Source organism: Megalobrama amblycephala, linkage group LG12, assembly GCF_018812025.1.
Source record: "Megalobrama amblycephala isolate DHTTF-2021 linkage group LG12, ASM1881202v1, whole genome shotgun sequence".
Taxonomy (NCBI): Eukaryota; Metazoa; Chordata; class Actinopteri; order Cypriniformes; family Xenocyprididae; genus Megalobrama; species Megalobrama amblycephala.
In genome coordinates, this window is record NC_063055.1 from 31,399,327 (window position 1) to 31,685,584 (window position 286,258).

Sequence of the window (286,258 nt, forward strand, 5' to 3'; positions counted from 1 at the left end):
AAACAACTGAAGCTGCCTCTACTCTCAACAGTTTTTCAGACTCACTGAGATGACGCAGATTGACTGGCAGACCATAAGGTCTGTCTGAGGTCTGGCCGATTTAATTTCACATTTGATTTACTATCACAGATGAGAGCAGAATTCCTCAAAGGCAGTAGCAGAGACACTGTGCCAAAAAAACGTCTTGGCTGCTAATGTTATGTCATGGTCTGTGGGGTTCTGGACACTTTACAGAAGTCTCACAGAACTCCAGTCTGCTGGTCCACTGAGGGATGACGTAAAAGCTGAACATTTTGAAGAACACTGTGTCCTCTTTCAGTGGATGTTCTATAATCTGCATTCAACCCACACTGACACCTGAACCTTTTCCTTTGTTGTTTTAGAAACTCAGATGAAGTTTCTGCAGCCACTAAATCAATGTTTCTCCAAGTTTCTGGTCCTGGAAGTCCAAAAGGAACATATTTTGAGAAATATCTCATTGGGGTTTTTTTTTCCAGCGTAACCAAAACTGTTTGGTCGGCAACATATCTTCTTTTGAGATCCACCGAAGAAAGAAAGTCGTACATGTTTTCATTTTTGGTTTACTATCCCTTTAAGTTTATTAGAATTATACACCATTATGTTATTGTCTGTCTGAATACTTGATTCTGATTGGCTGAAAGGTTTATTGCTCAGGCATTGCAGCACATCCACACATATATGATATCTGGCTCACACAGAGAAAAAAAAATCGCCACTGCTTTCATTTAGCTGAGACACATCCCATTTAATATTTTGTTGTCTGGGAAATTTGGAATAATGCCTGTAGATGAGCTGGTTTATCCTGTGATTGGGCAGAAGAGTAGGTTTGGCTTTAGCAGCTCAGATTTGTCAGATCTGAGTGACCACCTGAGGCAAATTCCCAAGGTTTCAGTGTACCTCAAATAAACCAAATTAACCAGCTACATGCAATATTTCATTAAGCCCCAAAGCTCCATTATGGGATTCTGGAATTGATTGACTCTTGAGTTGTAATTACAGTGAATTTGATAGAGGGCTACATTTCTCCAATGTTTATCTTTTGAGATGAACATCTAGCAGAGTTTTATATTAAACTGTTGTCTCTGATTAAGGTTAATATTAAATTTCAAGATGCAATACAATAACTCACTGCACCTTTGAAATAACTAAAGCAGTGCAAGTTCATTCAAGTGTGCAGCGCTGTCATCGAGATTCTAGATATAGCATGGCTATTTAAAAGTAGATAAAAGATCGTTTTGATTTTATATTGGAGAAACACAACACAAACACATTTACTGGTAAACATTTTTATGTTAATTTTGGATAGTATTTTTTAATATTAATGTTTAGAAAAACTATCTAGGTTTGATCTTCATACTAATAATAATAAAAAAAAAAAAAAAATAGTCATGTCATATTATAATTTTCCACCATACTCAGCCAGACAATAGTGTTTTAATATCGGCATGAAACAGAAATTCTGAGTCTTTTCTTCCCTATTGTGACGTATACAAATGAAACGGCTTCTCGAACAAGAAAAAATGTAGGGCGGGACTTGATTTTGTCCATCGGGAATTAATTAGATCATTGGATCATTGTGGTTTGCTATTGCTGTGATCGGAGAAGAGATGTCACTGCAAGAGGGAGGGGAAGTTATTTTGATTAAAGATTATGAGGGAACATGAATTAAAATATATATTAAGATGTGCATGGATAAATTGTTTATAATACTGCAATATTCCATAAAACAAAAACAAACAAAAACAAAAACTAGAATTGTCTGTTTTGATTTCATGGTGACTTTAAAAATATAGCTCACCAAAAAATGAAAATGCTGTCATATATTCAGCCTCATGTGATTCCAAACCCATATGACTTACTTTCTTCTTTCATTTTTCTGCAGAAGATTGTATTTTTTGATATCATGTTGGTAACCAAACAGCTTTGGTGACCAATGATTTCCATATTATGGATTTTTTATATATATATATATATATATATATATATATATATATATATATATTTTATTATATATTATATATATTAATAATATAATAATGGAATAATATATATATTATTCCACAGAAGAAAGTCAGTCATATGGGTTTGGAACCACATGGGGGTCATTAAATGACAGAATTTCCATTTTTTGGTGAACTATCCGTTCAATACTTACAAAAACATCCTTATTCAATGAACACAAACTACCAGCTCCCTCTAGAGGTGTTCAGGATATCCAACAACACATCATATCATCATGAATACAAAGACAAAACTCATTTTACACAGTGTTGTGAAAGTCTTTTAATCGTAGAAGATTTTAGAAAAATCAATTCTTGATTATGAAAAGTTATAAATTCAATGTTTTAGAAAGCTAAACAGCTCGAGTAGACTCTCCAGAAGAAAAAAAAAAAAAACAAACAAAAAAAAAAAAAACATTTTTTTGGTTGTCTTTTGTTGCTTAAAAGTGAAGAACCAGAATGAAAAATGAACCAATAGCTCACAACACAATGTCTGTCTTGAAAAGATGAAGACAGTGAAAATTTTCCTTGACTTGACGACCAAACAGCTGAAGAAACCTTTCTATCCTTACAAAAACAAAGAGAAAGACGGTCAAATAACTTTAAAAAAACCCCCAGAATCTTCAAAACTGGTTTTCAAGAGTCAAGAACTCATCTAGAGAGGGTGACGGATGTTACAGGTTTTCACTTATCAATATACCACTGTACATAAAGCTGAGAGCTGGTCTGAAGTTTGCTTTTGCCATTACGAGACTGAAAATGCTGTCCAACTGTGAAATCTAACTTCATACATTAAGTGGCCCTCAGTGACAGGACTGTCTCAGGCCCACAGCAGTTCAATTGGGAAGGAGTACGGATGCATTGGGGTTCCAGATGAAGCAGGGTCAGTGGGTGGCAGGGGTCCGAGCCAAAGCGATGGGCTGGATCACCGGTGCATGGGCCTCAGGAGCTCCGTGGCTGTGGCAGCGTCTGGAAACAGGTTATGGTATGTAGGGAGGGGCACGTAGGCAGCTGTGATCATTTTACCTGTAAAAAGGAAATAGATTGCGATTAATGTCACGCATAGCCCATGCAAGGCAGTCTATTAAAGAGAAAAACTTTGAAGACGGGAGAAAATGGGACAGGTTTACCTGCAAACCACCGCCCGTGCAGAGCGCTGACAACAGCCATTGCTACTGGGATGGTTGGACATTTTACATAAACATTTCCCTGCCAAACAAGAGAAAGAGTGAGGATTTGTCATATTGGGGAAAATAAGAAAGGCTTGGATGATCTTAGGCCCTAAAATGTAAGAGTGAGTCTCACAAAAACATAAAAAAAAAATGCATATATGTGAGACTTGCCCTTACATGTTTATGTATGTATGTATACACTGATGAGCCACAACATTATGACCGGTCATAGGTGAAGTAACAAGACCGCATATTAACCCACCTAATGCATTTAAAAAAAAAAAAAAAAAAAAAACTTTGCCTACACCTGTTTGGATCCAACATAAGCTTTAGTCATAACTTAATATTTTTCAAGTAAAACCATATTGTTTATCTGATCAGTTACTTCTCATTAATAAGTGAAAGTGCAAAAAAAAATTAAAGGTGCAGTGTGTACATTTTTAGCAGCATCTAGCAGTGAGGTTGCGAATTGCAATACAGAGAAGCTGCGGTGGCCAACACAGGACAAATATGCCATCGTCTGAGACAGAAGATTAGCTAGTCAATCAAACGCGCTCTGTAGAGCAGTTTGTCCATTTAGGGCTACTGTAGAAACATGTCTGCGCAAAATGGTGACTTAACATTTAAGTAGACCCAACAGTGTATGGAGGTAATAAAAACAACGGTTCATTATAAAAGGTCTTTATACACCGCTGAAAACATAGTTATGTTTATTATATTGCATTTCTGTCAATAGATCCTCAAAAATTGACACATTGCACCTTTATGTTTTGAATGTTATGTTTTTACCATGCTATTACTTAATTTACTTCTTTTTATTAAAGGGGCTCTATGTAAGATTTTTACTTTAATAAACCATAAAAATACCCTAATATGTTTGCAGATATTTAGGAAACATGCTAAGTTCACCTACTTGTTTCTCAGAAAAACAATGCTACAGCCAGATATTCTACTTTGAAAATGTGCGTTCCGTGTGTTGGTCTCTGTGAAACTGTGTGCTGCGGTTTATCCAATAGTATTTCAACACCACAGGTTGCCAGTTGGCGGAAAACGCCGCATATTGCAGCCATGGAAACCAGCAAACAAACTGGGTAAGAGAATCAGGCAATAACGTCAGCTGCGCATTCTTGCTCTCTTCACTGTCACGGTGAAGTGACACACACCCACGTGGGCGCCTCCTCTCTCTCACTCGTCTCATTCGCTCCGGTTAAGTAGAATTGGCCAAGAAAATTGCAATCGGTGCATCTCTACTAAAAAGCCTCTAAATCCATCTAAATATCTCTATGAACAACAGCATATCAAAACAGATAAATCAACTCATCAGCTTACAGTGTTTAAGTCTCCTCAGCTTTCATTGTCAATTGCGCTCCCTATTGTTGCTGGCAACCATATGCTGTAAAAGCTGGCAACCCCCGTCTTTGAACGAGGGGGCGGGCCAAACAATACTTTGAATTTGGACTGCAGTACCTATTTTGAACACTGGGTGTCATTCCTACATAGAGCCCCTTTAAAAAAAATGAAATTCTTTGAAAATTAAAATGTTACAAACAAAAATTGTCTGATGAAAGAAAATACATATTTTATCAATAATTATGAGGAAATGTATTTCAATATATATATTATTTTATGAAATTTATAAAGTACATATGAGAATTACCAGTATAAACTCCATTGACTTAAATGGATTTAATTAAATTCCTTTGAACTTAAAACAAATGTCTAAATTTATGAACACTATACATTCTTTTTCTAACAAAACAGTAAAACAACATCAATAAAATTATTGAAATTACTGAATTATTGACACTGAATTACTGAAATATTGAAAATATATTCATTTTACTTGCATAAAGTAATCTGAGACAAATCAAACTAATAGATGTAAAAAAAAATAAATAAATAAAATAAATATAATTACACATGTAAAGCCATAGTTCACTTTCAGGTCAAAACAGACCCAATGCAAAAGATAGGTAGCAATTTATTTTAGTTTAAATTGTTATATCTCTTTTATATCATCGTTTATATCTCATTTTTTCTTTTAAAATTCTGAAAATAAAATAAAAAAAAAGTCTTAAAAGATCCAAAGTTTCATTTTTGTACTAAAAATTATGGATTTTTATGTACCTCTTCTGGGTCAAAATGAACCCAAATGCATTAGGAGGGTTATCAGTTTTTATATTTTAAAAAGCTGCAATTTTGACCGACTTTTCATTTTGTAGACTTTTATAGCTTACTTACTTGAGCAGAGTTCTTGTCAACGTATATGTGAACAACTCCTCCGTGTTTTTTGCACTCCTCGATGACATCATCCCGTATCTCCATGTCCCAGCCAGGTTCGTTTTCCCTACAAAGCAATGTATCAAGAAGTTTCTTTTAACCAAGACACATCTTATTTGACATCACATACACCATGTCAACAAAGAAAGTTTTAATAATTAGTGCAACTCACGTCTGTGGACTGAACATGTTGGAGAGCTGTAAACAGTGTGTGGCCAGAGGCTGGGTTGGAAGGTTCATAGCTTGGTTCATCCCCGGATTGGGAATAAGAGGAGGTGCGGCTGAGGCTGTAAGCGGCACAAACACACAAAAAACTGTTACTACCACAGGTGCGCAAAGAATGACTGTCGCTAGTCAAAAAAAAATTGCTATAAGCCTTCTGAAGAACAAATAAATGGCGGCAACAGAACAGCAGGTCAACAAGCTCTGTTTGGATTTGTCGAATCTCCTCCAGAGGCAAATTCTCAAGGCCTCAGTGTACTTCAAATTAATCACATCAGCCGTGTAGGCTACGTTCAGACTGCAGGCAAAGGTGGCTCAAATCAGATTTTTTTGCTTACTTGTGACTCAGATCTGATTTTTTTTTTTGAACAGTGTGAACAGGTCAAACCACATGGAATCTAATCTTTTTGATTCTGATTTGGGCCACTTCCATATGTGGTCCTTAATCAGATACAGGTCTGATATTTTGCAATAAGACTTCGGTATGAACAGTCATATTGGAGTTCATGTGACAGTTTACTTCCGTATGACAGTGTGCTGCATGCCGTCTTTGTTTTTGTTACTTTTGCGCATGTGAGTCAGTTCAGGATCATGACCTGTTCACACTCAAAACTGTTTTACTGTATTTAAAAAATAATGTGACCAGTCAAAAAAACCCCCAGATCTTAGCAATAAATCAGAATTGAGTACTATGGCTTGCAGTGTGAACGTATCCATATGCAACATTTTAAGTCGCAAAGCCTCATTATGGGTTTCTAGAAATCGATCGAGTCGATCGAAATCGATTAGATGAATGAGATATAAGTACAATGAGGTTGATGAAGATCTGTTTATCTGTTTTCTCAGATGAAGGTTTATATTAAAGCAAAAGATGCAATATGACATGGTTACTCTCTGTATCTGCCATATAGACCAGATTCTGCTTTTTGTTTAGATAAAGGCATTTAGATGAAGATACACAGCCCATTCAACTCAATGGATTCTAAGATAGGAATATAAAAATGACTCAAAGACACACCATTTGCCAGATTTCCAAACGCCACAGAACCACTCATCTGTAAAGCCTGCTTGGCAGCGGCAGGAATCTGCAGTCCTGTGCCTAAAAACATCCCAGAGACACATTTCAATGAGTACAAAACAATGCAATGTCATTTGAAATAAGCAATACACAAGTAGTTTGAATCAGTCATTGGCACATTTGAGAGACAGTAACACGCAGGGTTCAATCTGTACCTTCTGCGAGTCTTGCCATCAGCTGAAGGCGACCCGTCGTGCCCAAGTCAATGCCAGTTCTCTCCAGCTCATCGTTGTCCAAGAAGGAGCTGGCCGATGAGGCATCCGAACGCTCGGTAACATGACCCACCTTCATTGGCCGCCCTGCAAGCTCAAAACCATTTAGCTGCTCCAGGGCTTTTTTAGCACATTCTGCATCTGCAAACTGCACAAACAGATATCCAATCAGCATGAGAATGGTGAAATAGAACTGTCCTTGTCTTTTTTAAATGAAAGTCAGAACATTTATATATATATAAAAAAGCTGGAAAAATTCAAATAATCACAATAATGACCTCATAACTAGGGCTGAATGAATAACTAAATATTTGTACAATTATTAAATCACAAAGGTAAATCACAAAGATTATTATTATTATGGTAACACTTTACAATAAGTTTCATTAGTTAACAACATTTGTTAACATGAGCTAATGATGAACTGCACTTCTACAGCATTTATTAATCTTTGTTAATGTTAATTACAACATTTACTTGTACATCAAATGTTGTATTTAACATTAGTTAATGCACTGCAAACTAACATGAACAAACTATGAACAACTGTATTTTATTAACTAACTTTAACAAAGATTAACAAATACAGTAACAAATGTATTGCTCATGGTTAGTTGTTAGTTAATACATTAACTAATGTTAACAAATGAACCTTATTGTAAAGTGTTACCATTATTAATATGTAGTCATATAAATATATAAATAGACAAACTGTTTATATATTTATATATTTGGCCAAACTGTGCAGTTCACAAACAAGCACAGCAAACCTGGATATTTTAAAATATATATTGCTTTTTACACTGCAGTGCAATCACATTTTTTTTATTAGAAAAACTGCAATTATATTCTTTCCTCAAATTGTGCAGACCTACTCACAAACACGAAGGACCAATAAGGAAGGATCAGAATTTTTGACTAGTCATCCACTGTCATATATATATTTACAGTATATGAACTCACTGATATGAAGCCGTATCCTTTCGACCTGCCCGTCTCACTGTCCATCATTAGCTGGATGCCCTCAATCTGAAACGACAAAAATAACATTCACTCCATGTTAGTTTTATCCTGGTTTAACTGCTTATGCATGCAAAACCAATTCAAATGCCAAACACACCTTTCCAAATGGCTCAAAAATGCCCCTGAGCATGTCCTCAGTTATATTGAAGTGCAGGGAGCCAACGTACAGCCGCATGGGCCCTGCACCACCTCTCTGAAGCATGCTGGCCATGGCTGCAGCCCTGTTCTTCTCAGCCTGAAATATACAAACAATTCAACAAAATGATTCAAATGCATTGGATTAGTAAACAGACAGCGGATTTTCATCGTGTTAATGCTCTGACCTGCGAGGCCTGGACTATGATAGGTACTCCCAGAACTCTCTGCCCCGTCAGGCCGATTGCCAGCGGTACTGATGTGGCCTCCACAAACTCAATGTAGGCAATGCCCTTTGACCTCCGAGAGTTTCTATCTGAGATCATCCTCACGTCACGGACCTTAAAAGATGGATATAAAAGCTCTCATGTGTTGTATTTGTCATTTAACATCGGTAAATGGGGAGAAAAAGGGATCACAACCAAGTGTGCTTTAATCTGGGGCATCATACTTTTCCCACTGCAGAGAAGAATTCTTCCAGATCTCTGGGTCTAATTCTGGCAGCGAGCTGCATGCAGAACACTGTACGGGCGTCTCTCTCTTCTGGGCTTAGATTATCTATCGGTTGCCTGTTTGAAGAAACACACAGGTCATCAATCACTGAAACACAAGTCGTTCCCTATGGAAATAAAGGCAAATTAATCTCTGATGGACATTCCCACAACATAAGCCATTCTGTAATCATAAATAAAGATCATAGCCATTTGATAAAGATTTTCATGTACAATATAAACTACTAGGTTTGAATTCATATCCCTTCGCTAAAATATATTGCAATGACAATAAAAATCATGTTCTGAGTTCTGTATAATCCAATACACAGTTAATCTTAATCTTATTTTTGTAATGTCTCTCAACCATCTCTCTTTCTACAGTCTCTTCGAATCTCCCTTTTGCTCACTCTCTCTCCTTGCCCATTATGAGTGGACAATGCTGATTGGCTACATGTGTGTTGTGGCGCTTGGTCTGATCCACTTTTAACAGCATCTCTCAGAAATCGCTAACAATAATAAATTATATTATACTTTTTTCATATCAGGCCAAATGGACCTTAACATTCTCTATTAAAATAATACATTGTGTATTTTTGTACTTTTTGACTATTGTGAACAACATTAATAATTATATCAATGACATCTGTAGATCCAGATAGCCCTTAATTTTGATAATCAACTCAGATTTTGTAGTAAATCTGATACTAATAATTGAGATCAACTGTTTGGGAGTGAATCAGGATTAGTTCACTTTCAAATGAAAATTAGCCCAAGCTTTACTCACCCTTAAGCCATCCTAGGTGTATATGACTTTCTTGTTTCTGACGAAGACAATCAGAGAAATATTAATAAATATCCTGACAAGTTATGAAGTAAAATATCCAGCTTCCACCAGACTGCCTCCGGAGCCATGTGGAATATGTTTTTGATGGATGGATGTGGATGGAGACACTGACTTTCTTCAGCTCATACTCGTTTGGTAGTGCATTACTGCCATTATAAAGCTCGGATGCGTCAGGATATTTATTAATATTTCTCTGATTGTCTTCATCAGAAAGAAGAAAGTCATATAGACCTAGGATGGCTTGAGGCTGAGTAAAGCTTGGGGCAATTTTCATTTGAAAGTGAACTAACCCTTTAATAAATTTAACATATAATATACAATAACAATTTATTTTTTACTGTCTATGATTTTGAATAGGACAAAAACTTTTTAAAATGTTTTCATGTCAGGCCAAATGAACTGTAATATACTCTATTAAAATGACATTTTTAAGTATGTGTTCTTTTTATTGATTATTTTGAACAACAATTCATTTAAACAATAACACATTAAATGAAGTTTATATCAAGTTCACCAAGAGCTGTAGACTTGAGGTACAGTATTACTGTGAGACAGAAGGTGAACAGTTAACACCTTTTAAAAATAACTGCATCCACCACTTTCAGTTCCTATTCTTATTTTAAGTGCACCATGGTGGCAGATTTCGCTCTGCCTTATCTAGTGTCATTTAAAATAAAATGGCTTATGGAATAACTTGTGGAAATACTTCAGTACTACAGCAGAGTGTGATGAGTGTCTCACCTGACGGGGCTTTTGTCCTTCTTAAACGGGCTTTTGCTCCGAGAGCGCCTGCGACTAGAATCAAAATATGTCATCAGTCTGTGTTTATTACTCATCCGTGTATGATTACTCAAGACAAACACACACATTCAGCTCAAAACAGGCAGCAAGAGTCACAGATGAGATCACCTGTGTTTGGTGAAATGTTGTGGGCCGGTCTTCCCTCCGGGACCACCATTTAATTTCGGCCCCATACTATGACATATAAAACAAGGGTTTGTCTCAGTGTTAAACCAGTCAACTTTCAGCCACTGTGGCCATGCGAGGGCTACTACATACTGGTGCAAGGGGGCAAGTATCCAGTGAAAACCAAATGTAGTTTTAAAAAATAATAATATAACTCTTATTATAAATAAATAATAATAACCCAAATCAGACCTAACATGAGCTGTAACGTTGTGTGATTATATTGGCTTTGGTAGAAGACAAGTGTGATTTTAGATTCTTTAGAAATCAAAACAAATAGCCGAATTCAGGTGGAGAACTACACTACCCATAATCCTGAATGGAGATCCTCCTTAAATCTACCAATCAGAGATGACATTGCTGTTACCATGAAAACAAGAATCATGGTATAAGAGCTGAGCAATCAATAAAATTATATTATATTAATCAATATTTTATATATACACATATATATATATATATATTTGTTAATATTATTATATTACCCCCATATATTCTAGAAAATGTATGGGAAAAAAATACTTCAGGAACCATGGTCACTGAAGAAGTGGGCAATCACTGTTTGCTCTGTAAGAACATTATGATATGATATATGATATGATATGATATTATATTATAAAAAAACTTCTGGAACCATGGTCAATAAGGGTGCTTTCACTTTTTCAAATGCTTGGTCCGAACCAGAGCTCGATTGCTCCCCTGCCCCCATCCCCCGCTGTTCTCTGTTCACATTATTTTATTTGGGTCCAAACCACGGTACACTTGCGTCATCAAGCTGCAGCCGCGTACCCATGTTACTAAGTAACGGCTATTGAGGAGAAGGTGCCAAAATGGATAGAGTTGCCTGTATCACTTTTGTTGTTCATTTTTAACCTTTGGTTCTATCTGCATGAATGTACTGCATATGTTCTCAAGAACGCGGGAGACCGTTTCTGCTGAAGAGGGGCAGAAATTAGATATACATTCTCTCTGCTTGGAGTGCATCAGTGAGGACACACACACTCCTCCAAACGAACCGAATTCTGAAGTGCTAGTGTGAAAGCACCCTGAAAAAATTTGACTCCAATGACTCCAATTGGCCAGTAAACTTGTGGTTAAGGTGGCCCCCATGAACCAGAACACAGTAGGCCTGGATAGACGTCGCCTCCCGGTTTTCTATTTTCAGAATTCCTCAAAATAAATAAAAAAATAAAAAAAATGCATCTCCAAAAATACAGCAAAATTCTCACAGCAATGTGCCATAAAGCAATGCAAGATTAAAGTACTTCTGCATTCTTAGCAAAGCACATGCACATTAAGCAAGACACTGGCCACATTTTAGTTACAACAAACTATGATGTGCTTTCCAAATACACAACATGTAGCAATAAATTCAAATTGGGGATAGTTCACCCACAAATTAAAATTCTGTTATCATTTACTCACCCTCCATACCTGTATGACTTCTAATCATCTTTGCTTGACACGAGAACCAATGAGATTTGAGCTTCTGTTTACCATATTTTATGAGCTCTATGTATCTGTTTATATTTGAGTAAAAATATAGCTTAGAGCTTTCAGTGAAGGGACAGACACGATGAGAGAGAATATTAAAATATCTTCATATGTGTACCGAAAGTCTTATGGGTTCAAAACAACGTGAGGGTAAGTAAATGACAGAATTTTCATTTTTGGGTTTTTACAACCCTGAATTCAAAAGAGATAGCCGAACATTTGACATTAGATGTTGAACAGGACATTTGCTTTGTCCTGTTCTTACAGTCAACCATTTTAAATCCACCAAACTTGAACTCTACAAAGACAAAGCTGCACTTAGAAAAATAAGATATATCCTCTTAATTGAGTGATCAGGGGTTAAACTCACAAGGGGCTTTTGCGTCCACGATAACGTCCACCACGATCCTTGCTGCGGGATCTTGAACGTTTGCGCTCTTTGCTTCGTGAACGTCTTCGCTCACGGCTGCGGCTCTTGCGTCGTTCTCGGCTCTTCTTGCGCCCTCCACTTCTACTCCTCCGGCGGCCTGGACTCGGACTACGACTGTTGCTGCGTCTTTTCCTACCGGGAAAATGACCCACAATTTCATTTACACACAAAAAAAAAAAAACTTAAAAGTAAGATGAACGAACAGAATACAGAGAGTTTTTGCTTACTTTTTGCTGCGTTCCTCATTATGACCATTGGCGCTAGAAGACTTGCTTTCACCCTGAACAGGATTGACAAAAGAACAACATGAGGATGGAGAGGAAACACTGGAATTGGAGAGGGGAGGGGGATAAGAGAGAAGACAGAAATGCTACTATTGTTGGCTCCTTCATGATAATTGCTTGGTTGTCCTCATTTTATCACTTTGGAGAAAAGCGTGTGCAAATTGAATATAATCAAATGGTCTGTTCTTCACAAGATGTTGGCTGGGATAGTCTTCATCGTTTGAAAACTATCAGTATCAGTATAGGTACCCTGCTATTTTAAGCCTAAGTCTTGCTGTTGTCATGCTATAGAGATGCTAAAGGGCATTCCAGAGTCGAGGATGTCAGTCCATGTGATCTTCTCCAGTTAGCGCTGTTGGACTGTGAGAGCTCGATGCCATCTCTGTCTCACAGCTTGTCCTGAAGCAGACAGGGATTTACACGGCTTAGTCATATCGCCTCCCAAAAGACACCGCATCAAAGTCAGCCAAAAAAAAGATACAACTTAAAGCCTCATCAAAAGATTTTCAGGGTTTTTTTCCTGCATTTGCCTCATTTTTACAACTAAGAGTGGCACTTATTTGTTGTTAATTAGAAAAGCATAAAAATTCTATTTATATTTAATGATAGAAATGATTATTGGGTGATTCAGTTTTAAAGGGGTCATGAATTGAGAAATCTAATTTCCCTTGATCTTTTAACATGCAAAAGGTCATTTAAGAAGTTTCAGAACTCAAAACGTCTTTGTTAGTCCAAAAACAGCTTTTATTGAAACCAAGCTCTGAAAACAAGTCATTTCGGATTTTTTTTTAATAGTGCGACGAAAGACCATCTCTGCAGAATCAGACGCCTACATCTACATCATCACATCTTTGGCCCTGCCGACTGGCGCATTAGTGAGATGAGAAGGAGAGAAGATACAGGATCACTGGACTAAAAATAACATTACCATCCAAAGAATACTAAAAAGTGCTTATTTATTTTCAACTATGTAAATGTCTTATCGGAACATTGTTTGTTTGGTACATTTTGGATTCTTAGGTAAATTAGTCACAATTTCGGCGCAGCTTTGCAAACAATATGCAAGTAACCGTGTTAATTCAATGCCTAATCTGTGATCAGTGATTTCTGATATGCAATGATTCATGTACAGTCACAACGTTCTTTGTCTCAAAACTGTTTATTGCTGTTTATGCGTCAGTAAATCAAGCCAGTGACTAAACAGTCAACTTGACATTGTTTCCCTTAGTAGCATGAAAGCAATCTATTATTTAATTTGTGATTAAATTATATACACAGAAAGCGATCAAAGAACGCTGCCTTTATAATCGCTGGAGCTGTCAATCACACAGTGCGATGCGAGTTTATCCGAGTTCTGGACTCTCGCCAAAACTCCCACTATGATCGATGACGCTGTCTACACTGCACAATGAATCTCTTTTTTACATAATGTTTGCACTGTTAGTCATGATAAAAGCATTTGTGAGAGTGCAGAAATCGAGTTGCAATGACGAGATCACTGCATTAATGCGCTGAACGGACATGTCTGTCATATGCTACAATGCTCATCGCTGCAAGCTTTCATGCCACGACAGTACATCCAAATATAATGCTTTAATCAGCACTTTTCACAATTAGTTAATCTCGACAACTGTAATAGTAAAAACGTGGTAAAGGTTTTCGACAGAGTGCCACATGTAATACTTGTTTCATATGCAACAATGTTGGCTAATCATAGCAGTAGGCATTTACACTGAAGTCTCACAGCAGACAAGCCCCTTCCAAAAGAGCGTCCAAATCTAGAGTAGAAAATGGCCTTTTATTTCTAAATTATGACCATTTTTGATGTAAAAATCATATTAACATTATACGTGCACCTCAGGAAACATTATAAAAAAAATGCAGTTCATGACCCCTTTAAGATAAAGAGATATTACTAAAAAGGGCATGCACAAACCAACGATTTTAGAGACCATCACAAGACTGGGTAGAGAGACAGTATTCATATTCATAAACTTAAAATTAATTTAAAGGAGAATTGAGGTCAGTAAGTTTTTTTTTGTTTGTTTTTTAAGAAATTAGTTCTTTTATTCTGCAAGGATCTATTAAAATGTTCAAAAGTGACAGTAAAGACATTTATAATGTTACAAAACATTTCTATTTAAAAAAATCATTAAAGTATTAAAGCTTCCTCAAAAATTAAGCAGCACAGCTGTTTTTAAAATTGATAAAATTTGTATATTTCAATGATTTCTTAAAGGGTTAGTTCACCCAAAAATGAAAATTCTGTCATTTACTACTTACCCTCATGCCGTTCCATACCTGTAAGACCTTCGTTAATCTTCGGAACACAAATTAAGATATTTTAGTTGAAATCCGATGACTCAGTGAGGCCTCCATAGGGAGCAATGACATTTCCTTTCTCAAGATCCATAAAAGGTACTAAAAACATATTTAAATCGGTTCATGTGAGTACAGTGGTTCAATATTTATATTATAAAGCGACGAGAATATTTTTGGTGTGCCAACAAAAAAACAACAAAATAACGACTTATAAAGTGATGGCCGATTTCAAAATACTGCTTCAGGAAGATTCGGAGCACAAATGAATCAGTGTGTCGAATCATGATTCAGATCGAGTGTCAAACTGCCAACGGCTGAAATCACGTGACTTTGGCGCTCCGAACAGCAGATTCGATACACTGATTCATTATGCTCCGATGCTTCCTGAAGCAGTGTTTTGAAATCGGCCATCACTTTATAAGTCGTTATTTTGTTTTTTTTTTGGCGCACCAAAAATATTCTCGTCGCTTTATAATATTAATATTGAACCACTGTACTCACATGAATTTAAATATGTTTTTAGTACCTTTATGGATCTTGAGAGAGGAAGTGTCATTGCTCCCTATGAAGGCCTCACAGAGCCATCGGATTTCAACTAAAATATCTTAATTTGTCTTCCGAAGATTAATGAAGGTCTTACGGGTGTGGAACGGCATGAGGGTGAGTTATAAATGACATTATTTTCATTTTTGGGTGAACTAACCCTTTAAGGATCATGTGACACTGAAAAGTAGAGTAACAGGTGCTGTTAGCTTTAAGCTTTGCCATCACAGCAATAAATTACACTTTAAAATATATTAAAACATCAAAGTTATTTTGAATTGTAATAATGTTTCACAATATTAATGTTTTTACCATATTTTTTAATCTAATAAATGCACCCTTAGTGAATATAAGACACTTCTTTCAAAAATATATATTTTTAAAAATTAGCGACCCCAAACTTTTGAAAGGTAGTGTACATATTTATGCCACTCCAATAGTTTCACCTTCAACAGATTTTCACTCATGGTGACATCAGTGAAAGGTGAATACTGTCTCTGCTCCATGTCACATTATGTTTCATCTATTGCCATTCACTCGCCGTTCTGAAATCGAATAGATTTGGTGGTGTAAGGTGGCGGTCTATTTGTTTTTTTACCTAAGGGATCAAAGTACATTAATACATTGCGCAATTACTACCTTACTTTTTTTCACAGTTCACACTGGAATCAAAGATGTATTCAGGGGAGTAGAGGTGAGATATCATTAGGCAAGTCTATAAAGAGAGATAGACGGGCATTTATTTGTAATTCAAGATATGACACTATACAACATAACTCTTTCTCATATACATTTCTCATTCAGTCAGGCACAGACAACAAATGCAGGGTTTCTAAGTAGCCATATGTCAACACAAGGAGTTCAGTTCACACATGTCACATACAAATTTAAATTCTGTCATCCACCCATGTTGTTCCAAACCTGACTTACTTTCTTTCTTCTGAGAAACATAAAAGAAGAAACTCTGAATTTCTGCAATTAAAATGAATTGAGCACTGGGACTTATGAGCTAAAAAAAAAAAAAAAAAAAAATAATAATAATAATAATAATAATAATAATAATGCAAAATCAACATAAAAGTAACATAAGTTGTTAATAAAACTAGCAAAGGGTGAATTATAACATTACAAACTTTGTAATGAGGCTAAGAACTACAATCCCATTAAGCATATGTGATGGAGATATATATAAAACTGATGTTGACGTATATATATATTTTAAGTTTATTGTAAAATATGAATATATAGACAACTATTTAAGTAGTTACAGGCAGTGCTTCATGCTCTTTTTGGCGTGATTCTATGATTGGAGGAGATTTTTTGCAGAATCATGGGTAATGTAGTTTTTCAACAAGAATTCCACTTTTCATGATTACTTAAAAAATAATGCAGGCTGATGGCTTTAACAAAAGCATATACCACTGAATGACAAACTCATAGCAGGTCTGTTTTTAAAAAAAATCAATGGAAAAAAAATAAATGGGAATTTTACTTACGGAACCCGACTGTTGGGCCTGTTTACACCTGGTCACTTCATGCGTTTTCTCTGGTCGGACAGCTATCAGATTGTAAAAAGACCAGGTATAAATGCAGAACAATCCGAAACAATTTCGAGACTTTCGATTTAAATCCAATCACTTCAGGAGGTGGTTTGAGACGCATTCCAAACTGGACAAGTGTAAATGCATTTGGCTGTTGGAGCCACATGTGTAAATTTTACTCCTCCCAAAACGTAAAAAAATAAAATAAACGTGCGACAGTATGTTATAGCCACATATGACACGCTACTGCACAATAGATGAGTAGCTGAGTATCTCTTCAGAGAGCTGACGTGCAAACTGCCGCAAATGAAACTGAAAGTAAGTCGCAGATGCTTAAAACACAATCATCTTCATTAAAAGTAGTGAAACTAAATTATCTTACCAGTGCTGATGCCTCTGTCTTTCTCCAATTGCGGTTTTGATCTTGAAATTAGCAGACGAAAAATGAAATGCAGCTCATATCTGTTGCTTTCGTTGATGTGAACTTGTTAAATTTGCATATGGCGTGGGAATTGAAGATGGGATTTATATCCGTTTTGCGGAGACACGTTTGTGGCCAAGTGTAATGGAAAAGTTTTAACAGATCAGATAGCTATCCGATCAGTGAAAACACATGAAGTGACCAGGTGTAAACAAGCCTTATATGTATACTTATTTTTATGGTGCTTTTCACCCTTTTTGAAGCTTGAAAGCTCAGTCCTCTTTTGTAGCTCTTAAAGGTATAGTTCACCCAAAAATGAAAATTCTGTCATCATTTACTCGCCCTCAAGCTGTTACAAACCTATATAAATTTCTTTCTTCTGCTGAACACAAAAGAAATGATTTTTGTGGGGAAAAATACAACGGTAGTCAATGGGGCCCTGGGGCTGTTCGGTTACCCATATTCTTCAAAATATCTTTTTTTTTGTGTTCAGCAGAAGAAAGAAATTCATACAGGTTTGGAACAACTTGAGGGACATTTTTGGGTGAACTAGCCCTTTAAAGGATTAGTTCACTTTTAAATTAAAATTTCCTAATAATTTACTCACCCCCATGTCATCCAAGATGTCCATGTCCTTCTTTCTTCAATCGAAAAGAAATTAAGGTTTGTTGATGAAAACATTCTAGGATTTTTCTCCATATAGTGGACTTCAATGGCCTCCAAACTGTTGAAGGTCAAAATTACAGTTTCAGTGCAGCTTCAAAGGGCTTAAAAAGATAACAGACGAGGAATAGGGCTCTTATCTAGCAAAACAATCGCTCATTTTCTAAAAAAAAAAAAAAAAAAAAAAAAAAAAAATTGTATACGTTTTAACCATAAATGCTCATCTTGAACTAGCTCTCTTCTTCCTCTCTATTAGAATTCCACCAGTGTAGACACTGCTAAGTGTATTACTGCCCTCCACAGGTTAAAGTTTGAACTAATTGTTATAATACTTACACTAGCATATTGTATATGACAATTTAGTTCAAACTTTGACCTGTGGAGGGCAGTAATACAGTTAGATGCATATACACTGCTGGAATTCAAATAGAGAAGAAGAAGAGTAGAGCTAGTTCAAGATGAGCATTTATGGATAAAATAGATGGTTTCTCTAGATAAAACCCTTATTCCTCGTCTGGGATCGCGTAGATCGCTTTGAAGCTGCACTGAAACTGTAATTTTGACCTTCATACATTTGGGGTCCATTGAAGTCCACTATATGGAGAAAAAATCCTGGAATGTTTTCATCAAAAACCTTCATTTCTTTTCGACTGAAGAAAGAAAGAAGGACATGGACATCTTGGATGACATGGAGGTGAGTAAATTATCAGGAAATTTTAATTTGAAAATGAACTAAACCTTTAAGAGTGGGACAGAGTAATCTTCAGAATTTGTCATTTCGTGCTCCTCATAAGAATGAAATTCACATGGATTGGAACAACGTGAGGGTGAGTAAACAGTTTTTCATTTTGGGTAAATTAATTATTTAAAGCCTACAAAAAAATTGAGATCCGGCAACTTCCGGTCGTCCACCAACCCACCTTCTTATAAGGAGCTTCCAGCATGGCCTCAACATCGAAGTCATCCGCCATTCTGACCTGCTGTAAATGGAAAAAAGCAACAAGCGGTTTACAAACATATCCAACCTTATAAAACATATCGTCCACGCTTCTATTTTAGTACTTCCAACATCGATGAAACAAACCATCTTACAGTCGAGCTGCGGTGCTGCTGATCTTTAAATAACACGCTTGATTCTGCAGCAAACGCTCTCGATGCATAACAACAGCATTACATAAGCAGCTAATTTATACGCCACACTCATATCCTGACTGACAGCATACTGTAAATTATGTAATATTTACATTTAAATCTGAACCAACCTCGTAATTAGACCAAGAACTGCTTTTGGCAAATATTACCTGGTTTTATTTAGGACTCCGGTTGTCGTCGCGACCTCTGCTACGCGCGCGTGAAGTTTGACACTCAACACAACTGCAAAATAAACGGTCAGATCCGCCTATAAACGAGCAACAAATACACCCAACAATCATTCAAACAAAAAGATATCACGATGTATATATCAGTGGATATTTAAGAAGCTCAGTTATGTTTGTCATGAGGTTTCCCCCCACAAGACAACTTCCTGCTTTCCCCAAAATGGACGCTGATAGGGGGCAGGGTTTCCTATCGCTTCGTGATGTAGATAAAAGTCAAGGAGCATTTTGAGTGTTTTTTCGAGTGTAGTGCTTTTGTTTCTGTGAAAACCCTCGTTGATAAACCTCTGTTATTGCATAATTCCCACATGAATTACAGAAACTAGCGTTTTGTAAACACGGGTGGAGTCATTTCATAGCATGTAAATATCAAATATAATATATAAATTAATGTCATACATCATGTGTAATATATACCTTAATATTAATGTAAAATAAATGTAATATTAATATAATATATAAAATTAATGTAATATTAATTTAATATTATATAAATGTAATATATAGGCTATAGTTTTTCTTATGTTGCTTCCTTATTATCTCTGTTTTTCTAAAGCAAAATTAAATGATAAATATTTTAAATCAGTTAAATCCTTATTATTAAAATATACTGGCCAGTTGAAGTCAATATCAAATAAGTAATCTAATCTAATGTACCTGTTTGTTGTTGTTGTTGTTGTTTTAAAAGCTGCTTTTGTGTTTCAGATTCTATTGGACGAACAGCCTGTCACTCTTCAATATGACGTCACTGTTCACGCTGCCAATCACCTTGCAACATTCCAGTATAAATACCCGTAATTTACAGCCCTGTCGACAGACAGACAGATTTTTGTGTGTGTGTTTCGTTGTTGGTGTGCTCGTATACACCCCCTTTTTAGCTTGTGTTTGTGTTTTTGATTATTGCAGTTGCTGGAGTTAATGTATATGTGTGTACTCGACCGAAATGTGTTAGTATTGTGGATGTAGAGTGTATAGTTTTAAAACACCTGCGTTTGTTCTGTCTCTCCTCTCAAGTCTGGCTGGGAAGGAGGCAGCAGGTAAGTAAGTCGAGCGACATACACTGATGGCACCAGATAGGAACGTCCAACTAGACACACTAGGTTTAGGAGAGAGTGCCACACCCTCTGTTTTGTTTATTTTGATAGAGTAGTTTAGTTAGGGTGTTTTTTATGCTAAAGACTTTAATACATTTTCTTTTGATAGTTTAGTTTTATTTATTCACTCCCACCTTAGTTTGTTGTTGTATTGTTCTTATTCGTCTCTTAGTAAATATTTTTCACCTTTTCATTTTGTACTTGGAAAAATACATCTTTTCAAATTGAATCATCTATATAGCCTTCCCTCTTCTTTTACAGGCATGCCTCCACCACTCTTGTATTTAATATTAGGCTATATCCCCATTTACCCCTAAGTAATATTTCCCAACATCTACGGCACATAACCGTTTTAAAGATAAGGCCATGATAAGGTGTTGTACATTAGCTACTAGTTAAAGTGTTTGTGTCTCTCATTCACATTCAGTGTAGACCATCAACATGTATATAAAATGGAATTCAATGGAAGATATCCAAAACAACCGGGGGGAAAAAATCACTTTCACAGCTCCTCTCCTCTCCATTTTTTTTTTTAATAATCCATGTATAACTGACCTGTTTTGAGAAAGTGTCATCAATCAGCATCTGAATTCTGATTTTCCATATCACGATTTTTTTTACTGCATGCACTTATATCCTATCTTAATATACTCAATGTATGTGTGTGTGTCTCTGTCTAAAACTGATAGAAGAGACATGACCCCAAGAAATATAATCAACCTGTTAATTTATAACTTTTCATCAAGATAACATTATCACTTGAAAAGTAATGTACATCATAGTTTAGATTTTGAACTGTTAACTGTTTAACTTTAATATTGCTTTATCTTTTGTTCAATGAGGGAGGTGTTGCTGCCGTTACTCAATGAGAAATACAGATAGTTGTGCTCAAAATACAAAAAAATTGCTTGCAGATAATATAATATTAATAAAATAAAAGGCCATTTTAATGAACTTAGAGTATACTTTCATGACAAGACCCTTAAGTACAAAACTTGTAATAAAAATGTCAAATTAAATGTTTTACATTATAATACATTTTAAATCATTGTTTTAATAATGTTTTGTCATGCTTTAAAGTACACTTATTCTGACTAACATACAAAGCACATGTAAAGGAAATATTTTTACATGTACCATCTTGCAATTTGCAAATTACAAATGTCTAAATACATGACATACAATTTTCAATGGAAATTACATTAAAGTACACTTTTAGTGTAGTAGAAGTAATTATATAATTACACAAAGGTGTGGGTCAAAAAGCACTCTAAAGTTCAGCTAACTTCATTTAATATTTAAACTATAATACATTTTCATTTAATTGCATATAACATGCAATTCATTTTCCAAAAACATTACATTTAGTTTGCAGTATTTTCTTTTAAAGTATATTATTTTCATAAGGGTAATCTAAAATAAAATTTATAAATGGAAAATTAACTGTTGTATATAGAAATATTTGATTCATAAAAAAAAAAAAATCTTACAAATACATAATTTTATCAAAATCAAGCATACACTTTATATATTTCAATACAAAAACCAGTATATGAATCTTATCCCATGCATCAAATATTAAAATAAACCATTTTTGGGTAAATATAATCACCATTTAGCAAGTTACACAGTACTCAATTCTAAAGTCCATAATATTTTATGGTCTAGTCCAACATTGAGATTTATTCCTCCCTCCTATTTAATGCTCTTGTCAAACATCAGTCTTTTTCAAGTGCAGCTTTTTTTCAGTCAGCATCAGTTTTGTTTGTGTCTCTGAGAACGTAAGACCATACATCCTGTGGCCCGTTGACGCAGTTGTAATCTGGAGGAACGTCAAAGAAAAGCTCATCATCAAAGCATTTCTCATCACTGGGGGAAGCCAGATACGGTAGCTTGAGAACTACTCCAGTCAGCAAACCGCCCACTCCCGCCACAGCAATGGTCCCGAACACGGCTGCCACCTGAAAGAGCGCCTGTTCCCGTGCGCTCCGACCCAAGCCCGCTTCCAGGTCTGGGATTAATACCTGCAACTTTGCTAGCAGAGGGTCTCCTTCTGGAGGTGCTCGATGAGAGAAGGTCTGGTAGAGACTGGGGCCATACGTTTCCTCAGTCGCCAACAGGATGGCGCAGATTCCTGCTAGGCTGGAAATGAGTCCCGTTAGGCCATGCAGGTTGTGTATGCCACACTGATCCTGCAATCGCAGCCGACGCGCCAGGAACGGGCTTAGGTATTTGTACCCCAGCATGCACGCAATGCATCCCAGGATCCCTAGTATAAAAGCAACGGCTGGTGAAATCATCATGTCCACTGAGGCCCCAACAGTTACACCACCGGCCAATGTTACGTTCTGCACATCGGCCATGCTGATCTTGCCATTCTTGCTGAGCATGCTGGACAGGGCAAAGGCAGTGATCGTAGAGGCACTGAGACCTATGAATGTGTGAAGGATGGCTCGGTGTTGGTCGTCACCCTTGAAGGTCAGAGCTGAGTTGAAAGATGGCCAAAACACCCAGAGGAACAGTGTTCCCATCACGGATAGCAGATCCGACTGGTAACTTGTTGTCTCTTTTGGGTGTCCTTCGTTTAGGCTGGGTCTGTAGAGGACAAAGGTGACACCCAGTCCAAAGTAGCAGGCAAAAATGTGGATGAGGATCGAGCCACCAGCATCGTTGATCTTCAGGTATTTCAGGACGGCCCATTCTGTGACGCCAAACATAGGAATCTCGAGCAAGGCCATCACCTATAAACAATACACAAATGTAGTATGAGGATGTGCAAATTTACATTTATTCATTTAGCAGATGCTTTTATCCAAAGCGACTTACAAATAGGGAGTACAATTCATCAAATTCATCTATTCATCTTGTTGACATAAATGTACTAACAAAAGTGTGACACAATTGAGCCATCCCAAAACCTGGTATGCTGCCTACATAGGCAGCATTTTAAAGTCCCCCTGAAATCAAAATTTACGTTTTTTAGCTTTTAGTATTGATATGTTAGCCTTAAAGGGTTAGTTCACCCAAAAATGAAAATTCTGTCATTTATTACTTGCCCTCATGCCGTTCCACACCCGTAAGACCTTTGTTAATCTTCGGAACACAAATTAAGATATTTTAGTTGAAATCTGATGGCTCCTTGAGGCCTCTATAGGGAGCAATGGACACTTCCTCTCTCAAGATCCATAAAGGTACTAAAAACATATTTAAATCGGTTCATGTGAGTACAGTGGTTCAATATTAATATTATAGAGCGACGAGAATATTTTTGGAGCGCCAAAAAAAACCAAAATAACGACTTATTTAGTGATGGCCGATTTCAAAACACTGCTTCAGGAAGCATCGGAGCACAAATTAATCAGTTTGTCGAATCAGCTGTTCGGAGCGCCAAAGTCACGTGATTTCAGCCGTTGGCAGTTTGACACGTGATCTGAATCATGATTCGATACGCTGATTCATAATGGTTCAAATCTTCATGAAGCAGTGTTTTGAAATCGGCCATCACTAAATAAGTCGTTATTTTGTTTTTTTTGGCACACCAAAAATATTCTTGTCACTTTATAATATTAATATTGAACCACTGTACTCACATGAACTGATTTAAATATGTTTTTAGTACATTAATGGATCTTGAGAGAGGAAATGTCATTGCTCCCTATGAAGGCCTCACTGAGCCATCGGATTTCAACAAAAATATCTTAATTTGTGTTCCGAAGATTGATGAAGGTCTTACGGCTGTGGAACAGCATGAGGGTGAGTAATAAATTACAGAATTTTCATTTTTGGGTGAACTAACCCTTTAAGGTTATGAATAAGCTGGTGTGTTCCAAAACAATGACAAAATTCACATTTAGGAGCTATAAGCATTCAAATCTTACAGTCTCTTACATCGGCTAAAATGGATCACGGATTTTCATTACATCACATCGCACTTCAGTTTCTCGTCAAATCTTCGGTCCAATCAAATGCTCTCTAGAATCTGAAGTCCCGCCTCCTCCTACACTCTGTTTACAGAGTCAGACGCTGAAGCCTCGGCTGAAATCGGTCATTTTTTCACACATTTACAAGTTTCTACATGGTGAATGGCACATAGTACACTATATAGAGAATAGGGAACGGTCTTAATATGCTTTCCTTTTGACGCGAATGAAGTCCGTTTCGCGTTAGTGTCACATGAACCGCCGCAACGCGAGCACAGTCTGGTCTCTGGTCCAGGGACACGAGAGCACAGAGCGGATCATATGTGCGAGTCGGCACAGACCACAAAAGGTATTGGACCCATTGAAAGCTGTGTGTAAGCGATATAAAGGACATTATGAGGAGAAACGGTTAGAGATTAGAAGGAAACCGAGGTTTTACAGGGTCTAATGGCTCTGGCGAGCTGTGACATAAACGAAATGCTATTGGCCATTTTTAAAAAGGGGCGGGGCTGCCCTGTCTTCCTGTTTCCAGTTAAAATTATGTCAACACATTGAATACACATTGAATTTTGTTTTGTTTTTGCACACAAAAATAATTCTCATCGCTTCATAACATTAAGGTTGAACCACTGATGTCACATAGTTTAACTTCCATTTTAATGTCTTTAATACCTTTCTGGACTTTAATGATGGTAATTGCGTTTCTTTCGACAGAAAAAAAACCTCGGATTTAATCAAAAATATCTTAATTTGTGTTCCAATGATGAAAGGGGTTTTGAACGACACAAGGGTGGGACAGAAATGTAATTTTTGGGTGAACTAAACTGTTAAAAGTATATTTAAAAACAATAACAACTGTAATTGCAGTTAATAAAATTATAAGGCCACTTAAGTGTATTTAAAGAATACACTTTCATAACTGTTTCTTAACTAACTTAAGCACGTTTTAAAAAGTGCAGTTTTTAAAAATGTTAAAATTAAATGTTTTTAAAGTGCATCATGTTTTTAAATCTTTTGTTGTGCTTTAAAGTACACTTACTTTGATGTGTTAACAATATTTCAAAGACAACAGAAGTAAATATAAAATTAATTTCCCCCTGGTTTCACAAAAGCTTAAGCTAGTCCCAGACTAAAATGCTTAATGTTTGAGCTGTTTTAAGCAACTTACACTGACATATCTTAATATGTCACTGCCATTGTTTTGTCTCAAGATAGTAATGTTCTTTTCTAAGGCACATTTATAAAATCTATTTAAATGTCCTAATTGAACTAAGGTCTAATCCTGGCTTAATCTAAGCCCTGTTTGTGAAACCAGGCCAGATGTACTTAAAGGGATAGTTCACCCAAAAATGAAAATTAAGTAATAATTTGAAGAGTTTCGTTGCAAAACGAGATAACTCCGTTTTTAACATTTTTGTCAAAACATGTTTATTATTATGTTATCATGTTATTATTTTGTTTTATGGTGCTACTTAGCTGTATTTTTTTAAGTTATGAAGGTTTAAATCAAAACAAACCAACTGCAGTTGAATTGATATTAATTGGAATGCACAACCAAAAAACAAGATTTTTGAAAAATTAAAAAAACGGAGTTATCTCGTTTTGCAACGAAACTCTTCATTTAGTCCCTCTCAAGTTGTTACAAACCTGTATAAATTTCTTTGTTCTGCTGAACACAAAAGGAGATGTTTGTAACCAAGCAGATCTCGCCCCCCATTGATTACCATAGCAGGAAGAAGAAGAAAAAAAATACCATGACAGCCAATGGGGGGTGAGATCTGCTTGGTTACAAACATTCTTACAAATATCTTCTTTTGTGTTGGCACAACTTGAGGGGGAGTAAATTATGACTTAATTTTCATTTTTGGGTGAACTATCCCTTTAAGTCTTACTTAAGTGGGTCAAAAACACTCACATTTAATATGAATTTAAACTATAATACACCTTTATTTAATTGCAATTAACATTCAATCAAGTAGATGAATACAATACATTCAATTTATATATCTTTTAAAGTATATTATTTAAGTATGTTTTAATAAAGTATTAGTGTACTTCTTTTTTGCAAGTTTAGCAACAAATTAACAGTTTATCTCACACAGAGATGCTTCCATAGGGAACTCCCAATAATGGTTGGGATGCTGCTTTAGAAGGAAGATGATTTTGGCAATAAGCAGTGGACTTTTGTTTTTGATGCATGTTTATCACATACATAAAACAGGTGAATATCTGCTTTTTGTGAATACAATATAATGCTGCAATCTCTAATATCAAACCACCTGCTGCAAAAAATGATAAACTTACCAGGAGTTGCACAGGGCTCGTCTTTCCCAGCACTGCTCCAAAAGAGATCAGCACAACGGCACAGGCAAACTCTGCATTGATCAGATTCAGCACACCAAGATGAATCTTTCCATCATAGTAAAACTGAAAGAAGCCCTGGACCAGAATGGCCCACTGAATGGTAAATGTGGCAACTAGGAAGTTAAACACCATTCCACCAAAACCATAGCGGCGGAAAAAGGCCAGAAGGCAGCCGAATCCAAGAAATATCATCACCTGAATGTCAGCAAAAAATGGATAGTTCTGATACAATGAATTCTCCATGGGCCGTGTCTTGTTGTTCTGTAGAAGTGCATTTGCATGATCATCGTACGTCACAAAGACAACATAGAGGACCACAATCATGACCTCCAATGCAAAAATTAGTGCAGGGAGCCGCACACGCAAATTTGTAGAATTGCTCTTCATTTTGACTGTAACTGAGCACAGAGCCAGCACTCCTGCCTCCTTTCTCTTCCAGTGACACTTATTTATTTTATCTACTGTAACTTGATAAGCAGAAAGCTGTCCATTGGCTTAAACATGAAGTTACATCATCCACATGCTGCTTAAGCAAAGGGGAAGCCAGCTGCACTTTGCCCTTAGTAATAACCATTCCCAGGATTTAATTACTCAGCAGTTTTTTAAACTTCAACAAAGGCTGTGGTATAGACCCAGTTTAAATAATCATATCACAAAAGAGTGAGAGATAGGGTGAGGAAGACATAAAGAAACTCATTAACCTGTTTATTGCAAAGATCAATGGCACAATCAGTGACAATCATGATAGAAGCTCACTGCTGAGTTCAGACTCAGAGCAATGCACTTTCAACAGGGTTTCACATTATTGTTTCCTAATAGTGCTGATAACACAGAACAAAATGACCTGCTCATATGCATTTAAATATGCAAACGTTTCTAATTTGGAAAGCCAGTGAGGTTTCAATTGAACGTTGTTAATGATGAAGTATTGAGAGTAAATGGAAAATGTAATCCGTGTATAAGTGTTTATTTTTAAATCTTTTTGAGCTTCAAGGAACGTATTGTAGAAGCTTAAAGGTGTTAAAGAGGATGTTTTGTTTTATACATTTTTGCAATATTACTTGAAACTGTCTTTACTAACTGATAAAAGACTATTAGGTGCACTGAAAGGAATAATATTAATATACATCATCTGTGCACGAGGTAGGGCCTTAAAAATCGGCCAATCGGTTACGCGATCATTGTGTAAACGATTGGCCCTCTGGCTTGTCAATCACTGCCATGACGTTCCTTGTGAGAGACGTGCGCGGCTGCGCGCTCCAGTAACTTTCCACACTTCACAGGCGCCGCATGCAATGTTTTTGTCAGGAGACAGGAGTAACAACTGCAGATTATGAGTTACCTGCGGTGAGTCCGACATAATGAATCCACTAACACGACACAGCAAATGCCGGTGGTAAACAAACGCTTGTGTTCCAATACTCATGCATGAGTTTTGGGAGGCGTTCCCTCGAAGTGAGCTGTGAAGGAGGGGGGTTGTTCTTACGCATGCTCTCATTTCAAAAACTCACTAACAAGTCTTTGGTTTCTCAGTCGACGAAAAGATCCTCTTTAGCACCTTTAATCAATGCATAATTATTCAAAGTGTACTTTTGCCCTTATAGATAGAGACATGAGAGACAGATAGATACATAGATAGAATTTTTTGCTGTTGCTCACTGACATTTTCTTCTGCTGTTATTTTGTGCAGAATATGAACTGCTGTTCAAGCTGACCTCTATTAGGACAAACAGCACCTCTATGTCTGGATTATTCAGATTATATGTAGATGCAAGAAGTCCTTGAGACTATTTATGGGATACATTGTTCTAAACATCTTGATCCTTGATGGGCCCTTTTCACAGACTGTGATGTGTTTCCATAGTAATTAAAATCATGAATATATACCGTTTTTTTTTTTTTTTTAATATATCTTTTTGTTTCTTTTCTTTTTCTTTTTTTTTTAAATAATGTACATTCATAACACTGTACTTTGTTTTCTTACCTTGGCATTAGATCACAGAAAACTGGTTAAAGCTGCTCCAAGGGTGTTTCTAATAAAGGAAGTGACGGAAAATTGAACATTTTTCCTTCATCTGACCAAAGAAATCAGTCTGTCTATATTTTTTTTCCCTCTTTTGTAAAGTCATAGAAACACCATTGTGGGTTCTTTCTTTTGCTATCGAGGCAAATGGGAACACAAAAATTGTGTCCATTCACCACTATAAAAGTTTACCCTATAATGATTTCTGCTTCTGAAACCCATAATTGTAAAAACGGTCCATTTTGACAGATCCCTTTTTCAAAAACAACTTGGATTGCATTCTAGGTATATTACTTTCTTTCTTAGAAATTAGTTCATCCATTCCCTGGGAACTGAACCAGTGACCTTGGCTAATGCCATGCTCCAATGTTTGAGCTCAGGAACACTGAAAATTAAATGAAAGAACTAAAGAATTGCAAACACCACAACTGATAAATCTGAATACACTATCTAGAAAAGTATGTTTTTTATTATAGACGTGCTGACATGTTTAAGGAAAAATATGTGTGAAACTGTGCATACCTGCCTTTGTTGTTTCAGGCAAACATATTAAATGTTTTTATCTTGACTTTTTTTTCTTTTTTTTCCTCAACAACATTGTAAAATGTCAACTGAACAAGCACATTACCGGTACATTTGTTTAAACAACTTTGTTTTCAGGCAGTATCTGTTTACACTGAGTGCAAATAGCCAACCCTGTTGGCAAAGGCTAGTTTCACTATTTCCGCCCACCATTGATCAGATATTTTAACTTTTAACACAAACAGCATATTACTTGTATTTACATTTTGTTGTTCACCTATCACTATAAAGTAGATAGCAGCCACAGGCTGGAATACAGTCATTTTACCCTCAAATGGCATTAGCCTTAAAGGATTAGTTCACTTTCAAAAAAAAATTTCCTGATAATTTACTCACCCCCATGTCATCCAAGATGTTCATGTCTTTCTTTCTTCAGTCAAAAAAAGAAATTAAGGTTTTTGATGAAAACATTCCAGGATTATTCTCCTTATAGTGGACTTCGATGGACTCCAAACGGTTGGAGGTCAAAATGACAGTTTCAGTGCAGCATCAAAGTGCTTTAAACGATCCCAGACAAGGAATAAGGGTCTTATCTAACGAAAAGATCGGTCATTTTCGAAAAAAAAAAAAGTAAATGTATATGCTTTATATAAACAAATGATCGCCTTTGCATGTGCTTCCGCCAAAACCGCACTTCCGTATTCTTCAAAAAGCTTACGTTTTATGTCCTACGCCTTCCCTAAGCTTTTTGAAGAATACGGAAGTGCGGTAATTACTCACCCTCATGTCGTTCCAAACCTGTAAGACATTCATTCATCTTCGGAACACAAATGAAGATGTTTTTTGATGAAATCAGAGAGATTTCTGTCCTTCCATTGACAGCTACTCAACTACCACTTTGACACTTTAAAAAGTTCATAAAGAGATTGTAAAAATAATCCATATGAATCGAGCGATCCAAATTTTCTGAAGAGACACGATCGCTTTATATGATGAACAGATTGAATTTAGCCTTTTATTCACATATAAACATTGTCTTCTTTAAAGATAAAAGAGGCTGTCAAATTCATGTAATTCAAAAACATGGAGTTCTTCAGATAGTAGTGAAAATTCTCTTTAAATGTCATGACAATGCTGCAGTATCATTTATTATTCCACAAAATACAACAGCATCGCACACTGAAATGAGATGATAGGAAAAGGGCCAGTTATTTATATCAGTTCAGTGTGCCATCGTCATGTTTTTTTATTCGACTAAGAAACAGAATAAAGCAGATATTAAAAAATGGGTCTGAGGAACATACATCATGTGAAATTTGATTATTTATTTAGTTTTAAGTTGAGGACAGTCCCTCTGTTATCCTGAATTAAATATGTTTTAATAAAAACATTACATTTCTGAGAAGAAAACTCTCACTCAAGACTCCACATCATAATGTACATTAGAATAAACAACCAATGATTTCTTTCGCTTATAAATGAAAACACAAAAATAGTTGTAATAAATGACTTGAACTTTATTGCATTTTGTGCAGACAAGTCTATAAAATGGTCCAGAGAAACCATTATTCATAGAACATAGAAGCTTTTGACAAGATAAAACAATAATTTAAGATATCTAGTTTAAATATATTTTCATATAACACAATTGAGACACAATGTTCTATTTATTTTTAAAATATTAAACTTGCATGGACACACAAATTAAACAGCTAGGCTAAGATAACTATAATGTGTCATATATTTACAAAAGCAACTGCCACGGTTTAACCTCTCTTTTTCCAATAGTGATATGTCACAGAGTCATATACGTAAAGAAACAGAAACACTCCACCTTTTTCCCCGTTACAGTCACGCTCACAAACACGCGCCTCTTTGACTCCTTGTGAGAACCGAAGCAGAAAACATAAAGCACATCACTAATCAAGATCACTGTCTTTGGATCTACACTGACTACCATACAAAAAAGTGTCAAACTGCCCTCCTATGGAGAAAGTAGAAATGTCAGCTGTGTAGAAACGTTCTTGCACACACTGTTGGGAAAGTTTCAGAAGCATCAGAAGATGTACGCTGCCATTAGAAAATCAGAATCAGTGCTTAAAAATTGAAGGTAAGGGCTGGAAATTTTCGGTTAAAACACCAACATGCTGAAACGTGTATCAGGAGCACTGAATGAATGATGAATAACTTCTGCCATTCTAAAGTAACTGCAAAGCCCCTTCTGTCTGGTATATACCAAATACACAGGATAAATCAACTGTGGCAACTTCTCTTCCCATTGATTAACTTCATCAAGTCTGGCTAAACAGTCAGCATTCTCAATATTGCATTTGAACACATTTTCATACACGCCGCTTCAGCAATCACTCTGAAATAATCATTAGCACATTCTGAAACACCTGCAATTTCAAATTCAGTTCGCTGGTTATTTTATAAGCCCTGTTAGTCGACTAGTAAACTGCGTTATACCAGTATAGAGCGCAACATCTGCCGCCACTTTTTCAGCGCCGTTGGTTCCTGAAGTATTTTTTCCATTCATTTTTCCCCATTGGGATTTCAAAAAAAGTTTTTGTTAAAGCATTATGAGCCAAGCCAACCAGCTACGAGGTGAATCGTAACATTACAAGCTTTGGTTGGAAGCAAAAAAGTATTTGAAAATCGGATAAAAATACAAAAGGTACAAGACTTTAGTGAGGAAAAGAACTACAATCCCAATAATCAAATTAAAAACAATGGAGAAATATTTAAATCTGTAATATATTTAATATATATTGAAATATTTGAATATTTTGAAAGTATAGGGAGACTGACTTGATTCTATCATGCGCAGTGCTTAATGGGAGTGGGTGGGGTTGTTTCGACTCTCTGATTGGTGGGATTTTCTGTACAGCATCATGGGTAATGTAGTTTTTCACCACAAATTCCACTGTTAAACATGATTATTTTAAAATGAACTAGTTCAATTAACAACCTCATAAATCACAGTACACTGTCTTTAAAGGATTACAAGTTATCGTTAAAAATCAATTTCCCTATGGAGAAAATGAATTTTACTTCTGGAACTAGATTGTTGCAATCTATACGATTGTTGCAGGATAGTTACATGCCAACGTTGCATAAAAAACATTATGATTCATCTATATGCATTCTAACGCTGCATTCATACGGGGCGACGGCGTCAACGCTTCTCTTTTACTTGAATTACTGAATTGTCGCTTCACTCGTGGCAGAATTTGAAAATTTCCCAACTTTTCAAGCACCAACGCAGGCATCAGCCAATCAGATTGCCATATGCAAATACCCTAGAGCAGTCTCTAGCCAACTGCGTTCATGCAACACCGGAAAGTAATGTGATTGGCTGTTGTCACTATGATGTCGCGTCAGCACCAAGCTTCAGACACGCCCTCCGCCAAGCGTTGATGGCGACTCCCCTTGTGAATACAGCATAAGGGCACATTCACACAGAACGCATCTCTACTTTTCCATTATTTTTCAATGTAAACACATACTAGACAAACGTCTTTAACCGTTGCGCTTGCGTCTCGCATCTTTTGCAACGTCTTGCGCATGACGCGGCATTCTAAATACGCGGCGCTCAAATTAAAATAAGTTAAAATGCGTCTTTAGACCTTACGCTTTTTTTTATTCTACTGTCCCGCGTCTTGTGTTTTTAACAGCAAAAACACATTCTGTGTAAACCGACCCTAAGGGGCCATTCACACAGAATGCATTTTTCCATTTCACCGTGCTACTTTTCCATTGTTTTTATATGTAAACATGCTCTAGATGGATGCGTTTGACGGTGTCACTCGTGTCTTTTGCAGAATCTCATGCATGTCGCAGCGTCTTAAAAAAATTTAAATAAGTTATTCTCACTAGACCTTTTTTCTGCTCAACTGACCTGCATCTCCACTGACCATGCGCGTTCTGTGTGAACCGGCCCTAAAGGTGTTTACTTCAGGTTCCCTACAACAGTGCTCCACAGCGAGGACGTGAAATAAGAGTAAAAATACCAACAAATGTGATTGAATGTAAATATGTGAGAAAGAAACTTTGAATTTTCACAGTGCTTATTTCTAGTTATGCTTTGGCCAATTTGGGGTGACTTTGAGTTTACCGCCCCTTTCACGGGAAGATAAGGAACGACATGCTATACAACACAAGGTTTATGACACTTCTTTATGTCTTCAGCCTTGGGGAGGATAAGACGAATCTGATAAAATGATATCGAAAAGCCCTTTGCATCAATGTGAATTCAATTCAGATATTCTAGACTTCATGATGAACGGGACTTCGGACATCATTGTCATCTGCAGAGTGAAACCTCTGTTATCCAACAGCCAATATGGCTTAATCGCGACATTGTCCCAAGCATGTTTTTCTTTGCATGATTTTAAATAATGTGGAAAGTTCTCCTAAAACTGCAAGTCACCCTGGCAGATACGGAAGCTCTGATTTCAATACCTATACCACTATAAACAATTCAGTAGAAAGTAATTTTAGATCCTCAAAGAACTTGCTAAACTGTAATTGCATAGGACTCCAAAGAAGCCAAACTCGTCTTTTGTGTTGTAAATTCTAACATATACGGTACAGCAATGCAAAAGTTCCTTCAGATAAGATTACCATTTTAGTACATAAGCAATAAACTTGGAAGAATTATGATAGTTAGCACTTATTACATACTTTGCAATTTTTGTTTTGGATAAAAAAGATAAGTTGAGCATAACTAGAATACTGATAGATCACTTCTATGAACTTATAGACCACAACCTTTACACACTACCTTTCTACTACAAGTGTGAACTTTGACATGACCACATATGAGGAAAGATGAGGTATGCTTGAATAGTATAAGGACAGACTGGCGGTCTGAGTCGTTTTGCCTGTCTTTGAGTTGTAGTACTCAAAACCCTGTAAAACATTTGTGAAAATTATTCACAACTCATTTGGGCGTCTGAATGTAAATACACTTTCGATTTAAATGCAAAAAACATCTATAAATATTGAATTTTTTTCTTTCGTTTTTTTTTTTTTTTTAGTCATGTTTTGGGGGAGTGCAATATATATTTACATTTTCATGAAGGTAGCAGCAACCTCAGCACAAGTCGATTTTAAAGTTTAAAACATACATTTAGTTATTTTCCTTTTTAAGTCTCACAGTTACACAAGACGATATTTTACTAGTCTATTTAGTAATCTAATATATTCCTTTTTTTTTTTCATCGTTGCAATTTTACAAAAAAATAAAATAGTTCTTTAGATAAATGTTTTTAATATCTTCTATTTCTACCACACGTGAACTAAATAATATGCTCGTGCTCGTGAATTGAACAGTCCGCATCAGTCGCTCACAGATGCTGCTTAAATGTAGCAAATTAGTGTCGTCTTTACAAATGTAAAAATAAACGAAGATGTCAGACATTCATGACAAACATTAGACAAATGCTATGCAGTTAAAATATGCTTTTGTTCACTCATTTGATTTAGGTGAAAAAGGATGATTTCATTAGAATAAAACTGCATCTGCAACTGGTAATATCAGACACATGATATGTTTTGATGCCGTGACCCAGCACTGTCCTTTTCTATATGAAAATGCAAAGATTGGTTCGGTTTTTTAAAAATGTTTTTCCTCTCATATGGCACGATTTATATTTTGTGATTTGGCAAGAGATGTACTTAAATACCATGTTTTTCCATGATTACAATCAATCGAAAATTGCTGAATGAATAAATAATCTTCTTTGTAAATAAATATTTGAAATATAAATACTAATTCTTTTCTATTTACATTCCCTTAAGATATATATATGTAATTCTACTATTAAATGAGATTATTCAGGATTATATCTTTATGGAATATTTGAACTGTATATGGGTTTTCAATTATACAGCAGTTCTGTTTAGACTCTCCACAGTATGTACACGTGTGTGACTGAGCAATATAATTCATGTCTGCTGATGATATTTTTCCATTTTATGGATCAAGTGAACATATTTGTGAAAGAAACATATCCATCAACCCTTCCAATATTATAAAACCCCTTTAAATCTACTCCAGTACAAACACACACACACACACACGCACGCACGCACGCACACAAGCGGTCCAGCCCTCTCAAATCGTACAGTATATGACTCTTAAAAGGCTGATGTAGTCAGAGGACATGCAGATGGTCAAGGGCAAAGCTGATAGTCATTGATCCAGCAGTGCTTACATTAAACACTGGCTCACATTAAACCCTGGTCAATTCTGTCCTTGGTGTAAAAACACACCTCAGACAATTACATGGTACACTGGAAGACTTGTTTTCAACAAAGAAAGATTCCGCTCTATTTACCCTATGGTGAACAGTAACACAATGGAGTGACAGTATAGGAACAAAATATAAAGCCTAAAGGGGCAGTCACGCTAGATTTTGAGTTTCATTCACTTATTGTACATTCATATGTAAGCGAACACGGAAGAACGCAAACGTGTGTGTATACTTCCTTCGACGAATTCTAATAGTTTGAGCTGCCTGTTTAAAAATAGCAATAAAATGGTTTGATTTAAATGTCATATTCATATTAAAACGGGAATTTTTCATCATCCGTATACAGTAAGTTCAAAAGTTCAAAAGTTTGGGGTCGGTAAGGCTTTTTTAAAAAGAAATGAATACTTTTATTTAGGGAGGACACATTAAATTAAACAAAAGTGACTTTTACATGTATTGCATGCATTTTTAAATGTATCACGGTTTCCACGAATACTGTTTTCAACATTGATGATAAGCAGTAAATCAGCATTTTAAAATGATTTCTGAAGGATCATGTGACACTGAAGACTGGAGTAATGGCTTCTGAAAATTCAGCTTTGCCAACACAAGAATAAATTACATTTTAAAATATATTCAAATAGAAAACAGCCATTTTAAATTGTAATAATATTTCACTGTTTTTATTGTATACACTATGCAGCATTAGAGACTCAAAAACATTAAAAAACCTTATCGACCCCAAACTTCTGAAGTTTACATACAAATTTAATGTTTGTAATGCTCACTGAAAACCTTTCAACATTTAAAATGGACTGTTTTTGAGGTTCACACAAAATAAATAAATATGAAATTGTTGCTTCGCATGCTTAAAATCTAGTGGGACTGCCCCTTAAAAGTATTTTGTTAAGATATATATAATATTAGATAAAGTTTAGATGGATCAGAGTATTTGGTCAGGTGTCACTGGAGAACATGTGGTTTTGGAAATTAGTCAGAATGTCGTAATAAAAACCAACTTGATCATTTACTGATCTGTGTGTGATGTAAGCTGTTGAGTTTTTGAGGTGAGAATGAGGCCAATAAGAGGAATATAGATTGAATGATTGAAGGATTAAACTTAATAATAATGTGGAAGAAGTGACATCTACTAAGCTGGTGTCTTTTTAGACTATGTAGTGCAAAGTCATCTGATATGTGCTGGGGCGTTATTGCTCATGGTGTAGGTAGGGGTTACTGGGACGTTCCGTTTATGCAGTGAGGGACAAGAGGTGAGGAATATTTGGTGGTTGAGCTGAGCCCCTCAAGAGTAGATGGTAATGACCTCACGTCCACCTCCACGCACGAGCAGGACCCTGTTGAGACCTTCAGTCAGGACCTCGAGGAACTCCATGTCTGTGTGTCTGAAGTTAAGAGGCAAACTTTTGTATGACATTGTGTATGAAATTTACATGAAATGTCATACACAAGCAGGATCTAACTTCACAAGTCAGATAGACAGATGATTTTATTTTAGAAGAAAAAAGGATACAGTTCTCTTCTCCAGTGCGGTTCCTAGGAGGTCCAGGCATGTTTAGCAGGACTAGTTTCGCTTCTTGTGACTTCTTCACGATGACCTCGTTGAGCTTCTGCGCATGGTGCATGCGCCTGACATTCGACTGATTCCTGTACAAAACATCATACGAAGAGCACTGCAAAGACTTTTTGTGAATGTGAGGTTTCTTTATATGACTACATTTTTAGCATATTTCCGCTTATCAGAGAGATATGAAGTGTACATTCATATGTGATAATCAAGTGTGCCATGTTTTTAAAATAATCTGAAGGAAGTAACATTAGTGTTATCTTGAAAGTGTACTCACAGGTTCTCCCATTCCCTGAGGCATGAGCAAAGGAAAATAATGGTGAACAACCCAGTGAACAGAGAAATACAGGAACAGCACAAATTCAACCGCATTTTAAAATGAACATAATTAAAAAACAACCTCAGTTACTTTTTTTAACCATAACTACAAAAGTAAGGATGTGCCATTTCATTTATCGGGTGATTATTGATAAAAAAAAAAAACATCGGCATATATGTATTTATAATAATAAAAAAAAAAAAAAAAAAAAAATTATATATATATATATATATATATATATATATATATATGTATACACACACACACACACACACACACACACACACTACTGGTCAAAAGTTTGGAAACATTACTATTTGTAATGTTTTTGAACAAACTCTCTTATGCTCATTAAGGCAGCATTTATTTCATAATAAATACAGAAAAAACAGTAATATTGTGAAATATTATTACAATTTAAAATTATGGTTTTCTATTTTAATATACTTTAAAATGTAATTTATTTCTGTGATGCAAATCTGAATTGTCAGTATCATTACTCCAGTCTTCAGTGTCACATGATCCTTCAGAAATCATTCCAATATGCTGACTTGATATTCACTTATTATCAATGTTGAAAACAGTTGTGTTGCTTATTTTTTTGGAACCTGTGATACTTTTTTCAGGATTCATTGATGAATAAAAGGTTTAAAAGAACAGCATTTATTCAAAATATAAATATTTTCTAACAATATAAATCTTTACTATTACTTTTTATCAATTTAACACATCCGTGCTGAATAAAAGTATTAATTTCTTCCAAAAAAAGAAAGAAAAAAAGACTGGAGTAATGATGCTGACAATTCAGCTTTGCATCAATAAATTACATTTTAAAGTATATTAAAATAGAAAACCATAATTTTAAATTGTAGTATTATTTCACAATATTATTGTTTTTTTCTCTATTTATTATGAAATAAATGCAGCCTTAATGAACATAAGAGACTTCGTTCAAAAACATTAAAAATAGTATTGTTTCCAAACTTTTGACCGGTAGTGTATATATATATATATATACACTACCGGTAATAATTTAAAATGTAAATATAATAATAAAATTTAAAAATTTAAATTAAAATTGATTTACATTTTTAAATTTTATTATTATATTTACATTTTAAATTATTTAAATGATTTATTATTATTTATTATTAATATTTCTTTCATTATGTCTTCATTATGTACTTCAGTATGTCATTATGTTCTATTGTAGGCTTGTTATACATCCAACTAACAAGACTGACGAACAAAATGATTCAGAAATAATTTAATATTATTGACCTTGAAAATAGCTTTTGTAATTCTATGTGAATGTGTAATTGAGTTTTGTTAATTAAAGTGTCAAAACAATGATCTGGTGCTCCATGGACAAATGTTCCATAAGAAAAAAAAAATTCTTAATACGCATTGGTCTATAGTTTTATTATGATTATTATTATTAATGAAATCAGTGTCAGTATCACAAATACCAAATCTCTATGCAAAGGTTTCACTAACATCTCACTCTCAACTAATAAAATTATTCAATGATGATGACTGAATATCTCATTTTTGATTGACTCATTATAGCTGACACAATATATATGTTTTACACAGCAAAATCCCCAGAGTTAAATCAACTCTGCTCAGATTACATATGGTCCCTCTCTATATAGTGTTAAAGTAACACTGAAGCAGAGTTAAAGTTAATGAGATAATTAAGTGATTAAGTTATGATTGAGCATTAGTGATGAACACCTGCTGTTAACAAGCATAATCACTTCCAGCCACAGCCTTAGATGAAATAAACTTAAAATAAAAGACATTAAATCTCTCAAGATCTGATTAAACAACTACACAAACAGCATATTATCTCATAAACTTTAACTCTGCTTCAGGGTTATTTTAACTCTATGTAGAGAAGGACCATATGTTTTCTGAGAAGAGTTGATTTAACTCTGGGGATTTTGCTGTGTAGAGACCGTCATTATCTTGACTCACGGTTTCATGTTGAACATATCCTTTATGTTTTCAGGGTTGGCCACAGCTGGGTTATTGGTCTTCTCTGTTTCGTCTGTCCAGGTCATCTGCACCTCCTCTCCGGGGCTCATGGCCGCTGGTGTGGGAGCAGTAGGGGAGGTGGGGCTAGTGGGGGTGGGGGTGGCATTTTTTCCCTGAATGAGTTGAACCTGTCGAGGACGGGAGAGACGGACAGACTAAGAGAAAGGTAAAAAGAGTGTGAGGGTAGAGAGGGATAAAAAAAATAAGAAGTGAGAATTGTCGATTTTCTGGTAACCTTGTTTTCAGAAGGATAAAGAAAAAACAGAGGAAGCAAGGGAGAGAGAAACACTGCCAGGGTGTTAACAGAAGAGAACGATTTTCTTGTAGATAATGATTGAGAGAAGAGAGAGAATGGCAAAAATAGAAAGTGATAAAGAGATGCTATCTTTATGGTTGATAGGTCCATGTTATCATCTAATCGGCCAGAAGGAAGGGCGTGATTAGCTCAAATGGAAAACAAGCACTAAGTCACACGCTTGATGGATAAATGCATAGAGAAAAAAAAAAGTGTGAAAGAGCAGCTACCTCCTCTTCGGGTTTCTCTTCGCCACTTCCCGTCACGGACTCTTCAGCGATACTCCTCTGGGGGTGCAGGTTTGAAGGGTTCTTTCGCCGAATAGAGCCACGGGACACATCTGTGATGCTCTGAATCTGAAGAAACAACATCAGCGCTGTTAGACTGATTCAAACGGCTAGATTTACCTACTATGTATCTAATTAAATATTGATGTCTGTTAGAATAAACCTTGTGAAAATGAAGTGTGCTTAAAGGGTTAGTTCACCCAAAAATGAAAATTCTGTCATGAATTACTCACCCACATGTCGTTCCAAAGCCGAAAGTCTTTCGTTCATCTTCGGAACACAAAGATCTTTTTGATGAAATCTGAGAGCTTTCTGTCCCTCCATAGGCAGCTACGTGACTGACACTTTGACGCTTGAAAAATTTCATAAAGAGATCATAAAACTAATCCAGCGGTTTAGTCCAAAGAATTTTATATATTTTATATATATATATAAGAGACTCGATCACTTTATATGATGAACAGATTCTTTTAGAATTTAGGCTTATATTCACATATAAACATTGATCAGCAAACATAAACAGAAGCTCAGTCAAACCTGTGTAACATGAGAATGAACCTCATTGGCTCTCACACGTGAAGCAAACATGCTTGAGCTTCTGTTTACCATAACTGATGTGTGTTGATGAATGTTTATACAGTATGTGAATAAAAGCCTAAATTCAATCTGTTCATCATATAAAGTTATCGTGTCTCCACAGAAAATTTGGACTAAACCACTCAATTCACATGATCATTTGACGATCTGTTTATGAACTTCTTGAAGCGTAATAGTGGTTGTCACGTAGCTGTCTATGGAGGGACAGAAAACTCTTGTTTTCCAAAGATGAATGAAAGTCTTACGGGTTTGGAACGACATGAAGATGAGTAATTAATGACAGAATTTTCATTTTTGGGTGAACTATCACTTTAATTGTATTGCATGTGCACTTGTAGTTTATTTCAAAGTATATTTTAATTTGCAGATATTAAATGAAATAAAGGTAACTTAAGTGCACTTAAAAAGAGTATACTTTTAGGACTATTTAACACAGTTAAGCACACTTTTAAAAAGTGCAATGCAATACATTTCAAATGTAATTATATCAAATTAAAAGTTTTACTTTAAAGTACATTTTAAATCATTATGTTTTAATAATCTTTTGTCATGCTTTACAGTACACATATTTTGATCTGTTGACTAACAAACTAAAGCACATGTAAAGTCGTAAAAAAATGTAACCATAGTCACTTTTAAAAAAGAAGAGTGCGCTTCAAATCTTAAAAGTATATACGATGAAATAAAAGGCCATTTAAGTGTACTTAAAGAGAGTACCCTTTAAAGGCTGTATATATACACTTAACTATACTTTTAAAATGTGCATTTTACTTGAAATTTAAATCATTATGTTTTAATAATATTTTGTCATGCTTTAAAGAAGTACACTTATTTTTATGTGTTGACTGACACGTTAAAGCACATGTAATGTACATGATTATAATTTGAACTGTAGTGTTTTTTGATATTACATCAATAAATTTTAAATGTACTAAATTGCAACTTCATCATTACAGATATGAAATTACAAATTTATTTAAATACATTAAATTACATTTAAGTTTCAATAGAAATTACATTAAATATATTTTACCACAAATGCTTGCCAGTACATTCGGCAGTACACTTTAACCATATTTCAAAGACAATAGAATTGTGAAATTAAAAATAAATATATACTTAAAGGGTTAGTTCACCCAAAAATGAAAATTCTGTCATTTATTACTTACCCTCATGCCGTTCCACACCCGTGAAACCTTCGTTAATCTTCGGAACACAAATTAAGATATTTTAGTTGAAATCCGATGGCTCCGTGAGGCCTCCATAGGGAGCAATGGACACTTCCTCTCTCAAGATTCATAAAGGTACTAAAAACATATATAAAGCGATGAGAATATTTTTGGTACGCCAAAAAACAAAAAAACTAAATAACGACTTATTTAGTGATGGCCGATTTCAAAACACTGCTTCAGGAAGATTCAGAGCACAAATGAATCAGTTTATTGAATCTGCTGTTCGGAGCGGCAAAGTCACGTGATTTCAGCCGTTGGCAGTTTGACATGCAATCTGAATCATGATTCGACACACTGATTCATTTATGCTCCGAATCTTCCTGAAGCAGTGTTTTGAAATCGGCCATCACTAAATAAGTCGTTATTTTGGTTTTTTTGGCGCTCCAAAAATATTCTCTTCGCTTTATAATATTAATATTGAACCACTGTACGCACATGAACCGATTTAAATATGTTTTTAGTACCTTTATGGATCTTGAGAGAGGAAACGTCATTGCTCCCTATGGAGGCCTCACGGAGCCATCGGATTTCAACTAAAATATCTTAATTTGTGTTCCGAAGATTAACGAAGGTCTTACGGGTGTGGAACGGCATGAGGGTGAGTAATAAATGACAGAATTTTCATTTTTGGTTGAACTAACCCTTTAAGTGGGTCAAAAAGCATTCTGAAGTTCAGCTAATTGCACTTAATATCAGTTTAAACTATAACGCATTTTCATTTAATTGCATTACCATGCAATTAAGTGTCAAAAAACATATAGTATATAGTATATAACACATAGCATATTCTCTTAAAATATATTATCATAATAAGTGCTCTTTTAAAAAAAAAAAAAAAGCTAAAATGTACTTCTTTTTCACAAGGGAAGACTATTCTGTGATTTGTCTGGATCTGTGGGAGCATCACTACCTCTCTCTCACGCTCATTCTTGGTAAGGTGCATCTCCTTGAGGATTTTCGATCGCTGCTCCATCACCAGGGTCTTTTCGTAAGTGTAGGCCGAGATGTCGCTGTCATGCTTGAATTAAATGAACGAACATGTTAGAACGATGGTCGCCAGTATCACCTCGTGTGTGAAGGAAGTGTGTTTGTTCCTCACCATTTCAACCACCTCAACCTCAGCATCGAAGCGCAGGTGATAGAGGAACGTCATCAGGTCTTTCTTCATCTGAATGCTGTTGTCGTCCATCTGAGCCACAGTGAAGATACGCATCTTGCACTTCCTCCACACCTACAGTTGAAGCACAGTTATTGATTGCCCAGTATATTAATGGAGTTAGTATATCATTCAAAGACATGAAATGAATGCGGTCTCTGTTTCGATCCCTAGTGTGTGGCCTTACTAGGCAGCAACTGATTTAAGGCACTGAAATGAAACCTTAATAGCAACACTTTACATAATAAATTCTGTTTGACGTTAACATGTTGCTACGCTAACAGAAACTCACAGATAACAGATAAGCACAACAACAACTACACAGCACACACAAATATTGGGTGAAATAGAGTTATGTCTTATTACTATTTTTATCTTTTTTTTTTGTTTTGTATTAAATATATAGTATAACATACTTAAATATGTAAATTGGAATGTTCCTCAATGGCCATCTCTGAACAAGAAATGTATGGTCCTTTTGGCTAACTTCAATAACTCTGCCCACCATTGCTCAGACTGTAATTGCTGTAATTGTGTATGTGTGTGTGTGTGTACCTTGTGCTGGCGCAGAAGAAAGGGAAGGAGCATGAGCATGCCTCCATCATGGACAATCCACCACACGTCAATGTAGCCTTCAGTGAAACGCTCTCCATTTGACGGATATGCAGAGATGTTCTTCGGCACCATCAAAGCCAACTGAGCTGCGGTGGTCTCCCTAACAATCTCTGTGGGGAAAAAAAAACATAACAATATTGTTATGACCCTGAGTGTTCTCCTTACCTGTTGGTGGCAGATTGTGGTCACTCCCCATGTTTATTGATAACTAGAGGAGTAGAGTATATAAGGGCTCTGGGTTTTCATTTGGGTTAGCACTCTCTGTGGGATAGTTCTCTCAGGAGCGGCTCTTAACCAGAATGTAACATCCCATTGATTTTTTATATCATGTAGCTTTTTTGTTTTTCCTTTGTTTCTTTGTTTTCCCTAGACTAATGTTCATTATTTGTGGTTATGGTTATATTTGTGACAGAGAATAAAACAATTTGTATTCATTAAACACCCGTGTATGATCCCTTTATGTTGCCACCTGTGCAATAAGTCCATTCATGAAATTTCCTCACTACTAAATATTCCACGGTCAACTGTTAGTGGTATCATAAAGTGGGGGTCACAGAGTGGGGTCAGCATTTGCTGAGGCGCACAGTGTGCAGAAGTCGCCAACTTTCTGCAGAGTCAATAACTACAGACCTCCAAACTTCGTGTGGCCTTCAGATTAGCTCAAGAACAGTGCGTAGAGAGCTTCATGGAATGGGTTTCCATGGCCGAGCAGCTGCATCCAAACCTTACATCACCAAGTGTAATGCAAAGCGTTAATTGCAGTGGTGTAAAACAGTTGCCACTGGACTCTAGAGCAGTAGAGACGTGTTCTCTGGAGTGATGAATCATTATGGTGTGGGGTTGTTTTTCAGGGGTTGAACTTGGCCCGTTAGTTCCAGTGAAAGGAACTCTTAATGCTTCAGCATACCAAGACATTTTGGACAATTTCATGCTCCCAACTTTGTGGGAACAGTTTGGGGATGGCCCTGTTCCAACATGACTGCGCACCAGTGCACAAAGCAAGGTCCATAAAGACACGGATGAGCGAGTTTGGTGTGGAGGAACTTGACTGGCCTGCACAGAGTCCTGACCTCAACCCGATAGAACACCTTTGGGATGAATTAGAGCGGAGACTGTGAGCCAGGCCTTCTCACCAACATCACTGCCTGACCTCACAAATGCGCTTCTAGAAGAATGGTCAAAAATTCCCATAAACACACTCCTAAACCTTGTGGAAAGTCTTCCCAGAAGAGTTGAAGCTGTTATAGCTGCAAAGGGTGGGCCAACTCCATATTAAACCCTACGGATTAAGAATGGGATGTCATTAAAGTTCATGTGCCCGTTAAGGCAGGCGTCCCAAAACTTTTGGCAACATAGTGTATTTACTGAGATAAATGACAGACTTTGTGATTTGATAAATCACACAAAGCCATATTGCAAATTAAATTTTATTTAAATTTTTATGACTAGGGCTGCATGATTTTAAGTAATCATGCAGCCCTAGTCATTCACATGCATGCAGTTAATATTCATCTATGAAGATATCTATGTATCCTTTATCATTGTTTATCATTGCTCGTAACAGGCAGAACCTGTGTTATCATAAGCAGTAAATCAACGCTGACACCAAAGTCATGAAAACATGGGTAAAAAGGTCATCAACCAGATATGAGAGAGCTTTGCCACACTGTCTAAATTAACCCACCATATATGAAAATCCATGTCTAGTCTTTTGTCTTACCAATGAAGTTTCTGCAACGGTGGTGCTCCTCAGCTTGTTTCCAGTTCTTGGGGAAGCTGACCAGAACCGCATTGTGGCGGAGGCCACCTAAACCTCCAGCTTGTATCAGATGTGAGGTGGCGTCCCGCAGGTTAGAAGAGATCACTACCTGACTGAATCCCTTCACCTTCTCAATCTCCATCAGCTTCCTTAGGGACTGAGAGAGATGGAGGTTATTAGTGTCTCATGGATCATTGCCTCTTTTTGGCTTGAGTTGTGTGTGTGTGCATACTTGGTCTGCTTTCTGTGCCTGTGGTTGGTTGTTTAAGTAGGTGCCCTCCACACACGCTCCCACGATGGTAAGGCCTTTGCCTGCTTTCAGCTGATTGGTCAGCGACAGCAGTCGAGGTTGCTCTACATTCTGCTCTCCATCCAAGCCCATAAGAACCAGAATCTGGGGCCTGGAATATTTTTAACATTTTGAATTATGATGAACATTTTAATTCATTCTCAATATTTTGGAAGAATGTAGTTTGACATGTGACAACCATATACTTGTTCACAGGAACAACTTGTTTGTTGTGTTCACAGGCATATTAGTGATCCATCACTAACCTCCAGTTTTTAGTGTGAGGAGGACCTTCCTCCAGCCTCATCAGAGCATAGCGGGCGGCACTCAGAGAGATGCCACGTATCCCATCGCCCCACTCTTTCTCTGCCCTAAAAAGACGGAACACACAACCATATTGGATTTTGTGATGGGGCTTAAAAATTTTATTGATCAATTCCAAATTTTTAGTTTAGTTTGTGTGGATCAGGCAGTTTCAAACTAGTGTTGTAAATTATAACTTTACAAGATTATATATTACATATTTAACATGATAATTTGGTGATATTACTGTTGTATTTAGTGTTTTAAAGAAACAAAATGTCAGAAAAGATGAGATTACAATTTTTTATTCTTTTGATATCACTAGTTTCTAAAAGAAATAAAAAATAAAGGTGTATACATTTAATATTATTAAATAGATATTGCTGTCAACCTAATCAAATTATAGTACTGTTCAAAAGTTTGGGTCTATATATATATATATATATATATATATATATATATATATATATATATATATATATATATATATATATATATATATACATACACACATTTTATAATATAGATATTTTTTAAAGTAATCAATACTTTCATTTAGCAAGGACATTAAATTTATCAAAAGTGACTGTAAAGACATGTTACAAATTTCTGTTACAAAAAAATGCTGTTTTTTAAACTTTTTATTCATCAATTGATCCTAAAATATATATTTTACAAAGATATTAAGCTGATATCAACATTGATAGTAATTAGAAATGTTTCTTGAGCAGCAAATCAGCATATTAGAATGGTTTCTGAAGGATCATGTGACACTGAAGACTGGAGTAATGCTGAAAAAAATTACATTTTAAAATATATTCAAATAGAAAACATTAATAATTGTAATAATATTTCAAAATATTACTGTTTTTACTGTTTAAAAAAAACTTTGTTGAGCATTAAAAAAAAAAAAAATCTTACCAACCCCAAACTTTCAAACATTATTGTAAATACTCTGCAGATAATATTTTAATCATTTACTTTAGCTTTAGTACATCATAAAAGAGAATATAAAATCAAATATTTGAATTCTGGAAACATGCTATCTTTATAATAGTTAATATTTATCTCAAATTGTACAAAAGAGTCTTTATACAGCATATCAACATAAAATTCTACCATTATATTTTAGGAAGAGAGTCTTTTGTAAGTGGATCATCTTATTCGGGAGGCCAAGGGTTAAAACCCTCTGGATTAGGTAAGAATCATTAATCCGTGTCTTCCACTAATAATTTTCTAAAACTATCTATATACATTTACTGTGAATAATTACTTGGCCACATTCGTCAAGTCTTTAAATAAATCCTCTAGCAAAAAAACAAAAAACTGTACAGACAAAAATGCCTTTTCTGCCAAGAGTGAGATTGATCTAGGTTGTGTGAAAATCATTAGGTTTTTTCCTTTTTTTGTTGAGTCGCTTCCCCCTGAGGCTCATTTAGGTTCGCTTACCCGCAGAATTCGATGTACTTGTAGATGCAGCCGGCGATCCCCATGGCAACAATGGCGTAGTACCAGGAGCACAGGAACATCAGGGTGAGACACAAGCTCATGCCCAAGAGTGACAAAGCCCTGGAGAAAGATCATAGTCTGTCTCATGCTCATTTGTCCAGTTAGCAATTGCTCACAGTTACATAATTTTGGTGTCAGGCAGCTGTGTTTATTCTAATTATGATAACCGCCACAGGTGAGTGTATTCTTAGTGGTGGAAGAAAGATTTAATTATGTGGTGTGATGTCTGTAGCCTTCACTTTAACATTAAAGGTTACAAAAGACTACACTTTTAACTTTCATCCACTCAAACCAAAGATACTTTCCATCACTGACGCAAACCTAAGGGAGCAGGAGTATGTGTGTGTGTGTGTTTGTGCATGTGTAATTATGTACCAGTGGTAGAACTTAAAGCGTGGCCTCCAGTTCGGGGTCCTGAGGAGAGTCTGCAGTGCACAGGCCAGGTTTACAAACATGTAGCACATGAGAAAGAACCTGTGGGAGGAAACAGAGCCAGACTTTATCAGTATATGTAATATTGAGGAAATACTTCCCCTTGGAAGTTTTTATGCTTTGTTTTGCAGCAATGAACCACTATTTATTTACTTATTTACATACAATATATTTTATGTCAAACTGAAAACAAATGAGCTTTTATTAGAGTTACTGAACACAAATGAATAATTTGCATAAGTATTAAGTATTTAGTCAGCATTAGATTTTTTACATTTTAAACAATATTTATATTATTATTTTAAAATAATAATATAATTAAAGAAAATATTATTATTATAAATAATATTTTTTACCATATTTTATTGATATTCAGAAGAGGAAAAAAAGAAAAGAAAAAGGAACAAGAACAAGAACAGAAGAGAAGAAAAAAAAATGAAAGCACAAACAGGGTACAATATAGTATGCACTGTACAGGCACCACACTAGTAACACAAAAAGCCATAAAAATGGTACAATGTTACAATGCATATGCACTGACATTAATTGACAATCACTAATTAGCCCATTTTTAACAAACATAAATAAGTTTAACCAAGCTGGAGGCCACCCAAGGGAATCCAAGAGAATGTGGAAAAACCTTGTCATAAAGGTGCAGTAAGCGATTTCTGAGAAACGCTGTGGAAATGGATCAGTCTAAAGCCCGGAACACACCAAGCTGGCGGTCGGCCGTCAAGCAGTTTTTGTTCGTCGGCCGACTAAGTTTTCTCAGTGTGTTCCGCACCATTGACTGAAGTTGGTCCTCGTCGTTTTTTTTTAGCCGATTCTACATGTTGAATCGCCGTCGGAGCTTGTCGATTAGTCTGATCAATCTGATTGGCTGTTCAGCTATTGCCACCTACTGGTACGGAAAGGCATTACTTCTTATACAGGCACAGAACCGACGTGCTACTTGGTTGTCGGGTGATGAATGTTGGTTTGGTGTGTCAGGACAACTTTGGACCCTGACGCTGCCGATGTGAGCCAACCCCGCAGTCTGCTTTAGTTGCCACTAGTTCGCCGGCTTGGTGTGTTCCGGGCTTAAAGGGTTAGTTCACCCAAAAATGAAAATTCTGTCATTTATTACTCACCCTCATGCCGTTCCACACCTGTAAGACCTTTGTTAATCTTTGGAACACAAATTAAGATATTTTAGTTGAAATCTGATGGCTCTGTGAGGCCTCCATAGGGAGCAATGACATTTCCTCTCTCAAGATCCATAAAGGTACTAAAAACATATTTAAATCGGTTCATGTGAGTACAGTGGTTCAATATTAATATTATAAAGCGACAAGAATATTTTTGGAGTGCCAAAAAAACAAAACAAAATAACGACTTATTTAGTGATGGCCGATTTCAAAACACTGCTTCAGGAAGCATCGGAGCACAAATGAATCAGTGTATCGAATCATGATTCGGATCGCGTGTCAAACTGCCAACGGCTGAAATCACGTGACTTTGGCGCTCCGAACAGCAGATTCGATACACTGATTCATTTGTGCTCTGAATCTTCCTGAAGCAGTGTTTTGAAATCGGCCATCACTAAATAAGTTGTTATTTTGTTTTTTTGGCGCTCCAAAAATATTCTCGTTGCTTTATAATATTAATATTGAACCACTATACTCACATGAACCGATATAAATATGTTTTAGTACCTTTATGGATCTTGAGAGAGGAAGTGTCATTGCTTCCTATGGAGGCCTCACGGAGCCATCGGATTTCAACTAAAATATCTTAATTTGTGTTCTGAAGATTAACTAAGGTCTTACGGGTGTGGAACGGCATGAGGGTGAGTAATAAATGACAGAATTTTCATTTTTGGGTGAACTAACCCTTTAAGCACCACAACACACTTGTAGCTAATCAGCAGTAGAGGGTCTCTCTCGATATTTATACAGGTTTGGAACTACTTGAAGGTGAGTAAATGATGACAGAATTTTCATTTTTGGGTGAACTATCCCTTTAACATTAGAAAAACTTTCCAGCACTGGAGAGACCTGAAAATGGGAAGGCCTGAAAATAGATGCTGAGGCTGGGTTGTTTCTTTTCCGTATGTGAGTAACATTGATTTTGCTGTTTCACAGAACCAAGATATGCTGTTGTTGTAATGTTAGTTATAGTAACAGGACAGTTTTAACTAAGTATCATTGTTTGTCTGGAGTTGGTGTGCTGCTGGTGACTAACAACAAATTCTTGATTGTATATACTCTTGTGTAGTGTATATTCACTTTATGTTATTCCTTTTCGTTCGTTCTTCATCTTCGCTTTTTTTGTTAAAAAAAATGTTTTTTTTAAAACATTATTTTTCTTTGCTTCAGCTATGATAAAGAGACATCCACTCCTGCATCGTGCATTGTGGGGGCGGAGCAATGAAGGGAGGGGTGTGTTTGTTTGGGATGATTTCAAATATCAACAGTGCTTCTCAGAAATCACATACTGCACCTTTAAGGAAACTGTTAGCTGGGACTGCTAGTGAGATCTCTCACTACTCATTATGAGAGAGCTCAGTCGTTCCATGGATATAATTTTAACATTTTCCCTGTACAAATGACTCACAGTAGGAGGCTTGGTCTTGATCCACTCAAGTAAAACACATCTTCTTGCAACTAAAAGAAGCTTATGTAATAGTTTTTGGTATGTATTTGTTAGTGGAGTTCCATCTGAGATATTCAATAAAACAAATCCAGCACCATTTTTATCTCCCCATTAAAAATCTTACATAACTCTTTTGTTATTTTCCCCCAAAATGTATATTAAGGGACATTGCCACACACAATGAGAGTAAGATTCCACCTTTTTACATTTGACACATCGACATTGTATAGTTTATATTATTTAGAAACTGAGGTATACATTGAAGCCTGTGAAGAATCCTGTATTGAAGTTTTGTGAGTCTTTTTTTTCCCCAGAGACTCAATTTTCCAATTTAAAAATATTTTTAAAAATATTTTAAAATAATATATATTATTTTAAAATATTATTATATAAAATATTTATTTATTATATTAAATTAAAATATATATTAACATTTATTTATATAAAATAATCTAATTACAGAAAATAATATTTTTAAATAATATATAATAAAACAAGTAAAATAAGGTCTGTGGTAAACCAACGCTATCTCACGAGGTCTACGTATTTTACAAGGTGGCTAATTCGTACAAATTCGTACGATTTGTCTAAACCCCAGTGACGGGTAGGTTTAGGGGCAGGGATAAGGGTAGGTAATTTGTACGAATTCATACGAATTTGACAACTCATAAAATATGTAGGATTTAGCTAAAAACGTATGAATTCGTAAGAGCGAGGTTGTGCGAATTTATACGAATTAGGCACCTCGTAAAATATGTACGAATTGCTGTGAGATCGGGTTGGTTAAACATAACTTGATGATACTTGAACATTTTGCTCTACAACATTAACTGCACACAACGTCAAGTTATGTTGACCACATAAAAACCCATTCGAAAATCTCGAGAGAACCACTGGAGAATTATTCTTCTGGGTTTTGGTGACTTCCCTGTAGCACTCTATTGAAGACCAAGCTTTTGGAAAATAGGCTATTCAGCATAATGAAGAAGTTTTATTATAGCAATAGTGAGTGGAAACTGGTTATAGCTGTTCTTTCTCTGGGAATCATAAAGAATAATGTGCGCTGTGTGCATTTGGGTAGTTGCTTACATAGACAGAATGGGTGCGACTGCATCCAGGGAGGCGATGAGGATGCCAATCTCACAGATGCAGGCCGTCAGGAGGAGAGCCCATGTAGGTTCACCGTTAGCTTTGCCATGACCAAACACCTGTAAAATGAAGAAATACCACTTAGTATGATCAAGTATCGAAGCATCAACAGAGAGATAATCAGAGGGCAAACATATACATGTACCCTGAGGAAGGGAATGATGCCATCACGGGAGATAGCTTGAAGGAGGCGGGGCGCTCCTGTCAAACTCTGAAGCCCCGCCCCACAGGTGGAGAAGAAGGAGCCAAACACAATGACCCAGGGCGAGGGCCATGCCAGGGTGCCAATAACCAAGTTACCGTTGACGCCTTCTCCAAATCTGTGTTTTGAACAGTGTTGAATAGTGTTAAACTGAAATAAGGCTGAAATAAAATATAACAATTTAATATAATTTTTAAATATTTATAAATATAAAATGAATAAATATAAATTTAGATATAAAAGTTAAGCTTAAAAAACTTAAAAGAAAATTAGAAATTAACAGAAATAAAATAAAGTTTGTTGAAATACTAAAATTACTAAAACTAAAGAACACATTATAGCTAAACAGAAATATTTAAAGACTAATAAACATGACAAAAGTACATAAATAACTTCAACTAAAATTAAATTTAAAATATTTTACTTTTAAAAAAAGTATTTATGTGGAAATTATTTTAATAAATTAAAATAAAAGCTTATTTAAAATATTAATAAATACTATAGCAGTATATAAATAATACTAAACACTGGTTTAAAAATAAATAAATAAAAAATATTTTTTAATGTGGAATTATTTTAATTAATTAAATTGAGCTGAATTGTAATGATTATTTTGAAATTGGAGGCTATACTGAATCCAACATAAACCAAAAGTAGAACTAGTATTATTATGGTTAAAAGTATTAACAAAAACTATAATACTACTATATCAGTCATGCTAAAATAACCCTAAGTAGAACAACAGACTCACTTGTCCCTCAAAACGACTCCATCCACACAGGCTCCGAACAGAACCACACTGGACATGTCTGCGAGAGCAAAAATTTAGGAGAATGACACAAAGCTCCTATTTCAGCTATTTTACCACAGATGAAAAACATCAAGTCTTATCATTTTATCATTGTTGTTGGATATCCAATTACACTGTATCTTGCATATTTCAAGATGTGCAGTTCTACACTGTATGAAAGTCATGGGTCATTTATTTAAGCAAAGCCGTAAAGGATACAGATAAAGGAGGTGGTTGTGATGGCCAGGATGGTACCAATAGGGATGGACTTCTGAGCATCCTGCAGGTCACCAGAGCGGTTGGAACCAGCCATGATACCTGCGACACATACACACATATTATATCTGGAAGCTCTGGTCAGTTATTGCTCAGATTGAAGGTAACAAATGTCATAAGAACAAAAAACATCAAACTTTATAGAAAATAGAAGAAAAAAATCATTTGAATTGGATTATATAACAATCTTGTTTTTAATTGTTAGTCATTTAATTTTAATTTTATTTTTTCTTTATCCAATGAAAACGATTTTTAAGTAATAATTAAAAACAAAAATATTGATTCATAAGTCCGATTCAAATTAATGTGACTATACATGTAAAATATGGCAATAATAAAGTATACACACAGACAAAAAAGTAAACTAGACATTTCTATTAATAATTTCCCTAGTAGGTAGTTATTGAACTGTTGTACTGACCTGTGACAGAAGGGAAGTAGATCCCAACCAGCAGGGTGAAGAAGCTGGTGATGTCAGCCAGGACATATCGGTTAGCGTTGGTTAGTGGGGCCTCGGGGTCGAGTGCTGCCGATATACCTCGTTTCTCTATGAAAGAATTTTTCTCCGCAAACATGCTGAAAAGGTTTTCTGTGAAGAAGAAAAAAGATTCACAATTCTCCATGTATTTTCAAAACAAAATTACATCAAATACAGAATCAGTACATTTTTTGAATATCAAAGCTAAGCAATAACATTATTGGTATACTCAAGCATTTCAAATATTGCAATGAGTTTCGAAATTTGTAAAATAGTACAGCCATTTTTTCAACATCAATCACATAACATTTCAAATAATGTGAATCTGTGTTGAAACAAGTTTGATTAAACCATCAAAATATGAGAAAAATATTTTAAATATCAGGGAAGAACAAAACACTAGACATAGTGAAGGGGTGGATTCTGGAATCCACTGCCGCTTCAATATATATCTTTTAAGTTATTAATCAACATTTATATTTCTGTTAAAATATTTGAATGACTTCTTCAATGTATGTTAAAGCGTCTATTTTCCTCTGTACCTCTCACTAAGAGAAAAGAACATGTTATCAGTATGTTTTGGGGAAAGTTTGCTGCTCAGAGCAGAGCTCAGATCAACTTCAGCCTTGAAGAAGCTGTGAATCATGTGTATCTGTGTATGTGCGCTAAGAGTTTTGTGCAGGTCCCTTTGTACTGGACAACTGGCATTCTGCTTGAGACCAGCAGACGCCACATCATGACCCCAAAAGGACATCCGGTACCTAAATCCAGGGTCCCCCTCGTCATCACCGCGACGAAGGGAGATATGCTTCTTACTATCTGTCCATGTGTGGAAAATTTCTAATCTTGTCTATTTTTCTTAGCCAATCAGAATCATTCAACCTGAAGTAATGACGTAGTTAGTTGATTCTGTTAGAGTATAATTGTTGTGGAAATGTGAATGTACGCAGAGCGGCCTACGAACTCCTTGTGAGACATGAAGCTGGCTTCTGCTGATGAAACTACAAACTATTCTTCATTAAATTTTTCTTCAATTTATTATTTTTTTTAAACTTTGACTCCGGGTCTTTATTCAACATATCTGGTAACAAGGGTCCCTAACAATAGTTAAGGTATTTATATGACAAAATTATTTGGCAAAAAAGGCACTATCCAAAAATACTATACAAAAATACACTATCGTTCAAAAGTTTGGAGTCATTACGCTTTTTTTTTTTTGTGTGTGTGTGTGTGTTTTTGAAAAAAAATTCTTATGCTAACCAAGGCTGCAATTATTTGATCAAAAATACTGTCATTAGAGTACAGCAAATAATAGATAGTTCACCCAAAAAATTAAAATTCTGTCATGAATTACTCACCTTCATGTCGTTCCAAACACATAAGACTTTTATTCATCTTTGGAACACAAATGAAGTTCTTTTTGATGAAATCTGAGAGCTTTCTGTCCGTCTATGCAACTGACACTTTGATGCTTCAAAAAGTTCATAAAGAGATTGTAAAACTAATCCATATGAATTGAGTGGTTTAGTCCAAATTGTCTGAAGAGACTTGATCACTTTATATGATGAACATATGGGGCCCTATTTTAACGATCTAAACGCAAAGTGTAAAGCACACGGCGCAGGTGCACTCAGGGCGTGTCCAAATCCACTTTTGCTATTTTAACGACGGAAAAACGGTCCGTGCGCCGGGGCGCATTTTTGAAATGGGTTGTCCCTATTCTCTTAATGAGTAATGGGCGTAACGTTCAATAAACCAATCAGAGAGTCATCTCCCATTCCCTTTAAGAGCGAGATGCGGATTGCTATTTACATGGTGTACACGCGATGAGTCAGTTAATATATATGTGTGTGTATTGGCACGATTGTTCAATTAATTAGCCAATTTCGTTCATCGTTATAAGTAGTAATAGGCTGAATTGAAAATAGGTAGCCTAATTCTAATACACGCAATGACTATTCATCATTATATTTTTATATTTATGTAGCCTACACAATAATATTCTTTTACACTGTAATCCTTTTGTTTTAATATTTGGCATGTTTGTGTGATGCGCATCCCTGTGTGTAATAAGCAAAGTCAACACGCACTGTGGACGCGCCCAGAAGCGCAGTTTCTACCAACGCGCTCTAACAACAAAATATTGCGCCATTGACTTTAGACTTTAGACTAGGTTTGAGTTGGTCTATGGCGCAGTCTATTTTCAGCTCCTTAAAATAGCAGTGCGCCAGCAATGCGCCTGAACACACCTCTTTTTTAGACCAGCACGCCCATGGGCGCACTAACTGGCGCAAATGCATTTACTAATTTAAGGACGTGGCGCTGAACGGGAAAACGCGAACGGCGCCGGACGCAAACTAGCAAACACACTTGCGCTGCGCCTTGCGTCGCATTGCGCCGGGTGTATTATAGGGCCCATTGAATTTAGGCTTATATTCACATATAAACATTCATCAACTCACACATCAGTCGTGGTAAACGGAAGCTCAAGCATGTTTGCTTGATGTGCGAGAACCAATGAGGTTCATTCTCGTGTGTTACACAGCACGTTTGAGCTTCCAGAAGAGGTTTGCTCTTGTGCCTCAAGCAGGTTCTGTTGAGCTTCTGTTTATGTTCACTGATATGTGAATAAAAGCCAAAATTTAATCTGTTTATCATATAAAGCGATCGAAAGCGCAAGAAAATTTGGACTAAACTGCTCGATTCATATGGATTCGTTTTATGATCTCTTTATGAACTTTTTGAAGCGTCAAAGTGTCAGTTGTGTAGTTTACTATGAAGGGAAAGAAAGCTCTCAGATTTCATCAAAAATATCTTCAATTGTGCTCCAAATATTAACAGTTTTACAGATTTGGAACGGCATGAGGGTGAGTAATTAATGACAGAATTTTTATTTTTGGGTGAACTAACCCTTTAAATTATTATTTATTTGAAATAATATTAAAGTATCAATGTCTGTAAGTCTTGAGGGTTTCTAACCTGCCAGGATGCCACTGGTGACTCCAGGGATTCCCTGGATCTGACTAACATTGTTGTTGTTGAAGTAATCATCGCAGGTAGCGTTCAGGAACTCAGAGTCACAGAAGGATCTCCAGAGCCTGGTGGTGACAGTGACATTTCCCTGCTCTATGGTCTTGGCACAAATGTCAAACCCCTTTGACAGAAGAGTTCGGTTCCCGAGCACACACACCCTAAACAGGATAAGGTCTGTATGAATATGGGCGCTCCTGAAATGTATTCTGTACCCTAAAGGAACATTCTGAATTCAAAAGCTTCTACTTACGGAAATTCAGGTGGATCAAAAGATGTCTTGATGACCCCAGCGTAGACGGCGAGAATGGAGAGGATGACGCAGGCGAGGAACACAAGGGCCAACTTATTGACGTACTTCACACCGACAAAAACAACTAAAGACATCAAGGAGAGCACGATGGTACCGTACACACGCATGTTATTCAACAACGCTGCCTCGGCCTCTGATCCCTCCAGACCCTCCATCTTAAATATGGCAGCTGGTGGAACAATGTAGATCTACAAAGAAGAGAAAGAAGAAAAAAAAATAGTCAAGAAAGATTCCACTGGTTTATATTGTGTAAAAATGCACGAGTTCTGAATATAATCATATTCATATTTAAAATTAATTCAAAACCTACAGTTCTGTTCATAAGTTTACATACCCCTTTCAGAATATGCAATATTAATTTTAACAAAATTAGAGGGATCACAAAAATTGGATGTTCATTTTTTTAATACTGTCCTGGATAAGCAGTTTCACGGCTGGTGTAAACTTTTGAACAGGATGATAATATGCAAATTTTTCTTATTTTGTTTAAAGATTTTTTTTCATTTAGCACTGCCCTTCAGAAGCTAAATGTGATATTTACATGTTTCACAGATGACAAAATAAGTACAATTCACTCCGATCATCCAGTTTCCAAAAGTTTACACCCCCCGGCCGTATTAATAAATGTGACTTGACCTGACGTATGAGCAAAACTGTATTCAGACTATAAATTAAAAAAGAAAAAAAAAAATGTAAAAAAGAGATGCTAAATAATGTAAATGTGTAATAAAAAATTTGGGTTTGATTGGTTAAATTAATGTCAGATTAAGCGAAAACCAATGAAAATGTACCAGCAGGATTTCGATGCAGCCCAGGATGTACATGGCCCCGGCGAAAGTGGTGCCCAGGTAGAAACATATACCAACGGCCCCGCCAAACTCCGGCCCCAGTGAACGAGAAATCATGTAGTATGAACCTCCAGCTATAAGGACACAAACAAAATTTGTCATTAATCATGTACATCTAAAAAGTTAAATAGAAAAGCATTTTACACCATCATCATACTTTTCTCCTGGTGAAATGTCAATTCGACACAAGTGACACATCTACAGGCTATTGGTATTTTAAATAAACACAGAGACAGACATGCATCCACATAAGGGAAACACACAGTTATGAGTCCGAAGCTGATCTCAGCACAGTTGGGAGCTGTACTGCGCACTGCAGCTAACTGCCCATGAAGAACAACAGGACAGCCGTCCTCTGGGCATCTGCACACATACACAAACACCGGGAATTCAGCTCACCTGGCACAACTCCATTGGTGGCAATAGCACTCATTGAGATGGCAGTCAGCATAGTCTGTAAATAGAGTAAATAAAGATCAATACAGAGGGGACAGTGAGTGACAAAGACAAGAGGCCTCCAGTGAGTCGTGAAAGAAAAATGTATTTATTAGAAAATAAACAATGAGCACTTTAAGAAGCTATGCAGTTGAGGGGGATTTTTGACTGGTTTAGTCGATTCATCAGTTGTAGGGGGGAAATAATTTAGTCCCTTGCCCCATGAATTGAAGTGACGGCCTTGCATAAAGAATTACAGAACTGCATTCTGTAATTATGTTGCACCATTAACGGTGATGTGTCATTTTTTGGATGCTAATTAAAAGCTTTACAATGAGGTTTCATTTGTTAACATTAGTTAACTTCATTATTTAACATGAACTAACAATGAACAATTCTTGTACAGCATTTAATAACCTTTGTTCTAGAGTGGTGCCAGGATGATGTCAAAATCCAGGAGACTAATTCGCCAGTGTGTAGCAAATTAGCTATAACTTATAATTATAAATATTTGAGTTAATCGAATTAACTTGATGTAGCTGAATTAATATTACATTCAATTAATCTGTTCGGCCAGTGAACACTTAGTATTGATCGTCTATCAACTCTCCAGAAAAGATATTTTCCATGGCCACAGAAAAATAACGCTTGCTTAGCATGTAGCTGTGATAGTAATTGTTATCACTGACATTGGTTTATAGGCAGAATTTATAGGCAGGCAGAAGTTTTATTTAACTAAACCAAGAACACATCCCTAGACTAAACACACACAGACATACAAATCATGCATACACAGGAAATGAGAGAGTGGAAATGAAATTAAACCGTAGCATAACAGGGGAATGAAGCTACGAAAAGAGTAATTTAACGACCTGGAAGAACCATCAGTTTCTCAATATAAAGCACCTTTGTTAACCAAGGGGTTAACAACTTCAAATATATGATACTTGCAAATGCCTTAGCTGTTGAGGAGCGTCCGGATATGTAGTCTCGGGAGAAATTCTTGATGGTTTGATCTGATGGTGTTGAAGTTATAATCAATATATTCTGCATTGAACTAAGAAATGATGATGAACTTGATCTGTTAATGTGACCCTGTTGTCGAGGAAGTTGCGTATAGCCTGAAGGTGAGTTGACCAGCAATCAGTAGAATCAGCAAGAACAATGAATTAGTGGCCAGGTTTTCCATTTCTATGGACCGAATGTATGATTATTGTGGCCTGTACATTTCTGATCAGGCACTATCTCCAAAGTGTCTTTGAAATGTATGTGGGCAGCAAATGGTGGTAGTTCTCAGTGGGGGGGCCAGACATTACGGTGTCTGCATGTTGTGAATATTGATTTTACAATCGTCTATTACACACAAAACGTAAGTATCAACAACTTAAGTTTACCACAGAATTATTTCACTCAGAAATTGAAAAAACCCATTATAAAAACCCATAGGAAAATCTTGAGGGAACCACTGGTGAATTAGTCTTCCAGGTTTTGACATCATCCCTGCTGCACTCTATTACATGGCTCTCTGAAATGCTTGATTCTGATTGGTCAGCACCATTGTCAGTAGAAATGCTATATTGATGACCGCTTATCCAGTTATTTTAGGTCAGTACTTCTTTCGTGTCTCTTGTTTCACACCGCAGACGCACTCTGTCTCGTTTCATTCAGACATTCAATAAAAACAGAAGACTATTAATAGTAGGCCTATAATAATGTTGGCAAAGTGTTTGTCTTGCTGCTAGAACAATATGTACACTTTAATAGATTATAAGATAAAAGATAAAAACAGCTAATTCTCAAATCAATATTTAATGCCCTCGTCATTATTTATGGGGTGGAAAGCTGTGTAATAAGTAATATGACTGTACATTATATCTTTAAATGCCATCTTGTTTGAACTTGTTCGTTCTTTGAAATAGAAAACTTTTGTAACAATGTAAATATAGTTCCTGTCACTTTTGATCAATTTAATGCATCCTTGCTGAATAAAAGCATTCATTTCTTTCAAACTTTTAAACGGAAGTATACTTGAGCACATTTGACACTCATGTGACTTGTATAATATTCGATGGACTCAAATTCTAAAATAGGAAGCTAGAAAATGATTAATTTGAAACTATTTACTGCCAACGTAGCCAAGACTGAAACAAACCTTGTGAATATGACTAGTGAGTGTGGGTTGACAGAATTATTCTGCGAGTGTGAGCGTATCTGCTGGGGTTTGGCAGGGTCAAAAGGGCATGATAGGGGATTTATGGTTGTAGAATCTAAAGGGACAGCTTTCAGCTTTTTTATATCAAACAATATTAAAACAGATATGACAGGAGGGGAGAGAGCTCAGAGAGGGACAGCACTGCACATTCACTTACATAATACTGCTCAAACTCTCTATGAAACAGAATAGCGCAGCAAATATTCACTAATGTGTGACACGATCACACACAAAATGCATGCAAACACGCAAGCCACCAGAATCACCAGCAGCAGAGCGGCTTGTCCTTAACTGGCAGCTCTGAAATCAAACACCTCACGTAAGCATTTACATTTACATTCTTGGCGGAAATTCCGTCTGGCATGCTCACATACCGATTTACCAAAGTGACTTACAACAAAGCGATTGTATAACTGTAAGCAATCTTCAGTTAAAGGTGCAGAGGGGTAAAAGGAAACCTTAAGCTCTCAAGAGGGAGTCTCTGGGGGTCTTGCTGCATAATGGTAATAAAACATTCTTCTTTCGAGGTCTGAAGAGATTTTTCTGTTGGTGTAGATGCTATTAAGTGCATTCAGATATGAAGGATAGAGAGGCTATCTGTGGAGTATTAACGTTTGAGCTTGGTGTAACGGAGTCTTGCAGCGTCTGTGCATGTGAAGACTGACCGTGGAGCAACACATGAATACGATGGCGAAGGTTCCCAGGACGCCTCCAACGCCCACCAGCCAGGTCATCCTGAGGAAAAGGATCACCCCCAGGATGTTCTGCATACATGGCAGGTACACGCCCATTATCGTGCCCATACGTGGAGCCTGTCAATCAAACAATCAACCAATCAATAATCAGGACACAATGTAAATCTATTGACTGGTACATGCTGCTCAATATAATTCACAGACGGCATAATTAAAAGGCCATTTTGTGTGCTTGTCAATCAACATCCACCCAATAATTAGGTACATCCATTAACATACACGTGACTGAAGTTCATGAAATTTTTATACCATGATTATTTGCCAGCACTGACTAGTTAAAGCTGTAATTGATGTTTGCAGTGCAATATTTGACCTGAAGGGTAAAAATTATGGACATTTTCATCAGTTACAGCTTGTTAAATCTAGAATTCTGCCTGTTTTAAATCAGACGCAGAGATAAAGTGTGGTAAGATTACATTTGCATGAATTATAGCACTTATAATTAATAATGATAATTATTGAGAGAGTAAGAGCAGAGTGTGTGTGTGTGAATTACCTGCTTCTGTTAAACGTCAAAATCAGCTATGTTACCCACTCGTTGCTGAGAAATATAATGTATATAAGCTATATTATTATTAAAAGATATAGGGCAGCGTTGATAAGTTTCTGTGCTCCTGAATGTTTCTGTGTGTGCAAGTGTGTGTGTGTGTGTTTCAATGAAAGCAGCGCATTAATATAGAACATTGGAACTATCTGTGCATTAAACACCTTTAATGCACACCTTCCAGCGAATCAGAATAGAGTATTCAGAAAGACTATGGTATAAAGCACAATACAGATTCAAAGCATTAAACAGGAAAATAATAGAATCATTGATGCAACTTTCATCAAATATTCACAAATTCAGCCGTAAAGCAGCTCTAAAAAGATAATAGTGTCGTTATTCAGCTCAAGTCTGTTTAGTGATGATTCAATTTAGTTTAATAACAATGTTAATGTTGCAAAATTCGTCAATTATGAAACAAATTTGATTCTGCTATAAAGCAGCTCTACAGAAGATAGAAGTGTCATCATCCAGCTCAATTCAATTTAGGTATGTACTCATCTAAAATAAGGTTCAGTAGTGATTTGGCAGTCTGTAGAGATACTGGAAGGCTTTTTATGACCTGCACAGTTTTCTTGCGCGCCTCCTCGTTGTTTTCTGCCTCCTCATGCTCTTTACTGCCTTGCGTCAGGTTGGAGTAGTTGGCGAGGCTGCTCAGCAGAGAAGATACCATAGGACTAGTGTCCATCTCCTCCTACAAAACACACACATAGAAACAAAGGTGAACCTACATTCATACTGTATTGTAACCCTTTGAAACACTCCTTAACAAAGCTGCACTACCTCAAACAGAGCCATGTTTTTCCCATCATACTGCTGGCTTTTCTCTACGTCACTGGTGCTGCTGTTAATAAAGGGGCTGCTCTCCTTGGATGTTGCATCTCCTGTGAACATACATGAATTAAACATTGGTGTTTATTATCATCTGCGATAGAGTACATTGACAGTGGTCACAAAAAGTATTTGGACACTTAAAAATATTGAAGTTTTGAGATTTTTTAAAAGAAATTAATACTTTTATTCAGCAAGGATGCATAAATTGTTACAAAAGATTTCTTTCCAATAAATGTGATTCTTTTGAACTTTCTATTCTTCAAAGATTCCTGAAAAAAAATGATCATGATTTCCACAAAAATATTAAGCAGCATAATTTTCAACATGGATAATAATAAGAAATTATTGTGTTTCATCAAAATCAACATCAAGTAAAAGCAACAATCCATTTGCAATTTGTCAGACATTGCTCCCACTGGATCTGCTTACATATAAGACAAACGTCATAACATTAGCATATAATACTAAAGAACAATGTTGTAGTGGTATCATCAGATTTACGCCATAAGCATATTTGGTTTAAAATGTTCTCTGTCCTCTGTAAGAGTGCTTTGCCTCACAGTATTTTGCAGAATGTCTTTTCACATCTCAAACTAAGTGCTGTGTACAGTAGGTTAACATGGGGGTTAGATGTTCTTTTCTTTCAGATGGACAAGAAGTTGTAACGATCACTATAATTTTATAGTAAATTGTATAGCATTTTGAAGTAAAAAGATAAAATTAGACCCTTGGGGTAAGAAGACCTAAGACCAACCCGCTAATTTGATCTTTTTTACTTTAAAATAAAAACTATAACCTTTACTCCACAAATCTAAAAACATTGATGTGTCCACAGATCCCTCATTAACAAATAGACAAAAAAAAAACTTTGATATTCAACATAATACAATGTCATAGATCACTATTTTCCAGAGACACAAAATTAGACCAATTACCCTCAAAACTGTTTTTGCTTACTAAATCTCACATACTGTATGTTGATATTCAGATGAATTGACAACATTAAAAATAGCATAGTCATTCATCAAGTGCTGAGATGCAATTTTGTGCTAACTATAGTCAAGAGAAAAAAATGAAGGTGGTGGTGGGGGGGGTCCATCTTGCCCCAGGGGGCATCTTACCCCATGTTACTATACAACTATTCCGAGTAGTTACAACTTCTTGTCCATCTGAAAGAAAAGAACAGGAAGCGGGTGGATAAATGCAACTGTAAAGAAAAACAGCAGTGCATCAACATGGAGCACTCCTTGAGTATCTGTGTGTGTGTGTGGGTGAGGAATTCCAGGATTTCTACATACTCTTCCATAGCAACAACCCGGTTCTGAGCCTATTTTTACACTACCGCTTTCAGCTGCACATTCTTTATCACAGGAACCTTTGATCGGTTAAATCTGAAGTAGCGCAACATACACCCTCACAGGTTCAGAATGCTGTTGTGTCCTATAAATACGTCATGCTTCATTAATTGTGTGTATTTCTAAATTGTAGTGCGTATTGTAATTTCTTTAGTATGCTGTCACCTTCCCTGCCTTCTCTAACATAATTATATGTGGGAGAATGCTCATTAAATGGCCAAGGGAATCCTGCCTCTTAGCTTGCCCGGTTTAATCTGATGTATTAGTTTAATTAATCAAGCTTCCTGCTTCGTACATTTTAATTTTCACAGCATTTGCCTGCTTATTGACCTGCGACCCTATGACCTTTAAACACACAATTCATCACCTTGTAATTTCATCTGTCACCACTAAATCAATACACCACCAAAGCCTTGCGCTTTCTACAGTTTAAAATACAAGGACATACACACACACACACAAACCAATTATGCAACACATTGATAGTCTTGCGTAATTTAACAGTTTTCAAACAGTTTTATACCAAGCAGAATTCATTTAAATGCTTGATCGCCTTTGAAAAAAAAAAAAAAGTAAAATTCATTTATACGGCCTTTAAAAATTGCATATTAGAAAGTGCTATTGCATATTATTAAAGAAGATAAGTTGAGTGGGTCTATGAACACATTAACCTTTAAAGGATCTCCAAAAGGACATGACAAGAAGACGCATGGTGAAATTTAACACAATGATTTCATTTCATAATTTCATATTCGTTTACAGATATATAGTCCTTGAATCCTTTAAAGCCAATATAAAAGCCAATTATTTCATTTAAGTGTCCTTGGTCTCACAACGTTTTAATCATCTTACTTTTCGGTTTATCACTTGGTTCCTACATGTAATCATATGAAACTGTAGTGTGTTTTCTCTCTAATCTTGGCTAAAACTCCTACTTCTGGCTCTCTTGACACACACCATCCCACAACCCCAGCAGACTCAAACTGTAATAAGCAATAATGAGAAAAAGATTGGGTTTACAGATTGAGATGGATCTTAATCTTGTGTGGTGTGTGGTAAAATTTATAACAGAAGCATTTGGTTCATTGTTACAATCCCCAGAAGAGACCCTGAACATAGCTATGCCTATTACAAGATATCATACAGATATCAAAGAGGGGATTGTATACTGAGGGGGACTGCCCTGCTGTCCATTTGAATGTCTCTGGTTTTGCAATGTTGCAGAGGCAAGAGCAGGACAAAAGACAGTAGCTGATGATTGTACTCCACTGCCTTTTTATACACTTCTTTATTCTTGGGCTCAGTCCGTATAAATAACACCAGCTCTCTTTTCTGAGACATGGGCTATTATTCTAAAGCAACACAATTTATTACTTATATACTAATATCATATGTGATCAAATTACATAACACACTATGGGCCCTATAATACACCCGGCGCAATGCGACGCAAGGCGCAGCGCAAGTGTGTTTGCTAGTTTGCGTCCGGCGCCGTTCGGGTTTTCCCGTTCAGCGCCACGTCCTTAAATTAGTAAATGCATTTGAGCCAGTTAGTGCGCCCATGGGCGTGCTGGTCTAAAAAAGAGGTGTGTTCAGGTGCATTGCCGGCGCATTGCTATTTTAAGGAGCTGAAAATAGACTGCACCATAGACCAACTCAAACCTGGTCTAAAGTCTAAAGTCAATGGCGCAATATTTTTTTGTTAGAGCGGGTTGGTAGAAACTGAACCTCTGGGCGCGTCCACAGTGCGCGTTGACTTTGCTTATTACACACAGGGATGCGCATCACACAAACATGCCAAATATTAAAAACAAAAGGATTACAGTGTAAAAGAATATTATTGTGTAGGCTACATAAATATAAAAATGTAATGATGAATAGTTATTGCGTGTATTAGAATTAGGCTACCTATTTTCAATTCAGCCTATTACTACTTATAATGATGAACGAAATTGGCTAATTAATTGAACAATCGTGCCAATACACACACATATATATTAACTGACTCATCGCACTGAGCTATTTGAAAGCCTGCATCCAACGCAGACGACTGAAAGATTGACTGGCCACTTAACAGGTAATTTCAGCAAAACATCTGATGCCAGAAGACGAGGACACAATCACTGCTAATTCATCCCACGCCTTCTTCACCTCGGGAAGCTTTGGTGGATTCCTGCTTGTCCCGTAGATGATCTGCTTGCGCGCTTTAACTTCGCGCACGAGCAAATCGGTTTCTTCACTTGAAAAGCGTTCAGCTTTTCCGCCAATAAATTCCGCCATGTAAATAGCAATCCGCCATGGCGCGAGCGCATCTCGCTCTTAAAGGGAATGGGAGATGACACTCTGATTGGTTTATTGAACGTTACGGCCATTACTCATTAAGAGAATAGGGACAACCCATTTCAAAAATGCACCCCGGCACACGGACCGTTTTTCCGTCGTTAAAATAGCAAAAGTGGATTTGGACACGCCCTGAGTGCACCTGCGCCATGCGCTTTACACTTTGCGTTTAGATCGTTAAAATAGGGCCCCATATGTCTATAGCCGCAGTGATGGAACCGCAACACGTCTCCGACAGTATCGTTGCTGAATGAATCAGTTTTTTGAACACAAAAGATTGAGTGAATGATTCAATGACTCCCTCATAAATTATACAAAACGCTTGAGTGAATTATTCAAACGAGTTACCCATAAAGACCGTCATTTGTCATCACCTATTGGCATAACTTGCAAAGTCACTGAAAAATCCCCTTCACCACAGAGAGTCTGTTTGGAACACGTTTAAAGATCAGGGTGTGCGATATGTATCGTCTGATATATTATCATAATTATAGTTTCTCTTCAACTGCTTTGACGTCACTACCGGGAACTTTTATTAACATTGTTATTAATAAAGTCTTGTAAATGCAGTTTATTTGCATTACCGGGTTATTGTTTTGCACATAAACTGGGACAACATGTAATTTCAATAAGATGATTTTGAGAGTTATCGGCATATTGGTGTGCATGTAAATGTGATCAATCATACTGATTTTACAAAACAGTTTTTACAATAAACAATAAGTTAACACTTTGTAACATTTTAGACACAATATTCTTTTTGCTTTATTTTGTCAACAAAAATTTCCAAATGGAACCACAGCAGAACTGTTTTTCAGAACCGTGTTTTGAACAAATGTTTAATTAATGATTCAATGTCTGAATAAATCAGCCATTTAACTGAATCATTTGAATTAATGACTCAAATGACTAAACTTATTATATATTTTTTTTTTTTTACCTTTTTATATACATTTTAGTTACATATTCAAAGTATGATTTAGTTTTTTATCATTTCATAATTAAATATTCAACAAAAAAAATCTCACAGCATTATTTATGCAGTGTAAATACATGCAGGACACCTTTGAGTGTGTCATCACTCATCAATATTGTGCCCTTGAACAAGTCCCTTAATGCCATGTTGCTCCAGGCAATCTGTTCCTAGGTGTACTATAAGTTAACTTTTTTTGGAAAAGAGCATCAATAAAATGATAAATTAGTAGTGTCAGTGATATTGCTAATAGCAAATTTAGCAAGCAAATCTAATTATTAGTGCCTCAGTCCATACTTGTAGCACTTTAAACCAAACAGTCCCACTTGCATATCAGCATGGGTGATTAGCATGATGAGTCAGTAAAAGCATACAGCAGATCAAAGAACGAAATGCATTTTAACTTTATGCATATTATATAGAGAGAGCCCATCAAAGACTAAATATGGCAAAATGTGTAGGCTGAGTAAAGCTTTACTGAATGCAACATGAGCCTGATGTTCTTATCTCATGCAGTTTAGCTTAGCATCCCTTGTGAGAAAAAAGTACTTAATATACTTACAAAATATTTTAACAAAGTACACTTAAGTGGCCTTTTATTTCATTAATATTTAAGTCTTTTAAAAAAATATATACTTTGAAGAACTGTAGTACACTACAACTGCATTCAATACTTCTTTTTTCACAAGGGACTAGTTACTGACTAGTTGTTTGCTGCCTTTTACAATGCTAGCAATTAAACCTTTTTACAAGTTTAGCAAAATGCTATGAAAGTCATAATCATAATGTCTGACTTCCATTGTTTGGCTCTTTGTTAAATGTGCTTTTGCACAATAGCTCAGAAATATTTTAAAATTAATTCTGGACTAATGGTCTGTGTTGAATGATAATTGTAATAGTAAAAGTTCATAGCTTTACATCAGCACATAATTTATTTTAAAAGCATATAAAACAAATATATAAAACAATAATAAAACCAAGCAATAAAAAGTTAAAGCCCCAGTGTACCATGAAAAAGGAAAAATACAAAAACTATAAATGAACAGCCATGTTGCTCAGATACTGCTGTTAATATGGGAATGTTCAGTAAAATTAAAACAGCACTGCACTCATTCCCTCTAAGCACCTTTGCCTTTCTATAATCCACAGTTTTAAAATCTGCTTTTTAAAGCCCATTTTAGCTCATGACATCAAAATAATCTGCTTTTTGATTTTTTATGTTTTGCCTGCCCTTTTTTCTTTTCATTTTTATTTGTGTGGTCAGGTTGTGTCACGTTTAGTATTTTCCATCTCAGAACCAGACTTCTAAATAACATTTATGGTGTGTATATAATAGATGTGCTGACCCTTGTGACAAAAATAAGTACACTTTATAGCATACTTTTTTAAGTATGGATATAATTCAATATACTTCAAAAGAACATACTTAAGTATGTACTTCTTAATGTACTGTAAAACACTTTCTACACTTAGATGGCCTTTTATTTAAGTAATATTACATTATCTGCAAGTACAGATTTTTTTTTTATTTTATATTATATATATATATATATATATATATATATATATACTTATAAGATTTGATGTAAACTTCAAGTGCACAATCAACACATTTAAGCACACTTCTTTTTCAAAAGGGGGTATTAGCCCAGTTATGGAGAACATGAAGAATTCCAGAAATTCTGATAAACCCAAAGTCCAGAAGTGGGCAAAAAGTGGGTCTATGTGGAGAATAAAGATCAGACCATCAAGCTGCAAAGAGTCTAGTTTAGCTGATCACCAGAGATAGGAGCTATTTAGGGTCCAGGCCCCTCAAAGGTCTTCAAGATCTGAGAGTCTATATTCCCTAAGGGTCCTGGTGCATGTCATCTTTGTCAGTTCCTGAATTGAAGCACCTTTATCTAACTGAAGGAGAGAGAGCAGGTGTTTGAGAACCCAGAGAATTGGTAAGCTTGTGTCCTGTGTTCCCTGAGGCTGATTATATCAGGCTCAGCCGCTGTGTGGAGCTTCCTCTATTCCCTTCACAACTGATCAGCAGAGATAGCCAGCCCTGAGACAGAGGGAGTGGGATGGAGGTTTCAGTGTCTTAAATGCATGGAAGGTTTGTAGTGGGCTGAGTAAGGTGCAACCAAGAAGCAAATTGCTGCTGGCCAGTGGGCAGTTGGTCATGTTTGTCATCCCACTCCACACCTCCTTCATTTTGTTTTAAGTTTGCAATCACACTTATGCTGCTATCATTTCTTCCCTTGCTTAAGTACCATTTTCATGCCTTCCTGCATCCCTTTGCTCTCCTTTTGTCTTCAGACATTCTTTTGCTCACCAAGTCCTTCAGATCTTAAGTGATTCATGTTTTGTTGTTAGGGAAACAGCACTATCCACAGTAAAGTACCTCAGTGTCACTGTATGACTCACAGAACACGTCTTATTCGGTTTACTTCAAGTACTCCTGTAAAGCCTCCTCTACTTCTGCTTTGGCCTGGTGGTAAAAGGAACCTGTTATATGGTCAGTTTGCATTCACCCAGAGGGCCTATATAATTGTTTAATGAGATGTATTTTATTTGCTTATCTGTTCTCTTATACATTCACATATACAGTGCAATCCCAAATCAGTGTTATTAACATTAACAACAGCTCAAATGAAGTAAATGAAAACATTTTTTGATACTTGGACTATTATAAAACTTTTGAAAACTTGCCTACAAGAAATTAAACTGAAATTAGACCTCTCTTCAGAAAACAAAACAAAACAAAAACAAACAACAACAAAAAAGAAAAACTAAATTTAAACTACTATAGTTGCTACACTGAGGAAAATTAAACTTTATAGCCCTTGGTTCCTTCTGTTGGATGTCAAGTGTTGTCTTTGTGTTACAGAGCTGTTACATATGTGTTTCTCTTTTTATTTTGTTCTCAAATGATCTTTTTCTAGGTTATTTAAATAAAAATGCTGCAGACTAGATATGTATGCTTCAGCTCTTCCTTGACTGAAACGTTACAGAACAGCCGTAGTACAGCTCATCCTCCTCACGCAGGATGAATGCTCCCTCGAGGACCACATCAGTGTGTTCATCAGCCTAAAAAACCAGGTACATTTTCCGGATGATTCCCTAATCGCTTTCTTTGTTGCTGGACTGAACGAACCACTTAAGTCTCTCCTTTTTGAATTTCCTCAAGGGATGCTATCTTCTATCTCCACCTCCACTGCCAGTCTTGTCCAGATCACTTCCGTTGCTTCTTTACAGCCTTGGCCCCACCTCAGTTGATTCCTCCTCTGCTGGTCCGGTCTGTTTTCCTGGCTCCACCTCTTCCATTGATTAGGCCCAGTTCTCTGGCTCCGTCTCCTCCACTGGTCCCGTCTGGGTCCAAGACTCCGCCTCCTTCACTGGTTCTGCCCAGTCACCCTGGCTCTGCCCCCTTGCTCGTTCCACACTGTTTGCTTCTGCTCTGCCAGCTGTCCTCTACTCAGTTTCTGGTCAGTCAGTTCAGCCGCAGTCATCTGACGGGACACTTTAAAGTCCTGACCCTCCGACTCCACGTCAGCTCTCTTAGCCCATGACATTTCCTTGTCCCTTTGACCCATTAGCTCCACTGTGGCTTGTCATTCCTCTGGGGTCCCTTGTCCTTCCGACTCCGTCTTGATCTGTCATCAAATCTGGCAACACCACAGACTTCCAGGCATACGGCTGTGCCTGGACCCTCTAATCCTTCGACTGCACTGGGGTTCTCCCTCCATCTCTGCCACCTTCCTTCATCCCTCCGGCCCAGCCTCAGTCTTACGAGCTCCCAGCTCCACATCGGTCCTCTGGTTCATTGTGACCTTCAGCTCCAACTTGGTCTCCTAAGGCTCCATCATGGGTCTCCATCTCTTCGGCTCTGTCAGGGCTTTCCACCCCACCTGTTCTACCACAGACTGTGAACTGGGTGTTCCTCCTCTTGAGGGTTCTAATCCGCCTTCCCACCCCCTGATATCCATCACCACCACCTCCCTCCACTTTGGTGTTGTTTAGTTTACGCTGTGTCTTGTTTAGTTTACTTAATTTACTTGTATTTATAGCCCTTGGTTTCCTCTGTTGGGTGTCCAGTGTTGTGTTCTTCGATTTCTGTTTCTCCTTGTTGGATTGATATTTTGTTGGATTATCTTCTTCCTGATTATTTAAATAAAACAGCTGCAGGTTCGATCCACGCTTCAACTTTTCCTTCACTACAACGTTACAAATGGAGCTACTGAACAAAGAAATTGGTATATAAAACATTAAAATATGATCCAGAATCACCAGATAAATCTTACTAGCTGAACATTAAAAAAAGTCAGCTCCTTAGAGGTTCTTTTCATTACTACCTTTCCTATACATTCTCTATTTTCCATAATGACAATCATATCCAGTCTCTTGAGAAGAAATCAATTACATTGCATCACTTTTGGGTTATGGCCAAAGAACTGATCTTTGTTTACTGAAAGAGGGATTGTATTTCAGAAACCTATTTATTTTGTTTTATAAACAGCACTCTACTCTACTCTTTCTGTATTTTATGCCAGCAGTGTTAAATGATATCCCTTTTTAATCATGATGGCAGCTTTCCCTCAGGACAAAGGCCTCTGTCTAGTACATGCAGAGAGTGAAACAGCAAGTACTCCTTGCCCTGATAACCCAGAATTTGCTGCTTTGCTCAAATTATCATCCACTTTCAATCCAAAGAGCCAATCATCACATCAGTGATCATACTGGCTGGGTGTCAGATGTATTTCTTTAAACCCCTGACAAACACTTTTGACATTTTCTATCATGATCGATAGTCATATTGTATGATTTGTATTCTCAAAGCACAAAAAACCTGTCAAACCCTTGATATAACTTATAGTTGTAAGAAAAAATATGTGAACCACTTGCAGAATCTGTGAAAATGTGAAAAATTTTAACAAAATAAGAGAGATCATACAAAATGCATGCTATTTTTTTGTTAAGTACTGTCCTGAGTAAGATATTTTACATAAAAGATGCTTACATATAGTCCACAAGAAAAAGAAAAAAAAGCTGAATTTATTCAAATGGCCCCATTCAAAAGTATGTGAACCATTGGTTCTTTATACTGTGTGTAGTTACCTGGATGATCTATGACTGTTTTTTGTTTTGTGATTGTTGTTCATGAGTCTCTTGTTTGTTCTGAGCAGTTAAACTGAGCTCTTCAGAAAAATCCTCCAGGTCCTGCTGATTCTTCATTTTTTAAGCATTTTTGCATATTTGAACCCTTTCCAGCAGTGACTGTAGGATTTTGAGATCTGTGTTTTCATACTGAGGACAACTGAGGGACTCAAACACAACTATTAACAAAGGTTCAATCATTCACTGATGCTCCAGAAGGAAACACAGTGCATTAAGAGTTGGGGGGTGAAAACTTTTGAACAGGATGAAGATGTCCAAATTTTTCTTATTTTATTGAAATATCATTGCTTTTCATTTAGTACTGCCCTCTGGAAGCAACAGAAGATACTTGCATGTTTCCTGGAAGAAAAAATAAGTACAATTTACCTTGATATTCAAATTCAAAAGTTTTCACTCCCCAACTCTTAATGCATCGTGTTTCCTTCTGGAGCATCAGTGAATGTTTGAACCTTTTATAATAGTTGTGTTGGAGTCCCTCAGTTGTCCTCAGTATGATCAAATGGATCTGAAAATCATAGTCACTGCTGGAAAGGGTTCAAATATGCAAAAATTGCTTAAAAACTGAAGAATCTGCAGGACCTGGAGGATTTTTCTGAAGAACAGAGCTGAGTTTAACTGCTCAGAACAAACAAGGGACTCATGAACAACAATCACAAAACAAAAAAACAGTCATAGATCATCCAGGTAACCACACACAGTACTAAGAACCAATGGTTCACATACTTTTGAATGGGGTCATTTGAATAAATTCAGCTTTTTTTTTTTCTTGTGGACTATTATGTAAACATCTTTTATGTAAAATATCTTACTCAGGACAGTACTAAACAAAAAATAACATGCATTTTGTATGATCTCTCTTATTTTGTTAAAATTTTTCACATTTTCACAGATTCTGCAAGTAGTTCACATACTTTTTCTTATAACTGTATATCAAGGGTTTGATCATAGTTTTTAATTTAAGAAGTCTCTTTACAGAAGCTATTTATCTTATTTTCTAAAAACTCTTCAAAGCTGGAAGACACTTTTATCAATTGCAGCCAACAATACATTAAAGACACACATTTCATTAGCCAATGCATTCCCTTTTAATTGTCCTTTTCATTATCAATATTGCGCTCTGCTAGATGTGCTACAATAACAAGCTATTCGGCCTGAGTTTTATCAGATCTAGACAAAAAGCGGGGGCAGATCATAGGGACAGCATCAGGGTCAATCCTGGAACAGGCAGAGTCAAAGAGAATAACCCAAAAAGGATTAAGCTCCAGATTTCCTGTTTGTTATGCGAATGGCCTTTTCACTACAATATTAGGTCACATCCACTGAGTCTTGCATAAAGACAGAACAAAGAGAAAAGGATAAGGAGAAAAGAAACCAAAGACTGGTACAAAAGATACTGCTGTTAATTAAATACCTGCTGATCCTCAGATTCAGAACTTCTGATGATAAAAGACAGTTAAAGACCTGAAATATTAAAAGTGGAGTCACATGATGTCTGCTCATAAGCTGCACTAAGTCCTGAAAACTTGGCTTCATTTTAGAGAAAACTGACAAGAGAAGGAATAAAGGAAGACAGAGAAATAGAGACATTATGAGAAAAAAGCTTAAGACATGTCACCTCTCCTTCACAGTTCTCGAGTGTATTTAATACATCAGAAATTTTCCTAGATTTGAAAAAGTGACATTTCTGTTTTGGTGTGCATCTTATATATGCTTTTTCTCTGAGTAGTTGGACTGAAGCATTTATCCTCATGCCAAAAGTGCTGATTCACTAAGCTGGCAATGGTGACAAAGAAAGTAACACTATGCCAACTGGCTTAATCTAAACAAACTTAATGGCAGAAGGCTTTCGTGTGGGCAAAACATAACAGTCTGAATTCACAACCACAGAATTTGACATATGGTGGAAATTTGATTGAGAAGCCCTTCTGAGTGAGTAGACCAGCAGCCATTTTTCTAATGTTATAAGATCTTCTGTGAATGTCTTGAGGTGGCTCTACATTAGTGGTTTAGAGCCAAGTGCAGACTAGTCTCACATAGCCAGACATTTGACTAGTGTGGTGGTTTTCAATAAGACAAAAATGATGGAATGTCTGGGGAAATCTGGGGCAATAATTTGCCAGACTAATTTGCCAAATATATTAAGGTTGCACAATTGGCAAAAAAAAAAAAAAAAAAACATACTGCATTTATTTTGGCAAATGTAATCTTGAGCACCAAACCAGCATGTAGAGTGGTGCAGGGATAACATATTTGTGTAGGCCAAAACCCCGAAACTAGTTAGCATTTTAGCACTTCCGGTTCCATCATCCTGAAGTTTATGGGCCTTATTTCAACAATCTAAGCGTATGGTCTGAAGCGCATACCGCAGGTGCACTTAGGGCGTGTCCGAATCAACTTTTGCTAGTTTAACGATGGAAAAATGGTCGATGCGCCAGTTCCATGGTCTGAAAGGGTTGTCCCCATTCTCTTAATGAGTCATGGTTGTGTTTTGGGCGTAACGTGCAATAAACCAATCATAGTGTCATCTCCCATTTCCTTTACTTGCACGATGGCAGATTGCTATTTACATGGCTGAACATAGACACCCTCAACCTGACGAGTCAGTTTAAATACATGTGTGTATTGCCACGATTGTTCTAATAATTAACCAATTTCATTCATCATTACTGCAAATAGTTAATTCTGATCATGCAATGACAATCCATTATGACATGTAGGCATTTTTATCTTTATGTACACAATAATAATCTTTTACATTGTAATCCTTTTATTTTTAATATTTGGCATGTTTGTGTGCTGCTATGCGTCCCTGTGTGTGTAATAAGCTAAATGTACATGCACTGTGCACCCGCCTATAGGCGCATATTACTAATGCGCCCTTGAAATAACAAAAAAATAAATAAATAAATTAGCTGAAGCAGCTGAAAACGACTGCACCATTGACCAACAAAAACCTGCCTCAAAAAAGCAACATGCCAACAATGCGCCTGAACACACCTCATTTTCAGACCAGCACACCCATGGGCGAACAAGTTGGACGTGAATGCATTTAAAAAAAAAAATGCTATTTAAACAATGTGGTGCAGGACGGGAAAATGATAACTGCGTCGGGCTGAAACTAGGGTCGGGGGTATGATTTTGCGAGTACCATGCTTTACCATGCCTCAGAGAAAAACAGTATTTTGTCAAGTAGCTAACATAGCATAATCAGATGCAGCTTTATTTTTAGTAACAGTAATACAGAATTTTCTCCATCATACAATGCGTTTTAAAATGAATTGCATGCCATTTATCAACACAAGCCATCCAATATTTAATATGATAATCTAAAATCAATCTATCTTACTGCAGTGCATCTCAAACAAGTGTCTCATACAAGCGGCAACCTCCCCCTTTCTCTCGTGAAGCCAATACGGAAGTAAATTAAACTGCGATTCATCGACTGGCCGCTAGGGACAGGCTCCAAAAGAGAGCAGAATCTCATAGAGTCCCATGTTAAATTGGCCAAGTTTATAGCAGAAAAAAACATGTTTACAAGTTGGTTCAAATTGTGGTTTTGCTCTATACTGCTATTTTTGCCCTTCATGACAACTCTGAGGGGGGTGAATTTTTTTATAACTTATCCGTTTAAATTATATTAAGCCTTAAAGTTGTGCATAATTAAGGGCGTGGTCACTTGAGTGACAGGTAGATTGCGCTGCTGTCTGTGAGCCGTCATGTTACCTCAGCTGCCGCTGAATTTGGCATCTCAGCCGTATTTGTGCTCGATTATTTTATACAATTATAAAATATGGCTTGCTGCATAATATTCGAGACTGATGTGTGTCTGTGTAGATGTGCATGCATGGGGAAGAGACACAGAACACACGTTGTTGGATTGTGGCATTGGCTGAAAGTTTTGGTTGTGAGATTTACTACAATGACAATGGCGAGAGGATATCAAAATCCGACAGCACTGCTTGGATATTATAACTAAAACTGCTGCACTATTTTGAAAAAAATATACTTTGGACATAGGCTCATTTGTTTGTTAGATACGATCGTATACAGTTTTACAACATAAACGCTGCTCAGATTGCATCCTTTCTTGAAGAACGATGACAGAGAGCAGATCATTCAGAAGAAATTTTTTTTTTTTGTTTTGCAATGGACACTCATATTTTACCCAAGTGCCACGTATTGGATTCATCTCGCGATCTCTATTTCATTATAAAGGTATGAAGTCCCATTTGATTTTCCATGTTGTTATTTGCACAACCAACACTACTGGTGTTGGAGGATCTATATCTTAAAAAACACAGTAGATTGACAGTAAACCTTTAGAATGTTCTGATGATTAAACTTATCTTCATTAATATTTTAGATCGTATCTAAGATAGATAGATAGCTCCTTTGCTGCTAACACGGTCACGTCGAGCTAGGCGGGCGTGGTTTCAGCAACCAGTCATATCAGCTCAAACCACCTCCCCGCCTCTTTGCCCATTTTCAGTTATCCGGGAGTGACGTGCGGTGACGTGCAGCTAAGATGGCCGCGGCCTCATTTACGCGTCAAAACTGCTGTTCAGAACTCTATGGGTGACGTCACGGACGCTACGTCCATATTTTTTTACAGTCTATGGTCTCATAGCAGCCGCCGAGCGAACGCACAGAGTAACGTTATAACATCATTTTCAACACTCTCAAATGTATCTAATATGATAAACAGAGCTGCGTTACCTCATACTCATGACCAGAAAAGTGGAAGCGGCCCCGGTGACTGTGGCATAATAAAAGTTCTGCTGCTCGTGAGGCGTGTGTTGCGCAATCGCTCCAGTGGCCTCATTCAGCTCCCACAACACTCGGTCCTGCTCTGCTTCATACTACAGTAAAGTTAATCGCATCCATGAACATGATTTCTTCCCGAGTCCTATCCCTATTCTTTTGCACCGTCCGTTGAGGTGGAGACCACATGTCCCAAGATTCCGCTCTCAAACTTGACGTCATCAAGCTTCGCCAATGTTTTGAATAGGCCTCTAGCGACCTCTAGCAGACAAAATTATTACATACTGCACCTTTAAGCTAATTCAGATGCTGTGGCATAACCTAAAGAGGGCTGTGTTATCAAGATAACCCAAAAATACTGATAAACTAAAACAGGTTTCTGTGGAGGGATGTCCATATTTGCAAGTCTTATAAGCAGCTATAGGAAATATTTGGTGGAGATATTCTTGCTAAAGGAGGATCTGCAATTTAAGGGTTCACTTGCTTTCTTCACCCTACACTGTAAATGATTACTCAATGTGAAAATTTTGATTATTTGTGTGTTAGTTTAGTTAGACTGCGCGTGTCTATAACTGTAATAAAAATAAAAAAAAACTGAAATTAAAAAAAATTCACATACAAAAAATATAGGTTCTTTCATAATACTTGTCTGTGTGCTATTAAACTCAGGGTTAAAGGGTTCTGTGCAACAAAGGCAAGCATTGTTCTATGTCAAAATCTCTAGTCATTCACAATCTTTGACCTCAAATCCTTTGTGTGGTAAGTGTGAACATTATTGACATAAACCTTCATGTTCCCCAGGAGAGCACACCACCAATTCAGTGACTCAGGGCTGACATAATGACTGTCCAGACCACAAGTCAGAAGCGCAGAGAGGACCACAGCTGTGTGTCTGCAGACCACAGCCAAAGGCAGTGCTGCAGCTGCGGCGCATGTGACGTTCTGCAGAGATCCTTCAGCAGTGCCATCACGGTGAATGTGATTGTGGATCAGTTTTTGTCTTTTGTGTGTTCACATAGCGAAACAGACAATATAGAGTATGCATATGCATATGTGTGTATATTTATTTGTATATTCAGCGACTGCTGTTAGAGCATGGAAGTAGTAATTTGACTCATGGGGAAAAATGTATATCTTTAAAGCATTATAAGTTGTTGTGGTGGGTAAAAGTGAGTGCTAAATGTAATATGTACATATATACACTTACACATATATGCATTAAATTATGATGCTTAAATATAGTGCAGTATAGTAAGACTGTATTTAAGCTAGGGACATGCTTACTATGCCTAAAAATGCTTTCTATTATGCAGTTCAGAAAGACTGAAACAATTATTTTGGAGTTCATTGGAGGACATGGTTGATATTGCTTACTCAACTACTACTGACCTACAGAATCACTACAGGTCTATAATGCTCAATACAGATCAATAAATTTGTCTACTTACCTGAGTGACTTATTAGAGGCCTATAAGACTCACTAAAAATCTATATGGTTCTCTACTGAACTGTACACTTGTGAAAAAGAAGTACACTTTAGCATACTTAAAAAAAAAAGAGTACTTATGTAAATAATGATTAAAATAAAAGAATAAACTTAAGTGCGGACTGAATTGAATATTTTTGGACAATTGCATGTTAATTGCAAATAAATTAAATGTATTATAGTTTAAATTAATAAGAACTGCAATTAGCTGAATTTTAGATTGCTTGACCTACTTGACCCAAGTAGGACGCAAGTACATTTTTAAATGTAATTTCATAATTACTTCTATTGTATTTGAAATATGGTTAAAAGGTACAGCAGGATGTACTGACAAGCATGTATGGTAACTAAAACAATTTGTATTGAAACTTTTATGTCATGTATTTAAATAAATTTGTAATTACAGATTTATAATGATGAAGTTGCAATTTAGTACTTTTTAAATATATTTACTTTGAAAAGTAAATATACTTTGGGTGTGTTATTTGATAGAAGTCTTTCATTTGAAAGCCACATTTCTAGCATTTGTAAAATCACATTTTTCCATCTTAATATATCTAATATATTATACATATGCTTTCAATGACAACTGCAGAAAAATTGCATTCATGCATCCATCACCTCAAGGCTAGATTATTGTAATGCTCCACTGGGTAGTTGCCCTGTATGCTTAATAAACAAACTCCAGCTGGTCCAAATTGCAGCAGCTAGAGTTACTAGAACTAGGAAGTATGACCATATTAGCTCAGTTCTGCCAACACTGCATTGCCTCCCTATTAAACATTGCATACATTTTAAAATCTTGCTGATAACTAATAAAGACCTGAATGGTTTAGCTCATCAGTACTTGAACAAGCTCTTTTCCTTTTCCTATTTAGCACCCAAAATCTGAAACAGTCTTCCTTGCATTGTTAAGGAGGCAGACACACTATGTCAGTTTAAATCTAGATTAAAAACATCTTTAACCTAGCATACACATAACACACTTCTTTAAATTCAAATCCATTAAAGGAATGTTAGGCTGCATAAAGTAGGTCAACCAGAAGTGAGAACACTTCCCACAACATCTGATGTACTTGTTACATCGCAAGAATGGAATCTACACTAATATTAGTCTGTCTGTCTCATCCTTATCCTGAGGTTACCGTAGTCAGCCGGATCTGGGCCGTATCCAGATCAGATGGTGGACCTGCACCTAGACACGACCACAACACAGCTCTGAATGTCAGCAGAGACCATGTCAATTAGACAATCACCTGTGAAGACCTCGTTAAAACGACAGCCATCGGCACAGATCCTCAAGAACCAGATTAGTCCCCCGCACAGGCCCTGATAGGCAGCTTCGTCTCCATACAGGCATAATGAATCCAATTTTCAAGCAAAAGGAACTGAATGAGTCAGCGCCGATAGCCTTGTGGGCAGCACGCCGACATATAGCGCCATTGTGCCCGGCTCGTGGACCTTTCCCAATCCCGTCCCGCTCTCTCGCTTCCTGTCTGCTCTATGCTATCCTTTCACAATAAAGGCAAAAATAGCTAAAAGTAAATCTTAAAAAAAAAAAAAAAAAAGGAACTGAATGAAATATTTGGAATGATACTAATCCACAAACTGTTTTGTGACTTGTGATGCAGCCTTGAATTACACCATGTTCGTTTCATTGGCCAAAGGAGAATTGGCCCCGCGACTGAGTCTGGTTTCTCACAAGGTTTTTTTTCTTTCTTTCTTTTTTTTCTCCATTTTGTCACCTGATGGAGTTTGGTTCCTTGCCACTGCCGCCTCTGGGGAAACTTAATATTTAATAATATTATTGATCTGACTGGACTTACAATATAGGATAAAAACTGAACTGAGCTGGATGATCAAATCTTTATAACAGAACTGAATCAACACTGAACTAACTTCTGCTGAACAATAACACTTTTTTTTCTTTTTAAAGCTGCTTTACAGTCGAATTGAACTCTGTTTGCATCATTGAATCATTTTCCTGTTGATCACTGTTAAGTTGCTTGGAAACAATCTGTATTGTATAAAGCGCTATAAAAATAAAAAAGTGCACTTCTTTTTCACAAGGGTATGGCTTACTGCAGATCTACAGTATAATATTTAGCACAGACCCATATGACTACAGTTTTATAAGGATCACTACAAATCAAATGGAGCTTCAGATAGGGTACAGTGCACAATTCAATGTTATAATTAAATGACACTAAATAAGTAGCAGATTGTTTAAAACACCAGGATAGATAAGCACAGGTTGTGTCTCTCACGTGGTAGATTTATCACAAAATGGACAGTTTACACTAGCGTTCAAAGGCTTTACTAGAAGTGTGGCTCACTAGGATTATCCCACATGCAGCCACATACAGAGTGGGTGACTGTAGCATGCCAGATATTGCATTAATTTCAGGAAATAGGCCACCTGAACGTAAGCACACATGCACAAAGGCACACTCAGACACAGCCACAGCTGTCAGATTAATTTCTGCAGATATTTTCCACCCAGGATACTGACACATGAAGTGGCGCATAGCTGCAAAGGTGCTGCTGTTGGCCTGAGCAACATCTCCCTCCCTCCTTTTCTCTGTCTTCATCTTCCTCCCACTCTTGCTCCCTGTCGCATGCTCTTTGATGAAATCCCCCAGCTGTCTCACTCTCCTCACACTGCAGTCTGCCAGCCACGTATCCTCTTCAACAGTCAAAACGCACCTTTCATAGACACTCCTTATCTGAACAGATTCATAGCCATATAAAAAGTCCCTTCTGTCCTGAAGTGATGTGAATACTGTAAGACATTGGTGCTCTGACGCAGCAATTTTTTAACACTTACAGCAGAGAACGGTTCAGTGTCAAATCTGGATGCTGAACATTCTTTAATGTCTAGGTTCATCGGTCCCAAGACTTGCATGGACTTAGAGATGACACAGCATGGGAGTAAAGGGGGAACAGTCATTCTGAATTAAATCAATGGTTGCCAAAGGACAAGTAAAGCGTTGCCAGGGAACAGGTTGCTTAGTAACAACAAAGAGTTGACTGGTATTCAACGGCTTAATCACAACATACCTTCACTATGTCAAACCGCGTCCTTCACAGGAAGGTTAAACATTCACCCTGAGAACATTTATGTGCAATAAATTACAGCTTAAAGGGGCCATATGGTACACTTTTTCTCATTTGATTTTGCATAGCATTTTATTGGCATGGTTGAAGAAAGTAGAAAGAGAGCCTACACTCTACACTAAAAAATGCTGGGTTAAGAACAACCCAAGTTGGGTTGAAAATGAACAAACCCAGCGGTTGGATTAAATGTTTGTCCAATGTGCTGGGGCAGTTTTATTTAACCCAACTATTGTTTTAAAAATTACTTTTTTAGCTGGCTTAAAATGAATCCAAAAAATCTGACAAATAATTACTAGAGGCAACAATAATAATCAAAAGGTGAACAATTATTACGAATAATCATTTTAATAAATGTTTATTGTTTAATTATTATTTATTAAACGTATGAATAAATGTTAATTTATTAAACATATTAATAATTATTAATTTCCATCATACTTTGGGTTTATTTTAAGCAAGCAATACAAACTACTAAGCAAGTTGGGCAAACATTTAACCCAACCGCTGGGTTAAAACAATTCAATTGCTGGGTCAAAACAGCCCAGTTGCTGGGTTTGTCCATTTTCAACCCAACTTGGGTTGTTTTTAACCCAGCATTTTTTAATAGTGTAAAGATAAAATATATAATATTATCGTTTAAGACTTCTATATATACACTACTTTTCAAACATTTCTGAAAGGCAAGATTTTTAAATTTTAGAGTCTCTTTTGCTCACCAAGGCTGCATTTATTTGATCTAAAATACATTAAAAACAGTATTATTGTGAAATATTATATCAATTTAAAATATAATTTTCCTATTTTAATACATTTTAAAATGCATTTAATGTTTGTCATGGAAAAGCTGATTTTTCAGCAAACTTTCTAATATGCTGATTTACTGCTCAAGAAACATTTCTTATTATTGTTAATGTTGAAAACAGTTGTGTGGCTTAATAATTTTTTGGAAACCGTGATACATTTCTTCAGGATAAATCTCTTTGATTGATCCTCCCCCACTGCGATGGCCGAACCTCCCATATATATCTAAAAATGAACTGGTAGTTTATTCTTCTGGTGTCTCTGAATAATCTATCCTACATTTTATTACTTCATCGTGACTGGATGGGCCAAGTAGCTGAATACTGAATGGAATTGATATGCAGATGTGGGCAGTCAAATGTTAAAGAAAAACCCTGTGCTCCACAGCTCTATTTAAACTATATTTAAAATGCTATATGATTGTGCATTTGGATATACTTAAGAAAAGCCGTCCTAGTGCTGTAACTCAAGGGCAGGGATTGATACTGTACAGGCAAACTTTAAATCAAATCAAAGTCTCTCCAGATCTGATATACAGCTATTGACACCCACGGACAGCTATTAATACAATAAGCCAGGCTGAGAATCTCTCTCTCCCTCTCTCTCCCACAGGGTCACTCTTAGTGTGGATCAGATTTAATCTCCCATAATGGCTCGTCTGGCACTGACTTCTCATTCTCTTGCAGTCCATTCCACCACCTCTCATCTCCTATACACTATTCTATTCTATTCTATTCTATTCTATTAAATGACAAATAACACCACAGAAATAGCATAAAAGATAGTTCTTACAACATAAATGCTATAAATTGTCATCATTTACTCAATAGCTTTGTGATGAACAGACCAAATTTCAAATTTTCAAATTTTAAGATCTATAGTTCATGAGGTAGCATAAGATCTATGGTTCATTGAAGCAGCAATGTCCAATTTGTGAACAAAAAAAAAAATCTTTTGAGTCCGATCTTTTTAATTAATCATTTGATCCATTTGAATGATTTGAACCAAACTGAATGATTCATTGATGAATCAAACTGAATCTGAGTTGGTTTCAGATCACTGACTCAGTGGTCTGACTGAAAACGTTCTTTTGAGCCATATATTTTCAATTAATCATTTGATCCAGTTTGTAAAACCAAGCTGAATGATTCATTGATGAATCAAATTGATTCTGAGTTGGGTTCAGCTCATTGATTCAATGATCTGACTCAAAACATCATTTTGAGTCATATCTTTTCAATTAATCATTTGATCCAGTTCATAAAACCGAGCTGAATGATTCATTTAAGAATTTAATTGTTTCTGTGTTGGGTTCATCTCATTATCTCAATGATCTGATTGAAAAACGTTCTTTTGAGTCATATCTTTTCAATTAATCATTTGATCCAGTTTGTAAAACCGAGCAGAATGATTAATTGATTAATCGAATTGATTCGAACTTGGGTTCAGCTCATTGACTCAATCATCTCAAAACATTCGTTTGAATCAGACCTTTTCAATTAATCATTTGATCCAGTTCATAAAACCGAGCTGAATGATTCATTGATTAATCAAACTGATTCTGAGATAGGTTCAGCTCATTGATTCAATGATCTGACTCAGAACATTCTTTTGAGTCAGATCTTTTCAATTAATGATTTGGTCCAGTTCGTAAAACCGATCTGAATGATTTATTGATGAATCTAACTGATTCTGAGTTGAGTTCAGCTCATTGACTCAATGATCCAGTCACAATGGTTAGCAGCCCAGCGGAGGAGAACATTAGCAGTAACTTCACATCAAAAAGAAATTAATCTGTTGTAAATTGTTTGGGCCTTTGCACATACTTGCTCCCATATTTTCTTATCTATCTCCAATCCCAGGTTTTGTTTCCACATGGGTAATCTGGATGTAGAGGACTCCTGAGAACCTAATAATAGCATGCATGTAGATACATGCATGTATGCAAGATATGTGACCTTCACCTTGTCTTGATTTAGACATTTCTCCAGATTAGTTGGTTCTGGGTCTTTAAGTCCTTGTCCCCAGGCAGTACATATAAAACTCAAATTTTGCAAGCATTTATTTAAAATTTAGCATCTAACAGCATCTTTATCATCTTCTCTCTAGTGATGCATGCTGGAATCTCCAATTATTTTGATTGCATAAACCCTACCCCATTCTTATAATCGACAAGCTTGCATTCAAATCTGTCTCCATCCAGTCAACAACTGTTGAAATGAACCAAGTCCCCATCCTTCTTTTCGCTAATCCGCTAATCTCTTGGATGTATGTCAAAATATGAAAGAAAGGATCTGACACTACTTCCATTATACCGCAAATTAAAATATAACTTATAAATTTAAATTTGCAATGCAAGTGTGCAAAATTCATATGCACAGCCTATGATATTTTTATGATACATTATGCTGTTTTTGTGTCCATGTTGAACTATCCCTTTATATAAGCTTACAAGTTACTCTTTTATTAAAATTGCAGATTTATTCTGCATTATGTTAAAATTAAAATGCAAAATGCATCTGTAATATCACGCCTTAGGTAAAACTGTGATGTTTTTGATGATTAACTGATATGCAGCAAGTCTAACAGAGAGATAGAGTACCTATCCCTACGGTCATATTGTTGAAGGATTCTTACAGGAAGGCATCGCTGACCCACACAATCCATACACCAGCACACACACACACACACAAACACACACACACACACACACACACACACACACACACACACACACACACACACACACACACACACACACACACACACACACACACACACCTATCTCTCTAGAGAGTTCCCTAAAGTTTAGGCTCCCTGTATAAACCCCCAGGAGAGTCGCTCTTACTGTAGGACAGTTTTTATGACAAGATCCTTAATTGCGCATACAAGCACACAAGCAAACTACATACACATATGTACACACTCAAAACTTGCTTTTTGTTGTTGTTGTTAAATTGGACACATGAATGTATGAAAATGTTGGAAAGAAATTAACTTTTGGTTCCAATTCAATAAATAAATAAGCAAACAGAGTCAGTGTTGATGCCATTCAGCTCTGCAAAAACAGATCTCTATCTTTCTCTCTACATGCAGTCTGACCTACATAGTGGAGAACTACTGCCTGATGGTGCATGCAGCTGCCACAAGAATCCACACACACACACAAAATCAGATACGCATGCAATGCACCAGACGTGTATTCATGCTTAAAATCCACATGATTCATTCAACTTTTTCATCACTGTTGTGATTCCTTCAAACATAAAACATTCTGCATGGAGTCACCTACATACAGTATTTTATATATATATATATATATATAAACAAACATAAAACATTCTGCATGGAGTCACCTATATATATATATATATATATATTTCTTAAGGATCATGTGACACTGAAGACTGGAGTAATTGCTGCTGAAAATTCAGATTTTCCACCACAGGAATAAATTGCATTTTAAAATATATTACAACAGGAAACAGTGATTGTAATTAGTAATAATATTTCACAATATTACAGTCTTTACTGTATTTTTTATCAAATAAATGCAGCCATGGTAAGCATAAAAGATTTGCATAAAAATCTTACCAACAAACAGGCCTATAAATGGCCAGGCCTAAGGATCTCTGAACTTCTTCCCTTTAAATCTTTGTATAATTACTTGGTGTATTAATCTTTTTTTTTTTTTTCAACAAGAGGCCCGCTAGGAAAAGTCCCTGTGTTCCCCAATGGCCAGTTCATCCCTGAATACTACACAAATGACCTTTTTTAGAGCACCAGGTTGTACTGACATTAAAGTGTTCTTAGGTCAGACTGGTCTAAGATAGACCCGCATACTGCTACTTAAAAGGCCAGCTTACAGAGATCAGCGCCCGTACACGAAATTCCAGCCAGCAGAGCGGCTATTAAAAGTTCGTCCCACAGAGTGGGAGAGTAGGACAAAGTGTTAAGAGCCAATACTGGCAGACTTCACCAGACTTCAAAGGCACATGGTGTGAAGACAGTCCTGTAGAAAGAGGACATGTTTTGGGACAAAACACACACAGCTTCTTTTCACACATGGGATGGGAATTCATATGTCACTGTCGTGCGGATGACCATGTCAACTGCCTTGAAACCCCAGGCAAAGCTCCGCTTAGAAATCTGTTGTGTCTGTGAACACGTGCCATGTCATAAATCATCTTGCCATTGGAGATCATGTTGTCTTTATCAATACAATCATTTGTATGCCACACACAAAGCTGTGGAAAAGGTCAATTAAGATGACTGAAGATCAAACTTTCATACAAAGTTAATGCTGACTGCAAAAAGTAATTACTAATTACATTATTATTGTGTGAAATCTAGCATGATTTATGCTGATTAGAGCAATATGAATGTCAAGGTCAAAAAATGCAAAGACAGTACAATGATTTTACTTTTAGTTAAATGGGGGGAAAAACTGAATGTTTTAATAAAAATCATTCCCTAAGCATGTCCATATACAAACACCCATATGAGACAATATTGAGAAATAATTGGCAAAAATGTGGAATACTGCTGTTGCTTTGCATTGCATGGATAAGCCAAGAGCAAAAAATGACTGACGTGTGTAAGTTGACAGACCATCATTTTCTCATAAATAAAATATATGGAATTCTTGGCATTGTTTGACAGAGGAATGAAACGTGGAAATCCATCAATTCTACAGCAACAACAGACCTGCTTAGCCATATTTAAAGAGGATATGAGAGTACAGGGGATTGTGGACCAATGCAAATGGAGAACAGAACTGAGAGAGACATCCATGAAAACCGGATGAGGGATTTAGTACAGTTCCAGATGAGAAACGGGGATCCTCACCCTACTCAGAAAGGAGAGAGAGGGGGAGGAAAAGAATAGGCGATTAAGAGAGAGAAATGGAGAAAGCACACAGTGCGCTCGGGGTGAAACTGACTCATCCAGCACTCACAGGGACAGCATGTACCATTTCTTCACTTCCATGTCTACTCTGAAGGTGATCTCTTGTTCTCACCAGTGCATGGACAAATGTGTTGCTTCCATTGCTGTATAGTCCTGACTTAAGGTGCGGTCACAATAGTGTAGTGATTTATGAATCAATGCACACAGAAATCACTTTCAAACCTAGCAGCTTTCTCTTGGTCAGTGCAGCCAATTCATCTAACCAACTTGAACCTGGTGCGATTCATTCACACTTACACGTCATTCACATTCACAGATATTCCTATTGAAATTACTAGATTTTGCCTTCAACAATTAACCGAACAACGGTAAATATGACCACACCTTTAGGTGGCTAATTAGGAATGCTCTGAACGATAATCACATTCTATGACTCGATCGGTAGTCACTTAATTTGGCCGATCTCACAAACCGATCACAATTTGATGATGTAAAACCATAACAAATTGCTGCCGATGGGCATGTTAACAGTAGACAGATGAGGCTTTTACACCACATTCTGCTTTGTAACTTCGCGAAACATTAGTAAACTAAATCGCACATCTTTGTTTAGAGTAGGCTGTCTCGATTCAAATGAACCCACACACAACATAAGATGATACGTAGATCTTGAGAAAATCCTCATAGAGTGACACGACATGCTGCTTGGCTAAAGCTATACCACTTCCGGGATTTAATTTTGTCATTATCATGATTTCCAACATCATTTAAAAGTTCAACCAATGGAAACTGGGGCTGTGCCCAAAATTGCCCCCTATACCCTTAAATAGGGCACTATTTGAAGGGATAGCCATTTGTTGTGGTATTCGAAACCATAGTGAACGTTATCGAGTGCAATCATTCAATCCAAAAATGCACCACAATAACGAGTGTACAAGTGATGTACACTCAACGCCTCGAGAATACCCATAAATGCACTGTGAGGGTGTGGCAAATGAATTCCTGTGTCTCACCAGAAGATAGCGCCGGCAGCCGTTCCGGTGCACTCAGTGTCTGAATTCGCTCTCTTGTTTTCATTCACTCCTTCAAGTGGACTATATTAGTAATCTAGGGAATATCATACTTGGAGCTTGGATCTCGGGTATGGTGGGTAGGAACTTTGTGTAGAGAACAATCAGACACTGCTTTATAGCTGGAGCAAAATAGCTCCAAACAAAGCTACTGTTGAACCTTCAGTTCAGCTGAACCTTCAGTTTAATTAATGATTCAATGACTCAGTCATTAAGACTTGTTTAATTCCTGAATGAACCAGCATTTTTAAAGAATCACTGATTCATTGATTCACTCATTTCATTCATGAACGCATAAGCGTTTTTGAACAAATCAGTTGAGTGAATTAGCTGAAATAATGACTCACTTATAAAGGCAATCACTTGTCGCCACCTACTGACATAACAATGTAACCTGCAGAAAGTGTCACTGAAATATCTATCCATGCATTTTCCCACTATCCCAGTGTCTCAGGCAGGGAAACACAGTGGATGGATGGCCAGTCCATCACAGGGGTCACAGAAAAATCTGCATCACTAATGCACAAACTGAAAGTCTGTCTGAAATGAGCAAAAACAGACAAACAGATGATACAAACAGAGAAAGTCCCAGTGCTATTGGGCTGTTACATCAGCACTCTTGGAACGCTGCTCAATCAGATTCAAGGACCAGAACTGCAGACCTATCTATCTAACCAGAAAACAGAAAAGACGGGGGAACAGAACTAAGAATTTGAACTGGCATCATCTGCTTGAGCAAGACAATGTGTACCACAATGTTGTACACCTCTCTCTCTCTTTAATATTCACTGCGGTTATGCAAGACTAATTTCATTATTTTTTCAACGCCACTGCGTTCTCTGATTTGGCACTTCAGACTGAAACTTAATCAATTCTTAACTCACAGCAGGAAGGTGACAATAAACAGAGCAAACACACAGACCTCACTGGAGCCGAGACATTTCCTCCAACCATCAGAATTCCCAGACAGACTTCATTCTTCTCAATTCAGTGGACACAATTAAAGAGACACTGAGGGTATACTTGTGTGTGTTGCTTGTTTAAAATGGTGCAGATTAGCAGCACTACATTCCGTAATCTGCAGTCATACAAGGAAGAGATGTGCATGGAAGTATCACACTCACTCTTCTGTGGACATCACTGTGAGTGTTCATGCATAACCAGCAAGTCAAATACAGAGAGTATGTGCTGCCAACTCTCTATGCTATGTTCACAACTTCACACAGTCAGTGTTTGGGAATGACAAACATATTTAGAAATAGGTGTGACTCTTCAGTATGCAAAGTATGCTGCTGCTGCATGAATTGGCAAACAAAAATCCCGCAGCAAATCTAGAAGTGTGGAGCTGGTGGAGGTGGAGGGTTTCTGAGGAACTACAGGAGCAGCTTACAGCAAACATCGATCCTAGCGGTGGGCGAGATGACCAAAATCTTGTATCACTATATGAGTAAATTTATTTAACGATAACGATATATATCACAATATAGTTATTTTTTGCTTTAAATAAGGTTATGAAATCAAAATTGTTAATACCAATTTCATTATCACAAAAAAATAATACTAGCCTAAATAACAACAAGTTAAACAAACAAACAAAAAAAAATCTCAAGCTTACTGAAGACAAATAAACAGTCAGTGATAAAATATTTATAAGCAATTGGACAAAAAACTACAACAGACCAATGACAAATTAAATTGACCTACCTGTAAAATTTCAAGCAAGAAATAAGAAATACTACATAAATTGTATCAAGTATTCAAACGCACCAAAAACAATGCATAGTCTTCACTGTGTAAATTAAATATAGATTTATTCTTACTAAAGTTACAAAAGTGAGAGATTTTCTCTCTTTCATTGTTTGATTAACATTAATGGCACAGACTGCAGGTATATAGGTTGCTGTCACTTTTAAGACCGAATGCACGGATCCGATATACTGATACACATGCATTTTCTTTCTTAACTATTTATGCTCCCTTAAGACATAACCCTCTGGAGTCTGAGGCTGATTTGGGGCTTGGAGAAGTTTTGACATGCCCTGACATTTGTGCTTTTTTCAGTTGTTCATAAACATATAAATGACAAAAGTGTCATTACACTGTATTCAGCACAAACTAGGCTACAATAATATGTGAGGAACATGTATGTATATGTTTGTATTTTTGAAGGAATAATGTTTATGCGTGGTTATTGAAAAAAAAAAAAAAAAACTTAAGTCACTGAAATAAGGCCAAAAAAAGTATATTAAATCTGTGTTCACAAGACTTCTGGGTATTGGAGGTTGTAGACTAGAGTTTTTGCTTCAGAATGATGTAAAAATTATGCTGCCTACTCCTTCATATAAAACAATATATTGATTTAGTTTTTGTAAGACACTTTTTGTCAAGAAACACAGTATGCGTGGAGGCGTGAATCATCATGAATAATGGGCCATTTACACCTGAGAATACAAAAGAATCACATAATAATGACCTGAAATGACTTGCATATTAATGAGGCCTTTCAGTCAGGTAGGCTGTGAAAAAAACCCTCTGTAATAATGTCTCAGCTCATCATAAACAGCAATACTGTGAAATATTATTACAATTTAAAATAATGGTATTCTATTATATTCTTTAAAATATAATATATATTTCTATATATTACACAGAAATATATTTCTGTGATGCAAATTGTCTGAACAATTATGTTACCTCTATGGCATTTCATATAGGCTTTTAGCTTAAAAGCATGTACATTTGGAGAAATATTGATGGATTCTTATATATTTATGTCAATTTTCTATACTGAGAAGTAATATTTATTGTCATCACTATGAGTGCTGGATAGTGTGTTTTCAATTCATACTTGCAGCCGGAGGGCGCTCTGTACACCTTTAGGCCACAAATTCATCTAAAGAAGAAAAGGAACTAGGAACTAACGGCATGTCTTCTAGAGATCACTAACCATGGCTTTAACATCCAGATAAACACTTTTCAAGACAATAAATACAAGATTGAGACGATGTATGCATGTATTGCCTCTGAATAGTGCTGGCTCCGTGGGCGTGGCCGCATTAGTGGGTAATGAGCTGAATCTCGGACTTCTGACATGGCTCTCTTTTCATACAGATTACATAAACACAGAATGTTTGCTTTCAATTTGACTTGCACGATTTAAAACCTGACATTTCAACGTTTCTTTAGACATAAGTGTAATTTTTTTTGTCATTAGTATTCATAAGTTACAGTTCATTTTCTGAGAACTATCAGATTGGACTTCGTTCAGAGGGAGAGGAGAGATCACGCATCATGTTAGTTTTCTTTATTTTACAAAAAGCACAACATTGTGTTTTTACTCTGAGTGTACACAAATAAAAGAAGACATTCTATAGTTTCAATTGATATATTACTTATGTCTCTATGACAAGAAATGACGGAGTATTTTAGTTTTGCTGCAATGTGAAAAAAATCCTGCAAAACGCGCCGGCACGTTTTCAGACCTCAGGGAGTTAAGAGGATACTTGCAAAGATAGGCATTTTGAAACATAAGTGTGGATATTTGACTGTTCACACACAATAAGGCGCCAAAAAGAACTCAGTTCAGTATCCAAGCGCTGTATGAGCAGTGGCTTTGTGTGTGCACTAAGAAATAGTCTCTCAGACAGAGTACATATACTAAAATGAGTTCTCTTTCGCTACTTATTGCACTAACAGTTTAAAATCACTTGTTTTTAAACCGCAAGGCTTAAAAACACAATCAAATGATAAGCTTTTGTGACGGCACAGCATGGCAATGTCGCATGACCGTAACCGTGATAGAGTCGATAATCCTAAATCTACCAGTTGACAAATATCGCCCACCCCTAACTGTACCAGACTATTTAAATGTTAAGCAAGCAATCTCATTGGCTGCACAATCAGCAGAGGCCAATCAATGCATGTCATGTAGGAAATTATGTGACTTTAGTATATAGTATATTAAAAATCATAATTTAAGCCTAGATCCCTTTGCATACTAATTGAAAGTTACACCACTGAACTATAATTTCTTGCAGTCATTGGAAGAAGACCCAGGACTATCACTGGTGCCCCTCTTTATAACCAAACTGTGTGAACACTGTTTAACCAACATGTGATTAACCTTCTGACAACTTGTATATTGGATGAAGTCTCACTGGTCTCTCATCCCCTTTTCTCTTCAGATTGTTGTTCCTGTTCTTTTCTTATGTCTCACCTAACACTAACAGCCTCTGCCCTCCCCTCTGTTCTCACCCTAAAATGGCTTCCCAGGCACCTGCCAGAGACAGCTGGCCACGACAACTTAACAAAACCATCCATCAAGGGCAAATACATCAGCAGGATTACAGGAGGGCATATAAAAATCCTTTATGTGGCATTAGGGAAATATTCTTATATAATGCATGGTCTTTTGCAGTGACATAATACTCACTACACTGCAACAATTACATAAGAACTACATCCCCCTGACCCTAAAACACATGAAACACACCTACCCCTGAAATTATATTCGCAACAGAATACTAGCTGACTACCTACGCTGCCTACTATTTAAAAATGAAATGTGAAGTTTATTCCACAAATTATATATGAACTCACTATGTCACATGTGAATGTATCATCTTATGAAATAGTTAGGTTGCATTTATTTTGTTTTGTCTAATAATGTGTCTCAACCTTTGACAGTCCAATAAATACTTAGCCAAGTTTTGAATTTTAAATGCAATGACAGGAAAAGGAAATTACTCACATAAAATTAATTCTCACACATTTCTGAATGGTACATAAGCCTACAAAACACAAATGCATTACAATAAGCTGCTATAAAAGACAGTAGTCACTATAAAAACAACTGAAATTTTCAAATGACACATTCATAACCTAATGTTCTTAAAAGATAATCTGCAACCAATTATCACAATAGTCTACTTGTCGATGAGCGCAATAGCTCAGAGCTAAGCCAGATATTTTTGTTAATAAACATCCGACACAGTCTCTGCATGGATCCTGTCTAAACAATGAGCTGACAAGAAATACATTTTTGTTGCTTGTCTTTTTGTTTCTTGTCATGATTGTGGCAGCTTGTGAATCAGGCACACTCACACTACAAGCTTTAGACGCTGTGATTTGATTGGCTGAGAGGTGTAGCTGTAGTTGACACATGTTGTTTAAAGCAATACATCAAGCAGATCCACTAACCGTACTATATCTTTATCCAGGAAATGCTGCAGTTATAATTAACCAGCAGTAAAGTGTAATAGTATTTATTAGCCTCTGTGTCTTATGAAGGAGTGTTATAAATATATCTGAGATTTTACATGCCTATTGACAATCCTGAATATACTTTGAGGTAACACTGAATGGTGCACTTAAACAGCAGAATGTATGACTAAATTTATAGTCTTGGCTTATTTAAAAGTAGAGTATTATGACCTTATGAATACTCTATGTTTTGAAATAACTTACAGCTTCTGGCAGCTCCTTTTTTTTTCAACGAGCGAGTGTGTCATGGTATTATGTTGATGGCTCTGTCTGCCTTCATAGAAATATTTTGTAAGGTAACCTAAAAAGACAAAATATTTTCTACTTGACTGAATTAACTTGAATGCATTACTGTAGGTTACACCAAAGAACATATTTTTTAAGGGTCATGTCAGCTAAAAAATAGTTGGTTTGTGACATAAATATGAACACACGATAGAACAATGCTTATAGCAAAGCCTGAGCAATTAAGCTTGCTTAAAGAGGCCATCTTATGCCCTTTTACAAAATCTTGATATTGTTTTTGGGGTATACTAGAATAGATCTTCATGATTGAATATTCAAAAAATATTATTTTACATTGTTGCACCTCTTTTCCCAATATGTCAGTAACGCTATGTTTAGTTCCTGTCTCTATGAAGCCCCTGCTTCTGAAAAGCACAATGTGGACAGCTGGACTAATGTATCGAGATTGGTCAACCGATTTGATATTGTTTCGGAAATCTCACGCCCCTTACCATAAAAATGAGCAACGCACTACTAACGCAACTCAACCAAGTCTTAGCCCCTTTTTCATGTATGCCTTGGGTTGGAATTATTTAAGTGGGGGACTTTGTGACGTGTACATTCCCAGAAGAAAACTCAAGACTACAATGAAGGCATTTTAGGGAGTTCAAAAACAGTGCTTAATGATATAGTGAATAACTCCCTTATTTCATGCTCAAACAGCAACATTACACAATAAAGAAAGTTGAAAATGTAAAAAAGCATAATAGGTCCTCTTTAAGAACAAATAGTTCTCTCTTGTTCTGTTAGTGTGTGTGATTGGTTTTTGAGGACAGCTAGTGCTCTAGATGTTACTAATTTAGGGTGGTCCTGTTATGTTTTAATGTCTTCATGTGTCTGCGGCTTTTAAAACAGGTCTATGCCATCTGGCCTGATGTTCATTTGACCTGAGACTTCACCACAAGGACAAGCAGCCATCTCTGTACACTCTCTCATCTTTTCTGCATATTCAGAGGATATATTTTTCTATCTTTCTGTGCTCTTCTTTTTACATTTCTCATGGTAAACAAAATGCAGTATATAAAATGAATCCACTCATCTCTTATTAATAACAGCAATATTTTTTGTATAATAAAACCTCTTGGACCAATGATATCTTTGACACATTTCATAACCGTCTATAGTTTGGAGCTGTGATGTGATAGGCTCCTCATTTAGTGCCTCTAAAGTCAATAAACAATCAATTTTCTTCTGCCTTGAATCCAATTTCTCAACTAATCTAGTCCAGCCTTCTTCCTTGCTAACAAATGCCAAAGATCACCAGTGTCATAATGCAATCAGAAATCCCAAACCTCATTATCCACTGAAAGAAAACACCTAGGGTCTGGTGTGTTACATCACTATGACAGTGATGTAACTGCACTGTCATAGTGGCTGTCATTATAATGAACATTATCAGTGAAACTGCTGAAGTTTGATACTGGTAACAACATGATGACACTCTGTTTATCAAACCTAGCTATCCATAAGAGAAGTCAGCATTTCACACAGTGCAGCTTGGGTGTTAACTGACAAATCATTACACAAAAGAATGATATTCTCTCCACTGAAAGTACAGCTGATAATCTTTGAATTTTAAGATTTGAAATGCTGTCATATAGTGTTCCTGCTATAAAAGACAGTAGTCTTTTAGAATAGGAACTGTGAAGCAGCCGACAGTGGTGTCTTTAAGAGTGGCAAACGCTAAAAAGCGGTGGATGGAAGATGCTGTGATCGGAGCTGTGTTTGTTGTGTGTTGTGGGTTTCGTGATAACGGAGATGGAATGTAAATGTATAATATATGCGACTGAAAGAGCAAAAAGTGGGGCTAAGAGACTAAATCTCCTATGACAACTTTCAGTATTACATATCATCGAGGCGGAGAAAACATAACCCTGCAGACAACAGGAAAATGCCATTATCACTGTTTTTGTTATCACTGTGAAGTAAATATGTTCACACAGCTTTTTAAATATGCTGGGTGCCAGTGTCTGACACGCGTTTGACCAATCAATGTACACTCATGTCAGTTCCTATTGTGGTGGTTTAGACCCTACTAGGAGCTAATTTAGTTTCGCCAAAAAGAGTTCCTAGAACTAAAATCGTTCCTAGTTCCTGCGGTGCGAACACGGCAAAACTATCGGATAGTACCCAATAGTTCTATTGGATACTATTGGGTATCCAATAGAATAGTTCTACCCAATACCCAGTAGTTCTAGGAACTATGAAAAGGTTCCTCCAGTGTGAAAGCCCCTATTTACAACCAACCATGTTTTCTATGTCAATATGATTGCAAGAAAATTATGCTTTTTGATGCATAGCTTTTCAAAGAATGCAAAACTGTAATATTTTAAATGGGTTAAAGATATGATCCACTCATAAAAAAAAAAAAAAAAAAAAAAAAAAAATCTGGATTAGACGAGATAATTATAAGTAACATGATTAAGAAAATTGTAAACAGTATAACACAGACTATTTTGTGCATATTATTGGAAATATTGTGATTTTGTTTTATTAAACTTATAAAACAAAACGTTAAAATAAAAACATTTAGGCTGTAAAAGGTTGAAATAATTGTTCTTTCTTTCTTTCATGTTAACATAGTGAGTTCCATTTTAAACAATCAACCATGGTGTCAATGAAGTGGTACTTGGTATTTATTCTATATAAAGTTATTTAAATGTAACTACATGCATTTAATAATTTAACAATATTGAATGTATTTGAGTTTTAAGAGAGAACTGTGTCTGCTTTGTATTCCTCTGAAAATGAGAATGACAGAACAAGACTGTTTTGGGACAGTTTTATCTGGTGAGCTACCAAGCATGAATTTTATGACCAAATAGGCATTAGCACCACTGCAGTACTGTCCCTACCCCCTGATGGGAGGAAGAGAGAGAGAAAATTCAGGGCAGCATTGGACTTTGAAGGAAGCGAGGCAGAGAGAGAGAAAGAGAGAGAGAGAGAAACCCTTTGAAAAGAAGCAAAAGCTATAATGCAGCAGTCTGCAGCCAGCTCCACTCATGTCTACACAAAACAGATCAGTCCGTCAGTGTCAGAGGGCCCAGAATGGGTGTACATTCATAATGCATGCAATCACAGACTGTTTCAGAACCACGGAGAGCTCCGCTGATACTAGCAGCTCAATCAGCATCAATTTCAGCACCACGGACAGAGTCTCTGCTAGAACCACTGCAATCCGATCATGACACTTGTACTACGGTGCATTTAATAAGGGAGCTGCTCGTTTAATTGCCTCAACAGATGCCATTTGTAACATATGAGTGCATAACACACACGCATGCACAAAACGTTTCGCCACTCATAATGAGTGCAGGTTCTGCTGTACTGCAGGGGGTTGATAAGAATGCATGTGAGAGGAGGTCAGGTACAAGCTAATTTAATTCCTCCTCACAGGCTGCAGCTGTACCTGTAGGCACGAAGCTCTTTTAGAAACTGAGATCTTGCATCTGAGACCCCCTTTCCCTTTTTAAGAGGTTACGACATGAAATGCGCCGAAGGTCTGCTTTTGTTAAGACGCTCCAATTATTCCAATTATTCTCGAGGATCTAAGACACAGGGAGCCAAATCCACTGCCTGTGGAAACAAAATAAGATTAAGCAACAAACAGATAGACAGAAAAAGAGCTTGATTGAGGCAGGTTGTGTCGACCCCTAGATTGCAAAAAAAAAAAAAAAAGAAAAGAAAAAGAGCTGTGGATAAAATGGAAGTAAGAAGGTACTGGTAAATTTCAGCCAGGACCATTTGTTAATTTTAACCCTACAACACAACAAAATGCACTGCAACATTCAAAATAAACACCTGTGAAAAAATTCCTTCATATTAACACTGTACATTAGGCCTATCTTTACAGACTTTTCTTAGAGTGCAAGGAGGTGACAACACTGGACCATCCACACACACACACACACACTGATGTCTGTACTTCCTCAGACAGAAACAGAAAGCATTATCATTCTCCTCACAGCAACCTTGCAGCACGAGCCTTTGCCAAAGCTGCATACACACCAACACACACACACACACACACACTCAAGAATTCCCAATCATATCATTCCTTCAAAGCTTTCCTCTTTTCCTTTTCTTCACATACACACACAATCATTGATTATGATAGTACAAGATTATTTGCACTCCTATACTGACGTTTTGTATCTCCTCCACACACACTCACAAGCAGTTATTAGTCATTGGTGCATGTTTGGTCTCTATTACACACACACTACAGCTTGAACTGGTATCATAACCAGTGACCGGTAAAAAGGCACATTTGCTCATCATCTGCGCACACACGCACACACACTCCCAATTGCGGGATCAGACCACTCACCCTGACTGTTGGGTCCCCCATCTCCCTCTTCGCATTCAGTGAGGTTGTTGAGCATTTTGGAAGATCGAGCACAGATCCCCTGCTAATGCTAACACTGCTGCTGTGTCCACCAGCCTCACGCAAGCACACACACGGATGGAGGAGGAGAAGGCTAGTGGTTCTCTGCCTCTCTCCTCTCAAGAAAGCGAGCAGTGCTGTGCTTCAGCAGACTGGAGTCCTCTCTTGCCGTTTGCTGCCTTGCGTATTGACTCTCTCTCTCTCTAGGAGGAGGGGTTGGGGGGACAGAGAGGCTGCGGGGACGTAAATGATGGAATGCTTAAGAGCACTTTTTTTTTTTCTCTCAAACACTCACACTGCATGTCGTCTCTCTCTGCTTCTCTCTCCACTGTGTATCCACAGGCTGCATGTGCCTCATCATTATATTCACAATGCAGTGATCAGGATTCGCCTTTGCTTACCTTTACCATGCTTTCTGTTGCAATTTCTATGACATCACCATGTCAAACTGTGTTCATATCAGAAATAAGTGTTAATAAGTGTAATAAGAGTTTCATTCTCAGGTGGATGTTTTCCTTGAGAATTCACTACCCAAAAGAGCTGTAATGCAGTTTTTTTTTTTTTTTTTTTTAGGAAAATGCGAATAGTGTTTGTCTGGGGTGTATGGGTGTAATGTCTGGTTGCTAGGTCATTGCTAAGGTTGCAGAGTGGTTTTAAAATGTGTTGATATGTGGTTGCTAGGGTGTTCTGAATGGTTGTAAAGGTGTTGCTATGCTGTTGTTCTGGCTGGTTGCTAATTCCTATTTTTGCCCTTCCTTGCTGAAAAAAGCAGCACAGCTTGTTGCTAGTATTTGTTTTAGATGGTGATTTAAGCCCTCATTTTGGTTCTTCTCAATGTCCTGTATTGTCTTTACATGTGTGAAGCTGTTATGATGATTTTGCCTTCTGGATTGCCTTATTTGACCTTTGTCTTTGAAACTGCTGCAATTTAGATCCTTAGCTCCTCTTCCCTTGCCTGCACCGTGATAAAATACAGGATCACACATGGATCTAGAAGCAGCCTTCATACCCCTTGCCCAAGAATGCCAACCATGCCATGCCCAGATAGGACCCAGAGCCACAGTCCGCTGCAGACCCAAAGCCAGATGAATCTGACCAGGTGTGTGAGCCAGTATCTATGTTCATCCCTGAGGGAGTCCCTGTATAAGCTCCTGAATTCCCTGATCTCATCCTACTTTCAAGCCCCATCTCCACTGCTGGAGCTGCCTAAGTCTCCTTTGTTGCTACTGGTCCTGCCCAGCCCCAAGTCTCCATCATTGCCATTGGTCGCACCCAGCCTCAAGTTTCCTTCATTGTCGTTGGTCCTGCCCAGCCTCCCATTCAATCCTTCTCTGCTGATTCCATACAGTTCTTTGGTACTACCCCTGCTGGCTCCCTTTGGCCACTCGGCTTCTCATTTGGTGGCCCCATCCAACTCGGATCTGCCTTGGGCTTACCAGTATCCAGCTCCACCTTGATGTGAGAATCCCCTAGCTCCACCTTAGGCCTCTGAGCCCTGGACTTCACCTTGGCCTGTCGACCCATTGTCTCCACGCTCTCTCGGCTCCACCATGGTTCGTCATCCTTCAGGCTTCACCGGGATCCTTTGTCCCTCAGGCTACGCCTTGGTCAGTCATCACCCTGGTTGCGCCACAGACTTCTGGGCCTCTGGATATGTCTCGTCGCTCCACCCGGCTCCTCCTTCCTTCTGGCTCCACCATTGTCTTCACTCATACCGGCTCCGCCCTGGTTGTCCCGTGAGTTCCTCCTTGGCCCTACTGTCTATCGGTTTCACCCTAGGTCTTTGTCTCCTCTGCTCTGTCTGGGTCTCCACCTCCATCCGAAGTCCCCTTGGTTCCAGCAGGATTCACAGCTGAAGCTTCACCCTGGCTCCTTCCTCCATTGGTTCCACCGTGGGCCTTCATTTGAACACTGCCCTGGGTCGCTCAACTGGCTCCTCCCTCCATCGTCTCCTCCTTGGTCTCTCCCTTAACCAGCTCCTCCAGGTCCCTGTCCACCACCAAAACCACATCCCTCCCTTCACTGTTAGACTGTCTGTTACAGTGTGAGGATGCACCTTCTGAGAGGGTGAGTATACTGTAATGTTTAAGTTCTATGTGTAGACTCTTATTTTGTTTTTCCTTTGGTTCCCATGTTCCCTTCCTGTGTTTAGTTCCTGTTCTCTTTGTTACAGTTTCTAGTTGGTTTCTATAGTTACTCATTGGTTAATTGTTTGGTTATTCATTTAGCCATGTATTTAAGCCCATGTATTTAAATTTTTGTTCTTCTATTTGTCCCGTATAGCCTTTTACATGTTTGAAGCTGTCACACTGATTTTTGTATTCTGGATGTCCTTCTTTGTCTTTGTAAATAAACTACAACTGCTGCAATTTAGATCCTCTGCTCCACTTCCCTTGCCCGCAATGTGACAGCTATGAACAATAGTGTATTTTTAAATTATTAACATATATCAATAAATATTGATAAAAATGGTTTAGGATTTTATTTTCTGGTAAAACTTTACAAAAATGTCAACAGCTTATATGAAATAATTAAATTATTTTAAAAATATTTTAAAATGTACTTTAAAAATGATTAATATAATATATAATTAGAATATTATATGATAAAATCATGGTTCGATACAAGTTTGGTACAAAAGGAAAAAGCAACAAATCCCCAGTGCTAGGTTATTTTCATTTATTTTGACAGACAGCAGTGCTAATTAGTTTGTCCCACCTAGTGGCATTTAGTTTCCCCTGAAGTAGTTGGTACAGTACAGCCTCCTTTTGTGTATTAAGGACTAAGCAATAAACAGAATGCATTCTTGCATAGGTCATATTTTTTGTAGGGCTGATAAAAAAACTAAAGGTATTTGATCACAATAAGCTACAAAACTGAAAAGCATCTCCTGTGTTACAAAAGTACAAAATAAATAAAATAATGAAAATTAAAATATCTGTAGTGTTTTTCTGCCTAGCTCCAGTGATTGGCACATCTGGATGATAGCCATCTGATTTGTGTTAGCAAGTTGGTCTGCACAATGCCAAATGATTTTGCCTCATTATAACACTCATTTATGGTCATACAGATAAGAGTAAGACATAATTTGAAACACTCACAATAAAAACAAAACATTGTGCTTTTGTAAAATAAAGAAAACAAAAACAATGCCACTTTCTACTGTCCCGGTTTCCTTTCCATGAAGTTTGTGAAATGTCTCACAAAAATCAATCGAAACTCAACGTATAGGCTACTAGCAAGCTCTTTAGTTGTCATTCTCATTTTGGGTTGGTGCATAGATAATCTCTTCTTCTTCTGCTCTTTCTCCTGTTGTGGCAGTTAGCAAACAGTGTTGCATTACTTCTGGATTGGAGTGTGGCTCGCCTCTGACTGACTGTATTCATCGTCTGACTGTATGCACCGAACCGTGATGTACCGTGGCGGTTTGAGACAAATACATGCACCATTACACCCCTACACTGTATACATATCATTTGTTTATTTAAATTTGTTTTTTGTTCATTCAGGATACCTAATGAATTAACTAATGTTAACTGAACCATGTGAACCAAGTTTTACCTTTCTTTTCTAGAAAACTGGGTTTGATATTAAATCACATAGGGATATCGATATTTCAACTCTGTCATTTCATGAACAACATCAATCAAACACCTCAATGTTCTACCTTAATGTTTCTATATGTGATGAAATACTTATAAGGCAAAAGCCATGTAAGGAATAATTGCCAAAGGCTTTTACAGGCTCTATGTCATGCTACAGGTTCTAGAATGCTTGTGAGATTAAGTGATGTAGAAATCTTGCTTTCTGCTGTCTTTTATACACACTTTCCTTCTGACCTCAGAGGTAAACTCCACTGAGTCTTCCTTTCTGAGAGCTTTCTATAAATACAGAGAATAAATTAAGGTATGGGAGATTTTAAGGTTTTTTTCCCAAAGTGCAGGATGGTGCGAAAGCGCACAGAGGAACAAGGAACACACAAATGGTTAGACACATAAATGATAGAATGCACTTACGGATCTGCTCAGAGTCAGAGAGGGGAAAAAGAGAAACATGGATGGATAAAAGCTACTGTGTGAAGCTGGGGAGTACAAAGTATGTATAGAAATATGGGGCTTTGGAACAGGCATTAAATGTTAATATAAACATGTACAATATCTCATATGTGCAAAAAGTATACCACACTGAATACAAAACCTAGAAATAAAAAGAAAATTTTGAACAATTTTAAAGAAAGAAACCTCACTTGAATAATAATGAATATAAAGAATAATAAATATATCTATATGAATAACATGATTATCAGATCAAGCGGAGTTCATGCAGCTCAAGTCATTAAAGCATAAGGGGGAATGTGTACTGAAATGTTAATTTTTAATTAAATGTATTAAAAATTGACAAATGTTCTACCAAATAAATATGTGATGTAAACTGAATAAGAGAGACAGAGAGAATCAGAGAAAAAAAAATGAACCAATGAACCTTCTGCAGATATGTGGTACCAAGGTCCAGAGTGAAGAAGAGGAGATAAGGTTTTTAGAAGTAACATGCTGGCCTGGCTGTATTCATGCAGGGAATCTCCACTGAGACTGGCACTTTTTCTCCTAAAAGCATTTAAGTGCAGCATTTCTGCTATTTTTAGCATCAGTAGCCCCAGAAAACAGAAAATGTTTCTGAACTCCGAAGATTTCTCTGTGATCAAAGAATCTGTTCTCATATCTGTCTATATTTTTGAAGTGTAAAGTCATATTTCTGGATATGGCTCTAATAGCATGGCTGGAAAAAAAAAAAAACAAACAAACAAAAAAAAACTTTTGACTTCACCATAAATTGTATGTTTGCCTAAATCCTTGTCAAAAAAGTATAATGCTGTTTGTTTGCATGTTCATGGTCTTAGTTTTTAGAAAAAGCTCAAATTAAAAATTAAAAAAGAAAAAAGTTAAATATCTCTCTTTAGGAAGAGCCCAAAATATCTGCATTAAAACTGCATTATATTTCACAGTCCTGCACCATTTCACCCAACTAGGCATCAAATACCTCAAAATAATGAGTTCTCTAATGATATAACACAATTTAGGGGTCATTAATAATATTTAGCAAATGCTCTGGTAATTATGTGAAGATGTTTAGTGTTAGAAAATTAAGAATGTTATTATGTTTGACAATGCTAATATTTCCTCATATTGATCAATTGCACCCTTGTAAAAAAGAAGTACACTTAAAGGGTTAGTTCACCCAAAAATGAAAATTCTGTCATTTATTACTTACCCTCATGCCGTTCCACACCCGTAAGACCTTCGTTAATCTTCGGAACACAAATTAAGATATTTTAGTTGAAATCCGATGGCTCCGTGAGGCCTTCATAGGGAGCAATGACATTTCCTCTCTCAAGATACACATACACTGATTCATTTATGCTCCGATGCTTCATGAAGCAGTGTTTTGAAATCGGCCATCACTAAATAAGTCGTTATTTTGGTTTTTTTGGCACACCAAAAATATTCTTGTTGCTTTATAATATTAATATTGAACCACTGTACTCACATGAACCGATTTAAATATGTTTTTAGTACCTTTATGGATCTTGAGAGAGGAAATGTCATTGCTCCCTATGCAGGTCTCACTGAGCCATCGGATTTCATCTAAAATATCTTAATTTGTGTTCCGAAGATTAACGAAGGTCTTACGGGTGTGGAACGGCATGAGGGTAAGTAATATATGACAGAATTTTCATTTTTTGGGTGAACTAACCCTTTAAGAAGTCTTTTAAAAAGAGTAGGCTACTTCTTACAGAAATAATATACTTTAAAAGAATATACTTGAGTATGAACTGAATGTAATGTTTTTAGATACTTAATTGCATATTAAATGAAAATGTACTGTATTATATTTTACATTTATATTTAATACAATTAGTTGAACTTGAGTACTTTTTTTGATATTTTGACCAACGCACTTAAGTACATCTATATATTATTTCATAACTACTTCTAGTGTCATTGAAATATGAAGTATACTGCTGAATGCAGTGACAAGCATTTATGGTAATCTCAAATATAGTTCTATTGAAACTTGTAGACAATAAGATCTGACAAAAGATGATTAAAACATAATTATTTAAAATGTACTTTAAAGTAAAACTTTTAATTTGACATTAATGCAAAGTGCATTTTTTAAAAGTATACATGTACTTAAATGTGTTAAGAAACAAGAAGTGTACTCTCATTTAGTATACTTAAGTGGCTATTTCATTAATAAAATACTGCAATATACTTTAAGATTTGAAGTACACTACAAGTGCACATTCAATACAATTAAGCACACTTCTTTTTTCACAAGGCTAATAAACGTTATTTATGGACAGGCTATTCTCGTTTATCAGAAACTTTTAAATAATACCAGAAGCTGAAGTCTTCTATAGTCACAGAAGCAAGGCTGACAAAATATTTGCTGCTTCCCGGATCAGCAAAGATCTTCTGTGCAAACTGAAAGGTGTGGTCCAGATGTGGACCGACCTCCTCATGTTTGCTGGAATCTGAAATTCCTGCCATGATTGGCATCAGAATACCATTTTCATCTGAGCCAAGCGGCTTTAGCGCTTAACCCAGAGGGCACCTCCCATCTTTACGCATACACATATACACACAACCCTCACAGACTGCAAAAGCTGACCTAATCCACAGATTAAGGCCATAGAGAAATGTTGCAATTTGCTTTTTCATTTCAGCTAAAAATGAAACAAGAATGTAAGAGTCATCTCGCTGGATTTCACAGCATAAGACATGGATATGAGTTCCTAATAAGCTATGACTATCCTTCATTGTACATTTGCTTTGTGCTTACCAGTTTGGGGTTCTCATTTTTTATCAAGGCTAGCCAGAGTTTTAATGGAATTGAACTGAACTGTCCATTTAGCCTCAGGACAACCAAGGACATTTCCTGTGTACTGGGATTATAGAAAGCACTAGGTTCACCAGCAGCTGTACTGGGGTGAAGATTAAAATCGGGGGCAGAAAATGACCTTTCTGGTGATGATCATTCACAAAGTGGTCTATGGTTATCATTAACTGATATTGCATAAAGTAAAATGCCAAAGGACAAGATGGAATTCCAAGAACTGCCTGAATCTCATGACGTCATGATTTGGCTTCAAAGAGTTTTAGAGGTTTACATGGATGGTAACTGTATTAAGCTTATAAATATTTTAAGTAAATAAGTAAATGTTTAAGTAAAGGACTCATAATCAGACGTAGATACATTTGACATATTTACCATTATACACTGATAAAAATGAATCATTGAGGCTGTAAGTGTAACATAAAAAATATATATATATTTTTTACAAATAAATCCTACTTGGATAATTTGAGTAGCTCACTTAATTTGGATTTGTAGCAAAAACATATTTTTTATAATTATATATCACACTTCTTATCCTGAGTTATCTAGACAAGGCTTTGTAGACATGCATTTCCAACATACGATTTAAGTTACACTTATTAAAATATTTACTGCTGGATTTGGCTGATCCAATGAAACCTATTCACACGCTGACGACATATTTTTCCATATTGCAACAAATGTATCAATTTTTCGCATATTTCATATATTAGGGTAATTTTATAACAGCGTTATCTACAAAAGACGTGAATGTTGTTGTTTCTGTAAGGAAGCGGGACACGAGGTGAGATCCATGTGCAAGCTTTTATTGAACATTGTTCGTGGTCAAACAGGCAAGGGTCAAAAAGTGGCAAACAGGTACAGCAGGGACAAAGCAGGATCGTGGTCGTGGAACAGGCAGTAGAATCAGGGCAGGCAGATATCAATCACAAGTCCAGTAAACAATAAACAGTCCAAAGGCAGGCAGCAGAGAATCATAGACGGGGAACAGACTAGATCAAAACAGGCAGGCAGACAGATAGACAGACAGAATTATAAAGCTCAGAAATGCAACCGGAGTAAACAAGACCTCGCAAAGTGTGTGAGGATGAGAATGATTTAAATAGTCCAGATAATGTGCTCCAGCTGGGTGTGGTAAGTAGTGATTGGTGGAGTGAGTGCAGGTGATGGCCGGGGAGGATTATGGGAAATGAAGTCCGGGAATGACTGGGAACGTGACAGTTTCGCACCACACCACAACAGCTTGTGGTGGTCTACACCGAAAGCATCACAGCGAACTTTCCAAATCCATTAGTTCTGCTGTTGGAAGCTTCGCAACTGCGTGGATTACCTCAGGCATGCAAGGCATACTACAAGGCATGCATTAATTTACTTGCTTATCGTGCTGCACCGCATCCATCCGCATATCTTGCTTTTGACGCATCGTAATGTGCTAATCGCATCTTGCTGTAATCTTGTCTTTATTTATTTCCTTGTTTGGAAAAAAAGTCATGGATTATTTTAGTTTTGCTAAATGGAAGCACTCACTCAAAATGAGGATGTTTGCTGCTTGTTCAATATTATACTTAAAAAACAAACATTTTGTCACAACTTAAAGGATTAGTTCACTTTCAAATTAAAATTTCCTGATAATTTACTCACCTTTATGTCATCCAAGATGTTCATGTCTTTCTTTTTTCAGTCGAAAAGAAATGAAGGTTTTTGATGAAAACATTCTAGGATTTTTCTCCATATATTGGACTTCAATGGACCCCAAACGGTTGAAGGTCAAAATTACAGTTTCAGTGCAGCTTCAAAGCATTCTACGCAATCCCAGATGAGAAATAAGGGTCTTATCTAGAGAAACCATCACTCATTTTCTAAAAAAAAATAATAATAATAATTTTTTATACATTTTAACCATAAATGCTCATCTTGAACTAGCTCTCTTCTTCTTCTTCTTCTCTATTAGAATTCCAGCAGTGTAGACACTGCTAAGTGTATTACTGCCCTCCACAGGTCAAAGTTTGAACTAAATTGTCATATACAATATGCTAGTGCAAGTATATAACAATTAGTTCAAACTTTGACCAAGAAGAGAGCTAGTTCAAGATGAGCATTTATGGTTAAAACGTATATATATATTTTTTTTTAGAAAATGAGTGATGGTTTCTCTAGATAAGACCATTATTTCTCGTCTAGGATCATGTAGAACGCTTTGAAGCTGCACTGAAACTATAATTTTGACCTTCCACTATATGGAGAAAAATCCTGGAATATTTTCATCAAAAATCTTAATTTGTTTTCGACTGAAGAAAGAAGGACATGGACATCTTGGATGACATGGGGGGGGGGGGGGGTGAGTAAATTATCAGGAAATTTTAATTTGAAAGTGAACTAATCCTTTAATTTTATTGTGTACAATCTACTTACTGGGGGTAAGGAGATTTCTAGTTCCCAGAATGCTTTGCATTGGATTTAATTGGAAGAGAAAATGTTGAATTTCATATGTTTTTAAGCAATATAAAGTAGAAGGCTTGTTATTATTGACTCAAAAAAAAAATTGTTGGATTTACTTAAAAAAAAAAAAAAGTCAAGTGTTTCCATGCAACTATATTGAGTAATTTGTACAAATAGTTGTATGAACAAAAGAAATTCAAGTAAAGCTGACAAAATTTCTTTGAGTAAATACAAATCATTTGAATGTCACCGTTACATAATATTTATATGTGCAGTTTACTTAATAATGTTATGTTTATTACGTAAGGTGAACACATTTATTGACTTAATTTACCTTATTAAATAAACTATTTTCTCTACAAAATGCACTGAAAAAATAACTCATTGAAGACACTCAATTGAATCGAGGGCAGGAATTCCATCCAAAACATGCGTATATGAATGCGCACAGCCTAAACACAGGCGCCACTCTTCTGCATAATGGTAACCACAAAATTCAAAAACATTACAAAAACTACTCTAAATGTCCAACATAACTGAACATTAAACACTAACTAAACTAACAACATATTTACATATACTGAAAAACATAAAATAACACTATAATCCCTAAATTTACTCTCCTAATGCAGTCCCTTGCAAAGCATGCTGGGAACTATGGATCCACTGCCCAGTTAGTTGTCAACATTAACTCAATCGGGTCGGCGGTCAACGCCGGCGATACCACCTCGGTTTTTTTCTTACCAGCGTGAAATAGACTCAAAATACTCTGTCAATGTTGCACATACAATTAAGAGTTATACACCATTTTAATCTGTGGAATATCTTCTTTTATTTGTGTACACTCAGAGTAAAAACAAAATGTTGTGCTTTTTGCAAAATAAAGAAAACTAACATGAACTATTTTCTCTACAAAATGCACTGAAAAAATAACTCATTGAAGAAACTCAATTGAATCGAGGGTCTCTCGTCTCCCCCTGAACGAAGTCCAATCTGATAGTTCTCAGAAAATGAACTGTAACTTAGTGAATACTAATCACAAAAAAATTAGACTTATGTCTAAAGAAACGTTGAAATGTCAGGTTTTAAATCGTGCAAGTCAAATCGAAAACAAATATTCTAAATATTTAGAAATCTGATGCAAATAGTTGCTTCAATTTTTTTAGTAAAACCAAGGCTATATTTTTTAGTGTAGAATCATTGATATTATATACGCTATCATTAAAGCATTTTGGGTCAGTATGTTTTTTTTTGTTTTTGTTTTTTTAAAGACATTATATAAATTATGAATACTTTTATTCAGGAAAAATGAATTAAATTGATCAAAAGTTTCAGTAAAGACGTTTACATTGTTACACAATATTTATATTTGAAATAGATGCTTTCTATTTCGATTCAACATTGATAATAATTACAAATGTCCACAAAGCGGAAGACTACATAAAGTCGGGGTCACAGAGTGCTGAGGCGCATGGTGCATAAAAGTCCACTGGTATTAATACCAGCACAAAAACTGTGCGGCTGGAGCTTCATGGAATGGGTTTCCATGGCCGAGCAGCTGCATGCAAGCCTCAAATCACCAAGTACAATGCAAAACATCAGATGGAGTGGTGTAAAGCGTGCCACCACTGGACTCTGGAGCAGTGGAAACATGTTAAGTGACAATTCACGCTTCCTTGTTTAGCATTCTGATGGGCGAGTCTGGGTTTGCAGGTGCCAGGAGAACATTACCAACCTGACTGCATTATGCCAAATGTAAAGTTTGGTGAAGGGGGGATAAAGATATGGGGCTGTTTTTCAGGGGTTTGGCTAGGCCCCTTACTTCCAGTGAAGGGAAATCATAATGTTTCAGCATATAAAGACATTTTGGACAATGCTATGCTTCCAACTTTGGGGGAAAAGTTTGGGGAAAGCCCTTTTCTATTCCAGCATAACTGTGCCCCACAAAGCAAAGTCCATAAATACATGGTTGGATGAGTTTGGTGTGGAAGAACTTGACTGGCCTACACAGAGCCTTGACCTAGTTTTACTTATGTTAATGCTAAATTCCAAATATATTTAAGCACATTGTGTGAGTTTGGGTTTGCATATGCGTTTTTGGTGCTAAGTTTATATGTTACTATATGTTACTGACTGTACAGGTCTTTACAATACAGGTATGATCGTAGCTGCAGAACATATTAATTTTATTGTGTACAATCTACTTACTGGGGGTAAAAAACAGCTCAGAACATATTGACTTCACCTTTTGCTATAACCTCAGTCTGCAACCGTTATTGGCACTGCAGTGAGAACTGCTGAGATTTATGAGCAGCTAGAGAGAGAGAGGAGCAACGATTTAAAAGAAAAGACAGAAAGAGAAATTGAGCCTGTCCTGAATGCACCCCTGGAGGATGTCAAGGGCATATTGAATCTTTCATTCCACTCTTGCAGGTACACTGACCTTAAATTATGTGCTATCTGTTGCAAAGAAAAAAACTGCTAAGTGTGCTGCTTATTTATTGGCAAGGATTTGTGCATGTGTATTTGGGAGATCAGTCTGAAATGTGATTTTCACACACTGATGCCTGAATCAACATGGCAGCATGTATCCATGTCTTACCCTGACACTTAATTCAATACGATCCATCAATCATTGAACTCATCATGTGAGCTCATACAATTTTCCTGTTTTATTATTTCAGTAGGCAAGCAACAGCAAGGTCATGGGTTCAGTTTCCAAGGAACATATGCTGATATAAAAATGTATACCTTAAATTTGCTTTAAACATCTTCCAAATTAATTTGGTATATTTATCCATTGAAGTTTGATCAATCTAATGAATATTAAATGCCTCTAAACAAGATAAAAAGCTTTGGAATAAGATCGTAAATACTACACTCTTAAAGAACCTCTATTTTTAAGAATGTATGTGTTCTGTTTGGGTCTAAAGAAATATTTGACCTCTGTAAATGACCTTGTGACTCAAACTATTTACATCATATTCAAAATTAATGATGCTCTTGTGAATCACACAAACCACCTATCTTATTATGAAATTTTATAATCTGATATAATTTGTTAGCATTTGCATTTTGATAATACAGACATTTATTGTAATGCATATTATGTATATTGTGTATCTTGTTTCTAACATACTTTTTCTAAATCTAGAAGGCTGATGGTCACAAAATAAACAGGTTCTTTGTGCATTTTCTCAGCCATTTGAGTCACACTTAGTTTGTAGAGGTGCTTCATCTTACAATTCTGAACTTTTTTCTCAGGATTTTTAGTTTACATCTAACAGTTCTGTTTTTATTGTTTGTTTGTTTCTGTTTCTTGATGACTTTTTCTGTAATTGCAAATTTATATCCCACAATTCTGACTTTTTTTCAGAATTGTGAGATATAAATTCGCAAAAGAAAGGTAAGTCTCAATTATAATTTTTATTCCATGGCGGAAATAAGCTTCCATAGGATTTGTTCCACAGCAGCAGTATGGAGAGTTTTCTCAAAGGCTTTTGGTTTCCCTGAGAGTTATATCACCCCTCAACAAAAGACTTTAACTGAGTGGAGGAGATTTTAACTGTAGTTGAGGATAGACATAGTGCAGGCTTGAAGCATTAGCAATGCATGTATAAATCTTGAACAAAGAAATGAATAGGGAACCGTGTTCACACTAAACCTACAGAGAAAAAATATATAAAACAAAGAGGCAGATTGAAAGTTATAGTAAGAAAAAAGCATATATACATATAATCTAGCAGTAATGAACAGGCATACATGAACCAAAACATTACACAGCATGTCACTAACTCATAGTGGGGCTTTTAAAAAGCTGTTTTGGGAAATGCGTCTCTAACTGTATACTTCACAGGACTGATGTGATGCCAGTTCAGATTATCTACGATGCTTATATAAAGAAAACATTTTTGTGTCTTTTATTAGTGTGATCTGAACAATATATCAATTTGTCTATAGTTGAGTTTGCCGTATAATTTATGGTGTATTCAAGGATGTAACCAAAAATTAAAAAGGTGGCCAAACGTAAACATTTAAAAATCTGTAGTTTAATAACCTTTATAATAATATACAGTAATTCCTGGTGAAAAACTTTACACATGATTCAGCAAAGAAATCTCCACCAATCACAGAATCACTATATGCAAATCGCACCGAAAGAGCTCTGTAGCACCCGTCCACTCCAATGAAGCACTGCGGATGATGCTCTGAGACTACTTAAATATGCTGATATGCTTTGAATGCTACATATTCACAATCTGATTCTGACTTGTGATGCAGCCTGAATCATAATCACACCATGTTTGTTTGTTGGCCAGGGGAGAACTGGCCCCTGAACTGAACCTGATTTCTCCAAAGGTTTTTTTTTTTTTCTCCATTTCTGTCACCTGATGGAGTTTGGGTTCCTTGCCTAATAATAACCTAGAGTAATAACCTAGAATACTGTCTAACACTTGATGGCTGCTCTGTTAAGTCTTCGTCGTCAGTTAGGAACCTGGGTGTGCTCTTTGAAAACAATCTTTCATTTGAAAGCCATGTTTCCAGCATCTGTAAAACCGCATTCTTCCATCTTAAAAATATATCTAAACTATGACATATGCTCTCATTAACAAATGCGGAACAGTTTGTTCATACGTTCACAACCTCAACGTTAATGACTGCAACGCTCTACTGGGTGGTTGTTCTGTTCGCCTGTTAACAAACGCAGCAGCTAGAGTTCTTACTAGCACCAGGAAGTATGACCATATTAGCCCGGATCTGTCAACACTGCATTGGCTCCCTATTAAACATCGTATAGATTTTAAAATCTTGCTACTTACTTACAAAGCACTAAATGGTTTAGCTCCCCAGTACCTGAGCAAGCTCTTAATGGGTTAGTTCACCCAAAAATGAACATTGTGTCATTTATTACTTACCCTCATGCCGGTCCACACCCATAAGACCTTCGTTAATCTTCAGAACACAAATTAAGATATTTTAGTTGAATTCCGATAGCTCCGTGAGGCCTCCATAGGGAGCAATGGACACTTCCTCTCTCAAGATCCATAAAGGTACTAAAAACATATTTAAATCAGTTCACGTAAGTACAGTGGCTCAATATTAATATTATAAAGTGACGAGAATATTTTTGGAGCACCAAAAAAAAACTAAAAAACTTATTTAGTGATGGCCGATTTCAAAACACTGCTTCAGGAAGCATCGGAGCACAGATGAATCAGTGTGTCGAATCTGCTGTTCGGAGCGCCAAAGTCACGTGATTTCAGCCGTTGGCAGTTTGACACACGATCTGAATCATGATTCGACACACTGATTCATTTATTCTCTGATGCTTCATGAAGCAGTGTTTTGAAATCGGCCATCACTAATTAAGTTGTTATCTTGTTTTTTTGGTGCTCCAAAAATATTCTCGTCGCTTTATAATATTAATATTGAACCACTGTACTCACATGAACCGATTTAAATATGTTTTTAATACCTTTATGGATCTTGAGAGAGGAAGTGTCCATTGCTCCCTATGGAGGCCTCACGGAGCTATCGGAATTCAACTAAAAACGCCACATTATATGCAACTATATTGTTTCAGATTATTTGGCATGATTTGGCTCTTTTGTAGATTAGATTTATATTTTGCCCTTGGATGCATGCATGCATGTTTTGTTTTGGGAAGGTATTTCGATCAAGTTAACTCAGGTTAACTTGAAAGATGGCACCAGATAGTGTGTTGGCTTGCCGTCACTCTGCGTTTAGGATGCCTGCACTTTATTTGTTTGTTTTACTTTTATGTTTGATAAATCGTTTGGATTGCTCACAGTTGGTCTATGACCGTCTAACGTTGTTAAGCCTTCGATCTGCGGCCTTTGAGATGTGTAACCGGGATCTAAATATGAAAGTGTTTAATAGACAGTCATGTGCGTTCCAGCCGCCAATGATAGCCTGTCAAGAAACTGGCTGTGTGTACTGGAAGAAGAGACGCCGCAGGAAACGAGGCACGCGAGCTGGAGTCTTGGTAAAGCTTAAAAAACTGAGGATCCTAAACAGCGGAGTTAGACGAGCGGAGGAGTTGCGGCCTTCCTATCTGATACATGTTTTCCCCGATACATCAACACTACTGCCTTGGACTACATGGAGGGGAATAAGACATGGAGGTGTGGTGCACTCAAATTTGCGCCCTGTGAGACGAGCCGGGTCAACAAAGCTAAGTGCTGGTTCTACTTCTATTCGGTTTACTGATTTGACCACTGTGCATATGGCTTTGATTAATGCACGCTCAGTTGTCAACAAAACATTTATCCTGAATGATTTTTATGTAACACATGGGCTGGACTGTCTTTTTATTACTGAAACTTGGTTAAATGATGCTGATATGAGCCCTTTTGCTGAGCTTCTACCAACGGGATGTTGCTACTTAAGTACTTTGAGGAGTAATCGTCGGGGTGGAGGCTTGGCTGCTATTTTTAATAACATGACACAGTGCAGGTTACAACCTGTTGACAGTTTCAAGAGCTTTGAAGTTCAATTAATGAAGATTGACTTGCCCTCGCCAGTGATTTGTGCCTTGATATATAGGCCTCCTGGCTATAATAAGAACTTTCTTAATGAATTTTATGAGTTTTTAACTGTGATCGTTCCATCTGCAGACAGAATCTTGATTATGGGTGATTTTAATATACATGTCTGTTGTCCTGGTTCACCCATGACCAAAGAATTTTTGAATCTAGCTGATTCTTTTAATTTACTTCAATGTGTCTCTGGTCCCACACATGATCGTGGGCATACACTTGATTTGGTTTTTTCATCTGGGATAACGATAGAAAATATTTGTGTAGAGGAAACTGCCATCTCGGATCATATGCCTATTAGGTTTAATCTTACTTCTGCAACAAATGTACTCCTCTATCAGCCCCCTTCATGCTTGTCCCGGGTTATTACTACTTCTACACCTAGTGCTTTTTCAACTGCTTTTATTGAATCATCCTTGTCTACTGAGTCTACTCTATGTTGCACCCTAGAGGACCTGATGAATTGTTAAACTCTTTTAATCATGTCTGCTTTAAGATCTTGGATAATGTTGCAAAAATTTTAGGCCTATCTCTAAACTGCCTTTTATAAACAAAATTTTAGAGAAAGTTGTTCACAATCAACTTGTTGACTTCTTGTTGACTCGATCGAGTCAACTAGATCATCCATTGTGAAGACATCATCAACACGACAGCCAGTGCCACAGTTCCTCAACAGACCACCCATACCGGCGTGATGAATACGATCCTCAACTGGACACGACCACAACGCAGCCCTGAAGTATCAGCAGAGATCGAGTCAACTGGATCATCCACTGTGAATTCAATTCAATTCAATTCAAATTTATTTGTATAACGCTTTTCACGATACATATCATTTCAAAGCAGCTTTACAGAAAATGGATGTCAACATTATAATTTAAAGAATGTAGTTAGCAAATAATATACTTTAGGTAATTAATTACAATCACTGTTAGCAGTTTAACTGAAGGTAGAAGCAAAGAGCTCCTGGAAAATGAATTACATTAACAATAAATTAGGATATAGAGATTGTGCAATGTGAATGTTGATCCAGATGATTGCGTCTTCTGAAGTCCTCGCAGGAGCTGGCGCCGTCTCTTCACAGGTGATGGTCGTCTGAGGTCTTCTTAAGAGGCTGGATCCAAACTGAAGCTGAAGTCCTCTCTAGTCACCTCAGGGCGGGTGTCCCGAGGTAAAACAGAAAAGCAAAAGGAGAATAATTAGCGTAGCTGCTGTTCATAACTTTAAGCAAAGATAGTCATGTGCAGTTGATCTGGTATGAGATGCATTATGTGAATGCTTGGCTAAAGAGATGCGTCTTTAATCTAGATTTAAACTGGGTGAGCGAGTCTGAGCTCCTAACATTATCAGGAAGGCTATTCCAGAGTTTCGGAGCCAAATGTGAAAACGCTCTCCCTCCTTTAGTGGACTTAGCTATCCTAGGTACAACCAGAAGTCCAGAGTTTTGTGACCTTAGAGAGCGTGAAGGATTGTAGGGCGATAGAAGATCGGTTAAGTACACAGGAGCTAAACCATTTAGAGCCTTATAGGTCATTAGCAATACTTTATAATCGATACGGAACTTAATAGGTAACCAGTGTAGAGATGATAAGATTGGTGTTATATGATCATATTTTCTTGACCTGGTAAGAACTCTAGCAGCTGCATTTTGTACTAATTGTAGCTTGTTTATTGAGGAAGCAGGACAACCAGCTAATAATGCATTACAGTAATCTAGTCGAGATGTCATGAAAGCATGAACTAACTTTTCTGCATCAGAAATAGATAACATATTCCGTATTTTAGCAATGTTTCTGAGGTGGAAGAAGGCTGTTTTTGTAACATATGAAATATGATTTTCAAAGGACAAGTTGCTGTCTAATATAACACCCAGGTTTTTAATAGTCGAGGATGGAGAACAGTACATCCTTCTAAATGCAGATTGTAGTCTGAGAGATTCTGTGTACAGGTTTTTGGTCCAATAAGTAATACTTCAGTCTTATCTGAATTTAATAGAAGAAAATTACTAGTCATCCAATGTTTTACTTCTTTAACACACTCTGTCAGTTTGGATAATTTAGAGATTTCATCTGGTCGTGATGAGATATATAACTGAATATCATCGGCATAGCAGTGGAAACTAATTCCATGTTTTCTTATAATATTGCCGAGTGGCAGCATGTATATTGAAAATAGCAGAGGGCCTAACACTGATCCTTGCGGCACTCCATAGTTTACTATCGTGATCTTAGATTTTTCCCCGTTTATATAAACAAAATTGTGACGGTCTGATAGGTACGACTTAAACCACCGTAATGCCTGTCCCTGAATACCAGTGTAATATTGTAGTCAATCTAAGAGTATTATATGATCTATAGTGTCAAACGCAGCACTGAGATCAAGTAACACTAGTATTGAGACACAGCCTTGGTCAGAAGCTAGAAGCAAGTCGTTTGTAATTTTAACGAGCGCAGTTTCTGTGCTATGATGAGACCTGAATCCTGACTGGAATTTTTCATAGATAGAGTTTTTTTGCAAGAAGGAGCACAATTGGACCGACACCACTTTTTCTAGTATTTTAGACATAAATGGAAGATTTGAAATGGGTCTGTAATTTGCTAATACGTTTGGATCTAATTGTGGTTTCTTAATGAGAGGCTTAATAACTGCTAGCTTGAACGGTCTTGAAAGACGAGTTGATAATATTGAGAAGAGGTTCTTCTGCTACAGGTAACAGCTCTTTCAGTAGTTTAGTGGGTATTGGATCTAATAAACATGTTGATTTAGACGCAGTGATAAGTTTATGTAGCTCTTCCTGTCCTATAGTTGTAAAGCACTGCAACTGTTCTTGAGGGGCGATAATTAAAGCTGAATCATAAAACTCTGTCAAAGGTTGTACATTTACAATTTTATTTCTGATACTTTCGATTTTTTCATTAAAGAAATTCATAAAGTCATCACTACTAAACTGTAATGAAACATTTTGTTCTGGTGATGTCTGTTTATTTGTTAATCTAGCTACTGTACTAAATAAGAACCGTGGATTGTTTTGGTTATTCTCTATACGTTTGCGAAGATGCTCAGCCCTGGCTGCTTTTAGAGTCTTTCTATAGCGGGACGAACTGTCTTTCCATGCGATTCTGAAGACCTCTAAACGAGTTTGTCTCCATTTGCGTTCTAGATTACAAGTTTCTCTTTTCATAGCGCGAGTAATACTGTTGTACCATGGAACAGAATTTTTCTCTCTAACCTTTTTTAATCTCATCGGTGCAACAGTATCTAATGTACTAGTAAAAATGGTGTACATACTGCTAGTCATTTCCTCAAGATCATTTGCGTGTTTGGGTACGATGAGCAACTGAGACAGATCAGGCAGATTATTTGTGAATTTATCTATAGTTGTCGGGAGAATTGTTCTGCCTAGTCGATATCGTGGCGCAATTTGACAAATATCATCAATATGCAGTACGCATGTTACAAGGTAGTGATCAGAGACGTCATCACTTTGCGGTAGAATTTCTATATCAGTAGGATTTATTCCATGTGATATAATTAAATCTAGAGTATGATTAAGACGGTGAGTGGGTCCAGTGACGTTTTGTTCGACTCCAAATGAGTTTAGTAAATCTGTAAACGCAGCCCCTAACGTATCATTTGTATTGTCTACATGAATGTTAAAATCTCCAACAATCAGCGCTTTATCAACGTTGACCAATAGGTCTGAGAGAAAGTCTGCAAACTCTTTTAGGAAATCAGCATAAGGCCCTGGAGGTCTATAAACGGTAGCCAAAGCAAGAGATAGTAGCGACTTTTTACTTATATCTGAGAGTGTAACATTTAGCATAAGAATTTCAAATGAATTAAACCTGTAGTTTGTTCTCTGAGTAACATTAAGTATCTCTCTATAGATTGTTGCTACACCACCGCCACGGCCAATCAGGCAGCATTTATTTTTATAACGGTAGCCAGGTGGACAAGACTCATTAAGACCAAAATAATCATTTGCTTTAAGCCATGTTTCAGTAAGGCAAATTACATCAAGACTATTATCCGTGATAATTTCATTTATGATAACTGCCTTAGGTGTCAGCGATCTAATGTTTAGTAGCCCTAGTTTTAGAGATTGTTTTTGTTCAGTAATTTTACAAAAATCTGGTTTGATCACGATTAGGATTTTTCTAGATCCTTTATTTTTATTGTTAAACCTCACTATTCGGGGAATAGACACAGTTTCTATAGACTGTACTACACTCACATTTCTATCAGTTAAGTGGGCAGAACACAGGCTGTGATTTGAGGTTTGACTTACTAGTCATATGGTGCGAAGCGTCTTGGAGATGTTCTCTGACAGAAGATCAGCTCCGATGCTGCTGGGGTGCAGGCCTCATCGACACGACAGCCAGTAGCACAGTTCCTCAACAGACCGTCCATACCGGCATGATGAATACGATCCTCAAGTGGATGGAACTGAAATAAATACTTTGATTGTTGCGATCCTATCAGACTTATGATAGCAACCTGATTGTAACAAAGCACTGTTCGCCAGAGGAGAACTGGCCCCCCGACTAAGCCTGGTTTCTCCCAAGGTTTTTTTTTTCTCCATTTTAACACCTATTTGCCACTTGTTTGCCACCTGATGTCACCTGATGGAGTTTGGGTTCCTTGCCGCTGTCGCCTTTGGCTTGCTTAGTTGGGGACACTTGACATTTGATATTCAATAGTATTCTTGACATTTATTCAACAGTGCTTCTGATCTGCCTGCATTGACACTATTATTTAAAAGCTGCTGTGCAGCCAAATTATGTACCAGTTATCAATGTAAAGCTGCTTTGACACAATCTGCATTGTAAAAAGCGCTATATAAATAAAGGTGACTTGACTTGACTTCACTGTAAACAATATAATGGATATTTTTCAGTCGGGTTTTAGAACCAAACATAGTACAGAATCTGCTTTATTAAAGGTCACAAATGATATTTTGTTGGGTCTTGACTCTGGGAAAAGTGTTGTTTTAATGATGTTAGATTTAAGTGCAGCCTTCGATACCTTGGATCATGCGATTTTGATAGAACGCCTCAGAGATTATGTTGGGATTAAAGGTATAGCTCTTAAGTGGTTTTCTTCTTATCTCCATGACAGAACATGTTCTGTTAAAATTGGAAATTATGTTTCTGCATCTGCAACTATCTCTTGGGTTGTTCTTCAGGGATCAATTCTTGGCCCGACTTTGTTTTCATTATATATGTTGCCCTTGGGTTCAATTTTTAGGAAATACAACATTAATTATCATTTGTATGCGGATGATCTACAACTGTATTTTCCTTTGGACTGTGATGGCTGTACATCTTCTGAAAATTTTTATGAGTGTTTGACTGAGATAAAGGGATGGTTAGCAAATAACTGAATGAGGATAAGACTGAGTTTATTATGTTTGGGAAAAAACAGCTTGGTAATGACCTGGTTGAACGATATGGATCTTTTTTCAATAATACATGCGGTTATGTGAAAAATCTTGGGAGTAATTTTCGATTCTGAATTTCACTTTGATCGTCAAATTAATAGCGTTGTGAAAACATTGTTCTTTCAGTTGAGAAAAATGTCCAAACTGAAACGTATCATTTCAAATAAGGACTTGGAGACTGTTATGCATGCCTTTATTTCCACGCGGTTAGATTATTGCAATGCTCTTTATTTGGGCATAAGTGAATCCCTGGTTGCTCGTCTCCAATTTGTTCAAAATGCTGCAGCGAGAATTTTATCAAACACTAAAAAACGGGATCATATAACACCTGTACTGATATCCCTTCACTGGCTACCTGTAAAATATAGAATACAATACAAGGTGTTAATGTTTGTCTATAAGGCATTGCATGATCAGGCACCTGAGTATGTAAAAGACTTGATAATTCCCTACCAGTCTCAACGTCATCTGCGCTCCTCTGAGAGTATGCTTTTAACCGTCCCTCGGGCTCGATTGAGGCGTAGTGGAGACCGCGCCTTTTCTGTTGCGGCTCCTGCACTTTGGAATGTGCTCCCGTTTTCTATTAAATCCTCATCAAGCATAGACATTTTTAAAAAGAACTTGAAGACTTTTTTATTTCATCAAGCTTTTGGAGTTTGATTAGGCCAACTGTGAGTAATTGATTGCATGTTTTTCTTGGTGCTCTTTTTATGCTTGTATTAATTTTATAAATTATCCACTATTTATGGACAGCACTTTGGCCCATTTTTATGGTTTTGTAAGTGCTTTACAAATAAAAATTGAGTTGAGTTGAGTTGAGTTGAGGTATTCATTATCAAAACAGTAAATTCTTCTTTTGTGTCCCTGACCAGGACTCAGACTGAGCATACCTTTGCCATATGACTATAACATAGTTATTACTACTAACTAGTTTCTAACCCCTAACCCTAAACAAGTGAGAGAGCAGTTATGTTAGGATGGAATTAATAACTATAGTGATATGTCAATTAAATTTAATTTGTGTCACAACCTGGTACATTAATGAAGTCAAATAGCACCATAGACCACCATCTACAGTTCTACATTTCCGCCTTGACATTAAAGTATTATAACTTGTGCAGCATAGCACTGTCTCTACCTACAAGCTTTAAACTTGGCTTGACTCATTCCCATAGATAGGGGTACTGATTGATAGAGGTTTTGGGATACTATGTTATGTTTCCAAGCTGATATTCACTTTGAAATCTGGTTCTCTTTAGGCAGAGATTGCCTAAAAGACACTTCAGCAGACATCCCATGAGTATTGGCTTTCATTTGATACCCTTGTTATGTATATGGTCCTTGTGGTTGTGGAGATATTCAGCATTTATTGTTGGCATGTCGTGTTGAGCAGGAAACCAAAAAGTTGGCCTGAAATTGCTTGTACAAAAAAAAAAATCAGTTTGACAACCACCCTAATATCTTACCTATGGGTGTCTTCTAACTAAAAAATAGGGTGACAGCTTGTACCAAAACATGTCCGCAAAAGTCTTAACGGAAGCCCTTTTCAGAATTGGCCCCCTGACTAATTTATACATTTGTCACTTTATCAACAAGGATGAATGATTAAGAACGACAACAAAGATGGTGCATTCATTCATGATTTTAAATAAAACACCACAAGCTGTTAATCATAGCCTGTGGTAATTTAGTACGAACTTTGTTTGCCAAGACTAGGACTTTTAAAGCATGTGTAATAAAATGCATAAATGTTTCACAGTGTTGGCAGATGTTTTAACTATGTAACAAGATATTTTTCAAAACAATTCCAAAGGCAGGAAGTGGAACATTTTAACATTTTAATTGGCACGCCCCTCCAGATTAGCTGTTTTCACAGAGAGTCTAAAATGGGATAGAAAATAGCTTATTACTTCTAAATTAGGATTTTTTTTTTTTTTTTATGTAAAACCTTGATAACATTATAAGTATACCTCAGAGAACATTATAAAATGTAAAAAAAAAAAAAAAAGCACTTGAATGACCCCTTTAAAGCCTTGAAGTACACAGTCCTGTACCAGAAAGAAAGAAAGAAAGAAAGAAAGAAAGAAAGAAAGAAAGAAAGAAAGAAAGAAAGAAAGAAAGAAAGAAAGAAAGAAAGAAAGAAAGAAAGAAAGAAAGAAAGAAAGAAAGAAAGAAAGAAAGAAAGAAAGAAAGAAAGAAAGGAAAGGTCGGATGTTTTCGAGAAAGACATACTGTACTGTGTGTGCGTGTGTGCGCACAAGAGAGTTGAGTAATGAACAAAGACTGGTGTTTATAAATAGATCAAGGAAGGAAGGAGTCCTGGCAAATAAATTATGCAGTAGGGAGCTGAGGCATATTCAGGATGACAATTATGTCCACATCCAACAAACACCCTAAATGTGTTTCTATGAGTTTTTTTGTAGCAACCGAAAAAAAAGTCCTGAAGTCAAAGGCCATTCCTTAAAACAGCAACCAGATATATTGAAAATTAAGGGACCAATTAAGAACAGCTCCTGTGCAGAAATGCATCCAGGTTCTTCCTCAGTCATAATATGCAAGTATATACAGTATAACATACAGCAGTTCAGAATAGGCATGAAATACTAAATCATGTCAGCCAGAAACCTGGTTACTTATTAAGTCCTTGTTTGGTGAAGTGGTGAAGTGAATAACACTGATTATCTCTTTAATCACAGCACCTGTTGGTGGGTGGGATATATTAAGCAGCAAGTGAACAATTTGTCTTCAAAGTTGATGGGTTAAAAGCAGGAAAAATGGGCAAGCGTAAGGATTTGAGCGAGTTTGACAAGGGCCAAATTGTTATGGCTAGATGACTGGGGTCAGAGCATTTCCAAACCTGCAGTGCTCAGTATATATCAAAAGTGGTCCAAGGAAGGAACAATGGTGAACTGGCAAAAGGGTCATAGGCGGCCAAGGCTCATTGATGCATGTGGGGAGCGAAGGCTGGCCCGTGTGGTCCAATCCAACAGACGAGCTACTGTAGCTCAAATTGCTCAAGAAGTTAATGCTGGTTCTGATAGAAAGGTGTCAGAATACACAGAATAGCCAGTTAGCCCATGTTGACCCATGTCCACCACCGAAAGTGGCAAAAGAACAGTGAGCATCAGAACTGGACCACGGAGCAATGAAAGAAGGTGGCCTGGTCTGACGGATCACGTTTTCTTTTAAATCACATGGATGGCCGAGTGTGTGTGTGTCGCTTACCTGGGGAACACATGTCACCAGGATGCACTATGGGAAGAAGGCAAGCTGACAGAGGCAGTGTGATGCTTTGGGCAATGTTCTGCTGGGAAACCTTGGGTCCTGACATCCATGTGGATGTTACTTTGACACGTACCACCTACCTAAGCGTTGTTGCAGACCATGTACACCCTTTCATGGAAACAGTATTTCCTGGTGGCTGTGGCCTCTTTCAGCAGGATAATGTGCCATACCACAAAGCAAAAATGGTTCAGGAATGGTTTGAAGAGCACAACAACAAGTTTGAGGTGTTGACTTGGCCTTTAAATTCCACAGATCTCAATCCTATTGAGCATCTGTGGGACGTGCTGAACAAACATGTCCGATCCATGGAGGCTCCACCTCACAACTTACAGGACTTAAAGGATCTGCTGCTAACATCTTGGTGCCAGATACCACAGCACATCTTCAGGGGTGTAGTGGAGTCCATGCTTCGATGGGGCAGGGCTGTTTTGGCAGCAAAAGGGGGACCGACACAATATTAGGAAGGTGGTCATAATGTAGGACTCCCCTCTCTCATCTCTGTTTCTCCTCATCCTTCCGTCACCTTTTCTCTTGCCTCATCTGCCCTTACCCCCAGGTGCTCTGGACACCAGGAAGGCCACCCCCGGAGGGGTGGGTGCCCCCGCCTGCGAACAGCGATGGGAGTATGTGGCAAGCAGGGCTGGGCCGAGAGCCATGGAAACGGAGCGAGGCCGGTGGCACGAATGCTAATGAGCATCACCTGCACACAATACTGGTCTTGAGTCTCATGGAAGATCTCAGGAAGGATAAAAGGAGGAGTGACAACAGTTCAAGACAAGAGAGGACCAGGTCTGGACTTTATGTTGTGTTTTATTATGTTTATATGCAGCAGATGTCCATGAGGGGCTGCCACTTTATTTCCATTTTGTTATTTGTTTAATTGATGATTAAAGGTGCAGTATGTAAGAATTCTGTCCGCTAGAGGTTGCTAGAGGCCTATTCAAAACAAAGGCGTAGCTTGATGACGCCAAGTCTCCACCTTAACGGACGGTGCAAAAAGAATAGGGATAGGACTCGGGAAGAAATCATGTTCATGGATGCAATTATTAACGTTACTGTAGTATGAAGCAGAGTGTTGTTGGAGCTGAATGAGGCCGCTGAAGCGATTGCGCAACACACAACTCACGAGCAGCAAAACTTTTATTATGCCGCAGTTGCCGGCGCTGCTTCCGCTTTCCGGTCATGAGTATGAGGTAACGCAGCTTTGTTTATCATATTAGATACATTTGAGAGTGTTGAAAATGATGTCATAACGTTACTCTGTGCATTCGCTCGGTGGCTGCTGTGAGACACTGTTGCACACTGCAGTAAGATAGATCGATTTTAGAATATTAAATACTGGATGGCTTGTGTTGATAAATGGCATGCAATTCATTTTAAAACGTATTGTATGATGGAGAAAATGCTGTTTTACTGTTACTAAAAATAAAGCTGCATCTGATTATGCTCTGTTAGCTACTTGACAAAATAGTGTTTTTCTCTGAGGCATGGTAAAGCATGGTACTCGCAAAAAATCAAAAAAATTAGATTTAAACATTAAGACTAAACGTGTTGGGCTATATAACAACAATTCGTTTTCTGTCTATAAATATATCAAAACAGTTGTTCCTATTAAAACGTGTAATATATTAAAGCATCTTTGGTGTTTCCATGGTCTCTACAAAATAAAAACGGAAACCGAGGCAGACCGAGGGTTAACGCGGGTATGACGCAATTGACAGGCGACTGCTCACACGTCCCAGAGCCTTGGTTAAAACTGCAACAGCCACTTTAATTTCTTGAACAACTATATGTGGATATCAAAACATTTTTATTTAACAGTTGTTCGCATATTTAGAAACATATTGATGTATTCTCCTGTGTTGCCATAGGTTTATAAATGATTTACATTACAAATCTTGTTCCCAGATGAACATTATAAGCAACCCAAACTCACAGTATATTCAGAGATGGAGTTTGAGACACATACCATGCATGTAAATGATAACAGTTTGTGTGGGTGGAGCAGCATTTACAGTGAATGGAACCGCTATAAGACGCAAGTAACCTACAAGCATGTAAATAATTAAAGTGAATATACAAACTCGATTCCAAACTTATATTTTATTCACAATAGAATATAGATAACATATCAAATGTTGAAAATGAGACATTTTGAAATGTCATGCCAAATATTGGCTCATTTTGGATTTCATGAGAGCTACACATTCCAAAAAAGCTGGGACAGGTAGCAATAAGAGGCCGGAAAAGTTAAATGTACAATGTAAATGTAAAGGAACAGCTGGAGGACCAATTTGCAACTTATTAGGTCAACTGGCAACATGATTGGGTATAAAAAGAGCCTCTCAGAGTGGCAGTGTCTCTCAGAAGTCAAGATGGGCAGAGGATCACTAATTCCCCCAATGCTGTGGATGAAAATAGTGGAGCAATATCAGAAAGGAGTTTCTCAGATAAAAATTGCAAAGAGTTTGAAGTTATCATCATCTACAGTGCATAATATAATCCAAAGATTCATAGAATCTGGAACAATCTCTGTGCGTAAAGGTCAAGGCCGGAAAACCATACTGGATGCCCGTGATCTTCGGGCCCTTAGACGGCACTGCATCACATACAGGAATGCTACTGTAATGGAAATCACAACATGGGCTCAGGAATACTTCCAGAAAACAGTGTCGGTGAACACAATCCACCGTGCCATTCGCCGTTGCCGGCTAAAACTCTATAGGTCAAAAAAGAAGCCATATCTAAACATGATCCAGAAGCGCAGGCATTTTCTCTGGACCGAGGCTAATTTAAAATGGACTGTGGCAAAGTGGAAAACTGTTCTGTGGTCAGACGAATCAAAATTTAAAGTTCTTTTTGGAAAACTGGGACGCCATGTCACCCGGACTAAAGAGGACAAGGACAACCCAAGTTGTTATCAGCGCTCAGTTCAGAAGCCTGCATCTCTGATGGTATGGGGTTGCATGAATGCGTGTGGCATGGGCAGCTTACACATCTGGAAAGGCACCATCAATGCTGAAAGGTATATCCAAGTTCTAGAACAACATATGCTCCCATCCAGACGTCGTCTCTTTCAGGGAAGACCTTGCATTTTCCAACATGACAATGCCAGACCACATACTGCATCAATTACAACATCATGGCTGCATAGAAGAAGGATCCGGATACTGAAATGGCCAGCCTGCAGTCCAGATCTTTCACCCACAGAAAACATTTGTCGTATCATAAAGAGGAAGATCTAAAACCTAAGACAAATAGAAGCAACTAGAAGCCTGTATTAGACAAGAATGGGACAACATTCCTATTCCTAAACTTGAGCAACCTCAGTCCCCAGACGTTTGCAGACTGTTATAAAAAGAAGAGGGGATGCCACACAGTGGTAAACATGGCCTTGTCCCAACTTTTTTGAGATGTGTTGATGCCATGAAATTTAAAATCAACTTATTTTTCCCTTAAAATGATACATTTTCTCAGTTTAAACATTTGATATGTCATCTATGTTGTATTCTGAATAAAATATTGAAATTTGAAACTTCCACATAATTGCATTCTGTTTTTATTCACAATTTGTACAGTGTCCCAACTTTTTTGGAATCGGGTTTGTATATATATATATATATATATATATATATATATATATATATATATATATTTAACCCGTAGCGCAACTGAATAGCAGCCTTTGTGAATTCACAATAGTACTATGCTGTGGAGTATGGTTTTTAATTGGTTTAGTACATTGTGCAGCCATTGTGCAGCCTTAGAAAACGGTCTAATAATGTGGCTCATGGATTCTCATCTGTGGAATGCACCACTTCCAGTATTTTGCCGGTTACTCTACACGGTTAAACTGCAATTTGAGGATTTTTTTTTAAATCAAGTACTCAAATTTAATCAAGGAATTGTGACAGACATAGATGACATCCTTGACCAGATGCTGATAGTGAAGGAGGGTTTGATTGACTGATTGAGTTCATTGATTACACCTTGTGGGTATGCTCCTTCACCATTTTAAGGGTCAGATCATGAAGAATTAGAATGAGGACCCCTTTTATCAGTATTTGAGCTGTGAGTGTAGACCCAGTCTTCCTCTCTACTGCAGTCACGTTGAGCATGAATATTGCATGTGAACGTTGAATGCCCCATTTGTGAATTTTTATGTCATTACCACGAATGCTGGTAGTTATTGCAGATCCTGTAATTCATATGAACTGCACATAATGTCTACGTATATCATGCAACCTTATAATGACCTTGTAAAGATTATAACCATTGCATCACTGCAGTAAATCCCACTGATTGTGTGTGCGTGTGTGAGAATAGTGTCGGCACTCTCACCAGCACAAACAGCTCCTAGCAAATGCTCATTATGCAGTAACAACCTTTTAAATTATTATTTATAAAACAAAACATCACCAGCACTAAAGCTATTTAATGTATGTTGTTGTGATTCAGCTGTGTGCAGACTGGCATAATCACATAGCTAAATTAACATCCTCAATCACAATGGGTGGAAAGTCCACATAAATAAAGCAAGTAAAATCTATATGAACGCTCTTTAATTAATGGCCGTAAATATTCACTTTACCAGCTGCAAAACATGAGGGCTAAAGACAGATTCACTAAAGAGGCGTTCACACTGACCATGATTTGCAGCTGAACGGACATCATTCTTGTTAAAATCTGGTTAAAAAAACTATTTGGTCCGCCCTTTGAATCGAGTGCATCCATTAGCTCAAATAACTTTGGGTACCATTCAGTGTCTGATTAAATCAAAATTGCTTTATGATGTACGTGGTCTGAACCATGTTAAAAAACCATTAATTTGAAATGATGTTAAATATAATATAATAGTATTTCTATACAGACCAGGAAATTAAACATATCTCATTGTTTATGGCTGCGTCCGAAATCGCGTACTGTTGAGTACGTACTACATTTGAATTTAAATTTACTTCACGACCGTTGAAAAAGTATGTTCTATATATAGTACGAATGCGTGTAGTATGAATGAATTCGGACGTACTACATCTGCTATGTATTTACTGTCACATGACCTACCAGTGTCAGTTACGTCCCTTCAACTACATTCACAAATTCTCTCCCATGGCCTCATGGGAAGGTAAAGTGTCCATCGTATGCGCACTTCAGAATCTCGCCGGAAGTAAGTCATCTGGGTACTTTTCGCCTACTGTTTTTCGAATACTATGAATTCGGACATACTACTCTGTTCGCATACTGTTTTTCGCGTACTATATAGTAGAGTAGTATTTGATTTTGGATGCAGCGTATGTATTTTTGTTTAGCTTGTGTTTTGCAAGCTAGCTATTAAGCATACTTATAGCATAGTATGCTAGCTTAACCTTTTGAAAAAGAACTTCACATCACCAATCAGCATACTTCTAAATGTATTACGTAATATCAAATAACTCTGAAGTTATAATAAAGTACTTTACTTCTATATGAATAAAGAGAAAGGTGTGTATGTGTGTATGCACTGAAAAGAAATGACAAAGACTTTAATTAAATAACGTGCTGTGCTAATTTAGTGCATATAGCAGGATTTTGAGCTTAACTACGTGTTGCAAAAGTGATGCAACTGTTTACTGAATTCACCTCATAGTAGTGGGAAGACTGTTGATGCAGCATTCATCTAAAAGCCCTCCATCTCTGTCAGATTCCCCTCAGTGAGAATGAGCGAGCAGGTCCAGGCACATGTGTATAAAGGTGAACTGCATCCATCATCTGGAACTGCTGCAGTGCAAGAAGACACATTAGTTACAGTGGCAGTGACCAGTTCAGGCCTATCACAGGCACTAATGCCTGCAAAATTATACCATGTTCCGCATCACCGATGAACACATGGCAGAGCGGTTACTAGAAAGCATTCGGCAGTAGAGCATAGGCTTCACTTTGAATGGGTGGGAGTGGTGGTGGGGCATTTCAAAAGCTAGCTACCGCAGCCTCAGGGCCAACATGGGCGAGCTGAGGAGGACTGACTTCCCCTCAAGCCATGCAGATCCTTAATGGAGGACACCGCCAGGGGTCTTTTACATGAATCATTCATGACCCATGAACACTGCACCACGACTTCACACGTCTCCACATGCACAAACATACACATCTGCATTTAAGGCTACAACACTTCTTACACAGTAAACTGCCTGTTAATTCTCTGTATTTGTGCTTATTGTGTTTATTTGCAGTTGTAAGGTAGAAACTTTCACTGGCACCCTAAACAAAGAGTATAGATGTAGAAAGACGGTGCACTCCAATTAGTTATGAATGGAAGAAACGCAACGCACAATAAGGTGGGATACGTCCCGCCTTCTAAGTAAAAGAGCCAATCGCTGATTGGTAAAGTCATTGCATCACTACAGCTGCCGTTAGAAGCTCCGGTTCCCATAGAAACCTGAGACTTGCGCTTAGGACTGCATGCGCATTGGATCGTCTAGCCTAAAAAATAAGCTTTTTTAACGCTATTTGAGCATAAGAAATAACATTTATAGCACAGTTCATGTCAGATTTTGTTGCTGATTTGAAATATGTTATTTAATTGTGAGTTCACTAAGCTGTTTTTGAGATTTCAGGATTCCCCCATTCAAATAGATAGGACTTGGTCTTGGAAATAGCTGCCCGGAGGCACTGCAAACATGGCCGCCGAGTTAACAGACTTTCCTTGAAAGGGATTTTGCCTTAGATTAGCTTGTGACACATGAACTTAACTTTAAAAACTCCAAAACAAGAATGTACAGGATGTTTTGGAGAATTGCATCTATGAATTAAAAAAAAAAATAATAATAATAATAATAATAATAAAAATAATAAAAAAAAATAATAATAATAAAACAATTCATATGCATATGCATATGGAAAGTATACTCTACCATTCAAAAGTCTGTGAGAGTGTTTTTAAAATCTCATGTGCTCACTGAATCAAATTGTTTATTTGGTTAAAAATACAGTAAAACAATATAATACTGTAAAATATTATTACAATTTCAGTTAACTGTTCTATATTTTAATGTATATTCAAAAATGTAATTTATTCCTGCAATGGCAAAGCTGAATTTTCAGTCAGGGTCACATGACCCTTCAGAAAGCAATCTAATATGATGATTTGCTGTTCAAGAAACTTGAAAACAGTTGTGCTGCTTAATAGTTTTGTAGAAACAGACATAGTTCACTGAAAGTTCAAAATAACAGCATTTATTTGAAATAGAAATCATTTGTTACATTATAAATGTCTTTACTGTGACTTTTGACAATTCAGCATTGCAAGGACCAGATCAGTTTTGCAATTTAAGACCCTTAAAAAAAACATTTAATTAAAAATGAGAAAATGAATAAAAGACAAAAAGTTATATATATATATAAGTAAGGTATATATATGTAAGGACAATCTGACTTAATACAGTGCAGCAGGTTTACAGTAAACTGAGCTTCTTTTGAAATTTTGAAGTCATGCATGTACTCATACCTATGGAGGTATGTATGTATGAATTTTTTCAAGACACTTAGTCATGACAGTTAGTCAGGCTTTGGGAGTTCAGCACGAGATTTCTGTCAGGCAAAATGAGGAAAATTAAAAGCTGATATGATTGAAAGCTCAAAGCAACTATTTTAAATATCACTGATGTTTATATCTGGAGTAAAAAAAAAAAAAAACATCTGCACATCTGGTCTGGATGGCTGTCCAGCCGTCAGGAATTATCTTTGACTCAAGAGCACCAACCCAAACAGCACAGGGGCCCAAAACCTGATCTCTTTGCTTTAGGCCATTTGATTTGACTCTCTCTCTCTCTCTCTCTCTCTCTCTCCATTTTTTTTTTACAATCATTTAAGCAGTTTTGGGAAACAGACGAAAAAAAAAAAAACATAAATGTTGTAATCCATTTTGTCCAGCAATCCTCTCGGCACCACAATCATAATCTGCTGGATGGATGAGAGGGTGCATATCTCTTCACCTCACTGTACCTCTCTTATTCCTGTTGAAAACGTCAGCACTGCTAGTCACCAACATTTGTTTTTGATACTTTCTGTGCTGGTGCTCCTACTAAAATCATAAAAGTATATTTAAAAAAAAAAAAAAAAAAACTGTACTTGCAGAGACTATTAAAGGAATAAAAGGCCACTTACACTTACGTACTTAAAGAGAGCACACTTTCATGACTATTCTGAACACACTTCAGTACACGGTTAAAAGAACACTTGGCATTTATGTCAAATTAAAGGTTTCACTTTAAAGAGCATTTTATATCAATGTTTTAAAATCTTTTGTCATGCTTTAATAAGTACACTTAAGTTTGACTAACAAAGCACATAAAGTGCTTGATTATAACTTCAACAGTAATGTGTAGATATTACAATTAATATATTTTAATTGTACTAAATTGCAGCTTCACCATAATTGTGCAATTACAAATATGTTTAATTATATCATATGACATAGCTACATGATTAAAGGTGCCCAATAATGCTTTTTCACAAGATGTAATATAAGTCTAAGGTGTCTCCTGAATGTGTCTGAAGTTTCAGCTCAAAATACCCCATAGATTTTTTTTAATTCATTTTTTTAACTGCCTATTTTGGGGCAATTAACAATGCACTGATTTACACTCGGCGCCGCCCCTTTAAATCACGTGCTCCCTGCCACACGAGCCCTCGACTATATTACAGCGCATTTACAAAGTTCACACAGCTAATATAACCCTCAAATGGATCTTTACAAGATGTTCGTCATGCATGCTGCATGCATGCTTCGAATTATGCGAGTAAAGTATTTATTTGGATGTTAACGTTTGATTCTGAATGAGTTTGAGGATATGCTCTGTGGCTAACGGGCTAATGCTACACTGTTGGAGAGATTTATAAAGAATGAAGATGTGTTTATGAATTATACAGACTGCAAGTGTTTAAAAATGAAAATAGCACCGGCTTTGGCCCGGTGAATACAGTAAGACCACATTTAACAGTACATTAGCAACATGCTAAGGAAACATTTAGAAAGACAATTTACAAATATCACTAAAAATATCATGTAATCATGGATCATGTCAGTTATTATTGCTCCATCTGCCATTTTTCGCTGTTGTTCTTGCTTGCTTACCTAGTCTGATGATTCGGCTGTGCAGATCCAGACATTAATACTGGCTTGTGTAATGCATTGAACATGGGCTGGCATTATGCAAATATTGGGGGCGTACACCCCGACTGTTACGTAACAGTCGGTGTTATGTTGAGATTCGCCTGTTCTTCAGAGGTCGTTTAAACAAATGAGATTTATATAAGAAGGAGGAAACAATGGAGTTTGAGACTCACTGTATGTCTTTTCCATGTACTGAACTCTTGTTATTTAACTATGCCAAGGTAAATTCAATTTTTGAATCTAGGGCACCTTTAAATGGAAATTACACAAAGTATTTAGTTTAGCCTACCATAAATGCTCATCAGTCAGTGGCAGGTCCAGAAAATTATTTATTGTACTATACATATTTTTTTCTGCCCTGACTGACAAGCATTTGCACCCTATAAATTTTATAGAGTGCAAGACAGTATTCTGCATAGCAAGTAGCAACATCCTAACAACCATCCAGAATACCCTAGCAACCACCTAGCAACACTTTAGCAACCACCCAGAGCATCATATCAGCCGCTTAGTATCTATCTATCTATCTATCTATCTATCTATCTATCTATCTATCTAAAACATTGTAAGATTAGACTCTGACAAGCAAACATAAATTTGTCTGTCATGTATTAATGTAGTTAATGAAAGATTCTTACCCAACTCTGCAATTAGTTTCCGTTATCGGGATCTTCTTATAATGTATTTCGTTTTATTTATTTATTTTTCAAAAAAGTCCATGAAAAAAAGTGGAGCAAAAGTCTCGCGCGCCACGAGAACATACTTACGGTACACAACAAAGGTCAAATTAAACGAGGAAAAGCGTTGTGGAAAAAATGTCGCAATCCGAATGGGGTTAAATTTCTCAGAGAAGACTTCTGAATTAGAATAATTCCGAAAATCTGTAATTTTACGATTCATGAACAAACGTTAAAACAATCAATTTGTTCGTGAATTTGGCTGTGTACTGTTTTTGACCAAAAATAATAAGAATCATAAAGTTGACAACATTAGGCTCAAATTCAATTGTGAAAAAGAAGTAAACTAAGCATACCTTTTTAAAGGCTAACGTACTTTATTCTGGGTTGGCACTTGGCAGATGTTGTGGCAATAATGCTTATGTAAAGGTGCAGCTGCCACTCTGGTAGATCCGCCAGTAGCTGTGTGGGATTCTGGGAGACTGTTGTGTCCCTCAGTCTGAACTCAGCCCAATCTCTCCAACAATTCTCTGTCTATAATTTAGACTCAGTGGTGTAGTCTATGTGATACGCAGGTATACGCCGTATATCCACTAGGAAAGGTCAAGGAATTCTGTATCAAGGCGCGAGGATACGTAACCATCTAATAAATCACAATAAGATTTGTGGTTTGTTGTTTTGGACATAAAACAAAGTCTCATATTTCAAATTCTGCCCATTTTTCTTCGGAATAAAAAAAATAAACAAATACCGTTTTGGCGCTGTGACAGATTGCTGTTAGTTCAAGAGAAGCGGCAGCTTGACGCGCACGTGAACTGATCCTCTCCTCCGCTTTAATACCAGTTGCAGCGCGAAATAAACATGAATGAACATCTCAATGTATGTTAAAAGGTACATTACAACTTAAGGAAATCCGTATCATGTCTCGTGTAATCGCTTAATCGGTGTTTCAACCGCGGAAAAACGTAAACAATGTCAAACGTTCTAGGGTGACCAGACGTCCCCGTTTTCCGGGGACAGTCCCGTTTTTTTGGTGTTCTGTCCCCGACTGGAGCTGTCCCCGGAAATGTTCCCGTTTAGCTCGTTCAAAACAACCCGCATATACATTGCAAAAAGACCGACGAGCATGTAGCAGCCTGCTGGAGAAATTGTGTAATGTAGTGATCATGTTCTCCAACAGAGGGAGCTGTGCAGCCACCCTTGGTCGCGCGCGCGCCGCCCGCTACATGAGGAACGTAATCTGGATCTGGACCTTACAGTCTATGATCTGGACCGATCTGGACCATAGATCTGGACCAGAACAGAGCGCCATTATCATCAAATATCAAAATAAACATCGTTATCGATTCCAAGGTAGTAACACACTAACTATTCATGTTAAATTAAAGAAATTCTGTTCGTATATAACAGGGCCTCAACAGAGTGCGAGATTGTTTTTCACAATTTTAAACGTCCACAAAAGTTCCGCAGTCACAACAATTTCCACACACACGGCTTAACTACGTGGTGAAGGTACACTCAGATATGGATAAATATAAAATAAAATCAAATATCTATCTTTGTGTTTAAAATGAGTCTAAAATGCAAAATAACTTTTAAAAAAAGTTAAAAGTTTAAACAGTTGTAATTTCTGTATACAGTAGCTAAAAACAGATTGTGAAAATTAAAATATTAAATTCAATATTGTTAAAAAAATTGTTAAATGCCGTTTTATATTTATCTTCTTGTATTTATGTTGTTTTATTTTTGTAATGTAATGTGCTTTTGTAAAGTCATAGCCTACTTCTGTTATAACATATTTTTTTGAACTGCTTTACAATGGTTATTAATAGTGTAAAAGTTTTTTTTTTTTTTTTTTTTGGTGAATTGTATTAAAACCAGAGCAAAATCCTAATAATAAAACTAAATAATAATTATTAATGTAATAATAGCCTATAAGGAACCCACAACAATTAAAAGCAAAAACATTCAAAAATGTATTGTCCCTGTTTTTTTAATAAATAGATCATAACAAATGAGATTTTGGTGGTATTTTGACTACTCAAATAGGAAATATCCCCAGTTTCCATTTCAGAAATCTGGTGCAATCGTGCAAAACAGAAAACAAAGTCCAATAAATGTTTATTGTTTAATTATTATATTTAATATTAATAATGTTAATTTCCAACATATGTTGGGTTCATTTTAAGCAAGCAATACGGCAATTTTTACACAATAGTTGAGTTAAATAAAACTACCCGACAGGTTGGACAAACATTTAACCCAACAGCTGGGTTAAAACAACCCAATTGCTGGGTTTGTCCATTTTCAACCCAACTTGGGTTGTTTTTAACCCAGCATTTTTTAGTGTAGTAATAGTTGCAACTTGCACTCCTAAATGTGTATTGAAACTGGCCAGCTGATAAAACGTATGCTCCAGGGACCATATTCATAACATCTAAGGCCATTTTAACTGGCTGAGTTAGATGGTGATTGACACTAAACAGAAAATCAGTCCAGAGTCTCTACTGCTGTAAATGTCACTGGCTGTTAAAGTCTTGTGTTGCTTATAATAAATTGACATGCTGATAAAGCACACATAAGCAGTCTTTCAGAATGCTCACAATTACGTGTAGCCTATAGATCAGTTGCCTACTATATGCATTAATGAGTGTAGTGGTGATTATGGGGTGTCGCTCTGGGACGGGTGAGTATGAGGCTGGGAGGGAAAAATCACAGTATACTCACTACAAAAATCTAGACTACACCACTGTTTAGACTCAACACATACAGTATGTGACACAGTTGACCAGAAATTACATCATTCAGGTCTCTTTAACATTGGTACAGAAGATGTATCATACTTTTTATTCATATTTATGAAGCATATTATAGTCAGGGAGTATACTGACAAGCTTAACAACTCAAACGCATCACATAAAATTAAGATGGAAAATTATTATTTTTCAAAATTGTATTAATCCATAAGTATAATGTACTTATTTCATTGCTGCCATATATGGTCTACACTACATGAGGAGCAGTGGCCATTTTGAGCAAAAACCTCAACTCCATCACACTCAATCCAGTCACATATATTTCTCATTGTTTCAGTGCTGAAAACTTTTTACAGGGTTGAGTTTTTCACTTCATTAAAAACAATTGTCATGGTTTCAATAAAGATATACTCACCAAAATCATGACAACTCATATTTTTGTTATAAATAGAATAGTTGATGTAATGTGACAAGCATCGTATGTCAGAAATGGCACCCACAACAGCAGCAGAAAGTGTTGTGCGTGCAGATATGTTGTTCCAGAAAGAAGGGCACAATATGAGAGAGAGACAAATATTAATAAAATGTGAAAATGAAATGTTACATTTGTAGTTATTACATTGATATGAGGGACACATGAGCAGTAAGTTTGTTTTATAGCAAGTTTTGTGTTATATATATTGGAGTTGAGAATAAAAGGTGTTTAAATCTGATAACACAACTGAAAATAATAAAAGGTCTTTAATTACTGAGGTGGGAAAATATGATTTGCTGTAGGTTTGATATATGATATGGGGTATTTAAAAAATTAATTATATGTGCTTCAAAAAAAAAAAAAAAAAAAAAAAATCCAAGTTGAAATACTACCGAATTCCAGGAATGACCCAGCTATTTGGCAGTAGCCTACACTTTAATCATATTTCAAAGACAGAAGTAAATAATGAAATTATATATATCCTAAAGATGTAGGCCTAGCCTACTACATATAGGCCTATAATACATTTTCATTAGGCTGGCTAACTGTGAAGAACATGCAGTTAAAGGGTTAGTTCACCCAAAAATGAAAATTATGTCATTAATGACTCACCCTCATGTCGTTCCAAACCCGTAAGACCTCCGTTCATCTTCGGAACACAGTTTAAGATATTTTAGATTTAGTCCGAGAGCTTTCTGTCCCTCCATTGAAAATGTATGTACGGTGCACTGTCCATGTCCAGAAAGGTAATAAAAACATCATCAAAGTAGTCCATGTGACATCAGTGAGTTAGTTAGAAGTTTTTGAAGCATCTAAAATACATTTTGGTCCAAAAATAACAAAAACTACGACTTTATTCAGCATTGTCTTCTCTTCCGGGTCTGTTGTATATATCCGCTTTTACTCCACAGTGACGCTGCTTCTTCTTCTTCTTTCCTGTTTTACGGCAGTTGGCATCCAGCTTATTGGTGCATTACCGCCCCCTTCTGTTCCGGACAGTGACGCGATTAGGACATCTGCGACATGCACACCTACGCACCATTTTAAAAAAATATAGCAATACCAAAATACAAACAATGTAGAATAGCTTGAATACAGCGTGCGTCTCCCTCAGACTGTAAACGAAGCTCGGGCGCACCAGATAACATGTCATCAGCGTCACTGTCCGGAGCAGAAGGGGGCGATAATGTTGGTGCAAGCTGGATGCCAACCGCCGTAAAACAGGAAAGAAGAAGAAGCAGCGTCACTGTGGAGTGAAAGCGGATATATACAACAGACCCGGAAGTGAAGACAATGCTGAATAAAGACGTAGTTTTTATTATTTTTGGACCAAAATGTATTTTAGATGCTTCAAAAACTTCTAACTAACCCACTGATGTCACATGGACTACTTTGATGATGTTTTTATTACCTTTCTGGACATGGACAGTGTACCGTACAAACATTTTCAATGGAGGGACAGAAAGCTCTCGGACTAAATCTAAAATATCTTAAACTGTGTTCCGAAGATGAACGGAGGTCTTACGGGTTTGGAACGACATGAGGGTGAGTCATTAATGACATCATTTTCATTTTTGGGTGAACTAACCCTTTAAGTGTCCAAAAACATGCATTCTATTTGCTCTAAAATAAATTCTATTAAAGTATGCTATAGCCTATATCCTTATAGCCTACTCTTTTGAAAGTATGCTAAAGTATAGTTCTTTTTCACAAAGGTGTGATTGGTCAGCCTTCACTGTCTCACAGATTTATTTTAAGATTCAAGCAGCATAATTTTACACATTTGAAATCTATAGAGCTAATATGGATATGTATAGAGCTAAAATACTGCATTAGCTCTTATGGACAATTGTGGGTAGCTGGATGTAATGACCATGATAGATATTTTTGTAGTAAGTGTATTTGGGTATTGTAAGTGCATGGCTATGCAGCAGCAGCATCCATGAGGAAAGCGAGTGTCCCAGAGGAACTATCACTGAATGGAATTCCCTCGCGCACAACCCCATATTATTGTGCGCATGGGGTCATTTAGCGCATCAGCTGACCGGCGGAGTGCTGCTCGAGCTGAGGAAAGCTGCAGCGCATCCGCACATGCACAGAATACCAATCAGCTCTAGTCACCCTCCTCTCTCCCTCTCTGTAGCTATTGGCGAAAGTGACTCCATAGAATCTCCTGGAAACCTATTCAATGTTGTCACAGTATGAAACTACCGTTACAATAAATTGCATAAATATATGGCTATTATTACATAGCCTATATAGTAATTCTTTCATATTATAACATTGGAATCCTTGGCTCAAGATGAAAAAATGTACAGTATATAATGACAGGTGACAACCTACCTCATATAATTTACTATTGGTCAGTGAAATGGATCTTTTTCTTGGGAAATAACGTTGGCAAAAAAGTATGCCTATATCTATATAATATAGGTATGTCTCCTACAAGTCTTATACAGAATGCATTATAGCCTTGAACTCAGGTATGAGATCAACTTACAGCTTTCAAGTTGATATCTGATCCCTTTACTTGTTGACATATAGTGTGTACTGGGCCTCAATGTTTGAGAACATTCAAATCCTCCACTGCCTGTCTGTTCCATTATCCTCTTTGTGTGCTGAGTCCTTTGATCACCCTTTAGCCATAATCATATAATACTTTCAAAGGATGCCACCTGCTGGTTAATGTTCTGAATGATGATCCATTGCAATTCATATAATTCAGAAAATCTCAACTCATTAATTGATCAAAATCATGTGGATTCAATTAAATCAAATTCTGTGAGAGATATGCAAATACGCAAAGAGCTTTTGCTAATGCATTCAACTGTCTGTTTTACAGTGCTAGTATGCAGTTTTCAGATTTAAAGAAATAGCATGACTGGATTTAATTTCACCTGCTGGCTTTATTTTGGACAAGCATGGGTTTATATCCCACAGGCAACACAAAACCTTGATCTTTTTTCATGGTCAGGAATATCTGATGACGCGGATTACAAGCAAAACCATTCCAAGAGTCAATGTTTCAGGCTAAGCTTCTTAGGGAGACACAGAGGGGCCAGTGCCAGAAATGATCTTTTCTGATAGATTAGTGCCTGTGGCAAAACTGGACTTGATAGATTTGATAACAGATGCACACATGTGGCTGTTGCAGGAAGGGTGTCTTTTCCATGAACCCAGAATAAAGCACTGCATTTAGATGTAGAAAGTCTTGATAAGAGATCTTGCAAATTTTTTCATAGTCCCAATCCAAACATTTCTGAAATGCAGCAATGGTCAAAAATGCAGCGAGGTTTTGAGAATGCCTATAAATAGCTTACTTGTCTCTGCATAATAAGTGGGATGGTACTTCTGTATTTACAAAACAATGTTGGGATTTCATGTTTTGTGGGGACACTCCATAGACATAATGATATTTATATTCTACAAACTGTATATTCTATCCCCTACCCCATCACAGAAAACCTTCTGCATTTTTATATTATCAAAACAGAAAAAAAAAAAAGAAAAAAAAAACATCACTTAGTATGAATTGTAAGCTGTTTTCCTCATTGGGACCAAAAAAATGTCCCCACAAGGTCAAGGATTTTAGATATTGCCATCTTTGTGGGGGCATTTTGTCCCCATAATGTAGGGTTTACCAGGACCACACACACACACACACACACACACACACACACACACACACACACACACACACACACACACACACATTATCATATATAATATCTTTAAAATATTATAACATTTTGGAAAGAAAGATGAAATGAGACAATAATTTACAGTAAAGTCAAATTTTGGGTAAAGTCAAAAGGTAATTTTTTAAATTGAAATTTACAATTATGATATGGAAAAAGTCAGCATTAAATTTAAGCAGATATTGGAATATAAACATTCATTGTTCAATCTATTCCAACATTCTGGAAAATTAGCCTATATGTCGACTATTTTTGATCTTCTTCAATACCCCAAAAAGGGATTTTCATCATTATTTTTTATTGTAAATCAGAGCTGTCAGTTGTGGTGTCAGTGGTTTCCTTTAATGAGGAAAAATGTTCCAGCAGTGACTCCCAGCAGCCTCAAAGTCAGACACACTTCACAGAACACTGCTGGTCCAACACTGGGCACGGCAACATCCACTTCAACACACACAAGCACAGGTTAATGACATTTACCTTTGATGTCATGCATATGTCATAGAACCATAGAATCTGCACAAAAACAGTGCCTAATGCATGCCATATTTTAGTTTCAGAATTGTTCGAGAGCTTTGTGGTACACAGTGGAGTTGTAAATGTCTCCCTCTGCTGGCGTGAATGTCCTAGGAAACTAACTAAAACTACCTAAAACTACCTATAGATAATATGAAACAAAAGGTCACTAAGTAAACTTTCATGACTGTTTCTTAACCCACTTTGGGAAACTTTTAAAAAGTGCACTTGTCAACTGAAAAGTTTTACCTTAAAATACATTTAAAAATCATTTTTAAATGATATATTTAAAAATACCAAGCTTTATAATGGTAGTGAACGGGGGGCCTGTTTTGAAGCACCCAAAAATGCATCCATCCATCATTAATATAACCCATATAATATATAATCCAATAAAGTTTTAAATATAGATATTTTTCTTCAAAAAAACAAAAAAACAAACATTGCTTCACTTCATTGCTTCACCATTTTTGGGTGAACTACCCCTTTAAGTGGGTCAAAAACACTATTAAGTTTAGCTAATTGCATCTAATATAAATTTAAAATATGTTTTTGGACACATAAGTAAAAATTAACTATAACATTAAAGGTGCCGTAGAATGAAAAATTTAATTTACCTTGGCATAGTTGAATAACAAGAGTTCAGTACATGGAAATTACATACAGTGAGTCTCAAACACCATTGTTTCCTCCTTCTTATGTAAATTTGATTTGTTTAAAAGACCTCTGAAGAATAGGCGAATCTCAACATAACACCGACTGTTACGTAACAGTCGGGATCATTAATATGTACGCCCCCAATATTTGCATATGCCAGCTCATGTTCAAGGCATTACACAAGGGCAGGCAATATTAACGTCTGGATCTGTGCACAGCTGAATCATCAGACTAGGTAAGCAAGCAAGAACAATAGCGAAAAATGGCAGATGAAGCAATAATAACTGACATGATCCATGATAACATGATATTTTTAGTGATATTTGTAATTATAGTTAAAGTGTACAAAGCATTTTTTTCAAAAAATATCATGGTCAAACTATGGCTACTCGAGAAAAAACATGTTGGGTAAGAAGAGGAGTTCCTTGAACTCTTCAGGGAGGAAATGGCCAGAGAGGAAGCCAGGGAAGAGGCCAGACAGAGGGCAGCAGATGAGAAGGCCAACAGAATTTTGCATTTACTTGAAATTCTTGTCAAGAAAAACTTCTGTGAAATATGTTGGTTTTGTTGTGTTAATAATATAGCATTTTTGTTTTGTATTTATTTATTCATAAATGGAAGTCAAATAAAATGGAAATAAAAATGTTACTGATATTGAGATATTGAAAATAAAACCTTACTGAGGTTCCAGACACAATAGGTATAGTAATTAATTGAACAGTTAGACATTGGTCAAAAATTACTCAAAATTAAGTATATATAACTTTATTTAAACAGCTTTATTCTGCATTGATGTGTGTAAACAGAGCATTGAATGATGTTTGGAACAAGAAGGTGGTGGTGGTAAGAGGTGTAAAATGAAGATAAAAGGTAAGATCAATCATGTTAATATTTATACTGTTCAGTTATATTGTACATGGTAATCATGATCCACAGCATGATCCTGCAGGGCAGACAGTTGTGCAGCAATGCGTTCATGCAGAGCACTTCCGTTTGGCAAGATGTCGTCATTGCCAACACAGATGTTATGTAGTATGGTACATGCCACAACAACATCAGGGACGAATGAAGTGTCCACCTCTAGGGCATGGAAGAAGATGGCCCTCCACCTGGTTTTCATAATGCCAAATGCTCGCTCAATAACAGAATGGGCTTTGGCATGATGAACATTAAACCTGTACAGCCACAAAGGTGATTTTAATATAATTTAAATATACAAAAAACACAATGATACTTTTCATTTATTGATTTACTTATATTTTTCCAAACCTCTGTTGTGTCACTCCTCTTACAGGCTGCTTGTAAGGTGTCACGAGGGCAATGGGCTTCTCCAGACAGGGGTATCCTCCGTCAAACGTTGACCAAACGTTTCTGTGCATGTGTGTCTGTACGATACAGTACGTGTGTACATTTGAAAGAGAGAGAGTGCGCGGGAGCTTTCAGGACACAATAAAACATATTTTGTGGCAAAAACCATGACAATAATTTGTCATTTTCTATATTTATTTGCTTGGTCAGTGTCATTGTGGGTTTTGGTTCTTTTGCGGTTGTAGGCAATAAGGACCTATTGAAGTAACTGAAAAAATTTGGTGAAGTGATATGGCACTGTAATGTGGTCAAGACCTGCTAGAACTCCTGCTAGAACTACTTTAGCCGTGCGTTTCCCTGAAAATAATTGCACCTTAGAACGTTGGTCAGCCAATCAGATTCCAGCATTCAATAGCCTCCGTTGTATAAATTGCACATACTATAACCTTAAAGGGTTAGTTCACCCAAATATGAAAATTCTGTCATTTATTACTCATCCTCATGTTGTTCCACACCCATAAGACCTTCGTTCATCTTCAGAACACAAATTAAGGTATATTTTCGTCCATAGACAGCAATTTAACCAACACTTTCAAGGTCTAGAAAGGTACTAAAGACATTGTTAAGAAAGTTGACGTGACTGCAGAGGTTCAACCTTAATTTTATGAAGCGACGAGAATTCGGACGAAAACACGGAAGCCTTCACTGTGCTTACTGCGGCAAATATGCAAAGATAATGACAGGGAAGAGAAGAGATTGTTGAATAAAGTCATTATTTTTGTTTTTGCGTGCAAAAAGTATTCTCGTCTCTTCATAAAATTAAGGTTGAACCACTGCAGTCACGTCAACTGTTTTAACATTGTCTTTAATACCTTTCTGGACCTTGAAAGTGTCGGTTAAATTGCCATCTACCTCTCAGATTTCATCTTAATTTGTGTTCTGAAGATGAATGAAGGTCTTTCGGGTTGGAACGACATGAGGGTGAGAAATTAATGACAGAATTTTCATTTTTTGGGTGAACTAACCCTTTAAAAGTAACTATTTTAAAAGGTTTAATCCACAATAAATTTATTCTGGCCAAGAACTATTTTATTATATATATATATATATATATATATATATATATATATATATATATATATATATATATATAGTTAAATAAAAACTAAAACTAGAACCATGAAAAATTGTTACTTAAAATAAAATGAACTAACTCATTTTTCATTTAGTTGCCAAGGCAACATTTTTTATTATAACTAGATAATAATCTAAAATAACAAACTTAAACTGAAATAAAAATTGATAATAATTAGATATTAAAATAAAAATGGCAAGAACAATAACTAAATGAAAAATATATATATATATTTTTTAGAAAGGAATTCAAAATATTAATAAAAATATTAACAGTATCTTGGTACTAAAATAACACTGGTTTGTAGTACAAAAATCAAGAAAGAGGAGCATTTTGTAGCTATTGGTTCTAGGCATTTGCTCCAATTTCTAATGGGTTTTATTAGAATTAATAAACAACAGTCCTACCTCAAATTTTTAAACCATTGTGTGCTTTAAAAATGTACAAGTTGACTTCTGTTCAACATTCCTTAAAGTTCAGCTGTAATTCACTGCCTGTGACAGTGTATACTTTTCTTCTACAGATGCTTGGCAATAGATCATTATAAAGATGACAATCAAGAGAGGGAGGTGTGGTTACTTCTATCTGTTAAATCGGTATGGCAAACTAGTGCTTAAGTGACTGCCATCATGTCACGCTCTGAATGAACCTGTGCATTACAGCTGTTATTGAACTAGGCTGTTTTGAGACAACATTATGCTGAGTATGAGATTAATTTGCTGAGTATGAGATTAAAAAGAGATCATTCAAATGAAATCAGATTTGTTTTATTGATGATGATGATGTTATGGTTGGACTTGATATTATTCAAAATGTTACAGCAACATATGGCTCTTCTGAGGAGATGTCATCTGTTATTTCTTCTTGCCTGGTTTGGGAGCTTTATCAAGACCTTGTACATATTTCCGAGGGATCTGATAACGATCTGTAATAAAAGAGAAAAATTGCACTCACACATAAACAAAAGATTGCAGGTACAAGTATAGGCTGTCATATTGCACTGTACTATACTGTACCTAGCAGCAGTTTGCCAACATGTTGGACCTGGTTACCCTGGATCTGCACCAGGACTCTGTTTTTGGCCCCAGGGGACTCGTTGAGGACACAGCTGGCCTGAACCTGACGCTGCAGAGTGTCTGCTACCACAGCTGGATCTAAACCAAACGCCTCCAGATTCTTAATTACTGTAACCTTAATAAAAGGGAGAATGAGTGACAAAACTTTATTTCACATTAGACAAAAGGCAGTCTGTTTCTAATAATATTGAAAAAATAAAAAATAATAAAATATTAGGGCTGTTTAAAGTGGCCACAAGATATATTTTCGCATTTAAAAAAAAAGAGTGACGGTCATTACATTTCTCAAAAAATAAGGGCTGTCGTTAACACCTTAGTATGGGGAACACTATCATTAACTATGATTTTTAACCTCAATAAACTCCTTATTTACTGCTTATGAATGGTTAGTAAGGTAGTTGTTGTAGTGGTCAAGTTTAGGTATTGGGTAGGATGAAGGGATGTAGAACACGGTCATGCAGAATAAGGCATTAATATGTGCTTTATAAGTACTAATAAACAGCCAATATGCAGGCTAATAAGCAACTAGTTAAAAGTGATAATTATTCCCCATACTGAAGTGTTACTGGCAGTGTTGGGGAAAGTTACTTTTAAAAGTAATGCGTTACAATATTGCGCTAATCCCTAAAAAAAAGGAACTAACTGCATTACTCAGTTACTTTTTATGAAAAGTAATGCATTACATTACTTTTGCGTTACTTTTTGTCACCTGGGCTGGGCTTGCTCGTTTGTTTTTAATGACAATAAAAATAGTTCTATTTTTGGCAAATGTTAAGGCCCTTTCACACCAAAAGTGAAATGAATAAGCCTCAGGCTGAAGGAAATACATATTTACATATTGTACAGAAGAGGGCGCAGCTTAGCTGTGCTGTCTTTCAGCTGTGCTACCATTCTGGATTAAAGAAGAATAGGATACAGGAGAACGAAGTTCAACACTCTTATTTCTAAATCTAATCTAAAGAAATTTTTGCTTATTAGAATGGTTGAATTGGTTCATTATAGGTCAGCAGCAAAGAGATTGGTTAATAAAATGAGATTAAAAACAAAGTATATTTGTTTAATTTAATATATTCAATTATTACAGGTTTGCATTTCACTGTTTTTATTCATTTTGAGGAATTCTGAATGTTTTCGTGCAAGTGAAATGAGTAAATGCATGTTCACATTGAGTCTAGAACTACAATATCCATCATGTTTACACAGTGCACACAACAACTCTGCACTTTATTTATCTCAACATGGCAACAGGAGAGCTGACAGTCAATAAATGTGAAAACAGTAATTTGCGTTACTTATTTGAAAAAGTATATTAGATATTTTATTGTAAATTGAAAAAAATAATATGTTACTTTACTAATTTCTTGAAAAAGTAATCTGATTATGTAACTCAAGTTACTTGCAATGCTACCCCCAACACTGGTTACCAGGCTGTCAATAGATAATATTTTTGTTTATCGATATAACACACACTAAATTAAGCATACACCATTTATCATTTAACACGTTCATTTTGTCATAATTTACTATATCCAGCAAAGTAAACCATCAGATTATAGATTGATTCGGCTTAAAACGATCTGATTGAAAACAGAGAAGACAAATCGTGTTAAAGGGTTAGAATAGAAATTTCAACCTACCAGGGTTACAGGTACTTTTGCCACTGTAGATGTTCAGTGATAAACTCCTGACTTCTAAGATCATCTAAGTGCGTGATGTAAATTATGTTAATGATGCAATTTCACATGATTCAGTAATTTATTTGCGTTAAATTATTTTTAACGTGTTAAAGATTAGGAATTTGAATTAAATTGCATACGTTGACAGCCGTAATAAAAGTCATTTAGATGATAAAACAACAGATACACTACCATACACTAACAGATTTTTTTTTTTTTTTAAATAAGAGGGCAATTAATACTTTGTTACAAAAGATTTATTATTCAAATAATTGCTGTTTTGTTTTTTGTTTTTTTACTTCTATCCATTAAAGAATCCTGAATCCTGGTTTCCACAAAAATATTAAGCTGTACAATTGATTTCAAAAGTAATAATAACAATGTTTCTTTATCAGCACAAATCAGCATATTAGAATGATTTCTGAAGGATCATGTGACACTGACGACTGGAGTAATGATGCTGAAAATTCAGTTTTGCCATCATATGAATAAATTTTTATTTATTTTTAAAATATATTTAAAAAAAAACAGTTATTTTAAATTTGAATAATTGTAAATGTTTTTACTGTATTTTATTCAAATAAATGCAGTCGTGGCTTCTTTAAAAAACAAATATCATCAAGATAAAAAGTACTGTGACACTTTCTGATTGTTAGAAGTTAATGGATCATGTTCATAGTTAATGTAGTGAACTACACCTGTGGTTACTCTGGTAGGACACTTTAGAAAACTGACTTCCTATCTCCACAAATAACACCTTGACACCAGTTGGTTAAAAGACAAGTGAAGTTAGTTCCGAGAAAGATAACACTTGATATGATATTGTGTTATGTAATAAATCATGTTCATAGATGTGTGGCTTAAAGGCACAGTATGTAAGTTTCGTCGCTAGAGGTCGCTCATTTAAAACAATAACAAAGGCTCAGCTTGATGACGCCGAGAATGAATGTGAAATCATGGGAGTTGTCATCTTCACCTTCACAGCCAATGGAAAAACAATCAGATGGGACTCAGGCAAAAATCATATTCATGAGTGAGCTAATGTATTAAAGTTTTTTTTTAACATTACTGTGGTATGAAGCAGCGTATTTTACTGCGGTATTTTATGTTGCCGTTTTTATTATGCTTACTACTGTATATGCCGCAGATGGCCGTTGCCGCTCCTTTCGCTTTGTTGCTTGTTTATTAAAGTTACGTTTAACATTGGCCTCTTGAACTTTGTTACAGTTATGTTTGAGCACTTACATTCATATTGTTTTATTTCATTCTAATAAAACAGTCACAAGTGCTGAATTACTATCCATACAGGTCACTTTATCTGACAAATTAAAACTGTAGGCTAACTCAGCGCTGTTTTACTTGGCCTAAACAATCATAGGCTATTAGATACATTTGCATGTGCTGAAAGTTGTTAGTATTAAAATGTAGTATTACTGTTACCACAAATAATGCTCTTTCTGATTATGCTATGTTAGCTATTTGAAAAAATAGTTTTGTTTGAGGCATGGTACAAACATGTTACTCAAGAAAAAAAGAAAAAAAAATTTTACCAAAAAACGGTAAATCAAGAAAACGAGATACTATAACAATTATTAGTTTTCTGTCGATAAAGGTATCCAAACAGTTGCTCACCCGTCTAATAAAACACATAATATATTAAAAGGGGTCATGAACTCCATTGTTTTACTGTTTTAGAATGTTTCCTGTGGTGTACTTATACTGTTAGTATGATTTTTACATCAAAAACTGTCATCATTTAGAAATAAAAAGCAATTTTCCTACCCTGATTTTAGATCTCTGATTTCAATGCTCTGTTTTAAGGGGCGTGTCTGCTGTGAGACTTCAGTGTAAACACCCACTGCTGTGATAGCTATTTCATATGCAAAGATGTTAGCCAAAGTATTACATGTTTAACTCTCTCAAAAACTTTTAGTATGTTTTTACTATTACAGCTCTCAAGGTTAACTAACCATGTAAAGTGTTGATTATATTTAGATCTACGGCATGAAGGTTGCAGTGATGAGCATGTAGCCGATCACAGACATGTTGAGCACATGAATGCAGCGATCTCGTCATTGCAACTCAATTTCTGCACACTAACGAATGCTTTCATAACTAACAGTGCAAACACACTGTAAATAAGGTTTTCGTTGATTATTATGGGAGTTTTGGCAAGACTCCAGAACTCAGTCACCTATAAACTTGGACAGCTCCAGCGATTGCAAAGGGAGCATTCTCTGATCGCTTTCTATTTATAATTTAATCACAGTTTAAATAACCGATTATTTTCATCCTACTAAGAGAAACAATGTGAAGTTGACTGTTAAGACATCACTGGTTTGATTTACTGGCACTTCTGACTGTACATGAATCATTACAAAATCAGAAATCACTGGTCACAGATCAGTGACAGAAAACGGTTACTTACATGTTGTCACATTACTGTCAAGTCCATATCGTAAACGTCTGTTTGCAAAGCCTGCTCCAAAATTGCGACTGATTTGACGAAATCTAGTGAAATTTAGTGAAATGTACCACATATAAAAAAAATAAATAATGCTCAACTGAGACATTCACATTGTTGAAAAAAAATAAAATAACCACATTCCTAGCATTAGGATCCTTTAAAAGGCGTTATATTAGTCCAGTGAGTGATCCTGCGCTCTTCTCCCTTTCTCATCTCACTAACGCCAGTGGGCGGGACTAAAGTTGCTATGGTGAAGTAGGTGATGATTTCCAGGACATGTTGTTGTTCACTGGGCTTGGTGACAAAAGCTGTTTTTGAAATAAGTAAAAGTTTTCAGTTCTGAAACTTACAGGAATTTCTCATATTATGATGACCTCTTATATGTCAAAAATTCAAGGAAAATTTTATTTCTCAGTTTATAACCCCTTTAAAGCATCTTTGGTGTTTCCATGGTTTCTATGGAAGGAAAGGGTAGCAAGGGTATGACGTCATTGACAGGTGATGCAATGACGAGGGTCGTTTCGCTGGTTAACAATTGTTCTACTGGTTTTTAGATATTTTAATCCAAAAATCTTACATATTGTGCCTTTAAGCATCCAAATAATTTTTTGGAGCCACTATATATAGCCATGTTCTTATAATGCCATCATACCTTCTTATTGGATCCTCTGGAGGCTACAGTAATGTCTATAGGCTCCATCTGTCCTTTCTTAACAACAGGAGGCTGACCTGGAAACAGCACCTCATGGCATGCCTGCATTCTGGTGAGAGTCCTGCAGAATCATATAGTCATTCAGTGAACTTACTATTAAGAGCAAAAAAACATTATTTCTGTGTTATTTCTGTCTACAACAGTAACTTTAACACATTATCTTCAGAAATATGAATCAGAAAGCATGTGTAAGGCAGGGCAAGGCATCACCTGGGCACAGACTTGAGACTAGCCAGGAATTTTCTCACTCAAACCACTGCCGGCTGCTGCTTCTGACTGCTTTTAGCTGCCCATAAATACTGGTTTTCTTTATAATAATAGCATATTGGCAAAACATTTGGCAAACGATCCAGCATGTATCTGTGTTTGCACTCTGGAGAATGTCAAATGTTTCTGTTTACATTGTGTTTTTGCAGCATTGAGCAATGCAGCCAATCATTAACATCTGTTGATTTCTTGAACGCAATGGCCAATCAGAGGTGTTTACGTTAGCACTGAACAAAAGCTGCATGCTCGCAAATCCTCTCATTATAACAAACATTTTTGTAAATAAGAGATGCATTGTGCAGTCATAACGGAACTTTGTGAGATAACTTGGAGACAGGCCACCTTCAACTATTTTAATGTTGAATACACAAGTCTTTGGTAAACTTCAATATGCTTCAGATGTAGGATACAAATTTTTATTGCAATACCAAATGTATATACCATTGCTTTTATATTATTGTGTTGTTGGTGCAATTAAAGAGCTTTTGTGACTCATGTTTACGAAGTGTATAGGCATAATGTTTTGGTGTAGTTGTAGGATGTACTATCTTGATGTTTTAATATAGAACTTGGTCTGTTTCAGTTATAATAAATATGGGTTGTTATTGTTTTGGTGAATTTCTGTTTCTCAGATCATAAAAAGTGTGCCCCCTATGAAAACAAAAAGCCCCCACCCCCATTCGGCCCTGCTGCACATGACTAACTTACTTTGACATCTATAAAGATTTATGTACTGAGCCGGCGTTCGGACATAACACAGAAGTGCTGCACTACATTCATTGCGTAGAAAATTGTTGAATGTGCACAAAAAGTATTCTCATTGCTTCATAACATTAAGTTTGAACCAATGTAGTCACTTGAACTATTTTAACAATGTCTTTAATACCTTTCTGGACCTCAAAAGGTGAAATGACATTGCTGCCTATGTGTGGTTCAGAAACCCTTAGATTTCATCAAAAATATCTTAATTTGTGTTCTGAAGATGAACGAAGGTCTTACGGGTTTGAGACGACATGAGGATGAGTACTTAATGACAGAAATTTCATTTTTGGGTGAACTAACCCTTTAAGACAATTATGTGCTTCTTGTGAAACATATACACACACACACAAAAAAACAATGTTAAGATATACTTTATGCATTTTTACCTGCTAAAGAGGTCATCCCATTTCAGTGTCTCCACTTCGTGGTACTCGGACTTCTCCAGCAAACAGTCACAAAGTGTAGGGTTAATATTAACATAACTGATGAATAAGAGAAGAGAGGAAGTCACTTCAGTCCAAACCTTGTGAAACTACACTAGTATAGTACTGAAACCATGCAGTAGTTTGCATAGATCCATATGGTACTTAAGCTCACTTTTTGTTGGTTTCATGGACCAGTTCATTTTTCTTCACATAATCTGTGATGATATTCCTCACTTCACTGGCCTTTAGAGGTGTCCCCTTTCTGAAACACAAAAAATGCTCAACACTCCCACTACCACACTTTTAAAAAAAAATTCACAACAAAATGTTTCCACTCGTTAACTTTTTCTGGGCGTCCTGAAAAAGAGGTTCCAGGCGTGCAGTGACCCCATAGAGTTGTGTGATTTCAGGGGGTTGGTATGGGACCTCACAAGCCCCGCACCCCTCCACAGACTCTTTCTCCGGCCCACAGTCCTCTGGTGTGCTGAAAGAACACAATCTGTAGAAGTAGAACAAGTTGTTCAAGAAAACAGCCACTTCCCTCAAAACCAAGTACAATTGCTGAATATCAACAAGCATATTTTCTATTTCTTTTATTTTATGCGTTTTAATATTTCAACTGTATTAAAATAAATTTTAAGTTTATGAATGCGATTTTAATAGTGAATGGTTTGACTGCTTACTCAGGGTTCCTCCAGTCAACTTCCACAATGCTCTCCACACCTTTACTCAGCTCCTTCACCTGAACCAGACTGTGATCTCTCTGCATGCACAACAGAAACTTAGACAGCTGGAAAGGAAGAGAGAAAAGTTGTGACCTACTAAAGCAAAGATAAGGCTAACACTGAAATTGACTAAAACCTCACAATCTGTGAACAGTGTACCTTTTTATAACTTGATTTCTTGATATCTAGTTGCTTTCCTCTAGGACTGTGGGGAAAAAAGTAGAGATTGTGACATTTCAAGTTTGACCACGTTTCAATTAAAGGTGCCCTAGATTCAAAATTTGAATTTACCTCGGCATAGCTGAATAACAAGAGTTCAGTACATGGAAAAGACATACATTGAGTTTCAAACTCCATTGCTTTCTCTTTCTTATGTAAATCTCACTTATTTAAAAGACTTCCGGAAAACACGCGGATCTCAACATAACACCGACTGTTACGTAACAGTCGGGGTGTACACCCCAATATTTGCATATGCCAGCCCATGTTCCCAACATTATGAAAGGCATTAGACAAGGGCAGAACGTCTGGATCTGCGCAGAGCTGAATCAACAGACTAGGTAAGCAAGAACAACAGCGAAAATGGCAGATGGAGCAATAATAACTGACATGATCCATGATAGCATGATATTTTTAGTGATATTTGTAAATTGTCTTTCTAGATGTTTCGTTAACATGTTGCTAATGTACTGTTAAATGAGGTTAAAGTTACCATCATTTCTTACTGAATTCACGCAGACAAGAGTCGTCGCTATTTTCATTTTTAAACACTTGCAGTCTGTATAATTCATGAACACAACTTAATTCTTTATAAATCTCTCCAACAGTGTAGCATTAGCCGTTAGCCACGGAGCACAGCCTCAAACTCATAGAGAATCAAATATAAACATCAAAATAAATACTTTACTCACATAATTCGAAGCATGCATACAGCATGCATGACGAACATCTTGTAAAGATCCATTTGAGGGTTATATTAGCTGTGTGAACTTTGTAAATCTGCTGTAATATAATCGAGAGCTCGTGTGGCAGGGAGCACGCAAATTAAAGGGGCGGCGCGCTGAAAAAATCAGTGCATAGTTAATGATGCCCCAAAATAGGCAGTTAAAAAAAATGTATTTAAAAAAATCTATGGGGTATTTTGAGCTGAAACTTCACAGACACATTCAGGGGACACCTTAGACTTATATTACATCTTGTGAAAAAGCATTCTTGGGCACCTTTAACACAATGTATTAAAGATCATTTTAAATGTTTTTAATGTCTCTGATGTCTCACAGTGATTCACAGTGTTAAGTTAAAAAAATTGTAATATTTGCTGTAAAGTAAAAGGCTGAGCTTAGGAAATAAAGGCAATACATCAGAAGATTAATAATAGAGGCAAAATTACCAGCAGGACACCATGTGCTTGCTCAGGAAGGTGCTGGTCAGTAGTGGGAGGTCTGACTTTTTGACTTTAGTCTTAAGTGCATGGAGGAAACATTGCAGCAATAACTCATCCATCTGCTCTGTAATAATAGAGACATGAACGTCAACATACAGAAAATGCCTATAAAAAAGTGTGACAAGAAGTCAAAGACATTTCACCCTGTGGAGATCTAGAGTCGTGCTCTTCTCCATCAGTGTCTTCACCCTCTTTATCCTCAAGCAGTTGTTCTTCCTTCAGCACCTCATGCTCATCCAGCCTCAGCTCTTGCATGCTCTGACAAGATGTTTCCACTGCAGCTGATTCAGAGCCATCCTTCTCCTCACATTCCTCTCCCTCTGATTCTCCCTCCACCTGTGCTGGAGAGTTTGTGACCGGTATAACGGGAGGATGCGTCTTATCACCAAATGCCCTACACAGAATTTGAGAAAAATGTCTGTAGAAAGTTAATCTGATGCATAATTGATGTTATATCATCTAAAAATGTAAACTATATTATTGCCCAGTGATTAGGGCTGGGTTGAAAATAAAGTTTTTTCTATTTTCACTGATTTTCATTTTGATGAACTGATTTCAATTCTTAAATCCCAGAAGTATTTTTTTTTTTTTTGCATAGCGAGAAACACACTGATGACATGATGTCTGTGTGAGGAAGGTGTGCAGAGGTATTAAAATACATACGTTGACAATCGGACTGAATGCAATGATTGGACGAACATTTTATGGTCCTACTGCTTCCACATGAGCTACATAAAAAAATATATTTAGACCACTTAAACGGGACCTATTATGCCCCTTTTATTTAGGTGCAAGCAAAAACATGCCGTTTTTGTGTGTGTCCCTTTAAATGCAAATGAGCTGCTGCTCCCGGCCCCCTTTCCAGAAGAAGGTAGCGCTTTAAAGGTGCCCTAGAATTAAAAATTGAATTTATCTTAGAATAGTTAAATAACAAGAGTTCAGTACATGGAAAAGACATACAGTGAGTCTCAAACACTGTTGTTTCCTCCTTCTTATATAAATCTCATTTGTTTAAAAGACCTCAGACGAACAGGGGAATCTCAACATAACACCGACTGTTACGTAACAGTCGGGGTGTACACCCACAATATTTGCATATGCCAGCTCATGTTCAAGCATTAGACAAGGGCAGGACGTCTAAATGTGCACAGCTGAATCATCAGACTAGGTAAGCAAGCAAGGACAACAGCGAAAAATGGCAGATGGAGCAATAATAACTGACATGATCCATAATATCATGATATTTTTAGTGATATTTGTAAATTGTCTTTCTAAATGTTTCGTTAGCATGTTGCTAATGTACTGTTAAATGTGGTTAAAGTTACCATCGTTTCTTACTGTATTCACGGAGACAAGACTGTTGTTATTTTCATTTTTTAAACACTTGCAGTCTGTATAATTCATAAACACAACTTCATTCTTCATAAATCTCTCCAACAGTGTGTAATGTTAGCTTTAGCCACGGAGCACCATCAAACTAATTCAGAATCAAATGTAAACATCCAAATAAATACCATACTTACGTGATTAGACATGCTGCATGACGAACACTTTGTAAAGAACAATTTTGAGGGTTATATTAGCTGTGTGTACTTTGTTTATGCTGTTAAAGGCAAGCGCGAGCTCCGTGGGCTGGGAGCGTGAGCATTTAAAGGGGCCGCAGCCTAAATCGGCTCATATTTAATGATGCCCCAAAATAGGCAGTTAAAAAAATTATTAAATAAATCTATGGGGTATTTTGAGCTGAAACTTCACAGACACATTCAGGGGACACCTTAGACTTATATTACATCTTTTAAAAAGACGTTCTACGGCACATTTAACAGCTTCGGATACTCAACAACAACAAAACTGGAGAATCTCATGCAGCCAAAATGTCAGAAATTGTCAGCAGCCGTGTTCAACCTTACATGTTTGAACCAGAGACAGACACAGATGGAGAGACTCAGGAAGAAGTTATAAATTTTAGAATGCAAATGGACGTTTCTGAATGGTTAGTTGATAAATATATAGTTGTTGTGGAGTTAAAGGGTTAATTCACCCAAACATGAAATTTCGGGCATTAATTACTCACCCTTATGCCGTTCCAAACCAGCAAGACTTTCGTTCATCTTCAGAAGACCAATTAAGATACTTTTGATGAAATCCAAGAGCTTTCTGACCTCTCTATATACAGCAAAGCCATAACAGCAAAGTACAATGCAGCGTTCTACGTCAGAACACCAACTCAGTATTAGACGATGCAGTACATGTGAGCAGAATGACGCACGTGTGCGCTGCTGACGCAGGAGCTGGCCAATAATGAGTCAGCATCCTGTCGTAGAACCAGGAAGCACTGCACTGTGTTTACAACGTAAACAGCGTAGGAGATTGACAGGGAAGAGAAGAAATTAATGAATAAAGTCGTTATTTTTGTCTGTGTTTTTTGCACACAAAAAGTATTCTAGTCGCTTCGTAACCACTGAAGTCACGTGGACTATTTTAACGATGTATTTACTACCTTTCTGGGTCTTGAAATTGGTTATGATGTTGCTGCATATAGGGAGGTCGGAAAGCTTTAGATTTCATCAAAAATATCTTAATTTGTGTTAGAAGATGAATGAAGATCTTACGGGTTTGTAACGACTTGAGGGTGACGACATATTATTACGTTCCCACGAGTTTATATGTTGTGGCCACGACAAAACTAAATGAACCGAACATGTCACCTTCCGGTCACCATAATATTCACATAGGGTGATATATAATACATTGCATATCTCTACAGCTTGATTTTTGATACTGTTGCAAAACACAACCAATATTATCACCCTGCTATAATTTGCTAAATGCAAATATAAGGCATGAAGATATTAAGATATAACATTAAAGAGTTAGTTCACGCTAATGTCATTGCTGGCTAAGGAGGCCTCACAGAGCCATCAGATTTCAACAAAAATATCTCAATTTGCGTTCCGAAGATTAATGAAGGTCTTACGGGTGTGGAACGGCATGAGGGTGAGTAATTAATGACATAAATTTCATTTTTGGGTGAACTAACCCTTTAATGTCATGATTTTCTGTAAAGCTGCTTTGAAACTATGTGTATTGTGAAGAGCACTGTACAAATAAATTTGACTTGACAAAGTGGTCAGAAATGGAAGTCTAAATGAAAGTTAAGAATAATGCTGTAACGCAAAGCTCACCACAGCTGGTCCATGTATGCATGTAAAATATTCACTCCTTTCCCCTTCATTCCACTCTTCCTCATCTCAGTGCTCGACACAGCTGCTGTCCCAACAGCCACTGGTGCCCTTTAACACCAAAAAGCCACATGCATGTTACACATAAGAGAATATTATTTACAAGCATTTTTAATAATGAAGGCTCCACATCTCAACATCATTAAAAATGCTACAGACGCTGCTGATGCTGATGAGTAAGAATAGCCAAATCCAGTTTATAATCGCAATAACAAAAAGTTGTAAATCTTTATCCAGTTGTGGTATCTTTCAGATCATTCAAGATTTTAAGTCCAATATGAATCACCTATGAGACTGAAATGTGATGGAATGCCCAGCGTTACCTGTTCATCACAAGAGTGACAGCACAGCAATCGCCTTGATGTACCTCAGGAAGGCCACTATTGGATACCACTACACCAGGCAACATGAGATCTGCAGGAGAGAAATGAGTCAGACGTGTTCTCTGAGATACACAGATGCACACTAACAAACAGGTGCTGACCTGCTCCACCAGATAACTTCTGCAGGACAGGTGGCCACGTGGCGAATGCCGGTAGCATGGTGGGACATCGCCACAGTGTGTACACTAAGAACAACAGGCAAAAATTAGCATAAACGTCATCAGCATTCACAACAAAGACTGATAGTGAGCTGCAGACTCACCTGTTGGGAACAGCTGTTTCTCCAGCTGAAAGAATATGGGATTTTTATGGAGGACATACAGAGTGACTGCATCTCCTTTATGTGCGTAAATCTTCACAATATTCAGCTCTTCTTTATTTGGGATGAGCTCATTTAGTTCCTGCACTGACAGAGAAGGAAAAGCAGCTGAGATATCTGTTCTCAGCTTCCTCCTGCATGGGCAGAAAAGATCACAATGACAAGACATCAAAATAAATGCAGTAAGTGTGTGTGTGTATATATATATATATATATATATATATATATATATATATATATATATATATATATATATATTAAAATGCTGAAAATTACATAATTATCTGAAAATCATGGGAGAAATACTGCTTATAAAATCATGCTAATCTTAAGTTGTCTCTTTTAATAACTACACAAATTTATCTTGAGTTTATAAACTCTCAATATTCCTATGTATTAACAGAAATGTCAGGGAAAATAATCACAGGGTTTGACCAAGATGTTCCTTATGATGTAAATAAAGCAAACAATGCAGTAACAAGAGTAATACAACAATAGCCTATTATAAAAGAGTATGGAATACCAAGAAACATATTTTTGTAAGGCACTTTATGTAAAGATACAGTAGATGATCTCGAATGAGTAAAAAGAAAACATACACACAATATACTGTAATAATATAATTATCACAACATTTAAGCCACATATTATTCAATATTAAATCTGACATTGATTCCTGAAAACACAATGTGCACGATGTGACTCAATACTGAATCAGATTTACTTTGCAAGTGTATTTCTTTTAACTTATCTTTAAAAATGTAACTGTTGAATACCTGTCAGATCCCTTGATAACGGTGTTTGATTTCACACGAAACGCTTTTGCAAACATCTTGGTATTCTGATGTAGTATTTGCAAGAAGCCGCTTAAAATCACCTAACGAACTGTTCTCTAATTCCCCATATTATAAAAAAAACTATTAGAGTAATTCAACCATCTGCTGTGCTCTGAGCACCATGCGCGTGCACCGCCGAAACATGTCCGACGGGAAATTACCGGCGTCTGTTGAAGTGACCGCCAGACTTCTGAAAGTAATATCATTCAAGCTTTTAACCGATTTATATTTTTAAAAGAAAAATATTAACGCATCATGACTTGTCAGTTTTAAAAGGATATATCACCGAAAATTAAAAACTGTGCATTATTTAGGTATACTCAACATCGTTTGTATTTCCAAACCTGCTCTTCCGTAGCAGAATTTACGGGAATAACCACTCTGGAAGCTAAGTAAAAGATAAAAAGATAATTGCGACTTTTTATATCTCGCAGTTCGGACTTTATCACTCGCAATTGCGATTTTATATCTCACAATGCTGAGAGAAAAAAGTCAGAATGGCGGTAACTGTTATATATATAAAAAATCAGAACAGTGATATTACAATTACCTTTTTTTTATTTTTTTTTTATTTTTTTATTTAGAGATGTCTGTGTCTCCTTTCATGCAGGTAAATATATTCAAACCAGCCCTGTTAATTGGATCCTTTTAAAATCCTTTAAGCTGGTCTAAAGAAGTCTTCACTGCTGCACAGACAGAGATGAACACAGTCTACCACTATGTTAGATAATACAGAAAGTAAAAATGATTCAATGCTTTCCAGTGAGTCGGCACTGAAATCCTCCCTGAAGATAAAGAAGAAAGTAATAACTGAGGAGTATAAGCTTGCAGGACAAGTGCTCGGGATAGGCATCAATGGAAAGGTCTGGGAAATATTCCAGAAGAAAAACGGCAAACACTATGCCTTAAAGGTAGGCTATCTATTTTGTTCATGTGGCATATTCATATCCAAACTATAGCCTACATTTTGAAGCGAATTAAGAGAAGGTAAAAAGGGTGAATGTTTCTAACCACAGTGTCAATCTTGGTTACAGTTACAGTGTTATGACTGATAAGGACCTACCAGTTTTCACTGTTCATGAAATTAATTTCTCTCCTGCTTATACTCATACTGAACATGGTCCCTTATGAGTTCATGTATCATTAAGTTTTGAGTTTCCACATAACCTAAACGCTTTGGTAAATGGGATTTGGTATTCCTGAAAATAGACATTTCCACACTATAAAAATATTTATATAGCCTATATAAAAACTCATATCTTAAAAACTAAAGGTGCCTTAGATATTGTATTGTGTACTCCATGAACTTTGAATATTTCAGGTGCCTCAAAATGTTTTCCATTATGGTTACTGGAAGAGCTATTAACAGTCTTATCAGCTCTGTCAGGAACTATGTGGGATCCATGAAGCTCTTAAGCTATAGACTTTGTAAATTCCTTATAAAACTGCCAATATATTCTCCAAGGGCTCTGCCAGTGTGGTAATTTGAGGAACCCCAAATATAGCCTCAGTAATCTTTTATCCATATATCCCCCATGAAATCTACACTCTTAAAAATAGTACACTCTTAAAAAAGTTCCAAAACCACAACTATGCCTTAGAAGAACTATATTGGGATCCTCAAAAATACCTTTTACAGTTATTAAAAGAACAATTATTTTCTTTGTGTAAAGAACATTTTAAAAATGTATAGAACACTTTTCCACTATAAAGAATCTTTATCTTGTGCAGTTCCATTGGGGTTCTTCACGGAACCATTATCATCTGCCCTGTTAATGCCATTGAAAAATTACAAATATACAAAATTTTGCACAAAATCAGAACCAGAATAACTTATCAATATGTGTTTGATGCTGGAATTAGTACATTAGGATCTGTTAAGCAGTAGGGGTGGAAATTACCAGAGGCCACACTACACAATATTATCACGATTCTTAATACTTGTAATCCAGATGAAATTAAAGCCCTGAAAATATTGATACTTTCCGTCTTTGTTTCGATACAGTATCCTCATGCAAAATATTATGATACTGTATTGATTTCCTCCCACCCCTACTAGGCAGTAAATACAGAGGGTCCATTCTAAGAGAAAACAGAATCATTTACAGATATGCTGAGTAACATGCATTGCTGAGAGTAGGCTTATCCAGACAGAATGCTAGGAACTTGAGATATTTCAGGACATACTGCAGGCCCTCCAACAAGCATGTTCCAGTAAATTCAATATAGGCAAATGAGCAAAAATCATTCCATTATTTTAGACTGTGAATTTAGCTGTTCTTGATGCTTTTCGCTCACTTTCAGATGCTGCGGGACACCCCTAAGGCTCGACGGGAGGTGGAACTTCACTGCAGGGCATCAAGCTGCCCACGTATTGTAGAAATTGAAGATGTCTTTGAGAATTACTACCAACGCAAAAAGTGTTTGCTTCTCATCATGGAGTGGTAGGGCTTGTTAACACACTTAAATCAAATTGTCATAGATTGGTATTATAACAGGCCAGATAAAAGTGCCTTCAAATTCTATGTGTCGCTTAAACAGCATGGAGGGGGGAGAACTCTTTCGCCGCATTCAGGAACGTGGTGATCAAGCTTTCACTGAAAGAGGTACAGATCCTCACATCAAACACATACACTCATTCAACTCCATTGATGAGAAAACAGTGAACACATCCCAGTTATTAATTCTCTATTTTTTGTTTTTTCCGTTTTTCCCCCTTTGACTCCACAAAATGAGCAGAAGCCTCAGAAACAATGAGAAGCATAGGAGAAGCTGTCGAGTTTCTGCATGGTATTAACATTGCTCACAGAGACCTCAAGGTGAGCTACTGTACAGCCATCATTATGTATCAGCAGACAGAATTATTTTATTCTGTTATTTTTTAAAGAAATTACTACATTTATTCAAAAAGGATGCAATATATTGATCAAAGGTGACAGTAAAGACATTTATAATGTTACAAAATATATAATTGTTTACAAAAAATAAATAAAAATAGTGCTCAACAGAAACGTTTCTTGAGCATGATTTCTGAAGGATCACGTGACACTAAAGACTAGAATAATTGCTGCTGTAAATTCAGCTTTTGCATTATAAAATAATTGTATAATTTTTAATTATAATATTATATATTATATATTATAAAATATTATATAATAACAGAATACAGTTATTTAAAATTGTAATAATATTTCACAATTTTAACATTTTTACTGTAAGACAACTTTTATATCTGGTTTACTCAAATGATCCTTTGAATTTAAAACTTAACTTTTTTGATAAAGGACAGAAAGATGACACACACAAACAAGGCTGAGGTTCATGTTGAAGAATAATTAAGGTATAACTTTATTATACCCATAATGTGACTTTGTAAATGTGCTTGTATTCCTGTGGGCATTTGATCTATCCTATGTGTTATGCAATTGTTGGATCCTGCAGTGGATTCCAATTTAAATTGTAATCAGTTAGATTTGTGACTTTAATTTAACATGGGAATTTAATCATCGCATTAAACCTTGCAAATAATGTAACTAAAGATACATTTTACAAAAGATTTATGGAAGAACAGTTATTCTGTAATCTTATACTTGCTCACTGCTGGAAGCCAAGAGAATACAATATTTACTGATCATATAAAAGTGGAACCATTTTTAAGACCATTTAAAACCCCTCCTGAAGCTTTTCCCCATTTATTACTTGTTGAGTCCTATAGTATTAAAGCGTCAAAAAATATAATGAGAAATTAGTTTCTATCCAGGTGCTTATATATATATATATATATATATATTAATACCTAACAATGTAGGACTTTTACAACACACATCATAAAGCTAAATTTCCATGCATATAAATCTTTTTATATTTAATTTATATTTAATATTTAATTTGTAGCCAGAGAATTTACTATACACATCAAAACAGCCAGATGCCCAGCTCAAGCTTACAGACTTTGGATTCGCCAAAGAGACCACATCCAACAACTGCTTGACCACCCCATGCTATACACCTTATTATGTGGGTAAGAAGACAAGTCAGTTTCAAGTTTCATTTGGTATCATAATACAAGGACGCTAATGTGAATCCTTCTCTTTTAGCCCCAGAGGTGCTTGGTCCAGAGAAATATGATAAGTCATGTGACATGTGGTCATTAGGAGTCATCATGTACATCCTGTGAGTGGGAACATTCTGATTGCTATAAAATATTCTTTATTGCCATTTATATTTCCACGAAGAACCCTTAACATCCATGGAACCTTTCCATTCCACAAAAATTTCTTTAGATTATAAAAATGTTCTTCACTTCACAAGAAAAATTAGTTCTTCTAAAGGCACAATATAATATCCAAAAACCATTAGAACAATGTTATATATTTTGTTGACTTGTGTACTTACATTATACCAAATGTGACCCTGGACCACAAAATCAGTCATAAGTCACACGGGTATATTTGTAGTAATAGCCAACAATACATTGTATGGGTCAAAATGATCGTTTTTTCTTTTATGCCAAAAATCATTAGGATATTTAGTAAAGATCATGTTCCATTAAGATATTTTGTAAATTTCCTACCATAAATTTATTTTTGTGAGTGGATATACATTGCTAAGGACTTAATTTGGACAACTTTAAAGGCGATCTTCTCAATATTTAGATTTTTTTGCACCCTCAGATTCCAGATTTTCAAATAGTTATATCTCGGCCAAATATTGTCCTATCCTAACAAACCATACATCAATGGAAAACTTATTTATTCAGCTTTAGGATTTATAAATCTCAGTTGACTGGTTTTGTGGTCTAGGGTCACAAATGTTTCCAAGAATGTTTAAATCCAGAGAAATAACCAATTTTATCCAGGGCATGGATCGCGTCCGTGTGTCGCCTATCAATGACGTCATACCCGCATTACCCCCAGTTTCCGGTTTTATTTTGTAGAAACCTTGGAAACACCAAAGACGCTTTAATATATTATGTGTTTTATTAGACAGGTAAGCAACTGTTTGGATACATTCATCGACAGAAAACTAATCATGTTATATAGCTCAACACAGTAAGTCTTATTGTTCAAATCTTGTTTTCTTGATTTACAGCGTGTACCATGTTTTACCATGCCTAATATCGATCTAACTTACTGCAGTGTGCAACAAGTGTCTTATAGTAGCCGCCGAGCGAACGCAGAGTTACACTATAACAACTTTCAACACATAAATGTATCTAATATGATAAAACAGCGCTGCTTTACCCCACATACGCTTGACCTGAAGAAGCGACTGCGGCATAATAAAAGTTCTTCTGCGTCTCTCATTAGCAATCACTCTAGTGGCCAAGTTTCTGCTTGCACAACACTCGGCCCTGCTCCGTTTCATACTAAAGTAATGTTAATAATCTTATCCATATACATGATTTTCCTCCGGCTGTAGACGTGAAGACAACACTTCCCGTGATTCTGCGAAATCAAGACCTCATCAAGCTACGCCTTTGTTTTGAATAAGCGACCTCTAGAGGTGAAAATTGTACATATTGTGCCTTTAAGAACTAAGAAAAAGGTTCTTTGGGGAAGCCAAATTCAAAGTTCTGTCATGAAACTCTTGATGGTGCAGGCTAATAGGTCCTTAACTCAATTTGCTACCAATCACATTCTCCATAGGGCACAACTGATTGGTTCCTGTTTCATCAGCAGCCAATGAGCTTGCTGCTCAACTTTCAAATACTTGGTCAGTGTTTGTTGTAGCAGCGTGCAGTGCACTTTCAGGAAACCTCCACCTCCCCCAGCTCCACCTGTATAGATCTGCTATGGGTAATTCATGTATGCCATATTGTTTAGCAGCAGCATGTCTTACATTCTTACAGCAGTATGTATGTATTGGCAGAAGCAAGTCCTATACTTTCCCTGCAGCAGCAGCAATAACAGCAGCAGCGTAGCAGATCTATTCTGCCAATACCAAACATTTTAACATTGTAATATCCATTACCAGGCCAAATACTCAGAGTTGTCATGACAGAAAATGTTTCTTCTTTGGCATTGTTGAGAAAATAAACCTTTTGGAACCTTTATTTCTTAGAGTGTATGTTACTGAGTTTTAATTCACAACCATTACATATGCTCTTAGGTTGTGTGGATATCCACCATTCTACTCAAACCATGGCTTACAACTCTCACCGGGAATGAGAAAACGGATACGGAATGGCCAGTATGAATTTCCAAACCCTGAATGGTCACAGGTGTCAGAGGAAGGTAATTTTACAACACTTATAATGGTGCATTTTGTTCAACATCACACACATATATTATGTGATAAGACATTTTTTTCACTCTACAGCAAAGCAGCTCATTTGCCAACTGCTGAAAACAGATCCTACAGAGAGAATGACCATCACAGAATTCATGAACCATTCTTGGATCAATGTGAGCATTAGCATTTTAATCTTTGACTAAACAGGCAAAGGTCTTACGATCAAGGGTACACAAGTAAATGGCAATTAAGGCCATGTTTTTTGAGAATTCATTTGCATGCTGTTTGATAAATTTGATTAATTATGGGGACAGTGGTGTTCATCATAACATTTTGCGCTTATATGATTATTTTTACATTTAAAGTTGTAATATTTAATTTGTGCATCTGTCTCTCTTGGGATCTATGCAGAAGTCAATGATGGTTCCTCCGACACATCTGCACACAAGTCGAGTCCTTATGGAAGAGAGTGATGTCTGGGATAAAGTCAAGGTCTGTTTTCTGTTGGCTATCATATATTCAGACATGAAAACAAAAATCAAATATTTAATGAAACAGACTACTTTTTAAAAGTTTGGGGCTAGTACAAGCATCGGCAAGGATGCTTTAAATTGGTCAAAAGTGACAGTAAAGAAATTTTAAATTTTACAAAATATTTTTTATTTCAAATAAATGTTGTTCTTTTGATTCCTGAAAAAAAGTATAATTATCTTAAATTGTAATAATACTTCACAATCATGATATTACGGTTTGTTTTACTGTATTATATATTAAAGGGATAGTTCACCCAAAAATGAAAATATTGAAAATGTTTATCTGAACCTTACCCCCAGAGCATCCAAGATGTATCGCGATGACTAATTGTTTCTTCACTAGAACACGGTGATATGATTTTTAAACACATTTCCGGTATTTCGATATATTACAGCATCACTGACTTGAGGCGCAGCCATTAGAAAGAGCAGAACGCGATTGGCTATTTGCGTGATGACGTACACCACAGAGACATGCAGCCACCAGCCAGTGCTCAGCAGTTGTACAGATCAAACGCGAACGCGGCAAGTTTTACAAAATAGATACAAATGGATGGAACAAGCTTCCACAACTTGATGAAAATATGTGTGCATAACTACACCGTGCTGGTTAATGTTTGGTGCAGGAGAATGTGTAAATAAAAACTTTAAACACGGATACTTTATTCTGTATGAGCTCTGTGTCACGTGGCTAGTGTTATTAAACTCATCGAGGAGCTCCGCGCTGAAACCGAGCATATGCGCGCACTGCCTGTATATCATAAAAACAATCGTATTTTCATGTGTTCGTATTCAAACTCCAGTTCTGACCGCATCGCGAGCAAAATACAAACAACACACGTGCTGTGCTGAGGGAAACAGCCTATACGGCTTGCGTATTTGAACGCAGCTAGAGCAGGCAGAGGTGAATGAACAGCACTTTTGTGACATTTGAATTCTCCACTGTAATGCGATCTCATGCGAACATATTTTCCATTTGTGCTGGTAGATTACAGCAAAACAATCCACTTCCAAGAGAAGTGATGCTTCCTCATGCATAATACTGCAATTATAATCTTATGCATACTACAGCGCAGTGATTGGATTAAGTGAGCTTTATGTCATGAATATGTGTCGAGAATCGCTCGAAACGGTCTACGTCAGCATGTTCGACCATGCCCATACTTGGGCCGAAAGTACACGATGACGTCAGATTTTGTGACGTTGCTCCGACTTTTCAAACAGGAAGACAGAAATTGCTATGAAAAATGCAAAAATAACTATTTTTCACTTATGAATAACATTGAGTACCTTTAGTGTTTTCAATGATGTGCAGCCTATACATATCTGTTTACATCTCAAAAAAAGTGTTTTGGGGTTTCATGACCCTTTAAGAATACACTGTAAAAAAAAATCCCGTTGTTTCTACGGAAAAATACCGGCAGCTGTGGTTACCAGAACAATACTGTAAAAATGACATCAAACCGTAAACATACTTACGGAGTTACATGTGAATTTTACATTTTAAATCTGTTAAATTTACGGTAAAATAATGTATTTCATTAACTGATATAATGTTAATTTACTAGACCTAATGAAGTACTAATATCTGTTTTGTACCTTTATAATACACTGACAGTCACCAAACACAGTGGTGATGAGAGTCACATGAATCAAAGTTCATCACAAGCAGCTTTTCCACAAGCTGAGAAGCACAATGCAGTAGAAGGTGCACACAGTGTCATTCACACACACACTAAACACATATGGTGGTGTATTAGAGTAACATAAAATAAAAAATGATATAAATAAGAAGAAACAGAGTTATTTGTATAAATACTATTTTACAATGAAGATACTGTGAATTTACATTTTATAAAATACTACAGATAAACATCAAATTTTCATTTTTGGGTGAACTATCCCTTTAAATTAACATAAAATAATTACAAAACATTACAAAATCTTACCACTCCCAAACTATTGAAAAGTAGTGTATATAGACCAGCCCTAAGAACCAATAATCATAATTTTCTGTAATTGCTTTGGTAAGTCTGTTGTGTGTGTAAATGCACAGGAAGAGATGTCTAATGCCTTAGCAACAATGAGAGTGGACTACGAACAAATAAAGATCAAAGCGATCGAGGACTCATCCAATCCTCTTCTTTTGAAGAGAAGAAAGAAAATGGCGGCTGCAATGAAAGAAGCACCAGGACTGTGACAAACAAATGCATATGTGGACATGTGTAGGTCAATAATTGGAGAATGAGGAAAAAAATTGTACTCTTTCATTCCATTTATTCTCCTTTTATCATTCAGTGTTTGCAGTTATAGCCTGACTAATGTCTGGGAGGATGTTTGTGGTGTTCCAATAGTTCTGATTATAATTTTATATGTGTTTGAAGTTTTGGTTCTTGAAACCGTTTTAAGGTCTGTTGTGCGCACACATACACCGTTTCAAAAATTGGGATCTGTAAAATTTTTAAATGTTTTTGAAAGAATTCTCCTATGCTCACCAAGGCTGAATTTATTTAATCAAAAATACAGTAAAAAAGTAAGTGTGAAATATTATTGTCACGTGTATGTTCTGTTTTATTTTAGTTCTAGTTCCTGTACCTGTTTCCTTTGTTCTCACGGATACATTTTTTCAGGATTCTTTGATGAATAGTAACGTTCAAAGGAACAGTATTTATTTGAAATAGAAATCAATCATTTGTTTGACAATAGTATCCAGTTTATCATTCACTTTTTAACCAAGCATTAATGCTTGTTTTGTAATGCTTGCTGTGTTTGATACTGCAGGCGTGTGCATTATGTTAGCATCCTGTTAAAAAGTGAATTGATCAAAATCTAATAAACAGCGGCCTAAACCATTACATCACAATGTTATATAATACACATATGCATTATTTAAATCAAGCATGAATTCATCTGCTTTAAGCTCAAGAAATGATTGCTGGTTAAACATTCCCTTGTGACAAATGAATGACTAATTGACTCCATATGAGTACTTTCCCCTTTATGTTTGTTCAGCCATCATGACATCATTAAATGCACCATGGTCTTTTATAAAAACAAAAACACATTAATATGGTTATATAAATATAATTCCATGTATTGTGGGCATTTCTTAATGTGATGGAAATGATTTGCACTTGAGAACAACACCTTCCATTCATTAAGACCATTTAAAACGCTCGCAGTGGTCCATAATGGGTTCTTAATTTTGAACCTTTTGATATTTACGGCTTGCCTGTTTTGTTTTTGTAAGTTATATAATAAAGTTTTAGCTTTTACGATTGCTAGCCAGTAGTTAACTGCAAGAGATCCGGTTGGTCTATGTTGACATCACTCAAATTCATCATGTTTTAACTACACAAGGTATTTGTAAACAGTATAGTTTAGTGATAAGCAACCCTGTAGAACCACTGTAATTTAAATCAAAGATAAAACATGCCGATCATAGTAAGTCAGAAGCCCTAGAAATGCATGCACACAAAGGCTCATCCTGTGTAGGGATAATGATAAGGCAGGGGTCCCGTCCTGACAGAATCTATGAAGCCAGGCTGTTAAAATGCAGATGTTTTGGCCTCTCACACATGGCACTCATACTCACAAAGCCTCAGGCACAAAACACAGCATAACATGTTGGTGAGGCATTAGACAAAGGTTCACTGTATTGGCTTTGCGCTGAAGGGCTGTGCAACTGTATTCGTTTATTGGAATGTGATCTACTGTATATATTAAAGTGGCTCTACGAGGTACATTATACAAGGTACAGTTAATGTTTTTTTGTTGTGCATGTGTAGAAATGAGTGCATGTGTAATACAAATATTCATTATGTGCTAGGATGATGATTTCATTTCATTATCTTGAAGTCTGCATGCAGCATGATTTTTTATTTACTCTCTCTCCACCTCTTTTCTACACTTCTCATTCCAAAGCAACTGAAGCACACACAAAAGACAAAAAGACAGTGAACAGTTCAGAGGCTACAATTATAGGTATGTGTTTAATCTTTATTTTAGCAGATATGTTGCATGAAAGCCAATGCATTTAAGATAAAAATGTACTTTTTTACTGAACAGAAAACATTCAGTTTATATATAACTTGACTTTAACTGTATTTTATTTGATCTTTCTCTCATTTTAAGTAAATTTAGTCTGCTCTGAACTTGAAGGATAACAATGTAAAAAACTAAATGGGAGAGCAAAAGCCTAGTTAATATAGCCTAGTTATTTCTAATCAACATAAAAATGTCTTTATGATTTTGATATTATTCATGGGTTTTGAAGATAGGTCCCACTTTATATTAAGTGTCTTTAACTACTATTTACTAACATTTAAATGAATAATTTAATACAATGCACTTTTCACTGTACTCATTTAAAAAAAAAATCCTGAATGTAATTAATTTCAGTAATCAATAATTACACTGTTGAGCCTTCCCGGTTACCCCTTATTTTAAGTTGTTGGTGCTTTGCATGAACAACACAATAAGTAAATTGTATCTAGCAATTACTTTGTTTAATGAACATATAATAGTTAAAGACACCAAATATAAAGTGCGACCCATTTGTCTGACAAGTTAGTCAATTAGGCACATCCATAAACATATGCTTAATCCATAAACCTAATACCCCCCTCATTAAATCAAATTAATACTGCAATGCATGTTCAAACAAGAATGTAAGCAAACATTATTGTAGTGTTTTTAATATCGCCCCAAGAGGTGAATCTGTCACCAGAGCTGGATTTACAGTACCAAAGCTTCCCTTAGGCAAAACTTACTTCTCTCCCCCAAAAAACTTTGTGTTTTCTTACAACGAAAAAAATGAGATAAGTGGCATACTTGCCCAGACCTGAGATAATAACATATATAAAACATAGCACATGCAAATAAAGATGATGAATTCTTGTAATGATAGTTTGTATATGGAAACAATTGTCAGGAAGATATAAGGTGCATGTCTGCGCCTCGATGTTTGTGAGCTGTAATAATGTTCTTCGAAACTATTCATATGAAACACAAGGAAATGTTATGTGCCTATACTGACTGCATATAGTGGGGCCGAAAGTCTGAGAGATGGGATTTTAAACTTCTGAACATTCTAGAATAAATAAACATTATGACATGAAATAAAAAAGAATGTTCAGGGTCACTAATTAATCAATCAATCAATCAAATCAATCAACAATTACCTTCGCAGGTGATAAATAGGAAAAAAAACCCAAAAACAAGTCAAAAATCAAAAACGAAAAAATCCCTCACACTATCAATACTTGCACACGTATCAAAATAGCTTTATTCATCACATTTCTGTCTCTTGACCATAATCAGGCATATATAAACAATCTATTCAAACACAATCTCATTTAAAATCAACACATGACCAATCACTGCGATGATCCATCATTACCAATCACAATCAGTGACGTAATACATCATTGTATCTCCATCATCATATAAAAGTGTTACATTGAAAAAATTTGGAGTGTCTATTTACACTAAGTGCAAATAGCATCCCTTGTTGGCAAACGCTATTTACACTAGCTCCGCCCACTAATGTTTGGTTGGGCCACTCAAGTTTTAAAAACGACGCGTCGAATTCAGTGGCACGGCAGTAATGAGTAATGGCCCTTTCACACAGGATGTGGAATGCACTGCACTATGAAACCATGTATTGCAATGGCTTGCGGCGTGCGGGGACGGTTTGTTGCTGCGTCAACCCGAGCGCACCATTGGCGAGCTTGTGCGCACGCTGCAGTCAAAGTTCAAAATAGTTCAGTTTTCGCTGCTGCGCTCTGTGACGATTACCTGCACGGCCAATGGAAACAGGGCATCAAATGACTAGACTTATAGAACTCCCACTACTAGTTTGTGAAAACTCTGCCTACTTTGCTCTGGCCAGCATAGCGCAAATCGCTTCATATCTTCAGGGTTGCGCTGAACCCAGTGGTAAGCGCAGCGCATTCCGCATCCTGTGTGAAAGGGCCATAAGGCTTGCAGACCTGGCTTTTAACACAATCAACCCGCCTTTTGCAGAGCTCCCATTTACTGTCAACAAAAATGAAAATAATGTTTAAAAATATTAAAATTGTTTATTGGGTAGGGTTAGGGGAAGGTGTAGGGAGGGTTTATTCTCCCAATAAGACAGCATCCATTTAATAATCATTTACACTCTATGATATTGTTGCATCCTGTTAAAGTACAAAAATGAGGCGCAAATAGTATTTGCCGATATAAACTATAGATAGCATCTAATTACTAGCCTATTTATTCTTAATGCAAAGAACTGGCAGATTTAGCCTACATAATGTAAATAGAATCTATCGTTATTTTCACAGAGTTTAAACACCATATCGCTAAGAAAATGCTGCTATTGTCACTTAGTGTAAATAGGATATTTTGCTATTTTCACTTAGTGTAAATAGCATCTACAGCTATTTGCACTTAGTATAAATAGTATCTATCGCTAAGAAAATATGCTATTTTCACTTAGTGTAATTAGCATCTATCACTATTTGCACTGAGTGTAAATAGAATCTGTCTTGAAAATTTACACATTACATAAACAAATAGAGACAAAAAGGAACATCAAAAAATGATCACTTTATATCATCACACTAAACAGTACTTCATCCATTCTTCATATGTCCATAGACTAATCAAAAAGTAAATAAAATGTGACACTGATCATGTGACTGTACAGTAAAATGTTCTTCATTGAAGCAGAAGATGCTCTTTAACAAGATCATCGTCAATACTAATAACAATAATTTTTAATTATTATAATAATAATATTGTTAATGATAATAATTTTAATAATGTGCATTGAAAAAATATGTATTATGAATAAATTGAGTGTGAATTACATATAAAAATAAATTTTTAATGAAAAAAAAAAACTAATTTAATTATAAAATTAAATAATATAAAATAATAATAATAATGGTAACTATTTGGTAATAATTCTTATTTAAAATTGTTTAAATTATGAATTTATTATGAATAATTTATAATGAAAAAATAATTTAATTATAAACATTGTTAAACAAAATAATAATTGTTATTTGATAATAATTGTTATTTGATAAAGAATTTCTATTGAAAAATTATGAATTGATTATGAATCATTTCTAATGGCAAATTACTAATTTAATTCTAAAAAAAAAAATGAAGTGTTTTTCACTAGTGGTCTCAGAAAGTATATTTGCATTTGTATTTGTGTCCTGACAGGCAACTCATAGTGAAAATGAGAGGCTGGATTTTTCTGCTTTTGCTGGCAAGGCTTGTCGATTTTTCCATGACACAACAGACCAACTCTTTAACCTGGCTGAGTTATCTGCGCAACCGAGCCTACAGTCATGGTTATGGCCGTAGTCACAATAACAATTTCGGCTCTCTAAGTACAGAGGATGAGCCTTCTGTGCTAGACTGCCCTTTGGAGTGTGAATGTCCTACTACCTACCCCAAAGCAATGTACTGCAACAACCGCAGGCTACAGCACGTGCCATTCGTACCATCTCATATTGAGTATGTATACTTTCAAAATAACCAGATCACAAGCATCACAAATGGCGTCTTTGATGATGCTCCAAATTTAGCTTGGATCAGCATGCACACCAATAAACTGAGCTCTGACAAGATTGGTGAAAATGTCTTCGCCAAACTACCCAACCTTGAGCGCCTCTTTTTACACAACAACAACCTTAGCCGTGTTCCACAGGGTTTACCACGTTCCCTACGAGATCTACACATGAATCACAACAATATTTCAGTAGTTCCGGCCGACTCTTTCCGTGGAATGAGCAACCTGACGGCCCTACATCTCCAAATGAACGCCATTGAAGACCTCGGTAATGCACTTGAGGGTCTGCTATCCTTGACTCTGTTAGACTTGCGAGGGAACAGACTGAAGAAGATTCCAGAAAGTCTCCCGCCAAAGCTGAGCCAACTCTACCTTGAGTACAACCGTATATCCAGCATTCCTGCTGACTTTCTGAGTCAACGGCCTGAGCTGCGCTTTGTACGGCTGTCCCACAATCAGCTCACTAATGGGGGAATTCCAGCCAACGCTTTCAATGTCAGCACACTTGTGGAACTCGATTTGTCCTTTAACAAGCTGGAGAGGATTCCCACTATCAGCACCAGTCTGGAGAATCTGTATCTCCAGGCCAACAAGATCAAAGGTACAGAAAACACCTGGAAATGTTACACATAAGACCACAAAGCATGTCAGAGGCTTATTTCCAAATCTTTTCCTGAAGAAACCTACAAAAAATATTTCTTTGAAAAATAGTTTTGAAAAATATCACAGATGGTCTCCAAAAAGCATAATTTGTTTCACACATTTCATGAAAACCTACTGCATTCCCACTAATGTACTGCTCTGACAGTTTTTACCTACATTGTAGTATTTGGCATGGTCATTCTAATGCAAACCATGTCCCCATTTAGGCTCTGTTTGTGTTTGGATAAGACAATAACTTAATGCTTTCCCTACATTTCCCAGAATTTTCAGTGAGCAGTTTCTGCAGAGTTGTGGACACAAACAACTACTCTAATCTGCGTGTACTGCGACTGGAGGCCAATGAAATCAGCGCCCAAGACATACCAAATGAAGCTGTACTCTGTCTGCGTCTGGCAACCAACATTGACCTGTAGGCCTGGCAACAAGTCATCCACAGTAACCTCCAGTCATATGACCATTGACAACATCTTGCAAATAAGAGTTTAGGTATTATTTGTATTATCTATTTGACAGTCATGTGATTTTGGCATTTTTTAATAAAGAAATCATCCTACCAATATCAACAGAAAATGCTAGGATAACGATTATAACATTATAAAATCATTTGATTTCTTTAGATGTGAACAAGCCTTTTTAAATGTAAATTTCTGTTTATATCCATTTTAGTTCTCAATCAATAATGACAGGAATGTTAAATGTAGGTGTGATGGGTATGCAGTAAAATGTAATGATTACCCAGCTAACAAGGAACATTCTCAGAACTTTAGCTAATGTTATGAGCAAGCATTCTTCCAATAATGTTAACAGAACATTTGACTTATCAGTTTAATAATGTTCTCAAAATGTTAGCACAAAAACATTTTATACATTGTTCATGGAACTTTTTTCTGAAACATTTTAGTTGCATGTTCGTCTCAATAGCAACGTTAGCAAAATGTTCTTAGAACATATTTTGTTAGCTGGGTAGTTGCATGAAGCCAGCGTAGTTGTATACTGGGTGCAAGAGACATTATTATTATTTTAAAATATAGTAAATGCATGGTACAAATAATAGTAAATGCATGGAACAAATAATGGTGTTGGTTAGGAAACTTTGTGTCTTTGCTTTGTAATCATGTCATGATTTCTGGCAGTGGAACAAGATAATATGCCTGAAAGTTAATCGCATTGAGATCACAATTTAAGAAGTTAAATGAGGAAGACCAAAAATATAAATGCATGAAAACTGAGGAAAGTTAAAATTTAGAAATTCAATTCCTCTTAGAATGTTATGAAGACCCTGAGAAGCTCTTTACAGACTATCTGTACCAAAACAGTTTATCTACACTACAACCTGGTCAAAGCTTGCATCACTGCCATTGCCATTTATTTAATAACAATAAAATCTATGATTAATAAATTCTTTTCTTTATTTTATAAACCTCGCCTTGTCACAGTAAATATGTTTATGGTGATGCATTGTTGCTTGGGAAGTTTTTGAGCTATCTTTAATCAGATGAACTTCAGCGTTTCCCCCTGAGATTGTGCTAATCCCAGTCATATTCATTAGCTTTAATAAACAGCCTTGACCTTCAATGAGAGCTGAGGGGAGCTGAGGGGAGCTGGGTCCGCGAGGACAGTGTTAACATTAATTACTGGAGATGAGTTTGTCACACACTGCCCAAAGGAGCTGATGAAATGTCAACATAACATGGCGGAACATGAACATTCAGTTTAAGTCCTGCTCTGGGGTCTCTGAGCAGTCACACCGAAGAGAGCAACTTAACCCAAACATTCAGTTCCAATCCCTTTAAACCTTTTGATTTGAAGTCAACATTTATTGTCAGTGTAATTTATTGACATTACTGAAAAACTGTGTATGACACGAAGGCTGCTCTCCACCATTACTAAACATCCAGTTGGACAATAATGGAGCAATTGTGCATTAAATATATATCAAAAATCTAAAAGTGCAGAGCTCGTACATACATAAAAGAAATGAATGTCGTTGAATAAAAATACTTGTTGATTCATATGTGTTTGTTTAGCTAACGAGGGGAGTACAAATTATTCAAATTAAGAGGTGCAAAAATGTGAATACTCCTTGACTAGAGGGTATGTATCGACGTCACTTTCCCGCCGAAAGCGCGCTCCCTCAGCTGGACTGAGTGGCTAAAAAACCTGCCGCGTGACTGGATTTAATTGGGGAAACTGCGAAAACTCGAGTAAAACAAACGATTACACTAAAGGTTGGACTCGAAAGTGTTCCTTGCAACTTGTCAAATAAACCTAATCCATGGATATTGACATGCAGCCAGGAATCATGTTTCCTGACATTTATATGTGCCTGATTTCAACGCCGGGGAAATACATAAAGCAAATCTGCCTGTGAATATTTTATATAACTACAATATAGGTAGGTTTAAATCCGAGTAATCACATTTCAATGTTATATCGTCATATTGTCCAGCCCTAAAAACTTATATAGTTTTATAGAATAGTTTTTGTCAGTGTTTATTTAAAAACACCCAATTATGCAGAATATAAGATGGAAAATATTTCATTGATGAGTTGTCAACATAATATATAACAATTCAATATATACGGTATTATTTTACCTCAAAATCCAACAATTCCACACAAAATGATAACTGCAAATCCATGTTTCTCTGCTGGAGTCCAGCTGTTTCTGTGAATTGCAGTCATCCATTTGCTTCTTTCTTCTGTAGCTTTCGGCACTCTTTAAATATATAACTAAAAAACTAAAAGGTAATTCTGACTATCATATACTGTACATCACAAGAGCAGATAAATGTATATATTTATACCATGGTCTGTCTGAATACTGGATTCTGATTGGCTGAAAGGTGTGCAATAAATAAGCAATATCACCCTCGTAGCCGTGCAATATTGGCTGTATATAAGCACGGTGATTCGGCCGTAGCCAATCACAGCGTGCTGATATACAGCCATATCGAATGGCTACGAGTGTGATATTGCGTTTATGCAACACTTCAATGGCACGAATGTTTAAATAAATAAAAACAACAACGGAATGTCTTTAAAAATCCTCTTTCGTCCAGAACTACTTCCTTCCGCCATGGATTCAACACAGTTAAGAATATATCGTCAGTGTCAGGCAGAAACCACATATCTCTATATTTCTTAATTTTATTTTTTTAATTACTTTATTATTATTTTTTTTTATTGTTATTGGTCACCCTTTACACCTGTGGGATTTACAAATATTTGATGAATGAAAATGATTTTAAAGAGCTTGTGACAAAACCTTGTAACTCCTCAAACTGTCAGCCAAACCTCATAAACCCTCCCCACCTCTATTGTTAATGAAGTACTGCACGCAGTTTGGAGATCTCAACTTCTTGGCAATACAAAAAGTAAATAAAGATCTGATGTTTGAAAAAAAAAAAAAAAAAAAAAAAAAAATTTGCTCAAGAAACACTGTCTAAAGGCTAATGTTTTATGTATTTGAAGAGTGGAGAACAGTCTTCATCTGATATTTCCTGTCTAGTGTAGACAATATGCTATGCTATAGAGGATGTAAGTTAAATACAGCCTTGATATTAAATTATTAAATTTAACATGGCACAATTCGATTTGCTCTGGAACAAGTAATAGATTTATAAGACCAAAGATTGTCCGTTTTATGTACCCAAAATAAGACACAGCGGCAAATCCTTGAAGCATTGACCGAGATGAAGCCATTCTTGGCGCGACCCCTGAAAGGCCGCTGATGGCCTGGAGCTTGCATCTCCGAAAAAGTCTAAACAAATTGTAAAATATGCGCTATGATAAAAATGAGTCACATATTTCAGGTCTAAACAACTACATCCTCACCGAAAAAACTCAGTTAAAACTACAGTTCGTGGTACAACAAGAGTAGTATTCACAAGAATTATGGTGGAAAAGCTCGGCCGCCATGACAGTCGCTTCAAGTGGAGTGATACTAACAGTGAAAAGGTAGGAGTGCTGTTAATATCGCACGGCTATCAGCCAATCAGATTCGGGAACCAGAAAGAATTGTTGTATAAAACTGTTTAATGCACAGGTAGCTCCAAGTATGTTTTTGCACTACTTGCCTGATTCAAAGCAGGCAGAATGCTAGATCTAACGAGCCATAACTGATGAAAACGGTCAAATATTAGGCTGCAAACATCTATAACAGCTTTAAGTTGTCAATGCTGGTAAATGACCATGGTATAAGCAGGGTAATCCACAGCTAGCTGTACATTAAACGATTTTAATGCATTTCGTGGAGGCATCCACCCCTGCACATCCCTATTTAATGCACAGCTAGCCTCGGATTAACCCTTACATATATAATATTGATGCAATATATACACTAATTTCTTCTTTCTGTATGATACAAGAATAAATAGCTCATATTGAGGAGGGAAAAAAAACACCCATTTTATTTAGAGGCCCAAACTGAGCAAAAATATACAAGTTGGTGTTGCTGATATTTATGAGATGAAAATTTGATAGCTTTTAATGTAAATCAATAAGATTAGCAGACTACTTACTAAGAGAGATATAGAGTGACAACTGATATTTATATGCCTTTTTGTAAGATGATATTTAAATGCTCAGTTTTATGTTCAAAGCTCTGTAGTTTTCTATTATGGGGGGCAAAACATGTAATACAATGCAATACAATGATGGTTGAGAGATATATTGTAAACATTCTGTCAAGTTTTTTGCAAACAGAACCCAAATGCAGAACAGCCAAGGAAGCTCAAAAAAGGTCTTCATTAACAAAAAAGTAAAAGCAACACACAGACATGTTTGTTTTGCTATCAAAGTGAGGACATTTCATAGGTGTAATGGTTTTTATACTGTACAAATTGTACATTTTATCCCCCTGCACTAGCCCATACCTAAACCTACCCATCACAGAAAACATTCTGCATTTTTACATTTCTAATAAAACATTGTTTAGTATGTTTTTAATGCTATTTTATATGAGGATAAAATGTCCTCATATTTAATGTTTACGTCGTAATACCAATGTAATACCTATGTCATTATACAAATTTGTGTCCTCATAAATCACTAAAAAATGTGCGCACACACACACACACACACACACACACACACACACACACACACAAAAGACAGGAGGAAGTTTTGATTGTTTTAGGTATTGCTCAACAATTTTTTTTTATTTTTGTTCATTTTTTTAACCCAAAAATCTGTACTGCAGCTTTATTTTCTTTTGAGAAGAAAAAAAACATCATAAAAGTTCCAATATCTTACAGTAGCTTTCTCAGTTTAACATATCCCATTCACTATTAAATACATTTTTTTTTTTAATCATAGAAGGTCCTCCAGTAGACAATTACCTTATTAAGATTAAAAATAACCAAAAGGTTAATTTGTTTTTAACTTGAGTGTTATTTGCTTCACAACACTCTTAAGGGACTCAGTGATGACATTATAGTAAAGCACATGAGAATATGGCAACACTCAAATTGCATGTTCAACAATATACGACCATATTTCATTTAAGTGCATCCAGAGGAACTATAGAGATTCCAGAGAAACACGTTTGATATCTTTGATGTGCAGATCAGCCAGCACAGACCAATCTTTTGGATTCTTCAATGTCATCTTAGCATTATCTACTGCAGAGTGCATTTTTTGTTTTAAGTGGTTTCCCAATTATAGCTTGAATCATATTAAATTATTATTAAATTATAATTATTGTTATTATAATTATATGATATTTAATTACCAGGATATTTAAGTGAAAAAAAATCTTGACAGTTGTGAAATGAACAGTTCAGAATTTAACAAACGCAAAGATTTCTTTGGGGAAGCCGTTTTCAAAAACCTCACTGTGGTTGTATTTGCTGTCATTATCAATTCTATCAATAGCTTGCTGCTTTATACTTTATTCAAGAACCCTGTCTTCACTCAGGAGCCCCGCTACATCCTCTACATGCAGCTTATCATCAATGACATCATTACACTGTCTGTCTGTGTGATTATGTTTGTGTTTACTTACTTAATACCAAACTTGAATGTTGCTATCTGCTGCATTTTCATCCTCATTGCAAACAGCGTCCACAAAAACTCGCCACTCAACCTGGCCGGCATGGCTATTGAGCGCTTTGTGGCCGTCTGCTACCCTCTACATCATGCACGAATATGCACCATCCAAAACACCAAAATCCTGATCGGCATCATCTGGCTGGTGGGAGGCCTGCCTGGCATAGTGGACCTGCTTGTTGTTTTGGCTCTTCGTCCACTCTCCTTCTTTACCACTAGCCGCATGTGCTTCCAGCAAAATGTGTTCAATTTTGAATATAATATAATAAGCAGCGCTGTTTTAAACATCGGCTACATGTGCTCAGTGTGGGTGCTGCTCTTCTACACTTACTTTAAAGTGCTGTTCTCTGCTAAAGCAGCTGCTTCAGAACCAGCTCAAGCACAGAAAGCTAGGAGAACCATTTTACTGCATGGGGTCCAGTTACTGCTCTGTACACTGTCCCTGTTCACAGCGGTCCTGGATGGGGCCTTAACGGCTCTCTTTCCTTACTATCAGTCAGTTATCTACTTCTGCACGTTCATTCTCACCAGCATTTTACCACGTCTGCTGAGCCCTCTCATATATGGCATGAGGGATCAAAAGTTTAAGAAGTACATGATGAGCTCACTGATGTGTGGCTCCGAGAAGAAATCCATTAATCCTTCCGATTAGCAAAATTGTAATTTTCTGTCTGTTAAAAAAAAAAAAAGTATGTCAAATATATGATTTGTAATAAGCAAAAATAAATATTTTTCTATAGAATTGAATTTATAGAATTTATAGATGTTTATTTCAGCATACATGGAGAATATTAGTGAGAAACATTCAACCAGTGTTATTCAGTATAATTTAAATTGATTAAAATGACTGATGATGGTTGAAAACAATCGATTTATCAGTCTTCAAACATCCTACATTCCTGCATCAGTTCTTCTCCAAGCATTGTGCAATGTTAAGGCATGTCCTAAAATGCTTTCTTTTAGAGACGATGGATGTGGATGCACTACCAAATTATGGATGAGCATTTTGCTCTTTGGCACTATCATATGTTTTGTGTTGTCAATTAGATGGGTCACACTGTGCAACTTCATGTATCTTTAAACTATGGGTAGTTACATTGGACCGACTCAGGTTGATTCAGCTGTTCTAATCTCCTCTTTTCTGCCTTTCTTGTGAATCATAATCTGAACAAAAAACAATACAAAAAGGCTCACACACTGTTATTGTCAGTATATGACAATATATCAGGGGTTCCTAAACTTTTCCATTCCAGGACACACCAGACAAGTATAATCTATGTCAAGACCCAAATTTAATAAAATATAAATCCATGAAAACAAAGTTCTGTTTACGTAAATAATTCATTGTGTCACTGTGTTTATGATCAGACATCAGCATTAGAGTAGATGAAATGTCTATACAGACTCCGATCCAAATATGAACTTTGATCCGTGATGTGAGTGTTTTTAAACTCATTGCAGAAAACGCTCTCATGCTAGTTCTGTGTGTGTATGAATGTGAAATGTTTTTTTTACAGACATATTTTTCTTATGTGTTGGTAGATAGCCAAATGCACATTGGGGCGACGTAAAGAACGCACTCTTATGACCATGTCTCTGAAAGACAACAGCACTGAGTTGAACAGACGGAGATGAACGAACGTTGTTTTAACAAGTTACATGCGCGCTCACTATAAAACATACAGTGGATATATTTCTATATTAAATCGCAACCTTTGTGATTCTAAAATCAGACCAAGCTATATTGAGATTTCTGTTTAATGTTGGTAAATCGTGCAGCATTTTTTGTGCATGTATGCCATTCACTGAAATGTAGCTGCAGCCAAGTGACTTTGCGCGACCCACCTTTTCCCGCTCTGCAACACACAGTTTGAAAACCCCTGCAATACTAAATGACCATATTATATATTCAGTTCTCAAGGAATCAGTCCTCCTGCAGTGTAAAAGAAACTCACTTCTGCTTTGTTCCTCATCTAGACACTAGTAAAAATTGTCTTCAATGTCGCTCTGATATTGGAAGTTTCCTCGTTGCTCCAGGTCTGCTAAAATCTCCAATACTTCGTTGTGACTTGCCCAGCTTTAGCATCTCCTCAAACCCCAAGATTTCCCTATACAAAACAGAGATGTCTGAATAATGGCAACATCTGCACCGTTTGGTGTGAAAGCTGAAGTGCAGACATAAAACAACAACTATTCACATAGGTTTTAGAGATTTTAGATTAGTTAGTTCCCTTTGTTAATGGCCATGTCTAACTGCAGTACAAGCGCCTCCATGATCGCATCCTTCGAGTCCTGAAAAAACTTGAATATCAGTGTCTGGCAATCAAAGCCTATATAATGAAACTGCATTATTCACAATATCCACAAAAGCATGGCTTAAAATAGTAGTCCACTTCAGAATAAAAATTTCCTGATAATTTACTCACCCCCACGTCATTCAAGATGTTCATGTCTTTCTTTCAGAGCTAGTGCAAGACGAGCTTTTGTGGTTAAAGGTATATACATTTTTATTGATTTTTTTATTTTATTTTTTAAATGACAGATCGTTTCACTACATAAGACCCTTATTCCTCAGCTGGGATTGTGTAAAGCCTTTTGAAGCTGCACTGAAACAGCAATTTGGACCTTCAAACCGTTGATCCATGTTGAAGTCCACTATATGAAGAAAAATCCTGGAATGTTTTCCTTAAAAACCCTAATTTTTTTTCTGAAGAAAGAAAGAAAGAAAGAAAGAAAGAAAGACATGAACATCTTGGATGACGTTGGGGTGAGTAAATTGTCCGGAAATTTTAATTCTAAAGTAAACTAATCTGTTAAACATTTAAGAATGATGAAAAAGTATACAGTTTTTCAATCCTCAGGCATTTTGACTGAAAAATTGTCATCTCCTCTTTTAGCCCTGTCTCTCTTTTGCAGATGTCCTTTATTTGTATGTCCAGTGTGTCCTTCATGGTGTAGCGAAAATTAACTCAAAGGGGAAATATTAATAATTATTCATAACTCATTATGATTATTAATTATGATTAATTATGAATATGCAAATCCGTTAATCAGATTAACTGGATGTAGCTACATTAAAATTAACATTACAATCAGTTAACCTGTTCGTCCAGTGAACGCTCAGTGTTGATTGTTTATTAATTCTAAGAAATGTCAATTTCCAAGTTATGGAAAAATAATATTTCTTATTGTACTGTACTACTCACGTAGTCCGGATCTATCACTTAAGAGGCAATTCATTAGCAGACGGAGTCAGAACCAAACGTGTATTGTGCACAATCTTTATTAACTAACTCACAAACACATAACTAAACTAACAAACACATAACATAACATACATAAAGGGTCACACACACACACACACACACACACACACACACACACACACACACACACACGCAAGTCAGAATGAGTAATGATAGTGTTGAACCGGAAGAGATGCTGTTACTAGAGCTACATGAAATGTCAAAGGCAATCTGGAAAGGACTCATCAGTTTCTTTTAGCAATAGCAAAGGTAAAGTCTTTACAAATCAATACTAAATCGCTGTTTAGCATTAAAATGTACGATACTTGCAAGATGCCTTTAGGCTGAAGAGCGTCGGATCTGCAGGTTGAGGATAACTCTTGAAGTTATCATCTGAAGTTGTTGCCAGTCTGTTGGGTGATGAGCACATGGCTGGGTGTTGTAGGTAGTGATGGGCAGATCGAGGCTTCATGAAACACTGAAGCAGCTGAATCAAATGTGCCGTAATGATTCGAGGCTTCGAAACAATCTGACACCCGTCTCCACGGTGACCCCTAGTGGTCAGAGCAGTGCAAATGCAACAAAACTCAGGCCAAACATGCATTAAAAATACACTTTAACAAATGTATTTCAAAAGTTTTATTTAAAGTAAAATCAATTAAATGGAATTAACTAATCATCTAATAAGATTAAATATCGAGTGTCTGTATAATTTGTGTTCTTTTATCAATTTTAAAGGCTTGTATCTGTTCCATGGCTCAAGCTAAACAGGCCAATAAGAGATTAATAACTACCATTATTCATTTTAATTATTCTAATGTATAATTAAAACATCTACAACTGTATAAAACTGATCGGAGATCAGGTAAAACCATAGGGTAAAGCCCTAGACACTTGTTCAATAGTTCTCAGTGAATCTGCATGATTCATGGGCTCACTTTATCATCGCCCTCTATAGGTGAACCACTGAAATTTCAAACTGTTTCGAAACAGTGATGACGTAATGAAGCCTCGTTTACTAAAATCACGTGACTTTGGCAGTTTGATACACGCTCCGAATCACTGATTTGAAACAAAAAGATTCATGAAGCTTCGGAGCTTCATGAAGCAGTGTTTCGAAATCGGCCATCACTAGTTGTAGGCCAGGGGCCTACCAGCCTACCAGCCGCAAGGAGATTTGTTCGGTCCAGAAGCAAGGAAGAAGAAGAGAGGGAGTGGCACTGTTCGCTGGTTTTTAACCTCTGGTCAAAGTCACACCTCTCAGTTGTTGACCGGACCAATGAAGATGTTGTAATTCTGGGTGGCAACACCCCTCCTGTCAGGGCTTTTACAACCCAGAAAGATTAACAAGCTGAGTTCTTGAATCAGAACTATTAAATATTCTTTTAATACTGATGTGTTGCACAGGTATGGATGTACCGCATACACAAACATTTAAATCTTCCCGCTACGAACGTATAGACACTAAACATGGCATGATTGAAGTTACCGTGCAGGTCATAACATTTAACAATCATCAAACATGTAAATACAATGAGTACAATACAATATCAGTAATAATGGATACCATTTCCTGAGAAGGAATCATTTATAGCACAGTCTGTCTATACATTAATGCCATAGAGTCTGTGTTCTGTGTGGAAAATGCAGGGAAGATGCAGATTTTCTGTGTCTCTACTCTGTTCTCCATGCGGCAACCACATTCCTCAGCGCAATAAACTTGTAACTGAAAACTTCCCGGGGGATGGGGACAGACTCCAGAGTGAGCTTAAAACTATTGGTTAACTAACCAATAATTGTGTCTGATTTGCCTCAGTCATTACATAATCCCCCCCTTTCGCTCGTTGCTGTCTCTCTTATGGCAACAGTGAGCGACATTGAAGGTGCAGAAAGATCAGACACATCACTGACACACAAGGTTGGAAGGCTGTGATGGGCCCTGGTTGTATGTGTCTCCTGGAGTGGTGGTCGTTGATGCAGACCGTGGGCAAGCTAAGTTCTCTGAGCTGGTGCTGCAGGAATCAACGCATCCAGTGCCTTGACGGTGTGTCACCTGTCACCCTAAAGTCAGTTAGTGCGGGCGAGACGTTTGCTGGTGGCAAGGTTCAGGGCTTTGAGCTTGCTCAGCAGGTGTCGAGGTTGCAGGTGCCATGACAGTGTCACCTGTCATTCGGACACCCATGAAGCAGGTGGTTGCAGGAAGAGTTTATGGGATTTGTAGTGTGAAGAGTGTTTCAGACTGACCTAGGGTTGATGACAGAAGCATTTGTTACCTCTGCTCTCAGTCCAAAGGAGTCTGAAGTTTGCTGTGTCCCTCTGCTCTGGTGGCGGCGCCGACTTGAGCAGGTCTGAGTTGTCTTGTGTGAGTGGTCAGAAGCTTGTGCTTCTGAGTACTTCTCAAGTAAGTACTGTTCATGGGGCTCTTTACTAGCGTTAGAAGCTCCTACAGGTTCGATGCAGGCATGTCCAGTCGCCCTTGTGCTACCTGCTGTTGGAGATCATGCGGTGTCTGCAGGAAGAGGATGTTTCCATCCATGGCTTCTCCCTGTGGTAGGTCTGGTGCCTGGGTCTGTCTGAATTAATCCTTCTCCTTCTGTAGCTTTAGAGGATTTCAGGAAATTGGCTGATGAGGTGTCAAGCAGAAGGCTTTGGCTCCCCTCTCTGTACCTCTGTGCTTGGCTGGGGGAGGTTCTTCTGCTGCAGGCAAGAGAGTCTCAGTTCTCTTTGGGCCATGTCAAGTTCATCTTTGGTGTTGTCCAGCTGCTGGGTCAGAGCTTCAGTCCCAGGTCTGGACACATCCAGAGGACGTTCACAGGTCCTGATCCTGTCATCTTTGTCCTAGAGTTCAGAATTTGCTATTTTTAACAGTGACTATTTGTGACAGAGTTCTTTTACCAAATCCTCTCTGGCTGCCTTTTCCAGCTGCTCTCATTGTCAGAGCCTTTGAGGTTTTGTGGATTTTCTTCTGTGCCTCTATTCTGTCAGGGTCTGTCCTGAGCCTCCATCTCTAGCTGGTCTATGTGGCTTTTAGCATGCATTAGCTCCTTGTGAGTCTCTGTGATCTGGAGTTGGAGGGTGTTCACCTCCTGTTTCAAACCAGTGAGGCTGTGGGCCAGGAAGAAGTTGACTTCAGTCAGATCATCATGATCATACCCCTGGTTTGAGTCATCTGCCTTTACTTCTCTTCCATCTTTGTCCAGTTGCTTTTGGCTCTGATGCTGTAAGGGATCAGCAGCCCTGGTTAGGAGGGTGTTCCTCACCACACCTAGCCAGTCCTTTCGGTCTGCCATCTGGGCAGTTAGGCTGAGCATCTGCAACATTTAGGCACGCTTGTGGTGAGAGTAAGGGCAAGAGACTACTGCACGATCAAACAGAATTTAGGGCTAAAGGCATAGTGAGCAGCCAGGTGTATAAAGCTAGGTTTAATAAATGACTTAAGATGGTTCTTAATGTCAAATTATTTATCAGAACGTACTGATGGCTCACAACGGGCTCGACCTCTGAACGAATGGAAGAGAGAAAGGGAGAGGAGGAGGAGAGCTTCCCATTGGATTGTGTTCATTAGTGGTGCTCAAAATTATGCCATAGCAATCGTTCAGATTACTTTTGTAACTGGCTCATAAAATTGAAACAACTGTTGTAAATTAACAAAATCAAGAAGGAAAGTATGTCTAGTTGCTTGTGGTTATATTGGGAAATTAAACCACACAAGAAAAAAAGGAAGATGTAAGTAAATCACAAAGATGAAAGAAATAATACTAGTAAAAATTAATAGCTGACTGCTATTATAATTAAAATCAATAAAAAGATTTAAAGAAGTGACTAAAACAGCAGAATGGGTTTAGATCAGTTCACACTGCACACACACAAGCTGTAGTTAAAGGCTTCACATAAATGATGCTAACCGCTAACTGTAGAAGCTATTAGTTAGCTTAGCCTGAGCGGAAGGGTTGCTAGGTGGGGTTAGCTTAGCCACCTAGCCTGGTTTGTTTACACCATGGCATCACAAGGTGATGAGTTAGCACTTCCTGTGACAAGTCATTGTCATGGGAACCAATGCACACCACAGCAATTCAAACAGTTCATGAAGACGGTCTGCTCATTTCAAACTAGTTACGTACAGAGTTAAAATGTGATGCTTATACTTTCAGATTTTCAAAAACTTGATATTACATTTAGTAAAATGCAAATATGTTTTGGCATTTGCAAATTTTACTCATGTAAACTCTTCTCTCTACTTTAAACAACGTCTTGTACTTGTTTAAAGGGGAATTACACAGTTTGCTGTAAGTCCAAGCTTGTTTAAGCATATATAGTTAAGTCCGTCTTGTGCAGGTATACTGATATTCCTTTCAGCGAGTGAAACACAGTTTTGGTCAAGAGGTAGCTATGCTTGTAGATGCAGCCAAAGTTTAGATGAATGACATCAATCTTAACTATAAAAGGGGAGCATTACCCAAATCTACATTTATATAACGCTGTACTGAGATTCATTTATCAGAAACAGGTTAAGCAATACTGCAATTGGTATTTCTCCAACCAAAGCAGAATAATCAATTCTGGTACAGTTTACATGCCGCTGAGTTGAGATTCCTTCGTCAACACAGGCTTACGCTCTAATACTGAGATTAGGATTTCTTCGCTAAAATCAGATTAACTTTACGCTGATACCATTTGAACATATGCTAAAATGTCTTAAGACTCTTTCTGTTACGGCAGAGGTGTCACTTCAAGCTATAGTTTTATCTGCATCTAACAAGCCAGCACCATCGATCTACATGCGAATCAACGTTGTCAAACGTCATGCCGGAATTATCACTTATTAAACACACTTGGACGATGGTTTAAGCGAGTGCCGTTAGGCCATGCTGGCTTAACCGGCTCAACCTAGTGTCATATTTCAAAATAGCTCGTCGTGGATAGTCATGAGCATTTGAGATTTACACATTCACACAAGGTTTCCTTCCACTCCTACTGCAGACTCCTGCATTTCTGCGAACACACATTTTCATCTACTTTAAAAGCTTTATGCCCTATGCTGCCTAGGAACCTTTGTAGAAGCTATAGGTTAAGCACTGCGTTTGCAGTTCAAAGTCATTGGGGTCTTGAGAACCCCCTGCTGAGGGGCCTTGTGTGTTACAGGCCTTCTGTGTCAGGTCACATGAGTGGCACTGTGTGAGGGCAGGTTGTGCTGTCCAAAGGGGTGACTAGCTGTTGTAGGAGGCAAAGGTCCTGTTTGTGTCCTCCATTCATTCCAGGTTTGTCTGAGTCGGTGGCAGTAACCTTGGGACTTTCAGATCTGCCCTGCTTGGTGTCGGGGCAGCACTCAATCTGCATTCAGGCTTCTGGGTCTGAGAAATCCTTTATGCAGACTGGCTTCAGCTGCTGATAGTCTAATTGGAGTTTTTCTGGCTGTTAAGTCAAAACTCATAGTGAATCTGGTGGGGTGTGATCCAGAACAGAGAGCCTGTCTTGGTGGATCACACCAGTCAGGGACTTTGGAACGAAAGAGAATGTCTATTATGTTGGCATTGGTGCTGTGGTATCCTAAGCTGCAGGCTCTGGCCCCTCCCGCCTTTGTGAAGGGTTGGGGGAGCTCTCGCTGCTGCTGCTGCAAAGTCCATCAGGTTGCAAGTTCCTTGTGTGGTCCATTCTTAGTTGTTCAGGCTGTTTCAGTTCTTTTCGGACCACAATGTGTTTGTTTCTCACGCTGCTGAATTGTGGAGTCAGTGTTTGACTTTCAGTTCTGCATGCGGGTGGCCTTCAAGGGCCTTAGCTTTAGTGTCTCTTTAAATTCAAACCTTACGTTCTTACGTTCTTTAACTGGCAAAGTTCAACAGCTGTCAGAGCCTCCTGAGGACTGGTGACCTCCCTCAATTGCTCTGCTCTGTCATGGTTCTTGCATCTGTCCTGTGTCTTCTCATGCTGAGTGGGTTGGTTCTCTGTGGAACTCAGTGACTTGCAGCGTTCGTTCAATTACCTCCTGTTGGAAGCCCGTATGAGCATGGGCTAAGGAGAGGATGAAGCTCTTTGTGGCTCAGGTCAGGTGTCATGTGTGTGCTGGTGCTGCCGATCTCGCTGTCCCTTGCTCTGCGTTGCAGGTTGTTGACTGCTTTAGCTGAAGGGCAACCATCACATTGTTCCGCTGGGTCTCCAGGGGGTCCTGGATGGCAGGGCTGGATGTACTGGGCAGACAGGCACACTTATGGGGACATGAGAGAAAGAGATAGCACAGGCAAATGCAAGTTCGTACAGCTATGTGGGCCGTATAGGGAGTGACTAGCTGAAGTGGGGGAAGCCAGCATGAGACTAAGGTGTTTAACTATCTTGGATGACAGCTGTAAGCTGTGTTGACTGATGACGGGGCTGGTACACGTCATTAAACTATTACTCAGAGTACAGATGATTCCTTTCCAGAAATTATCACCATAAGGTAAATGAATAGAACAAACTGGTAGAGAGAGAGAGAGAAAAAAAAATGAAATAAGAAAAGGGAAAGGAAGGAAAGAGGTTTTTTACCCATTTAGTCTTGCTAGGAGATATGGTTAAGCAGGTGTCACTGGTTCAAGTGATGACCTAATCTCTAGACTAACAGAGAAAGACCAGATGCCTTGAGGTCGAAAGGAGAAGAAACAACGGGAAGAGTTTCTAGTCCTTTCCGGAGCCCCAAGTGCACTGGACGGTGGCCGTACTTCATGTACTCAGCACTAAGGAGTGAGGAGGGGGAGCTGAGAGATAGGTGTTAGCGTAGTAATAACCTATAACTCATTATGCCTCATTAAGGAAACAACAGTTTCTAGAACTACTGTAATCCTATAGAAAAAGGGAAGAGGGTGATAGTAGAATAACACAAAAAAAAAAAAAATAAAATAAAATAAAAACAGAAGGTCCCTTTAGACCTAGGGAATGTGAATACCCAGGTTGATTTAATTAAATGCTAAGTTTAATTAAATCCAACTTGGCCGAACAGAGATATAGAAAGAAAGTGAAGGAAATAAAATGACACGTAGAGGAGGAATGAAGTTGAACAAAATAAAATTAGAATTTCCTAGTAGATTTAGAAATCTAAAAGGAAAGTTAAACAGACAAAATTGATTTAATTAAATTTTCAAATTTTAACCAAATTCAACTTGGCTGCATAGGGATAGTCAGGTGAACAAAGTATTAGCATGAAGTAGAGATAGGCAACTAAACAAATTGATTTAATTAAATTTTAAATTTAATTTAAATTCAACTTGACTGAATAGAGGTACTCAGACTTGACAACGTGAGTGACGCCACATACGCACACACACGCGCACACATACAAATGGTTTAAACCAGAGATGGGTGCCTTTTGAGGCGTGCCTTGTGAAGCTTTGGAACTCAAATGAATCGTTTGTGTTGCATCAGTGATTCGGAGCGTGTGTCAAACTGCCACAGTCACGTGATTTCAGTAAACAAGGCTTTGTGATGCGTCCTAGCAGTTTCAAAGTGTTTCAATAAGCGCTACAGTTTACTGAAATATCATGTCTTGACAGAAACCTCAGGTTTAAGGATATTAGATGATTCATTGATCACATTTAATTGATAACATTTGTGAATGGTTTATTAAAGATGTCTCATATTCGCTATTCGTATTCATGTGTCTCTAGTATTCACTACGCTTACTGTTCTGACTCGCAAAGGGGCGCTTTGAGCGGTTCGAACAGTGAATCGCTTGTGACGCAATTGATTCATTTGATTCGGAGCTTCACAACGCATTGTGTTCCCATCAGCGGTTCAAATCAAAATCCCTCCTAAAGGGAATCCCAAAGTCTATAAAGTCTTTGGCTTAAATGCTTCATGCTTGCACATGTCTAGGTGCTAGCAGGGTGCTAGCAGCTTTTAGTCGAGGTAAAGGGTTTTAACTCGTAGGGTATACGCGTAGGGTTTCTATAGAGCTAGATTCGGCTACGCGTGATTCGTTGTTTGCACAACAGTCTGTGATGTGGGTGTGCTGCTATCAGACTTTCAGAGGTGTCTGCTCTACACGCTCTGTTGTCATGCGTTGCCAGGAGACCAATGCCAGCCCGCAACACGATCAGAATGGAGCAGAATTCTAACCGCGTGCAAGCCCGCATTAAGAACTCCAGTGTGGTCACGCATAACTCACAAATCACAACAGCACATCACTTCACAGACAGTGGTGATTGCTAGTTAGCTACGCTAGAATTTACACCACAGGTTCGTTGCGTGTGTTTCATATGTGCGGTCCCGCGCATGAATATGAATACAGTGACGGAACGAACAGTAAAAAGGCCTTTAATCGGTGACTGGGGAGTCTCGCCCAGAACACCATTACAAACGCTGTAGTGAGATTTCTTCGTCACACAGGTAAATTTATGCTGCTTAATCTGGAATTCCGTCATCAGAAAAAGGCTTATGCATTTACAGCTGAAAGTGGGGATTTCTTCGCCCAGATTCAGGTTAGTTTATTTGTTCGTGCTGCTAATCTGAGATTCCATCGTCAGAAAGACTTATGCATTTAAAGCTGAAAGTGGGGGTTTCTACGCCCAAATTCAGGTTAAGTACTTTCGATACCCTTTTGTACGTGCTACTAATCTGCGATTCCGTCGTCAGAAAAGTTTTACGCTCATTTAGCAACTGAAATTATGATTTCTTCGATAATTTCAGGTTAGATTCTTCATACAATTTAAACATGCCTTATAGCATCGAGGAACGTTCTGCCGTTCAAGAGAATGTGCATTGAAGCCCCCAGTTTGTGCATGTATAAGATGTTAACAAAATTATGCCAAAACACATGATTGATTACTGGTCCATCTGCAAACAATTGCTTAAAATGATGCCTTTCATTCTCCACCAAATATGTAGCGAAAATTAACTCAAAGGGGAAATATTAATAATTATTCATAACTCATTATGATTATTAATTATGATTAATTATGAATATGCAAATCCGTTAATCAGATTAACTGGACGTAGCTACATTAAAATTAACATTACAATCAGTTAACCTGTTCGTCCAGTGAACGCTCAGTGTTGATTGTTTATTAATTCTAAGAAATGTCAATTTCCAAGTTATGGAAAAATAATATTTCTTATTGTACTGTACTACTCACGTAGTCCGGATCTATCACTTAAGAGGCAATTCATTAGCAGACGGAGTCAGAACCAAACGTGTATTGTGCACAATCTTTATTAACTAACTCACAAACACATAACTAAACTAACAAACACATAACATAACATACATAAAGGGTCACACACACACACACACACACACACACACACACACACACACACGCAAGTCAGAATGAGTAATGATAGTGTTGAACCGGAAGAGTTGCTGTTACTAGAGCTACATGAAATGTCAAAGGCAATCTGGAAAGGACTCATCAGTTTCTTTTAGCAATAGCAAAGGTAAAGTCTTTACAAATCAATACTAAATCGCTGTTTAGCATTAAAATGTACGATACTTGCAAGATGCCTTTAGGCTGAAGAGCGTCGGATCTGCAGGTTGAGGATAACTCTTGAAGTTATCATCTGAAGTTGTTGCCAGTCTGTTGGGTGATGAGCACATGGCTGGGTGTTGTAGGCCAGGGGCCTACCAGCCTTGCGGCCGGGCCTAGAGAGGCCGGCCGCAAGGAGATTTGTTCGGTCCAGAAGCAAGGAAGAAGAAGAGAGGGAGTGGCACTGTTCGCTGGTTTTTAACCTCTGGTCAAAGTCACACCTCTCAGTTGTTGACCGGACCAATGAAGATGTTGTAATTCCGGGTGGCAACACCCCTCCTGTCAGGGCTTTTACAACCCCGAAAGATTAACAAGCTGAGTTCTTGAATCAGAACTATTAAATATTCTTTTAATACTGATGTGTTGCACAGGTATGGATGTACCGCATACACAAACATTTAAATCTTCCCGCTACGAACGTATAGACACTAAACATGGCATGATTGAAGTTACCGTGCAGGTCATAACATTTAACAATCATCAAACATGTAAATACAATGAGTACAATACAACATCAGTAATAATGGATACCATTTCCTGAGAAGGAATCATTTATAGCACAGTCTGTCTATACATTAATGCCATAGAGTCTGTGTTCTCTGTGGAAAATGCAGGGAAGATGCAGATTTTCTGTGTCTCTACTCTGTTCTCCATGCGGCAACCACATTCCTCAGCACAATAAACTTGTAACTGAAAACTTCCCGGGGGATGGGGACAGACTCCAGAGTGAGCTTAAAACTATTGGTTAACTAACCAATAATTGTGTCTGATTTGCCTCAGTCATTACAGTTCAATTTTAAATTGAGCTTGGTCTGGTGATAGCCAGACAAGGCCTAAACTTGAAAACTCTTGAATCTCTGATTAGAGTCCTGGCCTGAAGACATCTACATGCATATATTCAGTTAGTCATAGAGCCACCTGTTGGCGACAGGAAATGGCATACTTTACACTGTAATTCACTCCCTGAAACACATTTAAATATGCCATGAAGTGAATGATTTTTAAAGGGGGGGTATCACACACAGTTTCTGCCAATCTCATGTTAATATTGAGTATATATAGAGTTACAATGCATCCTTCATATCTCCGAAAAGTCTTTAGTTTTGTCATAATTATTAAAGATATATACGCTAAAACCGAGTCTTTCCGGAAAAAGCAGATATCCTGGAGGCGTTTGCCGTCAGTGCCGTGGGCGGAGCTAAAGAGTCACGAGCGTACGCAGCTTCTGCGTAGAGATCGCATGCTAGCTGCGACATCATTATAAATACAAAGGGAACAAAAGCATTTGTGTTGTTAACATTATATGCACTTGCGCGCCGATTGCCAACAAAACACAGACATCTGATGCAGCTTTACTCACCACCCGCGATCTGCAAATCCAGTGCCGAACTGGGACTTGTTTACAAAATATTCATCACCGAAATCCAGGAACAAACAAACAAATATATGTGCACAACTCCGTTGCTGCCCCGGAAAAACAAACTTCATCCTCTGTTCCCTTAACGCTGGGTTCTTTGGGAAGCTGAAAAAGGTAATCTTTCCCTCACAACCAAAAACGCACTACTTCGGTGACAGGAGCTGCGTCTCATTTCTGAGGCTTCGTCCTCCAGAGGTCGCATTTGAAGGCTGAATACTTCATCAAGGATGTCATATTTAAGAAAAGTAACCATAATAAAATTGACTGATATTCATTTGTGAGGTGTAAAATACTGTAATTTCTTTCTTACGTTGCAATCTAATGGTTATTTTTCTTAAATGAGACCGATGATGTATTGAGCCTTAAAAGGGTGCAGCCCCTGAATTGGGACACAGCCATTGTGGAAAAATCTCTCGGCTTCCGTATCCCTAATGAAATGCGTTGATAGGGGTGCTCTTGCTCTTGCTCTGGGAGAAGTGCCTATACAAGGAATTCCGCCCTTTATTACGTGATAAAGGGCCATACTAGAAAAAAAAACTCACAATCCTGTACCAAAACCGGATAGTCGTTTGGCACAGAAATACTCCGTCATACATCCAACTCATGTTTTGAAACTTTGGTCATGTTTAGCATGAGAATCCAACTCTTCAACAGTGTAAATAAGTCAGAATGCATGAAATAGCTTTGCACCCCCCCTTTAACAATGTGATGCACTACTAGTAACATACTAAAATATGAAATTGAGTACTAAATATGCTAGAAACATTCTAAAACATGAGAGCAAAACTTAGTACTAAAAGCATACTGTTATCGTCATGAAACAGGAAGTTGTTTTAACTTAAGCATACAATATCCAATCTGCCCCAAACTTCACGTTTGATAACAGTCCTGTTCTGAACACATCTACACACCAAAATTTGTTATAGTTGTAGCACCACCAGTTGGTAGCAGGAAGCATGTCAAATACAAATGACTTTGACATGGTCCTCCTATATTTACATACTTAAATGAACATTGCCCATCATGCTTTTTTCTCCTAAAGCCACCGGATGGTGGTGGCACGTGTGCGAGGGCCCTTTCATCGCTGCTTGCAGCTTTAATTATTTTTTGAGTCCTTTCATCAGCATCTTGTATTGGAAGTAGGTAGGAAGGATGTCTGAAACAGCTCCAACAATAGGCGTCACACATTCCTTTACAAAACTGCCTGAACTTTTCTCTTTCTCTTCCTTTTTCTTTTTTAAGATTCTTTATCTCTTCATTCAGAAGATCAGCTTTCTCCCTAAAGCCTTTGTTTAGCAACTCCTCCCGCTCCTTCAGTTTGCTCTCAATGGCTCTGTCCATCTCCTGCTGCTGCTGCTCCATCTCCTGTTTGAACTTCTCCTTCATCTGCCTCATTTCATCCTCCTGCCGCTCTTTTTCTGCCTGTATCATTTGTTCACTCTCAATGCTTTTCTCCTTTTCCTCTTTACATTTCTGTTCCAGCAGGGCATTCTTCTCCTTCTCCTCTGTCAGTCAAGATAATAAAGAAGAGAGAAATGAGAAACATGATTATAATACTAAACCTCCAAAATCTGAACTCCAACCCCAACTGAACTCCTCCTTAGAGATGCTCTTAAGCAACAATTTGAGTTTGGTTTCCATTTCATATGCATTTTTTCAATTACAAATGCTCCAGGATAAAACAACCTAATGAATTACAAATATTCATAAGGTTGATAAAGATTTACCTTGAATCTTTCTGTCGTTTTCAGTTAGTTTTTTGTCTGTGTAGAGGATGCTGTTTGCTTCAGCTCCTCGCTCATTCAGAAACTCATTCAGCACAGCCTCAGCCTGCATAATACAGTATATTATAGCACATTTATAGAAATACTCATAACCCTACGTGTACTCAAAGAACCATTTCATAAAAACACACAGACAGGCCGTGTCCTCACCAATACACCTTTGTTGGGTTCTCTGCGGTACTGCTCAACGATGGCGTCTCTGTCTCTGCAGTAAAGTTCATATCCTCCAGACTGACTGTACTCTCCATTCTGCAGCCGTTTATTCATGTCAGAGAACAGATTCTTCAGCAGATCTCTGCACTTTCTCTCTGACGCCATCTCATTCTCTTTCCAAAGGCCTACATTGTGTACATCTATGTTTTCCTAAACATACACACACAGTACATACAACACATATAAACACTAGAAAAAGTCTGTTATACTAGCTGAGTTATTGGTTAAGGAATAAATAACCGTATTTGTCCCCCTCTAACTTTCCTAAAATAAAAAGATATTTTTTTCCCACACACACAAGGACAATATTTAAATACTAAATATAATTTAAAATAATGCATAATGATTCACTTAAGAGGCCTTTGCATATTTAAGAATATAGCTGCATTATTATAAGTGTGCACATAATTGTGCATGTGAAACTCACCACCAGTTTTATTAGGTATTCTCCTTTTTCATCTTTAAAGGAGCGTTTCATGAACTCGGCGGTGGCCAGACTGCTGAATTTCTGGTGCTCTGAGGAAATATCATCCACACTTACTGGGAACTTGTTCTTCACCTGCAAAGAACAGCATGCTTTGTCACTGAATGGAGGTAACAATTAAAGTACCTAAATTAAAACTGTTCAGTAAAAAAAAAAAAGAAGACAAAAAGAATAACTGTGAATTTGACATGGTTAAATGGATAACATGATGTTTTAAACTGTTGCCTGATGTAAGTGACCTGTACCCTAGTGAAAAAAAAGTATACTAAGTATACTTGCAGCAAGACTAATTATTAGTATATTTCAAGTGTGTTAATGATTAGTTCATTTAAAGTGTGCTATTTTGAAACAACTAATTTTGTACTAAGTATATTTAAGTTGAAATTAAGTAGTATTAAAATACAACTTTAAGTATATTTAGTATACTTATGTGTACTAAATTGGAACAACTTCAAGTATACTTAATACACTTTAAGTATATGTCTGTGTAGGGACTAATTACATGCTTGATTAGTGATATTAAAGTGTACTTAATTTCTGTTATAAGTATACTTCATTTGTGTTAAAAGTATATTTTTTGTTATAATATACGTTGTATTATAAGTATACTTTATTTCTGTTATAAGTATACTTTTATTTGTGTTATAAGTATACTTTATTTCTGTTATGAGTACACTTTGTGTTATAAGTACACTTTATTTGTGATTTAAGTACATTACAAAACACAAGCAATATACACTGAATATATTATAGTATATACTGTATGCTCAGTACCTTTGGCTTATTCCAAATATTAAACATTACACACTTTGCAGTCAATAACTATACACTTTGTTATTACTTCTACTTTGTATAATATAGTCAACATTTGAAGCGGATCAAAACCTTTAATCAAAGTTGTCCTAACTTTTTTGATCCACTTCAAATGTTGACTAGTGTACTTTGAATTACATAATCTCACACAATACAGTTGTGCTACTATTTAAATACAGTTTAACACATTTTCCCAAAGTTGAATGCATTTGTTTTCAAGGCCACTAAATTAAATAAAATATAAGAACATAATGAAGAGACATATTTCATTGACAAATCCAATGGTTTTTATTTAAACTTAATATAGATTCAGCAAAACTTACCATGTTTTTCATTAAAGAAAAAAAAATATTGGACCATGGTGACCCTCTATACACAATTACAAATTACACATTATATTCCATGTTCTGATGAGCTTCTCATTGTGTCTGATGGCACAATGATGGCCGCAGAGACTCGTGAAGAACAGCATCTGTTGACAGAATATACCAAAGATATAAGACAGCATGTTCAACTCTTTATTCACGTTTACAATAGTCTGTCAAAATCCTACATTGAACCAATACTATTTTTGAACAGTAAATGAGGATTAGCAGCAGGGAACTGTATCAGAATGGCATGTCGATATTGTTTTCGGTACATAGTCAAGCATAAAACACTTTATGAATTACAGTTTTTCTCAGTCGCTTTGGTGCAATTCTCACATCACTATTTACATTTGCACAACAGTTAATGCAGTTCTCAAAACAATTAGTACAAACTGCAAAACCTAGTTGATAACCTGCAAAAGCGTGTCACTTGCTCAAAATGGATAGGTCATTCCTCAAAAGCAAGTATTTGTGTCAATGAAAGTGTCAGTGTCATCAAGATGAAAAGTCCTGACACCATTGTTTATGAACAAGATAGTCAAATGGCTTTGTCATGTTTTCATTATGACAGTTTACTCTGTCAATTTTTTCCAATGCAAAAAAGTCAGATCTTGGTGACACTACCTGAAAATGCTCAAGACAGCACTATATACTATTTGCACAGCCATTTGAAAAATACAGTAAAGTTACACATTACTGTATTTAGTGAGGTAACTGAGTACAAGACACTGAATATGTATGTTTCACATTTTTACTGCATATGCTCTTTGCAATTCTAATTTGTTCACAGCATTGTGCAAAAGAAAAAATACACCCTTATTTGCAACAAACATAAACTCCCTTTGGGTAGAGCTGTGCACAACTGTAAACAATATTGCAGTACATATGGCAAATCTTTACTGTAACACTACTGTACACTACAATACACTAAATGTGTGATGCAGTAAAGCTGTACGTCTAAATGTAAAATGTACAAGTTCTTGTCCCACTGCAAGCTTCATGTATGACACGATGACAGTAGTGCAGTGCAGATTGTTTAGTGCTGAATTACTGTCCATTTATACACACCTGTTCTCCCAACGAAATGTTTGAATAATTGAATTTACAGTGGTTCTCCCAACATTTGGCTGCACCCTTCGACCAGCCTCAGCCATTGTGAGGCCGTGATTGACAACATGATCCACAATTGTAGCCCTGATTTCATCAGGGATCTGCCTATTGGCCTCTTCTTCCTCTTCCCCTGTTTTGTCCCCTTCCCCTTCTTCCCCGCACCCTTACCCCTCTTCCATGAGGCTGACCTTCCATTTCTGTGTCACAGTATTGTAGAAATGGTACACACTATGTCCTGCTTGGTTCGTATATGCTTGTAAAATGGGGGTTTATGGGATTCACCTCTGACAGTGATTGTAGAGAAGTGGCTTATCATTGGTTGCAACTAATGCTTCACACACCCCTTCTCATCAGTGAAAGTTGAGATTCACTTGAGAAAAATTGTTCAATTTAAGAGACATTTTCAGGAAAAAAAGATTTTTAAAAAATGTGTAAAATTAGCTTGACAGATTTTGACAACTAGTTCAACATTTTTGTATGTAATGACTCAAGCAATGAAATGAGGACTATTAGTTTTATATGGAATGACTATTAAGCATTCACAAGTATAGTTAATTTTGACTGACATGACATAAGCAAATGATAATGTTATAAAACAGCAGAGAGTTGTATGAAAGCAATTGATGCATGTCCAAAAGCATTTGCAATTTGTTCGAAGGAATGAGAAACTGCTACTATGATGTGCACAAATGACTAAATGTTGTGGAGGTTGAACTAACTGTTGTGAAAATGTAAATAGTGATGTGAGAAATGCACCAAAGCGACTGAGAAAAACTGTAATATCGTACAGAATACGGGCCGATTTGACCAATCATATGAATGTTTTGGTGCAGGATATTAAATAATGTATTTTTTAAATATACTTTCAGTGCATTGTTACAATGATCATTTTCAGCACACTGTTAAAATATACCTCAAATATATTTTTATAAAGTGCAAATAAATACACTTTTAAAAAATAAACTGAACTTACACTTCAAGTATATTTTTATAAAATATATTTTTAGAAAATATACTAAAGTACAATTATTTTAAAGTGTGTTAAAAGTTGCATTGTGAAAATATGATACTAATATACTTTTTATATATTTAATGATAGTACATTTTTTGTTAGTATATTTGCAGTGTACTATAGAAAAAGGGAATATATTTAAAATACAATAAAGTATACTTTTTTTTCACTAGGGTATGTATAATTTAACATTATATTAATCAAATCATTATATTAACAGGCAGCTTTAGATAAGTAAAGTCCAGTTTGCTGTAACAGCACTGACTAAATATATGAAATTGAGTGTGACTTACCTCTTCCATCCAACTCTGATACACTTTCAAAGCTTCTTGAACAGCTGCCTGGTTCTCTAGATTTGCCAGAGTAACCACTGCATTGTCCAGACAGGGCACCTTCCCACTGCTGATTGTATCCACATAAATCTGCACCAGATTCCCGAGCACTGACAACACACACAAACACATCAACATACTTACCTTTTTAAATGTAGACCTGGTTTCACAGACAGGGCTTAGATTAAGCCAGGATTAGTCCTTGGTTCAATTAAAGTCGCTTTTATAAACATGCCTTAAAAAAAAACATTACTGGTGTGCATCTTGAAAGAAAACAATGGCATTGACATATTTTAAAACAAGTCAGTGCAAGTTGCTTTTAGTTAAAACATTATGCATTTTAGTCTGGGACTAGGCTAGGCCTTGTCTGTGAACTTGGGGGATAAAGGCGTATAGGTCTGAAGTTCGCACTCTTAAGTTTGACACTAAAATGTCCCAATAATTCTGTTAAATTGTTAAAACACTCACATTTGCCAGTAACTTTGTGTCCTCCTTTCAGTGTTTTCACAAAACTCTTGTGAAAGATGTGGTCACAAAAACGACCTGTGACCTCCAGAAAATCTGGTACAAGGTCCCGTTCTTGTAAGCTTTCTAAGCGTGTCATGTTTTCAGGCGAGGCTGGAGATGGGAACATGAAACAGTTCCGGGATGGGAAATAGGTTCGGATGTATTGACGGGGCAGGTTGTAGTCGCTGATTTTCTTATTTACACCTAAATGAGGTTTTTAGGAGAAAATAACATATTTTATCAAAGAAGATTGTCATTTTTTTGGTTGTTGTTAATACACAGCTCAAAAAAATTAAAGGAACACTTTGAAAACATCAGATCTCAATAGGGAAAAATATGCTAGATATCTATAGTGATATGGACTAGGTAATGTGTTAGGAATGAAAGGATGCCACATCGTTTGATGGAAATGAAAATTATCAACCTATTAAGGACTGAATTGAAAGACACCCTGAAAATCAAAGTGAAAAAGTGATGCAGCAGGCTAGTCCATTTTGCTGAAATTTCATTGCAGCAACTCAAAATGGTACTCAGTAGTTTGTATGGCCCCCACGTGCTTGTATGTACTGTATGCCTGATAACGTAGGGGCATGCTCTTAATGAGACCACGGATTGTGTCCTGGGGTATTTCCACCCAGATCTGGACATGGGCAACACTGAGCTCCTGGACAGTCTGAGGTGCAACCTGGCAGTGTCGGATGGACTGAAACATAATGTCCCAGAGGTGTTCTATTGGATTTAGGTCAGGCGAGCGTGGGGGCCATTCAATGGTATCAACAGAGATTGTATAATTCCTTCATCCTCCAGGAACTGGCTGCATACTCTCGCCAAATGAGGCCGGGCATTGTCGTGCGTTAGGAGGAACCCAGGACCCACTGCACCAGCGTAGAGTCTGACAATGGGTCCAAGAATTTCATCCCGATACCTAATGGCAGTCAGGGTGCCATTTTCTAGCCTGTAGAGGTCTGTGCGTCCCTCCATGGATATGCCTCTCCAGACCATCACTGACCCACCACCAAACCGGTCATGCTGAATGATGTTACATACAGCATAACGTTCTGCACGACTTCTCCAGACCCTTTCACGTCTGTCACGTGCTCCGGGTGAACCTGCTGTCATCTGAAAAGCACAGGGCGCCAGTGGCGGACCTGCCAATTCTGGTGTTCAATGGCAAATGCCAATCGAGCTCCATGGTGCCGGGTAGCGAGCACAGGGCCCACTAGAGGACGTTGGGCCCTCAGGCCACTGTCATGAAGTATGTTTCTGATTGTTTGGTCAGAGACATTCACACCAGTGACCTGCTGGAGGTCATTTTGTAGGGCTCTGGCAATGCTCATCCTGTTCCTTCTTGCACAAAGGAGCAGATACCGGTCCTGCTGATGGGTTAAGGACCTTCTACAGCCCTGTCCAGCTCACTTAGAGTAACTGCCTGTCTCCTAGAATCTCCTCCATGCACTTGAGACTGTGCTGGGAGACACAGCAAATCTTCTGGCAATGGCACGTATTGATGTGCTATCCTGGAGGAGTTGGACTACTTGTGCAACCTCTGTAGGGTCCAGGTATCACCTAATGCTACCAGTAGTGACACTGACCCTAGACAAATACAAAATTAGTGAAAAACAGTGAGAAAAGATAAGTAGGGAAAAAAAATATCAGTGGCCTCCATATGTAAAACCATTCCTGTTTTGGGAGTTGTCTCATTGTTGCCCATCTAGTGCACCTGTTGTTCATTTCATTAACAATTATGCAGCTGAAACTGATTAACAACCCCCTCTGCTACTTAACTGACCAGATCAATATCCCAGGAGTTTAACTGACTTGATGCTATTCTCTGATCAATAAGTGTTCCTCTAATTTTTTGAGCAGTGTATTTACTGACTATTAATTTACATTTACATAGTGCTTGATGTTTACAGTATGTCTGTCTAAAATACCTTTCTTCAGCTGTAGGGCAAACTCAAGGTACTCGTCCTCAGTCACTTTCTTTCCATCAATTACCAGTTCCAAGGTGAAATCTCTAACGACCCAGATGAATGATGGGAAGAAAATCACATATTTTGAATCTTCTTCTTCCTCTTCTGCTGCTTCTGTCGATTCAATTTTGATCTTTTCAGCGAGCTCACTAACATAGCTGCAGCACATTGAGAAATAACATCATCTTACAAAGTGTATGTTTGTAAATTTGAAAAAGGAAGTGGGTTACGTTGCAGGTTAAAGGATACTGCAGCTTCTCCACTGCATCGTTATCGATGGTGCCGCGGCTGTTGTACAGTTGCTGTTGTTGTTGCTGCTGAGCAGAACAGCCAGACAGAAGATCCAGCCGTCATTCTTAGAGTCTCCCTGAAACACAGTGTCTTTAAAATCAAAGAATCCAACAATAGTAATGTCTATAGCTCTTTGTTCTCACCTTGTCCACATCACCGAGTCCCTCTGTGTCCAGCAGCACCAGAGTGTGTCCTTCTTTATAGGGGTGAGGGACACACCACATCCAGATGCCTTTGGTTTTTGACTCAATAGTGTTACCGAGAGCAAAGCCTGAGACAATTACAGTTTTTATTATTATTATTATTAGCATGATGTAGCTAATATTCACACATTAAGTTGGCGTGTCTAGACAGTTCTCTCACCTGACTGTTGTCCTGCCAGGCGGTTCATAAGGTAGGACTTCCCCGTACGGTAGAGTCCCACCACAGACACCACAACCACCGGCTCCTTGATTCTACTCAGGAACTCAATGGCATCCTTACAGACGCAGAGCGATCCGTTCACATTCTCCACCAAACAAATGGGGGAAGGCATTAGTCTGGCATTAGACATGCTGGCTCTCTCTAGCTCTTCCTGTTTGCTAAAGGGGGAAAATAATAATTCGATGGCAGGAAACAATGTGTAAAAACCTGCAGACACAACTTACCTCAAAACAATGAATTCGTTATGGACTCTCAAATATATTGTATCATTTACATTCTGTGTTAGCCTTTAAAAACCTAATTTTTATCTCTACAAAAATAGTATAAAATACTCACTGGCAAGTCACTGTCATTCATACACCAGAGACCTGTTCTTCTTACTGATTCACCTAGTTAATTCTGTTTTTAAAACACTTATACTTTATTATTTCACAAGAGTTATGATTTCATTACAATAGTTCATTTATTTGCATGATATTTGCATGATAACATATTGATTGGAAGGGGTAAAGATCGACTTAAGAGTATTTTGCGCACTATTTCCGAGTGACAGTATGAGATTAATACAATGTTTCTGCTCAAACTCACTATATTGTGACCTAATGCAGATATTATACAAACCCAATTCCAAAAAAGTTGTGACACTGTACAAATTTTGAATAAAAACAGAATGCAATGATGTGGAAGTTTCAAATTTCAATATTTTATTCAAAATACAACAAAGATGACATATCAAATGTGTAAACTGAGAAAATGTATAATTTTAAGGGAAAAATAAGTTGATTTTAAATTTCATGGCATCAACAGATCTCAAAAAAATTGGGACAAGGCCATGTTTACCACTGTGTGGCATCCCCTCTTCTTTTTATAACAGTCTGAAAACGTCTGGGGACTGAGGAGACAAGTTGCTCAAGTTTAGGAAAAGGAATGTTGTCCCATTCTTGTCTAATACAGGCTTCTAGTTGCTCAACTGTCTTAGGTCTTCTTTGTCGCATCTTCCTCTTTATGATGCACCCAATGTTTTCTATGGGTGAAAGATCTGGACTGCAGGCTGGCCATTTCAGTACCCGGATCCTTCTTCTATGCAGCCATGATGTTGTAATTGATGCAGTATGTGGTCTGGCATTGTCATGTTGGAAAATGCAAAGAGACGACGTCTGGATGGGAGCATATGTTGTTCTAGAACTTGGATATACCTTTCAGCATTGATGGTGCCTTTCCAGATGTGTAAGCTGCCCATGCCACATGCACTCATGCAACCCCATACCATCAGAGATGCAGGCTTCTGAACTGAGCGCTGATAACAACTTGGGTTGTCCTTGTCCTCTTTAGTCCGGATGACATAGCGTCCCAGTTTTCCAAAAAGAACTTCAAATTTTGATTCATCTGACCACAGAACAGTTTTCCACTTTGCCACAGTCCATTTTAAATGAGCCTTGGCCCAGAGAAAACGCCTGCGCTTCTGGATCATGTTTAGATATGGCTTCTTTTTTGACCTATAGAGTTTTAGCCGGCAATGGCGAATGGCACAGTGGATTGTGTTCACTGACAATGTTTTCTGGAAGTATTCCTGAGCCCATGTTGTGATTTCCATTACAGTAGCATTTCTGTATGTGATGCAGTGCCATCTAAGGGCCCGAAGATCACGGGCATCCAGTATGGTTTTCCGGCCTTGACCCTTACGCACAGAGATTGAACTGATTCTGTGCTAGTGTTATGAGCGCGGGTAAACTGAAGGCTTGAATCAAGGGCAATCATTGCAATGACGCCACGTTGAGCGCAAAAGAACCGGTGAACCGTTTTCTTCAATCGGTTTATTGAATCGAACTGTCCGAAAGAAGTACTGGTGATCCGAAAACCGATGCAACCGGTTCTTGACTCGTGAGAGTCGTGTAAAAGTACACTAAATTACCACTATACATTTTTGTATTTTAACATACTTTATGAGAGTACTCTGATATGCCACTAAAAATACACTTATTTTAGAGTGTACTGTATAAAGTGTACAGAAGTCACACTTCTAATGAAGTGAGAACATAGTACACTTTAAAAAAAGTATACTAACAATTAATTTCCAAAAAATATATACTTCCCATTAGTACACTGAATTGCCACTCTAAGTATGTCAAATTTAATACACTTAAAAAATACAATTTAAAATACATTAACAACAAAGTACACTTTCAAAAAGTACATTTAAAAAATACTTTGATTACTGATAAATTAGTATACTTACTGTTTGGACTATTAACCCTTTCATGCATAGAGGCCACTACAGTGGACAGCTATTCAATAGTTGTTTTCTCCTATATAAATGAGTCTGAATGTCAGATTTGCACATCAGTCACTACATTGGACGCTAATTTGTCATGCAATACACTGCCACCCACTGGTCAACTTTTGCAAGTGCAAAAAAAAAATTCTCTAAAACAAGATGGCAGACAGAATAGCACATGTGCCTTGCAGGGGAGGAATGTCTGTCCATTCCTTCTATTCTAGCAGACCCTTGCAGGTACAAAAAATATGAGGACATCAAGCAACAACTAAGAAGCAATATAATTGTTAAAATATCCAAGTATTGATTTTGTGATTTGAGGAAATTGTGATTAATCATGTGTCCACTCAAGTGGACATCATGCATCGCTGGCTATATTTAGAATACAATTTATAGTATTGCTTTTTTTTTTTTTTTTTTTGAAATATGCCATCTTCAGTAATGTTTTGGCAGAAAATCAATTTAATTTTTATTATAGCAATATTTTGTGCATATTAGTTTTATCATGAGAGTGATGATCCTTGAAAAAAACTAAAATAAAAATGATATTGCTCCTTGATGTCCTCATGTTTTTTAGTCAATACAGTGGCAGTGGACCCTAATGTGTCATGCAATATACTGCCACCAACTGGTCAACTTTTGCAAGTGCAAAAAAAAAAAAACAGATTGTTAAAAGTTCTGGAATATGTTCAAAATACATGAACACAATGTTAAAGAGCAAAAAAACATGTTTTATAGTGTTTACAATATTTATTCTCAATAATTGTTTTCTAAAAAACACATATTTCATTGGTTCCTCAAATGCGCGTTGTCCACTCTAGTGGACATTTCACCAACTCCTTGAAAAATGCATGTTTGAAAAAAATGAAGGTGATTTTTTTTTTCATGCCTAAAGAGTAATAAAAACACTTTTGAAAAGAAGTAGCCTTTCATAATTCGTGCATGAAAGGGTTAAGTTGAACTTAATTACATCTTTTTTGAAGTATACTTTTAAAGTACAAATCAAACACTCTTTAAATAAAGTACAACAAGTAGAAGCATACTTTTTTTATAATTCATGTACTTCATTCATATTTCAAATACACTAAAGTATACTAATTTTTTACCTGGGCAATCATGTTGCCAATTGACCTAATAAGATGCAAATTGGTCCTCCAGCTGTTCCTTATATGTACATTTAACTTTTTCGGCCTCTTGCTACCTGTCCTAACTTTTTTGGAATGTGTAGCTCTCATGAAGTCCAAAATTTGGCATGACATTTCAAAATGTCTCACTTTCAACATTTTATATGTTATCTATATTCTATTGTGAATAAAATATAAGTTTATGAGATTTGTAAATTATTGCATTCCTTTTTTTTTTTCACAATTTGTACAGTGTCCCAACTTTTTTGGAATCGGGTTTGTATATAATAAACTGACGCATAAGTGTATTATGAGAGAACGCAGAAGTTTACCGGGAACAAGAAATTAAGAAATTATGGTTCTTTGGGCCGGCCGTACCCACAATTGAGGTCCCCGATGTCCGGACTTCTTTTTCCGAGGTGTTTATAATAAAGTTTGTGAAATAATTGCCTAATATTAACTCTTTGGTGCCGGCCGCACGGATAGGCTATATTGCACAACGCCAAGATTACCAACCTTCTCATCTGTCAGTGGTCAAACAGCGTTCATCAATGCAGGGGCGAGCTAGGATGTGCTGGTCGTGAATATTGGCCCAAGCTTGGCCACCCCGCTCACGACTGCTGTTTCTGCCTCTCTTTTTTTTTTTTTTCCTAGACTATAATTGCATTTATATAGACCCAGAACCGTCACTTTATGACCACAACAAACATGATACTTATCAGACGCGCATTCCAACTTCGCCTCAGCGCCAGGCGCAAGTCAAACGAGCACGGAAATGGTAAAGGTGACGACAAGAGAGCTTCAGTTGAACAACAGTGAAATGCTCTTGGACTATATGTTTGTGTAGGTTATACACTGTGATCAAAAATAAATGGAGCAAACGCGATTGAATGTAGAGGTTTGTGTCTCGTTATTCTATTCAAAGTATCAATAGGCTAACTATTGATTTTGCATGATTTTGCATTATCAGAAATTAATATTGGCCCAAGCTTGGCCACCCCGCTCACGACTGCTGTTTCTGCCTCTCTTTTTTTTTTTTTTTCCTAGACTATAATTGCATTTATATAGACCCAGAACCGTCACTTTATGACCACAACAAACATGATACTTATCAGACGCGCATTCCAACTTCGCCTCAGCGCCAGGCGCAAGTCAAACGAGCACGGAAATGGTAAAGGTGACGACAAGAGAGCTTCAGTTGAACAACAGTGAATTGCAATCAGATGAGATGTTGTCAGGCTATGTCAGTAAAAATGAACACGACTGACCAATCAGCTATTAGGCTATATTGTGCTCGCGGCGTGCATTCGAGAATTGCACGCACAAATGCGGCGGCACGCGCTGTATATTATTTCATTATAAATAAAGCGCAAAAGAAACTATGAGCATGCACCGTCGTTGTTCTGTTGTAAATTAAGTCATGAAATTTCCAAAAATGCGATTAAAGCTGCCTCAAAACTGTGCGTGCATGTATGTAGGAAGTAGGAAATATAAATTTTCTCGGGGGAGCATGCCCCCCAACCCCCCTAGCAAACTACATTTTGTGACCTCTGGAATTATGAACACCTGCTTATGGCCTTGGTTCTATTCTATCTAACGAAATATGAGGTAAACGTGTGAATACATACTTCTGCTAATGTGTGTGCTCTTGGACTATATGTTTGTGTAGGTTATACACTGTGATCAAAAATAAATGGAGCAAACGCGATTGAATGTAGAGGTTTGTGTCTCGTTATTCTATTCAAAGTATCAATAGGCTAACTATTGATTTTGCATGATTTTGCATTATCAGAAATTAAGAATTATTAGTGTAATTGTAAACAGTAGTCAAATATCGAAGCTATCTAATCTGTTTAATACTTAACTCAAGGCTAAATCAGTATATATTGAAAATGTTTCTGTAACATCTGCAAAAAATAGTAGGCTATATAGCTCCACTGTGGTTTGTGATTTATTTTCAAGGGGAAAATAAATAAATACGTTTTCAAATAAGTTTTTATTATATGAAATATTTTCAATTATGCAAATCAAAAGAGATTTTTTGGGGGTGGGAACTTAGAAAAAGTTGTCATATGGCAACTCTGTATACAATGGAAAATAAATTTATTATTTAAATTTTTTTAAATAAAATTATGATTTTCTTCTCTATTTAAATGCACATTACTTTTAGAAATTGATAAATTTATATACTTGGAACTCATGCAAACCAAAAATACGTAGATCCTTATCATTTAATCCCTATCATTCCCTATCATTTGGCTAACTCATCCTCATTGTCATCACATGGAAGAGCTAACTCTGCACTCTTCCTGTTGCCCTTTCCGTAAAATATTGCTATATTAATTTTCTGAAAAGAAGAAATAATTTTGTTATTTATACATAAACACAACTATACTACAAAAAAACAACAACTTCAAAATAAATAAATAACAGCAATCATATTGTTGATGCTACTATCTATAAAAAATCCCAATGGGGAAATACATTACTGCAATTCCACTGTGGTACAGAGTTACCATATGGCAACATACCTATTTTTCCATAGTGGTAGTGTTGCCATATTGATATTTTCTCAATGTACAGTAAAACTATGTTAGACAGAGTTGATTTGTGAATAAAACTTTCTAATTTACTTATCAAAGATGCTGCAAAAAAAAAAAAAAAAAAAAAAAAATCCCCCTTGAGAAGAGATGTTTAGAAATTAGGTAAATAGAGCAATTTTTAGAGCACTTCTACATGTCTTCCGTATGAGGGTGACAGTGGGAAAGAGAGTTTTTAAGGGACATTCAAATGTCATGGGTATTAAAAACAGCACATCATTGGCAACCTTAAGGCCTAACCTTTTAATTCCCATAGTGCAATATATTGTATTTTTCTTAATAACAAGGAAATGAGTAGAAATGAATTGTTGCCATATGGTAACTCTGTACCATAGAGGGATAATAATACTTTATATCAGCAATAATACATTAAATCAGGTAAATAGTGTTTTAATAAAACAGCATCTACATTTATCTGAGCAGGAGTGGGTCAGGTCTGATCGCGCATTGGTCTAAATACGAGTCAGAATCACAACGGAATGACATAAACGTCCTGACATGTGAATGTGGTTTTTCCGAGCCCTCGTGCGCCCCCTAAAGGAAAATATTTTTTGTCTCATAGGAATAGTTATTTATCTGCTGCAGATTTCAAAGCCAATAGGGATGTATTTTCAAAACAGTTCTTCAGATATTCACATAATTAGAATGTGTTGTTAAAAATTAAATGTCAATAAAAATCACATTGTAAATAAAATGTGTAACTTGCACAATTAAGTCTTGAATGAACATACCATGAAAACTGATTATATAACCTATTAACGGTAGCTTAATAAAATGTTTGCACTGATCTCTCATTTTTGAATATTTTATTTTTGAATAAATGCCAAATAAATAAAAGAAGGTTCACTTACATGACACTAAATTTAGCTATAACTTGTCTTGAATCTACTGTATGATGAGATGAAAGATACCGATGCTCTCTCTTCCCTTTACGATGCTTCTCACTGCGCACTGAACGGAACTGCAGACGGTGTTGCTTTTCAGTATCCGCCCAAATCGGTAACGGGTGATTTCTTGGAAACCTTATCCAGTGACCCAACTAGCGTTGTTTCGCCTTTAGTTTCACTTTCGTGTCAGCATCACTGATTCTCCAATGAGAAAACACACCTCGTCTCTGTACCATTTATAGTGTAAAAGATAACAGAGTAGGCTATCACACATGGGGAGCCTGCGCGTTTGTAAGCCTGTTGTAGCTATTTTGAGAGTTTATGAGCGATATTTTAATTTAAACTAGTGAGAGGAAGTCTGACTCTTTTCTGCGAACCGGTTTGGACTCTTCGTTTCAATGAACCGGTTCAAAAAGCCGGTTCACCGGTTCTTTTACGTCCTCACGTAATGACGTCAATTCTATCGTCCCGGCGGATGAAAATACATTGAAACATGGGCGTCGGAACCATTGTATGTGGGTGGGACAAGACCCACCCACTTTTTAAGACCAATGATATTGGACCCACTCACTTTTACCGTCTCTAATTCAGCATTTGTCTAATCCCCCTCAGGTGATGCTACTCCACAAACCACCAACAGAGCATAAAAAAATACCAAAAATAAAAATATTTTTTAAAACATCGCCAAGTAAAACGCTGCGTTTATAAAGAAATGTCTCTTTACGACCACAACAAACGGGACACTTTTCAGACGCGCATTCCACCTTCGCCTCAGCGCCAGGCGTAAGTCAAACGAGCGCGGAAAAGGTAGCTTCAGCTGAACAACAGTGAACTGCGGTCAGATGAGATGTTGTCAGGATATGCCAGTAAAACTCCAATCAGCCGTTAGGCTATAGCCTACTGTGCTCGAAGCGTGAACTCAAGAATTGTTCGCGCAAATGCGCCGGCGCGCGCTGCATATTACTTTATTATAGCTTAACTAAAGCGCTAAAGAAACTACGGGCATGCGCCATCATTATTCTGAGGTAAATTAAGGCATGGAATTACCAAACATGCGATTAAAGCTGCCTCAAAACTGCGTGCATGTATGTATTTGTTGACATGGTTTTAAAGCTATTGTTATCCAATTTGTTGGCCTTAAAACGTCTTAAAATGCATATATGTACACCAAGCAAATCAAAATTTTCTCGGGGGAGCATGTCCCCGAACCTCCCTAGCATAATACACTTTCTGACCTCGGTAAATATAAAACCCTGCGTACGGCCCTGCTTCTTTTCTATCTAACGAAATCAAAGGTAATCGTGTATTTCTCCGGTTGTGCGCACTTGGGGACTAAACTTTGTATGCACTGTGTGATAAATGTGTGAAAATAAATGGGAGCTAAACTTTGTAATAAATGGGAACTAAACTTTGTATGCACTGTGTGATCAATGTGTGAAAATAAATGGGAGCAAAAACGCGATTGAATGTAAAGGTTTGTGTCTCGTTGTTCTATAAAAAAAAAACGTATACCGACTACCGATTGGCATTCTATCTATCTATCTATCTATCTATCTATCTATTTAATGTATATGTCTATATATATATATATATATATATATATATATATATATATATAAAACTACATAAAAAAATTGGAGGGAGGACCCACCCACATTTTTTTTTTTTTTTTTTGCTTCCGACGCCCATGCATTGAAACACATTCAAATAAAGTAATTTGTAATCAACTTAAGTTCATAATAATTATCATCGACATCATCAGCATCATCAGCATCATCATCTTGGATACGTTTCTTACATTTAGGCTACGTTTAGCAAAAGCACCATATGGTTGTTTCACACGTCTTAAAGGTATAAAGTGAATAGTCTTCAGCTTTTTACAGAAACCTTGATCCAGCTCATAAAGCTTAAAGGGTTAGTTCATCCAAAACTTAAATTTATGTCATAAAGTAGCCTACTCACCCTACTTAATGTCGTACTCATGTCGTTCCAAACCCGTAATACATTCATTCAATTTTAAAGCAATGTGTGTTTTGTCCATTGGGTGACACTGCTGTGTATTAAGAGCACCTGGTTAGTGAGACCTGATAAAATATATATGTAGGTATTTTATTTTGTCTATGAATGAGACGACAGGTGAACCAATGGGGAAGGTATCTTCACCTGGGATGTTCCCATGACAATGCAGCATGGTGTCTATATATATAGAAAATATTGTGCTGGGTATCTATACTGATATGGACTGGGTAATGTTTTAGGAAGGAAGGATGCCACATCGTTTGATGGAAATGAAAATTATCAACCTACAGAAGACTGAATTCAAAGAAACCATGAAAATCAAAGCGAAAAAATGATGCAGCAGGCTAGTCCATTTTGCTGAAAATTCATTGCAGCACCTCAAAATGGTACTCAGTAGTTTGTATGGCCCCCACGTGCTTGTATGCATGCATGCCTGTCTGCAGCAGCAGTATTAACATTAAGTGACATGGCATCTGACGCAATGGCGTGTCCTGGGGTATTTCCTCCCAGATTTGGACCAGGGCATCACTGAGCTCCTGGACAGTCTGAGGTGCAACCTGGTGGCGTCGGATGGACCGAAACATAATGTCCCAGAGGAGTTCTATTGGATTTAGGTCAGGCGAGTGTGGGGGCCATTCAATGGTGTTCCTTCATCCTCCGGGAACTGCCTGCATACTCTCGCTACGTGAGGCCGGGCATTGTCCTGCACTAGGAGGAACCCAGGACCCACTGCACCAGCGTAGGGTCTGACAATGTGTCCAAGGATTTCATCCCGATACCTAATGGCAGTCAGGGTGTCTAGCCTGTAGAGGTTTGTGCGTCCCTCCATGGATATGCCTCCCCCAACCATGACCCACCACCAAACCAGTCATGCTGCACGATGTTACAAGCAGCATATAATGTTCTCTGTGGCTTCTCCAGACTCTTTCATGTCTGTCACGTGCTCAGGGTGAACCTGCTCTCATCTGAAAAGCACAGGGCACCAGTGGCTACATAAATCTAACTCTTATGTTATGTCTGTAATGAGATAATAAAGACTATAGAAACCAATGCTGATAAACTATCTGAGCATATTACTGCCATTTTATGCTTATTATGTTCTATTGTAAGATAGCTAACAGCTCAACTGTAAATACTGTTAGTCAGGTGTTATTTCCCTAATTGATATTTATCTTTAAATCTGGAATAACAAATGCAAAGCCAGTGTTTATCAATCAAACTTGATACATGATTGCGTTCTTAAAGGCACACATTTTATATATCAAAATATATTGCTGTATACTCCATTCACATTTTAGCTCTGAGTTATAACCAAACAAAATTAAATAAATTGAAATAAACCCATTACCTGTAGAATTTTATTCTACTGGGTTACAAAAACTCATAGTGAATAGTTGTAATATAGTGCCTAATTGAAAAGTATTATAACGTAGAACTGAACACACATTGCAGTTTATAAGTTTTAATGCTCTTTTGTGTAGCAATGCATTTTAGCTCTAGCAGTGATGTGCTAGCGCTTAGCCAGATAGAGACCGTCTACAAAGTACACGTGGAAGGAAAAAACGATTTCCTGATAAACTATCTGAGCATATTTCCCATCTGATTTTTTTCACACACACACACACACACACACACACACACACACACACACACACACACACACACACAATTAATGTATTAAACGTTTTAATTTAAAATCCAGTCAAAACAACTGCAACATGTTTCTCTAGGGGCAGCCTAATACTGCAGGAGGCCTTGCTTTCGCATGTTGTGCTATAGTTTTGTGAATAAAAGAACATTATGAACTTAACATTATGAACAAAAGAACTTATCTTGCTTTGAATATCAATAGCATGCCTTGTGCTACAGTTCTGTGAATAAAGCCAACCTTGAAATGTTGTTGGAACCAGCAACAACAAAAAATAGTCTAGGCCTATATTTATTTTATTCAAGTTTATTAGCACATCTGAATCTCAATAGCATTTTTGCATCACTTATGATAGTACAACTGAAAACAACTGAAATCAGTTCTTTTAGGACCTAGTAAAACACATTTGAATTTGGGATTGACTTATTATGGTTTTTACTCAAAATGTAAAACATATTTTTCTTAATAATATTAGGCTATTATTGCCACTTCTTTTATTCTTTCTAATAAGTAACATTTACGGTGTTTTTACCATGTGAAATTTTGTGTGTGTGTGTGTGTGTGTGTGTGTGTGTGTGTGTGTGTGTGTGTGTGTGTGTGTGTGTGTGTGTGTGTGTGTGTTTGTGTGTGTGTGTTTCAAGGCTTTGTGTGAACAGTTGCATTGTGTGAAAAGTAAAGCATTATTGATGGAACAATTGAGCGTTTTTCCTCTTCGTTTTGTACTTTGTAGACGGTCCCTATCTGCTATTTTACATTACAAAATGTTGCGATACAGCAAAGCAGATTAAAACACATACATTATGTTCTATCTTCTACATTTTTAAACAATTTGAAAACACCCTGTTTTTTATTTTTAAGCTGAATCTCTGATGTCAACGTCCAACGTCAAATTATATCGGTTTAAGCAGACTGGTATACATGCCAGAAAAAGAGTTACGCTCATTTAAATTATGTATGGTCATTGTCACAGTTTTATTCATAATTCATTCTCATGTCATGAACGAGAATAACAAACATGACGAACTTAAATGAAATGCCTTCTTTCAGTCAGGACAGCAGCCGTTGATTTAAGATTATAATCGGTGTGAGGTCTGCCTTTTACTGTAATAAATGAGCTCCATACGACTGAAAGCAATTGACATAATATTTTTAAATGCAAAATATATTTTTTCCTGTAGGCTACTAAAGCGAGCGGGATCAGGTTATTTATAATGGTGGCACCAGAGTCTGTGTTTAGCAGATTAAGTTAAACGGGTGATTTCCGGGAAACCCCTGTACTTGTCTCGAGCGAACTGAAGTGTTGCCAAGTCCACGTTTTCCCGCGGAATTGGGCTACTTTTACACTGTTGCCGCGGGTTGTTTTTCATGTCCGCGGGTTGAATCGACCCAAAATAACGTGATATTTAGCGCCTGGAATGCGAATTTTACCAGGGAGCCCCGCCAAAAACGCGAATTTTACCCCCTGGAACACGATTTTTACCATGGGACGCCCTGAAATGCGATTGGGCTAGTTTTGAGGCGCAATTGGGTGGGTTTTGTTGTGAAAACCTGGTAACCCTGGAATCCACCCAACCGATGCATACTTTCACTTTCACTCGTTGCAGCATCATTATTCACTGATGAGCGTGTCTGGTTATGACTCACAAAGAATATCCTGCCAGATTCAGTCACAGGAGGAGCCGGCGAGTTTGTGCAGCTCAGAAATGAACGGTATCGCGTTCTGCTGTTAAAAAAACAAACAAATCGCTAACGGCAATCAGTCCTTTGCTGTCTCACTTTCAATAAGGTATACGGTTTAATCTTTATTTATCATATTTTATGTGTACGTATGAAATCGCGAGAATGGCTTTGTTTTTATTTTTGTTTTCTTCTTGTGCTTTGTTGTTGTTTTTATCGCAGAGTCATGTCTTGTGGTGGGTCCATGTCCGCTCCGGTGTGTCTCATTGAAAATGATGAAAATGGGAAGCTGTGTGTTAAGAAACAGGCTAAAGACATTCTGGATGGGATCAAGGAGCCGGTGGTTGTAGTGTCTGTGGTGGGACTCTACCGTACGGGGAAATCCTATATTATGAATCGCCTGGCAGGACAACAGTCCGGTGAGAGAATCTTCTGGAAGTCTTTCTCATGTGCAGAAGGTTACATGCTGATATAACACGGACACTGTAAATGAATATGTGTAAAACAGTAACTGGTCATTCCGTGTCAAATCAAACAAATTTTCCCCGGCTCAGATTTTTGATTTGGTTAATGTGTTCTAATAAGTGGGGGTAACCCCCCAATATTATTCAAATCCATCAGTTACAACCTACAAAAAAAAAAAAAACTAAATGAAAATAAAAATAACCCCCCCCCCCCCCCCCTCCACTGAACCGATTGGTAACCCCCAACCAATGCGCGTCGCACTTTCACCAAACCGATGGAGTGGTGCTGTTTGAATGAGAGAGCACGGGTAGCACCAAAAAATGAAGAGAACCGCTGCCTGCATGTACGAGAATGTTATGTAATACACTACATATATTTTAGCTAGCTAATCCATTGCAATTTAGCCATAACTAGGCCTATCAGTGTAACTGTAATAGTTACCAAAACAGTCTGTTTTGTTAGTTCATTTTTCAATAGTGTCTTATCAATGACAAAAGTATTCACATCGGTGTTTGTTTTCTTCCTGAATTAATCTGACTTTTGAATGTATTGGCTGAATGAACGATTTAAGTGGCTCACTCAATAAAAAAAGCGAATCGCTGCCGCCTACTGGCGGTTTCAATATTTAACAAAATTTCTTTCTTTTTAGAATCGCTCAGTTATGTTAGAATTTGATGAATGATTTACATAAATTTCATAAAATTGTGAAGGATAGATAGATAGATAGATAGATAGATAGATAGATAGATAGATAGATAGATAGATAGATAGATAGAGAATAAATAAATTATCCAATAACACTACACATAAAACAGATTATTATTATTTTTTAATAAAAAAAAATAATAACAGGCATATATACCAACGTTCAACCCCCCCAATGTTGAAACCAAATCTACGCCCTTGAAATCACAGATGTATTACTGATATTAAATCACAGATGTATTACTGATATTAAATCACAGATGTATTACTGATATTAAATCACAGATGTATTACTGAGTAATCCACTATTTTGTAGGGGGAAGGGGGGGTTCAAATGTCAATTTTCACCTGAGATTTGGAGCCAAATTAGAGGGTGTAAAAATGACTTCAGAAAGATGGAAGCATCGTTAAATTATTTTTTTTAAACAGAGATTGTCTATTAGTAAAATCTGTTGACTTTGTTTCATTATGCCAACGGTGACAGCACTTCTTGTGTTTTTTTGCGTCAAGTTTGCATGCCTATAACTCAAGAAGTAGGCTATTAAATATATCTTAATATCAACTGTGCACAAAAGTTTTATTTAACTAAATCACGAACACATAACTAATCTAACAAACACATACACACAAATCAAACATAAAGGGGAAATGAGAAAGTGGGAGTGAAGATACCATAGCATAACAGGGGAATGGAGCTATGAAAAGAGTAATTTAACAAGCTGAGAGAACCATCACTTTCTCACTATAAATCACCTTTGTTAAGAAAGGGGTTCACAACTTAATACTAAATCGCTTTTTAGTGTTCAAATGTATGATACTTGCAAATGCCTTAGCTGTTGAAGAGTGTTCGGATATGCAGTCTCGGGAGAAATTCTTGATGGTTTGGTCCAGTGGTGCTGAATTTGTAATCAATATCTTCCGCGTTTAAATGAATAAATGACGATGAACTTGCTCTGTTGTGGTCGAAATTTGACACTGTTGTGGTCGAAGAAAGTAAAGACACAAAAGTTTTACCAATTGTATATGTTTAATTTATGCACACTCACATAACATCCCAGTCATAACAACTGCCCTGTAAAAACTGTTTTATTTTACATGGGGTGGTTGAGATCACATGATCAGCTGAATAATACTCTGTATCTCAGTAACCTCCCTGACACTGTCACTCACAGAATAACTTCATAATTTCAACTTCAATAACTGTTCATAACTGAACAAATAAAGCATTTTGACAATAGCAAAACCGATTTTGTTGATTTTAAATTATGCTGCATCCTTGCCCCTAAATGTTTAGTGTATGTCCAAAATACTGGCTAAAGCAAAATTAAAAAAATTGGCACAACTTAAAAAAAAATGTAAGTCTTTAAAAAAAATTAAGGATTGTTTTGCATTATTTGCTTTAATTATTATTTCTTAACAAGAACAAGAAATAGAGAAAATATTATTCATATTCAGAAAACTTTTATCAGGTTGTTACCAACATGCAAGAAACCATTTTGTGTAAATCATAAAACAAGAAATGGCATCGCAAACAGGATATCATCTGATTTTCTTCAAAATAATATATTTTTCAGAAATAAATCCAATGTGAATACAAATATTATATTTCTGAATTCTGGACTGGCAACTAGATTTTTAAAATTTGTTTTTTATCTCAGACAACCTTGTATGTCATTGTGATTGTCTCAGGCTTTGCTCTTGGCAGTACTATTGAATCAAAGACCAAAGGCATCTGGATGTGGTGTGTCCCTCACCCCACTAAAGAAGGACACACTTTGGTGCTGCTGGACACAGAGGGACTCGGTGACGTGGAGAAGGTGTGGAGGAAAATCACACTGCATTCATAGCAATGTTATCTCTATAGCAACAAAGTCTATTATTACCTTGTCTTGTGCTTTCACTTTCCATTAACTAGATAAGAACATTCACTAGTAAAGATAAACAAGTTGCCACTTATTCTGTAGCTGACAGACTGTTGATGTTTCAGGGGGATGAGAAACATGACACGTGGATCTTCTGTCTGGCTGTTCTTCTCAGCAGCACTCTAGTGTACAACAGCTTAGGGACCATTGACAACATGGCACTGGAAAAGCTGCAGTATCCTTCTCACATGCACAATAAACAAACAATAAACATGCACATCCACTGTAATAAATAGAAAATAGCATGAGTGTAATTCTTCCTGAACAGTGCTGAATGTAGCTACGTTACAGAGCTGACGGAGAACATTCGTGTGAAGGCAGAAGTGAGTCGAGATGAGGACCAGTCGGCAGATTTCATGCGTGTTTTCCCATCGTTTGTCTGGGCTGTTCGTGACTTCACTTTGGAACTGAAAAAGGGGGATAAACAAATAACATCAGACGAGTATCTGGAGAGTGCATTGAAACTCAAACCAGGTGAGAAAAAGAGTTGACATTAAACACATACAGTACATACTCTTTTACTAACAGGTAAGAACACCATCACAGACCCTTTTTTTCCCTTTGAAAAACATTTTAGACCAATTAGAAAAATATTACAGTAAATTCAATGATGGTCTTAAGGCTACAGTGTGCAGCTAGTGACACACTAGTCATAATGTCTCCAAACAAGTTAAAAAAAAAATAATAATAATTCTCCAAACTCATTCCTCTGGCTGAGCTTAAATTGGCACTCATAATACACTATATTGCCAAAAGTAATGGGACACCCTTCCAAAATATTGAATTCAGGTGTTCCAGTCACTTCCATGGCCACAGGTGTATAAAATCAAGCACCTAGGCATGTAGACTGCTTCTACAAACATTTGTGAAAGAATGGGTCACTCTCAGGAGCTCAAGTGTGGTACCATGATAGGTTGCCACCTGTGCAATAAGTCGATTCGTGAAATTCCCTCACTACTAAATATTCCATGGTCAACTGTTAGTGGTATCATAACAAAGTGGAAGCAATTGGGAACAACAGCAACTCAGCTACAAAGTGGTAGGCCACGTAAAATCACAGAGCAGGGTCAGCATATGCTGAGGCGCACAGTGCGCAGAAGTCTGCAACTTTCTGCAGAGTCAATAGCTACAGACCTCCAAACTTCGTGTGGTCTTCAGATTAGCTCAAGAACAGTGTGTAGAGAGCTTCATGGAATGGGTTTCCATGGCTGAGCAGCTGCATCCAAGCCTTACATCACCAAGTGCAATGCAAAGCGTCGGATGCAGTGGTGTAAAGCACACTGCCACTGGACTCTAGAGCAGTGGAGACATGTTCTCTGGAGTGACAAATCACGCTTCTCTGACTGGCAATGTGATGGACGAGTGTTGGTTTGGTGGTTGCCAGGAAAACGGCACTTGCCTGACTGCATTGTGCCAAGTGTAAAGTTTGGTGGAGGGAGGATTATGGTGTGGGGTTGTTTTTTAGGGTTTGGGCTTGGCCCCTTAAGGTGATGATACATGGGGCATCTTTTTGAGCAATGTTGCTGAGCAATGTTGCTTGGGCACTTTCCCACTGAGAATGAGCAACAAATTTATATCTGGATACATTAGATCGGTCGTGGGCAATTTTTTGAGATCCTCCAATCAGAATATTAGCAGCCAATCACGTGACCGGTTCGGAGATTTCAGAAAAAATTTGATGCGGGTTCGAATCTGCCTTTTGCTGAACTCACTCTTCTCCCTTTTCCTATCACAAATCAGATCGGAAAGGCATTTATTTTTAATAAAAATGTAGAAAATATTTGAAAAGTTAAAATAAAGTGCCTAACAAGTGTTTATAATAAAAGTATTTATTGGGTTGGCAATAGATTTTCTCCTCTCTGATTAGTTGCTGCCAACTGTCTGTTGCCCTAATTAGTTGCCCTGTGTCTCATCAGGTTGCCTGTTGACGGCAACATTGCCCAGCAACATTGCTCAAAAAGTTGCCATGTGAACTCTTAATGCTTCAGCATACCAAGACATTTTGGACAATTTCATGCTCCCAACTTTATGGGAACAGTTTGGGGATGGCCCCTTCCTGTTCCAACATGACTGCGCACCAGTGCACAAAGCAAGGTCCATAAAGACATGGATGAGCGAGTTTGGTGTGGAGGAACTTGACTGGCCTGCACAGAGTCCCGACCTCAACCCGATAGAACACCTTTGGGATGAATTAGAGCGGAGACTGCGAGCCAGGCCTTCTCGTCCAACATCAGTGTCTGACCTCACAAATGCGCTTCTAGAAGAATGGTCAAAAATTCCCATAAACACACTCCTAAACCTTGTGGAAAGTCTTCCCAGAAAAGTTGAAGCTGTTATAGTTGCAAAGGGTGGGCCAACTCCATATTAAACCCTACGGATTAAGAATGGGATGTCATCAAAGTTCATGTGCACGTAAAAGCAGGCGTCCCAAAACTTTTGGCAATATAGTGTATAATACAGTGTTTCCTATTTTGGATCGCTTCCTAATCTGGCCCATATATTACTGGTCTTGAAGTCTCTACTAATGAGCTGATGAGTTAAATCAGGTGTGTGATTAGGAAGAGTTTGAAAATGTGTTGGTGTGCCTCCAGGAACAAGGTTGAGAAAAAATAATCACTAATATAGGGTGCTTCTCAAATGGAAGTCTTGATACTATTCCTAGGCTGTCTCCAAAAACTGAAAAATGCTGCCTTTGGAGGACACAATCCAAGGTAGGAAAGAATTAAGGCATGTCCAAATCCAAAGATATCCTCCTAAGATACCTTCATCTGATCGATTTTTGAAGGCAGCATTGATGTATTCATAATCTTGTTTTTTCCTTTCTGTGACAGCTGAGCTAAAAAAATAAAGATGGCCTCTAAAAGCTGCAGTTGGTGGTCAGTTTGTATGTGAATACGTTTTTGACCAGCGTTTTTCACTTTTGATGTCATTTCTAGTGAGAAATTACTATTGTAGTAATTACATATTTACTTAGTTCTTACCAAAGCTCGCATTATTTTGCTGTAGATCAACAAACCATTACGCTGCCTCAGAAGATTGTCCAAAATCAGTTTCGTATGGTGCCCTTGTGCACAAACGCTGCCTGCAAAGTCATTGCCTGATAGGGCAGAGAGGCAACAAGTCACCTGCTTAAGTTTTCAGATGCAGCCCTAGTGCGGCTGTGTTCTTCCTAGTCAAGTTCTTCAGAGACTTGTAGGCTAGTGTCCTATGAAACAGTGTAGAATGAAACAGTCTAGTAAGTGCACATGGCTACCCACAGTCATGGCTTGAAAATACTATTAAAACTTAATTTTGGAAAAATACTTTGTATTAAAATCTTAATACTTACTGGCTTTATATTAATGCGATACAGTCAATGACAACTGTCTGCGTTCTCCCAGTGACTTACATTATTGTCTGTTTATTGTTAAAGCTGCAGCCCGTAATTTTTTTTGGTTAAATATTATTCAAAATCAATTTGAGCAAGTACATAACCAACCAGTGTTCAAAATCTCCTTACCTTAGCCCAATTCACAAAGGTAAACTTGTAATAATGTTTTCGGTACTGGTGGGTTTCCGCGGGAAATACGAGCATGCCGCCATTCATCTTTGCGTCATTACATTACATCTGTTTACATTAAGGAGTCCCAGGCCAGCTAATAGTCTATAAGGCATGCGGAGGATGCTGCAGGCGGCGGATCATTTATAGTCTTTTCTCAGAGCAGCTGCAATAATTAACCTTATCATTCTGATGGCGGATTGTAATCCAGTAAGGTCCAAATGACAGTCATCTGTGACAACTGCAGATATAGAAGCCAAAGACTTAAGACTGGATACACTTGATGCATCCTTCAAAATGAGCTGAATGAAGGATGCGAAACAAAGGCTGCCTTCCAAGGATCTTTCAAATTGAGATGTGATGATGATGTGGCAGCTAAGATAGGACACATCCTTCCATTTGAGAAGCACCCACAATATGTAGAGTATATATTATGATTCCATAATTATGTTGTTTATAATTGTCTTATTTTAGGTAGCTCAGCTCAGACTGAGCGGTTTAACCTGCCCCGTCGCTGTCTGCATCATTTCTTTGCGGTGAGAAAGTGCTTTGTGTTCCCTCGGCCGGCTAGTACACAAAACATGAGGAGAATGGAGCAGCTGACTGAGGAAGAACTGGATTCAGAGTTCCTTGAGCAGGCAAAAACTTTTTGTTGTTACATTTACGACAATGCAGAGCCAAAAATTGTCAGCGGAGGCCGTACAATTACTGGAACAGGTGTGTACCGCATTAGAAACTCTTGAGAACAAATTTATAAAAGTTTTGAATCTCTTTTGAGAACCAATGACCAATGGACTGTGTATAATAAAACAAATACAAATGACTGTCTGAACTATCGAGTTGTGTTTCCTGACAGCTCTGGGGAATCTTGCTGAGGTTTACATAGAGGCGATCCGCAGTGGGAATGTTCCATGTCTGGAGAATGCAGTCGTGTCTCTGGCTAAGATCCAGAATGTCAGTGCACTGGAACAGGCCCTGGAGTCCTACAGGAACGAGCTGTTCAGCATGGCACAGCTTCCTATGGACCCTGAAGATCTGTCCAACATCCACACAGTCGCAGAGAAGAAGGCCATTGAAGTTTTCATCACCATGTCTTTCAATGACAATGACCAGATCTACCAACAAGAGCTCATGGTAAAATTAAAATCTTGTTGTGTACTATTTGCATTTGGATATAAGCGGTAGCATTTATCAAGATTTAGCTAACTTTTCATACATTTAATTTAAAGAAAACAAGTGAAGAATACAAGTGAAGCTCCTTAATGTGGATTACCATAGAAAATAATTTTTTACCCTTCCATCAGTCTGTTTTTAAGATTTACATATTCCAGTGTGTGATAAATTTCCATCAAACTGAAATGAGTAATCTTTAAATGGTGTACATATTATGAATTCAGAAAAGTATGAACCTCTTAAAGGGTTAGTTCACCCAAAAATGAAAATTATGTCATTAATTACTCACCCTCATGTCGTTCTACACCTGTAAGAGCTTTGTTCATCTTCAGAACACAAATGGTTAAACCTTAAAATTATAAAGCATCAAGAATACTTTTTGTGTGCCATAAAAACAAAATAACTTTTCAACAATATCTAGTGATGGCCGATTTCAAAACACTGCTTTGTGAAGCTTCGAAGCTTTAAGAATCTTTTGTTTCAAATCAGTGGTTCGGAGTGCCAAAGTCATGTGATTTCAGTAAACGAGGCTTTGTTACGTCATAAGTGTTTCGAAATTTCAATAGTTCACGTGACTTTGGCAGTTTGATACTTAATCCAAATCACTAATTCGAAGCTTCATGAAGCAGTGTTTTGAAATCGGCCATTATCAGAAATTGTTTAAAAGTCATTATTTTGTTCGTTATTTTTTTAGTGCACAAAAAGTATTCTCGTCACTTTATAATATTTATAGTATATAAAGCTTGAACCACTGCAGTCACATGAACTGTTTTAAATAGGTTTTTAGTAGCTTTCAGGGCATCTGAAAGTGTTCATTATCTTGCTGGCAATAGAGGCCTCACTGAGCCAACGGATTTCATCAAAAGTGCTATGCTTATTTAATGTAGTGAATATGTGCACAGATTCAAATAATGGAGATTCAATCCATTCCCTTTATCTCAAATAAAAGTATAAACAGTTCTCTCTCTCTCTCTCTCTCTCTCTCTCTCTCTCTCTCTCTCTCATTGCTTTTCACAATTTAGGGGAAGATTCATAATGAATATCAAGACATGTGCCAGCAGAATCATGAAGTGTCTCTCATGCAGTGTGAGGAGGTTCTTCGTGAGGTGTTTGATCCACTGGAAAAAGGCATTTCTGATGGATTATACCTGAAAGCTGGAGGATACCGACAGTACAGAGACAAGCTCGCACAGCTGACCAATGAATACAGAGCAAGAACACAGTCACAAATAATGGTACAGAACAGCATGCATGCTTTGCTTGTGCTTCATTGTTCTAGATGGTCACAACAGCATGTAACAGCACTGATGAACATCCTTGATGCTGATAAAGATAACATGACAACAGCCAACAGTCATAAAACTGAAACATGAAAAATCATTTACATTTTGTCATTTACAGATTGTTCTAAATCTGTTTGCTTTAGTTATTGTCCTTGAAGCATAAAATTAGAAATGTTGAAGAATGTAGCAGACCTGTCAAACTTGAAATATGACGCAAAACAAAACAAAACAAAACAAAACAAAACAAAACAAAACAAAACAAAACAAAAAACACCATGACTCATGTGCTACATTTTATGGTATGCAGTATAAAACAATTAATAATCTGGGCAACCTTTATGGTATTTTAATGATTGTTTTTATTTTGAAGCTTGACAGTCATGGTAACTAAGAACTTTGTATAAGAAATAACAGCATCAACATTCCTCATGGAGAAAATGAACACCATGTTAATGGTTTATATATTTGGGTGATTGATTTTCAGTATGATTTGTTGCTATCAAAACAATACCCCCATTTTTAAGAAACAGAGATTTTAAATGATTAGAAATGTGTTTTTTTCCCCACAGTGTGAGGAAGTGTTGAGTATATATTTGAAAGCAAAGGAAGAGATTGGAAATATGATTCTACAAGCTGACCAATCTCTCAGTGCAGCGGAACAGCAAAAAGAGGGTACAGTTCAAATCAGCTGCATACTTTTCTGTCAAGGCTCTCAATGATATACTAGACTATGCATTGATTTCAACCAGAGCATATAACAGTAACAAACAGATTGTCATTAACTTACAGCTGCAGAAGCTCACACTTTCATTACTATATATAGTTCTCTTGTGTATGTGTATTGTCTAGCTGTTGAATCAGAATGGGTGTGTAGACTAAACTTTGTCTTTCTCTATACAGTGCAGAGATTAAAAAATGAGATCTTAGAGCAGCGACAAAGAGGCCTAGAGGAACAGAACCAGTTACAGGAGCAAGCGTTTAAAGACATGCAGAGAACCCATGATGAGCATGTGAATCAGATCCTTCAACAGATGGAGAGAGAGCACGAGAGAATGAGGAGAGACAATGAACGAGTCCTGGAAGCCAAACTGAGGGTAAAAAGGACACTCACTCTAAAAACTGTCACATGTTTAATGTTTTGCTTAAAGGAGTATATTTTGTAAGTAGAATTCAATAAAAGGCCAATCACAATTCTGTATGCAAATCGATGTAAGAAACACACAGATTTCATCACAAACTCAGTGCGTTGAAGTAATCACTGTTGGTCGTCTATTTTTGAATAGGTGAACATTCTTTCTTTCTTTCTTTTGATTGCAAAGGTGTAATGCTCAAAGTCAGAGGATTATTCAATTTAATGGCTTAGGAATACCAATACTACTTGCAAGCACTGTAATGAATAAGGGGAAGAAATAATTATATTTAAATTGGAGATATTTTTAGATGAATTTTCTGAGTTTAAAATTGCTCTACAAACTGTGTTTTTGAGGTTTACTGAATGTGCTTATGGTCAAGATTAGGATTAGACATTATTTATTCAGGTGCTGTTTGTGTTGCAGGAGAAGGAAACTCTGCTACAGCAGGGCTTCCAGAAGGAGGCTGCCCGGATGCAGAGCGAGATTGACAGCCTGAAAGCAGACATGAATAAAGAGGAGATGTCCCAACCCTCCACAACGAGCAAGGTTTTGGATGTTGTCGGCACTGCGGCGACTTTGTTCTTGCCAGGCTTCGTCCCAAAACTAGCTGGTTTTGGTCTGTCCTTGCTCTCAAAACTGTTTTGAAAATTGATTTACATTATTCACACACACTCACCTAGACATAGGCTATATATATTATTCTCCAACACAGCTTGAATTGTCCAGCAGCTACTTGTCATTGCTTGTGAATTTGAGTTGCTGTTCTGTTGTGATGCCATTCATGTTTAAAGGCCAGCTTAATAACTGCCAAGCTTGCACCAACATTTGTTATGAACTATAAACAAAGCTGTACTATCAGAGAGATGGAAAACTTTTCCATGTAATTTCAAACTTTCACGTAATCTGTGACTCCTGACATAAATCTTCCTGGGAACCTTCCAACTTGTAGGCCAATGTTTGGCCATATTGAGATTATGATATTGGCCAATATCTTTGCCCAGTTGGCAGATTAACAAGTCTTGTCTGTGGACAATAGAATGGTACTTTGTGTTTAAAGTTGTAGTTAACAGACCAAATATTCAAAAAACAGACTTAAACAGTATATTCACTTTTTTGTTGTTTTTGTTTGCTTGCAATCAGACAAAAAAACTGTTTATTTTGACATCTCTATAGGCTGAAAGTGGTCTGCGAAACATAATAAAATGTTTCATTGAATCAGATTGTGTCTTGGACAAAATAACACATTATGGCAGATTAGTTAAGACATTTATTTAGAATCACTTATATATAACTGTATTCCACAATAGAGCTTAAAAGTAAGCAAAAGTAGTCCAAATACTTAAATGATGACTTTTGGTTGCAGTTAGGTTCAGTGAAAGAATTTACAACCATAAATTAAACTATAAAAGTAATTAATGTAATTAAAGTAATTTTAATTAATTAAAATGTATTAGAAATTATGTAAAATGCCTACTTGTTATTTTTAGATGGCCTCAAAATACTTAATACTAATACTAAGACAGCAATCTGTATATTTGAATGAAATGTTTAAAAAAAATACAACCAAAATGACGCCTCCTTACCATATCTGTGAAATGGTACTTAAAGTTTTAATACAAAGCATACAAAGTTCTGTCTAATCTGAGCCAAAAACATAAGGACACCTTCCACAAAGATGAATTTGACAAATTTGGCAAGCATTTAAGTTCTTATATAGCAACTTAAAAGGTGCATTAAAAAAGGCTTCAGAATTCATTTTGAGGTATGACTGTATTACTTGGAGAGAGACTGTAGGAACAGTCTCTCCAAGTACTGTTCATCACAGACACTTATTTTACACATACAGTACAGTCCAAAAGTTTGGAACCACTAAGATTTTTAATGTTTTTAAAAGAAGTTTCGTCTGCTCACCAAGGCTACATTTATTTAATTAAAAATACAGTAAAAAAACAGTAATATTGTGAAATATTATTACAATTTAAAATAACTGAATTTCTATTTGAATATATTTCACAAAGTAATTTATTCCTGTGATGGCAAAGCTGAATTTTCAGCATCATTACTCCAGTCTTCAGTGTCACATGATCCTTCAGAAATCATTCTAATATGCTGATTTGCTGCTCAATAAACATTTATGATTATTTTCAATGTTGAAAACAGTTGTGTACTTTTTTTTTTCATGATTCCTTGATGAATAGAAAGTTCAAAAGAACAGCATTTATCTGAAATACAAAGCTTCTGTAGCATTATACACTACCGTTCAAAAGTTTGGGGTCAGTAAGAATTTTAATTTTTATTTTTTTGAAAAGAAATTAAAGAAATAAATACTTTTATTCAGCAAGGATGCATTAAATCAATCAAAAGTGGCAGTAAAGACATTTATAATGTTACAAAAGATTAGATTTCAGATAAACACTGTTCTTTTGAACTTTCTATTCATCAAATAATCCTGAAAAAAATATTGTACACAAATATTTTGTACAATTGTACACATTAAATGTTTCTTGAGCAGCAGATCAGCATATTAGAATGATTTCTGAAGGATCATGTGACACTGAAGACTGGAGTAATGATGCTGAAAATTCAGCTTTGCCATCACAGGAATAAATTACTTTGTGAAATATATTCAAATAGAAATTCAGTTATTTTAAATTGTAATAATATTTCACAATATTACTGTTTTTTTACTGTATTTTTAATTAAATAAATGTAGCCTTGGTGAGCAGACGAAACTTCTTTTAAAAACATTAAAAATCTTAGTGGTTCCAAACTTTTGGACTGTACTGTATATAAACAGCTATTCTAAAAACCAATGAGAAATTCCTGACAGAACCCACAGTTTGGCCAAGAAATTTGTCATGATTCAAACTTTACACATGGCCATTTCTTGTATTCTGAATACTTTTTTATTATGAACCTTGCTCATAATAAAATAAATTGAGTGAAGTTGTTTACATCAGCCTCTAAAGCTGAGGTCGGGAGTCAAATTGGGAAATAGAAAAGGATTTGTGATGACAACAGCTTCAAGATTTATGAACATACAACTTCAATAATAATGAATTTTAATCTGATGCATTTAATGATTGTAACAGATTGTTTGAAGAATGCAATGGTTACATCCAAACAAACTGTGAAATGAAGGTCTACTAAATACAGGCAAACTTTAATGTCTTACTACATGCTTTTCCTATCACCAGCAACAGCACAGTACATATTTTTTGTGCACAGTACACTGTAAGAATGTGAATTAGGACTCTACTCAATAACTAACTAAATATAATCTTTCTAAAAAAAAAACCTACACGTGATTGAGATTTATAAGTATAGCTATTAAACAATCAATTTGTAATTCAACATTGATTTGCACTGAAGTGGTATTTAATATTTTTTGAGTCCTTTCATCAGCACCTTGTATTGAAGGATAGAAGGAAGGACATCTGCCACAACTTTGACAACAGGCATTACATATTTCTCCATAAAACCACCAGAACTTTTCTCTCTCTCTTCCTTTTCTTTTTTAAGATTGTTTATCTCTTCATCCATAAGATCAGCTTTCTCTCTAAAGCCTTTGTTTAGCAACTCTTCCCGTTCCTTCAGTTTGCTCTCAATGGCTCTGTCCATCTCCTGCTGCTGCTGCTCCAGCTCCTGTTTGAACTTCTCCTCCATCTGCCTCATTCGGTCCTCCTGCCGCTCTCTTTCTGCATGTACCATCCGTTCACACTCAATGCGTTTCTCCTCTTCCTCTTTGCACTTCTGTTTCAGCAGAGCATTCTTCTCCTTCTCCTCTGTCAGTCAAGATAAAAAAAAAAGAAATTGTGTGAAACATGATGCTAATACTAAACCTCCAGAAACTTCAAGATGCCTTAGAGATGCTGTTGACTAAGAATTTGGGTTTAGTTTCAATTTCATTTAAATTTTTTTAATTACAAATGCTCCAAGATGAAACAGCCTAAGGATCTACAAATATTCATAAGATTGGTAAAAATTTACCTTGAATCTTTCTGTCATTTTCAGTAAGTTTTGTATCTGTGTAGAGGATGCTGTTTGCTTCAGCTCCTCGCTCATTCAGAAACTCATTCAGCACAGCCTCAGCCTGCACATAAACATACATATTAGTATTAGATCACATTTATAGAAATATTCATAACCCTACGTGTACTCAAAGAACCATTTCATAAAAAAACACACAGAACGTGTCCTCACCGATACACCTTTGTTGGGTTGTCTGCGGTACTGCTCAACGATGGCGTCTCTGTCTCTGCAGTAGAGTTCATATCCTCCACACTGACTGTACTCTCCATTCTGCAGCTGTTTATTCATGTCAGAGAACAGATTCTTCAGCAGATCTTTGCACTTTCTCTCTGATGCCATCTCATTCTCTTTCAGCAGCTCTATATAGCAAATATCTATGTTTTCCTAAACATACATGCAAATACACACATACATCACATATACACACTGGGAAAAGTCTGTTATACTACCATAGATTCACTTTAAAATGAAAATTACCCCAAGTTTTGCTCACCCTCAAGCCATCCTAAGTGTAAGGCGGTCTGGTGGAAGCTAGATATTTTACTTCATAACTTGTTAAATACGGATATTTTTCTTTCACAAACGCTTCGCTTCAGAAGGACTTTATTACCCCCCCCACAGAGCCATGTTGAGTACGTTTATAAAGGATGGATGCACTTTCTTGAGCTTCATACTCATTGGTTCCGTTCACTGCCATTATAAAGCTTGGATGCATCAGGATATTTATTAATATAACTCACATTGTGTTCATCAGAAAAAAGAAAGTCATATACACCTAGGATGGCTTGAGGGTGAGTAAAGCTTGGGGTATTTTCATATTAAAGTGAACTAATCCTTTAAGGAATAAATAACTGTCTCTGCCCCCCCTTCAACTTCCATAAAATAAAAATTATTTTCCTGCACATTACCCCTCCGGTCCTACTCGCCCAGTTCTGAGCAGACCTCAAACCATCATCTCCTGCATGGGAGGGGGGCAAGCTAACAAGGACGCTAAAGACTGCAGTCTCTAGCGTTAGTCGCTAGTGCGCCTCTTGAGATCAGGGGAGTGAGGTTTTACCTGCACAGCTTTCAATAGCTGGCCTCCATTACAGACACAAGGACAATATTTAAATACTTTAGCTAAATATAATTTAAAACAATGCATAATGATTCAATTAAGAGGCCTTTGCATATTTAAGAATATAGCTGCATTATTATGAGGGTGCACAAAATTGTGCATGTGAAACTCACCACCAGTTTTGTTAGGTATTCTCCTTTTTCATCTTTAAAGGAGCGTTTCATGAGCTCAGCAGTGGCCAGACTGCTGAACTTCTGGTGCTCTGAGGAAATATCATCCACACTTACTGGGAACTTATTCTTCACCTGCAAAGAACAGCATGCTTCGTCAGTAAATGGCTATAACAATTCTTGTACTTAAATTAAAACTGTTCAGTTAAAAAAAAAAAAGAATAACTTTGTGAATTTGACACAGGCAGAATTTATTTATTGGCAGTGGCTATTTAGAAGTGAAAATAGCATATTTTCTTAGCGACATATGCTATTTACACTAAAGCCGGGCACACATTTAATGACTAGCTAAAACATTCTAAGACTGTGCTCAACACACAGTGATTGTTTCCAGTGACTGAAGCAGATTGAAATGCTTACACACGGAAGTGTGACTTACACTGACTGTAATCGCCAACTGAACAACTGGCTCTGACTGGATGCGTTTGAGCGCGATCAGTCATAAGTATCCATTTACATTCATAATTGGCCTTACAATCGTCAAGTGTGTCCCCAGCTTAAGTGACAATAGCAGCATTTTCTTAGTGATATGCTATTTACACTAGGTGAAAATAGTGATAGATTCTATTTACATCATGTAAAAGTAACAGTTTTTTGCAGAAAAATTACCTTAGTAATTAGATGCTATCTATACTTTATATTGGCAGATACAATTTTTACCTCAGTATTTTTGTACACTAACAGGATGCAATAATATCACAGAGTGTAAATGATTATATTTATTAAAGTTATTAAATGGATGCTGCCTTATTTGGAGAATAAAAACCCTCTCTACACCTTCCTATAACCCTACAAAATAAATACTTGTTTGCAGTTTATATCCATTTTTAGAACATTATTTTTATTGCCAACTCTGCGAACCTATTTGCTACTTCTGCACTACTGAAAATGTTGAATTCTGTCTTTTTTAAAACTTGAGTGGCCCAAACAGACATTGGTAAGCGGAGCTAGTGTAAATATGGTTTGCCAACAAGGGACGCTATTTGCACTTAGTGTACATAGACACTCCATTATTTATTTATTGAGTATTATCATGTTAAATGGATAACATGATGCTTAAAACTATTGCCCTCTGTTAAAGGTGCTAAAGAGGATGTTTTGTTTTATACATTTTTGCAATATTACTTGAAACTGTCTTTACTAACTGATAAAAGACTATTTATTAGGTGCACTGAAAGGAATAATATTAATATACATCATCTGTGCACGAGGTGGGGCCTTAAAAACATCAGCCAATTGTTTACGCGATGACTGGCCCTCTGGCTTGTCAATCACTGCCATGACGTTCCTTGTGAGAGACGAGCACGGCTGCGCGCTCCAGTAACTTTCTACACTCCACAGGCGCCACATGCAACGTTTTTGTCCGGAGACAGGAGTAACAACGGCAGATTATGAGTTATCTGCGGTGAGTCCGACATAATGAATCCACTAACACGACACAGCGAATGCCGGTGGTAAACACTCGTTTTCCAATACTCGTGCATGAGTTTTGGGAGGCGTTCCCTCGAAAGGAGGGGGGGTTGTTCTTACGCATGCGCTCATTTCAAAAACTCAGTAACAGTCTTTGGTTTCTCAGTCGACGAAAAGATCCTCTTTATCACCTTTAAGTGACCTGTATATGTATATTTATGTATATTTTTATTTAACATTACATGTATGACAAACCAAAAAAATTCAAAAACGAAATATATGTAATTACCTCTTCCATCCCACTCTGATACATTTTCAAAGCTTCTTGAACAGCTGCCTGGTTCTCTAGATTTGCCAGAGTAACCACTGCATTGTCCAGACAGGGCACCTTCCCACTGCTGATTGTATCCACATAAATCTGCACCAGATTCCCGAGCACTGACAACACACACAAACACATCAATATACTTACCTTTTTAAATGTAGACCTGGTTTCACAGACAGGGCTTAGATTAAGTCAGTATTAGGCCTTTAGTTCAATTAGGACCGATTAGGACATTAAAGTCGCTTTTATAAACATGCCTTAGAAAAAACATTACTGATGTGGATCTTGAAACAAAACAATGGTATTAACATATTTTAAGACATGTCAGTGCAAGTTGCCTTTAGTTAAAACAGCTCCATAATGCTTTTTAGTCTGGGACTAGGCTTAAGCTTTGTCTGTGAAACTGGGTTATAAAAGGCATATGGGTCAGAAGTTCGCACTCTGAACACTAAAATGTCCCAGTAAATTAAATTATTGGGTAAAACTCTCACATTTGCCAGTAACTTTGTGTCCTCCTTTCAGTGTTTTCACTAAACTCTTGTCAAAGATGTGGTCACAAAAACGATTTGTAACCTCCAGAAAATCTGATACAAGGTCCTGTTCTTGCAAGCTTTCTAAGCGTGTCATGTTTTCAGGCGAGGCTGGAGATGGGAACACGAAACAGTTCCGGGATGGGAAATAGGTTCGGATGCATTGACGGGGCAGGTTGTACTCGCTGGTTTTCTTATTTACACCTAAATGGAGAAAATAACACATTTTACAAAAGAGATTGTGTCAAAAAAATTTCTTTTGTAGCTTTTAATATTTACTGACTATTAATTTACATTCACATACTAATGCTTGATGTTTACAGTATGTCTGTCTAAAATACCTTTCTTCAGCTGGAGGGCAAACTCAAGGTACTCGTCCTCAGTCACTTTCTTTCCATCAATTACCAGTTCCAAGGTAAAATCTCTAACCACCCAGATGAATGATGGGAAGAAAATCACGTATTTTGAATCCTCCTCTTCCTCCTCGTCTGCTGCTTCTGCTGATCTGATCTTGATCTGCTCAGCAAGCTCACTAACATAGCTGCAGCACATTGAGAAATAACAGCATCTTGCATAATGTATGTTTCTATATTTGAAAAGAAGTGAGTTACTGTCACCTGTCTGTCAGTTTTGCACTATGTTCTGTTAGTCACGTCTTCCTTTGTTTAGTTTTCCCGACATTATTTAGTTGTCATGGTTTCTATTTTGATTAGGTGTCCTCGTTTCAGGTGTGTCTTGTTAGTTTCTCCCTTTGTTTGCCTTGTGTATATGTAGTCCCTTAGTCTTTGCCCTTAGTCTTTGTAAGTTCTGATTTGTGTTTATGGTTGGTTTTCTCCTGTAATCCTTATCATTTTCATTAAAAGTCTGTTTATTGGCTTCTCCTTTGTCGTGTGCTTTGTCTACAAACATGAACCGTGACAGTTATGTTGCAGGTTAAAGGATACTGCAGATTTTCCACTGCATTGTTATCGATGGTGCCGCGGCTGTTGTACACCAGAGTGCTGCTGAGCAGAACAGCCAGACAGAAGATCCAGCCGTCATTCTTAGAGTCTCCCTGAAACACAGTGTCTTTAAAATCAAAGAATCCACCATATAACAATATTAATAAGTCAACAGCTCCTTGTCCTCACCTTGTCCACATCACCGAGTCCCTCTGTGTCCAGCAGCACCAGAGTGTGTCCTTCTTTATAGGGGTGAGGGACACACCACATCCAGATGCCTTTGGTTTTCGACTCAATAGTGTTACCGAGAGCAAAGCCTGAGACAATTACAGTTTTATTGTTATCATTAGCAAGATGTAGCTAATATTCACACAATAAGTTGCCGTGTTTAGACAGTTCTCTCACCTGACTGTTGTCCTGCCAGGCGGTTCATAAGGTAGGACTTCCCCGTACGGTAGAGTCCCACCACAGACACCACAACCACCGGCTCCTTGATTCTACTCAGGAACTCAATGGCATCCTTACAGACGCAGAGCGATCCGTTCACATTCTCCACCAAACAAATGGGGGAAGGCATTAGTCTGGAATTAGACATGCTGGCTCTCTCTAGCTCTTCTTGTTTGCTGGAAGAGGAAACAGGAAGGGGAAACATAAGGAAGGGGAAAGATAATCATTTGTTTGCAGTAAACAATGTGTAAAAACCTGCAGATGCAACATACTTCAAAACAATGAATTCTTTCCATTCCAATTCCATTTGACATCATTGTCAAATCATAATAGGCCTACAATTATATGACAATATTATAATAGTTTATTAACAACAATAATAAATATAGCTGCAAGCAGCAATTACGGGGCCAAGCAAAAAAGGCACAGCAAGCCAGCCAAGATGGCTGGGAGCATCAGACCAGCTGCAACAGTAAGCAATTAAAGACCTATTAGGATCATTTTAGGCAAAAGAGCTGAAAAATGATATATACAGTCAATAATAAAGATTTAATGGTTTATCACTTTTGATCAATAGGTGGTGCTGTGACCAAATTAATGTGGTATGGTCAGAGTGAGGTAGCAATGACACTCGCTAAGGATATGACTCCCGTGAAAATAAGTCAACCAGATCAAAAGTTATAAACATATGAAAAAAACACTAGGTGGCGCTGGTTTGAAACTTCTCAGGCTCCTTCGGGACCTTGTGCTGATGACTCATACCGAGTTTCGTAACAATACGCTAATGCGTTCATAAAATACAGCATTTTTGCACAAAATTCAAAATGGCCGACAACCAAAATGGCTGATATGGGAAAATTGGATATCATTCGACTCGGCATGATGCCCCTAATCTAACAAGACCAAATTTATGATTTTTGGACAAACATATTTGAAGCTATAAGCAAAAATAATGGCTATTTTGGCTTTTTTGAATCTCCAGACCAGTAGGTGGTGTTGCGACGAAACTCAGCATGTAGGCTCTGGTCTTGCTTGGGATGATTTGTACGAAGTTTGGTCTAAATATGATCAAAGCATTGCAGAGATACAGCCATGAGTCCAAATTGGGTGCTCTGCTGTTAAATTAATTTGCGTGTTTTTTGAGAAGGGTTGAGTTTATCAAAAAGCTTTTGATAACTTTTTGCCAGAATGGTCTGAAGATGATCTGATTTGATTTTCATGACAATCAAATGAAGCGTCTAGGACGAGTTCGAAAAAGCAGGTTTTTCGCAAAATTCAACATGGCGGACAAACCATAAGTCGAAACCTAGCATGTTTGGTATCGTTGGACTCAGCAGGGATTCAGGAGTCTAAGATCATGACTCTTTTGAAAATAAGTTGACCACACCCATAATGATAAGCATTTGAATATTTGATTTTACCACTAGGTGGCGCTGGTGCGAAACTCTTCAGGCTCGTTCAGGGCATCGTGCTGATGACCCATACCGAGTTTTGTGATGATATGCTAATGCGTTCGTAAAATACAGCATTTTAGCACAAAATTCAAAATGGCCGACGACCAAAATGGCTGATATGGTAATAATGGATATCATTCGACTCGGCATGATGCCCCGAATCTAACAAGACCAAAGTTATGATTTTTGGACAAACCTATCTGAAGCTGCAAGCAAAAATAACCATTTTTTGTATCTCCAAACCAGTAGGTGGCGCTGCACCAAAACTCAGCATGTAGGCTCTGGTCATGCTTGTGATGACATGTATGAAGTTTGGTCTGAATATGATAAAGCATTGCAGAGATACAGCCATGAGTCCAAATTGGGTGCTCTACGTTAAATTAATTTGCGTGTTATTTGAGAATGGTTTGATTTACTTGAAAAGCCTTTTGATAACTTTTTGCCAGAATGGTACTGAAGATGATCTGGTTTGATTTTCATGAACAATCAAATGAAGGTCTAGGACGAGTTCGAAAAAGTAGGTTTTTCGCAAAATTCAACATGGCGGACAAACCATATTTCGAAACCTAACATGTTTGGTATCTTGGACTCAGCAGGGATTCAGGAAGTCTAAGGACATGACTCTTTTGAAAACAAGTCGGATACAGTCAAAGTTGATAAGCATTTTTGAATATTTGATTTTACCACTAGGTGGCGCTGGTGCGAAACTTCTCAGGCTGGTTCAGGGCATCATGCTGATGACCCATACCGAGTTTTGTGACGATACGCTGATGCGTTCATAAAATACAGCATTTTAGCACAAAATTCAAAATGGCCGACGGCCAAAATGGCTGATATGGTAATAATGGATATCATTCGACTCGGCATGATACCCTGAATCCTGACGTGACCAAATTTATGATTTCTGGACAAACCATTCAGAAGTTATTAGCCAAAATAGCCATTTTTCGTATCTCCGGACCAGTAGGTGGCACTGCACTGAAACACTGCATGTTGGCTTAAGTCATGCTTGTGATGACATGTATGAAGTTTGGTCAAAATACGATAAATCTTTTTGGAGATATAGCCTTAAGTGTGATTTTGCAAGCTTTCGGTCGAATTCATTTGTGCCCTATTCGAGAACGGATGGATCTATCGAAAAGCTTTTGATAACTTTTTGCAGTCATGGTCTGAAGATGATCTGGTCCAATTTTTGTGAAAATCGGAGTAACGCCCTAGGAGGAGTTCGAAAAAGTAGGTTTTTCAGAAAAATCAAAATGGCGGGAAAATTTTCATGACGGAAAATGACGTCATATAGTGCAATCGATTCATCTTGACCCAAGGAATCAGAGGAAAAAAGAATTTTGTTTCTAGCCCATACGGTTCAAAAGTTATTAGCATAAACAGAAGTGCAACTTTGGACAGCTGGTGGCGCTAGAGGGATTGAGTTAGAGACTCCAAATTGGCTATGGACACAGTTCAGACTGTCCTCTAACTGTGTGCCAAATTTCACAACTTTTTACCATACGGTTCTATGGGCTGCCATAGACTCAAGAGCGGAAGAATAATAAGAAGACCTTCGGGCTTGGCCTAATAATAATAAGAATAATAAGAAACAATAGGTGCCTCCGCACCTTCGGTGCTTGGCCCCTAATAAGAAGCCAAGAAGAACTAACGAAACAATCCGCACCTTCGGTGCTTGGCCCCTAATAATAAGAAAACTAACTGAAACAATAGGTGCCTCCGCACCTTCGGTGCTTGGCCCCTAAATATAGCTGCAAGCAGCAATTACGGGGCCAAGCAAAAAAGGGACAACAATCCAGCCAACATGGCTGGGAGCATTAGGCCAACTGCAACAGTGAGCAATTAAAGACCTATTACGATCATTTAAGGCAAAAGAGTTGGAAAATGATATATACAGTCAGTAATAAAGATTTACTGGTTTATCACTTTCGACCAATAGGTGGCGCTGTGACCAAATGAATATGGTTTGGTCAGAGTGAGGTGACAATGACACTCACTAAGGATATGACTCCCGAAAAAATAAGTCAACCAGATCAAAAGTTATAAGCATATGAAAAAAATACAGTAGGTGGCGCTGGTTTGGACTCTTTCAGGGCCTTGTGCTGATGACCCATACAGAGTTTCGAAACAATACACTAATGTGTTCACAAAATACAGCATTTTAAAACAATATTTAAAATGTCCGATGGCCAAAATGGCCGACATGGGAAAATGGATATCATTCGACTCGGCATGATGCCCCGAATTGAAAAAGACCAACTTTATCATTTTTGGACAAACCTATTTGAAGCTATAAGCAAAAATAATGGCTATATTGGCTTTTTTGTATCTCCAGACCAGTAGGTGGCGTTATGGCAAAACTCAGCATGTAGGCTCTGGTCTTGCTTGGGATGATATGTATGAGGTTTCGTCTGAATATGATAAAGCATTGCAGAGATACAGCCATAGTGTGTTCTGATGTGTTTTCTTGGTTTGCCATTTTGATCATTTGTGTCAGGTTTACTTTGTCATAATCTCTATGTATTAAAACTCCTTAGTTTATTCATTTCATTGTTACTAATTGTTTTACTTAGTTTAGTTTCATTTCATTTTGCTTTGGTTTCTGTTGGTATTGGCTACACCTTGGCTCCTTGTTATATTGGCTCTACTCTAGCCTGTCACTTGGGTCCCACATCCAGACTCCACCTAACTGTGTCATCCTCCTGGCTCCATAATGGACTTCCGAACCATTGGCAATGTATGCATCCTCCAATGTTCAAACAGCTTCCCTAGGGTCCTTCATCTGTCCAGCTTCTCCATTATCATCCACTCGAAATGGCATCTTCTTGGTTTGCACATCTTCCAACTGCACCTTGACCCTCAGATCCACCAGCATCACCTTGCTTCTCTAACATTTGGGCTTCATCTTGGTGTCTAGTGTTCCTGACTCCATCTTCAATTGTTGTCTCCCTGGCTATGCATTACTCTGCACCAATTAAGGCTCCACAATGGTTCTTCATCTGTCTTGCTCCATCAAGGTATCTCAATTACTATTGAATATTTCCTTTTTTTCCCCTGTTTTTTTTTGATCAAAGATTTGATGTTAACAAATTGAGTTTTTATAAATGACTATGTCTGCGCTATCCAATCCTTTAGCTACATTAAAGTCCTCCATGTATTCAGTTTTGACATCTTTATCGCTTCCACTTGTTCCAGCTCAGTTCATGTTTACATTTGCCTTTAAATCCAGCAGCATCAGACTGGTGCTCCAGATCTCTGGCTCTCTCTTGGTCTTCAGCCTTCCTGATTCCACCTTGGTCTTCCATTTTCTCAACTTCACCGTGATTTGCACTGCCTAAGTCTCCAATTTTGGTATCTATTTGTATAACTTCATCAAAATATCTCAGTCTGCCATATTTACTGAACAAACTATCTTCTGAAACACTTGATATAAATACATTTATTGTTTGTTAATACCGTTTTGCATATGTTTTTAATTTATATGTTAAACTTCCTAACATCACATAAAACCAGAGTAAACAACAACATTTTGTTGCATTGTGTTGTAGGACTATGCAGACACTACATGTCATCTGTCACCTTCTAGTTCTACCAGAAAGACTCAGGAGGTAAGATAAAGAAACAATGTAATTTATTATTAATCAGCAAGCAAAATATCACAAAATAAGGTTCTTTGGTGTAAACCCTGTCTGTAGCTGACATCCTGACTTTGCGTTTCCTGCCTGAAGATGAAGGCAGGGGCATAGCCGATCCCTAAAAAATATGGACAGCAACCATCCTAATAATGGAGGGCAGGATGGAGGGGAAGGTTGGCGTTAGCATCTGCAAACTCAGACATGTGTAAGTACTGATGTTTTATAGTCCAAGTGTTAGATAATGATTTGTTACATCTGAACTAGTAAATATAACATAACATTTGAGTAATTACGACAAAACTTGTGCAACAGCTTCCTTTTACAAAAGTGCGTTTGCTTGCATCCTCCTTTCATTTGGCTTCACTGAGGTCCTCCATCATTCCAGATTTAAGTTTGTACTTTCCACCAACTCCACCTTGGTCTGGAAATATTCCAGCTACACCTAGGTCCTCTGGTGCAGCATTAACTCTCTACTTGTTCAACCGTCTAACTACATATTGGTCTCTAGTTTGCATGACTCCACATTGGTCTTTTGTCTTTCCAGCTTCACCTGGTTTGCACCACCTACTCCACCTTGAGTCTGCATTTCTATAGCTCCATGAAGGTATCCCACTCTGCCATTCTTTCTCAAAAAAACAAAACAAACATTCATACTTACAAAGACTTGCTGTGAGGAAACTATTATTCATAAATGCTTTTTTGTCATATGCATATTATTTGTTGATATTCTTAATATTGCATACAACTACAATAACCAACAGAAATTTATTCTTTTGTGTTGTAGGACTATGAGCACACGACATATCATCTGTCAACATCTACTTTGCAACACTAGACGGTGCCTGCAGACTTTAACTGTTTGGCACCAATGTAGCCCTTTATCTCTCATACTCCACTATTGTTGTCATGTGTCCTAATTCTGCCTTGGTGTTTCTTTTTGTGTTTCTGAACTGGTCTGGACTACTTAAGGATCTCCTTTGTTTTGCATTCTCTTTGGCTCCATTAAGGCATCTCACTGTTCCATTTTGCTGTTGCGTATTTTCTACTGTGTTATCATCTGTTTGTTTGTTTGTTTCTTTGTTTGCCTATTATGCTCTATGTCTGGTTTATTTCATTGTTATTACTATATATTTATTCTCTTTTTTGATTCCTTATCAATGTATGTAATTAATAATACATTTTTTTATATTTTCTTTATTAGTCTGTTTTCATTCATTGAAACAATTTCTAAATACAGAAGTGCTACGTATTGTTAATAAATTCTATTAATTGTCATAATTTTTGCAATAAATGAAAAGCTTTTATTTATTTCTTTCTTTATTTCTTTATTTATTTATTTATTTATTATGATTATTATGATTATCATGTATTGCTGATTGCCTGTTTTGCAGCCAGTACTACAGCTAGTCTGATTTTTCTTACTATCTAGTACTATCTAAGCAAGTACAATATATATTTCTGTCTGTGATAGGCAGCATTACACTGTGCATTTATCTTAGCCATCCTCCATCCCAGTATCACATTTCTAGATATGCTACAGACGTCTTTTGCTGTTAACCACTGTCACCTCCTTTCTTATGGAGCAACTAGTTTTGCATTAGCAGCTGTTTCCTTTCTGTGTTTTCCTGGTGTAGTAGAGCAGATCTATGTACTTGCAGATCTACTCTGCCAAAACCAAACCTATTTACATCTGCACAACAACTACTTAATAAAATGTTTCCACTTATTCTGAGAATTGACATGCCTTAAGTTTGTTTTTGTTTTTTACCTTTGAATATTTTTTACTCTTTTCGTAATTTAATATTCATTGGACTGAACTGTTGTTAGACTAGTACCTACAATAACAGGAGTCTTTAATAAAATTAAATATATGATATATTTACTGTTTTACCCGTTATTGATGTATGGTAATATTTAGTTGAATGCTTTTCATAGTTTATTTTAATGTTCATCTTCTACCTTAGGTGTTTGTGGTGCACATATTGTAAAGCTGCCTACTCCACTTTAATCATTGATGTATTTGACATTAAACAAAATACAAAGAAACCAAAAAGAAGTGGTTTGATATTTTCTGATTAAAAATATATATCTTTCAAGCAATTTTCAGAGTTTCTGTTTTTCTAAAAATGCACAAACATTTTTTCTATATTATCCAACTAACCTACGCTACATAATATTAAAACTTTTCTCTGACAAGTACCAGAGCTAGGTTACTAATGTTTTGTTAATAGTGGTCCAACTACCAAAGATGAATTAAACCCCTAATGAGTATAACTTGCAAATCCTATCAGCCATTTTTTAATTACAGAATAAAAACTGTTATATTAATGTTACTTACTAGAGGTAGTCACATCAAAAAAAATCTTTTAAGCTTAATGTTTTTTTGTTTTTTTTAGAATATATAAATAAGTTTCCATCCATTTAAGTGCATATAAAATTGCATATATGTAATTGATTTGAGTATAGTGTCCTCTCCATCAAATTTATCAAATGTTGATAAATCATTACATGTTTAACCTTTATAAAACATAGTAAAACATATTTTTTAATTCGCCAGACATGATTGAATATATTGCTATCCATTTAAAATGAATAGACACTTTTTTGTTTCAACATAATATATATTAGACATGAAAATGCTCTATTAAAACATAAATAGTTGTAATTCAAGAATGCTTTGAAATATAGACCAATGGTTCTTGTTCGAAAGAACACACTTGTCAAATTATTTTAGAAGTGAAATAAATGATAAAAGTTAAATAAAATAACTTATAGAAGTCTAAGTTCTGAAAATGAAAATGTAAAAATACAATTGCTTATCTTTTATAATATTCTATTGCAATCATGTTTTACTCTTAAACTGCAAGAATGAAAAAAACAAAAAACACCATTCTAAATTTTAGGTTGAAATATTTCAACAATTAGCTTTCAGTAACATTTTGTTTGGGTGCAATACCAAACTTTTTTTAGTAGATGACACTCAGGCTCCATATCTGACGATTTAAGGCTGCCTCAAGTCAACTCACCTTAACAATACAGTAAAGTTATACATTTTGATCAGTTCATTGTTAATTTCACTTCCTGCTATTATATTATTTCATGATATGTATAAAGCTGTTCTGCAGAAAAAAGTTATGTTATACTTCAGCTCTGTTCAGTTCTTATTCAGTAGACTCAGTGCATTTAGATAATACCAATAATACTAAAAAATATAAGGGGTCCTCAATCAAGCTAGTCATAGAATAAAAACAATGGACAAAAAAAATTATGAAAAGCAGATAAACCAGGCAACATAGCTGAAATCATCAAACTAATAGCAACAGTGTGCAATTAAAGACCTATTTAAGTCATTTTAAGCAAAAGAGCTGAAAATCATCACTCTGTTATATTTATAAATTCATAAAGATTTACTGGTTATCAATTTTCTACAATACATGGCGCTATTACCACATTCATGGTGGTGCTGGCTTGAAACTTGAACAGCTTCTTCAAGGCATTGTGCTGATGACCCATACTGAGTTTCGTAACAATTCGCTAATGCGTTCATAAAATACAGCATTTTTGCACAAATTTCAGAATGGCCAATAAAGGAAATTGGATATCATTTGACTCGGCATGCATTAGACCAGCTGCAACAGTGAGCAATTAAAGACCTATTACGATCATTTAAGGCAAAAGAGTTGAAAAATGATATATACAGTCAATAATAAAGATTTAATGGTTTATCACTTTGACTAATATGTGGTGCTGTGACCAAATTAATGTGGTATGGTCAGAGTGAGGTAACAATGACACTCGCTAAGGATATGACTCCCGTGAAAATAAGTCAACCAGATCAAAAGTTATAAGCATATGAAAAAAAAACACTAGGTGGCGCTGGTTTGAAAGTGCTCAGGCTCCTTCGGGACCATGTGCTGATGACCCATACCGAGTTTCGTAACAATATGCTAATGCGTTCATAAAATACAGCATTTTTGCACAAAATTAAAAATGGCCGACAGCCAAAATGGCTGCTATGGGAAAATTGGATATTATTCGACTCGGCATGATGCCCCTAATCTAACAAGACCAAATTTATGCTTTTTGGACAAACATATCTGAAGCTATAAGCAAAAATAATGGCTATTTTGGCTTTTTTGAATCTCCAGACCAGTAGGTGGCGTTGCGACGAAACTCATCATGTAGGCTCTGGTCTTGCTTGGGATGATTTGTACGAAGTTTGGTGTAAATATGATAAATCATTGCAGAGATACAGCCATGAGTCCAAACTGAGTGCTCTGCGTTAAATTAATTTGCGTGTTTTTTGATAATGGTTGAGTTTATCAAAAAGCTTTTGATAACTTTTTGCCAGAATGGTCTGAAGATGATCTGGTTCAATTTTCATGATAGTCAGACCAACAGCCTAGGACGAGTTCGAAAAAGTAAGTTTTTCGCAAAATTCAAAATGGCGGACAAACCATAAGTCGAAACCTAGCATGTTTGGTATCGTTAGACTCAGCAGGGATTCAGAAGTCTAATTTCATGACTCTTTTGAAAATAAGTTGACCACACCCATATTGATAAGCATTTGAATATTTAATTTTACCACTAGGTGGCGCTGGTGCAAAACTTCTTAGGCTCGTTCAGGGCATCGTGCTGAAGACCCATACCGAGTTTTGTGACGATATGCTAATGCGTTCATAAAATACAGCATTTTAGCACAAAATTCAAAATGGCCGACGGCCAAAATGGGTGCTTGGCCCCTAAAAATGAAAAAGAACGCCAACGGATACAATAGGTGCCTCCGCACCTTCGGTGCTTGGCCCCTAAAAAGAACGCCAACAATAACAATAGGTGCCTCCGCACCTTCGGTGCTTGGCCCCTAATAAAAAAAAAAAAAGAACGCCAACAATAACAATAGGTGCCTCCGCACCTTCGGTGCTTGGCCCCTAAATATAGCTGCAAGCAGCAATTACGGGGCCAAGCACAAAAACGGCACAAGAAGCCAGCCAACACGGCTGTGAGCATCAGACCAACTACAACTGTGAGCAATTAGAAAAAAAGTTATTAGCATTTTTGTCAATTTTGTTATAACTTTTGACCACAAGGTGGCGCTGGTCCGAAATTTCTCAGGCTCATTCAGGGCATTGTCCTGATGACCCATACCAAATTTATGAATTTTGGTCAAACCCATCAGAAGTTATAAGCAAAAATAACCATTTTTCATATCTCCACTCCAGTAGGTGGCGCTGAGCCGAAACACTGTATCATGCCTCAGGTCTTGCTTGTGATGACACGTACCTGGTCTGAATATGTTAAAGCATTGCAGAGATACAGCTTCAAGAGTCATTTTTGCATCTTGCCTCAAATTCGTTGCTCTGGTATACGAAAACAGTTTGACATATCTACTTGAAATCCATAACTTTTTGTCAGCATGGTCTGAAGATGATACAGTTCAATTTTGGTGAAAATCGGAGCAACGGTCTAGGAGGAGTTCGAAAAAGTAGGTTTTTAAAGAAAAACAATAAGGCGGACAGGAAGTTCAGCTAACTATGGCAAATTTGATATCTGTGTTCTCAGCACGACCCACGGAATCTACTCAGACCAGTTTCATTAAAATTGGTTAATATAGACAAAAGTTATTAGCATTTTTGTAAATTTTGTTATAACTTTTGACCACAAGGTGGCGCAGTGCCGAAACTTATCAGGCTCCTTCAGGGCTTTGTCCTGATGACCCATACCAAGTTTCGTAACGATACGCTAATGCGTTCATAAAATACAGCATTTTAGCACAAAATTCCAACGAGAATTGCCATTTTTCATATCTCCGCACCACTAGGTGGCGCTTCGCCGAAACGCTGCATGTTGCCTCAGGTCATGCTTGTAATGACAGGTACCAAGTTTGGTCTGAATACGATAAAGCGTTGCGGAGATACAGCCTTACTTCTATTTTCGGAGGCGCTACGTACAATTCGTTCGGTTTGAGCAATCGACTTGAATTCCATAACTTTTTGTCGGCATGGTCAGAAGATGATCTGATTCAATTTTCATGAAAATCGGAGTAACGGCCTCGGAGGAGTTCGAAAAAGTATGTTTTTCAGAAAATTCAAAATGGCGGAAAAATTTTCATGACGGAAAATGACGTCATAGGGTGCAATCGATTCGTCTTGACCCAAGGAATCAGATGAAAAAATAATTTTGTTTCTAGCCCTTATGGTTCAAAAGTTATTAACATAAACATAAGTGGCCCCTAATAATAATAAAAAAAAAAAAAGAACGGCAACAATAACAATAGGTGCCTCCGCACCTTCGGTGCTTGGCCCCTAATAAGCGTACGGAACGCCAACAATAACAATAGGTGCCTAAGCACCTTCGGTGCTTGGCCCCTAATAATAAAAAGAACGCCAACGGATACAATAGGTGCCTCCGCACCTTCGGTGCTTGGCCCCTAATAAAAGTACGGAACGCCAACAGATACAATAGGTGCCTAAGCTCCTTCGGTGCTTGGCCCCTAATAATAATAATAATAAATTCATAAACAGGTCATTCTTATATACCAATAATTCACAACAGCATTACAGTGTTTCTTGAATACCATTTAACATACCTGTGTGGTGAAACACACAAACAGACAGGCACTGTTATCTGCAAACTGCTCTTAATTGTGCCTGTTAACCACAAAATACAAGTTAAGTACCCCAGGTAGTTAACCACAGATCACACAATGAATGCAATATACAATATATAAAATATATCTCCTAAGTGTACAAAATACAAAATATATTAAGGCTAAAATATATATTTAGTTTACAAAATATAATTATACATACACATCTTTTTAATTAAACATATCAATCTATTATTTATTAATTTCTATTTATCTATATATAAATATTCCTTAATTGAGATCGTACCTCTCCTCTCTAATGGCATTGCAGGAAAAACGACGAAATTCCGATTGCGCTGCGTTTTGAACGCCTTACGTACGTATGACGTCAGCCGACGTACATACTATATTTAATAAAAGCATGCAACATTTTCAAAACAAAATGCCCCAAAACAACAAACAATAACAAACAAACAATATATATATATATATATATATATATATATATATATATATATATATATATAAAAATAACAAAAATGATTTATAATCTGGTGTAACAACATATCCCTGCTATACACGCATTTAAAATCATTCTTGTTGGTTATTGGCTGGAGCGTGTTTATTATGATTCGTAGTCCAGGCTGCACCAGTTTGTTTTTGTTGCCGTTTTTGGAGCTTGTGACGACTACAGAGGCCGCGTTTTTTTAGTGTGTTCAGGGGACAGGCAGCTAGCGGATAGTGAGGAGATGTTTGCTGTATGTGCCAAAAAATATTTTGGTCTAAAAACGCGTGACATCGCTTAGAGGACCTTTAAGTCTCATTCATCTTCATTGAGCGGGCGGGGTTTATGACTTGTACTGCATCCAGCCTCCAGGGGGCGATCAAAGAGCCCGCAGCTTCACTTTTCAGGACGTATGAGGCACACCCGATTACGACCTAAAGTTACGTTTTAAATATAGCGTCCTCTAGCGGACCTATAAATAACGACAGCCTCGTTTGTTGGGTGTGTCTTCATCAAATGACCTTTGACTGTCGTTACCAATAATAATGCGATCGATAAGAGGAAGGAGTGACCAACATTGCATTGAACGTCCTAGTCCACGTGAGTTTTATTTTTATTTAATGTTTTTTCTAAGTTATCGTTCTGATTGTATGCATGCAACTCATCTGGAGTGCAGTTCGACATTTTACTCTGGTATTTGTAGTTAAAACAGTAAACACAACACTTGCCATGGTTTTACCACAGTAACTGCAGTTTTGATGTGGTATTTGTAGGTAAAACAGTAACCGCAACACTTACCATGGTTTTACCACAGTTACTGCGGCTTTAATGTGGTATTTTTTTGTTAAAGCACAGTAACCGCAACACTTACTATGGTTTTTCCACAGTAACTGCAGTTTTAATGTGGTATTTGTAGTGAAAGGACAGTAAACACAACACTTAGCATGGTTTTACCACAGTAACTGCAGTTTTAATGTGGTATTTGTAGTTAAAACACAGTAACTGCAACACTTACCTTGTTTTTACCACATTAACTGCAATTTTAATGTGGTATTTATAGGTAAAAAACATAGTAACCGCAACACTTACCTTGGTTTTACCACAGTAACTGCGGTTTTAATGTGGTATTTTTTGTTAAAGCACAGTAACCGCAACACTTACCATGGTTTTACCACAGTAACTGCAATTTTAATGTGGTATTTATAGGTAAAACACAGTAACCGCAACTCTTGCCATGCTTACAATATCTTTTTTGTATTGTAGTTGTAATTCAATATTTTTTTGTGTTTTGCAGTTACTTCAGATGACATACAACAGCTCTTTTAGGAAGCCATCTCTCGCAAAAGCCTACTTACTGTCCGTTTGTCTCTCTCTCTCTAATTCAACTTCAAATTAGCTTAATTGGCATGACTTGTACAGTATTGCCTTTACATGAGCAATAAACAAAATCATGATTATATAATACGTTAAAAATAAGAACAAATAAATACATGATTTTTTTTAATACACCAGAAGTAACAGTAATATTAAGACAATGTAAAAAAACTGTACATGCATTCAGACAGGTTAAGAATATTCTCACTTCTCTCTCAGCTTTTCCTTGCCTATTTTTCTGACCAGTAATCTGTAATTCATTTACACATATTTTTGCTCTCGTTCTTTCTTCTTCATCATGGCATATTTTTAAAACTCAGAATTAAATTTTTACCATTTCTGTCAGGAAGCTGCTTGCATTAACAGGGAACTTGAACTCAAATCTCCCAATGCTGATCTTGATGAAGCTGCCAGGGAGGCTGAACAAGTCCTTCAGATGTTCAACACTTTACAGGTATTGAACACAGTAATTTCATGTGTTGCTAACTAATTTCCTTAACGTCCTTCCTCTCAGATATTTCCGTCACAGATCATTTTTTACACACTGCCTCAACATGTATATATTTCTCTTTGTTTCAGCTGAAAATGAAGACCAAAGGAGGGAGAGGGATGAAATTGGCCATTTGTGCGTTTACGGAGAAGACAAAAAGCTGCAAAAGCAATGGTATGTCTGTGTTGGTCTTAACCCTTGTTTGAACATTTCTGCAGTTATATTTCGCACAGCATTTGATGTTTCTTAAACTTTGTTTTAATAACACAAGGCCCTGTCAGCTAGAAGTAGTAATAATTCTTACAATTTACCAAGTCAGCAAATTCATATGATATTGTAAGTCTTGTACTTGCATGTACTTCATACTTGTAAGTCTATTGTATTCTTTATTAACCTTTACAAATTGGTGCCGTCTCTTCTCATTCAAACAGTATAATAGTTCCCTTTCGATACTTCACTCGTACTGCGTATGGGGAAAGGTCTCCTTTTTCCCGTTACTGAAGCCTTTTTCAATAACGCAGTGTAACTGCATCGTCATTGGTTCACTCATAGACAAGTTGTTGAACCAATGACGGCGCGGCATAGCTGCGCGGCCTATGGCGACAAAGCCCGCGAATATTCCCGCCGAAATGGGCGGGGTAGCTATATAAGCAGGCGCTTTGCCATAGGACTTCAGTTCTCTCTCCTTCAGCGACGACTTCATATCGCTCTTCGCTGATCTCTGGCTGAAGCCTTCGCCGCCTGGAAGAAGCTTGCCTGGGAGAAGTTCTCGCCACCGTCGAAGAGGCTCCCGCAGCGGACTGAGCTGAGACCGCCGAACGAAGACAGCGCCGGCGCCCTCGCAGACTGCCGCTTCGAGCGCCGCTCTCGAGCCGCCCGCAGCTTTCTAAAAGAGCTTTCCCAGTGGCTCTTGCTGCTCTAAAAGAGCTACAATCGCCGTTTTCACGGCGGCAGCGTTGCCTCAATGCCGCGCCACAGCTGTGGCACATGCAGAGCCTCGCTCCGCGGATCTTCGCTCTCTAGCAGCTGTTCACCGCGCCGCCCTCGTGCCGCCTTCAGCATCTGAGAGCATTCAGCTCATTCCCTGCCGTCTTCCGTCAGGTGAGTACAGAGCTTATTTTCTACTTTCTCGCTAGCGTTTGTCAAATGCCGTCTCCGAACGCGTTATTTGCCGGGTCCTCCCCCGCAAACCGTGTTCGTTGAGGATGCGAGCTCTCGCTCTCTCAGCTGAATTTGACATGATGTTCTCCCCTGACTTAGGCGAGACTCATGATACATTTTCTATCTGAGTGAGTTTATTTCTCCTTCTCTATGTGCGTCGCTCGCCGGCCCCTCCCCCGCGAGCCGCGTTAATTCAGAAATATGACATGTCTGTCTTCCCCAGCTTGGGTGAGAAACATGTTATATGCTTAATTTAATGGAGCATCTTTCTGCTGTTTGCACTGAGTCTTCTCTATGCGTTGTTCGCCGGTTCTGCCCGCGAGCCGCGTTTATTGAGAAATATAACATGTCGCTTTCCCCCCTCTTGGGTGACATTCATGTTATAAAGATTCAGTTTATATAGCAGATTTTTGCAGAAGTTTACTGAATCTCTCAGCTGAATTTGACATGATGCTCTTGACTTAGGCGAGACTCATGATACATTTTCTGTTTGTGTGAGTGTTTTTCCTTATCTCAATGCGTGTCGCTCGCCGGTTCCGCCCCACAAGCCGCGTCGATTGAGAAATATAACGTGACGTTCTCCCCCGACTCGGGCGAGAAACATGTTTTTATACTGTATTAATGGAGCTGATTCTGCTGTTTGCGCTGAGTTTCTCTATGCGTTGCTTGCCGGTTCCGCCCCGCAAGCCGCATTCATTGAGAAATATAACATGTCGCTCTCCCCCTGTCTCGGGTGAGACATATGTTATATATATATAATGTATATATTTCAGTTGATACAGCGTATTTCTGCCGAGTTTGCTGAATTTCTCAGCGCATTGCTTGCCGGTTCTGCCCTGCAAACTGCGTCCTTTGAGAAATATAACGACACTCTCACCTGTCTTAGGTGAGACCTATGTTATTTATATTCAGCATATCAGTTGATGTAGCATATTTATTCCAGTCTCTCTGCATGTCGTTTGCCGGCCCTGCCCCTGCAAGCCACGTTCATGAGGATATATGCGCTCACTGAAAGCAAGCTCAATGCTCACTTGTTCTCGGTGGAACTAACATGCTCATTATGCTGGACCTCTGTTCATGTGACTCGCTGGCTCTGCCCTGCGAGCCGTGTTCATCGAGGTAGAACGGTCTCACTTCCGACACTGCTCGGTGGAATATATCTTGATGCTCTCCCCTGACTCAGGTGGGACACATGTATATTTTTCCAAGAAGCATATATCTGTTTACTGAGTTTCTCAGCGTGTCGTTTGCCGGTTCACCCCGCAAGCCACGTTCATGAGGATGCGTAGCATTTCTAAAAACTAGCCGGTGTGCAGGCCCCCCTTCCAGCGGCCCGCCAACCGGTGCCATTCAACCCCTTGTCACGCGGGCCTGTCAGGCCATCCCCGGAGTATCAAGTGGGTTCTGGGGATAATATCTCAAGGCTACTCGCTCCAGTTTGCTCGCAGACCCCCGCGTTTTTGCGGGGTGCTTCCCACTTCAGTAAACACGGACGACGCTCACGTCCTCCGAGCCGAAGTGATGTCTCTGTTCGAGAAGGGCCTATAGAAATGGTCTCCCCTCAGAAAGCGATTTACAGCCATTACTTCCTCATTCCCTAGAGTGATGGTGGTCTCAGACCCATCTTAGACCTCAGACTCCTGAACCTTTCCCTCATGAGATGGAAGTTCAAGATGTTAACGCTGAAGCAGATCCTCGTGCAGGTTTGCCCCGGGGACTGGTTCTGCTTGCTGGACCTGAAAAATGCATACTTTCACATCCAGATAGCCCCCCATCTCAGGCGATTTGCATTCAAAGGTGTGGCTTGCCAATATATGGTCCTTCCATTCGGGCTGTCCCTAGCTCCTTGCGCTTTCCCCACTGGGAATCCGGGTTCTTAATTATCTCGACGACTGGCTCATCCTAGCGCAGTCACGAGCCGAGCTGGAGCCTCACAGATTCGTGCTACTCAGCCACATGGAGTGCCTGGGTCTCAGGGTCAACTTTGCCAAGAGCTCACTGCTCCCCAGCTAACGTATAATGTTCCTGGGTGCAGTCTTCGACTCAGCCCGTATGACGGCTGTAGTATCGCCAGAGCACGCTCTGGCCATTCAGCAGCTCGTGGCATCGGTCAGGAACAGAGCCTATCTCCCTCTGAAGTACTTCCAGAGAATGCTAGGGCTGATGGCTTCCGCCTTGCCGGTTCTGCAGCTCGGCCTTCTTCGGATGCGGCCTCTGCAATGCTGGTTGACGTTCCTGGTCCCTCCTCACGCCTGGCGGCACGGCTGCCTGCGTCTCGGGGTCAATCAGGCCTGTTTGACAGCTCTGAAACCCTGGATGAACCCTGTATGGTTCAGTCAAGGTGTACCCCTATAGGCGATGTTCAGAAGAACGGTGCTCTCAACAGATGCACCCAACACAGGTTGGGGTGCTCTTTGCAAGGGCAGACCGGCCTTCGGCTCGTGATCTCACGAAGAAGCCATCTGCACATCAACTGCCTTGAGATGTTGGCAGTGATTCGAGCCCTTCACGCGTTTTAGACACACCTGACAGGACGCAACGTCTTAAGTTCAGTCGGACAGCATGACAATGGTGTCATACATAAATCACCAGGGTGGTCTTTCGTCCAGCCGCTTATGCGCTCTGGCGAAGCGTCTTCTGGAATGGGCAGTACCGAGGTTTCAGTCGCTCAGAGTGACTCACACTACCGGGAGAACAAACTTGGGAGCAGATATGCTATCCCGGAGCAATGTCCCCTCAGACGAGTGGATGCTCCACCCCCAGACGGTTCTCACGATCTGGGAGTTCTTCGGGAAGGCAGAGGTAGACCTCTTCGCCTCAGAAGACAACTCTCACTGCCCAATTTATTCTCGGAGGACATTGCGCTGGCTCACGTCTGGCCCAGCACCCTCCTTTACGCTTTTCCCCCGATTGCTCTGCTCTGATCTCGCAGATCATCGGATGAATCAGGGAAGACAAGCACAGAGTCCTCCTGGTGGCCCTGCTCTAGAGGAGCCAAATTTGGTCCTCAGAGCTGTTCAGGCTTTCCACAAAAGCTCCGTGGCCGATCCCCCTGAGACGGGACCTCCTCTCTCAGGCGAACAGGACGATTTGGCTCTCGATGGGAGCCTGCTAACCTCCCCGGGGACGTGCTGAATACCATCTCTCAGGCAAGAGCTCCGTCCACGAGATGCTTCTACGCCCAGAAATGGTCGGCTGGTGTTCTGTATGCAACATAAACCCAGTGGAGTGTGATGTATCTCCGATACTGTCTTTTCTCCAGGAGCGTTTAGAACTGGGTCACACCCCTTCAACGTTCAAAGTTTACGTAGCAGCCATCGCAGCGTTTCACGCTCCTATCGCTGGCCAGTCAGTGGGACGAAACCTTGTGGTGCATTTCTTGAGAGGTTCTAGGCAATTGAATCCACCTCATCCTCTCACCGTTCCCACCTGGGATCTCTCTTTGGTCCTCAGAGCTCTCAAAGGGCCTCCCTTTGAGCCACTGTGTTCAGCTGACCTCAGGCCCCTGACGCTCAAAACCGCTCTGCTACTTGCACTAGCATCGGTTAAGTGTGTTGGCGGCTGGCAGGTCCTCTCCGTGAGCCCTGCATGCCTTGAGTTCGGGTCCAACGACTCCAAGGTCGTTTTGAAACCTAGGCTACATCCCTAAGGTGCTCTTGACTCCATTCAGAGCACAGGTCATTTCCCTCTCAGTGCTTCCTCCCTCGTCGGACGAGCGAGAGCTGGAATTGCTCTGCCCCGTCAGGGCATTAAGGACCTATGTTGAGTGATCACAGCCTTCCGGCAATCCGATCAGCTCTTTATCTGCTTTGGTGGCCGCACCAAAGGGTCTTCGGTCTCAAAGCAACGTCTTGCGTGTCGGATAGTCAATGCTATTACTCTTTGTTACTCCTCTATGGGCCTTAACTGCCCCATAGGAGTTAGAGCCCACTCCATTAGAGGAATGGCTTCCTCTTGGGCCTGGTCTAGTGGAGTTTTGATTAAAGACATCTGTGAGGCAGCCGGCTGGTCCTTGCCGTTCACTTTTGTCAGATTTTATCATTTGGATGTCCCAACCTTACAAGCTCGGTCATCTCAGTATGATCCAGCGGCCTCTATTGAGCTCCGCTTCATGCCACTCTGGGAGTTAACTCCCCTTTTGGTAGTGTAACAAGGGTTCGATGGCTCCAGCCTTCTCACTTGTCCTCTGGTTCCCTCGCGGTGTCCAAGACAAGTCCAGTCGTTCCCTGCCGTGGCACGGCGCGGTTGAATTCATTCCCCATACGCAGTACGAGTGAAGTATCGAAAGGGAACGTACTCGGTTACTAACGTAACCTCGGTTCCCTGAGATACGGAACGAGTACTGCGTTACATGCCGTGCCACGAGGCTGCGGCTTCAGTGTCGTCGCTTCAGTCGAATGACCTGAAGTCCTATGGCGAAGCGCCTGCTTATATAGCTACCCCGCCCATTTCGGCGGGAATATTCGCGGGCTTTGTCGCCATAGGCCGCGCAGCTATGCCGCGCCGTCATTGGTTCAACAACTTGTCTATGAGTGAACCAATGACGATGCAGTTACACTGCGTTATTGAAAAAGGCTTCAGTAACGGGAAAAAGGAGACCTTTCCCCATACGCAGTACTCGTTCCGTATCTCAGGGAACCGAGGTTACGTTAGTAACCGAGTACGTTACTTCCTCAATAACTATGGAATTACATTTGATCCAAAAATAATGAACGTAACTTTTCAAAAAAAACTAATAAAAATATAAATTGAAACTGAATAAAATGTCTTTGAAACTTAAAAAAATAAATCGCAGGCAAAATGTTTGATTTTGTTTTTAATACACTGCATGTTATGCTAACAGTTTCTTTTCTTTCTTTCACTGATCTTTACTTACAAAAGCATTTCCAGAGTTTTCATTTATGCTTCTGAAGTTTTCGTTCGTCTTTCTGGCACAAATCTCTCGCGGGGGCGGGGCCAGCAGTGGTGTGTTCTCATTGGCTACTGAGTTTTTGATTGACAGCTTCTTCTTGACCTGGAAGTGAACACGTCAGCGTTGTGTTTACATGTGTGGAGGTGAGCGTCTGTAAGCGGCTTCTTATTTAATTTAAAGATATGAGTTTTGTTTTTGAATTTTATCTGTATTTATCTGCGGCTTCTACTTTGTCGACATAAACTTTTAGGAGCGTGAGAGATCAAACGCGAGAGAAAATGAATGTCTTGAGGTTTAATTGTACATTAAAGGTTATAATACTGAAGATATTGCATAATGTCCAATGTTTTTGGAGAATATTTGATTATTTCTGATGATTCTTCTCTATTGTTGGGTCTGATTAGGTTGTGCTGTTACAATTTAAAGAGAATACTAGTATCATATACATTCAGCCGTCAAGAAAGTCTCACTCCAACCAGGTAATCAAGGTTGGCAACCATGGCCATCACTCTACCCATTGTTAGCATATGCACATACACCATCACAATTAATGATCACTCAATTCTGAAGGATTCAAACAATATGAAAATAAAGGTCGTGGCTTGCTGTAAGACGGTATAGACCTCAAAGGGCATTTCAGTACTCCACACAAAGAATAATCTTGTTGCCATTTTTTATCATTCTAATAATTTTATTTAGTTATTTTATTTAGTTAACATTATCATCTAACATATAAAAGTAGATTTTTTTTAACAATCATCAACAGTTTCAATTGTGACTTATATAAAAAAAAAAAACAGTTGAATAAATGTAAATGAAAATATGAATCCATTCAAATAAATTTAAATTCTTTGTCACTACAGCATACACACAGGTATCAAAGTGAAAGTGTTGGATGCAATTATGTTGTGAAAGGAACGACCAGAATCCACAAAACACTAACTGCATATTCATGTAATGCACAGTATTCTCATGATATACAGTACATTACTATAAAAATGCACAAGCACCTATCATAGAATACATGTGTAAAATTCATAAAATTCATTTTATTTCCATTTTTTTTTAAATATAGTGAATAAACTGTATTAATGAATGGAATGAAATGTTCATGTTGTCTGAATACATTTTGGTTTGACTGTATGACTTTCATTCTCCACATAAGCACAAATATCTTTAAGAAAATAGTTCATCTCTGTGAGCCCATAAGTGGACTGTAACCCATACATATATGATGGTTGGTGGGAAACGATTGTTAATAATTAAAACAGTTTAAATTATTAGTATTTTTCTCATCTATTGTTTCACTTCAGAAGACATTGATACATCCACTGGGGTCGCATGGATTACTGTGTCTTTAGGACTCGAAGACATGTATTATTTTCCTAAAAATCCTAATTCATGTTTATCTGTAGAAAGAACGTAATATGCATCTTGGATGGCATGAGAGTGAGTAAAATATAAGAATTTTTGGGGGTTGAACTATCACTTTAACATTCATATGTTGTTGGTATGCTAATCCAAGATCAGTATGGACTAATAAGAATAAAGTACAACCTCTTGTGTGTTTGTGAACTGTGTCTTGTTTTAATGTAGAGCTCCAAAAAAATAAAAATATTTGCATAATATCAGGTGTCTGAAGATCAAGATCCCAGTCAGTCAAAGGTGATGTGTCTGAACAAAATAAGATTCTTGTCTGATGGGGACAGTGGATCTCTGGGGCTACCACTCCCTCCTCTGGGTCAGCATCAGAATTTTGTTAATGGAAAAGTTGCTCCACTCCCTGGAAAATAAGAAATCAGATGTATTATAATCTAACAATACAAACTGCTTTGAATTCCCACATAACAAATTATGCAGACTTAAAATATTTATTTCAAACAAATTATATATAATTTCAGCCGTAATTACTTTCATGTATTAGGTTTTGCATTTGGCCATACAGTACTGTGCAAAAGTCTTAGCTTTGTTGTCCTAGCAATGTTTTAATGACCACCCATGTTTATTTTTTGGTCTTTATTACAATGCAAACAGAAAATACAGGAAATATGCACACAAAAAAAATCAGAACAAAATGGATTCTATAAGCAAAAATTTTATTTTAAACTTTAAAAAAAATGTTAAAACAAGTATTTAATGTGACCTCCTAGACTTACAGTTTTTTCAAAGGAGAAACTTCTGATCAGATTTTGAGTTTTCTTGGCCTTTCCAGTCATTTTCCATTCCATTTAGGTTTGAGAGAGCCAGGTTCTCACTATTACTCAAGTGTAAGGAGAGGTCACTAAATACTTGCCACTTTAGCCTGTAGAAGTCTTTTTTTAATAATGCTTACAAATTTAAAGTATTTCCTGGTCATATTCTAATAAGAAGTCTGAAAAAAAATTATATGGTCACTATACTATTGCTAAAACAAGATCTAATGGTGTCCTAAGACTTTTGCACAGTACTTTATATGTATTATTATTAAAGACTACCTTTAAATGTGATCTAATCCAGGGCGGTATGTACAGTACATAACCAGATCCTGTAATGATTGGGTTAAATCAAGACAACACTGCTGTATAAAGTGGGCTCTAAATGAGCTCTAAAATACCCATCTGAAAAAGCAAGTAATGTTACTTATATTGATTTTGTGAACGTAAAAAATACTGACTTACCGCGAGTATCCAGATAACGACGATGATTGATGATAATGATTATATCATTCGTCTGTGCTAGGCCTAAGAAATCATCTCACTATAGTAGCAGCAGCTACAGATAAAATAATAAAAACGCCTATCTTTACATCACTAAAATGAAATAAGAAGCCGCTTACAGACGCTCACCTCCACACATGTAAACACAACGCTGACGTGTTCACTTCCAGGTCAAGTAGAAGCTGTCAATCAAAAACTCAGTAGCCAATGAGAACATACCACTGCTGGCCCCGCCCCCGCGAGAGATTTGTGCCAGAAAGACGAACGAAAACTGTTAGCAAAACATGCAGTGTATTAAAAACAGTCAAACATTTTGCCTGCGATTTATTTTTTGAAGTTTCAAAGACATTATATTCAGTTTCAATTTATATTTTTATTAGTTTTTTTGAAAAGTTACGTTCATTATTTTTGGATAAAATGTAATTCCATAAATAACTATAATGATAATTATTTTAGCTTCCACACCAACAGACGAAAAAGTTCTGTTTATTATTATATATGCTGTAGTTATGTTGTCTCACTTTGAATGCTCAAGCTCCTTAAAGTCTTGTAGATTCTGATTGGCTGTCAATGTTTTTATTGTTCATCTTGTAATTTTAATTCAATTCTCTTTCTTCCTGTCTTGCAGGATTTCTCACAGATTCCTTCTCCATCAGCTCGTGAATGAAGAGCCAACCCTTCCATATCTTTCTCCCTCTCATGTGGCACATCTGCTCTCAGCCGTTCTACACTCTTACTTCCAATTTCCACTCTTAAATACAAGCATGTCTACTTGTGTTAATTTCTCCTCTACAGTGAACACATCTCTACTGTGAGCAGTCCTGTCACTTCCACCATCCCTCCCACTGTATTCCACATGCCAACACAGAGGAAGACGGTAAATAATAAAAAAAGGTAATGTAAAAACAATGACAATTTTCTTTTTCTTTTTTTAATGTTATTTCCTTAATTATGTCAACTTAATGTTATTGAATTGCATATTACGTATATATATACAGGTGCTGGTCATATAATTAGAATATCATCAAAAAGTTAATTTTTTTATTGTAAATTATTTTTAAAAATGAAACTTTTATATATTCTAGATTCCCTACATGTAAAGTAAATCATTTCAAAAGTTTTTTAATTTTTTTATTTTTTTATTTTGATGATTAGAGCGCACAGCTCATGAAAGTCCAAAATCCAGTATCTCAAAATATTAGGATATTTCCTAAGATCAATCAAAAAATGGATCTGAAAAACAGAAAAGTTCAAGTTCTTTAAAGGGCACCTATTATGCAAAATTCACTTTTACATGGTGTTTGACCATAAATGTGTGTTGGCAGTGTGTGAGCAAAACCACCCTAGAATGAGAAAAATCCACCCAGTGTTTTTTTTACAATCTCAATAATTCATAAGCACTGTCTCAGAACGCCCTGTTCTAAGATTGCTCTCACTGTGACGTAGAATTGCGCTAAGCCCCACCCACGTGGTTTGATTGACAATCTGGTTTTGGCATAGACCCCGACCTCGGTGATCTGTCAACCATCCTCCATTGTTTCAACGACAGCCGGTAATGTCTCCGTTCTGTTGTGGGATGTAATAATGAACATAGTAGTTTTCACTTACTTCCTACATCAGAGCCACTGAAAACGCAGTGGATGGATTTTATTTACGAAGGAAAGGCGCCACTCAAAAATCCAAAATTCCAAAATTATGTTTGCGCGAATCATTTTTTGACTGACTGTTTTGAGAACGAGGGTCAATTCAAAGCAGGTCTTGCTTCAAAGTTAATCCTCAAGTGTGGATCGTTGCCTACTGTTCGCGATCCAACGTCACCTCCAGAAGAAGTAAGTGTATTTAATGTTTTTTGAGCAAATAGTCATTTTAGTCGATGTCAGCCAATTCAATAACAAATGCGTCTAAAGTTGTTGTCGTTGTCGTAGAATGTCTGTGTATATAATTTAAACCTTGTTTGTATAGTGTGTATCCACACGTATATATATATTTTTTAAAGATATTGTATTAAAAACTGTGTATGTTTACTTAGCAAACGTTATCACAGTATTTGTGTTTGTAGTTTCAAAAAATTGCGCGAACGTTATCACAGTGTGTGTGTGTGAGTGTGTGTGTGTGTGTGTGTTGCACATCCATAATTGCAAAGGGGACGCGATTAAAACTCTATAAGTACATAAATGTATCAAATAACCATTCAGAGACGTCCTGCTCCATTCTCAATTGTGTTTCTTCTGCCGGAGTCTCTTCATCATCTGGGTCTGATTCCGGTTCAAACATGTACGGCTGAATGCCATACAAAACAGCGGCTCTCTCACTCTCAGCCATTCTGCTTATTGCCATAGGTATGCAAGTTACTGTTTATTGCCATAGGTATGCAAGTTACGCCCTCATCCAAAGGCAGGGCGGGGATATGCAGCTCATTTATATTTAAGGTGGTACACACCAAAACATCTCTTTTTAAAACAGGCCCCAAAAATGACATTTTCAAATGGTTATAATAAATTAACTGTGGGGTATTTTGTGCTGAAACTTCACAAATACATTCTGGGGACACCCAAGACCAATATTACATCTTGTAAAAAGGGGCATAATAGGTGCCCTTTAAAGTATGTTCATTTATGCACTCAATACTTGGTCGGCAGCACATATGTGACCAGTCACAGAAAGTAGGGACACAAGTTGGTTCTGTGGCATTTTTAGTTATTCACAGATTCTGAAAGTGTAGTCTCCAAGCTTTCCAACGATGTGTAACACATGGAAATCTGATACTATTTGGAGAAGTTGTGGCCATTTGAAGGTAGGCACTCAAAAAAGCTCAAAGGGCAGAAAAATAACTTCTAGTTTTGCAGTTCTCGCCTGTTCTCACCTGCTGGGAGTGACAGAAGGGCTCATTTACATCTCATTTAGATAAGCCATACCCCCTGTAAAGCTGCATGGTTGCAAAGCAACGACAGATGCAACGGGAAAAATCGGACCGCATACTATTAATAATAAAGGATAATGTGCATTGTAAATGTCAGTAATTTATCTTTTTTGACATTAGGACTTTTTGAACAGGATTCTGTGATAACCGTATAGTGTTTAGACCTCAGTTAGTGGTTAGACCTGGTTTGAGTCAAAGGATTAAAAAAATCCTGTACATTAAACTCTTCAATAAATACTTTTGACTTATAACGCACATTTTACGGATACTTTATACTTTTATTTACGTAGGAATTTAATCTGATACATTTACTATTACATTAGTAAATCCTTGTTAAGAAGTAGTAACTGGCTAAAATTATTAGCGTCACATTCAATTCAAGAAAAGTAAGGTTTACATGAGCTAAGTCATTCACACCAGTCAATTCAAGCAGTTGAAGCGTTATTCAAATTAATAGCAGATGGTAACATTACCATCTAAAAAGCCCATTATAGTAATGGGGTTTTTTGGCAAGTGATACGATGCTAACGATTACAAATAAAACAACAGTCCTGAGCTAGCTAATAACAAAAGACACATGAGATAACGTGTAGCCTACGTGTTCTTAGATTGAACACAAAACGACAAACTTTGATGTTAATGGAAACTTACCCCATAAGAAACAGAAAAGATCTCGTTGCCTCCAATGAAATAAGTCGTTCGGGCACACTTTCTCTTTGTCGGGGTCTTCTTTGTGGATGTAACAATCTCCGAAGTTTGCACTATGCGTCTGTTTGTCTCTAAATGTCCAATAATTCGCATGTCCTGCCACTCTTTTTTCCGCAGCTAAAGAATCCAGCCGTATGTTGTACTTCAAAACATTTTCGGTGTAACAGCCACGTTTCAGCTCGTCTGCAATATTCTTTGCGGGGTCCATCTTCATTAAATTTTGATATCAGCTAGAGCCGGCCAGAGCGCTGCATAAATAAGTAGCCACACTTCCCTTGGAGGGCGGCGGCAATAACAAAAGAAACAAAAGCCGGCCTATCCGATTCCAGTATGGAAGTACAAACAGGCAATGACACGCCCCTACTGCAAGATAGAATCCCAGAAAAACAAGCCGATTTCAACCTCAAAATGTACGCTTTAAAATATACCAATACTGCTATATAAAACACGGAGATGCTTCTTTGTGATCTCAACTAACAGATTCTGCAAAAAAACGAAAATCACCAATTTTGAAAAAAGTAGTAGTGCTGCCGACTTGTGTCCCTGGTTTCCGTGACGGGTCACATATTACAGCAAATGACTTGCTCCTAGCACAAATTACAGCATCAGTGAAGTGTGGCATGGAAGTGATCAGCCTGTGGCACTGCTGAGGCACTATTGAGCCTTCAGATCATCTGTATATTGTTGGATCGACTGTTTCTCATCTTTGTCTTGAAAATATCCCATAGATTCAGGTCAGGCATGGTGGCTGGCCAATAAAGCACAATAATATCATGGTCAGCAAACCACTTGGAAGTGGTTTTTGCACTGTGGGCAGGTGCTAAAGTCCTGCTGGAAAAGGAAATCAGCATCTCCATAAAGCTTGTCAGCAGATGGAAGCATAAAGTGCTCCAAAATCTCCTGGAAGATGGCTGCATTGACTTTGCACTTGATAAAACACAATGGACCAACACCAGAAGATGTCACGGCCCCCCCAAATCATTACTGACTTCAGAAACTTCACACTAGACTTCAAGCAGCTTGGATTCTGTGCCTTTCCAGTCTTCCTTCAGACTCTGGGACCATGATTTCAACATGAAATGCAAAATTTACTTTTATCTGAAAAGAGGACTTTCGACCACTGTTCACTGTCCAGTTCTTTTTCTCCTTAGCCCAGGTAAGATGCTTCTGACGTTGTTTCTGTTTCAGAAGTGGCTTGGTAGTCCTTTTCCTGAAGATGTCCGAGTGTGGTGACTCTTGATGCGCTGACTCCGGCTTCATTCTACTCATTGTGAAGCTCTCCTAAGTGTTTGAATCGGCTTTACTTGACAGTATTCTTATGATTGTGGTCATCCCTGTTGCTTGTGCACCTTTGCCTACCCAATTTCTTCCTTCCAGTCAACTTTGCATTCAATATGCTTTGATATTTCACTCTGTAAACAGCCACCCCATTCAGTAATGACCTTCTGTGACTTACTCTCATTGTGGAGGGTGTCAATGATTGTCTCCTGGACCATTGCCAAGTCAGCAGTCTTCCCCATTAGTGTGGTTTCAAAGAACAAGAGATACCCTGAATTTATACTGTAGGGATGGTCATTTAACGAAACTCAAATGTAAATATTCTAATATTTTGAGATACTGGATTTTGGACTTTCATGAGCTGTACGCTCTAATCAACAAATTAAAAAAAAAAAAACTTTTGAAATGTTTTACTTTACATGTAGGGAATCTAGAATATGTGAAAGTTTAATTTTTTAAAATAATTTACAATAAAAAAACAAACTTTTCACGATATTCTAATTATATGACCAGCACCTGTATGTAATATATATATATATATATATATATATATATATATATATATGTGTGTGTGTGTGTGTGTTTATTGTTCAGTTTTTACTATTCATCTGGTATGCCAATCAATCTAAATTATACATCGCATTCATAAATACCACAAAATGCTTAATGAAATGCTTAAGCCACTTAAAGGGTTAGTTCACCCAAAAATGAAAATTCTGTAATTTATTACTTACCCTCATGTCGTTCCACACCCGTAAGAGCTTCGTTAATCTTCAGAACACAAATTAAGATATTTTTGATTAAATCTGATGGCTCCGTGAGGCCTTCATAGGGAGCAATGACGTTTCCTCTCTCAAGATCCATTAATGTACTAAAATCATATTTAAATCAGTTCATGTGAGTACAGTGGTTCAATATTAATATTATAAAGTCACGAGAATATTTTTGGAGCGCCAAAAAACAACAAAATGACTTGTATAGTGATGGCCGATTTCAAAACACTGCTTCAGGAAGATTCGGAGCATAAATTAATCAGTGTATCGAATCTGCTGTTCGGAGCGCCAAAGTCAAGTGATTTCAGCCGTTGGCAGTTTGACACGCAATCTGAATCATGATTCGATACACTGATTCATTTATGCTCCGAAGCTTCCTGAAGCTGTGAAATCGGCCATCACTAAACAAGTCATTATTTTGGGTTTTTTTGGCGCTCCAAAAATATTCTCGTCACTTTATAATATTAATATTGAACCACTATACTTACATGAACTGATTTAAATATGTTTTTAGTACCTTTATGGATCCTGAGAGAGGAAGTGTCATTGATCCCTATGAAGGCCTCACGGAGCCATCGGATTTCAACTAAAATATCTTTATTTGTGTTCCGAAGATGAACGAAGGTCTTACGGGTGTGGAACGACATGAGACATGATAAATGACAGAATTTTCATTTTTGGGTGAGCTAACCCTTTAATTGTAGTGCTGTTCGTAACCTTTGAAATCTTCAAGGTAATTGGAATGTTAAAAATGCATTTTCTTGCTGAAAACAGTTGACTTTATAATTATTGTTATTAACCATTCTAATTTGCATTGCATGTAGATGCAATACAAGTGAACAATGATTACAGGAGATATATTTTTAAATTAATAATGTAAAATATTGTTCTTAATTTTTTGCCTGTCTGTTCTTTAAAGGGAAGAAAATAATATCTTTCTGATGGGAGCCTTTTTTATTTATTTTTTTATTTTAGCCAATGTTTTAAAGGGGGTTGGGTTGCATATTTCTGAGTAGCATAATACATAATCAATCAGTCTTTTTTTTTTTTAGTGTTCACTATAATTGATAAGCTTTATGCAGATGCAATTTTATAATGTGTTGTTGTTGTTTTCTTTTCTTCATAGTGGCACAGACTGGAGAAGTATCTGGGTGACAGAGGATGCTGTTCTGGGCACAATTTTTTTTCTTTAAACAGTTTGACATATCAATAAAATTGGGAAGTTGCTACAAAATATGTGCATTCATTATGCCTTTTGGTAAAGCTAAGAATGTCAAGGTAGTAGGCTCCATTTCCAGGAAACAGAAATTATTAAATGTATAGCCTTTTATTTAGTAAACATAGCACAAGTAGTTTTCATACCAATTTTCTCTGTTATACTGTAATCAAACTTTGATTTACAGCCATCTGAAATGTGCATTTCCATGCTCTTCCAAGGGACTCTACTGGGCCCCTGAGGGTGGAAGGGCAGTAAAACATACACAGGTGTATTCTCATCATGGACAACAAAGTGTGTTGAGTCACATTATACATTATATTGTCTTTTCAACAATTTTCCATTATGCAGGTTGTTGCAAGTTCATCCAGTTATAGTTAACAGAACAAGAATAGACCCCCAAAATCAACATAAATCAATGCCTAATTGGAATGGGCTTCTTCATTTATTTAATTAGATCAAGAACAATAATACAGTGTTGACAGTAAACAAAGACACCAGTACATATTGTGAAACTACATTGTACTGTTGCACAAGGCCACGTGCCATTCAGTAAGACAAGGTATGTGTAAAACGTTCATGCATGTATGTAGGTCAAATTCGTGCGTGCAAAGAATTATAATATAAAATAAGCCATTTGTAAATCTCTGTCTCAAAATGTTCTCATCTTTGTCCTCCTCAAGTGCTGGACATCAGAAATGTGCATGCTCATTTTGCTTATAGTACATGATCCATGTTGATCTTTCCCTGGTACATTGCCTGAAGTGCCTGTAGCAATATAGCCCATGCAGTCTCTTGTAATACACCTTTCAGCCTTGCCTTCATGTATCTGAAATTTAACATATTTACTGTATTTGACACAGCATCTATGCCACTAAGCATATGCAATGGTAACATTCTAGCAAACTGTTGTTCCATATGTCATTATGACTATTATGTTCACGTTTCAATTAAAATAATTATGGACATTATGTATTTTTTATTAAATCAAACCAAACACCATCCTTAATACAGAATATTCACCATATTTTATTATCTAACACCATATACAACACTTTACTGGCAAATACAGCATGAGTACAGCTAAAGTAGCACATAAAGACAAATGATAATGAAGAGAAATAAAAATGGGTTATGTTAAGATTTTAAGTTCACAACATTGATGAAGCCACACAAATGCATGCATGGTGAAATGTCTTGAGCACCACATAATTACATCCAGTTTCCTTATCAGATCTCTCCTGGTTTTCTTCCTTTTTGCTTGCTTATCCAGGTCCCTACATAACCTTTTTCTTCCATGTCTCTAACAATTTACAAATTGTTATCCAGCACTGTACAGTACAAATGAACAAAAGACGTGACCAATTCAAATCACTTTGTCAACATGACATGAAAGCAAGTGTGCAGGTGATGAAATTCTTTAGTGCAAACTCTGCAGCATGACAATATGGAATATATACACAACACATAAAGTATTAACAATATACACATACATAAGAGACAGGTAGAGAACAATACATGGTACAATATTATATTATACACAGAGTACAAAATGAAAACAATAATAAACAAAATAATCACGTTATACATTTACCTTTGCAGTGCAGTACAGTATGAATTAGTGCAAACAGAATGTCAGGGTGAGTCAGAGTCCAGTCAGTGTAACTGATAAAGTGCAGTGCATATGAGGTTGGTGTGGTGGGGTGTGCTGCTGTGTGGTGTTACTGGTATGAGTTCAGTACAGTCTGATTGCCTGTGGAAAGAACTTGTCTCGCAGTCTGCTGGTGCGGGTTCAACGAGAATGTCTGCCTGATGGTCACGGTAAGAGCAGTCCACGGCTCGTGTGACTGGAGTCTCTGATGATCCTCCATGCTTTCCTCACACACCACCTGATGTAGATGTCCTGGAGGGAGGGAAGCTCACCTCCAACAATGTTCTGTGCAGGTTATAACACTCTCTGCGGAGCTTTGTAGTTGAGGGCAGTGCTGTTTCTACACCAGGCAGGGATGCAGCCAGTCAGGATGTTCTCAACAGGGCATGTGTAAAATGATTTCAGGGTTCTAGGGCTCACACTGAACTTCCTCATCTGTCTGAGGAAGAAATGACACTGATGAGCCTTCTTCAGTGTGGATGGGCCATGTGTGGTCCCTGGTGATGTGAATTTGAAGCAGCTCAAATAGTTCATCAGCACCTCTGATGCCTGTAGCTTTTTCTCAACCAGGAGATGAAGTCCTAGCACAAGAAAGCATGTATTTAGGAGGTGGTAAATCAATAAACAATATATAATATTACTTATAATTGTTGCACTGGACATACCATTGGTTATCACAAGGTTGTGATGTTTACTTTTATGGGCCATAGCATCTGAGTTGTCACAGTAGATCTCTTAGGAAAAAGAAGTCTTCAAAGCAGATAACTGATGGTTTCAGGCTGCAGTGCTGCACTTGGGGGCCACAGAATACTCCTGTCAACAAAGACTCCATCATCTCTGGACTCAAACCTGCTTCTCTGACCATTTCTGTAAGGTCTGGCCTCAGCATTGAGTGTTTTCAGTGCCGGCTGCCAGCTTCTCTACCTCTACAAGTAGAAAATGAGAACATAATACAAGCAGTCAAAACAAATCAGTAATGTGTTGAAAACTCTTTATTACAAATACAACATACCAATTTCTTAATCAACTGACTTCATCCTCCTTCAAACAATCAGACAAAACAATAAGTCAATAATAACTCCAGAAAAATAGTTTTGGTGAAAACAGGTGTCAGAACTCACCATATTCTGTAATTTCCTGCCCAAATTCCAAAGATGATCACACAGCTGATTTGCTTATTCTTGGAGCAATAAAAAGATGTGAAAATGATAATTGCTAACTCGAATAGTCCTTTGAGTGATCAATATCAAATGCTGTACTACATTTAACTGCATTGCTTGGATACAGACATACCAATGGAAATGTGCACCTTTTTCATTTTTTTTTCTGTTCAGGCACAAGATGGTCATGTTCATTTCTTATCCCCAACAGGACTGGTATGCCTGGCTTGCTGTGACTGAATTTCTTTGCGTTTTTAGTCTTCCATTTCAGCTGTAAAACAAGAAAATGTCTATTGGCCCCACATTTAATTACTATTGTTGTTATACATTAAGACAAGTTATAATTAAGTTAATTCACTAAAAGATTCAGGTCAGAGGATTTGATGAATAAATATTGATTACAATTTTCTACACATCTTACCTGAGGAGGGCTGATCATGGCAATAACTTACTGACCCTCACTAGCAGCCATTTCAGTTTAAGCAGCTTCAAGCTCAGGTTCACTAGGAACTCTAGCAGTCTCCTGAGTTCATCTGTATACATCAGATTGAGTCTGACAAAGACATCATGCAAACTCTTTCTACCTTAAAACAGAGAAAAAAAGAATGTGTAAGTGAGTGAGGGAATAAAGGACTAAAGATGAAGAGAAATAGGCAGAGAAAGGAAGTATTTTGTGTGTAAGATTAACGGAATGAGAGGAAGGCGTTTCTGTGTACGAGTTTTGTACAAGTACGTTTGTATCATATGAATTTGCTGACTTGGTAAATTGTAAGAATTATTACCACTTCGGTAGCACTTTATTTTACAGTACGTGTACTTTCCTGGTACATATATAGTAATTATGTTGTGCATACAGGTAAAAGAGTGGTAACACAAGGTACTTACCTGACATGTATGTACATGGGAACTAATAAGAAACACTGCTGTACTTTCCAATGTACATACATGGTAACTACTTTGTACCTATAGACAAGTGTTGGGTAATAACAGGTGCTTACTTATAGTGTCCGTATATAGTAACTAACAGACACATTACTGTACTTACTAGTGGTATATACATGGTAACTATGTTGTACTTATGGACAATTGTCAGTAATAACAGTCACTTACTAGTGGTATATACATGGTAACTATGTTGTACTCACAGACAAGTGTGGACACAAATAACAGACACTTACTTAACTACAACAAATGTGCTTACCAAAATGATACACTGCAGTAACTATACAGCACTTCATAGTGTTAATACTTATCAAGTAGTCCTTTTAAGCAAGGCTTTTGACACATGACAACTGAGTATACCAAGTACAGTAGTGTTACTGATCTGTATGTATGTCATCAAAATACCCCTATTAAGTGAATTATTGTCCTGTAAAGATTAGGCAAGTTGAACCGCAAAAGTATATCATCCAGTACTCAAGAAGTATCTTGTACCATGCTTATACCTCACCCTAAGTAATGTGTAATTTACACATTAACTAACTGGTATATTCACTAGTACGTTCATAATAAGTATATGGAAATAGGACTGTAAAATAAAGTGAACCCTTGTACATAAACATTACATAGGAATTACCAGCTCTTACCAGGTGTAACTTACGCATTAACTAACTGGTATATTCACTAGTACGTTCATAATAAGTACATGGAAAAGGACTGTAAAATAAAGTGAGCCCTTGTACATAAACGTTACATAGGAATTACCGTGATCTCATGAGAATACATGTGTATTTTTACATAAAATGTGGTTTAACCACACGTACGTTTTCATACACACAAAAACATACATTACGTATTAACAGCAATAATAAATCATGTAACGTAAAGTTTGAATGTAAATGAATTCCCCTGTAATAAAATCATGGGATTAATGTTTTAAATCTGTTGTATGTATTCAATTGTCATATCAATACATGTTTTCAGTCACATTTTTTGAATACAGTTTACTCATCTACTTAATATGAAATAACATTTCTGTTCGTGACTTGTAATATTTAGTTAGCTGTGAGACACAGATGTTTTCTCCTATGCAGCGACTGACAATACAACCATAAGATACATCAAAACACAACATATATTCACAAATCACACCCATTTTATTTGTTTGCTGTACTCATATCTTTAGAATCCATATGTTTGTAACGGAGCAGATCCAAATTCAGCTCTTTATCCATAAATCTTCATCTTCATTCTCAGCAGCGACGTCACAGTCAAAGCTCGCGCTCGTTATCTATGAAACGCGAACGGGGCCAAATGTCTTTAAACGAAACGCGTGACTTTTGACCGTAGGTGCGTTCCATTTGACTGTAAGTGGACTGCGAAGTGGACTTCACAGGGTATTTCGCCATCTTAAGTGAGCTTCCATTCCGAAGGGAGCGAACATGTTCAGTTTGAAGGGCACTGCGAACGGCATAGGGAATAAGGGAACATCGATACATCACTTCACAGGAAGTAGAGAGGTAAAATCTCCCAACTGTCATTGCGCACCGCGTCACCAGACAGAACTACGATGGAGCAGAGCCGTTGAAAGAGTTACTGTTAGGTTTTTTGCTCGAATTTTTTGCTCCTTCGGATCTTTCCTTTGCTCACTGGCTTCCTTCTCCTCATTGACCAGAACGTTCCCCTGGGATGGAGCTGCTTTCAGTCGACTGGCATGGATCCACTGCGGCTGGAAGTCAGTCAGCACTCCTGTTCTCATCACAGCAATCACCGTGGCGGGCCCCAGATATTTCGGCTCACCCAGTTTTGTGGGCTTCAGACACTTTATCAGCACCTGTTGTCCTGGAACGAAAGGATGAGTGGGTTTTTCTGCAGGAAGAGGGAGAGAGAGAGACACATCACCATTGATGCTATTCAAAGTTTTAATTAGGGAATCCACATAATCCGTGATGATCACCTCCGTGTCACCTGTGGAAAAATTGCCAGCGCGACCTCTGACCCATGGGGTCGGGAAAGGTCTACCCATAAGGATCCAAACGGAGACATCTTTGTTGTTGCTGATGGTGACATTCTAATTTCTGTCAATACGGCAGGCAGCAGATCAACCCAATTTCTGCCTGTATCAAGACACGCTTTATTAAGACGATCTTTGATAACCCTATTCATGTTCTCAACTTGTCCACTAGATAGAGCATGAAATGGTATATGCAATGACCAGGTAATATTAAGCTCTTTGGCTAACAATTGTGTGACTTTGGAAGTGAACGGTGTTCCATTATCACTATCGATAACCATTGGTATACCAAAACGCGGCATAATGTCCTTAGCCAGAACTTTAACTACCGTCTGTGCATTTTCTTTTCCACACGGAAAAGCTTCAGGCCATTTAGAAAATCTGTCAACAATCACAAGCAAATATTTATTATTTCCGCAAGGAGGCATATGCGTAAAATCAATTTGCAAGTGTTGGAATGGTAGCTCAGGATGTGGTAAAGCGTCATGTTTAGTTGCCTTGTGCTTGTTAGTTTGAGCACACACCAGACAAGCATCCAATATCAACAGAGTATTTCTTTGAATATTTGCTATGCAATAAGATCGATTCAACATTTGTATCACTTACTTTTTTGACACATGTGATACACCATGATAATGTCTACATAGCATAACAATCGCAGATGCAGGTAATGCAAGTCTACCCTGTTTGTCTCTCAAGATTCCAACTTGATCTGGTTTTACTTCATTGTCTGACCAGCAAGTCAAATCAGCTTGCGTAGGGTTAGCTTGTAATATTTTAATGTCCAAATCATTAGTCAATAATGAATTCATCATAGGCACATATGTGCCCCTTTCGCTTACATGTGGACTTAATATTACTTCTTTAGCAGCCCATTTTGCTACTTCATCTACAAATCTATTTCCTTTTGCTTCATCTGTTTCTCCTGACGTATGTCCTGCTACTTTAATAACAGCGAGTTTTGATGGTTGTTGTGCTGCATTAATGAGCTCCGCTACAATACTATGGTGAGCAATTGGCTTTCCATCTGAGGTTTTAAAATTTCTTTCTTCCCACAATTTAGCAAAATCATGTACTATGCTATACGCATATTTAGAGTCAGTGTATATATTAACACACTGATCTTTTGCCAATTGACAAGCTCTCGTTAAAGCAAATAATTCTGCAACTTGCGCTGACTTGTATGGCAAAGAGTATGCCTCAATTACACGATCAGGTAATTCAACAATAGCATACCCACACAAGTATACATTATCATTTGGCTTGAAACAGGATCCATCAATATACCAATTCTTCCCCTCCTCCAGGACAGATGTAGAAACATCTGGCCTGCAGGCAGTCGAAATCTGGATTCTGTCCAGGCACTCGTGGTCATCACTCTCAAATTCACCTTGCGTCAGCAACCTGTGCAAATGTACAGTAGGGCCATGAATAACAGAAGTTGGCTTCAGCAGTAGCTAATAATATAGCCTCATAGCCAGAGCGGCGTTGAGCAGTCATATGTTGAGTAGAAATATTACTCATAATGACTCCTACCTGATGAGAGGTATGCACTATCAATTTATGTGATAACACAATTTTTTCAGCATCTTGAATCATGATCGCCGTGGCAGCCACTGCACGCAAACAAGCAGGAAGTCCCCTGGCTACTGAATCAAGAGTTTTAGACAAATAAGCTATGGGACGAAAAGTACCCCCATTCCTGGGCCAGGATTGCGGCGGCTGTACCCCCACTTTCATGCACGTATAAGTGAAAGTCTTGAGAGTAATTTGGGAGGCCAAGGGCAGGAGGTTTCATAAGGGAGGATTTCAAATGTCTGAATGCTTGATCCATCTCAGCTGTCCATGTAATGTCCTCTGTGTCCCCCAGAGTAGCAGTTCGTAGGATTTTATCATACATGGAACAGTTGGGCACCCATATTCGGCAATAATTAACCAGTCCCAGGAAGCTTTGCATCTGCTTCTGTGTCGATGGGTGCTTGAAAGTAGCAATAGCTTTCACTCTGTCAGCAGACAATTGCACTTTGCCCTGTGACAGTTTATGTCCAAGGTACTCGACCCTCCTCTGTACCCACTGTAATTTCTCTCTTGATGCCTTGAAACCAGCCTCTGCCAAAATATTGCAGACAATTTTAGAGGCAGCAGCACACAAGTCCTCAGTTGCTCCTGTGATGAGGATGTAATCTGCATATTGAAGCAGACAGGCGTTTGGAGGAAGTTTGGCATTTTTCAGAGTTGCGTGCACTACAGCAGAGAAAACAGCCGGAGAATCCCTGAACCCTTGTGGGAGTCTTGTCCACGTTAATTGTGAATTTTCCAAGGTAAAAGCAAACAATGGCTGTGTTTGGCGATCAACAGGAACGCTGAAGAAAGCACTGGAAATATCTAAAACAGTAAAAAATGAATGTTCAGAAGGAATAGAATTAATTATAGTTTGCACATCAGGTACAATAGGAGACAATGGTGTTACCAACTCATTAACTTTTCTCAAATCTTGAGTTAAACGCCAAGAACCATTTGCTTTCTTAATTGGATTAATTGGTGTATTATAAGGTGAATGAGTGTGCACCAGGATGCCTTGAGCCAGTAATTTATCAATAACAGGAAGAATACCCTCCACCTTTTCTTTTGAGAGCGGGTACTGTTTCTGATACACAGGCTTGTCTGTTATTAGTTTAGGAACATAGGGCTGGACATCAATGAATCCTGCGTCATCCTTATGGGCTGCCCACAACTTGGGGTTGACGCCCTCAATTTCCTGTTTGAGCTCAGTTGCAGAATCATCCTCAAGGAGAGCATTTCCTGTATCAACAGTGAGAGAAAAGGCTGCAGGAAAAATAAGTTGTAGAGAGTCAGCATTAAAATTAAGTTGAATACCTAATTTATGTAAGAGATCGCGTCCCAGAAGAGAAAATGGGAAATTCGGTATTATCGAAAAAGCATGCATTTTAAACAATGATGGGATATCATTAGAAGTAACCGGAAATGTTGGTGTCATTTCACATCTCACAGGTACACCATTGATTCCCACAGAGTTTACATGTTTTCCTGTAATCGAGCCCTCATAGACAAGAGAGGATAACGATGAGATCGTTGCCCCCGTATCTATGAGAAAAACATAGGGTTTATGGTCAACATTTAATTCAATAAATGGCAAAACAGTTGACACATTCGGATAACTCAAAGAAATCAATGAAAAATTATCAGAAGAGGGCTCAGTCGAACTCAGTCATTGTTGCCAGGAAATGGGATACACTGGATTTTGTCTGTCAGTCTTTTCAGAAGGGAGCGCAAGTGGGGGTTTTTGCTTCAAGCCACCACCAGAGCCCTTCTTCTTCTGCTTTTCTGACCTCTGCCTCAAATCCCAAGCCTTTTTCCTACAGTCACGTTCCAGATGTCCTGGCTTGCCACAATAAAAACAACGTCTCACATTTCCAAATTGTTGTGGACGGGGATTCACAGCAGCATTCACTTGAAGCATTGCAGGAGTTTTGCCCCTGGAGACATCAAAAGCTCCAGCAGAGGAAAGCTGACGCAAGCGTCATCCCAATTCATCAACAGAAATGGTAGTAATATTCGGAGTTGTTATACGAATTAACTGCGCAGTGTCTTTGTTCATATTATTTAGGAACGTATTTAAGAACAATGGACAATTTTGTTCAATAGGAATCGCAGATTCCTCAATCCATGCATGTTTAAATCTGTTAAAGAATGCAACAGGGCTTTCACCAGTTCTCTGTTTGGTATTGGCTGCATGCGAGATGTCTTGTTTAGCAGAAAACACTTTTAACAAAAAAGCAGTCAATTGCTTGAAAAAATCTTTAAGTTTACCTGAGCTGGCCCAAATCCAATCATATTCCTCTTCTTCATCCTCCGAATCAGTAATTAGAAGCACTCGTGAAGGTTTAGACAAATCAAGGGGCTTCGAATCTCCAGCTTTCTGAGATACAACACGACGAACAGGCGGTGTATCGTAGATGGGGTTTAAGTAATAAACTTCTTCAATCATTTCCTCCTCTGTGATTTCCGCAGGCAGTGTTTTAGTCAAAATAAAACGATAATCTCGTCCCGTCAATTGACTGTAGGCAGTTAACCGTTGCAGCACTGCCACAAATTGATGTGGTGACCTAGCCGGATCAGGCAGATCTTTGCAAATAGCCACTGCCTCCGTAACACTCAGAGGAGTAATTTTGTAACCATCTGGAAGCTGTACAAATGGAAAAACTTCAGTTGTGGACGGCAACTGCGGATACAATCGATTGGTCAAGGGCTTTGGAATTTCAGCAGAAACAACACATTCATATGGGGGAAGAGACGCATCAGGTTTCAGCTGAGACTGAGAGAGAGAGCTGTCTTGTTTTTTCAACTCTGGACCCTTATCCCAATAAGTTTTCATCTTCATCCAAACTTTATACGCATCTTTCATATAATCAATTGGCCATCCTGGGTCACCCCAAGAACCAAAGATCATATCTTTTGCAGCACGCATATCTTCATCTTTAAAAGAACCATCGCGGGGAAACGGATCTAATTGTATTTTCCCTTCTGACCATCCCGCGAGATTAGAGAGATAGGGTTCTGTAAAAAACGCTTTATTATTGCGATTCATGAAATCCCTCGGGGTTTCCCCCATCAACGGTCGACTAATCGTTTCACCCATTTAAAACAGCCAACAAAGATCTCTCCTTTGCTTAAAGAAAAGCCTTACAATTTCAGAAAATGGCCAAACAAAATACAAATTAAAGTCTGCAGCTTTATATTAACTTTTTAGTATTTTTGGCAAAAAGAAACATTTTAAATTCAGTATTATTCATTCAACTGCCAACAAGGACCTGAGGATATCATCATGAAATGGACTAAGAGAGAGAGAAAATCTTCAACTCAAACTCATCTATTCCCTTCCCACGCATAAAATCCGTGAGGATAACACCAAAAAATGAAAGGGTGATCAATCCTCTTTCACTCTTCCCGCATTTATCAAAATACGAGGATATCCACTTTTAACAAATATGAAAAAAGTGCGGCACAAAAATACAAGGATCAATTTCTCAACAGACAGTAAGATGCATTTAAGCATTTTATTTCTTACCTGTCTGGAGAAATCCCGGACGAGCCCCCAAATTGTTAGGTTTTTTGCTCCTAATTCGTGCCTCATCCCAGACCTCTTATTTGGCAATTGAATGAGCAATCACTCAGCGCTGAGGGAGAATATAGTCTCATTTTATTGATAAGAAAAGAGAGAATATAGAGAAAGAGTACAAGGGGTGTAGTATAGTTTCAGCCAATGAGAAAGAGAATACATCATATAGATCATGGTATAGGAATGTGATACATATAGAAAAACAAGTCTAAATATGGTCATCTATTGGTCAGGTACCCATGAGGTCCCTTAAAATCCCAAGGACCTTCTCCTATTCTGGTAATACAGAAAGCAGAGACCATTCCCTGTCTCACATTCACTCCTAGTACAGCCTTATATGGAAATGGTTCTGGTACATAGAAAACCATATGTTAACATAGGATAGCTTTGACAGAGGAAAAAGGAGCCTCTATCCACATACTTTCAATGCTGAGACCAACATAAAATCTATCAGTTACTAAACGGTTCTCCGATGGAGGAATTTACGTAACTTATGCGTTTTGAGTATTCGTACCTTTTGTTATTCTTATACGAACGAAAGTATTAATGGTTATAGCTATGAGTGTTACAATTGCATATTTTATTGTATAGGCATGACAAAGTAAAAGTGTTGAAAAGCAGCTGAGGCTCTGTCATTTTTTTTTTAACTTTATTTACCTCAGAAGTGTTTACTATGCGGTTGCGCGTGGAAAAGAAGGTGCACGAGATGAGACCCAGACCATGGATTAAGATACATTTACAGTTAACCAAATGATAATTTATTTTCACAAATTAGCCCTTGATCATGAATTTACTATACATACTCATTTATATTATCTGATGTACCATCGGCTAGACAATAGTCAGTGTTTGACCTTCTGAACATAGTTCTGTCCAATGGTTATTAAGTATTGAGTTTTATACTCATTGATGCCTTCAATCACATTAGCCATACAGTAGTCCACATTTGACCTACTGAACATATTTTTGGCCCAAGAGGTCTTGATCTTGAACTTTCTATATGTACTCATTGACTAGAAAGTTCATGATCGAGGACTAAGTTGCTTGCAACATGTCCGGTAGGTCTAATATGGATTCTGTGTGGCTGAAATAAAATCAGAAGGAATCAATGAGTATATAAAGAACGTTCGAGATCAGGTGCTCTTGGGACAGAAATATGTTTTTTAAGTCAAATATGGACTACTGTCTGTCTGATGTAACACCAGAAGGAGTCAATGAGTCTCTATAGAGGTTTCATCATCAAGGACTAATTTGCCAGAAATATGTTCAGTAGGTCAAATATGGACTACTGTCCGTCTTATGAAACATCAGAAGGAGTCAACGAGTCAGTAAAGAAAGCTCATGATCGAGGACTAATTTGCCAGAAATATGTCCAGTAGGTCTAATATGGATTCTGTGTGGGTGAAGTTACATCAGAAGGAGTCAATGATAATGTATAAAATGTACCAAATCGAGAACTCATCGGCCATAAATATGCCCATAGGGTCAAATATGCAATACTCTATGGCTAAAGTAACCTCCGAGAGAGGCATGTATATAAAGGTCATGATCGAGGACTCTTGGGTCAGAAATATGTTCAGTAGGTCAAATGTGGACAGGTATACGGCTGAAGTAACATTAGAAGGAGTCAATGAGTATGTATAGAAAGTTCAAGATCAAGAGCTCTTGGGCCAAAAATATGTTCAGTAGGTCAAATGTGGACTACTATATGGCTAATGTGATTGAAGGCATCAATGAGTATAAAACTCAATACTTAATAACCATTGGACAGAACTATGTTCAGAAGGTCAAACACTGACTTTTGTCTAGCCGATGGTACATCAGATAATATCAATGAGTATGTATAGTAAATTCATGATCGAGGGCTAATTTGTGAAAAATATGTCCATTAGGTCAAATATACAATACTGTATGGCTGAAGTAACATCAGAGTCAAGCATGTATATAAACTCATGATCGAGTACTAATGTGCCAGAAATATGTTCAGTAGGTCCAATATGTTCTTCAGTTTGGGTGAAGTAACATCAGAAGGAATCAATAATAATGTATAAAAAGCTCAAGATTGAGTGCTTTTGGCAAGAAAGATGACCTTTAGGTCAAATATGCAATATTCTATGTCTGACGTATCATCAGAAGGAGTCAATAAGTGTGTATAGAAAGTTCATGATCAAGGACTAATTTGCTTGAAATATGTCCGGTAGGTCTAATATAGATTCTGTGTGGCTGAAATAAAATCAGAAGGAATGAATGAGTATATAAGAAATGTTCGAGATCAGGTGCTCTTGGGCCAGAAATATGTTTTTTACGTCAAATATGGACTACTGTCTGTCTGATGTAACACCAGAAGGAGTCAATGAGTCTCTATAGGGGTTTCATCATCAAGGACTAATTTGCCAGAAATATGTTCAGTAGGTCAAATATGGCCTACTGTCCATCTGATGAAACATCAGAAGGAGTCAAAGAGTCAGTAAAGAAAGCTCATGTTCGAGGACTAATTTGCCAAAAATATATCCAGTAGGTCTAATATGGATTCTGTGTGGGTGAAGTAACATCAGAAGGAGTCAATGATAATGTATAAAATGTACCAAATCGAGAACTCGTCGGCCATAAATATGCCCATTGGGTCAAATATGCAATACTCTATGGCTGAAGTAACCTCAGAGAGAGGCATGTATATAAAGGACATGATCGAGGACTCTTGGGTCAGAAATATGTGGATTGGTATATGGCTGAAGTAACATTAGATGGAGTCAATGAGTAAGTATAGAAAGTTCAAGATCAAGAGCTCTTGGGCCAAAAATATATTCAGTAGGTCAAATATGGACTACTGTAAGGCTATTGTGATTAAAGGCATCAACGAGTACAAAACTCAATACTGAATACTCATTGGACAGAACTATGTTCAGAAGGTCAAACACTGACTATTGGTCTAGCCGATGGTACATCAGATAATATCAATGAGTATGTATAGTAAATTCATGATCGAGGGCTAATTTGTGAAAAATATGTCCATTTTGTCAAATATACAATACTCTATGGCTGAAGTAACATCAGAGTCAAGCATGTATATAAAGCTCATGATCGAGGACTAATTTGCCAGAAATAAGTTCAGTAGGTCTAATATGTTCTTCAGTATGGGTGAAGTAACATCAGAAGGAATTAATAATAATGTCTAAAAAGCTCAAGATTGAGTGCTTTTGGCAAGAAAGATGATCTTTAGGTCAAATATGCAATATTCTATGGCTGACGTATCATCAGAAGGAGTCAATAAGTGTGTATAGAAATTTCATGATCGAGGACTAATTTGCTTGCAACATGTCCGTTAGGTCTAATATGGATTCTGTGTGGCTGAAATAAAATCAGAAGGAATCAATGAGTATATAAAGAACGTTCGGGATCAGGCGCTCTTGGGCCAGAAATATGTTTTTTTACGTCAAATATGGACTATTGTCTGTCTGCTGTAACACCAGAAGGAGTCAATGAGTCTCTATAGAGGTTTCATCATCAAGGACTAATTTGCCAGAAATATGTCCAGTAGGTCTAATATGGATTCTGTGTGGGTGAAGTAACATCAGAAGGAGTCAATGATAATGTATAAAATGTACCAAATCGAGAACTCGTCGGCCATAAATATGCCCATTGGGTCAAATATGCAATACTCTATGGCTGAAGTAACCTCAGAGAGAGTCATGTATATAAAGTTCATGATCGAGTACGCTTGGGTCAGAAATATGTTCAGTAGGTCAAATGTGGATTTGTATATGGCTGAAGTAACATTAGAAGGAGTCAATGAGTACGTATAGAAAGTTCAAGATCAAGAGCTCTTGGGCCAAAAATGTATTCAGTAGGTCAGATATTTACTGCTGTCAGGCTATTGTGATTGAAGGCATCAATGAGTATAAAACTCAATACTGAATACTCATTGGACAGAACTATGTTCAGAAGGTCAAACACTGACTAATGTCTAGCCGATGGTACATCAGATAATATCAATGAGTATGTATAGTAAATTCATGATCGAAGGCTAATTTGTGGAAAAATATGTCCATTAGGTCAAATATACAATACTCTATGGCTGAAGTAACATCAGAGTCAAGCATGTATATAAAGCTGATGATCGTGGACTCTTGGGACAGAAAAAAATTAATCAGGCCTAATATGGACATCTGTAGGGCTGAAATTATACTAGAAGTAGTCAATGAGTCAGTAGAGAAAGTTCTTGATCGAGGACTAATTTGCCAGAAATACGTTCAGTAGGTCTCATATGGATTCTGTGTGGGTGAAGTAACATCAGAAGGAATCAATAATAATGTATAAAAAGCTCAAGATTGAGTGCTTTTGGCAAGAAAGTTGACCTTTAGGTCAAATATGCAATATTCTATGGCTGACGTATCATCAGAAGGAGTCAATAAGTGTGTATAGAAAGTTCATGATCGAGGACTAATTTGCTTGAAATATGTCCGGTAGGTCTAATATGGATTCTGTGTGGCTGAAATAAAATCAGAAGGAATCAATTGAGTATATATAAAGAACATTCGAGATCAGGCGCTCTTGGGCTAGAAATATGTTTTTTACGTCAAATATGGACTACTGTCTATCTGATGTAACATCAGAAGGAGTCAATGAGTCAGTAAAGAAAGCTCATGATCGGGGACTAATTTGCCAAAAATATTTCCAGTAGGTCTAATATGGATTCTGTGTGGGTGAAGTAACATCAGAAGGAGTCAATGATAATGTATAAAATGTACCAAATCGAGAACTCATGGGCTATAAATATGCCCATTGGCTCAAATATGCAATACTCTATGGCTAAAGTAACCTCAGAGAGAGGCATGTATATAAAGGACATGATCGAGGACTCTTGGGCCAGAAATATGTGGATTAGTATACGGCTGAAGTAAGATTAGATGGAGTCAAGGAGTACGTATAGAAAGTTTAAGATCAAGAGCTCTTGGGCCAAAAATATATTCAGTAGGTCAAATATGGACTACTGTAAGGCTATTGTGATTAAAGGCATCAATGAGTACAAAACTCAATACTGAATACTCATTGGACAGAACTATGTTCAGAAGGTCAAACACTGACTATTGTCTAGCCGATGGTACATCAGATAATATAATTGAGTATGTATAGTAAATTCATGATCGAGGGCTAATTTGTGAAAAATATGTCCATTAGGTCAAATATACAATACTCTATGGCTGAAGTAACATCAGAGTCAAGCATGTATATAAAGCTCATGATCGAGGACTAATTTGCCAGAAATAGGTTCAGTAGGTCTAATATGTTCTTCAGTATGGGTGAAGTAACATCAGAAGGAGTCAATGATAATGTATAAAATGTACCAAATCGAGAACTCGTCGGCCATAAATATGCCCATTGGGTCAAATATGCAATACTCTATGGCTGAAGTAACCTCAGAGAGAGTCATGTATATAAAGTTCATGATCGAGTACTCTTGGGTCAGAAATATGTTCAGTAGGTCAAATGTGGATTTGTATACGGCTGAAGTAACATTAGAAGGAGTCAATGAGTACGTATAGAAAGTTCAAGATCAAGAGCTCTTGGGCCATAAATGTATTCAGTAGGTCAAATATTTACTGCTGTCAGGCTATTGTGATTGAAGGCATCAATGAGTATAAAACTCAATACTGAATACTCATTGGACAGAACTATGTTCAGAAGGTCAAACACTGACTAATGTCTAGCCGATGGTACATCAGATAATATCAATGAGTATGTATAGTAAATTCATGATCGAAGGCTAATTTGTGGAAAAATATGTCCATTAGGTCAAATATACAATACTCTATGTCTGAAGTAACATCAGAGTCAAGCATGTATATAAAGCTGATGATCGTGGACTCTTGGGACAGAAAAAAATTAATCAGGCCTAATATGGACATCTGTAGGGCTGACATTATACTAGAAGTAGTCAATGAGTCAGTAGAGAAAGTTCTTGATCGAGGACTAATTTGCCAGAAATACGTTCCGTAGGTCTCATATGGATTCTGTGTGGGTGAAGTAACATCACAAGGAATCAATAATAATGTATAAAAAGCTCAAGATTGAGTGCTTTTGGCAAGAAAGTTGACCTTTAGGTCAAATATGCAATATTCTATGGCTGACGTATCATCAGAAGGAGTCAATAAGTGTGTATAGAAAGTTCATGATCGAGGACTAATTTGCTTGAAATATGTCCGGTAGGTCTAATATGGATTCTGTGTGGCTGAAATAAAATCAGAAGGAATCAATGAGAATATATAAAGAACATTCGAGATCAGGTGCTCTTGCGCCAGAAATATGTTTTTTACGTCAAATATGGACTACTGTCTATCTGATGTAACATCAGAAGGAGTCAATGAGTCAGTAAAGAAAGCTCATGATCGGGGACTAATTTGCCAGAAATATTTCCAGTAGGTCTAATATGGATTCTGTGTGGGTGAAGTAACATCAGGAGTCAATGATAATGTATAAAATGTACCAAATCGAGAACTCATGGGCTATAAATATGCCCATTGGCTCAAATATGCAATACTCTATGGCTAAAGTAACCTCAGAGAGAGGCATGTATATAAAGGACATGATCGAGGACTCTTGGGCCAGAAATATGTGGATTGGTATACGGCTGAAGTAACATTAGATGGAGTCAAGGAGTACGTATAGAAAGTTCAAGATCAAGAGCTCTTGGGCCAAAAATATATTCAGTAGGTTAAATATGGACTACTGTAAGGCTATTGTGATTAAAGGCATCAATGAGTACAAAACTCAATACTGAATACTCATTGGACAGAACTATGTTCAGAAGGTCAAAAACTGACTATTTTCTAGCCGATGGTACATCAGATAATATCAATGAGTATGTATAGTAAATTCATGATCGAGGGCTAATTTGTGAAAAATATGTCCATTTTGTCAAATATACAATACTCTATGGCTGAAGTAACATCAGAGTCAAGCGTGTATATAAAGCTCATGATCGAGGACTAATTTGCCAGAAATAGGTTCAGTAGGTCTAATATGTTCTTCAGTATGGGTGAAGTAACATCAGAAGGAATTAATAATAATGTATAAAAAGCTCAAGATTGAGTGCTTTTGGCAAGAAAGATGACCTTTAGGTCAAATATGCAATATTCTATGGCTGACGTATCATCAGAAGGAGTCAATAAGTGTGTATAGAAAGTTCATGATCGAGGACTAATTTGCTTGCAACATGTCCGTTAGGTCTAATATGGATTCTGTGTGGCTGAAATAAAATCAGAAGGAATCAATGAGTATATAAAGAACATTCGGGATCAGGCGCTCTTGGGCCAGAAATATGTTTTTTATGTCAAATATGGACTATTGTCTGTCTGCTGTAACACCAGAAGGAGTCAATGAGTCTCTATAGAGGTTTCATCATCAAGGACTAATTTTCCAGAAATATGTCCAGTAGGTCTAATATGGATTCTGTGTGGGTGAAGTAACATCAGAAGGAGTCAATTATAATGTATAAAATGTACCAAATGGAGAACTCATCGGCCATAAATAAGCCCACTGGGTCAAATATGCAATACTCTATGGCTGAAGTAACCCTCAGAGAGAGGCATGTATATAAAGGTCATGATCGAGGACTCTCAGGTCAGAAATATGTTCAGTAGGTCAAATGTGGATTGGTATACGGCTGAAGTAACATTAGAAGGAGTCAATGAGTACGTATAGAAAGTTCAAGATCAAGAGCTCTTGGGCCAAAAATATATTCAGTAGGTCAAATATGGACTAGACTAAGGCTATTGTGATTGAAGGCATCAATGAGTATAAAACTCAATTCTGAATACTCATTGGACAGAACTACGTTCAGAAGGTCAAACACTGACTATTGTCTAGCCGATGGTACATCAGATAATATCAATGAGTATGTATAGTAAATTCATGATCGAGGGCTAATTTGTGAAAAATATGTCCATTAGGTCAAATATACAATACTCTATGGCTTAAGTAACATCAGAGTCAAGCATGTATATAAAGCTGATGATCGTGGACTCTTGGGACAGAAAAAAATTAATCAGGCCTAATATGGACATCTGTAGGGCTGACATTATACTAGAAGTAGTCAATGAGTCAGTAGAGAAAGTTCTTGATCGAGGACTAATTTGCCAGAAATACGTTCAGTAGGTCTCATATGGATTCTGTGTGGGTGAAGTAACATCACAAGGAATCAATAATAATGTATAAAAAGCTCAAGATTGAGTGCTTTTGGCAAGAAAGTTGACCTTTAGGTCAAATATGCAATATTCTATGGCTGACGTATCATCAGAAGGAGTCAATAAGTGTGTATAGAAAGTTCATGATCGAGGACTAATTTGCTTGAAATATGTCCGGTAGGTCTAATATGGATTCTGTGTGGCTGAAATAAAATCAGCAGGAATCAATGAGTATATATAAAGAACATTCGAGATCAGCCGCTCTTGGGCCAGAAATATGTTTTTTACGTCAAATATGGACTACTGTCTATCTGATGTAACATCAGAAGGAGTCAATGAGTCAGTAAAGAAAGCTCATGATCGGGGACTAATTTGCCAGAAATATTTCCAGTAGGTCTAATATGGATTCTGTGTGGGTGAAGTAACATCAGAAGGAGTCAATGATAATGTATAAAATGTACCAAATAGAGGACTCTTGGGCCAGAAATATGTGGATTGGTATACGGCTGAAGTAACATTAGAAGGAGTCAATGAGTACGTATAGAAAGTTCAAGATCAAGAGCTCTTGGGCCAAAAATATATTCAGTAGGTCAAATATGGACTACTGTAAGGCTATTGTGATTAAAGGCATAAATGAGTATAAAACTCAATACTGAATACTCATTGGACAGAACTATGTTCAGAAGGTCAAACACTGACTATTGTCTAGCCGATGGTACATCAGATAATATCAATGAGTATGTATAGTAAATTCATGATCGAGGGCTAATTTGTGAAAAATATGTCCATTAGGTCAAATATACAATACTCTATGGCTGAAGTAACATCAGAGTCAAGCATGTATATAAAGCTCATGATCGAGGACTAATTTGCCAGAAATAAGTTCAGTAGGTCGAATATGTTCTTCAGTATGGGTGAAGTAACATCAGAAGGAATTAATAATAATGTCTAAAAAGCTCAAGATTGAGTGCTTTTGGCAAGAAAGATGACCTTTAGGTCAAATATGCAATATTCTATGGCTGATTTATCATCAGAAGGAGTCAATAATTGTGTATAGAAAGTTCATGATCGAGGACTAATTTGCTTGCAACATGTCCGTTAGGTCTAATATGGATTCTGTGTGGCTGAAATAAAATCAGAAGGAATCAATGAGTATATAAAGAACGTTCAGAATCAGGCGCTCTTGGGCCAGAAATATGTTTTTTACGTCAAATATGGACTATTGCCTGTCTGCTGTAACACCAGAAAGAGTCAATGAGTCTCTATAGAGGTTTCATCATCAAGGACTAATTTGCCAGAAATATGTCCAGTAGGTCTAATATGGACTACTGTCCGTCTTAAGAAACATCAGAAGGAGTCAAAGAATCAGTAAAGAAAGCTCATGTTCGAGGACTAATTTGCCAGAAATATGTCCAGTAGGTCTAATATGGATTCTGTGTGGGTCAAGTAACATCAGAAGGAGTCAATGATAATGTATAAAATGTACCAAATCGAGAACTCGTCGGCCATAAATATGCCCATTGGGTCAAATATGCAATACTCTATGGCTGAAGTAACCTCAGAGAGAGTCATGTATATAAAGTTCATGATCGAGTACGCTTGGGTCAGAAATATGTTCAGTAGGTCAAATGTGGATTTGTATACGGCTGAAGTAACATTAGAAGGAGTCAATGAGTGCGTATAGAAAGTTCAAGATCAAGAGCTCTTGGGCCAAAAATGTATTCAGTAGGTCAAATATTTACTGCTGTCAGGCTATTGTGATTGAAGGCATCAATGAGTATAAAACTCAATACTGAATACTCATTGGACAGAACTATGTTCAGAAGGTCAAACACTGACTAATGTCTAGCCGATGGTACATCAGATAATATCAATGAGTATGTATAGTAAATTCATGATCGAGGGCTAATTTGTGGAAAAATATGTCCATTAGGTCAAATATACAATACTCTATGGCTGAAGTAACATCAGAGTCAAGCATGTATATAAAGCTGATGATCGTGGACTCTTGGGACAGAAAAAAATTAATCAGGCCTAATATGGACATCTGTAGGGCTGACATTATACTAGAAGCAGTCAATGAGTCAGTAGAGAAAGTTCTTGATCGAGGACTAATTTGCCAGAAATACGTTCAGTAGGTCTCATATGGATTCTGTGTGGGTGAAGTAACATCAGAAGGCACTCTTGGGCCAGAAATATGTTTTTTAAGTCAAATATGGACTACTGTATATCTGATGTAACATCAGAAGGAGTCAATGAGTCAGTAAAGAAAGCTCATGATCGGGGACTAATTTGCCAGAAATAAGTTCAGTAGGTCTAATATGTTCTTCAGTTTGGGTGAAGTAACATCAGAAGGAATCAATAATAATGTATAAAAAGCTCAAGATTGAGTGCTTTTGGCAAGAAAGATGACCTTTAGGTCAAATATGCAATATTCTATGGCTGACGTATCATCAGAAGGAGTCAATAAGTGTGTATAGAAAGTTCATGATTGAGGAATAATTAGCTTGAAATATGTCCGGTAGGTCTAATATGGATTCTGTGTGGCTGAAATAAAATCAGAAGGAATCAATGAGTATATAAAGAACGTTCGAGATCAGGAGCTCTTGGGCCAGAAATATGTTTTTTTACCTCAAATATGGACTACTGTCAGTCTGCTGTAACACCAGAAGGAGTCAATAAGTCTCTATAGAGGTTTCATCATCAAGGACTAATTTACCAGAAATATGTTCAGTAGGTCAAATATGGACTACTGTCCGTCTTAAGAAACATCAGAAGGAGTCAACGAGTCAGTAAAGAAAGCTCATGTTCGAGGACTAATTTGCCAGAAATATGTCCAGTAGGTCTAATATGGATTCTGTGTGGGTCAAGTAACATCAGAAGGAGTCAATGATAATGTATAAAATGTACCAAATCGAGAACTCGTCGGCCATAAATATGCCCATTGGGTCAAATATGCAATACTCTATGGCTGAAGTAACCTCAGAGAGAGTCATGTATATAAAGTTCATGATCGAGTACTCTTGGGTCAGAAATATGTTCAGTAGGTCAAATGTGGATTTGTATACGGCTGAAGTAACATTAGAAGGAGTCAATGAGTACGTATAGAAAGTTCAAGATCAAGAGCTCTTGGGCCATAAATGTATTCAGTAGGTCAAATATTTACTGCTGTCAGGCTATTGTGATTGAAGGCATCAATGAGTATAAAACTCAATACTGAATACTCATTGGACAGAACTATGTTCAGAAGGTCAAACACTGACTAATGTCTAGCCGATGGTACATCAGATAATATCAATGAGTATGTATAGTAAATTCATGATCGAGGGCTAATTTGTGGAAAAATATGTCCATTAGGTCAAATATACAATACTCTATGGCTGAAGTAACATCAGAGTCAAGCATGTATATAAAGCTGATGATCGTGGACTCTTGGGACAGAAAAAAATTAATCAGGCCTAATATGGACATCTGTAGGGCTGACATTATACTAGAAGTAGTCAATGAGTCAGTAGAGAAAGTTCTTGATCGAGGACTAATTTGCCAGAAATACGTTCAGTAGGTCTCATATGGATTCTGTGTGGGTGAAGTAACATCAGAAGGAATCAATAATAATGTATAAAAAGCTCAAGATTGAGTGCTTTTGGCAAGAAAGTTGACCTTT

General features: G+C 37.2%; 8 protein-coding genes, 1 long non-coding RNA gene and 1 pseudogene across 28 annotated transcripts; 5 read left to right on the plus strand and 5 right to left on the minus strand.

Annotated features, from left to right (window-relative positions):
- Positions 1-2,279: 2,279 nt before the first annotated feature.
- On the minus strand, positions 2,280-19,709 carry rbm39b (RNA binding motif protein 39b). Of its 3 annotated transcripts, XM_048210592.1 has the most exons (18): positions 19,447-19,534; positions 19,066-19,125; positions 17,444-17,484; positions 17,017-17,078; positions 12,599-12,651; positions 12,312-12,503; positions 10,391-10,456; positions 10,223-10,276; positions 8,595-8,712; positions 8,332-8,484; positions 8,106-8,243; positions 7,949-8,014; positions 6,929-7,133; positions 6,714-6,794; positions 5,646-5,760; positions 5,435-5,540; positions 3,152-3,230; positions 2,280-3,047 (listed from the first exon to the last, which is right to left on the minus strand). In XM_048210592.1, exons 2-18 carry the CDS (start codon positions 19,107-19,109, stop codon positions 2,947-2,949), a joined length of 1,674 nt encoding a protein of 557 aa, XP_048066549.1. In that variant the 5' UTR covers positions 19,110-19,125; positions 19,447-19,534; the 3' UTR covers positions 2,280-2,946. The 3 variants fall into 3 exon arrangements, with proteins under 3 accessions (XP_048066549.1, XP_048066548.1, XP_048066547.1); XM_048210591.1 differs by lacking the exons at positions 17,017-17,078; positions 17,444-17,484 and having other exon boundaries at positions 19,447-19,709; XM_048210590.1 differs by lacking the exons at positions 10,391-10,456; positions 19,447-19,534.
- A 1,673-nt stretch (positions 19,710-21,382) lies between these two features.
- Positions 21,383-134,406, minus strand: slc12a5b (solute carrier family 12 member 5b). Of its 11 annotated transcripts, none has more exons than XM_048210600.1 (28): positions 133,734-134,406; positions 133,339-133,575; positions 128,774-128,911; positions 62,572-62,672; positions 62,351-62,482; positions 61,155-61,301; positions 58,242-58,296; positions 57,786-57,916; positions 56,935-57,182; positions 56,631-56,842; positions 53,595-53,762; positions 53,117-53,215; positions 52,859-52,916; positions 52,051-52,225; positions 51,846-51,964; positions 48,066-48,164; positions 47,631-47,750; positions 46,145-46,249; positions 45,822-45,990; positions 45,551-45,746; positions 43,771-43,940; positions 43,159-43,290; positions 42,970-43,077; positions 40,174-40,299; positions 39,589-39,803; positions 37,567-37,581; positions 37,236-37,369; positions 36,859-37,099 (listed from the first exon to the last, which is right to left on the minus strand). In XM_048210600.1, exons 4-28 carry the CDS (start codon positions 62,584-62,586, stop codon positions 37,008-37,010), a joined length of 3,240 nt encoding a protein of 1,079 aa, XP_048066557.1. In that variant the 5' UTR covers positions 62,587-62,672; positions 128,774-128,911; positions 133,339-133,575; positions 133,734-134,406; the 3' UTR covers positions 36,859-37,007. The 11 variants fall into 11 exon arrangements, with proteins under 11 accessions (XP_048066560.1, XP_048066557.1, XP_048066556.1 ...); XM_048210599.1 differs by having other exon boundaries at positions 133,339-133,625; XM_048210603.1 differs by lacking the exons at positions 36,859-37,099; positions 128,774-128,911; positions 133,339-133,575; positions 133,734-134,406 and adding exons at positions 21,383-23,356; positions 26,840-27,158; positions 98,474-100,165 and having other exon boundaries at positions 37,250-37,369.
- Positions 134,407-144,273: 9,867 nt separating this feature from the next.
- On the minus strand, positions 144,274-158,026 carry eif2d (eukaryotic translation initiation factor 2D). 4 transcript variants are annotated; one of them, XR_007187557.1, is made up of 16 exons: positions 157,799-158,026; positions 156,966-157,156; positions 156,805-156,888; positions 156,644-156,734; positions 156,264-156,371; positions 153,222-153,472; positions 153,025-153,142; positions 151,794-151,839; positions 151,593-151,699; positions 151,253-151,408; positions 151,082-151,171; positions 150,871-150,966; positions 149,396-149,516; positions 148,705-149,051; positions 146,238-146,301; positions 144,606-144,715 (listed from the first exon to the last, which is right to left on the minus strand). XR_007187557.1 is itself a non-coding variant. In XM_048210605.1 (15 exons), exons 1-15 carry the CDS (start codon positions 157,852-157,854, stop codon positions 144,379-144,381), a joined length of 1,761 nt encoding a protein of 586 aa, XP_048066562.1. In that variant the 5' UTR covers positions 157,855-158,023; the 3' UTR covers positions 144,274-144,378. The 4 variants fall into 4 exon arrangements, 2 of the variants coding, with proteins under 2 accessions (XP_048066562.1, XP_048066563.1); XM_048210605.1 differs by lacking the exons at positions 146,238-146,301; positions 148,705-149,051 and adding an exon at positions 144,274-144,449 and having other exon boundaries at positions 144,541-144,715; positions 157,799-158,023; XR_007187558.1 differs by lacking the exon at positions 146,238-146,301.
- Positions 158,027-158,076: 50 nt separating this feature from the next.
- mapkapk2b (MAPK activated protein kinase 2b) lies at positions 158,077-166,828 on the plus strand. Its single transcript, XM_048210607.1, has 10 exons — positions 158,077-158,769; positions 160,163-160,302; positions 160,400-160,464; positions 160,598-160,677; positions 161,753-161,879; positions 161,956-162,031; positions 163,970-164,094; positions 164,180-164,265; positions 164,504-164,584; positions 166,682-166,828. Exons 1-10 carry the CDS (start codon positions 158,578-158,580, stop codon positions 166,823-166,825), a joined length of 1,116 nt encoding a protein of 371 aa, XP_048066564.1. The 5' UTR covers positions 158,077-158,577; the 3' UTR covers positions 166,826-166,828.
- A 1,474-nt stretch (positions 166,829-168,302) lies between these two features.
- Positions 168,303-173,988, plus strand: fmodb (fibromodulin b). Of its 2 annotated transcripts, XM_048210609.1 has the most exons (4): positions 168,303-168,379; positions 168,550-168,609; positions 171,847-172,799; positions 173,123-173,988. In XM_048210609.1, exons 3-4 carry the CDS (start codon positions 171,863-171,865, stop codon positions 173,272-173,274), a joined length of 1,089 nt encoding a protein of 362 aa, XP_048066566.1. In that variant the 5' UTR covers positions 168,303-168,379; positions 168,550-168,609; positions 171,847-171,862; the 3' UTR covers positions 173,275-173,988. The 2 variants fall into 2 exon arrangements, with proteins under 2 accessions (XP_048066566.1, XP_048066567.1); XM_048210610.1 differs by lacking the exon at positions 168,303-168,379 and having other exon boundaries at positions 168,396-168,609.
- A 4,052-nt stretch (positions 173,989-178,040) lies between these two features.
- On the plus strand, positions 178,041-180,233 carry or90j1 (odorant receptor, family 90, subfamily J, member 1). The gene has a single exon (XM_048210222.1). The coding sequence runs from the start codon at positions 178,635-178,637 to the stop codon at positions 179,562-179,564; it is 930 nt and encodes a 309-aa protein (XP_048066179.1). The 5' UTR covers positions 178,041-178,634; the 3' UTR covers positions 179,565-180,233.
- A 13,799-nt stretch (positions 180,234-194,032) lies between these two features.
- Positions 194,033-209,906, minus strand: LOC125280227 (annotated as a pseudogene).
- A 4,401-nt stretch (positions 209,907-214,307) lies between these two features.
- On the plus strand, positions 214,308-226,042 carry LOC125280228 (guanylate-binding protein 1-like). Its single transcript, XM_048210616.1, has 11 exons — positions 214,308-214,714; positions 214,828-215,024; positions 217,465-217,592; positions 217,763-217,872; positions 217,978-218,171; positions 221,710-221,952; positions 222,092-222,369; positions 223,431-223,643; positions 224,261-224,363; positions 224,592-224,785; positions 225,248-226,042. Exons 2-11 carry the CDS (start codon positions 214,832-214,834, stop codon positions 225,467-225,469), a joined length of 1,878 nt encoding a protein of 625 aa, XP_048066573.1. The 5' UTR covers positions 214,308-214,714; positions 214,828-214,831; the 3' UTR covers positions 225,470-226,042.
- Positions 226,043-227,869: 1,827 nt separating this feature from the next.
- On the minus strand, positions 227,870-234,148 carry LOC125280230 (guanylate-binding protein 1-like). Of its 2 annotated transcripts, none has more exons than XM_048210618.1 (10): positions 233,755-234,148; positions 233,539-233,666; positions 233,353-233,462; positions 232,750-232,949; positions 232,370-232,612; positions 231,843-231,991; positions 230,087-230,218; positions 229,028-229,132; positions 228,815-228,917; positions 227,870-228,609 (listed from the first exon to the last, which is right to left on the minus strand). In XM_048210618.1, exons 1-10 carry the CDS (start codon positions 233,999-234,001, stop codon positions 228,203-228,205), a joined length of 1,824 nt encoding a protein of 607 aa, XP_048066575.1. In that variant the 5' UTR covers positions 234,002-234,148; the 3' UTR covers positions 227,870-228,202. The 2 variants fall into 2 exon arrangements, with proteins under 2 accessions (XP_048066575.1, XP_048066574.1); XM_048210617.1 differs by having other exon boundaries at positions 229,028-229,240; positions 233,755-234,146.
- Positions 234,149-237,255: 3,107 nt separating this feature from the next.
- On the plus strand, positions 237,256-241,725 carry LOC125280680. Of its 3 annotated transcripts, none has more exons than XR_007187691.1 (6): positions 237,256-238,270; positions 238,483-238,604; positions 238,802-238,861; positions 238,949-239,093; positions 239,433-239,492; positions 239,673-241,725. It is a non-coding gene; the product is annotated as an uncharacterized LOC125280680 (long non-coding RNA). The 3 variants fall into 3 exon arrangements; XR_007187692.1 differs by having other exon boundaries at positions 238,982-239,093; XR_007187693.1 differs by having other exon boundaries at positions 238,486-238,604.
- Positions 241,726-286,258: the final 44,533 nt, after the last annotated feature.

Excerpts from the sequence above, each read along its gene's own strand:
- LOC125280228 (XM_048210616.1), top strand. The coding sequence starts at position 214,832 with ATGTCTTGTGGTGGGTCCATGTCCGCTCCGGTGTGTCTCATTGAAAAT. Across the intron at positions 215,025-217,464 it reads CCTGGCAGGACAACAGTCCG|GCTTTGCTCTTGGCAGTACT; the intron begins GTGAGAGAATCT and ends TGATTGTCTCAG. Across the intron at positions 224,364-224,591 it reads AGCGGAACAGCAAAAAGAGG|TGCAGAGATTAAAAAATGAG; the intron begins GTACAGTTCAAA and ends TTCTCTATACAG.
- eif2d (XM_048210605.1), bottom strand. The coding sequence starts at position 157,854 with ATGTTTGCAAAAGCGTTTCGTGTGAAATCAAACACCGTTATCAAGGGA. Across the intron at positions 156,372-156,643 it reads GTCACTCTTGTGATGAACAG|GGCACCAGTGGCTGTTGGGA; the intron begins GTAACGCTGGGC and ends TTGGTGTTAAAG. Across the intron at positions 151,840-153,024 it reads AAGCACATGGTGTCCTGCTG|TCCTAGAGGAAAGCAACTAG; the intron begins GTAATTTTGCCT and ends TTTTCCCCACAG.
- mapkapk2b (XM_048210607.1), top strand. The coding sequence starts at position 158,578 with ATGTTAGATAATACAGAAAGTAAAAATGATTCAATGCTTTCCAGTGAG. Across the intron at positions 160,303-160,399 it reads TTGCTTCTCATCATGGAGTG|CATGGAGGGGGGAGAACTCT; the intron begins GTAGGGCTTGTT and ends TCGCTTAAACAG. Across the intron at positions 161,880-161,955 it reads CTATACACCTTATTATGTGG|CCCCAGAGGTGCTTGGTCCA; the intron begins GTAAGAAGACAA and ends CTTCTCTTTTAG.
- fmodb (XM_048210609.1), top strand. The coding sequence starts at position 171,863 with ATGAGAGGCTGGATTTTTCTGCTTTTGCTGGCAAGGCTTGTCGATTTT. Across the intron at positions 172,800-173,122 it reads CCAGGCCAACAAGATCAAAG|AATTTTCAGTGAGCAGTTTC; the intron begins GTACAGAAAACA and ends TACATTTCCCAG.
- or90j1 (XM_048210222.1), top strand. The coding sequence starts at position 178,635 with ATGAACAGTTCAGAATTTAACAAACGCAAAGATTTCTTTGGGGAAGCC.
- slc12a5b (XM_048210603.1), bottom strand. The coding sequence starts at position 98,528 with ATGCTCAACAACCTCACTGAATGCGAAGAGGGAGATGGGGGACCCAAC. Across the intron at positions 58,297-61,154 it reads TATTCATGTGTTGCTCCACG|ACTATGCTGACTGCCATCTC; the intron begins GTCAGTCTTCAC and ends CTCTATTTACAG. Across the intron at positions 45,991-46,144 it reads CCTCACACTAAAAACTGGAG|GCCCCAGATTCTGGTTCTTA; the intron begins GTTAGTGATGGA and ends AAAATATTCCAG.
- rbm39b (XM_048210592.1), bottom strand. The coding sequence starts at position 19,109 with ATGACTTCGATGTTGAGGCCATGCTGGAAGCTCCTTATAAGAAG. Across the intron at positions 5,541-5,645 it reads AACATGTTCAGTCCACAGAC|GGAAAACGAACCTGGCTGGG; the intron begins GTGAGTTGCACT and ends ATTGCTTTGTAG. Across the intron at positions 3,048-3,151 it reads GCACGGGCGGTGGTTTGCAG|GTAAAATGATCACAGCTGCC; the intron begins GTAAACCTGTCC and ends TCCTTTTTACAG.
- LOC125280230 (XM_048210617.1), bottom strand. The coding sequence starts at position 234,001 with ATGTTTCCCCTTCCTGTTTCCTCTTCCAGCAAACAAGAAGAGCTAGAG. Across the intron at positions 230,219-231,842 it reads ATCAGAGTGGGATGGAAGAG|GTGAAGAATAAGTTCCCAGT; the intron begins GTAATTACATAT and ends TGTTCTTTGCAG. Across the intron at positions 228,610-228,814 it reads AAATGACAGAAAGATTCAAG|AGGAGAAGGAGAAGAATGCT; the intron begins GTAAATTTTTAC and ends CTTGACTGACAG.